Source organism: Ranitomeya variabilis, chromosome 6 (genome assembly GCF_051348905.1).
Source record: "Ranitomeya variabilis isolate aRanVar5 chromosome 6, aRanVar5.hap1, whole genome shotgun sequence".
NCBI lineage: Eukaryota > Metazoa > Chordata > Amphibia > Anura > Dendrobatidae > Ranitomeya > Ranitomeya variabilis.
In genome coordinates this window covers 557,478,337-557,766,694 of record NC_135237.1, presented here as the reverse complement: position 1 = coordinate 557,766,694, position 288,358 = coordinate 557,478,337, and the positions used below count along the sequence as shown (strand labels likewise).

At 43.2% G+C, this 288,358-nt stretch overlaps 1 protein-coding gene across 1 annotated transcript; it reads left to right on the top strand.

Annotated features, from left to right (window-relative positions):
* Nucleotides 1-100,147: 100,147 nt before the first annotated feature.
* On the top strand, nucleotides 100,148-279,674 carry KCNK9 (potassium two pore domain channel subfamily K member 9). Its single transcript, XM_077271276.1, has 2 exons — nucleotides 100,148-102,458; nucleotides 276,918-279,674. Exons 1-2 carry the CDS (start codon nucleotides 101,858-101,860, stop codon nucleotides 277,757-277,759), a joined length of 1,443 nt encoding a protein of 480 aa, XP_077127391.1. The 5' UTR covers nucleotides 100,148-101,857; the 3' UTR covers nucleotides 277,760-279,674.
* Nucleotides 279,675-288,358: the final 8,684 nt, after the last annotated feature.

Sequence of the window (288,358 nt, the reverse complement as noted above, 5' to 3'; positions counted from 1 at the left end):
TGGGAGCTGTGCTGCATTACATTCTATGGGGCCTGTGCTGTATTACATTCTATGGGGGCTGGCTGCATTACATACAATGGGGGCTGTGCTGTATTACATTCCATGGGGGCTGTGCTGTATTACATTCTATGGGGACTGTGCTGCATTACATTCTATGGGGGCTGTGCTGTATTACATTCTATGGGGGCTGGCTGCATTACATTCTATGGTGGCTGTGCTGCATTACATTCTATGGGGGCTGGCTGCATTACATTCTATGGGGCTGGGCTGCATTACATTCTATGGGGCTGTGCTGTATTACATTCTATGGGGGCTGGCTGCATTACATTCTATGGTGGCTGTGCTGTATTACATTCTATGAGGGCTGTGCTGCATTACATTCTATGGGGGTTGGCTGCATTGCATTCTATGGGGACGGGCTGCATTACATTCTATGGGGACTGGCTGCATTACATTCTATGGGGGCTGGCTGCATTACATTCTATGGGGCTGTACTGCATTACATTCTATGGGGCTGTACTGTATTACATTCTATGGGGGCTGTGCTGTATTACATTCTATGGGGGCTGTGCTGCATTACATTCTATGGGGGCTGGCTGCATTACATTCTATGGGGCTGGGCTGCATTACATTCTATGGGGACTGGCTGCATTACATTCTATAGTGACTGGCTGCATTACATTCTATGGGGCTGTGCTGCATTACATTCTATGGGGCTGTGCTGTATTACATTCTATGGGGTCTGGCTGCATTACATTCTATGGGAGCTGTGCTTTATTACATTCTATGGGGGTTGTGCTGTATTACATTCTATGGGGGTTGTGCTGTATTACATTCTATGGGGGTTGTGCTGTATTACATTCTATGGGGGCTGTGCTGTATTACATTCTATGGGGGTTGTGCTGTATTACATTCTATGGGGGCTGTGCTGTATTACATTCTATGGGGGCTGTGCTGTATTACATTCTATGGGGGCTGTGCTGTATTACATTCTATGGGGGCTGTGCTGAATTACATTCTATGGGGGCTGTGCTGTATTACATTCTATGGGGTTGTGCTGTATTACATTCTATGGGGGCTGTGCTGTATTACATTCTATGGGGGCTGGCTGCATTACATTCTATGGGGGCTGTGCTGTATTATAGTCTATGGGGGCTGTGCTGTATTACATTCTATGGGGGCTGAGCTGTAATGCTGGATACAGCTGTAATTATGTTATATAGTTGTGTTACACTCCCCTCACTTCTTGTAACCTACAGGTGTACAAAGATATTATACAGTCACCATGTGACAAGTGGGCCTGTGTGACTTCAAATGCCAGGGCTGAATTTTAGTCCCAGTCCGGCCCTGTCCAGAGCTGCACTCATTATTCTGCTGGTGCAGTCAGATTATACAGTATATACAGCTTTTGGGTAAATGATGAGAGATCTCCGCTGCTTTCCATCTGTGTTTCCCTCCTTGTGTATTGCAGGTTACTTGCTCTATAATATTACACTATAGGACAATTTTTTATTGTATTTTCTTCTACAAAAATCACAAAGTAAAAATAAATAAACAAATCATTGGAAAATGATCTATAATGCAGATGAATTTACTAATTGTTGCTAAATCCACCTCGTATAATGGATAGAGATGAGCATTCTGTATGTCGTTCTCGATTCCCCACCCAGATCTCCACCATGTATAGAAGACGTCTTGGTCAGGAGTCTCCCCGGCGTGCATCCAGTAGATGGTTTGCTTGGTGATTTCAGCAGCAGATGCTTGTGATGTGGCCTATGAGCACTGACATGTAGCATCCCAACCTGCCGGCCTCTGTTTTACATATGCTCCTATAATTAACCCATCTGTGGCACTGCAGGTTGTTTTGGCAAAAAGGGTGCAACCTGCATCCACACAGCACTGCGCAGCGCTGTACGAGAGTGTAATGACCCGTGCCTGGTTATGTCGGAGGAATGACAGATAAGAAATGACTGCGGTAGACTCTGCTTTCTTTAGAATCAGGGGTAATATAAAGTATCGGTGCACAGAACGCTCCATATTCTGACATTGGATTGATTAATCCTGAGTTACTGCTTCAGGGCCGTCACCCCTGTGCAGGGTGGACATTGTCACCGGTCTTGTAATGTAGCCATGCATTAAGATTTCCATGCAAGAAATGAGCCGTTAATGTCAAGTGTCAGTAAAAAAATTCTTCATTTTGGGATGCAAAATATCCAGCAGATATGAGACAATCTTCTGAAGTTTACCGCCTTCACCAAATATTTTCCTTAAATTTGATCTGCAACAATTGGTTTGCACAAATTTATAACACTCTAACTCTTCCAATTGCCCTGAAAGGCATGTGTAACACTCTGAGGTTCCCTAGGACTGTATCCAACCCCTTTAAAAATATTCCTTTTATGTTTTATGACTTTCTCTACCTATCTCTACTGCTAATTGTGAGCTGCCACGTTTTCTCACTCTCCAGATTCACCATAAAATGGCTGCTGCATTCCCTGTCTCTGCTTTTATACTGGCTATAATAGTCCCTCCTGTTTTGCACTGCAATATCATGTCAGGTGATAACTGCAGGGCATTCTATGGAAGCCCCCCGGCTGCACCCAATGTTATATGATCCTTCTTTGGCTGGTGTCACGATATTGTATGAAATGTAATATGATTTCGTAGCTTTGCTGAAGGCTAAACCCCTCCCCCCCTTCTCTCTTTGCTTCTAAGTGTGTATGAAGCTATTCTTCTCAATGCTCTGCCCTGCCCCCAATCCCAGGAAGGTTTATTGCGCTTGTAGAGGCACAAATCTCCCTCCAGCTGAAAACTGGTCTGATATCCTTCTCAAGACATGCGGCCCTTTGTTCTGTTATAGTAAGATATTGGGCCAATGGTTTAAGCTAGGAAAATAATACATCCAGTTTGTGAATCTCCATCGGCAGATCTATCGGCCACGATAAACGCGGGCTTCTAGTTCAAACAGGGACAAAATACGGATTTCTCTGGAGCTGAGTGTCTCTACTAGCCCGAATTTAGTATCTGTAGAGAGCAAATCTTAATACAAGATGAATGAGGGGTGTGTTATGACTCTGCCAGATTCTCCAGCGAAGATATGATAGTCATAAGAATGGTTGGAGAAAACTGTACAGCTGAGGAAGGAGGAGGGCGATCCTAACTCAACCCCTTTAGTGATGTCACGAGGCTGGAGGTTAAAAGTCTTTACTCTTAACCCAGCCTTTAGTCTTAGAGAGTCTTACTGGAGGAGCTGTTCCTATCCAGACCTCCTGATGCACTGGGACATTTGGGGTCCCGCCCAACAGCATGGTTTTGCCTGAATGGACTGAGAACATGTGAGTTTTACCTTTCTCATTTAATCCCTTTATTTTATAATTATCTTGTACATTTTCAATTGTCTCATATTGTAACATCCTTATATAAGTAAATGAGTAAAATATTTAATACTAGTTTCGTTCTTCATGCTCTAAAACGTACCCTAAGTCTTCTGAAGGGAATTACGCTACTGTTTTGGGTTAGCTTCGGACATATTTAATCGAAGCTGGTGGCAGCATCCGGAGTGCGGGCCTTTGGGTGTCGTTGTAGCGACTGCGGCGTTGATAATAATTATTGTTCCTGCCTGAGTGGGAGTATTTATATTGCCTCGCTGCAGCGTGCCCAATAGCCAGTACATAGCAGGCAGCCTTTCTGGCAACTAGTTACTCTAGGTGCAGTACCTAATCTGACATGAGGGTAAGGGGGGCGCCAGAGAGCTGCAAGTTTCAAGTGGAACTGTAAGCGGGATATACATAAATCCCTGCAGTTCGTGGTATATTAAAGAGCAGTGGGACACCTAAAATAAGCCCCTGCTGTAAACTAAGAGGTCAATAGCCTTGTGTGTGTTTTTTTATCACATTGTAGCAGTGGAGGGATAACTAAGATAAGCCCCCCTGCACCTGTGATAGCCGTCTGTTGGCCTAAAGTCACCCCGATCCGTGATGTAGGGGTGACGGTCACAGTGTGAATCGTGACAAATTGGTGGCAGCGGTGAGGATTCATGACAAATTGGTGGCAGCGGTGAGGATTCATGACAGCTGGGTTTGACGACTACTTAAAAATTCAACACAAATTTGATTTCCATCAAATCGCTCCGCTCAACTCTAGTACATTTGCTTTCCTTCACCGGGGGCAAATACTTATACTTAATGGCTGAAACACCGACTGGTCGTGCCCCAGAAAGTTTTATTCCCAGTGGCCATGGAGTGTGGGCTGCTCACGTATTGTGTATTCCATTGAATGGGATTTATTGAATGTGGCAAAGGAGAGCATGTTCTCAGGATCATAAACCACAAGAAACCCGCACCCATTATTTTCTGACCATTTGATTTTTTATTTCCTGTGTACTTATAGTTGGTAGAGGACAACGCCTTAGCACAGAAAAAATCCCTGAAACATGCCCTGATCTTCGGAGAACTCATTGCCAGGATTCTTATGATCACCTATGGTCACCAGGATTGGAATGGACTACCTTGCACCCACCATGGAGACATTTTACCAGGACGTGAGACATTATGCCTGGAAGTGACCCAAGATGGAGACATTATATCAGGATGTGGGACATTATTACTGGAAGGGGCTCAGGATGGAGACATTATTCCGGAATGGTGGACAATATTAACCGGAAGGGCCCAGGATGAGGGACTTTATACCAGGAAAAAGTCCAGGATGGAGAACATTATACATGGAAGGGGCCTAGGATGGGAAGACTATTATAGAAAAGGGGCACAGGATGGGGACATTATTACATAAAGGGGCCATAATTGAGACCATTATCACAGGATGGCGGACATTGTTCCATGAGAGGGCAAACACATAAATTCCCAGGATCTGGAAAGCTATAAGGGGCCATACATCTGGAAAACATGCAGTCAGGGGCCCAGGTCCAAATTTTACATCTAGTTATTCCACTGGCTGTGGCCAATGCAAGTTGTTGGGAAGTCATCACTTTCTGTGCAGAAATCGAGTATTACTACTCATCCAAACCACGTCCACCAGCTTTAGGACTACTCTTTGCAATGGCTCCTTTCTCCGGCTCATAGAAGAACAGGTCGGCTGGAAGTCCATAACTTTATCAAGTCAAACCTTTGATCGATCGTCCATATAAGATGGACCAGTGTTGGGGTTTCGCTTTCCCCTTGAGAAGAGATCAGTTCTTTGTTTTATCCCTTTACTTTTTCTAAGGCTAAGTGTCTTTTTTGGCCAAGCCCAGCCCAGCACACAAGACCTTGGTAAACCCCTCAGGTTCAGTACATCTGAAAAACACACTCACATGTTGGTGTCCTCGTTGGCCATCACCAATTTTTGCATCTTCCATTAAAGTTTCAAGAATGAACACTCATCTGGAAGTGGTTGTAATGGGACCACATTTTCATCAAGAGTCTTTCGAAAAGGCTCAATGTTGACTTCACAGATATAAAATTGGGCAAATTCAATTTCTACAATTTTTTTTACCAAAATTTTTATTTTCAAGGGAAATCTATTGAAATGATATGTTCACCTCGGCTGCATCAAGAAGTCAGGATAAGCCACATCTGGGTGTCCTTGATGTAAACTTTTTCCATCAGTTTGGCGGCTTTAAGAAAACATATTGTGCAGAATGAATCAATGCAGAATAAAAAGCACGTGTCAGATGTACCTGTTACTTCACCTTTATTATACGTGCAGATGGACAGCTGCTTTTATCTGCGCAAGTGGAAAAATAAATTGGAAACTGAAGAACTGATAGAGAGGCACTAAAATCAATGAAAATGTAAATGGTGACTCGTGTCAATCCATAAAATCATTAATTTTTTCCAGAACATTCAAAATCCTCCCCAAACTCGTTCCTATATCTGTATACATCGATAAGAATATAAATCCCCAGAGATACATGAAATTGTATAATTGAGGTAGTTTTAAAAATGTATGTCTACTAAAGAACTGAACTATGCTTATAAAATATTGAAAGTTTATTTTAATTTGTCCGTTTTCAACAAAATCATGCAGTAAAGTGTAAAAATGACAAGTTTTACTGTTCAACTATTATTAAATCTTGTGAGCACTGCAAATCTATCTGCAATGACCTTGTGAATGAAACCTCTGTCTGACGCCAAATATAACTGAAGGATCAGGGAGGAGAGTTATCAGCCCCTAGCAGGATATGGACAATATATTGAATATTATATATTTCATTTATAACATATACAATAACCTAAAGGCAGAAGTGTAGCAATTTATAATACTGCCCTCATATACAAGAATATAACTACTATAATACTGCTCCTATGTACAAGAATATAACTACTATAATACTGCTCCTATGTGCAAGAATATAACTACTATAATACTGCCCCTATGTACAAGAATATAACTACAATAATACTGCCCCCTATGTACAAGAATATAACTACTATAATACTGCCCCTATATACAAGAGTATAACTACTATAATACTGTCCTTATGCACAGGAATATAACCACTATAATACTGCCCCTATGTACAAGAATATAACTACTATAATACTGCCCCCTATGTACAAGAATATAACTACTATAATACTGCCCCTATGTACAAGAATATAACTACTATAATACTGCCCCTATGTACAAGAATATAACTACTATAATACTGCTCCTATGCACAAGAATATAACTACTATAATACTGCCCCCTATGTACATGAATGTAACTACTATAATATTGCCCCCTGTGTACAAGAATATAACTACTATAATACTGCCCCCTGTGTACAAGAATATAACTACTAGAATACTGCTCCTATGTACAAGAATATAACTACTATAATACTGCTCCTATGTACATGAATATAACTACTATAATACTGCCCCCTATGTACAAGAATATAACTACTATAATACTGCCCCTATGTACAAGAATATAACTACTATAATACTGCCCCTATGTACAAGAATATAACTACTATAATACTGCTCCAATGTACAAGAATATAACTACTATAATACTGCCCCTATGTACAAGAATATAACTACTATAATACTGCCCCTATATACAAGAGTATAACTACTATAATACTGTCCTTATGCACAGGAATATAACCACTATAATACTGCCCCTATGTACAAGAATATAACTACTATAATACTGCTCCTATGTACAAGAATATAACTACTATAATACTGCCCCTATGTACAAGAATATAACTAATATAATACTGCCCCTATGTACAAGAATATAACTACTATAATACTGCTCCTATGCACAAGAATATAACTACTATAATACTGCTCCTATGTACAAGAATATAACTACTATAATACTGCTCCCTATGTACAAGAATATAACTACTATAATACTGCCCCTATGTACAAGAATATAACTACTATAATACTGCCCCTATGTACAAGAATATAACTACTATAATACTGCCTCCTATGTACAAGAATATAACTACTATAATACTGCTCCCTATGTACAAGAATATAACTACTATAATACTGCTCTATATACAGGAATATAACTACTATAATACTGCTCCCTATGTACAAGAATATAACTACTATAATACTGCTCCTATGTACAAGAATATAACTACTATAATACTGCTCCCTATGTACAAGAATATAACTACTATAATACTGCCCCTATGTACAAGAATATAACTACTATAATACTGCTCCTATTTACAAGAATATAACTACTATAATACTGCTCCAATGTACAAGAATATAACTACTATAATACTGCTCCTATGTACAAGAATATAACTACTATAATACTGCTCCCTATGTACAAGAATATAACTACTATAATACTGCTCTATATACAGGAATATAACTACTATAATACTGCTCCTATATACAAGAATATAACTACTATAATACTGTCCCTATGTACAAGAATATAACTACTATAATACTGCCCCTATGTACAAGAATATAACTACTATAATACTGTCCCTATGTACAAGAATATAACTACTATAATACTGCCCCTCAGGGCTGCCACTAGAAATTTCGGGGCCCCATACTGGCAAAATTTTCGGGGCCCCCTTGAGACTCCGCCCAGGCTCCACCCCAGCCCCGCCTCCACGCTCCACCCCTCAAACTGTCCACAGTCCCACCGCTCTCTCTTGGAAAAACTCCACTTCTCACCAATCACACATTGAGGGTACGTGTCCACCTTCAGGATGGCCGGCGGTTGCGTCGGAGCGGCAAACCCGCTCGGCGCTAAGCCCCGCCCCCTACTGTGACGCGATGATGCCGGATGTGTTCATTGCACACATCCGGGATCATCGCACCCCACACATAGGGCCCTGTGTTATAGCTTGCGGCGGCGCAGCAACCGGAACGCGGACATGCTGCGATCTTAAAAGAAGCGCCACATGTCCGGAGTCGCAGGGCCGCCGGGTGCGTGTTACCACGCATAGTGGAGACGGGATTTCATAAAATCCCCTTCACTATGCTGGAACATCTGGACGCTGCGTGTTTGACGCTGTGGCCCCACGCAGCGTCAAACACGCAGCGTTTACTTAACGTGGACACGTACCCTAACAGTTCCCATCACCAGATCACACATATAGCCGGCAGCTTTTGTAAGCCGCCACCATAACACGGTAGACTCTTTTGGTGAGGCCCTACTCTGCTGTAACCTATTAAATATTTGTTAAAATATGCAATACAATTTAGGTATACTTTTATTTATTTTTCAATTTTTAAAATGACCAATAATATCACATAAAAAGAACAAATACCGCTACATCATGACCAGATGACATATTACCACCACAGTGATCGAATAATATCACATACAAGGAACAAATACCGCTACACCATGTCAAGACCACATATTACCACCACAGTGATCGAATAACATCACATACAAGGAACAAATACCACAACACCATGACCAGACACCATATTATTACCACATAGTTACTGAATACTACAATTCTGATCAGTAATAAAAAAAAAAAAGCACCACACTATCACCATAAGTGCCATTATACACAGGAGATCTGTACTTAGTATGCAGTGTCTGTGTACAGATAATACAGTGATCACTAGTGAAATTATGCACAGGAGCTCTGTATATAGTATACAGTGCATAGTGTCAGTGTATAGGTAACACTGACTCACCAGTGACGTCTCTAGGTGAAGTCCTTCATCTTTCATCCAGCACAGACCGCCATCATGTCTTCCAGCCAGGACTCGTTTCTGCAGGAAATAACACAGTTACCTCGAGCTCCGCTTGTAGAACACATTACTTAATTTTTCACAACTTCTACATTACACCGCATAAAGAAAAAGAGGCGACATAGTGTCACTCTACACAGTAACAGGACCGCCCCCTCATTTAAAACAGTGTCCTCAAAAAATAAATACATCACTGCAGTAATAATATCCCTTAATTAGTCCCTATGGTAATAATATTCCCCATCCTGGCCCCCGTGTGTCTCATTCCTGGCGTCAGCCGTATGTTCTCCCATCCTGCCCTCATGAGTATCCATCCTGCCCCATATGATCTCCCCATCCTGCCCCATCTGTCTCCATCGTATCCATCCTGCCCCATGATCCTGCACAATCTGTCTCCAATTCTGCCCCCAGTGTCTCCAATCATGTCTCCTGTGTCTCCAATCCTTCCCCATCTGTCTCCAGTCATGCCTCCTGTGTCTCCAATCCTTCCCCATCTGTCTCCAGTCATGCCCCCATGTCTTTCATCATACCCCATATCTCCATTCTGCCCCTGTGTCCAGCATCTCTGCCCCTGTGTCCAGCATCTCTGCCCCTGTGTCCAGCATCTCTGCCCCTGTGTCCAGCATCTCTGCCCCTTTGTCCAGCATCTCTGCCCCTGTGTCCAGCATCTCTGCCCCTGTGTCCAGCATCTCTGCCCCTGTGTCCAGCATCTCTGCCCCCTGTGTCCAGCATCTCTGCCCCCTGTGTCCAGCATCTCTGCCCCCTGTGTCCAGCATCTCTGCCCCCTTGTGTCCAGCATCTCTGCCCCCTGTGTCCAGCATCTCTGCCCCCTGTGTCCAGCATCTCTGCCCCCTTGTGTCCAGCATCTCTGCCCCGTGTCCAGCATTCTGCCCCGTGTCCAGCATTCTGCCCCCTGTGTCCAGCATCTCTGCCCCCTGTGTCCAGCATCTCTGCCCCCTGTGTGCAGCATCTCTGCCCCCTGTGTCCAGTATCTCTGCCCCCTGTGTCCAGCATCTCTGCCCCCTGTGTCCAGCATCTCTGCCCCATGTCCAGCATTCTGCCCCGTGTCCAGCATTCTGCCCCCTGTGTCCAGCATCTCTGCCCCCTGTGTCCAGCATCTCTGCCCCTGTGTCCAGCATCTCTGCCCCCTGTGTCCAGCATCTCTGCCCCCTGTGTCCAGCATCTCTGCCCTGTGTCCAGCATTCTGCCCCCTGTGTCCAGCATCTCTGCCCCCTGTGTCCAGTATCTCTGCCCCTGTGTCCAGCATACTGCCCGTGTCCAGCTTTCTTCCCCAGCGTGTCCAGCGTTCTGCCCCCTGTGTCCAGCATCTCTGCCCCCTGTGTCCAGTATCTTTGCCCCCTGTGTCCAGCATCTCTGCCCCCTGTGTCCAGCATCTCTGCCCCCTGTGTCCAGCATTCTGCTCCCTGTGTCCAGCATTCTGCCCCCTGTGTCCAGCATCTCTGCCCCCTGTGTCCAGCATCTCTGCCCCCTGTGTCCAGCATCTCTGCCCCCTGTGTCCAGCATCTCTGCCCCTTTGTCCAGCATCTCTGCCCCTGTGTCCAGCATACTGCCCGTGTCCAGCTTTCTGCCCCAGCGTGTCCAGCGTTCTGCCCTGGGCCCCAGCGTGTCCAGCGTTCTGCCCCGGGCCCCGGGCCCCACCCCCCTGGGATCGCCGCTCTCAAAAAAAAAAAAAATGAGTTCTTACCTGGCCGTGCGCTCCTGCGGCGGGGAACCTCACTTCCTCCATGCAGGTGAAGGACACACTCGCCGGCGGCTGACAATGACGTCAGACGCCGGCGAAGTGCGACTGCGCACTGCGGCCGCTCAAGTCAGCTGCCAGCCTCCGACTGGCTGGCGGCGGCTGTTAACTATTGACGTGCGGGCACGGGCGGGCCCGCAAGTCAATAGTGTCCCGCAGGCCCGCAGCGCAGGCAGGGGGGGCCCGCAGCGCCGGCAGGGGGGGGCCCGGTGAGCAGATTAGACGGGGCCCGATGCGGGCCCCCTCTGCTCACCGGGCCCCATACGCCAGTCATGGCTGTCATGCCCTGATGGCAGCCCTGCTGCCCCTATGTACAAGAATATAACTACTATAATACTGCTCCTATGTACAGGAATAAAACTACTATAATACTGCCCCTATGTACAAGAATATAACCATTATAATACTGCCCCTATGTACAAGAATATAACTACTATAATACTGCTCCTATGTACAAGAATATAACTACTATAATACTGCCCCTATGTACAAGAATATAACTACTATAATACTGCTCCTATGTACAAGAATATAACTACTATAATACTGCTCCTATGTACAAGAATATAACTACTATAATACTGCTCCTATGTACAAGAATATAACTACTATAATACTGCTCCTATGTACAAGAATATAACTACTATAATACTGCTCCTATGTACAAGAATATAACTACTATAATACTGCCCCCATATACAAGAATATAACTACTATAATACTGCCCTCTATGTACAGGAATATAACTACTATAATACTGCTCTTATGTACAAGAATATAACTACTATAATACTGCTCCTATGTACAAGAATATAACTACTATAATACTGCTCCTATGTACAAGAATATAACTACTATAATACTGCCCCTATGTACAAGAATATAACTACTATAATACTGCTCCTATGTACAAGAATATAACTACTATAATACTGCCCCTATGTACAAGAATATAACTACTATAATACTGCCCCTATGTACAAGAATATAACTACTATAATACTGCTCCTATGTACAAGAATATAACTACTATAATACTGCCCCTATGTACAAGAATATAACTACTATAATACTGCTCCTATGTACAAGAATATAACTACTATAATACTGCTCCTATGTACAAGAATATAACTACTATAATACTGCTCCTATGTACAAGAATATAACTACTATAATACTGCTCCTATGTACAAGAATATAACTACTATAATAATGCTCATATGTACAAGAATATAACTACTATAATACTGCCCCTATGTACAAGAATATAACTACTATAATACTGCCCCTATGTACAAGAATATAACTACTATAATACTGCTCCTATGTACAAGAATATAACTACTATAATACTGCCCCTATGTACAAGAATATAACTACTATAATACTGCTCCTATGTACAAGAATATAACTACTATAATACTGCCCCTATGCACAAGAATATAACTACTATAATACTGCCCATATGTACAAGCTTCTTTAGCAATGTCCTTTTGTGGCTTATGCTCCTTGTGGAGTGTGTCAGTCACTGCCTTCTGGACATCTGTCATTCAGCAGTCTTCCCCATGATTGTGGAGCCTACTGACACAGACTAAGTGACCTTTATAAACGCTTAGGAAGCCTTTGCAGGTGTTTTAGTTAATTATTCTAATTTTGCTGAGATAATGACTTTTGGGTTTTCATCAGCAGTAAGCCATAATCATCAACATTAACAGAAATAAATGCATGAAATAGATAACTCTGTGTGTATTGACACTATATAATATATGAGATTCACTTTTTGTATTGAAGAACTGAAATAAATTCACTTTTTGATGATTTTCTAATTTAGTGAGAAGCAGCTGTACTTCTCTTGACAAATGATAAGGTTTTAATATTAGAGGTTAGAACTGTCTCAAATAAGATCACCTGACACGGGGGGATGGGTTTTATGTTGTTTTTTTTAATCAAAATTATGTTAACTAAGTACCCTATGATATTTTCATGCACTATTGCTATTATTTTTTTTTTCAATACACACAAAGGAAATAGACATGTCTAACAAAACATGTAATTGCAATAGTAAGCTGGGAGAAATACTGTATTTCATTTTCTGGAACAATTTCAAGGGTGCCAATACTTTTGGCCATTATTGTAATTAAAAACTAAGTGGTAAAATTAGTGCTGGAGTGTAGTGAAGGAGGCAACTGTAATTTATATGTATTGCATTAATTATGTCATGTCTAAGTCCCCACTGACTCCCGAATGTCTAATGATCCCTGTGTAAATGTCTTCCTCGTCCTTCTTGTGGGAACATAATTAGGATGTAATCTTGTAGAAGTATACGGCTGCTACAAGAAATAAGTAACATCCTGAAAATCCCGGGACTGTAACATCTTTTAGGCAAGATTCATTATATATATATATATATATATATATATATATATATATATATATATATAGTGGGGCAAAAAAGTATTTAGTCATTCAGCAATAGTGCAAGTTCCACCACTTAAAAAGATGAGAGGCGTCTGTAATTTACATCATAGGTAGACCTCAACTATGGGAGACAAACTGAGAATAAAAAATCCAGAAAATCACATTGTCTGTTTTTTTATCATTTTATTTGCATATTATGGTGGAAAATAAGTATTTGGTCAGAAACAAAATTTCAACTCAATACTTTGTAATACATCCTTTGTTGGCAATGACAGAGGTCAAACGTTTTCTGTAAGTCTTCACAAGGTTGCCACACACTGTTGTTGGTATGTTGGCCCATTCCTCCATGCAGATCTCCTCTAGAGCAGTGATGTTTTTGGCTTTTCGCTTGGCAACACGGACTTTCAACTCCCTCCAAAGGTTTTCTATAGGGTTGAGATCTGGAGACTGGCTAGGCCACTCCAGGACCTAGAAATGCTTCTTACGAAGCCACTCCTTCGTTGCCCTGGCGGTGTGCTTTGGATCATTGTCATGTTGAAAGACCCAGCCACGTTTCATCTTCAATGCCCTTGCTGATGGAAGGAGGTTTGCACTCAAAATCTCACGATACATGGCCCCATTCATTCTTTCATGTACCCGGATCAGTCGTCCTGGCCCCTTTGCAGAGAAACAGCCCCAAAGCATGATGTTTCCACCACCATGCTTTACAGTAGGTATGGTGTTTGATGGATGCAACTCAGTATTCTTTTTCCTCCAAACACGACAAGTTGTGTTTCTACCAAACAGTTCCAGTTTGGTTTCATCAGACCATAGGACATTCTCCCCAAACTCCTCTGGATCATCCAAATGCTCTCTAGCAAACTTCAGACGGGCCCGGACATGTACTGGCTTAAGCAGTGGGACACGTCTGGCACTGCAGGATCTGAGTCCATGGTGGCGTAGTGTGTTACTTATGGTAGGCCTTGTTACATTGGTCCCAGCTCTCTGCAGTTCATTCACTAGGTCCCCCCGCGTGGTTCTGGGATTTTTGCTCACCGTTCTTGTGATCATTCTGACCCCATGGGGTGGGATTTTGCGTGGAGCCCCAGATCGAGGGAGATTATCAGTGGTCTTGAATGTCTTCCATTTTCTAATTATTGCTCCCACTGTTGATTTCTTCACTCCAAGCTGGTTGGCTATTGCAGATTCAGTCTTCCCAGCCTGGTGCAGGGCTACAATTTTGTTTCTGGTGTCCTTTGACAGCTCTTTGGTCTTCACCATAGTGGAGTTTGGAGTCAGACTGTTTGAGGGTGTGCACAGGTGTCTTTTTATACTGATAACAAGTTTAAACAGGTGCCATTACTACAGGTAATGAGTGGAGGACAGAGGAGACTCTTAAAGAAGAAGTTACAGGTCTGTGAGAGCCAGAAATCTTGATTGTTTGTTTCTGACCAAATACTTATTTTCCACCATAATATGCAAATAAAATGATAAAAAAACAGACAAAGTGATTTTCTGGATTTTTTTGTCTCAGTTTGTCTCCCATAGTTGAGGTCTACCTATGATGTAAATTACAGACGCCTCTCATCTTTTTAAGTGGTGGAACTTGCACTATTGCTGAATGACTAAATACTTTTTTGCCCCACTGTATATATATATATATATATATATATATATATATATATATATATATATATTTGAAACCAGAAGTTTCCATCCACTATATGTAAAGACACATCTGCATGTTTTTCTCAGTATCAGACATGAAATCAGAATAAACCTTTCCCGTTTTCGGTCAATTAGGATTACCATAATTATTTATATATGCCAAATGCCAGAATAATGATCGACAGAGAATGTTTTAAGGCATTTTTATTACTTACTGCAAAGTCAAAAGTTTACATCCTCTAAGATTACTATGCCTTTAAACATTTCTGGACTGCCGATATAATGATGTCATGTGTTTGGATGGTTTTTTTGGCAACATCTGAGTTAATTAGAGACAAACCTGTGGATGTATTTTAATGCACACCTGAAACATACTGCTTCTTTGTGTAGTATCATGGGAAAGTGTAAAGAAATCAGCCAAGATATCAGGAAGAGAATTGTGGACTTGCACAAGTCTGGCTGATCCTTGGGTACAATTTCAGGTTACCTGAAGGTGCCTCGTTCATCTGTACAAACAATTATACACAAGTACAAGCAAGATGGGAATGTCCAGCCATCATACCGCTTAGGAAGGAGAAGGGTTCTGTGTCCCAGAGATGAAGATGCTTTGGTCTGACATGTGCAGATCAACCCAAGGACAAAAGTAAAAGACCTTGTGAAGATGATGGCGGAAGCTGATAAGATTGTGTCAATATCCACAGTGAAACAAGTACTGTATCTACATTGGCTGGAAGGCCACTCTGCCAGGATGAAGCCATTACTCCAAAAGAAACATAAAAAAGCCAGATTAATGCACACAGGAACAAAGACCTTAATTTTTGGAGACATGTCCTGTGGTCTGATGAAACTAAAATTGAACTTTTTGAGCATAATGACCATCGTTACTTTTGGAGGAAAAAGGGAGAAGCTTGGAACAATATTATTATATATATTATTCGGCCCCTTTACTTTCAGTGCAGCAAACACCCTCCAGAAGTTCATTGTGGAGCTCTGAATGATCCAATGTTGTCCTAAATGCCTAATGATGATAAATATAATCCACCTGTGTGTAATCAAGTCTCCGTATAAATGCACCTGCTCTGTGATAGTCTCAGGGTTCTGTTTGAAGCACAGAGAGCATCAGGAAGACCAAGGAACACAACAGGCAGGTCCGTGATACTGTTGTGGAGAAGTTTAAAGCCAGATTTGGATACAAAATGATTTCCAAAACTTTAAACATCCCAAGGAGCAATGTGCAAGCGGTCATATTGAAATGGAAGGAGTATCATACCACTGCAAATCTACCCAGACCCGGCCGTCCCTCTAAACTTTCATCTCAAACAAGGAGAAGACTGATCAGAGATGCAGCCAAGAGGCCCATGATCACTCTGGATGAACTGCAGAGATCTACTGCTGAGGTGGGACAGTCTGTACATAGGAAAGCAATCAGTCGTACACTGCACAAATCTGGCCTTTATGGAAAAGTGGCAAGAAGAAAGCCATTTCTCAAAGATATCCATAACAAGTGTCATTTAAAGTTTGCAACAAGCCACCTGGGAGACACACCAAACATGTGGAAGAAGGTGCTCTGGTCAGATGAAACCAAAATCTAACTTTTTGGCAACAATGCCTAACTATATGTTTGGCGTAAAGGCAACACAGCTCATCACCCTGAACACACCATCCCTACTGTCAAACATGGTGGTGGCAGCATCATGGTTTGGGCCTGCTTTTCTTCAGCAGGGACAAGAAAAATGGTTAAAATAGATGGGAAGATGGATGGAGCCAAATACAGGACCATTCTTGAAGAAAACCTGTTGGAGTCTGCAAAAGACCTGAGACTGGGACGGAGATATGGCTCCAACAAGACAATGATCCCAAACATAAAGCAAAATCTACAATGGACTGGTTCACAAATAAACGTAACCAGGTGTTAGGATGGCCAAGTCAAAGTCTAGACCTCAATCCAATCGAGAATCTGTGGAAAGAGCTGAAAACTGCTGTTCACAAACGATCTCCATCAAACCTCACTGAGCTCGAGCTGTTTGCCAAGGAAGAATGGCCAAGAATTTCAGTCTCTCGATGTACAAAACTGATAGACACTTACCCCAAGTGACTTGCAGATGTTAATCGCAGCAAAAGGTGGCGCAACAAAGTATTAAGTTAAAGGGGCCGAATAATATTGCACGCCCCACTTTGCAGTTTTGGAATTTCCACAAAAATTTAAAATAACCAATAAATTTCATTCAACTTCACAATTGTGTTCCACTTGTTGTTGATTCCTCAATAAAAATTTAAATTTGGTATCTTTAGATTGTTGTGAACTCTATTTTTGGGCTCCCTCTAGTGGTCACAAGCGGTACTGTGTAGTGTTGTCTTTCTGCAGGTTGGCTTCATCAGCTGGTTCGTTATCCTTGGTTGGTTTCCTATTTAGCTCACCTGGATACTCAGTTCCTTGCCTGCTATCAATGTATTCAGTGCTCTTCAGATTCCTTGTGATTACCTTGCTCCCAGCCTCTCCAAGACAAGCTAAGTTTTTGTCCGTTCATTTTTTGATTATCAGCATTCATCATGTTTCTTGTCCAGCTTGCTAAGATGTGATCTCCTCGCTTGCTGGTTGCTCTAGGGGACTGAGTTTCTCCCCCCGCACCGTTAGTTGGTGCGGGGGTTCTTGAAATCTCAGTGTGGATATTTTGTAAGAGTTTTTTACTGACCGCACAGACTCCTTTACTATTTTCTGCTATCTAGTATTAGTGGGCCTCATTTGCTGAATCTGTTTTCACCCCTGTGTATGTGCCTTCCTCTTACCTCACCGTTATTATTTGTTGGGGGCTTCTATATCTTTGGGGATTATTTCTCTGGAGGCAAGAGAGGTCTTTCTTTCTCTCTAGGGGTAGTTAGTTCCTCAGGCTGGCTCGAGACGTCTAGGATTTTTAGGCACGTTCACCGGCTACTTCTAGTGTGTTTGGATAGGTTCAGATTTGCGGTCAGTCCAGTTTGCCACCTCCCTAGAGCTTGTCCTATGTTTGTTACTTAGCTGGAGTAATTTGTGATCCTCAACCACTAAGGATCATAACATAGATTGAAGCATGATACGTGGGAAAAGTTTGAAAAGTTCCAGGGAGCCGCATACTTTCGCAAGGCACTGTACATGCAAACAGGGCCGGACTGGCCATCTGGCAAATCTGGCAAATGCCAGAAGGGCCTGATTGGTCGTGGGCCACATTGTCTGCTACGTTGCTAACAGAATCGGTGTTCTCAAGACACCCATACTGTTAAGAGTTGTGACGGAGGTATCATTAGAAACATTGTTCTTGTAGTAAATCTTGCTTTCCTCCACGCATGGTAATATTAGTAATACATCCCATCTGGTGCTTGAGGACGGGGACAGTATGGAACAACAACCTATATAGAAAGAAACACCAGAGATAATAATTTTTATAAACTGAAGAAAAACACTATAGAAATGAACCCTTAAAAAATTCCATCAGACCAGATTATATTAAATAAAATATATTTTTTTAATAAAAATAAATTGCAATCACAAAAATCATCACCAAAACGTATGGAAATTTTTATTATTACTAAAATTGTATAATCTACAACAGATATTTATTTATTAAGAATATAAATAAATTTATCAGTGAGTCCCTGATGAAGCAGTGAGCGAAACGGCGTTGGAGTGGTGTGTGCAGGGCAGTGGTACTCCTAACTGGTCAGTATTCATAATATATTTTGGCACATTTGGCAGCGCTTTTACTGGGTAATATATAATTATTTGTTTTTTGTTTTTGGCTCACAACTTTTGTGGACACACTGGTTGTTTTGTATGCAATTTATTTTTTATTGCACTATTGCACTTTATTATGAATTGATTTATTTTGCTGCACACAATAGGTGTGTGTGTGTATATATGGATATACACACATATTATTCACAAATTTATTTGACTGATTTTTATCACATATTATATTATTAAATTATTATTTGCTGCATTATATATATTTTTATGTTTATTATACTGATCAGTTTGGACTTGCCCTGTCTTGCACATACGGGATTTTTATATATATATTTTTTTATCTATCCCTAAGTGAACCTCGATTGGAGGAGATACATATTATCTATAGTTGTATGTTTAATATTCTTAATAAATAAATATCTGTTGTAGATTATACAATTTTAGTAATAATAAAAATTTCCATACGTTTTGGTGATGATTTTTGTGATTGCAATTTATTTTTAATAAAAAAATATATTTTATTTAATATAATCTGGTCTGATGGAATTTTTTAAGGGTTCATTCGGGGACAGTATGGGCCTGTGTGATTTCAAATGACCGGGCTGAAGAAGAGGCTCGACAGGCTAATAGAGAGGCTCAACAGGCTGAAAGAGAGCCTCAACAATCTAAAAGATGCTCAGCAGGCTGAAAGAGAGGCTCAATGGGCTAAAAGAGAAGCTTGACAGGCCGAAAGAGAGTCTCAACAGGCTGAAAGATGGGCTCAACAGGCTGAAAGAGAGGCTCGGCAGGCTAAGGGAGAGTCTCGACAGGCTGAAAAAGAGGCTCAGTAGGCTGAGACACAGGCTAAACAGGCTGAAAGAGAGGCTCGGTAGCTGAAGACAAGGGTCAACAGGCTAAAAGAGGCTCAACAGGCTGAAAGAGAGGCTGAACGAGCTAAAAGAGAAGCTTGACAGGCCAAAAGAGAGTCTCAACAGGCTGAAAGAGAGGTTCAGCAGGCTGAAAGAGAGGCTCACTGGGCCAGAAAAGAGGCTCAATGGGCTGAAAGAGATTCTCAACAGGCTGAAAGAAAGGCTCACTTGCCTGAAAGAGACCAATGGCAGGCTGAGAGAAAGTTCCAGCTGGAGATGGCATGGATCCAGAGGAAACAGCTGCCCTCCACAGTGAACCCAGGGAAATAAGTTCACCAAAACTTCATCCAGAAAATTTCCCAGTCCTGGAAAAAGATCTAGACCCGGACAATTTTCCGCATGGGTTTGAAAAAGCACAGATTGTTTCACTTGCTCTGTGAACAATGGTCAAGGTACCTGACCCCAGGATTAAAAGGCAAAGCTCTTGAGGCATTTGTGGATTTGCCTCCAGAAATGGCCAATAATGATGATGCCATTAAATATGCCCTTTTCCAAAAATATAACCTCACTCCAGAGGGTTATCGCAAAAACTTCCTGACTATACAGCACAGATTCTCTGATAGTTATGTTGATGTGATGGGTTCTCTGAGAACAACTGTCCACCGGTGGATTCGAGGACGGTTTGTAACTAATTTTGAATACCTGTAGGGTGTAATGATTTAGACCAGTTTCATAAAATGCATCCAACAGTTGTGCATCAATTCATCAAGTACCGTAGTGGCTGAAATTGCAGATTCCTACGTGGCCAACCAGATTCCTGAGGAACGAAAATCTGTTTCTTCAATCTAGTAGGGAAGTTAACTTGGAGGAAATATCTCGAGTCTTTCCAGCCCACCCTCAGTATTTCCGAGCCCCCATACACCCTATGGTGTTCAGACTTGGTCAACTATGGGGGTAGTAGAAGGTGTTTTTCTTGCAACCATGCGGGATATAGTAGGAGTAATTGTCTTAATAAAAGAAAAACCAATACTTCTGCAAAACGCCTCTTGGCCGTACATACATAGCTAGTAGAATCCTCCGACATTGCACAGGTTTATTTGGTTTAACTGTTTGTGCGGTAAAAAAGTTCTTTTACTACTGATATGACGCCGACATAGCTGAGTTATGTGCAGAAATTCGATATCTCTCTAGTGGTTTTCTTACGAGATTTCAATTAATATATGCCCTTGTATTGATCTTTTTCCGAAAATGTAGAGATCTGTGGGTCCTAGAGAACTGAAACCTGGTGTAAAACCTTCAGAAGCACCTGATTTATCTGTGTGGCAGATTTGGGGTCCAGTCGTTTGGCAGTAAATTAAACTTTGCTTTCACAGTCCATTTTTTTGTTGTTGCAAATATCTAGAGAACCGTAGGTTTTAGAGGGACGAAATCTAGACAAAAACTTTCCAAGTGGCCTGATTTACTTAGTGTGTGCCAATGTTGGAGCAGAATGGCCCAGTCGCTTGGCCATAAATTGTCATTGCTTTTGTAATCCATTATTTTTGTGTGAATATGTGGAGATCTGTACCTCGGTCTAAAAACCCTTTGAAGTTCTTTGTTTTCCTGTGTTGGTAATTTAGGAATTTAGGTCCCGTGGTTTGGTCGTAAATTAATATTTTCCATTGTGTTCTTTTTTTTGGTGAATGTCGAGAACAGTAGGTCCTAGATATCTGAGACATGGTTTTAAACCTACTGAAGCGTCTGATTTACCCATGTGCCAAATTTAGTGCCGATTGATCCGGTCGTTTGGCCTCCTATATAGAACTGTCAACAGAAAGTCATTTTTAGATATATAAAGATTAATTTTTGGATGCTAATAAAAGACTTTTTTCTCTTTTTTATTGTAGAGATCTTGGCTTTTCTCCTCTTTTGTGAGTTGATAAAAGGGTGATTGGCCATCGATATCAGATTGGTGGAGTCCACCACCCGCCACCCTCCCCGATTAGCTGCTCTGACCTGTGACACAAGTCCTTCCTGTCCCCATGTGGACACCTTCGGTTGCAATGGATTTCACTTGGGGCTAAAGTGAAATCCTTTTTAAGGTTAGAGGCAGAAAATCCCTTACACATCACCTTTTGTTTCAGGCTCTATCCAAATCTAATCGTGACACAGAGGGTCCATGCTACTGTCTATCTTCTATCTTCTCTATGTACAAAGCTCCAGAAAAAGAAAACATGCCTAGAAAAATTCCAAGTTCAAAATAGAAATTCACATTTAGATGCATAAAGAGCATGCGGTGGGAATTGGGAAGATTTAGAGCAAATACAACATGTTCTGCTTGCTCAGTTTTGCCTGAAGGTCCTCACATCACCTCAGTCTGTTTTATACAATTATTATTTTAGAAAAGAAAAATTGACTTTTTCTTGTATATTTTTACTTTTATTTTAGTTAATAGGAATGTGAAATAAATATAATCATATCATTAGCTTAGACTTGGTTGCAGTGGTGTAACTACAAAGTTATGGGCCCCCCATGCCAAAATATTTTCCACCCAAATTCACATTTTCCCTATTCATTTTGCACACTATAGCTTTGTTGCAATATTGTATAGTCTGACCTCAGTGGCATAACTAGGCCGGTGCCCCATCCTGGTATATATTTGTCTCCTGTACTGTCGTTGTTCTGTAATGTATAAAAGAAAATAAACCATTATACATTATATGTATAGTATAATGCACTCCCCATAGGCCTGTATAGTATAATGCACTCCCCATAGGCCTGTATAGTATAATGCACTCCCCATAGGCCTGTTTAATATAATACATTCCCCATAGGCCTGTATAGTATAATTCTCTACCCATAGACCTGTATAGTATAATGCACCCCCATAGGCCTGTATAGTATAATTCTCTACCCATAGACCTGTATAGTATAATGCACCCCCATAGGCCTGTATAGTATAATGCACTCCCCATAGGCCTGTATAGTATAATGCAGTCCCCATAGGCCTGTATAGTGTAATGCACTCCCAATAGGCCTGTATAATGTAATGCACTCCCAATAGGCCTGTATAGTATAATGCACTCCCCATAGGCCTGTATAGTATAATGCACTCCCCATAGGCCTGTATAGTATAATGCACTCCCCATAGGCCTGTATAGTATAATGCACTCCCCATAGGCCTGTATAGTATAATGCACTCCCCATAGGCCTGTATAGTGTAATGCACTCCCCATAGGCCTGTATAGTGTAATGCACTCCCAATAGGCCTGCATAGTATAATGCACTCCCCATAGGCCTGTATAGTATAATGCACTCCCCATAAGCCTGTATAGTATAATACATTCCCCATAGGCCTGTATAGTATAATGCACTCCCTATAGGCCTGTATAGTATAATGAACTCCCCATAGGTCTGTATAGTATAATACATTCCCCAAAGGCTTATATAGTATAATGCACTCTCCATAGGCCCGTGTAGTATAATACATTCCACATAGGCCTGTATAGTATAATGCACTCCCCATAGGCCTGTTTAATATAATACATTCCCCATAGGCCTGTATAGTATAATGCACTACCCATAGACCCGTATAGTATAATGCACCCCCATAGAACTGTATATAATGCACTCCCCATAGGCCTATAGGCGCAACGCTCCCTCTCTCATCAAGCTGACCCTGTGATGACAGGCGAGGGGCCCACTGCTGGCACCGGGCCCCCACGCCTCCTCAGGGGCCGCACAGCGGCCGGCGGCAGAGCAGGGAGATCGTGTCTCTCTGTTCTGCCGCAGAATGTAACTGTATTGTCACTCTGTGCATGCCGATACAGTTACAGTAGCATAGCTCCGGGTGGGCCCCCTCAGAGCACCGGGCCCTATGCCACCACTCCCTCTGCTCCCCCGGTAGCTACGCTACTGCTTGGAGGGCAAGTCTGTCTGTTTTGCGACCGGGAGGAATCTCCTGCACGGCAACAGATTTTAACATTTGCTGGTGTCGGCGTGCATTTGACCCACCGGGCCCCTGATCCGCCGGGCCTGGTCGCAATGGCGATCGCTGCAACGGCGGTAGTTATGCCCCTGCTTGGTTGCCATCTTTTCCTGCCCAGTTAACCATCACCTATTTATGGGCTTGGTCATAAACGCCCCAGTGTTGCCAACATTTTGTGCTCCTAAACTCTTTGCTCTATTTAATACCAGGTCAGATCCCGGGAATATTACTGCTTGGTTGTAAGGTTGTAAGTGAGTAAAATATTCTCACCCATCATTCATGATTGCACATGTAGGCAGCGATACCCATCATAACCACTGGGCTGCAACATGGGTGATAAACCTTTCCTGACAGAGTATCACAAAGTGAAGTTGCTTTTTTTCAATCTGAGCATCTCAATCATTTGGAGAAATGTGCGGTCAAGATGAACGATAACTAAGGACAGATCTGCTAATAAATGCATAGGTGCAGTACAGGAAAATCCAGTGACTTTTTCTTCCCTGTTTGGCCCAGACCATTATGATGACTTTATCTATACGTAACTAATCTCTGCAAAGTGTAACACACATATTGTTCATATCGTTGGCTCACTGCTTTTCCATAGCTGTCCCCACTTCATATTTCTCCTTATCTACAGAAACTCAACACTGTTACAGCCAATAAAATCCCCTCTGATACAGTAATACTACCCCTCTTAGTGCCACCATATAGTAATAGTGCCCCCCTCTGTGCCTCCATATAGCAATAGTGACCCCTCTGTGCCTCCATATAGCAATAGTGACCCCTCTGTGCCTCAGTATAGTAATAGTTCCCCTGTGTGCCTCCATACAGTAATACTGCCCCACCTCTCTGCCTCCATACAGTAATACTGCTCTACCTCACTACAATAATACTGCCCCCTCTGTGCTTCAGTATACTAATAGTGCCCCATATGTGCCTCCATACAGTAATACTGCTCCACCTCTCTGCCTCCATACAGTAATACTGCCCCACCTCTCTGCCTCCATACAGTAATACTGCCCCACCTCTCTGCCTCCATATAGTAATACTGCCCCCTCTGAGCCTCAGTATACTAATAGTGTCCCATATGTGCCTCCATACAGTAATACTGCCCCACCTCTCTGCCTCCACACAGTAATACTGCTCCACCTCTCTGCCTCCATACAGTAATACTGCTCCACCTCTGAGCCTCAGTATACTAATAGTGCCCCATATGTGCCTCCATACAGTAATACTGCCCCACCTCTCTGCCTCCACACAGTAATACTGCCCCCTCTGTGCCTCAGTGTAGTAACAGTTCCCCCGTGTGCCTCCATACAGTAATACTGCTCCATTTCTCTGCCTCCATACAGTAATACTGCCCCACCTCTCTGCCTCCATACAGTAATACTGCCCCACCTCTCTGCCTCCACACAGTAATACTGCCCCCTCTGTGCCTCAGTATACTAATAGTGCCCCATATGTGCCTCCATACAGTAATACTGCTCCACCTCCATATATTTATACATGTAAATGAGATCCCCTCTGAGGCGTCTTTTTTCTAAGCTAAACAAGCCCAACTTTTCCAACCCCTCCTCATATGAGAGGCCTCCATCCCTTGTAATAATCTAGTTGCCTGTCGTTGAACTGATTCTAACTTTTCAATAGCCTTTTTCAAAATGTGGAGCCCAAAACTACATCCCATATTCTACATGTGGCCTCACCAGTGATTTATAAAGGGTAACAATTAGTGATGAGCGAATATACTCGTTACTCGAGATTTCTCAAGCACGCTCGGGTGTCCTCCGAGTATTTTTTAGTGCTCGGAGATTTAGTTTTTATTGCCGCAGTTGAATGATTTACATCTGATAGCCAGGATAAGTACATGTGGGGGTTGCCTGGTTGCTGATGTCTTCTCTCTACACTAAATCACCCTAAGTTGGCAGCTGCATTTCCTGCCTTGGCTTTTATACAGGCTATAATATTCCCTCCTGGTTGCAGTGCAAAATAGAGACGCCCACCTGCCTGCAATTGAGGTTGTGTTAGCCTTTTGTAGCTGATGCAATCTTCTGCAATATGTAAAATAGCAAGAGCCATCTTTCTGTTGATTTTTGCTAATAGAACTGCACATTTTTTTATTACTCAAACTATTTCCAATGAATGGAGAGGCGTTTTGACAATTAAGGGTGTCCCAGGTGTGGAAACCATGAAGATCTAACAGGTATCACTTACCCAGTGGATAGAGGATAATTTCTGTAGGCCAGAATGTCTCTCTAAGGAATCTTATTTCTTTTTAAAATAGTTTTTAATTTGAATTTAATCAAGGTTTTCCTGCTGTAAATGGCCCTTACCGGTGTGTTCCTCCTCTAAGGACCCTTCAAAATTTTTGTTCTCTTTTGTAAAAAAAAAAAGCCCCTGCAAATGCCCAGTGAGCCTTAAGTGCCCGCGGGGTAAATAATGCTCCCCCTTGCATACAAGGATGTGGATGATGTCCCCCTTCTTTTTCTACATAGAATCTCGCTTTGTTCACTGAAAGCTTTGTGCATTCTGCGCCGCCCTAGCCACAGGCTGGCGTCTGGTGAATGGAGCAAGTGCAAAATTTTATGTAAAGTTTGAATGATGGAGGAGATGTCATGCACATTAATTACGTGACACGTGACGTGACCTGCAGGCGGCTCTGAGGATGGTCCAACAATGGGCGCCTTCATAATATGCCGGACAGGGCAGGAACAAAGGCTGCGGTGGAGAAAGATTCATGCAATGGTGGGAGATGTGTCAAACATGAAAAACCGAAGACTGGTTCCTTTAAGCTTTAGGTTCCAAGCTATGTTCTAAATTGTTTTGTGATCTTCTAAGAACAGTTCCATTAATTGGGTCATGACTATGATCATGCATGGAGATCCCACCACCAACTCAAGGTCAGGAGCTCCTTGGAGTGCAAGAGATAAAGTTGACGAGACCTTTGGGCGATCCAGTCGTACCAAATTCACAAAGCTGTAGAGCAATTAGCTTTTTTGGCTAATCGCGGTCCGAGGTCCTGCCTTCTGAAGCTCCTGCATTCAGGCCGCGCAGTCCATTACTCATTTATATTCCACGCTCTTTGAAGCCACGTTTTAGTGCTGGTTATTTATCCCCTTTCTGGAGTTGCCTGTCAGGAATAAATATGTCTCCATTTATTTACTTTTTAAATAATAAAAACTAATGGGCAGAGCGTCGCGGTCTACGGAGAGTCTTTATTTACTGGAAAGCAGCGAGCGCTTTATCATTACTGTATAAATGTGACATTCTTCTAGGGGAAACGCTCTTGGGGCTTCGATACTCCGCTCCATTCTCTCCTCGCTTAATGCAGCAAACCATCAATTGATTGACAAAACCGACTGCAGAAATGGGAACAAAAGTATTTATGGAGCAATTAGGTAAGATGTTTACTGGTACGGATACACACAGCGAGTGGAGAGACGCCGCAGATGAAGAGGAGTCCGATGGTAACAGAGACGTGAGCAGACCCATGGTAGGAACTTATGCTTTCATCATTTGTCCACTTGGGGCTAAAAATCATTTTGCAATTAAAAGATTAATTAAAGAAGTTGCACTGTTTCCCTTCTACATCCTCTATGCTGCACTGTTTATTGCTGGCTGCAGAATGAGATAACTGAGAATATGTCAGTGAGCACGTTCCGACAGTCTTACAAGAGAATTTTTACATGTTTTATCTGTCTTTTTTCTGGGCGCCTCTTAGCTGTTTTTTTGACCACAGATCAAAGGTGAATATGCAAGAAAATAAAAAGCCTGTAAAAGGCAAACGGTGCAACATTTCTAATGAAACACAGGTGTCGAAAATAGTCTTTAGCCCCAATATATACATTTAAGTAAAAATATAACAGTTCTTAAAGGTGGACAACCCTCTTTAATCTGTGGCTCAGATTAAATAGTCTTATTACAAGGGTGATCAGCAAATAAGGAAAGGAAACCATCTTCTATCATAAAGGGCAGAAAGGAGCTGCCGAGGGTGACACAGCGCTGCAGAAGGCACAGCGGAAAAAGTAAGAAACAGGGTCCAGTGCTCCATTATGTTCAAGCTTAGCTTTGGCTGTGCCCATATAACCGATGCCAGAACTACCACCCAAAAGCAGGCCATACAATTTGCATACAGTACTGTGCAAAAGTTTTAGGCTGATTTGGAAAAAAATGCTGCAAAGTCAGAAGCTTCCAATTATAGAAGTGAAAAGAGTTTATTTTCATCAATTCACAAAATACAAAGTGAATGAACAAAAGAGAAATCTAAACCCCATCAATGTTTGGTGAGCGCCCATCGCCTCCATCACTTCAAGGTACTTGTTGTAGAGGCGTCTTGAGTATTCCACCATTAGTCTTGTGATCAGGAAAGGAAGCCTCACAGTATCAATCTCACAGGTAAATCACAAGCCTATGGGGTTGATGTTCAATGCCTTAAAAAATGCTGGAAAGCATCATTGGATCCACCTCCATAGTACACAAACGTTGTCAATGTATCTCACCCACAACTCAGTGGTTTCGGTCAAGTGGACGTTTTCTTCTGTGAGGACCAAGTGTCCTCCCGCCAGCCCAGATGGTGCTAATTCGCTTAAGAAAACATCCGCTTGGGCAAAGCCATTGAGTTGTGGGCGAGATACATTGACAACGTTTTTGTACTATGGAGATGGATCCAAGGATGCTTTCCAGCATTTTGGAAAGACCTTGAACATCAACCCCATAAGCTTGCAAGTTAGCGGTGAGATTGATACTATGGGGCTTCCTTTTCTGGACGTTCTGATCACCAATGAAATAGTGGAATACATTGAGGGCTCTCATATTTATTTTGAACCCATCTTTTTTTCCTTTCAAACATTTTTCCTCCCCTGATGAGTCCTCCACTACAGGTAGCTGAAACGCGTCCAAAGGGAAAATTAGGGACAAAACTAGTGGGATAGGAGCTTTCTTGGGTACTTGGGGGATGGGAGACTTTACATGGGGCACAACCGGGAGATTGATGGCGCCTGTCTGGTCATTGTTCCTCCCTGATCCATGGACGGCTGTCTCTGGTCACAACAAGGGTGAGACCAAACTGTTTTTTATCTGCACTGGTGAATTGTGCACCTTATATTTGTCTTTGTTTTGCTATTTTGCATATTGTTTGTATTGATGTATTTTTATATTGTGTTTAATAAAAGTTAGGTTTTAATTATTCTCACACATATCTTTACTCCTTGCTAAAATCTTCAGCCGTTCTTGTAAACGTTTTTCTTTTGTTTACAGTTCATTGCCTTAGAAACCGACCACTGCTGTCAGACAGCAGAACATGCGCATTGTTAACAAGCTCTTGAACTTGTAAGCACTGCTTTGAAGCTGGCCGGGATCTGTGGAGCTCAATGATACCTCCTCATCCTTCCAGACAGCAGCGGTGCTTCGCTCCGATGAGTTTTAAGAAGCAGTAAATTGTAAAAGTGCTTATTTTTATAAACACTATCCAACAATATCCATCTATGAAGATGAGATTGAGGGTATGTGCACACGTCCGGATTTCTTGCAGAAATTTCCTGAAGAAAACCGGAAATTTTCTGCAAGAAATCCGCATTTTTTGTTTGCGTGTTTTTCCCGTTTTTTTCGCGTTTTTTTAGCATTCTGCAAGCGTAATTAGCTTGCAGAATGCTAAAGTTTTCCAAGCGATCTGTAGCATCGCTTGGAAAACTGACTGACAAGTTGGTCACACTTGTCAAACATAGTGTTTGACAAGTGTGACCAACTTGTTACTATAGATGCTGCTTATGCAGCATCTATAGTAAAAGATAGAATGTTTAAAAATAATAAAAAAAATAAAAAATGGTTATACTCACCCAGACGATCTCCTCAGCGGCGTCCGTTCCTATAGATGCCGGTGTGGTTCAGGACCTTCGATGACGTCGCGGCTTGTGATTGGTCGCGTGAGTCACATGAGCGGTCACGCGACCAATCACAAGACAGCGACGTCATCACAGGTCCTGAACCACACCATCTATAGGAACCGAAGAGAGAGCATGCACCGGAGAGGCGGGAACACTTCGGGGGCCATCAGAGGGTGAGTATAGGACTATTTTTTATTTTAATTCTTTTTTTTGACCAATTATATGGTGCCCAGTCCGTGGAGGAGAGTCTCCTCTCCTCCACCCTGGGTACCAACCGCACATAATCTGCTTACTTCCCGCATGGTGTGCACAGCCCCGTGCGGGAAGTAAGCAGATCAATGGACTCCTAGGTGTGCGGAATCCCCGCAATTCCGCATTTTTAATGAACATGTTGCTTTTTTTTCCACGATGCGATTTTTTCGCGGAAAAAAATCGCAACATTTGCACAAAAAATGCAGAATACCCTGAAAATAATAGGAGGCATATGTAAGCATTTTTTTCCGCGTTTTTATCACGTTTTTATAGCGAAAAAACGCGAAAAAAACGCGAACAATCCTGAACGTGTGCACATGGCCTAACTCTTTGACATTTTTTCTACAAATGCTAAGAACTCTGAAGGCCAACCTAAATGATATCAATGAAACTTCATCCACAGCTTTGGTCAGTGATAAAACCTGAAGGATGGACTGGTTGGGGAAGCAAAAGGTTTACATAAAAAGGGGCATAAGTCTGTTAAGAAGAACCTGAGCAGAACTCAACTTTTTCCAGTCGATCTCGGTTGTTAGCAATCAGTAGAGTTGGAAACTGTTCCAAGAGTCAAGGAAAGATTTTGGAGATGGAGAACAAATCCCATAGCATCCTGCCCAGTAGCTAAACCCAGCATCATGCCTGGACTTATTTTGATCTCTTTTCGAAAGCTCAAAGGTCACTGGATTACTTTGGTGCAAAAATGATGTTTCATATATAGTTGATAAAGGGGAAAATATTAAAAAATAATAGAATACAACATGTTTCAGCTACGTTTACCTCAATCAGGAACCTGATACATAGCCAAAACGCGTTGCATTTTTTAAAATGTTTAATATTTTCAATAAAACTACTTTTGTGACCAAGGAGCTTTCCAACACATTCTTTCCCCTGGATCTTGTTTGGAGAAGAACCATGGGCCAGGTGGACAAACTGCAAACATTCAGATTAATTTCATATGTTTCAGGGCATTGTGCCCTGCCATTTCACAAACCCAGAAGGTGAGAGTTTTGTAACTACACCTGTCATGCTCCTGGATTTGATCCCTTGATCTTGTGTTTTGTGGTCCGCTTCTCTTTCTGCCGAACCACAGGAAACACACTTTTTCTATGAGTGTCTGCGTTCTGCTTTTCTTGCTGCAGTCTGTCTTGCTTAACACACGTGTTTTCCTTTATCCACCTATCACCTTTTTGGTGCAGCTTTATGTTCTATCCCCAGCGAGCGTTTCCTGCTGGTGATAGATCCATTTAGATGTTCTGACATTCTGTTTATGTATGGAGCCCGTCTGTGAGCTTTGAGCTAAGGATTTTCACTTTGTTACTTCTTTGCTATACTTTGCACCTCTGTTTTGTTTATTTTTAGTAAGTAAGCTGTATATTTGTTAACAGTAATTGCTTAATTCTTTGATATTTTGTTATTTACTTTACTCACTCTGATATCTTTCCTTTGTTCAGCACACTTCTCTTCTTGTAGCTAATTCATGCTCTGCTTTGCCCTCTGTTTTTTTTTAGGAGGAACGCGAAGCTACTTGACGGCTTTTTTGGCAGTTTAGGCCAAAGTTGCCATCTCTTAATTTTTGGTTAGCGATATCTCTGAACCCGCAGGCACCACTACGGAATGCGGAGTCAGGATATCTAGTCTGTACAGGAACCGTCAGAATCAGTTGCAGTTTTAGTGTATGACTTATTTTCCTTAGTGAGTTGCTGCACAGGCATAGCAATACTAAGAACTGGTAAGGACATTCAGGGCAAGCTTCTGTCGAGTGGGGGCACCATTGTGTTATCTTAGGGTGCCAACCTCTGCGGTTAGAAAGGCACAAACCAGAGCCAGAATACGGCTTTAACCAGTCTGAACAGTGATCTGTCAGGTCAGGTATTTGTCCCCCTGGTTTGTTCACTTTCCATGCTTGTGCAGTCATAACAACACCTTTTTTATCATCACTATGTTCATTCCTATGCTTAGAGAGCGCCGTTGTTTATCTTCCTCTCCTTTTCTTTTCTTCCTTATTTTCCTTTGAGCAATATTTTTCCAGTTATATCATTTAAACGATATCGTCATATGATATTACATGGAAGCAGAAAATGTATCCTGCAGGTCCCCGGACTTATTAAAAAATATCAATTAAAGTTTACGTTGGTCTGCAAAGTTGAAGATTTCCTTTTTCAAAAACGAGACGGGTGAATGCAAACTTTATCCAAAAAGCTATCGCACTCAATGCTGCTGCATCTGCAGTCAAGGTGGAGCTGGCGCATTTTTCACTTCTTCAATCTCCCATATTCGTGGTAGTAAAAGGAAAAAAGTTCTGCATGGACCTTGTCCCTTCTCACACTAGTGAAATCCGACAGCGGCCTACAAACAAGATGTTTTAATGGGAATTATGGAATAAACTTTCCATCGCCTGCGCTGTTTGTTTGGATGAGTAAGCAGCCCCGCTTCCAAATCTCGTTAGTACTTATTGTGATTAAAAATTGATAGAGAATGCCCGGGGCTGGAAACACTCAGCATTAAATATACCGGCCGCGCAATCAGCGGTGGGAGCAGAGTTGTCGTAATGTGCGGAGAGTTGTGGTATCGCGTCCGTGGAGCCGCACTATATACATGTGTGGGAACATCAGGCGCTGCTGCTTCCTCTGGATTGTGGCTGATGCCGGCCGTGTCGTCTCTATTTCTTACGTCATTTTCGCAAGTCCAAGCAGATTGCAGTGACAAATTATTAGATGATGCGATCAATATCGGAAGCCTGGAAAATGCCTTTCATGGCGCAGTGCGATCTCGAAGAGCGAGAATATGGTCTCGGTGTCATCCTGGACTTAATACTGAAGACCAGAAGCATGACTACAGTCCTATGGGCCCCGGTGCAAAATGTGGATGTGTGCGGGTCTCCGAAGCGCTCTAGATCTTATAAAGACATTTGTATTCGCTCCCACACTACAAAAGAACAAGAATACACGTAAAATATACAAACTGCATGGAAAACATGACAGTAAGTAATCCTTAAATAACCATCATACAATTCCTAGATAACAACCATCTCCATATTATTACCGTGTAGGGTGGGTAACCAAGCTAACGGTCTCTCCGCGTATCTGGGCTGGAACCATTAGGGCTGTCACCAGTGTTTCAGGGGGAAGAGATTGCTGACCGGAGCAGTTTAGGGCACCTGACTGATGGGGGCAGGTCCGACATAAATAGCAGTTTGAGCAGGTAGACTGGACACTAGGCGGGGAACAAGCTTGTGAGTAGTGAGACGGTTGACTCCCTCTCCACGGACCCACGCCCGCTAGCTGTGCCTATACCCCCAGCAAGCCAGACTGCCGACACATCCTACCCTTAGCCCAGAGAGACTTCTACACTGGGTAGCGACCAGGATAGAGTACGTACCTTGGCTCCGCTCACCACCATGGAGGCACCGCTTAGTCCCATCCTTGCGATGTCTGCTAAGGACCGGCCTGTGCCGATGGCTGTGTCTGCTGGACTATGTGCTTCTACTGCGGCCTTGCCTACTGAGCTTTCTGCTTCTTCTGTGCCGCCGACCATCACCTCTACTCCACCGTGTGCACAGATCAGGAGATAGCGTGCCGAAGAACCCAGAGGATTTGTAATCGCAAGGAGAAAGTGCATCGCTCATCTGCGGGACCGGATTGGAGACATCTTGCACCGTCTGTGGCGCCACCGAGGGATATTCCAGCCATCTTCTTCCAGCGCACAGAGACTGATAAGTTAGCCAGTTATATTCTATTGCATTTGACTTTCCTCCTATCCTCCAATCACATCCTTTACCCCCCTGCTTGTACCATTACTGTTCCTATATATAAAGAACCTGTTAACCCTTGCTCTGCCCCCTGTGTGTCACCGCATCCTACGCACCTGCTAGCATCCTACAACTGAACAAGTCCTCTATATCAAAACTAATATGCCAATAAAAAAACACATAAAGGGGCTAAATACCGCTACACAATGACCATATATTACAACCATATAGTGTCCGAGTATAACCACGATCCTGTGACCGAGTAAAATCCACTACGGCTATAATGTCCCCCATCTTGTAATGAGGACCCCCTTACTCTATTAATGTCATTGGTCCTGGCCACTACCCTGTAATAATGTCATTCATCATGTAATAATATTCCCGTCTTGTAATAATGTCTTCTGTCCTGTAATACTGTCCTCTATCCTGTAATAATGCCCCTAGTCCTTGCCCACATTCTATTATAATGTCTCCCATCCGGACTATTATCCTCTGTCCTAGCCCCATCCTGTACTAATGTCTCCCGTTTCTTAACACTATTCTCTATCCTGTAATAATGTCCGCTGCCCTGACAAATAAAAACTGTAATAATAGCCACCATCCTTTAATAATATCCCACATTTTGTAATAATGTGCCCCTTCTTATAGCGATGTCCCCCATCCTGGCACCTAAACTGTAATAATGTCCCCCATCTTGTAATAATGACATCTATTCTGTAATAATGTCCCCTGTCCTGTAACGCTATTCCCCATCCTGTAATAATGTTCCCCATCTATATCATAATACTCTTCAATATGTATTGTATCCGAGGACACGTCCAGCGGAGAAAGGCATTGGGGTCGGCAGGTCCAATTCCTCCATGGCCCGGATTTTGGTTGCAGCTGAAGACTAAAATGTAACATGAAAAACGAACATCACTTTACGATTACGAGATAAAGAAAATAACATGAAGTCTGAAAAGAAACATTACAATTACAGAGCAGTGCAGACCAGAGCTTCTGATCTCTAATGGAGCTCCGTCCTCCATCCCTCATCTACCTATATATCATCTATCAGATTGATATCTATCTGGAAAAAATCTACAGCAATATACCAATAACAATGTGTCTAATATAGCGATGCCTCCAAAATTATTACAACACCTAATCACAAACTAATACACACCAGACAAGAAAGAGTTAAGAAGTATCCATATTATTTTCACACGATTAGTTTATAAAAACAAGGAAATACTAACAAGGAAGAGAAGCAACCACAAAATGGGCCGGGAACAAGATCCAGTAATGAGCGCTACAATGTACAGAATAATATACAGCATACTTATTAATTCAGCACTAAACCCAGGTAAGTACCATAGGTAAGGAAGAATATTACACAAAATATCTCTATAAAGTATTTATTTTATTAGAGATCTTCCTTACCTATGGTACTTACCTGGGTTTAGCACTGAAATATTAGATGTAAGGATATGGTTTCCCATGTATTAAGGGTTGTTATTATATTAGGACATTAATGTAAAGATGTATACTTATTAAGTGTATTTGTATATCAGACATTGCAATGCAAGTGCACCAAGGGCCGAAAATGCTGGATGCAAAAAGAAAAGAGCACATAATGTGATGCAGTAACCTAAATGCCATGATGTACTGGGCAGCAGGGTAGCTACCGGAGGGCAGAGGGGGCCCCGTGGTCTGTGTGGCCCACCCGGAGCTACACTACTGTTAACTGTATCGGTGTGTGCAGTGTGCCCGTACAGTTGAACTGTGCGGCAGAGCAGGGACACTCGATCTCCTTGCACTGCCACCCGGCTGCTATGGGGCCCATATCACAGTCATCGCAAGATCAACTGCATCGGCTGGATGCGGATACAGTTGAAAGCAATGATGAGACATGAAGCGTTGCTCTCCCTCTCCCTCTGGAGGATAATGGGCAGTGCATTATACTGTATGGAGGCTATGAGGAGTGAAATATACTATATGGAGGATTATAAGGAATGCATTATACTGTATGGAGGGCTATGAGGAGTGCACAATACTATATGGAGGACTATGGGAAGTTCATTATACTGTATGGAGGGCTATGAGGAGTGCAGTATACTATATGAAGGATTATAGGGAATGCATTATACTGTATGGAGGACTATGAGGAGTGCACAATACTATATGGAGGACTATGGGAAGTTCATTATACTGTATGGAGGGCTATGAGGAGTGCAGTATACTATATGAAGGATTATAGGGAATGCATTATACTGTATGGAGGACTATGAGGAGTGCACAATACTATATGGAGGACTATGGGAAGTTCATTATACTGTATGGAGGGCTATGAGGAGTGCAGTATACTATATGAAGGATTATAGGGAATGCATTATACTGTATGGAGGGCTATGAGGAGTGCACAATACTATATGGAGGACTATGGGAAGTTCATTATACTGTATGGAGGGCTATGAGGAGTGCAGTATACTATATGAACGATTATAGGGAATGCATTATACTGTATGGGGGGCTATGAGGAGTGCACAATACTATATGGAGGACTATGGGAAGTTCATTATACTGTATGGAGGGCTATGAGGAGTGCAGTATACTATATGAAGGATTATAGGGAATGCATTATACTGTATGGAGGACTATGAGGAGTGCACAATACTATATGGAGGACTATGGGAAGTTCATTATACTGTATGGAGGACTATGGGCAGTGCATTATTCTATATGGAGGACTATGAGGAGTGTGGTATAGTATATGGAGGACTATGGGAGTGCATTATACTGTATGGAGGACTATGAGGTGCATTATACTATATGGAGGGTATTTAGAGACCATCATGCAGTGAGGGGATTACAGTGAGGGGCCATCATACAGTGTGGGAGCTAATGTGGGGTATTTTTACGGTGAGGGGGGCCATCATACAGTCTTGTATCCATCAAACAATTTGTGGGCTACTAAGGGGTCAGTATATGGTGAGGGGGCATTATACTGTGTATAAGAGCATCATACTGTGTATAGGGGAGCTGTACAGAGGGGAGACTCGGGACATTATTAAATGTAAAGTGGGCCCTTATTGTTATAGGGGCATTCAGATTATTGTGACTGTCAAAGGGGCACACAGGGCAATATTACTTTCTACAGGGAAAAATGTTGGCTTTGTTTTCTATAGCACTTGCACCCGGCATTACTATGTTATTACTATATTCTAGAGTGGTGATGGCCAACCTTTTGAGCTCAGTGTGTCAAAATACGTAGAAAAAAAATTAGGATAACTCGGGTGGTGTGTCACTTCTAGAAAAATCCATAATTTTGAGATATTTGTAACTCTAGTAACAAAAAGTTATGTTTTTAACATATGAATGATTTACATCTGTTAGCCAGCTTAATTACATGTGGGGATTCCCTAGCAACCAGGCAACCCCCACATGTACTTATGCTGGCTAACAGATGTAAATCATTCAGCTGCGGCGCTGAAAACTAAGTCTCCGAGCACTAAAAAATACTCGGAGGGCCCCCGAGCGTGCTGGGGAAATCTCAAGTACTGAGTTTATTCGCTCATCACTAATTGGAACCCGTTTAAAATCCAAACTACTGTAGACTACAAGATTCGGATACTATTTTACTGTAATGGTGACCAAACATAAATAAAGGATGATCCCAAAGGTAGTAATTTAAGATAAAATATTACTTTATTGATAAACAATTAAAACAAAACATTCATGATAAGAAGGGTACTAGATCCTATTAAGAAGGGACTTCATTGCCATAGGGTATTCCATACATTGGCCACATTAAGAATAAAATAAAAGACACTTTGTAATTGAAATAGGGTACAAACTCTGATAATGTGCATTTAAAAGAGTGTGAGTTGGCTCCTAACTTTGTGGGAATCAGTAATCCATCCTCACAAATACATGGTATGTTTGTCAACAAGGAAGCATCTATTAGTACATTCTTAAGTTGTTGAGCAAATGCCCCAATGTGTATATATAAGCTGAGTCATATAGTGTTATTGCTCAAAAGTGGTAAATATCAGAAGGGTTGTATGTACCTGATGTCAGCCACATGGAAATCCCTCGGCGTCCCTCTGCCCCGACGCGCGTTTCGCAATGCTTCTTCTTTTTCAGCAACAGAGTGCTCATCTGCTGAGTTTCTCATACATCTACTATTAGGATGCACCACCATAGTTGTAATCAGGATTACTGTTATGACCCCAATGGCAGAGGGTCTCAGGAATAAATACCAAGTCTGCAAACACAAAAAAACCAGCTCATAGGGCAGTGGTAACTGGGCTGACCATATATCTAATCCTAGCACCACAAATAGAAGTAGCCGGGGAACGTGCCTACGTTGGTTCTAGACGTCTCGCGCCAGCCGGAGAACTAACTAACCCTAGAAGGGAAAAGAAAGACCTTTCTTGCCTCCAGAGAAAAGACCCCAAAAGTTGGATACAAGCCCCCAACAAATAATAACGGTGAGGCAAGAGGAAAAGACAAACATAAGAATGAGCTAGGTATTTAGCAAAGAGAGGCCCACTAGCTAATAGCAGAATATAGTAAGATGACTTATATGGTCAGCAAAAACCCTATTAAAATATCCACGCTCGATATTCAAGAACCCCCGAACCGTCTAACGGCCGGGGGGAGAACACCAGCCCCCTAGAGCTTCCAGCAAGGTCAGAAATCACATTTAGTACAAGCTGGACAAAAATAGTAGCAAAGCAAGTAACTCAAAAAACAAAGAAGCAAGACTTAGCTTAATTTTGCAAGAGCCAGGACCAGCAGACAGGAGCAACAGAAGGATCTGATTACAACGATGCCAGGCACTGGACTAAGGATCCAGGAAGTTAATATAGCGACACCCCTGGACTAACGACCCAGGTGAGTGCCAAACAGAAAAAAGACAATCCCAGAGTCATACCACTAGTGACCACAAGAGGGAGCCAAAAAGTCTAATTCACAACAGTACCCCCCCCTTAAGGAGGGGTCACCGAACCCTCACCAAGACCACCAGGGCGATCAGGATGAGCAGCGTGAAAGGCACGAACTAAATCGGCCGCATGCACATCAGAGGCAACCACCCAGGAATTATCCTCCTGACCATAGCCCTTCCACTTGACCAGATACTGAAGCCTCCGCCTGGAGAGACGAGAATCCAAGATCTTCTCCACCACGTACTCCAACTCGCCCTCAACCAACACCGGAGCAGGAGGCTCAACAGAAGGAACCACAGGTACAACGTACCGCCGCAACAAAGACCTATGGAACACGTTGTGAATGGCAAACGACACAGGAAGATCCAAGCGAAAGGACACAGGATTAAGGATTTCCAATATCTTGTAAGGACCGATGAAGCGAGGCTTAAATTTAGGAGAGGAGACCTTCATAGGAACAAATCGAGAAGACAGCCATACCAAATCCCCAACACGAAGTCGGGGACCCACACCGCGGCGGCGGTTGGCAAAACGCTGAGCCTTCTCTTGTGACAACTTTAAGTTGTCCACCACATGATTCCAGATCTGCTGCAACCTATCCACCACAGAATCTACCCCAGTACAGTCAGAAGGCTCCACATGTCCCGAGGAAAAACGAGGATGGAAACCAGAGTTGCAGAAAAAAGGCGAAACCAATGTAGCGGAACTAGCCCGATTATTAAGGGCAAACTCAGCCAACGGCAAGAAGGTCACCCAATCATCCTGATCCGCAGAAACAAAACACCTCAAATAAGCCTCCAGAGTCTGATTAGTTCGCTCCCTTTGTCCATTAGTCTGAGGATGAAAGGCAGACGAAAACGACAACTCAATGCCCATCCTAGCACAAAAGGATCGCCAGAACCTGGAAACAAACTGGGATCCTCTGTCAGACACAATATTCTCAGGAATGCCGTGTAAACGAACCACATTCTGAAAGAACACAGGAACCAGATCGGAAGAGGAAGGCAGCTTAGGCAAAGGTACCAAATGGACCATCTTAGAAAAGCGATCACATACCACCCAGATGACAGACATGCCCTGAGACACCGGGAGATCTGAAATGAAATCCATGGAAATGTGTCCAAGGCCTCTTCGGGACAGGCAAGGGCAAGAGCAACCCGCTGGCACGCGAACAGCAAGGCTTAGCTCGAGCACAAGTCCCACAGGACTGCACAAACGACCGCACATCCCGTGACAAGGAAGGCCACCAAAAGGACCTAGCCACCAGATCTCTGGTGCCAAAAATTCCCGGATGCCCTGCCAACACCGAGGAATGAACCTTGGAAATGACTCTGCTGGTCCACTTATCAGGAACAAACAGTCTGTCAGGTGGACAAGAGTCAGGTCTACCAGCCTGAAATCTCTGCAACACACGTCGCAAATCCGGAGAAATGGCTGACAAGATAACTCCCTCTTTAAGAATACCAACTGGTTCTGCGACTCCAGGAGAGTCAGGCACAAAGCTCCTTGAAAGAGCATCAGCCTTCACATTCTTTGAACCTGGTAAATACGAGACCACAAAGTCAAAACGGGAGAAAAACAATGACCAGCGGGCCTGTCTAGGATTCAGGCGTTTAGCAGACTCGAGATACATCAAATTTTTGTGATCAGTCAAGACCACCACACGATGCTTAGCACCCTCGAGCCAATGACGCCACTCCTCAAATGCCCACTTCATGGCCAACAACTCCTGATTGCCAACATCATAATTCCGCTCAGCAGGCGAAAACTTCCTCGAGAAAAAGGCACAAGGTCTCATCACAGAGCAACCAGGGCCTCTCTGCGACAAAACGGCCCCTGCCCCAATCTCAGAAGCATCCACCTCAACCTGAAAGGGAAGTGAGACATCAGGCTGGCACAAAACAGGCGCCGAAGTAAACCGGCGCTTCAACTCCTGGAAAGCCTCCACGGCTGCAGGAGCCCAGTTAGCAACATCAGAACCTTTCTTGGTCATATCCGTCAAAGGTTTAGCAATGCTAGAAAAATTAGCAATAAAACGACGGTAGAAGTTAGCAAAACCCAAGAACTTCTGAAGACTCTTAACTGACGTGGGTTGAGTCCAATCATGAATAGCACGGACCTTGACTGGGTCCATCTCCACCGCAGAAGGGGAAAAAATAAACCCCAAAAAGGGAACCTTCTGTACTCCAAAGAGACACTTTGAGCCCTTAACAAATAAAGCATTCTCACGCAAAACCTGAAACACCATCCTGACCTGCTCTACATGCGAGTCCCAGTCATCAGAAAAAACCAGAATATCATCCAGATAAACGATCATAAATTTATCCAGATACTTCCGGAAAATATCATGCATAAAGGACTGAAACACTGAAGGAGCATTAGAGAGCCCAAAAGGCATCACCAAGTACTCAAAATGACCTTCGGGCGTATTAAACGCGGTTTTCCATTCATCTCCTCGCTTAATGCGCACAAGGTTGTACGCACCACGAAGATCTATCTTGGTGAACCACTTGGCACCTTTAATCCGGGCAAACAAGTCTGACAACAGAGGCAAAGGATACTGAAATTTAACAGTGATTTTATTCAAAAGCCGATAGTCAATACAAGGTCTCAAAGATCCGTCCTTCTTGGCCACAAAAAAGAATCCCGCACCAAGAGGGGAAGAGGAAGGACGGATATGCCCCTTCTCCAGAGATTCCTTGATATACGAACGCATTGCGGTATGCTCAGGTACAGACAGATTAAATAGTCTTCCCTTATGAAATTTATTACCTGGAATCAAATCTATGGCACAGTCACAGTCCCTATGAGGAGGCAGAGCACTGGACCTGGACTCGCTGAACACATCCTGATAATCAGACAAATACTCAGGAACTTCCGAAGGAGTAGAGGAAGCAATAGACACCGGCGGGGAATCACCATGAATACCCTGACAGCCCCAACTTGACACAGACATTGCCTTCCAATCCAAGACTGGATTATGAGTCTGTAACCATGGCAACCCCAAAACGACCAAATCATGCATTTTATGCAGAACAAGAAAACGAATCACCTCCCGATGTTCAGGAGTCATGCACATGGTTACCTGTGTCCAAAACTGCAGTTTATTTTCCGCCAATGGCGTAGCATCAATACCCCTCAGAGGGATCGGATTAACCAACAGCTCAAGAACAAAACCACAGCGCTTGGCAAATGACAGATCCATAAGACTCAGGGCAGCACCTGAATCCACAAACGCCATAACAGGGTAAGAGGACAATGAGCAAATTAAAGTCACAGACAAATAAATTTAGGTTGCAAATTACCAATGGCGACAGGACTAACAACCCTAGTTAGGCGTTTAGAGCATGCTGATATAACATGTGTAGAATCACCACAGTAAAAACACAACCCATTCTGACGTCTATGATTTTTCCGCTCATTTCTGGTCTGAATTCTATCACATTGCATCAAATCAGGTGTTTGTTTAGACAACACCACCAGAGGATTAGCGGTTTTGCGCTCCCGCAAACGCCGGTCAATTTGAATAGCCAGCGCCATGGAATCATTCAGACTTGTAGGAATGGAGAAACCCACCATCACATTCTTAATGGCTTCAGAAAGGCCATTTCTGAAGTTTGCGGCCAGAGCACACTCATTCCACTGAGTAAGCACGGACCATTTCCGAAATTTTTGGCAATACACTTCAGCTTCATCCTGGCCCTGAGAAATAGCCAGCAAGGCTTTTTCTGCCTGAATTTCAAGATTGGGTTCCTCGTAAAGCAATCCGAGCGCCAGAAAAAACGCATCAATATTTGCCAATGCCGGATCTCCTGGCGCTAGCGAGAAGGCCCAATCCTGAGGGTCGCCCCGTAAAAAAGAGATAACAATTTTAACTTGCTGAACTGAGTCTCCAGATGAACGGGGTCTCAGAGATAGAAACAATTTACAATTATCCCTGAAATTCCTAAACTTAAATCGGTCTCCAGAAAACAGTTCAGGAATAGGTATTTTAGGTTCAGACATAGGACTACTGGTAACAAAATCTTGTATGCTTTGCACACGAGCAGCAAGCTGGTCCACACTTGTAATCAAGGTCTGGACATTCATATCTGCAGCAAGCTCAAGCCACTCAGAGGTAAAGGGGAGGAAGAGAGGAGAGAAAAAAAAAAAAATTCAGAATTTCCTTTCTTATATCCCACTTCTGCAATGCATTAAACATTCAATGTTGGCCTGGCATACTGTTATGACCCCAATGGCAGAGGGTCTCAGGAATAAATACCAAGTCTGCAAACACAAAAAAACCAGCTCATAGGGCAGTGGTAACTGGGCTGACCATATATCTAATCCTAGCACGACAAATAGAAGTAGCCGGGGAATGTGCCTACGTTGGTTCTAGACGTCTCGCGCCAGCCGGAGAACTAACTAACCCTAGAAGGGAAAAGAAAGACCTTTCTTGCCTCCAGAGAAAAGACCCCAAAAGTTGGATACAAGCCCCCAACAAATAATAACGGTGAGGCAAGAGGAAAAGACAAACATAAGAATGAGCTAGGTATTTAGCAAAGAGAGGCCCACTAGCTAATAGCAGAATATAGTAAGATGACTTATATGGTCAGCAAAAACCCTATTAAAATATCCACGCTGGATATTCAAGAACCCCCGAACCGTCTAACGGCCGGGGGGAGAACACCAGCCCCCTAGAGCTTCCAGCAAGGTCAGAAATCACATTTAGTACAAGCTGGACAAAAATAGTAGCAAAGCAAGTAACTCAAAAAACAAAGAAGCAAGACTTAGCTTAATTTTGCAAGAGCCAGGACCAGCAGACAGGAGCAACAGAAGGATCTGATTACAACGATGCCAGGCACTGGACTAAGGATCCAGGAAGTTAATATAGCGACACCCCTGGACTAACGATCCAGGTGAGTGCCAAACAGAAAAAAGACAATCCCAGAGTCATACCACTAGTGACCACAAGAGGGAGCCAAAAAGTCTAATTCACAACAGATTACCCAGTTAGGGGCCACTCATGGGCCTCTGATTCTGGGTGCAAAATCTATAGGCGGGGTAAAGAAACCCACATCAAATCTAATGAATTTATAGACACAACTCAAAGCTCTAAGGCAGCAGACGGGGAGAGATGATGAAAACTACACAGAGAAACACATCATACAACAGAAATACACTGATGCCATGAAGTGCTGGGTGCAAAGTGCAAATGTGGAGTAACGAGGAGTCCGACCAAAAAATAATTACATAGAACGTGGATCTATACAGCAGCAAACACGAATAAAGTAAATGACATGGACAAGCGTAGGAATCTATCTCTAACTATTATCTGTCTCATCCCGATGCTACACACTGAGGCGTCCGAGTAATAAATGGTAGATTGCTTTAACTGTGGATTTCCAGCTACAAAGTCTCTTTGCCATTGTGGATTGTGAGATTTGTAATTCTGAACCTCTGTAAATAGTAAAATAAATGATGTATTGTGCCCGGCAGATGGATGACACGCTGATATATGCTGGCACACCGGCCCGTGTGGACCCATAGTAAGCTGCTATTTATAGTCCGTCGTAAGCTCCGCAGTCTGAGGACAAGGACATTATCATCAGGACATCAGTGTGCTAAAATCACAATGTCACCTTCATGGTTAGCACTTAAAGAAGGACCATCAGAAGCATAGAGCGTAGCGGGCATCGCCTGCCACCGCTGTATGCCATCACTATACCTGCGTGCAATCAGCTTGGCATAACAAGAATAGATGCACAATCCATTTTCCTGTGCAAGGCTGGTTGAAGAATGTGAGTGGCTTCCTGTGAATGATGGAGGCAACTTGGTTATGCCTACAGTGAAGGATGGTGGTGGCTCGGTGATGCCTACAGTGAAAGATGGTGGTGGCTTAGTGATGCCTATAGTGAAGGATGGTGGTGGCTCGGTGATGCCTACAGTGAAGCATGGTGGTGGCTTGGAGATGCCTAGAGTGGAGGGTGGTGGTGGCTCAGTGATGCCTACAGTGAAAAATGATGGTGGCTCAGTAATGCCTACAGTGAAGCATGGTGGTGGCTCGGTGATGCCTAGAGTGGAGGATGGTGGTGGCTCGATGATGCTTACAGTGAAGCACGACGGGGGCTGGGTGATGCCTAGAGTAAATCATGACTGTGGCTCTGTCATGCCAAATGTGAAGCATGGCAATGACTCTGTGATGCCTACAGTGAAGTATGATGAAGTATGGCAATTATTCGGTGATGCTCTGGGGCTGCTTTTCTTCTTCTGGCAGTGGAAACTCACAGTGTGTAGAGGGTAGGTATTAGGAAATCCTAGGAATAAACACAATGGCTGTTATGAGGAAGCTTTCCAACAGGGCAATGATCCCAAGAATATCTCACAATCCACTAATGTTTGGTTTCAGATTATGTTTTGGAAGATTCTAGAGCTGTGTTTGCAGTCACTTGACTTGAACCCCATAGAAAATGTTTGTTTAAAGGTGAAGAAGAAGGTGATTCCAGTGCAAAACCCAAGAATATTAATAACCTAGAAGCCATTGCCTACGGCTAAGATTCATCAGTAATGCTGCCAGAAGCCAGTGTCTGACTAATCATCATATCTGCAGCAGGTCATAACAGCCGGATGGGCAGCAGATCATAACAGCCGGATGGGCAGCAGATCATAACAGCTGGAGGGGAAGCAGATCATAACAGCCAGAGGGACTCTACTAAGTACAAATGACGCTTGTCATGAAGGGGTGAATAATTCTGAGACTGTAGTAGTCAATAAAAGAGACATTTTGTTGTGAATTTAGAGTCACAACTTGTTTTATTAGTTTTGAGGTTTTTACATTGTTCTTGTTTTTTATTGGTTTATAGTAAACGGCACAAAGTGTGTACATTTTACTACTAAAACTAATTTACATTGGGGATAGTGATGGTAAATAATTCTATCTATTTATCTATCTACTAGATTGTGGCCCGATTCTAACGCATCGGGTATTCTAGAATATGCATGTCCCCGTAGTATATGGACAATGATGATTCCAGAATTCGCGGCAGACTGTGCCCGTCGCTGATTGGTCGAGGCAACCTTTATGACATCATCGTCTCCATGGCAACCATTATGACATCTACGTCGATACTGTGCCCGTCGCTGATTGGTCGAGGCGAATTCGCGGCAGACTGTGCCTGTCGCTGATTGGTCGAGGCAACCTTTATGACATCATCGTTGCCATGCTGTTCCCATCGCTGATTGGTCGAGGCAAATTCGCGGCAGACTGTGCCCGTCGCTGATTGGTCGAGGCAACCTTTATGACATCATCGTCGCCATGCTGTGCCCGTTGCTGATTGGTCGAGGCCTGGCGGTCTCGACCAATCAGAGACGCGGGATTTCCAGGACAGACAGACAGACGGAAAAACCCTTAGACAATTATATATAGATTATCTATCTATTATCTATCTATCTATTATCTATCATCTATCTATTATCTATCTATCTATTATCTATCTATCTATCATCTATCTCTTTTTTGGTCAGTATAATTCACATAACGAGTTGGGAGAACAGTAACTTTGGTCTTTTTCTTGCCTTTTCCTCCATTATGTTCTATTGATAGTGTCCAATGGTTTCATCCAAGAATCAGCAGAGAAATATTAATGACGAGACATTTTCTGACTTCTGCGAAGAAATAGGATGTAAATGTATTTAATTTAATGGTATGGTCATTCGTTAAGTAACACGAACAAAAAGGAGGTCTAAGAACCTGCACTACCGATGGAAGGAGAATAGTGATGAGTGAACGTCCTCAGATAAGATGTTATCATGCCCGGGTGCTAACCGAGTGCTGGAAAAATATGTTCAATTCCCCGCGGCTTCATGTCTAGTGGCTGTTCAACAACCGTAACGTTTATTCTTCTCTATAGGAGAAGCTCAATCCTGGGGTCTATAATACTCACAAGTCAAAGGATTATTAGACTTCTCTGCAGTATAGAAGGGGCGGCTGCCATGTAACCGGCAGTAATGGGGGCCGGATCTGGCCACAGGGCGTATTCCAACAAGCCTAAGAAACGCGTAGGTTTTACAACTCTGAAATATGAAATAAAAGATACAGAAGAGCTTGGTTGCTTGATGATATTTATCCAATCTGCTAGAACAAGCCGTGGGCCTGCGGACAGGACTTGGCCATGTGTAAGATGGCTGGCTATTGGCATGAGTGGGACCACCATTGGAAAGCTGTGACCACCCGGTGACAACAGTTGACCACAGCTTTCAGATCCCGGCTGAGCAGCTGACGATGGGGCCCGTCTGGATGGCACAGCGATATGAAGGCTGTCCTTCTACATGATGGAAAACATGGCGACAGACCCAACCACGGTGCAAGCGAATATACCACATATATACAGCTATTTTACTGCATGTCAGACTTTTTTTTATTTTATATTTTTATATTTTCTCCATCAAAAGCTACTTAAGGAAAAAGAAGGGGGCATTCGTAAAGACCCCATTGTTCCCGTCCTCCTCCTTTGTCTTTGCCGATTCCTCTGCCTCTCATTCATACTCATCATTAGCCGTACACCGGGGACACTCCACTTTCTTACTTCTCCCGTAACACGGCTGTATACATGGTCTGTGAAGCCGTTATTGCATATTATCAGCTCCTCGGAGAACGAGGAATCGTTTTCAAAATGATGAAAAATAAATGAATTTTTCTTATTTTCACATATTCCGTGCTTGAGATGGGTCCGCGGCCTGAGATTGCGGAGTTATTACTGGAGTGCCATCCGTCATCCCTCCAATTCCCTGTAATGGCTTCAAGTGCTGAGCATTTACACTGGTGAGTCCCAATCCACAGGAGGCGGATGGAAGATCTTCTATGCAGATACCAAGCCTGGCTGCTCCGAGAGGGTCTCTACTGACGGGGGTCCGGTGCTATCCCGTCTCTTATTGCAGCAGATACCGATTAACTTGGTCAAGAAATATTAAGTTAAAAAGTCATAAACATTACATCCAGTCTATAACCTGAAACTCCAGCTGTTGTACAACTACAGTACCCAGCATGCCCTTCAGCAGCTGTATCCTGTGGCTACTTCATTGACTTAGACATCTCTGATTGGTTATTTTACATTATTGGTTTTCTGAACAAGACAACCTCTTTAAATGTCCACGCACTGCATAAATTAATAGTATATGTGAATATGATCAACTTTGTAAAATATCTAATAAGACAAATATGCTTTTTCCACTTATGAGCCCCTTCTTTTTCGCACACTTATCGAACCCTGAACCCATCAATTGCTTAGAGAAACAGCTAAAAAATGTTTTGATCAAGATAGACTGCCAACTCACTATGGAGAGGGTTGAGAAAAAAGGAGGGAGTAGCAGAGTGTTATAAAGAGGTACAGACACATATAGACAGTGCTGCATTTTAGTGTGCGTTTTATCTCACCTTAATGCTGGATTAACAGTTACACTGCTCAGTAATGCCATATAATATTTTTCATGCTGCTGCATCTAAACACACATAAAGATAGGAGAGCAGGAGTTTCTCATGTCTGTGTGTGCTGTGTATGGGAGACAACCTAGCACTCAGTCTCCACAGACTAGCTCAGAGACCATAGTGTCATAGACATTGATATATTTCTACCAAGAGCTCATAACTAGAGATGAGCAAATCTTTTAAGGTTTAGTTCGGTTTGGATTGGCAAACGTCCCGATGTTCGATGAACATGTTCGCCGAATGTTTCACCGAATATAGTTGAACCCTATTGACTGCAGTGGGAGGCAAAACCAAACGCATAGACAACATCTTCAGGGGGCCAAAAAGCTGGCAAAACAGCTAAAATTGAGGGCAGACACCAGGAAAAGTGGCATCAATTGAACCAACAATTGTGCTATAAATAAATAATTAGAAAAAACTGAAGTGGGTTCCCCTGTATTTTTGATAACCAGCCAAGCAAAACTGACAGGTGCAGGCTGCAACCCTCAGCTGTCAGTGTTAGCAAGGCTGGTCATCAAGAATAAAGGGATCCCCATGTTGTTTTTTTAATTAGGTAAATAAATAATTTAAAAAAACGGCATGGGGACCCATCCCATTTTTGACCACCAGCCAAGCTAAAGCTGACGGCTGGGGGCTGGTATTCTCAGGCTGGAAAGGGGACATGGATATTGGTGCCCTCAGCCTAAAAATAGCAGCCCACAGCCACCCCAGGAAAGGGCCTCTGTTAGATGCGCCAATTGTGGCGCTTTGCCCACTTGCCTTGTGGCAGTGTCAAGTGAGGTTCATATTTGTGGGGTTGATGTCACCTTTGCATTCTCCTGCGACATCAAGCCCATGGCTTAGTAATTGAGAGCCAGAATAATGTCCTTTAATTGAAAGAATGACACAGACTCATTTAATGAATCTAAATTAAACCACACTCACATCATCGCCCATTCCACTGAAGCCATGGTATCTTATAATAAAACCAAAATAAAAAACAATCATATCCCTCACCTATCCATCATTCTGTCCCGTGCCATAATCCATGTCTGGGGATAAACCGTTTTCAACCTGGACGGTTCTAAGATGCGACCGTCCAGGCTGAGAACCATTGAGGAATGAGCTGCTGCCAGCACAGCATCAGTGACTAGTGGTGACATCATCAAAGTTTCTGTCATCACTGAAGCTGCATTCCGAGCCCGGCCAATGAACTGCGGTGACCTCAGTGAGATCACCACAACTATAATGAGAAAAAGTCTTGCGCTGCAGCGCTGATCTCAGATGCGCCATTTCTGGGCCGCTGGGTGCTGCTATTTTTAGGCTGGGGGCAATATCTATAGCCCCTTACCAGCCTGAGTATACCAACCTCCAGCTATCAGCTTCAGCTTGGCTGGTAGTAAAAAATGGGGCAGACCCCACACCGTTTTTTTAAATTATTTATTTAAATAATTATAATATACGGCGTAGTGACCCCTCTATTCTTATCCAACCTTGATGAAGTTGACAACTGAGGGTTTCAGCCCGCAGCTGTCAGTTTTGCCTGGCTGGTTATCAATAATACAGAGGAACCCCATGCCAATTTTTGTGGGGGATCCCTCATAATAACCAGCAAAGGCTAAGTATACAGCTGTGAGCTGATATTAATAGCCTGGTAACAGTTATGAATATTGTCTCTTTCCCAGAATATTAAAATCAGCTCCCAGACGTCGGCTTTCCCTCTGCTGTTTATGAACACTACGGGGACCCCACTCTGTTTTTTTTTTTATTTATTAACAAGCACAGTAAAATACGAACCCAAGTTAACCTTATTTTACAGCCTTCAGGTGTTGCAGCAGAAAATTCAGTAACCCTAAAATGTCCCTCAAAGTTTCATATGAGGTTTCCAGGTATTGCAGCTGCCAGGAGTTCTGATGCCTTTGAAGTCTGGTAACCTTAAAGGTTAACTGAGTTCAAGCCACTGGATCTCAAGGTAGTTACAGTGCCGGACTGTTGAATGCTGAGTGCCGAGCTTGCAGCCGTTCATCAGTCCAGCACTGGCACTTGCAAAACAAGAGAAACAGCTGCTATGAACCCAGGTGACCTTACTGTTCTTGTTGAAATAGTAATTGAAAAAAAAAAAAAAACGCCTGGAGGTCCACTGTAATTTTCGTGATCAGTAGAAGGAAAGCCGATGGCTGGGAGCTGATGTTAATATTCTGTGAAAGAGACAATATTTATATTGTCAGGTGATATCAAGCCCAGAGGTTAGTAATGGAGATGCGTCTATAAAATGTTCCGATTGCTAACCTCTTACTTATATTGTATAAAAACACACACACCCATAATAAAGTCCTTTAATTGAAAGAATGACACAGACTCCTTTAATGAATCTAAATTATACCATATTTATGGCGTCATCACCCACAGAAGCCAATGTCTGCTGTAACAGAATTAATTCTGGCTGTGTTTATATTTACAATATAACTATAGGATTGGTAATGGATAGGTGTCTTATAGATGCTTTTCCATTACTAAGCCATGGGCTTGATGTCACCTGACAATACAAAGGTGACATCAACCCCACAAGTATGAACCACAATTCCCACCGCAACAGGGGAAATGGTAAGAGCCGGACAAGACACCATTTCTGGACCGCTGCAGGCTGCTATTTTAAGGTGGGGGGTCAATATCCATGGCCCCTTACCTGCCTGAGAATACCAGTCCCCAGCTCTCTGCTTTAGCTTGGCTGGTTGTCAAAAATGGGGGCGAACCCCACACCGTTTTAAAAAATTGTTTATTTAAATAATTAAAAACCTCTCCATTCTTGATAACCAACATTGCTGAAGCTGACGCTGATGGTTGCAGCCTGCACCTGTCAGTTTTGTCTGGCTGGCTATATAAAAAATACAGGGGAATCCATGTCATTTTTTAATATATTTATTTACAGCACAGGCGGTGGCTGATGAATACTCCCATCAGCCGCAACCTGCTCTCTATTAACAGTTGAATACAACTCTCAGCTTTGTTGCTCGCTAGTGGTGATCTCAGTGCGAGTAGGGGACAGTGATGTGAGCTGTCTTCTTCAGCACCAGGCGCCGGTGAACAGCGCAAACAGTATCGCTGATTTCCAGACGCTGATATGTGTCACACTGATGACACATGGGTGCCATCAGCGTGCACGTGTGCGCAACGTTTTGCTGCCTGTGCTGCTACTGGAAAATATGAAGTCTTAAAGAGCCCTGAGTGAACTTGGTCATTTACCAAACTTTGGCCGATTTTTGCAGATTTTAAGGAAAAAAAAAATCGGGAGTCCGAACACGAATCCGAATATGCAACGTTCGTGCTGAATTTGAGGTTGGCGGTAGTTTTCAGAACAAATTCGCTCATCTCTACTCATAAACAGTCAATGAAAAGTCAGTTACTCTGCATACTCATCACTTTTCAATGGTTACTCTTGTTTAAACAAACTTAATTTCAATCCATTTTTAAATATATCTTTTCAAAGAAGTCTTCTTCTTTAACCACCTACGAGCCACTTCTTCTCCTTACCCCTGTCTCCTGAACTCATCATTCACGCTGTAAAACTGCTATAAATCTGTCTGTTCGTCAAAATAAAAGGACTGCCAGCTCAGTGAGGAGTCAGATTACAGGTGTCTATAGAAGTCTAAGAAGGAAAGGAGAGCAGAGTGAGAGAAATAGTCAGAGAGATACATTAACATGCTGGACTCACAGATACACTGCTGAGTTCTGCTATAATGCCTTCTATGGTGTTGCTGCTGCTTCTGATCTTACTTTGAGATAGGGGAGCAGGAATCCCTCATGTCTGTTTGTGTTGTGCATAGGAGACATCATAGCAGATAGTCTCCAGCCACTACAGAACTAAAAATTAGAGATAAGGGCTGCAGAGGGGTAAAATAGTGAAACGTTGAGCAGCTGGGCAATGCCATGGTACAACATCAGCAAACCACCACTAGCCCTAAAGCCCCAGGCGTTTTCACATTGCCACTGTTTATAACCCAAGAACAAGACTCATTGTCTATTGGACTGCTGAAGATAGCCGAGTATAGCACTCAGCCATCTATGGCAGCTCCATGGACAGTGAATGGAGCAATGGTTGCACATTCGCTTCAGAGCTCTGTTCACAGGAGTGGTGAACGTCCTGGTGGTGGGACCCCCATTGATCATCGAGTTATCACTTTTATATATATACTGTACATCATGGTGATTGCCAGTGCTTGAGGGCTGTAGGTAAGGCGACCGCCGCCGGGTGTCAGCTGATTCTGACACCACTCCTGGCACTTTAACCCCCTAAATGCGATTGCAGCATTTAGCGACCCGGCAGAGGGAAGAAATCCCCACTGCCCTTGGATCGGAGACAAACCGTCTCACCAGGCACTAGAACATGCACAGTGCATGATCTAACTAACTTGTGTTGCAGGGCTGACAGGCTATAGGGTATATAAATGCTCCTGCTGTGCTATACCTTATAACTGCAATCAGACTGCAGAAAGTAAAAGTCCCACAGTGGGTCTAAGAAAAAAAGCAAAAAAAAAAAAAGTTGCAAAAACATTTTTTTTTAAATAATAATAAAAAAAAATTGCACCCATAAATAAATATTATTATGGAAAAAAAATTAAATAAACACTAAAACTACACATATTGTCTATCGCCACTTCCGAAATGACCCGACTGATAAAACTGTCCGACTAGTTAACCCCGTTAATGAACACTGTAAAAAAAATAAAAAATAAAATAAGGCAAAAAACAATGCTTTATCATCATACTGCTGAACAAAAAGTGGAATAAAACCCAATCAAAAAGACGAATTTAAATAAAAATTATATAGCTGAAAATGTCATCTTGTCCTGTAAAAAATCAAGCCGCAATACAGCTCCATCAGCAGAAAAATAAAAAAGCTCTCAGACTAAAGCGATGCAAAAATAATTATTTTTTATATAAAATAGTTTTGTGTAAAAGTGCCAAAACATAAAAACAATATAAATTGGGTATTGCTGTAATTGTACTGACCCAAAGAGTAAAACTGCCTTATTAATTTTACCACATACGGAACGGCATAAAAATAGAACAAAAAAACTATTCCTGAAATGCTGTTTTTTGTTCATTCTGCCTCCCAAAAATCAGAATAGAAACCGATCAAAATATGTCATGTGCCCTAAAATGGTACTAATAAAAATGTCAACTCTTCCCGCAAAAAACAAGCCCTCACATGACTCTGTGGACAAAAATATGGAAAAATGATAGCTCTCAAAATATGGTGATGCAAAAAAATAGTTTTTGCAATATAAAGCGTCATTTAGCGCTTTTTGTGTGTGACAGCAGTCAAAATCTATATAAATCTGGTATTGCTGTAATCGCACTGACGCGAAGAATAAAGTCGCTTAATGACTTAAGTCGCACGAGGAAAGGCATAATAAATAAATAAAACCAATTCTTCACCTGCTGTTGATTTGTTCATTCTGCTCCACAAAGATCATAGTTAGGCTTGGCACACTTTTATCCTGCACGCTACGCTGAGCGCTTACACTGAGGTTTCCATGTAAATCTCTAAAATACGTAATTGAGACAAAACCTCAAGTGGAAGATTCCCTATAATGAGGCAGATGGAGACCATGTGCATGCTGTCTGACCTGTGATCTGGCGGTGTCTGTCTTTTCAGGATTGCATAAAAGTGCCGTCAGCCACAGTTTTGTGCACCTCTGAAAAAAAGACCACTGCTGAACAGAGGTCAGATGGAGTCCAGAGTAACTCTGCAGCCTCATTATAGTCAATGTATCCCTCAGAGATTCACGTCACTTGAAAATTTAAAGGGAAATCCCGATGTGAGTGCTCAGTGTAGAGCATCGGATAATTGTGATCCCAATCATTATGTAAAATGTTCCTAATAAAAGCTCAACTCAATCCACAAAAAAGCAAGTCCCCACTCAGGTCCATCATCGGAAATTTAGGGAACTTCCACGTAACTGGTAGTACAAAGTCTCTGGAAAAACTAAATGGCTCCTCACCTTCCAAAAGAAATTCAGCAAATTCTGTGCTCCCAAATCCAAATGCCCCCTCCCTTCTGAGCCCCAGTTTGCCTAAACCGCAGTTAGTGCCCACATGTTTGGCATTTCTGTAGCGATGAAAGCTCGCCCAATTTATAATTGCATGAACAGGGCATAACGTACTCGTCACTACAACAGCAGTTTGCAATTTTCACTCAGTAACATCCACTGCTGCCTGTTTCTGGATTCAAAATTGATTTTGCTCTCTAGCACTTAGGGGCTCTGTATATGGAGTGTGCAAACTATTATAGAAAATTCTGAGCCCCAGGATGCCTCTTGTATAACAGTACTGCTTAGCCATAAGACAAGACTCGGGAGGGACTGAGCGCTATTTGTAAATTGAGTCTCACCTTGTGTGTAAGCAGTACTGTACAGCCACAATTAGGGTATTTCTGCATTCAGCAGAAATTGTGGGACACATTTTGGTGCCATTTTTACACATTTCACAAAGAGAAAATGAAAAATCTGGGGCCAAAACAAAATTTTGATGGTAAAATGTAATTATTTTTTTCTTCATTCCCCAATGGTATAAAATTCTGTGACCCAGCTATGGTGTCAATATGATCACTGCACCCCTAGATAAATTCATTGAGAGGTGTAGTTTGTAAAATAGGGTTTCTTATGGGTGGGTTCAGCTCTTCTAGCCCCTCAGGGACTATGCCAATGTGACATGGCCCCCTCAAACCAGGCCAGCAAAATGTGAACCCCAATATGGTGCTTCTTCTTTTTTGAGCTTTGCTCTATGCCTCAAAAGTAGTTTTTCGACCACATATGGGGTATCGGCGTACTCATGAGAAATTTCGCAACAAATTTTGGTGTCCATTTTCTCCTGCTATCCTTGTTAAAATAAAACATTGGGGCTAAAACATTTTTGTGGGAAAATTTTGATTTTTTTTTATTCTCACTGCTCCATTTTATAAACTTTTGTGAAGCAGCTGGGGTTTCAAGGTATTCACCTCACATCTAGATATATTCCTTGAAGGGTCTAGCTTCCAAATTGGTGTTACTTGTGGGGATCTTCCACTATTTAGGCACATCAGGTGCTCTCGAAATGAGACATGACACCGGCAGACCATTCCATTAAAGTTTATGTTCCAAAATGTCACTTTTCTGAGCCCTGCTGTGAGCCTAAGCAGTAGTTTACCCCCACATATGGTGTATCTGGGTACTTCACAGAAATTGTACAACAAATTTTGTGGTACATTTTTCCTGCTATCCTTGTGAAAATAGAAAAATTGAGGCTAAATAATATTTTTGTGGGAAAAATTAGATTTTTTTATTTTCACGGCTTGTTATAAACTTCTGTACAGCACCTGGGGGTTCAAGATCCTCACCACACATCTAGACAGGTTTCCTGACGGGTCTAGTTTCCAAAATGGTGTCAATTGTGGGGGGTTTCCACTGTTTAAGCACATCAGGGACTCTCCAAATGTAACATGGCAACTGCAAATTATTCCAGCAAATGTTGCATTCAAATAGTCAAATGGTGCTCCTTCCCTTCCGTGCCCTGCCGTGCGCCCAAACAGTAGTTTCCCCCCATATATGGAGTATGTGCGTACTAAGGAGAAATTGAACAATAAATTGTATGGTGCAGTTTTCCCTATTACCTTTGAGAAAATGTAATATTTGGGGCTAAAAATATTTTTATGGGCAAAATGCTATTTTTTTAAAATTTTCACGGCTTAACATTACAAACTTTTGTGAAGCACCTGGGGATTCAAGGTGCTCACCACACATCTAGATAAGTTCCCTGAGGGGTTTAGTTTACAAAATGGTGTCACTTGTGGGGGTTATCACTGTTTAGGCACATCAGGGGATCTTCAAACGCAACATGGTGTCTGCTTATTACTCCAGCAAATTTTACATTCAAAAATTAAAACGGCGCTCCTTCCATGCCGAGCTCTGCCGTGCGCCCAAACAGTGGTTTTCCTCCATGTATGCAGTATCGGCTTACTCAGAAGAAATTACACAACAAATTTTGGGGTCCATTTTTTCCTGTCACCTTTGCAAAAATAAAAAATTGGGTCTAAAGTAATTTTTTTGCGACAAAAAGTTAAATGTTCATTATTTCCTTCCACATTCCAAAAAATCCTGTCAAGAACCTGAAGGGTTAATTAACTTCTTGAATGTGGTTTTCAGCACCTTGAAGGGTGCAGTTTTTAGAATGGTGTCACTTTTGGTTATTTTCTGTCATACAGGCCCCTCAAAGTCACTTCAAATGTGAGGTCATCCCTAAAAAATGGTTTTGTACATTTTGTTGGAAAAATGAGCTGGTCAACTTTTAACCCTTCTAACAAAAAAATTATGCTTCAAAAATTGTGCTGATGTAAAGTAGACATGTGGGAAATGCTATTTGTTAACTATTTTGTGTGACATAACTCTCTGATTTAATGGCATAAAAATTAAAAGTTTGAAAATTGAAAAAATTGTGAATTTTTCATCAAATTTTCATTTTTTTCACAAATAAGTGCAAGTCATAGCGAAGAAATGTTACCACTATCATAAAGTACAATATGTCATGAAAATATAAACTCGGAATCAGTGGGATCCGTTGAAGCGTTCCAGAGTTATTACCACATAAAGTGACAGTGGTCAGAATTGTAAAATTTGGCCGGGTCATGAAGGTGAAAACAGGCTCGGGGGTGGTGAAGGTGTTAAAGATGCGATGGCCTGCAAATAAAATACATGATCGCGATACTGTTAATGGGCGATAAAAGAAAATGAAATAAGTGCATGTGCAAGAAATGTTTAATCCCTGACCAGCAGTGGGATCTGCGTTCATCTGTACGGAACTCTCCATTGTCCTGAAAAGACCACATAGGAAAAGTGAAGGGATACATTGCAGGGTGAAGTTGCATTATTAGGCTCTACATTGTAAGTAAGAATACATTGCTCTGCAGTCATACATTCCACCCATTTTTAGAGTTTGACTCTATGGAACGATTGAAGCAATAATGACTCCAAAATTATCTCCAACATCAAAATGAACGGGTTTATTTGGGTGAACCGTAAAGAAATCTAATTTCTAATATTTGCGGAAAGCCCTATCAGCCAGAAGTACTGCCGAAGAAGCATTCAAATGACGAGCCTTTCAAGGGGATCCCCAAGTAAGAGACCCCCTTCAATGACATCTCTACGTCCCTTTTAACTGAAAGAGGTTGGCCACTACTTTTTTATTGATGGCTAATGTTCAATATAGGTCATCAGTATCTGATCGGTGGGGGTGCGACACCCGGCACCCCCACCAATCAACTCTTACCAGTGCCGGAAATTCTCTGATACTGGAACCGGAACGTCATTTCTATAGTGACTGTGCCTTTGTACTTCACATCCAGCTGCATCCGAGAACTTCCAGCCACTGTGATGGGAGTTGTACTTTCAAAATAGTCAAAGTTAAAGATTATTGGTGTAAAATATAAAATTATCTTTTTTAACCTCATTTCATTTATGGTCTAATATTATGTACTGATCAAATGCTTAAAATATAATTTTATGGGGTTGAGCATGGACGGAGTTTGATGAAATTTCTGCCTCGAGCAGTAACTAGAAGGAGCTTAATTGAGATTATTTATTATTGAGCTAATGGAATATATACAATGTACCCAATCGGCTCCAGAGCGCCTCCTAGTTGTGTCCATAGGCAATCCGAATTGATCCTGTGTCTATACAGGAAATATGAGCTCTGACTTCTATAAAATATATTAGGAAATGAATTATCACCAACTTTCTGAACTGGAAAAAAAATCTGAAAGGGCTATTTTCTCATCACAAACAATGACCACCTTGGGATCGTTGGGGCCCTCGCTGGTCCTCCATGCATGCAATCGCTCAATTCATTCTGTAGTCAGATATCTCCATCATTCCCATATACTGGAGTGGCGGAGTACATGCATGGCTGCTGCTTCATTCTGATGGGTCATTCCTAGTGATGGGCGAGCACTAAAATGCTCGGGTGCTCGTTGCTCGGGTCGAGCAGATTGGAATACTCGGGTACTCGGCCAGAACAATGAGCCCAATGTAAGTCTATGGGAGACCCGAGTATTTTTACCGCGATCCCCCCAGGGGTCCTTTTAAGGTCTTAAAACCTCTGAAAATGATGGAAACACAGCTCAAATGACACAGGAACCTCATGGGGATCGCCCCTGGAAGCATTCCTGACTCCTAGTTCACAGCTTTCATCATTTTTTTCCGAGATTCAGGCCATTTTTCCCGGTGCCACAAAAAACATATGAAAACAAAACCAAAACGGGTTTTGCTTGGAAATATGTCAAGGTACATCCTTTGCAGGTTAATGACTTGCCTGTAAGGCCAAATATTTAACCCCAGTCTGAAATGTTCCTCTCCCACTTAGGCTTAGTTCAGACGCAGTGTTTTTGAAGCGTTTTTCAACTTTAACATTGCTTTCAACCACTACAAATGCATTCACTGGGAAATGTTATTGTAACATGTAACACCCCTAGCTGGCCATGTGGGGTGTGACACATAAGCAGAACCATCTTGTTTCATTTACGAAGGAGGGACTCTTAAAGTCACAGGGCCTATTTTTACTGGTGCATCAGGCGGCATTAATCTTCTTAAAGGGCCATTGTGAAACAGTGGGTCTCCTAAGCTGTTGTAGCCTATGCTGTGAGTGGATGGGCTGCCAAGAATTACAATGCACCACAATACCCCTGTCATAAGATGTCCAGGGGGGACTCCTGAAAAAGTGTTGCATTGAATTCAAGGCCTGCCCTGCTACCAATTCATATGCACCCCAATAAGCCTTTGAACCCACATAGTGCATGGGCCCATGAAAATCCACTTCACAATATGAATTTTGTGCTCCATACTCTTGTTTTATACATTGGCAGGAAGGCGAGCCCTGCTGCATAGTCATATGCCCCCCATTACACCTTGGAACCCACATACTGGATGGGCCTATGAAAATCCATTCGTATTTTTTAATGGTATGATGGTTCTCTCTTTGCAGAATTATTTACAAGAGAATTTGGCAATTGTCTTAGCCATGTTTTTAACACTAAGGTTCAGATGCGGCTTTAAAAAAGGCTAATCCTTGCAATACAAAGCAATTTCATTACAAACTACAAAATTCAAGGAATATTAAGATTGAATAGTGTGAGTGCGTACATTTTTGTTATATTAACAATAACATACAAAGGTTAATAAGTACATATAAGGATTACATAAATATACTGATTACGTATATATGAAGATTAACTTCATACAGTCTACTTAGATCATCACCAAGAGGCTTTTAAATATCATCCATCTGGAATATCCGAGAAGCAACAGCAAGACAGAGAACCCCTGGGAGATTACCTACACTGCATGGGCGTCCCAAATTATGCAGGTATCAGCACACTGTACATGTACAGGTACCCCAGTTTTGGCATCTGTCTTAGTCATGTTTCTCTGGTCTTATATAGTGATTTACACTATGTAGTAACTCTAGTTTCACCCAGACCTTCAAGTGGCCACTTTTCAAGGTTGGATGAAACTGAGATATCATGGAGTCATCAGACGAGGGGCCATAAACCCCTAGAAAATAAAAGCCACATGGATTTAGATCAAACCACCACAGGCAGAGTTTCAGTAAACCTTAATATTTTACAATGACAAACAGCAGAGCTGCCACCAGGTTACGGCCATTGTCACACACGACCATGCCTGGCTGTAGGTTCAGTGGTGTCATCCAAACATCTGACTGCTCTATCAGCGCTGTCCATAACTCTTCTGCATTGTGCAGTTTGTCAGCTATGCAGATTAGCTTCAGCACAGCCTGTTGCTGCTTGGCTGAGGCAGTGCTGCAGTGCTTCCAGCTTCTGACTGATGTGTTAATTTCAGAGATGGAGGATGAAGAGGAGGAGGAGGAGGTGCAGGAGCTGTAGACTGTGGGGGCAACCCTGATTGAAGTAGGGACAGCAATGCTCGGCATGGGGAGGATGTGTTCCATCCCAAGGTCCGACTGGGTCCCGGCTTCCACTATGTTAAACCAGTGTACCGTCATTGAGATGTACCGTCCCTGCCCACAAGCACTTGTCCACGTGTCTGTGGTTAGGTGGACTTTCCCAGTAACAGCATTGTTGAGGGCACAGGTAATGTTGTGGGACACATGCTGGTGTAATGCCGGTATGGCACACTGGGAGAAATAGTGGCTACTGGGGACCGAGTACCTTGGGATGGCTGCCGCCATCAGGTTGCGGAAAGCTTCCATGTTCACAAGCCTAAAAGGCAGCATTTCTAGTGCAAGCAGAAGAGAAATATTAGAATTGAGGACTGTGGCCTGTGGGGCGTTGGCTGGGTATTTCCGCTTGTGTTCCATAGACTGGGTTATAGACAACTGAACGCTGTGCTGGGACAAGGACGTGGACACGCTTGCTGATGGTGCTGCTTGACTGTGGGCCACAACAGGTGCAGGGCTAGAGGCATCTTCACATGCACAGTGTACTGGGGATTGGCTTCTACGCAAAGCAGTGGAAGAAGCAGTGGTGTGACCAGCAGGCAGTGGTCCTGGAGCCTGGGGTTCGGCCCACAAAGTTGGGTACTTTGCTTGCATGTGCCTTATCATGCTGGTGGTGGTCAGGCTGGTTGTCTTGCTACCCCTGCTGATGCGGGAATGGCAGGTGCTGCAAATGGCCTGTTTGGGGTTATCAGCAGTCTTTAAAAAATAGCCAGACTTGGGAAAACCTCACAGGTGGAATGGCAAGTTCACTCATGTTGGTGTTACGGGGAACGGATGTACGCCTTCTGTCTGTGGCCACCACACTGCTGCTTCCTGCTTGTTGGGGGGATATGGCTCCTTCCCCATTTGTGCTGCTGTCCTCGCTTTGCATGTCCTCCTGCCAGGTTGGGTAAGTCACTGTGTCATCCACCACCTCGTCTTCCACATCCGCACCCTGTTCCTCCTCCTGACTTTCTGGCAATTGTGTCTCATCATCGTCCACCTCTTCTGACACTTTCCCACCATCGCCTTTGTGTGACCGGGGCTGGTCAAAGCTTTGGGCAGCTCTACGTGCAATCTCATCTTTCCCCACTTCAAGTTGACCGGCAGAGATTTCTGAATCTTGAAATGGAAAACTGAACAGCTCTTCAGAGTGTCCAAGTGTGGGATCAGTTGTCTCAGGGCACTCGGCATGGTGGGAGGAAGGAGGATCAGGGTGAGGAATATCCTGGCCACACTCACAGCTACTCAGACTTAACCGTGTGGAAGACAAGGTGGTAGCTAAGTGACTGGAAGCATTATCCGCTATCCAACCAACAACCGTTTCACACTGCTCTGGCTTCAATAGTGGTGTGCTGCGGTCCCCTAGAAACTGAGACAGGAAGGTCGAGCGAGAAGATGTGGGTCTTTGTTGTTGCCCACTTTCACCTTGGCCACGGCCTCGTCCTCTGGATGCACCATCAGCATCATGACCACTTCCCCGTCCCTTGCCCCTTGCCTTAACCATTTTAAATGGACTATTGCATTATTTCAAATGCTCAACACAAATGTCTTTATTAGTAGCGAAATAATATGTGATCAGTATGCCTGCAAATCTATGATTTTTCAAACCCAAACACCAGGTAGGCCTCAGCCTAACCTAACGGACTGTATTCAATTTTTTTTTTTCATTTTTAAAGTTAATTTATGCAAAATATTGCTGTATAGAATTTGAGTATCACATAGCCAAAAAATAAGTACACCGGCCTCCAATGCCCAAACTTGGAGCACAGAGATATATGACGGCTGTAACGGAAATACCACAATGGCAAATCTGTGGCCTTGGAAGTTTTTTGGATGCGAAATAGTGCTGTATAGAATTTGAGTATCACACAGCCAAAAAATAAGTACACCGGCCTCCAATGCCCAAACTTGGAGCACAGAGATATATGACGGCTGTAACGGAAATACCACACTGGCAAATCTGTGGCCTTTCAATTTTTTTTAATGCGAAATAGTGCTGTATAGAATTTGAGTATCAGACAGCCGAAAAATAAGTACACCGGCCTCCAATGACCAAACTTGAAGCACGCAGATATATGAGGCCTTTTTTGATGATTTTAAAACACCTCCAAAAAAAACACGGGGCACAAGGGTAGCACACACAACTATGCTACGTATGCCTGACAAACTATAACTTTTCAACAGGCCTCAGTCTGACAGAACAAACTGTATATTTTTTTTGGGGGGGGAGGGGAATTTTTTGAAAAAAAAAAAAAAGGTATATAGACAGTAAAATAGCTGCAGCAGCAGGCAGTTATGGAGCTTTGGGAGGGATGCAGTGGGAGCCATGGACGCACATACAGTGCCTGCAGGCCTTGCACTGATGTGGATATGCTGTGCCCTGCCTGCCTAGCGCTGCAATATCGGGACCCACGAATTAGCCCTAAAAAGGACTGTTGGTTTCTCAGAAGTTGTGGATTTAAGAGTTGCAGACCTACACTAACTGTAAAACCACGATTCTGACCCTATCTCGGCAGCAGATCTCCCTACTCTTGCTGAATCCGGAGCAGATGCGGCGAGCAGGGCGGCGCCGGGTCTCTTATACTCGGGATGATGCCGTATGGCCCAGCCAATCACTGCACGACCACAACAAAGATGGCTGCGACGTTTCATGGCCTGGCAGACAATCCCTGCACTGTGATTGGGTCTCTGAAGTCCGCCAAAACTGCTGGGTGGAGACACCAGTTACCACCGAATAATACCGGAAGTGCTCACTGCTCGCCGAGTACGCCGAGCATAGTGATACCCGGGCGAGTAACGAGTAGTGGCGAGCATGTTCGCTCATCACTAGTCATTTCCAAACCTGGTTCGGCGGATTGGTGGTGGTCTCGGAGGCTTGATCCAAAACAGTCTACAAGATTTCACATCTCCTTTAGTTAGGTGATAGCTTTTAATGATTATTTGCTGGGAGTTGAATTTTCTCAGTAGTTATAGTCTTCAAATTAGTTTGTACCTTCTTGGAGTCCTGTATCTTCAGGTGAACCATATACAATATTATGTCTCTGGTTGGTATCTCCATAGCATCATCGCCCAAGGCAGGACACATTAAGGAAGCTAATCCTTCCTCGAAGCCTTCTCTATCTCTCTCTTATCATTTTCTCCTTCCCTGTTGCTACTTATTAATCTTGTTCGCATCTTTCATGCTTTAAGGAGCTTAGAATTAAATAGGATTCGTGTTGCCGCTGATACACGGTTTTGCATCAAGAGATGAAAAGCTCAACGCCTTCTCGAAAGCAACCAATCATTTCCTTGATGTTAATTAGCAACGTGAAAGTGTTTACCAGCTGGATGCGTTGTCGCTGTTGACATGTGCCCTCCCAAGCTCTTGAGATATAATTTCGACACGACGATACTTAAGCCAGTAAGATTGTAATTTATGAAAGGTAGTGCTTTATCTGGCAGATGGAGGTGAGCGCGATCCATTGATTGCTGGCTTTACCTCCTTCTGTTGAGATTGATACATCCTTGTTGGATTAAAGAGTGGAGGATACTGAGCTGCTAATGATATAGGACTGCTCTGATAAAGTATCGGTGAGGCTGGGTGGTTTATTCAATAGGTTTTGGGAGAGAAGCAGGAGACCACATCACTTATCTCAGGCTAGGACAGAGAATAATGTTTAAAGCCAACAAGCCTGACCAATCTTTTTCCCAAAGTTTGCACATGGAAAACGGAAGAGAAGAGGCTACAAGATCCCTTAGCACCGACTAGGACAGAGAATTTAATTGACATACCAACAAGCTTGACCCTTCTTTTTCACAACATGTGCCCATGGATAACGGAAGAGAAGAGGCTACCAGACCCCTTAGCTGCCATTAGGGCAAAAAATAGTGTTCAAAGCCAAGAAGCCTGACCTACTGTATCTTTTCCCCAAAGTCTGCCAATGGATAATGGAAGAGAAGACGCTCCAAGAGCGGAGTAAGACAGAGAATTGCATTGACATACAGCGAGCTTGACCCATCTTTTCTCTAACATCTGCCAGTGGATAATGGATGGAAGAGAAGTGGCTACGAGAGACCTTAGGCTCCACTAGGACAGAGAATTAGGTTGACATACAACATGCTTGACTCATCTTTTACCGAACATTTGTGCCAATGGATAACCAAAGAGAAGTGGCTATGAGACGCCTTACCCTCCACTTGGACAGAGAATCGGGTTGAAATACAAAATTCTTGACTCTTCTTTCCCTACCTATACTATAAATATTTGTCAGATTTTGTTGAAATTTCATACAGCCATCTTTGAACTTATGAAGTCCATGTACAGTAAGTCAGCAGAAGACAATCCTTTCTCTCAAGTGATCTGCCAAATGTCCTATGTGTCTGAGAATTGGATTTTAGACATCCTGCTCTTTCAAGGAAAAATTGAGCCAGCAGCTGTTAAGCACAGATGGAATATTTGTAATGTGACCTCCACTGAGACATCAAAGCTTTGGTGTAACTCTTGCCCCCTATAACTGTCACGAGGTTACCACGAGAGAGAGAGGCAGAAGACCACAGCGTCTAATTGCTCCTATTCCTGAAAAGAAGCACTTTACCTTCTTTTTAAATGGTGAAAGTTTCTTTTAGCAGTACAGGGGTTAATCGGCCATGTTGGGAGCTCTGGGAGCTAGGACCCTCAGCTGAGCACTGTTAGCCACTCATATCCCTTATATAATCTGGGTCCTGACTGGCACACATTGTCAGAGATAGCTTATGCTGCATAGCTGGGAGGATAGTTGTTTGGTGGTTATATGAGGAGTTTGGTGGGTTTATCTGTGACTGTTGATTGGTTTAATAAGTGTGATAATTCCCTTTCCTTTTCCTACTTTTGTTTTACCCCATCCTCCACTCCCCAGTTTATTACTCTGTTATATGTGAGTGATTATTTGTATACCTGGTTCTTTCTGTTTACCCTGTTCATGTTACCTTGTTCGTCTGGTTGGTGTACTACGGTGCATAACTACTTCCCTCTTCCCTTGGTGGGGGAATGGTATAGACGAAGGGTGGATTCAGGAGATAAGGCAAGGTATGTGGCCCTAGCATCTTCACCTTGAGAAGTAAACCGGGAAACAGGGTGAGCCAGGGCACCCCCTCTTGTTAGGGAGAGGGAAGGAGCCCCTGGTCCCGGGTCACCGGACAACAGAGTCGTGACAATAACTATGCCTCTGAATTCACTCTGGGGAGGCTTTTCTACAAAAGGAGAGAGATGCTGCAGGATAGGATTGCAGAAAACATGCTGCTGGGAGGAAGAAGTGTTGCTATTTGCTAGATCAGGGCAGACACAGACTGAAGAGGTGTGTCATGATCTCAATGGCAAGAGATCATAGCATCAGCATATATAGGAACTAGCTCTTGGAAGATGGAAACTGAGCTGACCATGAACTAAACCTAACGCACAACTAGCAGTGGCCGGGTAGCATGCCTACGTTGATTCTAGATGCCCAGCACCAGCCGGAGGACTAAATAAAGCTAGCAGAGGAAAATATTAGTCCTAGCTCACCTCTAGAGAAATACCCCGAAAGGAGACAGAGGCCCCCCACATGTATTGGCGGTGAATCAAGATGAAATAACAAACGTAGTATGAAAATAGGTTTAGCAAATTTGAGGTCCACTTACTACATAGCAGAAGACAGAAAGGACACTTTCATGGTCAGCTGAAAACCCTATCAAAACACCATCCAGAAATTACTTTAAAACTCTGGCATTAACTCATAACACCAGAGTGGCAATTCCTGTTCACAAGAGCTTTCCAGACACAGTAACGAAACTACAGCTGTGAACTGGAACAAAAATGCAAAAACAAACATGGACAAGAGTCCAACTTATCTAGTAGTTGTCTAGGAGCAGGAACAAGCACAGAGAGGCTTCTGATAACATTGTTGACCGGCAAGCAACTAACAGAGCAGCAAGGTTATATAGCGACTCCCACATCTTGATGGGAACAGGTGAACAGAGAAGATGAAGACACCAGTTCAATTCCACCAGTAGCCACCGGGGGAGCCCAGAATCCAAATTCACAACAGTACCCCCCCCTCAAGGAGGGGGCACCGAACCCTCACCAGAACCACCAGGGCGATCAGGATGGGCCCTATGAAAGGCACGAACCAGATCAGAGGCATGAACATCAGATGCATTCACCCAAGAATTATCCTCCTGGCCGTATCCCTTCCACTTGACCAGATACTGGAGTCTCCGTCTGGAAACACGAGAGTCTAAGATTTTCTCCACAACGTACTCCAACTCACCCTCAACCAACACCGGAGCAGGAGGCTCAACGGAAGGCACAACCGGTACCTCATACCTGCGCAATAATGACCGATGAAAAACGTTATGAATAGAAAAGGATGCAGGGAGGTCCAAACGGAAGGAAACAGGGTTAAGAATCTCCAATATCTTATACGGGCCGATGAACCGAGGCTTAAACTTAGGAGAAGAGACCCTCATAGGGACAAAACGAGAAGACAACCACACCAAGTCCCCAACACGAAGACGAGGACCAACACGACGACGGCGGTTAGCAAAAAGCTGAGTCTTCTCCTGGGACAACCTCAAATTGTCCACCACCTGCCCCCAGATCTGATGCAATCTCTCCACCACAGCATCCACTCCAGGACAATCCGAAGATTCCACCTGACCAGAGGAAAATCGAGGATGAAACCCCGAATTACAGAAAAACGGGGACACCAAAGTGGCAGAGCTGGCCCGATTATTGAGAGCGAACTCCGCCAATGGCAAAAAAGCAACCCAATCATCCTGGTCAGCAGACACAAAACACCTCAGATATGTCTCCAGGGTCTGATTAATCCGCTCAGTCTGGCCATTCGTCTGAGGATGGAAAGCGGACGAAAAAGATAAATCTATGCCCATCCTAGCACAGAATGCCCGCCAAAATCTAGACACGAATTGGGTCCCTCTGTCAGAAACGATATTCTCAGGAATACCATGCAAACGAACAACATTTTGAAAAAACAGAGGAACCAACTCGGAAGAAGAAGGCAACTTGGGCAGAGGAACCAAATGGACCATCTTAGAGAAACGGTCACACACCACCCAGATGACAGACATCTTCTGAGAAACAGGCAGATCTGAAATAAAATCCATCGAGATGTGCGTCCAAGGCCTCTTAGGAATAGGCAAGGGCAACAACAATCCACTAGCCCGAGAACAACAAGGCTTGGCCCGAGCACAAACGTCACAAGACTGCACAAAGCCTCGCACATCTCGTGACAGGGAAGGCCACCAGAAGGACCTTGCCACCAAATCCCTGGTACCAAAAATGCCAGGATGACCTGCCAACGCAGAAGAATGAACCTCAGAGATGACTCTACTGGTCCAATCATCAGGAACAAACAGTTTATCAGGTGGGCAACGATCAGGTCTATCCGCCTGAAACTCCTGCAAGGCCCGCCGCAGGTCTGGAGAAACGGCTGACAATACCACTCCATCCTTAAGGATACCTGTGGGCTCAGAGTTACCAGGCGAGTCAGGCTCAAAACTCCTAGAAAGGGCATCCGCCTTAACATTCTTAGAACCCGGTAGGTATGACACCACAAAATTAAACCGAGAGAAAAATAATGACCAGCGCGCCTGTCTAGGATTCAGGCGCCTGGCGGTCTCAAGATAAATCAAATTTTTGTGGTCAGTCAATACCACCACCTGATGTCTGGCCCCCTCAAGCCAATGGCGCCACTCCTCAAAAGCCCACTTCATGGCCAAAAGCTCCCGATTCCCAACATCATAATTCCGCTCAGCGGGCGAAAATTTACGGGAAAAGAAGGCACAAGGCCTCATCACGGAGCAGTCAGAACTTTTCTGCGACAACACTGCCCCAGCTCCGATCTCAGAAGCGTCGACCTCAACCTGAAAAGGTAGAGCAACATCAGGCTGACGCAACACAGGGGCAGAGGAAAAACGGCGCTTAAGCTCCCGAAAGGCCTCCACAGCATCAGGGGACCAATCAGCAACATCAGCACCCTTCTTAGTCAAATCGGTCAATGGCTTAGCAATATCCGAAAAACCAGCAATAAATCGACGATAAAAGTTAGCAAAGCCCAAAAATTTCTGAAGACTCTTAAGAGAAGAGGGCTGCGTCCAATCACAAATAGCTTGAACCTTGACAGGATCCATTTCAATGGAAGAGGGGGAAAAAATATATCCCAAAAAGGAAATCCTCTGTACCCCAAAAACACACTTAGAACCCTTCACACACAAAGAATTAGACCGCAAAACCTGAAAAACCCTCCTGACTTGCTGGACATGAGAGTCCCAGTCATCCGAAAAAATCAGAATATCATCCAGATACACAATCATAAATTTATCCAAATAATCGCGAAAAATATCATGCATAAAGGACTGGAAAACTGACGGAGCATTTGAAAGACCAAAAGGCATCACTAAATACTCAAAGTGGCCCTCGGGCGTATTAAATGCGGTTTTCCACTCATCCCCCTGCCTGATTCGCACCAAATTATACGCCCCACGAAGGTCAATCTTAGAGAACCACTTGGCCCCCTTTATGCGAGCAAACAAATCAGTCAGCAACGGCAATGGGTATTGATATTTAACAGTGATTTTATTCAAAAGCCGATAATCAATACATGGTCTCAAAGAGCCGTCTTTTTTTGACACAAAGAAAAAACCGGCTCCTAAGGGAGATGACGATGGACGAATATGTCCCTTTTCCAAGGACTCCTTTATATATTCACGCATAGCAGCATGTTCAGGCACAGACAGATTAAATAAACGACCCTTTGGGTATTTACTACCCGGGATTAAATCTATGGCACAATCGCACTCTCGGTGCGGAGGTAACGAACCAAGCTTGGATTCTTCAAAGACGTCACGATAGTCAGACAGGAACTCAGGAATTTCAGAGGGAATAGATGATGAAATGGAAACCACAGGTACATCCCCATGAGCCCCCTTACATCCCCAGCTCAACACAGACATAGCTCTCCAGTCGAGGACTGGGTTATGAGATTGCAGCCAAGGCAATCCTAGCACCAAATCATCATGTAGATTATACAGCACCAGAAAGCGAATAATCTCCTGGTGATCCGGATTAATACGCATAGTTACTTGTGTCCAGTATTGTGGTTTATTATTAGCCAATGGGGTGGAGTCAATCCCCTTCAGAGGAATAGGAGTCTCCAAAGGCTCTAAATCATACCCACAGCGTTTGGCAAAGGACCAATCCATAAGACTCAAAGCGGCGCCAGAGTCGACATAGGCGTCCGTGGTAATAGATGACAAAGAGCAAATCAGGGTCACAGATAGAATAAACTTAGACGGTAAGGTGCAAATGGAAACAGATTTACCAAGCTTTTTAGTGCGCTTAGAGCATGCTGATATAACATGAGTAGAATCACCACAATAGAAACACAACCCATTTTTCCGTCTAAAATTCTGCCGCTCGCTTCGGGACAGAATTCTATCACACTGCATACTCTCTGGCGATTTCTCAGTGGACACCGCCAGATGGTGCACTGGTTTGCGCTCCCGCAAACGCCTATCGATCTGAATAGCCATTGTCATGGACTCATTCAGACCCGCAGGCACAGGGAACCCCACCATAACATCCTTAATGGCATCAGAGAGACCCTCTCTGAAAGTCGCCGCCAGGGCGCACTCATTCCACTGAGTAAGCACAGACCATTTACGGAATCTTTGGCAGTAAATTTCCGCTTCATCTTGCCCCTGAGATAGGGACATCAAAGTTTTTTCTGCCTGAAGCTCCAAATGAGGTTCGTCATAAAGCAACCCCAAGGCCAGAAAAAACGCATCCACATTGAGCAACGCAGGATCCCCTGGTGTCAATGAAAAAGCCCAGTCTTGAGGGTCGCCCCGGAGCAAGGAAATCACAATCCTGACCTGCTGTGCAGGATCTCCGGCAGAGCGAGATTTCAGGGACAAAAATAATTTGCAATTATTTCGAAAATTCTGAAACCCAGATCTATTCCCCGAGAAAAATTCCGGCAAAGGAATTCTCGGCTCAGATACAGGTGCATGACAAACAAAATCTTGCAAATTTTGTACCTTCGTGGCGAGATTATTCAAACCTGCAGTTACACTCTGAAGATCCATTGCAAACAGGTGAACACAGAGCCATTCAAAGGAGAGAAAAAAAAAAAAAAAAAAAAAAATATCAGCAGACTACTTATTTCTCTCCTTTCTCAGCCAAGGATTTTAACCCTTTAGTGGGCCGGTCAAACTGTCATGATCTCAATGGCAAGAGATCATAGCATCAGCATATATAGGAACTAGCTCTTGGAAGATGGAAACTGAGCTGACCATGAACTAAACCTAACGCACAACTAGCAGTGGCCGGGTAGCATGCCTACGTTGATTCTAGATGCCCAGCACCAGCCGGAGGACTAAATAAAGCTAGCAGAGGAAAATATTAGTCCTAGCTCACCTCTAGAGAAATACCCCGAAAGGAGACAGAGGCCCCCCACATGTATTGGCGGTGAATCAAGATGAAATAACAAACGTAGTATGAAAATAGGTTTAGCAAATTTGAGGTCCACTTACTACATAGCAGAAGACAGAAAGGACACTTTCATGGTCAGCTGAAAACCCTATCAAAACACCATCCAGAAATTACTTTAAAACTCTGGCATTAACTCATAACACCAGAGTGGCAATTCCTGTTCACAAGAGCTTTCCAGACACAGTAACGAAACTACAGCTGTGAACTGGAACAAAAATGCAAAAACAAACATGGACAAGAGTCCAACTTATCTAGTAGTTGTCTAGGAGCAGGAACAAGCACAGAGAGGCTTCTGATAACATTGTTGACCGGCAAGCAACTAACAGAGCAGCAAGGTTATATAGCGACTCCCACATCTTGATGGGAACAGGTGAACAGAGAAGATGAAGACACCAGTTCAATTCCACCAGTAGCCACCGGGGGAGCCCAGAATCCAAATTCACAACAGAGGTGACTGTGCCCTGTGAACAATATATGGGCCCATTTCAGTATAATAGACATGATGCTCAACTCCACCTGTTTTGAAGGTAGTAGTGGCCCCATTACCTCTTGGGCTCTCGTGCGGATACACAGATTGCACCAATGGTATGTCCGCCCCTGGGTAGAAGTCAAGATAAGAAGGGCAATGAGAAGCTGAGGGTGAGATGTTCTGCAAAATAGATATTCTGCTTAGAGAGCATAATCATAGCAAATCAAAGATAGAGAAGAAGGTAAAGAACAGCGTTGATGCAAATCGATTTGCATAAGCTGATGACCATGTCAGTAGTCTGTGGTCTGGACGGGAGACCCGAGAACCAGTGCTTGCATGATGGCATTCATGGCTCTTCTTTTGATTAGCCAGCCTGGCACAACATCACATGTACATCAATCCAGGCTGACTAATCAAAAGAGGACGATGGATGCCATCAGGTCGGAGGCTCTTCTTACAGCTTGCCCGGTATTGTTTTGTTTCTATTACACTGCTGTGTAATCAGTTTGCCTTTCAGAGGTTTGTCCTCCCTCTCTTCCTGTAGTTCTGATGTCTGATGTAAGTAACCCCTCCCTTATTATTCCCCAGTCATTGTATGTCATCCATCTTGCTAGCATCATCTTTACACAGATCTGGTTCAGAATAGTTTTTTCTTCCTACTGTAATTGTGCCTAACTACAAGAATTCATCTTGAAAATAAACCTTGTTCTGGAATCTTCATTTGTGCCTCTGCAGTCGAGTCAAGCTGTCAGATTAAATCACTCTGTGTGAGTACCGGTATGCAGCGCCCCAGAGTCCTGGTCGTTGCAGTACTGTGGCTCCGCCACTATGGGGAGCCATGGTGCGTTCGATGGCACTGAAGGAGTTCATCTGATCAGGTATCACAGACACCAATACATTTCACAGCCGGGCCTCCGGGGGGAGCTAAGGGTGCTATTCATTAGGCCACTCCCCACCATAGTGGGTAAACCGGGGGTCAGGCAGGAAGTTAGATCAGAAAGCTGACTGGATTGGACGAAGCAACACTCAGTGGCAGAGGGTGTTGTGGAGGAAGAGACAGTAGGGTCTCTGCCAGGGGTGGGATCCTGGCAGAGGCTTGGCATTGGAAAGAACGTTACGGGACCGTGCCTGCTCAGAATAGCGGCGGTGCCCTAAGAAAGGACTAGAAGCGAGATAGATTGTGCTGAGTGAGAAACGAGATCAAGCGATAGGAGAATTCCAGTAGGGGTCGTGCTGTAAGACCGAAGCAACACCCTACTGAGGCGCACTACCGGTGGCCGGAACGCCGAGGGAGTATTATAACATTCAGCTTCAAGCAATACTCTAAACAGCGGCAGGACAGTCAGTTTAAGGCGGGCTGTCTAACACATATCACCTATGAAGTCTTGGGAGGCAATTGCGGGAGAGGGGCGTCTCTAGGGTCCCGGAAGAACTCCAGGCCTACCCGACAAACGGGTGCCGTTCTAACCGTAACATCAGGGAGGGACGGACGATTAGAAGAACATCATTTAATCGAGTTGTGAGGGAACTTAAGAAACAGACACAACAGTTGTGGGGTACTTTCCGTAAGCACAGCAGGGGAGGACTACAACACATAGCGCTAAGAAGGAAGGCACCGATTTCCACCTGTGAAGAGAACTCTGGAAGTGCCATTGGACCGGCCGGATTTGCGCAGCCTGGTGAACCGTATTCTGGACTGAGGACTCAGAGATCTCCAGTAAAGAGGTAAAGAGACTGCAACCTGGTGTCCTCGTTATTTACCGCGACCTGCACCCCACAACTGCACCGTTACAACACGACTTATTGCACCGGACGTCCCCCACTGACAGACAGGGCCACGGACCGGGTCCAGCCACCGTGACAACCCCCGGACTGAGACCCAGAGGCCCGGCTCCGGGTACCCCTCGGCCCTGCGGCGGTGTGGGGGCGCTCCAAATCTTGGCGTCACGAACAGGATCTACTTAAGCCTGAAGAATCGGGTCATGTGTGCCTTGGAACTGTGATTTATCGTGCTTGGACTGTGCTTTATTACAAGGACTGTGTGTTGCCACTTGCCGCCAGAAGTTCCCGCCAAAACCGCCGCCATTACAGCGCTAAGGAGAGCGCAGGAGAAGAAGAAGGGCGTGGAAGTGGGCGTGAACAAGCCAAAGAGCGCGAAAGACAATGGCCGCCCAGTCTAAATATCTCGGCCCCTTGAGGACGTGTCCGTCAGCAGCCGAGATCCGCCTCCTGATCCTTAATGGTGGGCAGAGACAACGAAAACGAAACCGCCCACGAAGAAGAGAGCGGGAAAAGGACCAGGAAGAAGGAGTGAGCGACATGGAGGACGCCATGGCGAGCCGCCCGGAGCCGGAGCGTGGGGTCGGAGCAGAGGACTCCCCCAGCCACCCGGAGGGGCACCGCAACCAGGCCTCCACCGCTGATGCTGAATTCCTGCAGGCCGGAGTGGACGAGCTCGGCGACCGACCCCGGCGGACGCAGCTGAGCACTGAGGCCGGGTGGAAGAAGGCCATCATCAGGAGCCTCACCGGACATCTGTCGGCAGCCTCATCTGGTCCGGAGCAGGAAAGAAGTCCCAGCGCTCCGAAGCTGGAAAGCAAGGCCCTGCCGGGAAGGGGTATGCTGCGAGCAGAGATGACAACGCCGCAGCACAAGGTCCCGCAACCAGCGTTCCAGACCCCAGCGGAGACGGAGCAGATCGGCACCGGAGGAACCGCATATGAAGCAGGTATGAAGGACGACCCTGCCCTGACAACTGACACCACTCCCGCGACTGCTAGTGCCACAGCTGCTGACCCCGTTCCAGTGACTGATCTTGCAGCAGCCTCTACCTCTGCTGCAACAAATGCCCCTACTCAAGCTGCGCAGACCTCCATCGCTGCGCATGATTTAACCATACATGAAAGACGGATTAACGGCGTTTGTCCAGCACTGGGTGTAACCCTGGACCTCACTTTTCCCAGGCCGAGAAGGGTTAAGTGCCAGGTGCAGCCCTGGAAGCCGTCCAACTAAGCCTCGGAAACCTGAAACTGTAAATAGTTAACTGTTTATTTCCTTGCTGTTTTGCTGCTAAAACCCGTCCTGGGTTAACTCTTAAAGGGATCCCTTTGTTTACCCGGGATCCCTATTGCTTTTTATTTTTGCTTTCACTTTCATTTTTGCTTTTTGTTCCACAATGTTATAAAAACTGCTGAATCATGAACAGTGCATGATACAAACTGCTTGTAAATAGTTTGCACCTTATTAAAGGCGCTTCCTACTGGTTTTATTTAAAGACTCTTTGCGAAGATACCGTTCTGGAACCTTTGCTGAACAAAGACTGGTAGGCTGAGAAGACGAGCTACCTCAGAAAGACTTGATCCTCTTTTAAAGGGGATGTCCAACAGCGTACTTACGAGAGATACTGTTTTAAGAACAGTAATGCCATGGTAATGTTGGAATGAGAAAAGTTGTATGTGTTTTAACTAGTTAAATGTGAAGAAATGCTGATGATGATGCTCTGGAAGAAATGTAACTGCTTTGCATATAGGAAAGTTATGTGTGTTCAATTTGTTTAAGATGTGAAACCTAGATAATGTTCTTTAAAAGGAAAGATGCAGAAAGCCCGTAGGGGTAGATTTAGAGTTCCGCTTAAGTGAAAGTAAGAAAGTAATAATGAAGGTGAGGATAGAAGGTAAACCCTGAGTCCCCATAGAAAGTTAGAAATGTGTTACTAAGGACAGAAAGTGGACCCGTAGGGGTTAGTGAGTGAGTCCTAATAGGAGCCAAGTAGAGCCGGCTCCATGTTCTCTAATTGAAAGGAATGTTATGTCTATACCATGTATAGTAGAGAAAGGCAGTAGGCCCTGGCTGAACGGGGCGGTCCTGTAAAAGAAAGGAGAGGCAGTAGGTCTGGTGCCATAGGGACAGGCGGTCCTGCAGGTTCGAAGTAGGAGAATGAAAAGTTAAAATACCTTATAATGTGATTATAGGAAGGTCTTTAGCGGATTAAGAGTGTATATCCTTAAAGGCAAAGTTAAATTATTGGTTAATAATGTTTGCACTTAGTAGAATACCCGGTTGGGTAAGAAAAGCTAATTATAGCATGTTGCTATGATATTCAATTATGTTTGTAACGTTAAAGTGACCTCACCTCCCATAAAGGGAAGCCTGTTCAAGTATACTTATTGTTTTGCACTCAACAAAATTGTATGTCTTTTTGCTAACTTGTATTGTTGTTTTCTTCCCAGTCCCGGAGTACTGTGTTTAACCAGGGGGGAGTGCAGCGCCCCAGAGTCCTGGTCGTTGCAGTACTGTGGCTCCGCCACTATGGGGAGCCATGGTGCGTTCGATGGCACTGAAGGAGTTCATCTGATCAGGTATCACAGACACCAATACATTTCACAGCAGGGCCTCCGGGGGGAGCTAAGGGTGCTATTCATTAGGCCACTCCCCACCATAGTGGGTAAACTGGGGGTCAGGCAGGAAGTTAGATCAGAAAGCTGACTGGATTGGACGAAGCAACACTCAGTGGCAGAGGGTGTTGTGGAGGAAGAGACAGTAGGGTCTCTGCCAGGGGTGGGATCCTGGCAGAGGCTTGGCATTGGAAAGAACGTAACAGGACCGTGCCTGCTCAGAATAGCGGCGGTGCCCTAAGAAAGGACTAGAAGCGAGATAGATTGTGCTGAGTGAGAAACGAGATCAAGCGATAGGAGAATTCCAGTAGGGGTCGTGCTGTAAGACCGAAGCAACACCCTACTGAGGCGCACTACCGGTGGCCGGAACGCCGAGGGAGTATTATAACATTCAGCTTCAAGCAATACTCTAAACAGCGGCAGGACAGTCAGTTTAAGGCGGGCTGTCTAACACATATCACCTATGAAGTCTTGGGAGGCAATTGCGGGAGAGGGGCGTCTCTAGGGTCCCGGAAGAACTCCAGGCCTACCCGACAAACGGGTGCCGTTCTAACCGTAACATCAGGGAGGGACGGACGATTAGAAGAACATCATTTAATCGAGTTGTGAGGGAACTTAAGAAACAGACACAACAGTTGTGGGGTACTTTCCGTAAGCACAGCAGGGGAGGACTACAACACATAGCGCTAAGAAGGAAGGCACCGATTTCCACCTGTGAAGAGAACTCTGGAAGTGCCATTGGACCGGCCGGATTTGCGCAGCCTGGTGAACCGTATTCTGGACTGAGGACTCAGAGATCTCCAGTAAAGAGGTAAAGAGACTGCAACCTGGTGTCCTCGTTATTTACCGCGACCTGCACCCCACAACTGCACCGTTACAACACGACTTATTGCACCGGACGTCCCCCACTGACAGACAGGGCCACGGACCAGGTCCAGCCACCGTGACAACCCCCGGACTGAGACCCAGAGGCCCGGCTCCGGGTACCCCTCGGCCCTGCGGCGGTGTGGGGGCGCTCCAGGTACATAGAGACATCCGGAGAAAGGTTGTCTCAAGAGCCCCAAACTCACAGACTAGTTATAGATGATGGACCGACTCCTGCGAATAGACTTACGCCAACTCTTAATAAAACACTGAAATCCAATAGATAATTTTTCAACTTTTCAATATACTTTTTTGTATTTTAATTTATTGTTACTTTTAAGATCTTTACTTGTTGACAAATGGAAGCAATCCAGAGGCAGAAAACCAGTACAGACCTAGTACTTCCCAGTGCTGAGGGTCTGTTACATTTTAGACAGCATGTCGACAGCACACATTTCTAAAATACTGGTAAAATATATCAATCTTGTGCTTACTAGGTGGAAGGCATGGCCACATGACAGGCCACGTGCTCCTTAGGAGCTAGAAACTGAAAATAGTGAGGAATGCACAGTAAAGGGACAGCCTCCTGGCATTGTTTCCATAGGACTGAATCAAGAAATGTCCGCAGCCTCGTCGCCTGGTTCAATGTACTAAGCTGCGTCCTGCTAAACACTGACTCGTATTTATGGCACAGATATATTAATCCTGTCTCCGGATCATCACCGTCAGTGAGTTCATCGGTCCCTTGTTTATATGTTACAGCAGATAAAAACTAGAGGCTACATTTTCATATCTTCTTTATATCCTCGGATCCTGCTTAATCCACAGTGTTTTTCTATATTTAGGTCCCGGCTGCTTCAAGAAACCTCCAATATCATGTCTTACCCCAAACTGCAGCTGCAGCATGCCTCCACTCCACAAAAAAAATGTAAAAAAATTCAATGGTGTGTATACATTGCAGCAATTATCTTCAACGTAAGTAAATAAATAAAATGTTGTAGTTCATATACCACAAAGATGAAACAACCTCGTAAATAGTCTTCATTTAATATGTCCTATAGTCTGACTGTGTGTTGTCAGTTCTGACATCATGTGTTACTCTCTGCCGTCATCCCCCTCCCCATAAGTTAGAGGAAAGAAGCAGATGACTGCAGGTGTCTTGTGTGTTTTGTTATTGGCATAGGGTATGTAAGAAGACGGAAGTGTTACCCACGTTTCACCTTGAAGATGTGTATTATTACAGTGTAGCGAGTTAATAGGGAACAGTTAGGGTTAATAGTTGGGACTAGCCCAGAGTGGGAGGGGCTAAGTGAAGGGACAGAGGCAGTTTCCTGTCAGGAGGTGAGATAGGGCCCAGTGTACAGTAGAGGCAGACCTATGGTCTGACCAGTGAGCTGAGCCGCATGGAGTGGGTGTCCCTGAATCCCTGAAGTGAGAGGAGACCAAGGTGACAGATAGCGTGATCCAGGGTGGTGAAAAGGAAAAGAGAAAGAAGTAGTGTGTAATTCTCCGGAGACGGGATCCGTGGCAGGAGGCCTAGTGGGATGGTCCCGAGGTCACAAGTCAAGGCGCTAGCTGGACGAATCGGAGCAGGAACTGTGAGACGAAGAGAGTGTCACGTGTGGTATTTCTGAGACATCGGCAGGCAGAGAAGCTAAGTAATGGCCATAGTGGCATAAGTGGTTCCCCTATGGGAGCCGTGGGTTGAGAATTAGGACTCTCGCTGACTGGACTGTAGTGCCATGATTGGGGACAAGAGAAGCCCCGAAGCACTGTTCTGGGTTGTGGTGAAGGTGGAGCACCCGCTAAGGTCGTGGGGTAATCATGCCCCTTCTGATAGTTCTTAAAGGGGTGATCACAGCAGCAGTGACCCGGTCCGTGGCTCTGGGCATCCAATAAAAGTCTAATTGAAATTAAAGGGGAATCAAGTTTATGGGGAGATTGTTCATGACGCCACCCATAGTGTTCGGCAATGAGTGGCCAACGCTGCTTAAAGGGACCGCTGGGGCTGATGGTGATGCAGCAGAGTTGTTATGGCTCTCCATGGGTAGAGCTGGGCCTCAGGGCAATTACAGTGTTAAAGTCAATGATGGTGATAGTGAATGTTGTAGTGCAGGGCAGGTGACGCAGCAATAATTCAGAGGACACAGCAGGGTGTAGTTTCCACACTTTACTCACAGTTTGGATGTTATTCCCCAGCTGGGGTGCTGTGTCCTCCTGGTCAGTGGTCCAGCCAGCTCTCCGGTAGTTTAGGGTGCACTCCACCGGAACCCCGTTGTTATGTTCCTACCCTGGCCGTCTCTCTGTGCTGACTCTCTCCTCTCCTGCCCTGTGCCTTCACACACAGTGTCCCAAGCCAGCAGCATTGGATCTTGTCGGGCGATGTCCTCTTGGTCCCCTTGACCCTATGTGGCTGCCTTTTCAGCGAATGTGTGTGGCTGCGGCATGTAGAGATACCACAGCCTCCGCGCTGGCTAGTTGAGCCTTGTAGTTCTCCACTAGTCTGGGGGCTGGTTCCCCCACTGCGACCTGGTCCCTCCACCTGACTACAGTTGGCGTGGATGCGGGCCCCACGGGTGGATTCCTCACTACCCATGCCCCTAGGACCCCTTCTCTCCTTTCTGTCAGGAGCTTCTCTATCTTCTATTCTCTTTATCTCTAAGTCCTGCTGAATAATGAAATTTCCATCTCCCAAAAGCTTGTCAGCCGAGGGAAGCATGAAGTGCTCTAAAATTTCCTGGTAGACGGCTGCGCTAACTTTGGCCTTGATAAAACACAGTGGACCTACACCAGGAGATGACATGGCTCCCCAAACCATCACTGATTGCGGAAACCTCACACTAGACCTCCAGCAGCTTGGATTGTGGCCTCTCCACTCTTCCTCCAGACTCTGGGACCTTGATTTTCAAGGTCTACTGTGAAGTTTCCCCAATTAGTGATGGTTTCGACAGCCATGTCATCTGCTGGTGTAGGTCCACCGTGTTTTATCAAGACCAAAGTCAGCGCAGCCGTCTACCAGGAAATATTAGAGAACGTCATGCTACCCTCTGCTGACAAGCTTTTTGGAGATGGAAATGTCATTCTCCAGCAGGACTTGGCACCTGTCCACACTGCCAAAAGTACCAATACCTGATTTACAAACAACAGTATCACTGGGCTTGATTGGCAGCAAACTCGCCTGACCTTAACCCCATAGAGAATCCATGGAGTATTGTCAAGAGGAAGATGAGACACCAGATCCAACAATGCAGACGAGCTGAAGGCTGCTATCAAAGCAACCTGGGCTTCCATAACCCCTCAGCAGTGCCACAAGCTGATCGCCTCCATGCCACGCCGCATTGATGCAGTAATTGATGCAAAAATAGCCGTGACCAAGTACTGAGTGCATTTACTGAACACACATTTCAGTAGGGAACATTTAGAATTTTAAAATCATGTTTCCAGCTGGTGTTATAAAGTATTCTAAGCTACTGAGATAATGACTTTTGGGTTTTCATTGGCTGTAAGCCATAATCATCAACATTAACAGAAATAATAAACACGTGAAATAGATCACTCTGTGTGTAATGATTCTATATAATATAGGAGTTTCACTTTTTGCATTCAAGAGCTGAAATAAATTCACTTTTTGATGCTATTCTAATTTTGGGAGATGCACCTGTATATAGTGGTTTGCTCTGGAGTCTCCATTTTTTTATGGTCTGAATACATTTTGGGTCCAATTCACAGTCCGGCGTTAATTTAATGCATCTGGTCTGAAGCGTGATTTTTTTTTTTAGTGTTGTTCTCTGGTCTGACTTCTCTCTTGACGTCTGAGCCTGAGTTTGATTCTATTTGCGTCTGAAAATTACTTTTCTGTGGTCTCTGCTCCATAAAAAAAAAAAAAAATCACAACAGATTTTGCAACTTTTCAGAATCCAAAAACTTAATTTTTTGGAATAACTCAGGTTCTATGGGGGGAAAAAAAACTATAATTCAAAGAGAAAGGATCACTGCTATTTTGCTAATTTGCTATTTTGAGCCTTTGGCAGACGAGGATTTCTATCGGGCTTAATAAGATGACAAAGGTTTCATCTTGTGTTTAATATACAGTATCTAACATGGAGAAGATCAATTCTTCTTGGCCCCTTGCACCCCCCACTGTAACAACGAGAGTAAAGGTTAATTGCTTGGGACATTTTCTTCCAATCTATCCATGGCTTCCAGTCTATCCTGAATTCTAAATTTAGCAGATCTCCTCCGCACGTATTGATCCTCGTCACCCTCCGTTAATTAGATACACAACATGCTGCTGCATTTGCAACTCATTTATCAATTGCATCTAGTACCTTTCTCATTTTTTCCCCTGGAGATGTAATTTGGAGACCGTCACCAAACACCATGTCTGCTCATCCTCGTAACTGGCTGTCTGGCCACTCGTCCTCGACCTTACAAATGATGCAGATGGAGCAGGGTTTAGTGCAATTTCATCCTATCGGCCATTTTATACTTAGGGCAACGCAATCCTTCCTTTCCGCCATTACAAAGCTCTGAGCATCCTCCTCTGGACCACTAGTTTCTTCCGAACTATGACTGTCCAGCAAAACAACTACAACTCCCCGCATGCCCTTAGCAAGCTCCAACAAGCCCATGCCAATTTATTTTCCAGGTACGGACGGCTCCATATATTTTTTAGTAGATCAGCTCAGTCCCATTGATAGATAGCTGCAGTACCGTGCGCGACCACTACAACCTGTGTGGCGCTGTGCCTGGAGGCAATGACAAAGAAGCAGCGCTCCCACCAATCAACTGATCAACGAGACGAATGATCAGAATTTAATATCTTACCTTAGGTTTTATTCTGTCTTATATATTACGATCAAAACTGACAAAGAAATGAAATATTCTATATGTAAAGCTGGAGATCAGACTTGTTTCTGACTGTAAGGCTTCCGGCTGATCCAGGAGTTCTCCCCCTCATTGGAGACATTAGTCCTCGATTCATCCAGGTATCTACATCAGGAATCGGGCCTAAAACACTAACTTTTACAGCGACGCCAAGCAGCGCAATATTGTAGCAAGTTTAGACATTATCAGTGTTGGTCAGCCGTGGCCTGGTGAACTCATGAGAAGGCGTGGCGTACCTAGAAGAAAATGGGAAAATCCAGCAACCGCAAAAGTCATAAAACTTCACATTTATTAGTAGATTTAAAACATGAAAAGGAAAAATGAAAAAAAAAACCAACATGATAACGTCGACGCGTTTCGAGCTACAATAGCTCTTAATCGTACCTTGCCTGGAGTTAGATTTATGGCAAGGAGAACGGGGCCATTATTCCAGGTCAGACTGCCAAACACTAGCGGCACAATTCATCATTTTGTTCTTTCTTTTTTTTAGTTAAATTTTCGTATTTGACTTGTGATTTTACCTGGATATATTAACACAAACCAGATTAATCAAAATTGCTTTTTTTTCTGCCTTTTTCCATTTTTTAATGACTTATTTTTTAGCTCGAAAAGTTGAACATTTTTGAAAAAGAAAAGAATACGCAACTTTTTCAATTAGAATGCATAAAATCACTCCAGGGGGAACAGGAGCAGAGTTGCGCTAAAATGTTGTGACATTTTGGAAAAATCGCAGTTGATGAATCTCTGTAAACATCTGAAAAAGTCAAATTGGTATAAAAATCTGAAAAATAAACCAAAACTTGACAACGTAAAAAAAAGGCGCAAATCACTAATTGAGGCTTATTTACTCCAGAACCTGGTGGAAATGCAACTATGAGCAAAGTTTTCATCTATTCTCTCCGTTTTAAGCCTCAGTGACATTAGTTGGACGTTGGGGGTCTTCGAAGGTGGTCGCTAATTGTTGTGAATGTTCTTCATTATCCATTGCGAGTAAGGGCTGATTAAAGTCAGTGTCACCATATTGACCCTCATCGATCGGCCGATCACCAGGGGGTAACACTGTAATTGTACAGCCCGGATGCATCATCAATGAGGACTAAAAGGTTATTTGTGAGTCATCTCCCAATAGACCCAAGTGATGGCTTCAAAGTCACCTTCAAATGGGGATGTCTTCTGCTAAATCTTTAGGTCCATTTACAAGGTTGTCCCCCCTTAGAGGAGCCTCTTGTTCTATGGTGGGTAAACCCAACCTTGGAGTAAAGTCCACCATGCTCATTAGACTAAAGTCGTCAAAACCCACCGATATCAGCTAAATCGGTCAACAGTCTAATGTTTACCTCCAGACTCTCCGCCGGCATACGATGTAGGAAGAATGTAGGACCCACCAAGTCCAATTTTGGACTTCCGATATATTTATTGTCCAAGAGCAGCGGATTTTTCACATAGAACACAGGTGCTCCCTGTTGAACCGAACATCCATTTGTATGGAGGACTCAGGAGCCATAACCATCAATTTATTGTATATGAAGACATTTGGGATTTTTGTTGCATTGGTTAAATGAAAGATGAAAAATACATCCTTCAGAAAATCAATATTGTACCTTAAAGAGAACCTGTCACCAAGTCAGAAGTTTACAGTTCTGGTAACTAATTCATTTCTGCTGCTCCCCTGAGTATTCTGCCTTTAGTTTTTTTTTAAATCTGCCTAATGGTTCCAGAAATCTGGACCTTTATATTTGGTGCTTATTTTTACGGTCTTACAAAAGGGGTGTGGCTCACAGGCTCCTCTGGGGCGTGTCTCTAGCTGCTCTGCATAATTACCCCATGAGCCACGCCCACTTGGTGAAGACTATAAAATTATACACTAAATAAAAAGGCTCATATCTCTGGGACCGTATGGCGGATTTAAAAAAAACAAAAAGCTATGTACTTAGGGGAGCCAAAGGGATAAAATAAGTGTAAGAATCGGAAACTTCTGACCAGTTGACAGCTCCTTTTTAAAGGTGTGAAAAGATTGATGAAGTCACTGACTGCAAATTAATTACTTATTTGGAGAAGTCAGCTTTGGAAAATTCTACATATTACATCATGATGACAGCTTTTATAAAGAGAGCCAAAGATCTAGAGAAGATTCCATTAATATTCGAAGAAACAGGATCAGAAGCAACTTTGTGCTTAAAGGAAGCCATCAAATCCTACCTGTGGGGATCGGGCACGAAGAGCTGAGCAGAGTTAGGTTTGTAGGAAAAGATTCTGTAGAATTTATAACTATTAATTTTACTTCCTGCCCTCGCTGGTCTCAGGAGTCCAGTGGGCGGTCTTATGAATGAATTCCATCACACAATGTTACCAGAACCTATATTAATCATTAGTAACACAAGGTACTATAAAAGCGGTAATATTTTATTGAAAATTACAAAAATAAGAAGACAAAAATATGAAAGGTGCCGAGTTATAAAAAATGGGGACACAATGCCATAAAATATCTCAAAGACCAAGCTTATTACAAAAAAAGTATAAACATAGCTGCCCTAAACACGTTTTTCTCTTATGATGCAAAGGAGTACAGCAAATGCAACATGAAACAAAATACGTTTTTATGGCTACATAAACGGCTGTAATACCAACATGCCATATATAAAGTGCCTAAACACACATTATTAAGTAGCAAATAGAATGTGCAAACACTGCTGCCCTACTGAATAAATATATATAAAGTGCAAATAAGAAAGAGGGCTTACAATACCTATGAAAGTGTATACTTGGGGATATCCCGGGCGTCCCTCTGCCCCGACGCGCGTTTCGCACTGCTTCTTCGGGAGGCATACTTATGAATGAGTAGTACTGGACTCCTAAGTCCAAAATGATCAGGAGTTAAAATACTAAAAATTAATAATTACTATGAATTATTTTTCAGAACATTCTTCAGGGTCTTGTGCTCCATGCACACAAGAGCGTGGACTCCCTTCCTTTGAGCTGGGCATTATGTTTCTATAACTCCCACTGCAGGGTGTCTATAGTCGCGCTCCAGTCCTGCTCGGCCCTTATTCACATTGAGGCTGATAGTTATATACACTATTGCCTTTTACTTACTTACAGCAGGGCATATGTTCATTTTGTTGATATCTTAGGTTTTGTCTGATTTATGGCCAGTGTGAACATGACCATAACATGTGGTCACATGATCTTCTGCATAAGATACTACTTCTCCATGCTGCACAGACTTGTTTTTAGGTCCAGCAGGAAGTATGGGAATAAAGGTTTAAAAAAAACTCTGCTAAAAACAGAATAAAATATTTCTGCTTTTATGTGAGCAACAAAACAGATCTAAAAGAAATAATAGATTTAATATTGATCCATATTTTTTTTTCCTTTGGTGGAACGGCTACAAAATGATTGAAATCTACTCAGTATATTCTTATCTTCCTGCAGCCACCACTAGAGGGAGCTCAGGAGCTCTCTGCATACTGTATTTACATTGAACTCAATAGTTAGTCATGTATTCCGGCCAGAAACATGTATCATCAGTCCACAGAATAAACAATAACATGTAGAAATGTGGAGACTTTGACCAATGGGACCCCCACCAATCTCCAAAGCAAGGGAACGCTGTGTCGCCTCCCTCCCGATCACATGACTGTGGGTAATAGGAGTTAAAATGGAGGAGTAGTCAAGCATAGCACTCATATATTTCTGTAACTGACTTTATATAGAGCATCCAGCCATCTATCAGGAACACAAGATCCAGGATTGGCCGTTCCCATAACCCCTATAGATAATATTCTGCTCCTTGTCTCCTATTTGGGCCCATATTGCTTTTTGTAGGAGAGTTAAATGACTCCATTAAGCTGATACTTAGTGATCCTAGACGACACACCATTAATGTCTTTGCGCACAATATCCTCTTAAGACTTGTATTTATAAGATAAATTCCCTGAAAAAAAGCCCCCTGACAGAAGTGTGCGGTAAGGACTGGAAGCGCATATAATAGATATTCCCTGCACCGTTTACAGCCTGTAATGCTCAAATGGGCACCAGAGACTAAAATGTATCAGTGTTATAATCTCATAGGAGAATGTTGTAAGACAGATCGACACCTAGGTGATTGTAATAATTGATATATCTTTGGATAAGTCTTTTTCATTTTTTAATACAAAGGTTCAGAACTACTGATTAAATATTACAAATGTCTACCTGAAACTACTACCACTAGGGGGAGCTCTCTGCATACAGAGATACATGATAAGGTCCTGTCTGCAGCCACCACTAGGGGGAGCTCCCTGTATACAGAGATACATGATCAGATCCTGTCTGCAGCCACCACTAGGGGGAGCTCCCTGTATACAGAGATACATGATAAGATCCTGTCTGCAGCCACCACTAGGGGGAGCTTCCTGTATACAGAGATACATGATAAGATCCTGTCTGCAGCCACCACTAGGGGGAGCTCCCTGTATACAGAGATACATGATAAGATCCTGTCTGCAGCCACCACTAGGGGGAGCTCCCTGTATACAGAGATAAATGATAAGATCGTGTCTGCAGCCACCACTAGGGGGAGCTCCCTGTATACAGAGATACATGATAAGATCCTGTCTGCAGTCACCGCTAGGGGGAGCTCCCTGTATACAGAGATACATGATAAGATCCTGTCTGCAGTCACCACTAGGGGAGCTCCCTGTATACAGAGATACATGATAAGATTCTGTCTGCAGTCACCACTAGGGGAGCTCCCTGTATACAGAGATACATGATAAGATCCTGTCTGCAGCCACCACTAGGGGGAGCTCCCTGTATACAGAGATACATGATAAGATCCTGTCTGCAGCCACCACTAGGGGGAGCTCCCTGTATACAGAGATACATGATAAGATCCTGTCTGCAGCCACCACTAGGGGGAGCTCCCTGTATACAGAGATACATGATAAGATCCTGTCTGCAGCCACCATTAGGGGGAGCTCCCTGTATACAGAGATACATGATAAGATCCTGTCTGCAGCCACCACTAGGGGGAGCTCCCTGTATACAGAGATAAATGATAAGATCCTGTCTGCAGTCACCGCTAGGGGGAGCTCCCTGTATACAGAGATACATGATAAGATCCTGTCTGCAGTCACCGCTAGGGGGAGCTCCCTGTATACAGAGATACATGATAAGATCCTGTCTGCAGCCACCGCTAGGGGGAGCTCTCTGTATACAGAGATACATGATAAGATCCTGTCTGCAGTCACCACTAGGGGGAGCTCCTGTATACAGAGATACATGATAAGATTCTGTCTGCAGTCACCACTAGGGGGAGCTCCCTGTATACAGAGATACATGATAAGATCCTGTCTGCAGCCACCACTAGGGGGAGCTCCCTGTATACAGAGATACATGATAAGATCCTGTCTGCAGTCACCACTAGGGGGAGCTCCCTGTATACAGAGATGCATGATAAGATTCTGTCTGCAGCCACCGCTAGGGGGAGCTCCCTGTATACAGAGATACATGATAAGATCCTGTCTGCAGTCACCACTAGGGGGAGCTCCCTGTATACAGAGATGCATGATAAGATCCTGTCTGCAGTCACCACTAGGGGGAGCTCCCTGTATACAGAGATGCATGATAAGATTCTGTCTGCAGTCACCACTAGGGGGAGCTCTCTGTATACAGAGATACATGATAAGATCCTGTCTGCAGCCACCACTAGGGGGAGCTCCCTGTATACAGAGATACAGGATAAGATCCTGTCTGCAGCCACCACTAGGGGGAGCTCCCTGTATACAGAGATACAGGATAAGATCCTGTCTGCAGCCACCACTAGGGAGAGCTCCCTGTTTACATGGATACATGATAAGATCCTGTCTGCAGTCACCACTAGGGGGAGCTCCCTGTATACAGAGATACATGATAAAGATCCTGTCTGCAGTCACCACTAGGGGGAGCTCCCTGTATACAGAGATACATGATAAGATCCTGTCTGCAGTCACCAATAGGGGGAGCTCCCTGAATACAGAGATACATGATAAGATCCTGTCTGCAGTCACCACTAGGGGGAGCTCCCTGTATACAGAGATACATGATAAGATCCTGTGTGCAGTAACCACTAGGGGGAGTGTTATGATCCCAGTGGCTGGGGATCACAGGAAATACCAGCTAAGTTACTAAGCAAAGAACAAGCTCTAGGGAGGTGGTAACTGGACTGACCGCAAATCTGATCCTATCCAAACACACTAAAGGTAGCCGGTGAACGTGCCTAAAATCCTGGACGTCTCGACGCAGCCTGAGAAACTGACTACCCCTAAAGAGAAAGCAAGACCTCACTTGCCTCAAGAGAAATAACCCCAAGGATATAGGAAGCCCCCAACAAATAATAACGGTGAGGTAAGGAGAAAAGACACACGTAGGAATGAAAACAGATTCAGCAAATGAGGCCCGCTAATACTAGATAGCAGAAAACAGATAGAGAACTGTGCGGTCAGCAAAAAACCCTACCAAAATATCCACGCTGAGAATTCAAGACCCCCACACCAACTAACGGTGTGGGGGGGAGAAACTCAGCCCCCTAGAGCTACCAGCAAGCTGAGAAATCACATATTAGCAAGCTGGACAAGAAACATATCGAACACAGATGATCAAAAAATGAACAAAACGAAAACTTAGCTTCTCTTGAAGAGACTGGGAGCAAGGTAGTCAGAAGAAATCAGAATAGCACTGAATACATTGACAGCCGGCAACAAGTGGAAGTGAAACAGAGCTAAATAGGAAACTCCCAAGTGAATAACGAGGCAGCTGATCAGCCACAGACCCGCAGGATAACAAACAAAGCCACCAGGGGGAGCCCAAAACAAAAGTCACACAATACCACCTGTGACCACAAGAGGGAGCCTGAAAACAGTTCACAACAGTACCCCCCCTTGAGGAGGGGTCACCGAACCCTCATCAAAACCCCCAGGGTGATCAGGGTGAGCCACATGGAAGGCACGAACCAAATCGGCCGCATGAACATCAGAGGCGACAACCCAGGAATTATCCTCCTGACCATAGCCCTTCCATTTAACCAAATACTGAAGCCTCCGTCTAGAAATACGAGAATCCAAGATCTTCTCCACCACGTATTCCAATTCTCCCTCAACCAGCACAGGGGCAGGAGGCTCAACCGGAGGACCCACAGGCACCACATACCTCCGCAACAACGACCGATGAAACACATTATGAATAGCAAACGATGCTGGGAGGTCCAAACGAAATGACACAGGGTTAAGGACTTCCAAAATCTTATAAGGACCGATAAACCGAGGCTTGAACTTAGGAGAGGAGACCTTCATAGGAACAAAGCGAGAAGACAACCACACCAAGTCCCCAACGCGAAGTCGGGGACCCACACAGCGACGGCGGTTGGCAAAGCGCTGAGCCTTCTCTTGTGACAGCTTCAAATTGTCCACAACATGATTCCAAATCTGATGCAACCTATCCACCACAACATCCACTCCAGGACAGTCAGAAGGCTCCACCTGACCCGAGGAAAAACGAGGATGAAACCCCGAATTACAAAAAAAAGGAGAAACCAAAGTAGCAGAACTAGCCCGATTATTAAGGGCAAACTCGGCCAATGGCAAAAAAGTCACCCAGTCATCCTGATCAGCAGAAACAAAACATCTCAAATAGGTTTCCAAGGTCTGATTAGTTCGTTCGGTTTGGCCATTCGTCTGAGGATGGAAGGCCGACGAAAAAGACAAATCAATGCCCATCTTAGCGCAAAAGGTCCGCCAAAATCTAGACACAAACTGGGATCCTCTGTCGGAAACAATATTTTCAGGGATCCCATGCAAGCGAACCACATTTTGAAAAAACAGCGGAACCAACTCGGAGGAGGAAGGCAACTTAGGCAAGGGCACCAAATGGACCATCTTAGAAAAACGATCACACACCACTCAGATGACAGACATTCTCTGAGAGACAGGGAGATCTGAAATAAAATCCATGGAAATGTGCGTCCAAGGCCTCTTCGGGACAGGCAAAGGTAACAGCAAACCACTGGCACGAGAACAGCAAGGCTTAGCCCGAGCACAAATTCCACAAGACTGCACAAAGGAACGCACATCCCGCGACAAGGAAGGCCACCAAAAGGACCTGGCCACCAAATCTCTGGTACCAAATATTCCAGGATGGCCCGCCAACACCGAAGAATGAACCTCGGAAATAACTCTGCTGGTCCATCTATCCGGGACAAACAGTCTCTCCGGTGGACAACGGTCAGGTCTATCCGCCTGAAACTCCTGCAGCACTCGTCGCAAATCTGGGGAGATGGCAGACAAAATCACCCCTTCTCTGAGAATACCAGCCGGCTCTGAATCTCCAGGAGAGTCAGGCACAAAACTCCTAGAAAGAGCATCAGCCTTTACATTCTTCGAACCAGGCAAGTACGAGACCACGAAATCAAAATGAGAGAAAAACAACGACCAACGAGCCTGTCTAGGATTCAGCCGCTTGGCTGCTTAGCTCCCTCGAGCCAATGTCGCCACTCCTCAAATGCCCACTTCATAGCCAACAACTCCCGATTACCGAAATCATAATTCCGCTCGGCAGGCGAAAACTTTCTTGAAAAGAAAGCACATGGCTTCATCACAGAGCCATCGGCGCTTCTCTGCGACAAAACAGCCCCCGCTCCAATCTCGGAAGCATCAACCTCGACCTGGAAAGGAAGAGAGACATCTGGTTGACATAAGACCGGAGCCGAAGAAAACCGGCGCTTTAGCTCCCGAAAGGCCTCCACAGCCGCAGGAGACCAGTTAGTAACATCAGAACCTTTCTTGGTCAAATCCGTCAAAGGCTTAACAACACCAGAAAAATTAGCGATGAAGCGACGATAAAAATTAGCAAAACCCAAGAACTTCTGAAGACTCCTAACAGATGTAGGCTGTGTCCAGTCATGAATAGCCTGAACCTTGACTGGGTCCATCTCAAAAGTAGAAGGAGAAAAAATGAAAACCAAAAAAGAAACCTTCTGGACTCCAAAAAGACATTTTGAGCCCTTCACAAATAAAGCATTGGCACGCAGGACCTGAAACACCATCCTTACCTGCTTAACATGGGACTCCCAATCATCAGAAAAAACAGAATATCATCCAGATACACAATCATAAATTTATCCAGATATTCGCGGAAGATGTCGTGCATAAAAGACTGAAAGACAGAAGGAGCATTAGAAAGTCCAAAAGGCATCACCAAGTACTCAAAATGGCCTTCGGGCGTATTAAATGCAGTCTTCCATTCATCACCCTGCTTAATACGCACAAGGTTATACGCACCACGAAGATCTATCTTGGTGAACCAACTAGACCCCTTAATGCGAGCAAACAGATCAGATAACAATGGCAAAGGATACTGAAATTTGACCGTGATTTAATTTAGAAGGCGATAATCAATACAAGGTCTCAGAGAACCCTCCTTCTTAGCCACAAAAAAGAACCCCGCACCAAGAGGGGATGAGGAGGGGCGAATAAGTCCTTTCTCCAAGGACTCCTTTATATAACTCCGCATGGCAGCATGCTCCGGCACTGACAAATTGAAAAGTCGTCCCTTAGGAAACTTACTACCAGGAATCAAATTTATAGCACAATCACAATCCCTATGAGGAGGTAGAGAACTGAGTTTGGGCTCATCAAATACATCCTGGTAGTCTGACAAAAACGCAGGGACTTCAGAAGGAGTGGATGAAGCAATTGACACCACAGGAGCGTCGCCATGAATTCCCTGACAACCCCAACTTGACACAGACATTGCTTTCCAATCCAGGACTGGATTATGAGTCTGCAACCATGGCAGACCCAACACGACAACATCATGCAAATTATGCAGCACAAGAAAGCGAATCACCTCCTGATGAACAGGAGTCATGCACATGGTCACTTGTGTCCAGTACTGAGGTTTATTCGTAGCCAATGGCGTAGCATCAATTCCCCTTAGTGGAATAGGGAATTTTAAAGGCTCCAAAACAAAACCACAGCGCCTGGCAAATGACAAGTCCATCAGACTCAGGGCAGCACCTGAATCTACAAAAGCCATAACCGGGTAAGATGACAAGGAACAAATCAGGGTAACAGACAAAATGAACTTAGGCTGTAAAGTACCAATGGTGACAGATTTATCAACCTTTTTTTTGCGCTTAGAGCATGCTGAGATGAGCTGAGTCACCACAGTAAAAGCACAACCCATTTTGCCGTCTATAATTTTGCCGTTCACTTCTGGTCAGAATTCTATCACATTGCATAGACTCAGGTGTCTGTTCAGAAGACACCGCCAAATAGTGCGCAGGTTTGCGCTCCCGCAAACGCCGATCAATCTGAATGGCCAGAGTCATTGACTCATTCAGACCTGCAGGCATAGGGAACCCCACCATGACATTCTTAATGGCCTCAGAAAGACCTTTTCTGAAATTTGCAGCCAGGGCATACTCATTCCACTGAGTAAGCACCGACCATTTCCGAAATTTCTGGCAGTACACCTCTGCTTCATCTTGCCCCTGAGAGAGGGCCAACAACGCTTTTTCAGCCTGGTTCTCAAGATTAGGTTCCTCATAGAGCAATCCAAGGGCCAGAAAAAATGCATCAACACTGAGCAATGCCGGATCCCCTGGCGCCAATGCGAAGGCCCAATCTTGAGGGTCACCACGCAAGAAAGAAATTATAATTTTAACTTGCTGAACGGAATCACCAGAGGAACGAGGTTTCAAAGAAAGAAACAATTTACAATTGTTCTTAAAATTCAGGAACCTAGATCTATCTCCAGAAAACAACTCCGGAATAGGTATTCTATGCTCTGACATAGGACTGTGAACAACAAAATCCTGAATACTTTGTACCCTTGCAGCAAGATGATCTACACTGGAGGCCAAACTCTGAATATCCATATCAGCAGCTGAGTTCAGAGCCACACCAAGATTAAGAGGAGGAGAGAAGCTAGACACACAGCAGCTAGACACACGGCAAAAAAAAAATAAAAAAAAAAATAAAAAAAAAATTCTCAAGGCTTCTTTTCTCCTGCTTCTGCCATGCAATTAACACTTTACTGGCCGGCTGTACTGTTATGATCCCAGTGGCTGGGGATCACAGGAAATACCAGCTAAGTTACTAAGCAAAGAACAAGCTCTAGGGAGGTGGTAACTGGACTGACCGCAAATCTGATCCTATCCAAACACACTAAAGGTAGCCGGTGAACGTGCCTAAAATCCTGGACGTCTCGACGCAGCCTGAGAAACTGACTACCCCTAAAGAGAAAGCAAGACCTCACTTGCCTCAAGAGAAATAACCCCAAGGATATAGGAAGCCCCCAACAAATAATAACGGTGAGGTAAGGAGAAAAGACACACGTAGGAATGAAAACAGATTCAGCAAATGAGGCCCGCTAATACTAGATAGCAGAAAACAGATAGAGAACTGTGCGGTCAGCAAAAAACCCTACCAAAATATCCACGCTGAGAATTCAAGACCCCCACACCAACTAACGGTGTGGGGGGGAGAAACTCAGCCCCCTAGAGCTACCAGCAAGCTGAGAAATCACATATTAGCAAGCTGGACAAGAAACATATCGAACACAGATGATCAAAAAATGAACAAAACGAAAACTTAGCTTCTCTTGAAGAGACTGGGAGCAAGGTAGTCAGAAGAAATCAGAATAGCACTGAATACATTGACAGCCGGCAACAAGTGGAAGTGAAACAGAGCTAAATAGGAAACTCCCAAGTGAATAACGAGGCAGCTGATCAGCCACAGACCCGCAGGATAACAAACAAAGCCACCAGGGGGAGCCCAAAACAAAAGTCACACAATACCACCTGTGACCACAAGAGGGAGCCTGAAAACAGAGTTCACAACAGGGGAGCTCCTTGTATACAGAGATACATGATAAGATTATGTCTGCAGTCACCACTATTGGGAGCTCCCTGTATACAGAGATACATGATAAGATTCTGCCTGCAGCCACCACTAGGGGGAGCTCCCTGTATACAGAGATACATGATAAGATCCTGTCTGCAGCCACCACTAGGGGGAGCTCCCTGTATACAGAGATATATGATAAGATCCTGTCTGCACCCACCACTAGGGGGAGCTCCCTGTATACAGAGATACATGATAAGATCCTGTCTGCAGTCACCACTAGGGGGAGCTCCCTGTATACAGAGATACATGATAAGATCCTGTCTGCAGTAGCCACTAGGGGGAGCTCCCTGTATACAGAGATACATGATAAGATCCTGTCTGCAGTCACCACTAGGGGGAGCTCCCTGTATACAGAGATACATGATAAGATCCTGTCTGCAGTAGCCACTAGGGGGAGCTCCCTGTATACAGAGATAAATGATAAGATCCTGTGTGCAGCCACCACTAGGGGGAGCACCCTGTATACAGAGATACATGACAAGATCCTGTGTGCAGCCACCACTAGGGGGAGCTCCCTGTATACAGAGATACAGCATAAGATTCTGCCTGCAGCCACCACTAGGGGGATCTCCCTGTATACAGAGATACATGATAAGATTCTGTCTGCAGCCACCACTAGGGGGAGCTTGCTGTATACAGAGATACATGATAAGATCCTGTCTGCAGTCACCACTAGGGGGAGCTTCCTTTATTCAGAGATACATGATAAGATCCTGTCTTCAGTCATGACTAGGGGGAGCTCCCTGTATACAGAGATACATGATAAGATCCAGTCTGCAGCCACCACTAGGGGGAGCTCCCTGTATACAGAGATACATGATAAGATCCTGTCTGCAGTCACCACAAGGGGGAGCTCCCTGTATACAGAGATACATGATAAGATCCTGTCTGCAGTAGCCACTAGGGGGAGCTCCCTGTATACAGAGATACATGATAAGATCCTGTGTGCAGCCACCACTAGGGGGAGCACCCTGTATACAGAGATACATGACAAGATCCTGTGTGCAGCCACCACTAGGGGGAGCTCCCTGTATACAGAGATACAGCATAAGATTCTGCCTGCAGCCACCACTAGGGGGAGCTCCCTGTATACAGAGATACATGATAAGATTCTGTCTGCAGCCACCACTAGGGGGAGCTCCCTGTATACAGAGATACATGATAAGATCCTGTCTGCAGTCACCACTAGGGGGAGCTCCCTGTATACAGATATACATGATAAGATCCTGTCTGCAGTCACCACTAAGGGGAGCTCCCTGTATACAGAGATACATGATAAGATTCTGTCTGCAGCCACCACTAGGGGGAGCTCCCTGTATACAGAGATACATGATAAGATTCTGTCTGCAGCCACCACTAGGGGGAGCTCCCTGTATACAGAGATACAGGATAAGATCCTGTCTGCAGTCACCACTAGGGGGAGCTCCTTGTATACAGAGATACATGATAAGATACTGTCTGCAGTCACTACTAGGGGGAGCTCCCTGTATACAGAGATACATGATAAGATCTTGTCTGCAGTCACCACTAGGGGGAGCTTCCTTTATACAGAGATACATGACAAGATCCTGTCTGCAGTCACCACTAGGGGAAGCTCCCTGTATACAGAGATACATGATAAGATCCTGTCTGCAGCCACCGCTAGGGGGAGCTCCCTGTATACAGAGATACATGATAAGATCCTGTCTGCAGACACCACTAGGGGGAGCTCCTTGTATACAGAGATACATGATAAGATCCTGTCTGCAGCCACCACTAGGGGGAGCTCCATGTATACAGAGATACATGATAAGATCCTGTCTGCAGTCATGACTAGGGAGAGCTCCCTGTATACAGAGATACATGATAAGATCCAGTCTGCAGCCACCACTAGGGGGAGCTCCCTGTATACAGAGATACATGATAAGATCCTGTCTGCAGTCACCACTAGGGGGAGCTCCCTGTATACAGAGATACATGATAAGATCCTGTGTGCAGCCACCACTAGGGGGAGCTCCCTGTATACAGAGATACATGATAAGATCCTGTCTGCAGCCACCACTAGGGGGAGCTCCCTGTATACAGAGATACATGATAAGATTCTGTCTGCAGCCACCACTAGGGGGAGCTCCCTGTATACAGAGATACATGATAAGATCCTGTCTGCAGTCACCACTAGGGGGAGCTCCCTGTATACAGAGATACAGCATAAGATTCTGCCTGCAGCCACCACTAGGGGGAGCTCCCTGTATACAGAGATACATGATAAGATCCTGTGTGCAGCCACCACTAGGGGGATCTCCCTGTATACAGAGATACAGCATAAGATTCTGCCTGCAGCCACCACTAGGGGGAGCTCCCTGTATACAGAGATACATGATAAGATCCTGTGTGCAGCCACCACTAGGGGGAGCTCTCTGTATACAGAGATACATGATAAGATCCTGTCTGCAGCCACCACTAGGGGGAGCTCTCTGTATACAGAGATACATGATAAGATTCTGTCTGCAGCCACCACTAGGGGGAGCTCCCTGTATACAGAGATACATGATAAGATTCTGTCTGCAGCCACCACTAGGGGGAGCTCCCGGTATACAGACATACATGATAAGATCCTGTCTGCAGCCACCACTAGGGGTAGGTCCCTGTATACAGAGATACATGATAAGATCCTGTCTGCAGTCACCACTAGGGGGAGCTCCCTGTATACAGAGATACATGATAAGATCCTGTCTGCAGCCACCACTAGGGGGAGCTCCCTGTATACAGAGATACATGATAAGATCCTGTCTGCAGTCACCACTAAGGGGAGCTCCCTGTATACAGAGATACATGATAAGATTCTGTCTGCAGCCACCACTAGGGGGAGCTCCCTGTATACAGAGACACATGATAAGATTCTGTCTGCAGCCACCACTAGGGGGAGCTCACTGTATACAGAGATACATGATAAGATTCTGTCTGCAGCCACCACTAGGGGGAGCTCCTTGTATACAGAGATACATGATAAGAACCTGTCTGCAGCCACCTCTAGGGGGAGCTCCCTGTATACAGAGATACATGATAAGATCCTGTCTGCAGCCACCACTAGGGGGAGCTCCCTGTATACAGAGATACATGATAAGATCCTGTCTGCAGTCACCACTAGGGGGCGCTTATTAGCTTACTGCATAGTGATTTTGAATTGAGTTGTGTATCAGCAGTATGCAGTGAGCTCTTGAGCTCCCTCTAGTGGTGACAACAGACAGACAGCACTTTACCATTTAATTCTTTACACAGCATTTTTTAAAACTCTGTATCTGGTAAAAAGAACCAAATTAACAAAATACTGCAGCTAAACATTACACAACGATAAAAGCTGAAGACGCAGTAAAATTACTGAAGCTGAATAGTCGACGTTGTGAAAATCTCTCCTGTCATTATTTTCTGCGTGCGTTTTTAATGTGAAGTGATTTTCTCCCGCACTTTCAGATCGTTTTAGTGGATCCTCATAAATGTCAGTATTAGAAGATGTCAGGAGGCGTTATGTACGTGCAGGGCCGCGAACGTCTCCTACCTCAGCACCCGCCGCTCACGTTCCCTGACGGGGTTTAATGCATTTTTATTTAATGGCGTTAAGTGGCGCCATCCTTGTGTAACGCACACATCGCACCTTCCTCTCCGCTCCTGGGGGGCTGATTCTGGAAGAAGGCGCCTTGTGCCACAATCTCCTTGGAGACCAGATATAAATCTCAGAACATTTTTTTCCCACTGGATAAAACTATATGTCGCCTGAATCCGGTCACTTCTCCATCCAGTCCATAGAGAACATCCCATTGTGTCTGGATCCATAGCTGAAAACCTTTGTCGTACATGATATTCATTCGTATAGTTCATAGTGTATACTCCAGAGCTGGAATCACAATTCTGCCGGATTTTTTGCTTTCTCAGTGTCTACTCAGAGATTCCTCTGGTAATTTTAATTTTGTGATCTTTACAGTCACAGTTCGGTCATGGGATGTAGGAAAAACTAACGGATCCCTGCATTAGTCTATTGGTGCACATGGATGTCAGGTGGTTATCAATGTATAGTTCAGAGCCATTTCCTGATTGGACGAGCCCTGAGATGACTAGTGTGAGACAACAAAAAAAACAAAAACATAATTTTGTGATACTCTGGAGAAGTTTATGCTATATGTGTCTATATGTGGCCACTTAGTGGTTGTGATGTGAAATGGAGCCTGTTAAAATTTTAATGATTATACAATATTTTGAACTATTATTTGTGGAAAGTTAAAGGAGTTGTCCAGGACTTTAATATATTGATGGCCTTTAATTAGAATAGGTCATCTATGTGTGATCGGCGGGGGTGTAACTCCCTGGACCCCCACGATCAGCTGTTTCCATATTGTGGCCAGAACTGATAGCTGCAGAGCTGAAGAGCACAGCTTTGTCAACGGGATAGTGGCTGCGTCCGAGTGCTGCACATTCCCCCCTTATTAAATTGTGTTGATGTCGGATGTGCAATACCAGGCTGTGGCCACTATGCAGTCGATGGAGCTGTGCCGCTAATGAGCAGTTTCTGGCTGCCGCCAATGGCAGGAGTCACCATCTCCATAGCTAATAAATACATAAAAATGAGATTTAATCAACATTATTAATGCAGATTTTTCTCAACTTGGTTATTTTTTGCCTTCCTGCTGGAAACAACTGGCTGTTTTTAAAGAAAAGTTCCACAAATGGGGCTGTGAAACCTGGGAACCGGCCTTGTATGGAGGTGCGAATGCTCGATCTCTGCTCCATTCATTGTCTACAGGACTGGTGAAAACAGCAGAGCGCTGTATTCGACTTTCTCCAGCAGTCCTATAGACAATGAATGAGGGAGCAGTAACTGGCTAGGGAAAACGGTTAGGTCCTTATGCCAAACGGATACAAATGCAAATCGATGGACTGGTGATCCGGGGGTTAAAAATGACATTGCGCATTGGACTGATCTGCTTTGTCCATTAAACTCAACAGGTACAATAGAAAAACAAACAGACGCCGTCGATTTATCACGGATCCATTGCAATCATCAACGTTAGGAAACTAGATTAGGTCTTGTAACATTGTTTAATTGTTGATATATCGAAATGGATGTAAAAAACGGAATACTGGACAGTTTTACATACACGGGTGTAAATCCGGGTTACAGTGTCGTAGCGGGTCGGGGGCTCGTTGGCTCGTTGGCTCGGCTTCATGACGTGGTGGCTCCTCTAGAGATGCTGGGTGACGATGACTACGCCATACACTCTTTATTGGGAATCACAATCTCCAGAGCTGTTTTTTTTTCTTTAGAGAAGAAAATAAGAGTAAAATATAAAAAATAATAATTTAATCCAATAATAATAATATTTTGCATATTAATAATTAATTGCAGATTTATTGAACACATTTCTGCAACTAAAAAAATGACTTATTCTTTGCTTCCCTGCTGAACCTATATCCAGTTGTGTCTAAATATCTGCACATAAATCCGCCTGTGCGTCCAGCAGAACAGTAGGAAAGTTGCAAAACTTTCTTCCATGAAGCTGCCACATGTCAGCGCCCGTGCTACTACATGTGATGATGCTGATTTTTTCGCTGCTTATTTCCTGCATTAAAATACACATCAGCAATCTGCTCTGATTATTGCTGCATTTTTTAATGCACTTTTTGATGCAGAATTTCTTATAAATTATTTAATGCAGAAACGCAGGGATTCTAAACTAAAAGAACGCATTTATATGTTACGTGCATTTTTCCAGAAACCACATCCAAAAAATAAACCCAGCAGATGATTTTCTGCACAAAAACCTCACTACATGTGAATATGGCTTTATTTCTGGGTTGCACAGAGGTCACATGTGGTTGGGCATATAAAATATATATTATAGGTAATATTAAATATGATATATAAAAATACATACAATTGTCTAGAAATTTTGCAACAAAGTATTAAAAAATATATTTAAGCTGCAAAAGAATGGAATAAATAAAATAATTATAATTAGGAATAAATAATGCATTTATTTCTAATTATAATGCATAATTACGCTCCATACTCACACAAGTATATATATATATATATATATATATATATATATTTTTTTTTTTAATATATAAAATTCCTATATAGTGATGATTAATTAATAGTAATTATACAGTTTGTGATAATACAATGTGCGTAACAACATGCAATCGCAAAATTAATACATACATTAATAATAATAATTAAATCAGAATAATATAATAATAATTATAATAAAATATAAAAATAGTGATGATAATAACAACATGAATTATGATAATAAAAATAATACTGATAACAGAATAATAAAAAAATAATATAATAATAATAATGCAAAATAATATTAACAATAATGATAATACAAAATATATAATATTGAAGATAAAAATATTATTAAAATATAATAGAATAAATAATATAATACTGACAACAATGAAAAATATATAGTAATAATAATGCAAAATAATAATGCAAAATAATATTAACAATAATAATACAAAATACATAATGAAAATAAAATATTGAAATATAATATAATAATATATTAATAAATAATATAATACTGATAACAATGATAAAATATATAGTAATAATAATAAAATAATACATAATAATAAAATAATAAGACATCTAACAGCAATCTTCCCACCCCCACCCCATGTTTCAGCATTATCCCTGGCTACAGAATTCATTTCTCCTTCAAGAACAACTAATCCTGGAGGAATGAGATCCGGATCCTCCTCAGGGCCAGCAATGATCCTTACAAGTGTGACATCCCCTCCTTCATCCTGCCCCAGCAGCTCAATGAGCATCATCTGACAGTGAGACCTGGATGCCTAGGGGTGCCCCCATCTTCTGACCACCTTGCCCCCCACAGGTCCCTTCTCCCACCCCTCCCAGTGCTGAGTGCAGCTGATCAGTAACCCTTGCAGTGCCAGTCCAGGCTGTGCAGGACCAGTCTCATCACACAGCAGATCCTGCCATCCCCAGCAACAGATGCAGATAATCTCACACAGATTGCAAAGTCATAACCTCCTGTGTCCTAGTTCGGATGCATCTTCTCTGGGATTTGTTGCTCCTCCATCATTTGCAGTTTGACATTGCCTCCTCTTTCCCATTCTCTCTCTGCTTCATCATCATTAATGCAAGCAATGAAACCATCACCCCCACCCCTCCCCAAAAAAATCCTGCCCCCCACAGCTTCAAACACTAACCCACGTGGTGCAAGCTCCCAGTGATTCCCTCAAGAATTAATTGATTCTAGGGGAGTGTTCACATGATAACTCTGGGGGAGGAGAGTTGGAGAAACAGGGAGAGAATGAAACAGAAGGTTGTGTAGAGTTTCTAGAGGGATGATCGGAGAGAGCAGGGGATGGGAATGATGTGGGGCTGATTCCATCCATGGTGTCTCTCAGCTTCCAGACACAATGTGCTGCTGAAATCCACAGCAAGTCATTCCCTCTGCACCTCTCCATCCATGGGCGGCCACCACAGATGAGCAGCTACAAGATGGACATTTGGAATAAGGCACTTACCTGCTGCTCTGGCACCCAAACCTGGAGCTGGGATGATGGGACCCTTCTTGCTTTGATTGTGATCCTCAGTTGATGCCTGGTGCAGATGACCCGACTGTCTGGACACCACCCTGCTTTGGCCGCTGCTCTCTGCCTCCTCAGCCTTAACTGGTCTTCTTCATGCACCTAGTCCAAGGAAGCTTCATTCCTCTGTTTCATGTATGCAAGAGGGAAAGGACTGGATTCTGGCTATTCCCCAATATCACCTAGATGTAGAATTAACGTATTGCACTATCTACAAACCTGCAGAACTTGAGGTTGGTGATCCCCAATGTATGTGCAGGACTGGTCTCCACCTGTGATGTTGAAGATGAGTCTTCTACTGAAAGAGGCTTTCTAAGATCCCCCACTTCCCCTGGAATACATTATGTTCTTCGGGATATCATCTGTGCCGATTGACCTCATGTTTGTCCTCTTCAGTTGAGTTGACTTTGGCCAACTTTACATGGAAGGTGTTAAGAGTCTTGGGGTCAACCATTGCGACATTTTGATTTTATTTTGCTATTTTTATGAGAAGATGAATGTTCTAAGAAATAAGGAGCCTCAGGGGGGTCTGTAATCTGCCATCGATCCTTACAATAAGAAGCCATTGACCACATTATAGCCAACATTACAAGACCACAGAACATATTCCAAACTTACCTTGCAAGTTTTATTACCACCTAAGTGTATATGGAGCCGCTTTGTTTGTCCACTCAGCTCTGGATACCCCATTATTTCTTGGAATCCATCCCAAATGATCATTTATTTAAGGGGAAATGTTTTTCTACTGGTTAACTGTCTGTTAGGTAATACAGAAACCACCGTATCGTTTCAGGGAGTCATTCTTAGGAGTTGCCTTCTCAAATAACAGTTGGATGGGAGCAAAAACTGAAGACTAGAGTGATGTAAACTTCTTGACAGCTGGGTCTTCTGACTCAACTTTACCCAAGGAGGAGAGCAAAGGGTCCTGTGTTCTTAAAACAAGGTTGAAGGTGGTGACAATTGAAGAGTAGTGATTGAAGGAAGCCCTAGAAGCCAAAAGGTGGTCTTGCTGGAGAAGGAAGGATTGCAGCCTACAGGGTGATCTTTCTAGAGAAGGAAGCCGAGAAGCCAAAGGGTGATCTTTGCAGGAAAGGGAACGATTGGAGCTTGAGAAGCCAAAGGGTGGTCTTGATGGAGAAGGAAGCCTAGAAGCCAAACGGTGGTCTTGCAGGAAAAGGAAAAAGATTCCAGCCTAGAGGGTGGTCTTCCTGGGAATGAAGCCAACAAGCCAAAGGATGGTCTTGCTGGAGAAGGAAGCCTAGAAGTCAAAGAGTGATCTTCCTAGAGAAGGAATCCGATGGTGCTGTTTCTGGAGAAGGAACAGTAACAGCCAGAGGGTTGTCTTGTTGAGAAAGAATATTAGCCAGAGGGTGGTCTTGCTGGAGAAGGAAGGATAACAGCCAGAGGGTGGTCTTGTTGATGGCACTGCGCACTGGGACGGCTTGGTTTGGGCAAGTCCTGCGCCGAGCCTCCAGGCTGCAGGGGACCTGGTCCAGGAGATCCAGTAGCCTTCTGTGTCTTTCCTCTTCCCAGGAGCACGAGCAGGGAGTAGGGAGAGGTGACCACCAGCCCTGCATCCACCACCAGCACCAGCAGCACCATCACAGCCACCCCCTCCACTCCCACTCTCCAGGTGCCCAGCCCAGCCATTGCTGTCTGCAACTTCCCAGCGGCTGCTGCGCCCTCTCAGACAGGACGGGGGGACATGATCCCCTCACAAGCCGGTTGCTGGTGGCCATGAAGCGGCAGAACGTGCGGACTTTGTCCCTCATCATCTGCACGTTCACTTATCTGCTGGTCGGGGCCGCGGTCTTTGATGCACTGGAGTCCGACTACGAAATGCGAGAGGAAGAGAAGCTTAAAGCCGAGGAGATCCGCCTTAAAGGGAAGTATAACATCTCCAGCGAGGACTACCGGCAGTTGGAGCTGGTCATCATGCAGTCCGAGCCTCACCGGGCAGGAGTCCAATGGAAATTTGCAGGCTCATTTTACTTTGCCATCACGGTCATCACCACCATAGGTAAGTGCATTGTCTTCTATTGTCGGTTCTTAACGTTTTTATTTCAACATTCTGTAGCTTTAACATGGAAGTTCTGGGTGAAGAACATCAACCGAGGTGATTGCATGGTCTCCCAGACGTCTTGCATCTTCACTGTGATACTAATGACTGTGGAGAGCAACTTGTGGATTTTCTTTTACAATGCTCAAGGCTTACTGGGATTACAAGTGAGGGTTTTAGAATTTGCTGGTGGGAATACATGGTGGTCTCCTACATTGGTGGTCTAAAGAACCCAACCTGTAGATTCCCAAATCCTGGAGATCAACCAAGATGATTGCATTGTCTCCTAGGCTTCTTGACTAAGGAAAGTAACTCCTGGATTTTCTTGGGCATTCTCAAGCCTTTGCTGGGGTTAATAATAGAGGATTTAGAACTTGCTGTTGGGAATGCATAGTGGTCTCCTACTATGGTGGTCTGTAGCATACTGAGACTTTTGTAAAAACACAACCTATAAATTTCCAAATCCTGGTGACCAACAGAAGTGATTGCATGGTTTCCTAGTCTTCTTACTTCTTGACTAGGGTAAGCAACTTGTGGATTTTCTTTTGCAATGCTCAAGTGTTACTGGGAATTGAAGTGAAAGATTTAGAACTTGTTATTGGGAATGCGTGGTGGTCTCCTACTTTGGTGGTCTATAGCTTATCGAAACTTTGTAAGAATATAACTTGTAGAATCCCAAATCCTGGAGATTGGGTGAAGGACATCAACCGAGATAATTGCATGGTCTCCTTGACCATTATACTAATGATTAGGGCAAGCAACTCGTGGATTCTCTTAGGCATGCTCAAGGTTTTGCTGGGATTAGTAATGAAGGATTTAGAACTTGCTGGTGGGAATGCATGATGATCTCCTACTTTGGTAATGATGAAACTTTGTAAGAATATAACCTGTAGATTCTCAGGTCCTGAACATCTGCAAGCTCCTTCCTACTTGTCTCTTTGAGTCTTCAGTGCAGACTTCTTGGTTTTCAGGAGTTCATTGTAGGCTATGACTTGGTGCTTTGTTTTTATGGCTTCTATGGTAGAGCAGATCTGTTATGTACAACCTGTAGACTTCTAGATACTAAAGTCCTATAAATAAATCCAAGCTTCTGGCTGGCCATGATTGCAAAATGACATCCATGATGCCTGCTACATAACATGTGGTGTGCCTGGGGTCATGTTTGCCATCCTGATGGGAAAATGCTGGGCAAGCAAATAGTCACCAGTTACCATGCTCCAGCCTTCAGCCTTGTGACCACACTGATACATGGACAATCTAAACTCTCAGCATTGGGATCCAGGACTTTCCTTCCTATGACAAAAAGTTTTTAGAACTTTGAAGCAGACAGAAGTTTTTCCTATAAAACCTGTTGAGCTTATACCTCTTCCTGTAGAGTTTCCAGGGGTCTGTGGTGGGCACAGAGTCCTTCATTCCAGTTGTGACCGCAGTGGATAAATCTCTGCTCGGTGGATCCATATTGAGATGAGCACATTTGTTTGAGTCGATCTTTTACACGGATCATTAAGCAGCATATTTGTAATTTTCTAAGCGAACATCGATTTTTCCTTCTGTGAGATGCCTGAGTGGTGGGAGCTCTGTGATCTCAGCAGAGGGAGAGGTGCAGAGGATGGAGGCCCCCCACGATGGAGGCCCCCACTATACGACCATCCTGACCACCTGCTCAGGTTACACTAATATCAATAATCATTAGAACATTTCCTCCTGATCCATAGCAATTGATGCACTTGTAATTCGGTACAAGACACTTCAAAAAGTTAGTGCTCCCCTCCCAATACACTGACTTAGCCTCTTAATGGTGCTCCCACCTTATAGGCTCTCTCTTTGGCACTGCAAGTGTTAATATCCAGTGTGTTGTCAATTATCTAAATTATGAGCTGGCGAATTATGTGACTCCATACAATAGAAAGTGGTCAAAATTATCCATCCATCCATCCATCTATCCATCCTTATCTGTCTATCCATCCATCATTTATTATCTGTCTATCTATCCATCTATCTATCCATCCATCTATCCATCCATCTATCCATCCATCTATCCATCCATCTATCCATCCATCTATCCATCCATCTATCCATGGTTCTGCATTTCCCATTAACACCAGGTGTATGAAGTTCTCTCCCACTATATAATAGAGGTAAACATAGGAGTAACCGCTCAGTGCACACATGTAGTAATAAACTGTATATGACAGTGTATGCCTCATATTCCACCTCCCCCATCACTTACATCCTAGGTTGTATCCTACAAATGTAGCAGAGCTCCGCAGTGAGGTGTAGCAGAGCTCCGCAGTGAGGTGTAGCAGAGCTGTGCAGTGAGGTGTAGCAGAGCTGTGCAGTGAGGTGTAGCAGAGCTCCGCAGTGAGGTGTAGCAGAGCTCCACAGTGAGGTGTAGCAGAGCTCCGCAGTGAGGTGTAGCAGAGCTGTGCAGTGAGGTGTAGCAGAGCTGTGCAGTGAGGTGCAGCAGAGCTCCGCAGTGAGGTGTAGCAGAGCTCCGCAGTGAGGTGTAGCAGGGCTGTGCAGTGAGGTGTAGCAGAGCTGTGCAGTGAGGTGTAGCAGAGCTGTGCAGTGAGGTGTAGCAGAGCTGTGCAGTGAGGTGTAGCAGAGCTGTGCAGTGAGGTGTAGCAGAGCTGTGCAGTGAGGTGTAGCAGAGCTGTGCAGTGAGGTGTAGCAGAGCTGTGCAGTGAGGTGTAGCAGAGCTGTGCAGTGAGGTGTAGCAGAGCTGTGCAGTGAGGTGTAGCAGAGCTGTGCAGTGAGGTGTAGCAGAGCTGTGCAGTGAGGTGTAGCAGAGCTCCGCAGTGAGGTGTAGCAGAGCTCCGCAGTGAGGTGTAAGCAGAGCTCCGCAGTGAGGTGTAGCAGAGCTCCGCAGTGAGGTGTAGCAGAGCTCCGCAGTGAGGTGTAGCAGAGCTCCGCAGTGAGGTGTAGCAGAGCTCCGCAGTGAGGTGTAGCAGAGCTCCGCAGTGAGGTGTAGCAGAGCCGTGCAGTGAGGTGTAGCAGAGCTGTGCAGTGAGGTGTAGCAGAGCTCTGCAGTGTTGTATGGCAAAGCTGTACAGTGATCTGTAGCAGAGATAAGAGCTGTCACATGTTACATAGGACTGCAGGAATAGATAACAGATGATAAGATCCTGTAAGCAGAGGGCATCAAACAGTTAAATAGGACGATCAGCTCTGCTACATCTCATCTGTGCACTTAACTCCTCTGATGTGACATAATCAGCACTGCCTGATGTGCAAATACAGCTCTAGCTGTCACTTTACGGCTGCGCCCGGTCTTGTGTCTCCTGTTTATGTGACCCTGAAATAAATGTAGAGGAAGAGAATAGAGAACTCCCAAAATATCACTGTGCAATGGCGGAACTGCACAACTGCAGACAGAAACTGGAAGCTGCACTGTGTGTACTGTGCCCGACATTTACCCTGCAGAACTCCCTGCACCACTCCCACCCTCTGCTCCCCACAAAACTCCCCACACTACTGCTACCCTCTGCTCCCCGCACTACTCCCACCCTCTGCTCCCTGCAAAACTCCCTGCACTACTCCCACCCTCTGCTCCCCGCACTACTCCCACCCTCTGCTCCCCACACTACTCCCACCCTCTGCTCCCTGCAAAACTCCCTGCACTACTGCTACCCTCTGCAGGGAGCACTAGTACCACTCTCTGCTTCCTGCAAAACTCCCCGGAACACTCCCACCCTCTGCTCCCTGCAACACTCCCACCCTCTGCTCCCAGCACTGTTCCCACCCTCTGCCCCCCGCACCGCTCCCACCCTCTGCTCCCCGCACCGCTTACACCCTCTGCTCCCCGCACCGCTCACACTCTCTGCTCCCCGCACCGCTCACACCCTCTGCTCCCCGCACCGCTCACACCCTCTGCTCCCCCACACTCACACCCTCTGCTCCCTGCACCGCTCCCACCCTCTGCTCCCCGCAATGCTCACACCCTCTGCTCCCCGCAACGCTCCCACCCTCTGCTCCCCGCACCGCTCACACCCTCTGCTCCCCGCACCGCTCCCACCCTTTGCTCCCCGCACTGCTCCCACCCTCTGCTCCCCCACACTCACACCCTCTGCTCCCTGCACCGCTCCCACCCTCTGCTCCCCGCAATGCTCACACCCTCTGCTCCCCGCAACGCTCCCACCCTCTGTTCCCCGCACCGCTCACACCCTCTGCTCCCCGCACCGCTCCCACCCTTTGCTCCCCGCACCGCTCCCACCCTCTGCTCCCCGCACCGCTCACACCCTCTGCTCCCCCCACTCTCACACCCTCTGCTCCCCCCACGCTCACTCCCTCTGCTCCCCGCACCACTCCCACCCTCTGCTCCCTCTTCCTATAGCAGAGTATAAAGCTCATCTTTGCCCTGTGGAGCCTGGATGACATGGGATAATGTTTTGTAGTGTCACCTATTCTCTTATGAGCCTGAAGTGTCACAGTGGTGAGGAGGCTGCTGGGAGTGTTACTCCACAGGTCATGACATCCTCCCAGTATACTGCGCTATTCCAGTAATCCGAAAAATCTGCTAATTACCTGCAATGAAAAGATGGGTCTGTGGTGAGAAAGTTGTTTGTAGGGAAAAGGTCTATCATCTATTATCTATCTATCTATCTATCTATCTATCTATCTATCTATCTATCTATCTATCATCTCTCTATTATGTATCTATTATCTATTTATTTTCTATTATCTATCATTATACAGTACAGACCAAAAGTTTGGACACACCTTCTCATTTAAAGATTTTTCTGTATTTTCATGACTATGAAAATTGTACATTCACACTGAAGGCATCAAAACTATGAATCAACACATGTGGAATTATATACTTAACAAAAAAGTGTGAAACAACAGAAGATACATGTCTTATATTCTAGGTTCTTCAAAGTAGCCACCTTTTGCTTTGATGACTGCTTTGCACACTCTTTTTTGATACAGGAAAGAAATATATCTTGGTACCGTGTTAGCCAGTAGATAGAAAAATATTTAGAATTGAGAGTCCTCAGTGGTTGATACCTTTTAATGGCTAACTGAAAAGATGGTAACAAATTGCAAGCTTTCGAGACTACATACTTCTCTTCATCAGGCAAAGACTAAAACAAATTCTGAAGAATCACATATTTATGCACAACATAGTATAGAAGAAAAAAAAAAAAAAGGAGAGGGGAAACAGTGACGACCTTTGACACTCTAAATGCAGGAATGAATGTGTCACACGGATTTATGTCTTTTTACATCAAAAATGAACTTGCCCATCAGACCATGTGGGGTCATCACAACAGAACCAGACCCTAATCACAGGACAATAAAACAATTCTTATCTAAGAATTGGCCCAATATTTATGGACGTAACTGTTTATCACCCATGGTAATTCTGCTTCATGTCACCTGGCTTATCCATGTTTTTTTTTCCCCTCTCCCTTTTTTTTTTTCTTTTTTTTTTCTTCTATACTATGTTGTGCATAAATATGTGATTCTTCAGAATTTGTTTTAGTCTTTGCCTGATGAAGAGACGTATGTAGTCTCAAAAGCTTGCAATTTGTTACCATCTTTTCAGTTAGCCATTAAAAGGTATCAACCACTGAGGACTCAATTCTAAATATTTTGCACACTCTTGGCATTCTCTTGATGAGCTTTAAGAGGTAGTCACCGGGAATGGTTTTCACTTCACAGGTTTGCCCTGTCAGGTTTTATAAGTGGGATTTCTTGCCTTATAAATGGTGTTGGGACCATCAGTTGTGTTGTGCAGAAGTCTGGTGGATACACAGCTGATAGTCCTACTGAATAGACTGTTAGAATTTATATTATGGCAAGAAAAAAGCAGCTAAGTAAAGAAAAACGAGTGGCCATCATTACTTTAAGAAATGAAGGTCAGTCAGTCCGAAAAATTGGGAAAACTTTTAAAGTGTCCCCAAGTGCAGTGGCAAAAACCATCAAGCGCTACAAAGAAACTGGCTCACATGAGGACCGCCCCAGGAAAGGAAGACCAAGAGTCACCTCTGCTTCTGAGGATAAGTTTATCCAAGTCACCAGCCTCAGAAATCGCAGGTTAACAGCAGCTCAGATTAGAGACCAGGTCAATGCCACACAGAGTTCTAGCAGCAGACACATCTCTACAAAAACTGTTAAGAGGAGACTTTGTGCAGCAGGCCTTCATGGTAAAATAGCTGCTAGGAAACCACTGCTAAGGACAGGCAACAAGCAGAAGAGACTTGTTTGGGCTAAAGAACACAAGGAATGGACATTAGACCAGTGGAAATCTGTGCTTTGGTCTGATGAGTCCAAATTTGAGATCTTTGGTTCCAACCACCGTGTCTTTGTGCGACGCAGAAAAGGTGAACGGATGGACTGTACATGCCTGGTTCCCACCGTGAAGCATGGAGGGGGAGGTGTGATGGTGTGCGGGGGCTTTGCTGGTGACACTGTTGTTGATTTATTCAAAAGTGAAGGCATACTGAACCAGCATGGCTACCACAGCATCTTGCAGCGGCATGCTATTCCATCCGGTTTGCGTATAGTTGGACCATCATTTATTTTTCAACAGGACAATGACCCCAAACACCCCTCCAGGCTGTGTAAGGGCTATTTGACCAAGAAGGAGAGTTTTGGGGTGCTACGCCAGATGACCTGGCCTTCACCGTCACCAGACCTGAACCCAATCGAGATGGTTTGGGGTGAGCTGGGCCGCAGAGTGAAGGCAAAAGGGCCAACAAGTGCTAAGCATCTATGGGAACGCCTTCAAGATTGCTGGAGGACCATTCCCGGTGACTGCCTCATGAAGCTTATCAAGAGAATGCCAAGAGTGTGCAAAGCAGTCATCAAAGCAAAAGGTGGCTACTGTGAAGAACCTAGAATATAAGACATATTTTCAGTTGTTTCACACTTTTTTGTTAAGTATATAATTCCACATGTGTTAATTCATAGTCTTGATGCCTTCAGTGTGAATGTACAATATTCATAGTCATGAAAATACAGAAAAATCTTTAAATGAGAAGGTGTGTCCAAACTTTTGGTCTGTACTGTATCTATATATTATCTATCTATGTATTATCTATCATCTATTATCTACGTATCTATTATCTATCTATCATCTATCATCTAGAAGCAATATTCTATATAACCATTACACCCGACCTACTGTCCCTTTCCCCACCATCCTGTAGAATGTAAGCCCACAAGGACAGGGTCCTCGCCCCTCTGTACCAGTCTGTCATTGTTAGTTTTGTTTACTTTAAACGATATCTATAACCCTGTATGTAACCCCTTCTCATGTACAGCACCATGGAATCAATGGTTCTATATAAATAAATAATAATAATAACCATTATGCAAGTAACTTCATACTGACTGATCTGTAATGAGGTGTAATCATAAAACTGTTCTGTAAAACTGATAAAAATATGATATTAATAATTCCACTAATATCTGCTCTGACCATCGGTGGTGCTGACGGGACAGCTCCCTGTACAGCTCAGCTTCCAGTCACACTGACTGATATATAGTGGAGTGAAATAATAATAATAAGAGTTCATAGCAATAATAGTCAGATTATTATTATTACTATTATTTTGTATTATTACTATACCAATAGTAGCCATGATCATAAAAATGAAGTGAATAATAACAATAAATAAATAATAACATTAAATAATAGTAATAATAGCAATAAATACTAATACATAATTACAAGAATAATAAATACATGCAAATAATAACAATTAATAAATAATAATAACAACAACAATTAATCACTAATAATAGTATAGTAATATTATCTGTGCTCTGCCCGTCCTGTGCTGCTGATATGGGCCGCTCCCAGTATAATAAACCCCATTCACCAGTTATAGTCAGGCTCTTATGTAATCTATAATCCGGGGCTCTGGTGCAGCTGTCACTTGTGCTAGTAACCCACAGTGATTAATCCACACTGCTTGCTTTAAAGGGGTTGTCACCTTTTGAGAACATGTTTTTTTTGTTGCTTAAATTCATGCATTTGATGTTAAAAATGTCGTTTTTGCAATTGCTTTTCATTAAAAGTATTATAGTTTTCTTTTATCTGCACATTCAACTTTAATGTGGTTTCAGCTAAAAAGTGCTCGTAAAAAACTTCCCTGGCTCACTGACTAATTCTCTGTTAACTCATTCTGCGCTCCAAAAAAAAGACTATAATTTTTTAATGAAATGATTTTAAAGCCCCAGTTAAATTTATTTAAGTAAAACAAATATGTGTTCCCAAAATGGATAAACTCTTTAACAAAAAAAAAAAAAAGTATATATATATAATATTCTGATAAAATAGTAATGCATAGAGAATTCAAGCTGGTAGGTGCTGTACATGTAGTGCAGGGCTGAGGGACAGCTCCCTGTATGGCACAGCAGGGACTGACTCTTCTGTCATACATTGGCTGCACTACTAAGGATGTATAGTACTGTGTGTAGGGTGGTGCTGAATGGACAGCGCCGAATATAGTGCAACCATTAAAGGGAATCCATCATTAAAAAAACAAATTATTGTTTAAATTAGGTTTTTGTATTAAAAATATGTTTTTTTAATTTTTGCCAATTATTTTTTTCACATCACGATCTGTATTAAAAATAGTAGCTACAAGTCTTGCAGTTCTCACACTGGCCACCGGGGGACTTTTTTAATTTTTGTATTCTCCTACTTCCTGGAAATGCACATGCACATGAGCAGCGATGTATGTTGTGAATTCTGCTCTTGGGCTCCCTCCGGTGGTTGTAAGTGGTAGCGCTGCTGTCTCTGGATCGCAGAATTTATCAGGTGTGTTCACTTTTTGCAATTTTGACTGGGCTATTTAGTCTTGCTTCACCCTTTAGTCAGTGCCAGTTGTCCATTGTTCCTGGAGGATTCACATCCCTGCCTGGTCTCTTCTGCTTTGCAGTTCATTTCAACAAAGATAAGTTCTGGCCTTGATTTTTGCTGTCCACATGCTGTGGCCTTATTGTTCAGTTCTTTTCCATGTTTTTGTCTTGTCCAGCTTGGTCTGTATAAGGATTTGTTTAGCCAAGCTGGTATCTCTGGAGATGCAGATACACCCTCCATATCTTTAGTTAGCTGTGGAGATTTTGTATTTTCTGTGGTGGATATTTTCTAGTGTTTTAATACTGACAGCATAGTACTCTGTCCTATCCTTTCTATTTAGCTAGAAGTGGCCTCCTTTGCTAAATTCTCATTTCAGTCTGTGTATGTTTTTTCCCTCTCCTCTCACAGTCAATATTTGTGGGGGGCTGTCTATCCTTTGGGGATTTTCTCTGAGGCAAGATAGTTTTCCCTTTTCTATCTGTAGGGGTAATTAGTCCTCCGGCTGTGTCGAGATGTCCAGGGAGCGCTAGGAACATTCCACGGCTACTTCTAGTTGCGGTGTTAAGTTCAGGGTCTGCGGTCAGTACAGGTACCACCTTCTCCAGAGAACGTCTCATGCTGCTCTTAGGCCACCAGATCATAACAGATGTAATACTAGGACCCTAGCTTATGTAATGGTCATTGTGGAGGGAGGGGCGAGCTGTGATATCGCCTATTATGATTGGTAGATTTTGTGTTTTTTCAGTTTTTCAGAGCTCTGTACTGTAAGAGCGGTCACACTATAGAGCTCTGTACTGTAAGAGCGGTCACACTATAGAGCTCTGTACTGTAAGGGCGGTCACAATATAGAGCTCTGTACTGTAAGAGCGGTCACGCTATAGAGCTCTGTACTGTAAGAGCGGTCACACTATAGAGCTCTGTACTGTAAGAGCGGTCACACTATAGAGCTCTGTACTGTAAGAGCGGTCACACTATAGAGCTCTGTACTGTAAGAGCGGTCACACTATAGAGCTCTGTGCTGTAACAGCGGTCACACTATAGAGCTCTGTACTGTAACAGCGGTCACACTATAGAGCTCTGTACAGTAAGAGCGGTCACACTATAGAGCTCTGTACTGTAAGAACGGTCACACTATAGAGCTCTGTACTGTAAGAACGGTCACACTATAGAGCTCTGTACTGTAAGAGCGGTCACACTATAGAGCTCTGTACTGTAAGAGCGGTCACACTATAGAGCTCTGTACTGTAAGAGCGGTCACACTATAGAGCTCTGTACTGTAAGAGCGGTCACACTATTGAGCTCTGTACTGTAAGAGCGATCACACTATAGAGCTCTGTACTGTAAGAGCGGTCACACTATAGAGCTCTGTACTGTAAGAGCGGTCACACTATAGAGCTCTGTACTGTAAGAGCGGTCACACTATAGAGCTCTGTACTGTAAGAGCGGTCACACTATAGAGCTCTGTACTGTAAGAGCGGTCACACTATAGAGCTCTGTACTGTAAGAGCGGTCACACTATAGAGCTCTCTACTGTAAGAGCGGTCACACTATAGAGCTGTGTACTGAAAGAGCGGTCACACTATAGAGCTCTGTACTGTAAGAGCGATCACACTATAGAGCTCTGTACTGTAAGAGCGATCACACTATAGAGCTCTGTACTGTAAGAGCGATCACACTATAGAGCTCTGTACTGTAAGAGCGGTCACACTATAGAGCTCTGTACTGTAAGAATGGTCACACTATAGAGCTCTGTACTGTAAGAGCGGTCACACTATAGAGCTCTGTACTGTAAGAGCGGTCACACTATAGAGCTCTGTACTGTAAGAGCGGTCACACTATAGAGCTCTGTACTGTAAGAACGGTCACACTATAGAGCTCTGTACTGTAAGAGCGGTCACACTATTGAGCTCTGTACTGTAAGAGCGATCACACTATTGAGCTCTGTACTGTAAGAGCGGTCACACTATAGAGCTCTGTACTGTAAGAGCGGTCACACTATAGAGCTCTGTACTGTAAGAGCGATCACACTATAGAGCTCTGTACTGTAAGAGCGGTCACACTATAGAGCTCTGTACTGTAAGAGCGGTCACACTATAGAGCTCTGTACTGTAAGAGCGATCACACTATAGAGCTCTGTGCTGTAAGTGCCGTCACACTATACAGCTCTGTACTGTAAGAGCGGTCACACTATAGAGCTCTGTACTGTAAGAGCGGTCACACTATAGAGCTCTGTACTGTAAGAGCGGTCACACTATAGAGCTCTGTACTGTAAGAGCGGTCACACTATAGAGCTCTGTACTGTAAGAGCGGTCACACTATAGAGGTCTGTACTGTAAGAGCGATCACACTATAGAGCTCTGTACTGTAAGAGCGATCACACTATAGAGCTCTGTACTGTAAGAGCGGTCACACTATAGAGCTCTGTACTGTAAGAGCGGTCACACTATAGAGCTCTGTACTGTAAGAGCGGTCACAGTATAGAGCTCTGTACTGTAAGAGCGGTCACACTATAGAGCTCTGTACTGTAAGAGCGGTCACACTATAGAGCTGTATACTGTAAGAGCGATCACACTATAGAGCTGTGTACTGTAAGAGCGGTCACACTATAGAGCTCTGTACTGTAAGAGCGGTCACACTATAGAGCTCTGTACTGTAAGAGCGATCACACTATAGAGCTGTGTACTGTAAGAGCGATCACACTATAGAGCTCTGTACTGTAAGAACGGTCATACTATAGAGCTCTGTACTGTAAGAGCGGTCACACTATAGAGCTCTGTACTGTAAGAGCGGGGATTAATGCCGCATCTGATACTTTCCTCATTATGTTGTGATCACCTTTCACCAGGACAACTTCTCTTTCATATTTTGTATCTATAGAGAACATTATTTATATATATATATATATATATATATATATATATATATATATATATATATATATATATATATATATATATATATATACAGTATATATATATATATATATATATATATATATATATATATATATAGTACTTTACACAGTAAGGGCTGAACGTTTTTGAGTAGAATTACACAGAATTCATTATTCTCTGTTCATGTGACAATCAGACATCAAGACAATTGTTCTTTGCTCCAGATTCTTCCATTTCATTAGTGTGATATCTGCTGGTGATGGAGCGATCTGCCTGTTGTCCATTCCCTTAAACAGTTTTTATCCCAACCCCACAACTCTAGATTTTTGTAAAGTAGTTACTTTGTCAATTATTATATATGTGCGTCTGCTGGAACATGGTGACATTTACAAAAAGAAAAAAAAAATAATATATTTATATATTCAATAGGTAAGAGTGAACGTGCTCAGGGAAGGCGTTATCTGAGCATGCTTGAGTGCCGAGTGTCTTCGTTGTGCTTGAAAAATAAGTTTCAGTCCCCGCAGCTGTTTGACAGTCCCAACACCTACAGGGATCAACTAAAAACAGGCAGAAATCTGCTCCATGCAATAGAATATAGATTTGGAAAAAAGAGACAGCACTCCAGTATCTTAAAAAATACAAAAGGGCAATTAGACATGATTAACATATCAAGTGAAAAAAACTAGTAATACATTATACAGATTTTTCATTTCAGTGATATCTTTTAAACATGATTTTTAAAGTGACAGTGCAATATGTAAAAAATTATTACACAAGAAATTCATCACATAGCTGTGGCATTCATACTTAATTGTTATAATTGCATCATGTGCTGCATCTTTAGATAAGGGACTGTTATGGACTGACCTGGTTTGGAGTGTTGATATTGCAACCACTAGGGGCAGCACCAGCAGGTAGCGTAGTCAGGGATAGCCAAGGAGTCAGTACACAGGAGCAGCAATGTAGTATGAAGGAATAAGCAGGAATCGTCAGGGAAGCCAGGGGTCAATATCAGGGGCAGCAGTGTCATTTGAAGAAGCAGCAAGTGGAAGGAAGCTTGACTAGAGGCTGGTAGCTCAATAATCACGCAAGGAACTGAGAGCAAGGCCAGGTTTTAATAGGGTGTTCAATCAGGATTAGCCAATCAGGAACTCAGGGTGGTGACCAACAGGAACTCAGGGTGGTGACCAACAGGAACTCAGGGTGGTGACCAACAGGATCTCAGGGTGGTGACCAACAGGATCTCAGGGTGGTGACCAACAGGAGCTCAGGGTGGTGACCATCAGCAACAACATAGGTACAAGTTGAAGTATTTGGGTTAGCACAGAACTGTCCAGCAAGCTGAATAGCTCAGCGGGAAGAGCTGCCATCTGGTGCACAGAAGCTGCTAGGTTTGAATCCTGACAGTACTTTCCTCCTTCCAGGATGGCCTCTGGACATCTCAGGCGCTGGCTTCTCTGGATGTCTCAGATGAAAAGCTCTTGTACGCCTGGGTGTATGGACGTTGCCCTTCGGGTCCTATGAATTATCTTCTGGTCCGTAACCCCTCCATTGTACCAAATATTGCAGTCTCCCTTTAAGTTCTCTAGAGCCCAGAATTTCATCCATGATGTACTCTTCTCCACTATGGATTTTTTTTCGGTGGAGGAGGTCTCTGAGTTCTTCCTGGAAATGAGTCCTCATTGAATAGCTTGAGCAAGGACACATGGAACACATGGTGAATTTTCAGGCTGCTAGGAAGTTTTAAACAGAAAGCAACTGGGTTAATTTGTGCAGAAATTTGAAAAGGTCCTATGTATTTTTGACCCAATTTAGAAGATGGTACATTTGTCTTCAGATTTTTGGTAGAAAGCCAAATCTTGTCACCGACCTGAAGGGTAGGAGGGACTTTGCGACATTTATCTGCTGTTTCTTTATAAACTTCTTGGGCCTTTTGTAACATCTCAGTTAGTTCTTTTTGAGAGTTCTGCAACTCTGAAGTCTGTTTGTAAAAGCAGGAACCGAAGAATTGAATGGAAGATTAGGAATAAATACTGGATGCAAGTCATAGTTAGCAAAAATGGGCAAATTCTGCTGTTGGTAAATAGTCCACCCAGTCATCCTGTAGGTAAGAACTAAAACAGCGCAGGTATTGTTCAAGGGTTTGGTTAGTTCTTTCAGTCTGTCCATTGGATTGTGGGTGGGAGGCAGTGGACAAATTGACAGTAACTCCTAACGCTGTACAGACGGTTTTCCAAAATCTTGATGTAACCTGAACTCCTCTATCAATAATGATGGTGTCAGGAATTCCATGCAGTCTGAATACCTCTTTGACTATTAATTCTGCGTTTTTTTCAGGGGTAGGAATCCCTTTAGTCGGAATAAAATGGGCCATCTTTGGGAGCCGATCAATTTCTTTTGAGGGAGGAAGGTCCACGATAAAATCCATTGAGATTGATCCCCAAGGTCTAGATGGAACTGGAAGAGGTTGAAGGAGTCCTAGAGGAGAAGATCGTGGCGTCTTGTTCCGTGCACATGTTAAACAGGAAGAAAAATATTTTCTTACATCCTTCCTACAATTAAGCCACCAAAAACAACGAAGCAGTAGTTCTTGCGTTTTCATTACTCCAGGGTGCCCTACAAGTTTAGAATCATGGACACGTTTGAGGTCTTCAAGTTGAGTAGATTCCGGGACATGTATTTGGTGGTTCTGCATCCATTCAAATTATTTTTGGAAAGTTTTTAATGAATCATCTGTAGAAATTTGCGAATCCTATAAAGTTCTGAACGTCTTTTAAGTTTCTTAGAGTAGGCCAGTCAACTACCGCTCTGATCTCACTGGGATCCATGCTCAGACCTTCTGGGGAGTTGATATATCTCAGAAATTGAGTTCCACTCATCTCCCGGGCAGATTCGTAAAAGATTATAAGCCCCTTTTAGATTGAGTTTGTTAAAGCTTCTGGCAGAACACAGTCTATCCAGGAACTCAGGGATTAAGGGGAGTGGGTAGCGATTCTTAATGGTAATTTTATTGATTTCTCTATAATGTATACATGGCCGCAGGGTTGAGTCCTTCTTTTCTACAAAAAATAAGGGTGCTCCAGCTGGCGAAGAAGAAGGTTGAATAAAGCCTTTCTCTAAGTTTTCGTCTAGGTTTTCCATTAGTACCGTATTTTCCGGCATATAAGACGACCCCCCAACTTTTCCAGTTAAAATATAAAATCTTCTTAAAAGTCGGGGGTCTTCTCATACGCCGTATGTCATCTTATAGGGCCGGTGAATATGTGCCTTTTGGTGTGGGGAGTGGTCCCGATGACGAAGAGAGGGGGCGTCTCACAGTAAAGTGTGAGTGGAGTATATCCCCCTATTACCTCATTGCGGCAGCGTGGGGGTCTCTGTGCTGGGAGCGGCAGCTCCTCTTCGTGCCGTGGGTGCTCTGTGCTGTGGGGCGGCGGCGCATCTTCGTGCCGTGGGTGCTGTGGGGCGGCGGCGGCGCATCTTCTTGCAGCGTCGGGGCTCCTCCGGCATCTCCTCCAGGCCCGGAGGCACCGGCACCGGCAGCCCCATTGCTGTGATGCGGTGGCCTCCGGGAAAATGGCCGCTGTTCAGATTCAGATCTCGTCTCCCGAGATCTCGGGAGACGAGATCTGAATCTCAGCAGCGGCCATTTTCCCGGAGGCTGCAATGCGGTGGCCTCCGGGAAAATGGCCGCTGGGGTCGGCGCATGCTCAGATTCAGATCTCGTCTCCCGAGATCTCGGGAGACGAGATCTGAATCTGAGCAGCGGCCATTTTCCCGGAGGCCACCGCATCACAGCAATGGGGCTGCCGGTGCCTCCGGGCCTGGAGGAGATGCCGGAGGAGCCCCGACGCTGCAAGAAGATGTGCCGCCGCCCCACAGCACCCACGGCACAAAGATGCGCCGCCACCCCACAGCACAGAGCACCCACGGCACGAAGAGGAGCTGCCGCTCCCAGCACAGAGACCCCCACGCTGCCGCAATGAGGTAATAGGGGCATATACTCCACTCACACTTTACTGTGAGATGCCCCCTCTCTTCGTCATCGGGACCACTCCCCCCCCACCCACCATATGCACATTTTATCTGTACCCGGCGTATAAGACGACCCCCGACTTTTAAGAAGATTTTGAGGGGTTAAAAAGTCGTCTTATACGCCGGAAAATACGGTACTTCTAATTCTGGCTCAGAAAGATTGTAATGTCGCCCAAATGGAATGGACGCTCCAGGAAGTAATTCAGTGGGACAGTTGTAAGGACGGTGAGGAGGCAGCTGACCGGCTTTCTTCTTACTGCAGACCTCACTGAACTTCTGGTGCTGAGGTGGTAGTTCATCATCATTCACAATAAAGGTGGCACATCCACAGGTTCCATATCGATGGGCACGGATTTAGTCCTACTATTCCATGAAATTCCCTCCTGCTCCAGAATCTAACATGGCAGAGCATTGTATTTTTGGCTTCCAATTATGAACTGTATGGGAAAGAAATGAAATGAGATGATGGTGACGGCTCCTTGCCTTTATCCTGAATCATGATGAGATGGTCTGTATCACCGGATATGGCCGCTCAAAATCTAACTATCTATCTATCTATCTATCTATCTATCTATCTATCTATCTATCTATCTATCTATTACCTATCATCTATCTATCTATCTATCTATCTATCTATCTATCTATCTATCTATCATCTATTATCTATCTATCTATCTATCTATCTATTACCTATTATCTATCTATCTATCAATCATCTATCTATCTATTATCTATCATCTATTATCTATTATCTATATCTATTATCTATCATCTATCTATTATCTATCTATTATCTATCATCTATTTATTTTCTGTCTATCATCTATCTATCTATCTATCTATCTATCTATCTATCTATCTATCTATCTATTATCTATCAATCATCTATCTATTATCAGTCTCTCTATCATCTATCTATCCCATATCTATTTATTATCACAGCTATCTATTACACTGGTCAACAGCATTTTTGGTGCCAAAGATATTTCATCGAATTTAGGGTATTTTTGGGGTGCTGATTCTGAATATGTCATCAGTTTTGCCAGATTGGCTCAAGTTTTTGAGATTTTTGGTTTCTTATTTATAGCACTTGTTGGTAAATGCGACGCATCATCTCATTAATTTCTTTGGATTAGTACTTGAACTGAGCAGTTCTCAATATAGTTTTGTGTTAATTAGTGTTCTAAAAGTTTGTTCATAGCTTGATTTTTGCACTAACTTTATGTTGTTGTCTGTTTTCCAGTGAAAAGCATGAACTCATCAAGAAGAAGTTGTCTTAACGATCCAGACTCATTCTGTTACATTTGTGGTGAATACACACTGCCAAAACATAGAAGAAACATAACAGACTTCGTAAAAAAAGTGTATTTTGCCTATTTTGGGGTTATGCTTGGGGACCAAGACAAGTTTTGGGCACCACACATAGTGTGCAAAGCATGTATCGAATTATTACGAAAATGGAGCAAAGGACAAAGAAAAAGCTTCAAATTTGGTGTTCCAATGGTGTGGAGAGAGCCAAAAAATCATCATGATGACTGTTATTTATGGTAAACACAGGTACAGGCACATCTTCACAATGAGGGACAGGCCTTCTTGCAGATTCCATGTTACTCCCATTTTCGTTTCTTATGCTTATTGAATCCTTGCACTTGCACTGCACAGAAATAACAGTCATCATGATGATTTTTTGGCTCTCTCCACACCATTGGAACACCAAATTTGAAGCTTTTTCTTTGTCCTTTGCTCCATTTTCGTAATAATTCGATACATGCTTTGCACACTATGTGTGGTGCCCAAAACTTGTCTTGGTCCCCAAGCATAACCCCAAAATAGGCAAAATACACTTTTTTTACGAAGTCTGTTATGTTTCTTCTATGTTTTGGCAGTGTGTATTCACCACAAATGTAACAGAATGAGTCTGGATCGTTAACACAACTTCTTCTTGATGAGTTCATGCTTTTCACTGGAAAACAGACAACAACATAAAGTTAGTGCAAAAATCAAGCTATGAACAAACTTTTAGAACACTAATTAACACAAAACTATATTGAGAACTGCTCAGTTCAAGTACTAATCCAAAGAAATTAATGAGATGATGCGTCGCATTTACCAACAAGTGCTATAAATAAGATACCAAAAATGTCAAAAACTTGAGCCAATCTGGCAAAACTGATGACATATTCAGAATCAGCACCCCAAAAATACCCCAAATTCATTAAAATATTTTGGACACCAGAAAAAAAAATTTTTTTTGTTGACCTATGTTATCATATATTATCTATCCATTATTTATTATCTATCTATTATCTATCCATTATTTATTATCTATCTGTCTATCTATCGATCTATCTGTCTATCTATTATATATTATCTATTATCTATCTTTCATCTATCTATTATCTATCTTCTATCTATCTATCGATCTATCTTTCTTCTATCTATCTATCATCTATCTATTATCTATCTATCTATCTATCTATCTATCTATCTATCTATCTATCCATCTATCTATCATCTATCATCCATAGATATCAGTATATCTGTGAGAAGCTTCCGCCTTTCTCCTTTCCGTACAGTGATTACACAGTAGATGTGTTCTTCTCAGCCTCGCTGTTCCTTTCCGGTACTGTCGCTGCTTACGTCGCTGTTCACACGCTGTGTATTAGGACAGCTGTGCTGTGTACATAGTGTACGGTAGCTTGCTGCTCTTTTACATGTGTGTTTGTTGCAGTTGTATGGACCTGCAGCCTCAGCATGGAGCGTCCACTAAGCAATCATTTATGATGGGTCCCATAGGACAGCAATGTTTCAGGCTGGGTAACCTATTTAACATCTCAAGTGTGTGCTGATGGCTTCATGCCTTACAACATATCTGTCATTTCAGGCAGGAGACTTTTTAGAATAAGCAGTCAGGAGCAATATTACTTCTGGCCATTATATGACTTGTTTCCTTAAATATTACTGAGTTTTCTCCTCTGCAGACTCTATCTCTAATTTTCAGTTGTATATGAGCTGATTCTGCTATAATGTCTATGATGTCCGATACACAGCACACACAGATGTGAGGGATTCCTGCTCTCCTCTCTCTATTTAGTATAAGTTCAAAAGCAGCAGTTTGCTGGACATTATATAACAGAACTGAGCAGTGTAGTAGTGAATCCACTCTGGAGAGAAGTAAACACTTACTAGAAAGCAACAGCAACATGGAGAACATTATATAGCAATAGTGAGCAGAGTAGTTTTGAGTCCATGTCTGGGGTGATATAAACATTTACGTGTAAGGCAGCGGCATGGATAACATTAGCTATACCACACATTGTAGATGTGAAACCATCTAAGGAGCAAGATAATCACTTACTAGAAAGCAGCATTAGCATGGTGCATATTTACAGCAGTAATGAGCAGTGTAGTAGTGAATCCATCTCTGGGGAGAGATAAACACTTACTAGAAAGTAGCAGTAGCATGGAGGACATTATATATCAACAGTGAGAAGTGTAGCTGCAAATCCATCTTTGATTTGAGATAAACACTTACTAGAAAGCATCAGCATGGATGAAGTTAGGTATATTGAGCAATGTAGATGTGACTTCGTCTGAGGAATAAGGTAAACAATTGCTAGAAAGCAGCAGCAGCATGGAGGATCTTTACAGCAGTACTGAGCAGTGTTGTAGTGAATCCATATCTGGGGAGAGATAAACACGTAATAGAAAGCAGCAGCATAGAGGATATAACATAGCAATAGCGAGAAGTGTAGCTGTGAATCTATCTTTGGGGTGAGTTAAACACTAGAAAGCTGCAGCATGGATTAAGTTAGCTACTGTATACTGAGCAACATAGATGTGAATCCATCTCAGGAATGAGATAAATACTTACTAGAAATCAGCAGCAGCATGAAGCATATATGCAGCAGTACTGAGCAGTGAAGTAGTGAATCTATCTCTGGGGAGAGATAAACACTTACTAGAAAGCAGCAGAGTGGATGACATGGAGGACATAACATAGCAATAGTAGAAGTGTAGCTGTTCATCAATATTAGGAGAAAAAGATAAACATTTTCTACAAAGCCGCATAGAGGATGACATTAGCTATATTGGGTAATGTAGATGTCAATCAATCTCAGGAATGAGATAAACACTTACTGGGAAGCAGCAGAAGCATTTAGGACATTCACAGCCATACTGAGCCCAGTAGATGTAAATCCAGCTCTGGGGCAAAATTCTAAAACAACAAGTCACGTCCTCCTCTCTCATTAGTTTTCGATAGCAGTATTCTCATCTTTTAGTAAAACTGACAGTCTGGCTTGTGTTAACCATGTCAAATTTCAACAGTTTTTCAGAGCGAATGATAATTTTTCAGCTAAAAAAAGCTGAGAAAGAAGCTTATTATTACGCTGATAAGATGTATTACAAAGTATCTTATAATGATTTATACTATTGATTTATTCGAAGTTTCGTGGAAATGGCAGCAACCAATGAATGTAAATGACAAACAATGCGCTTTATATTAGTGGCTGTCTTAGGTTTCCGTGAGCCAGTTTGGTTTCTTGGTTCATTGTTGGGTTAGTCATGAGCTGCATTGACTTTCATTATAAAATGACAATTTCCATTTGTGAGGACTGAGGGTATTAATAGCACTAAAAGGGGACTTCCATTCAGAAATACAGTGAGCAGAATTCCTCATTCTTGCAATGCGAACATTGTGATTGGAATGAGTTTGGCACGGAGTAACCCCTGAGGACATTACATTTCTGTAGCGAAACCTTGACCAATAATTTACACTATAATTTCCCACCCTAATCTATTTCCCATCCGTTGGGGCAATCGTTTCCTGCAGTGATGAATGCTTCTTCTTTTTCTGTGATGAACACGGACATATTTTCATAATTCTACAGAATGAAATATAAAGTTAATGGCTTCTTTACAAGTAGAAAAGTCATTTCCAGCATCTAGTAAATGCTGGAAATATAAAATGTTTGAATGAAGGTGAAATTAGGAAAACGTGACTGTTCCAGGAGTAGCAATCCTGTCCGGCAGTTTGAGAAGAGCCCGGTTTGTATTGCAAGTCAAGTAAAGCCCATTTCTAGAGGATTTATTAATAGACTCATAAGTCTGTCTTGATGTAGCCTTGGAGATGGGCATGGAGATTGCCGCGAGTGTTAAGATATTGTTATGTATTCTGAATGCCAAAATTAGAGCCTCGTTTAGATGAGTGTGCATGCAAGAATTGCCGAGACCTTTCCCTTGTTGGATAACTATGGCGTAAAGAGCTAACCGTGATATATCATCCTTATATACCGGTGGGGATAGGGAGTCTTCTGGTTTTCTGGCCCATTGCACCATTTAATGCCTCTCGTGCAAAGGTTGAGTGATTTGTATGGAGCCCTATTGAGGATGATGAGGACGTAGATGCACCCCCATTTGCATGGTCCAAACAAACGTTCATTGTCTTCCACTATAACATGATGCGCTCTTTGCATACCTTGGCTCCTCTGATAAAATTGGTGGCCGGGCTAAGCAAAAGAGTAAAGAAGGATTGCTTTTTGGGAATTCTCTCCCTGTGGGGTAATTAATATATGAAGCAGTGGTGTACCTGAATTGAAGGCAGATCAAGCAGTTGTTATAGGGTCTGTAGGATGGGGAAACCTGGTGCCAAAATGACCCTGACCCTTGCCAGGCATCTGCCCACTTCTGTAAGCCTGTTCCTGACTCGTGGGCCCCAATGTTCCTTGAGAACAGATATATCAGGATACTTAACTAGCTAAGAAGCGCCCAGAACAATAGATAGCTGTCGTCGGAATGATGGTTGGCCAACTGATCAGTCAGCAGCTTTCTCTCCCGACCCCAGGGGACAAGCTTCTTGATGAATTGGCCCCTCAATTCTAAAGAAAAAAACATTATGAAGAAAAAGATGGAATATTTCGACTCAAACAACTTGCTCGACAAAGACTTGTGCATGGGTCGATTGGTTGCATCTTGTTGGGGATGTCGTAATAAGCCTCCGAACCTTCTCTATATGGATGTTGTCCCCTTTTTATTGTATTCCTCCTTTCTCTTGCCCCCCTGTGCTCTGCAATAAATTATCCACTTGCCCTTCTTCTTCGTCCTTCTATCTTCCACAGCTATTTCTACATCTACATTTCATCCAGTTGGATGCTGAGTTTTTGGGTTCCATCGTGGCTACTGCTCTTCACGTCTTGTCGTTATGTCCGTTGGATAACATTCATTAATCTTTTCAGTTCATATAATTCTAGGATTTATAGTCTTTTTAAGGTTTTCGGAGTTACTCTGAGGTGGCCATACAAATTGTCACCTAACTTTCCACCAACCATGAAGCTTGGACACATCTGCAACGTTCTTCAGAACTTCATCTTCTTGCTCTATCTCTACTTCTGATCCAGATCTTCCATTGTAGCACTTTAAGTTAAACTAGGAAAATCAGAGTTAAAAAAAGCTATACTCTAGTAATGACACCATAAAATACTAGATATCAAACTCTACAGAAGTACACGTAACTAGCAAAATTTCCCTTCTTCTTCTCCGCACCTCAGAGACTCACCAGCTGAGCAGCTCTTCAGTACTCACAATAAGGCAAAAAAATATCAAACTATGTTGAGTTTTTTTGGGAGCAGGAGAGATACATCAAAGTCAAGGCTTGGTCCTCCATTAGTCAGTATGCCATAGACTTGTGCTAACAACTAGTCTCCAATAACTCTATGTTCACACTTTTCGATGGCTCCTCATTGAAATAATGATGGATAGACCAAGAATACCCAAAGTGGCTGCAAATCATTTCTGTTGCCAAGAACAAATAGCCATTTTTTTTTTTGCTAAAAGGATATAGCTGGCAGGATCAGCCATGAGATCATGGTAGAAATCTGACAACTGAGGAATGTTAAAATGACTATTGCTGAGTTTTTCACAATTATCATCCATCAAAATGTTTATCTCATGTAATTGGCAATTGTTCCATTTTTATCGATAAGTATCATATGATTTTCTAAAAATATATAAAAGATATATCTTATAATCTCCAAGCAATTGAGTAAATCACTTTCTAATCATCTCCAAGCTTCCCTGATTCGGCCGCTCTTTTCCTTTTTGTGCTGCGTCGCTCCATTGCAGAGATATTCACATTTGTTTCTTCTGGGGTGCACTATGTGAAATTTCTGGTGACAGAGCAACTGGGTGTTTCTTCTGAGTCTTCTCTGGGGTGTGAGCTTTAACCCCTCCCTCCCAGATGCTGCTAATCACATCTCGGCAGCTGATCTAGCAGTCTCAGATGCTGGCGAACTGTGATTGGCAGCATCTGGGGGAGCGGTAAAAGTGCATGAACCTCTCCCCTCCCCAAGAAGAATCATAAGAAATGACCAGTTGCTCTCCAAGTGGAGATTTCACATGCTGCGCTCCAGAAAATCAAATGTGAATATCTCTGCAATGGTACAAGACAGCACAAAACGGAAAAGAGTGGTAGAATTAGAGGAGTTCATGGATTTTTTTACAGGGTATTTTTGATCAAGGAACATGTAATTTTTTAGATGAAGCCAGTGAATCAGTAAATCTGAAAAACTGTTTATCAATCTCTCAGCCAACTAAGTAGCTGGATAGTTGGTGAAATGGTTCACTAATTTGTAATGATAGGATATCTTACATGATCTCCATGGGAAAAAGGCATAATTTTGGGGAGATTTTTTTTATGCAATTGCCAGATCAATATTTCTATGTTCGACTTTGTTCACCAAGCGCCCAAACCAGTGGCTAAATGTAGAGCCACTTGTAGAGCCTTGTAGAGGGCTTACAGAGATCTGGATAATGATATTTTAACACTGAAACCTGCAACGGTGACAATGGGTATCCTCTACATCCAGAGGAAAGAGGGTGTAATTATAATCACAGATAAGGATTCTTTACTGTAAGAGCAGTGAGATTATGGATTTTTTTTTACTAAAACAGCAGTAAATTTATGGATTCTTTACTGTAAGAGCAGTGAGATTATGGATTCTTTACTGTAAAAGCAATGAGATTATGGATTCTTTACTGTAAGAGCAGTGAGATTATGGATTCTTTACTGTAAGAGCAGTGATATTATGGATTCTTTACTGTAAGAGCAGTGATATTATGGATTCTTTACTGTAACAGCAATGTGATTATGGATTCTTTACTGTAAAAGCAATGAGATTATGGATTCTTTACTGTAAGAGCAGTGAGATTATGGATTCTTTACTGTAAGAGCAATGAGATTATGGATTCTTTACTGTAAAAGCAATGAGATTATGGATTCTTTACTGTAACAGCAATGAGATTATGGATTCTTTACTGTAAAAGCAATGAGATTATGGATTCTTTACTGTAAGAGCAGTGAGATTATGGATTCTTTACTGTAACAGCAATGAGATTATGGATTCTTTACTGTAAGAGCAGTGATATTATGGATTCTTTACTAAAAGAGCAGTAAATTTATGGATTCTTTACTGTAGGAGCAGTGAGATTATGGATTCTTTACAGTAAGAGCAGTAAATTTATGGATTCTTTACTGTAAGAGCAGTGAGATTATGGATTCTTTACTGTAAAAGCAATGAGATTATGGATTCTTTACTGTAAGAGCAGTGAGAGTATGGATTCTTTACTGTAAATGCATTGAGATTATGGAGTCTTTACTGTAAAAGCGTTGAGACTATGGATTATTTACTGTAAAAGCAATGAGATTATGGATTCTTTACTGTAAGAGCAGTGAGATTATGGAGACTTTACTGTAAGACCAGTGAGATTATGGATACTTAACTGTAAGAACAGTGTGATTATGGAACTCTCTGCCACATGATGTTGTTATGGTTGTTTCACTATAAAAGTAAAAGAATTCCTGGATGTCTTTCTTGACAAATGTAATATTACAGGTATTGAGTAGTAGATTCTGTAATCCCGGTGTAACAGGCCAGATTAACCCCCCACCCAGAATATACCCGGGGTTAAAATGGCCTAGGCCAGATTATACCCCTTTGGGTCAGAATAAACCCCAGCTGCTGTAGATCAGATTTTTCAGGTTTTTGAGAACCATTGAGTGATATACTCAATAATGGTGCCCCAGGCAGCACATGGGGTCCCAGTCAGGACATGGGGCCCTAGGTAGCACATAGGGGGCAGAGACAGTGATCCGGCTCCCAGGCAGTGCACAGGGCCCCAGGCAGCACACAGTGGCTCCAGGGAGCATATGGGGGCAGAGACAGCGAACAGGGTCCCAGGCAGCACACGAGGGCTCCAGGCAGTGCACAGAGCCCAAGGCAGTACACAGGGGCCCCAGGCAGCGCACAGGGCCCCAGGCAGCGCACAGGGACCTCAGGCAGTGCACAGGGGCCCCAGGCAGCATATAGCGGCCCCTGGCAGCACATGGGGCCCCAGGCAGGACACGGGGGCTCCAGGCAGCGCACAGAGCCCCAAGCAGCACACAGGGGCCCCAGGCAGCGCACAGGGTGCCAGGCAGCACACAGGGACCTCAGGCAGTGCACAGGGGCCCCAGGCAGCATACAGGGGCCCCTGGCAGTACACGGGGCCCCATGGATTACCCTAGGACCCCAGGCAGTGTACAGGGCCCCAGGCAGCACACAGGGGCCTTAGGCAATGCACAGGGGCCCCAGGCAGCATATAGCGGCTCCTGGCAGCTCATGGTGCCCCAGGCAGCACACGGGGCCCCAGGCAGTGCACAGGGCCCCAGGAAGGATACAGGGGACCCAGGCAACACACAGGGTCCTCAGGCAGCATACAGGGGCCCCAGGCAGTGCACAGATGGGCAGAGACAGCACATGGGACCCCAAACAGCGCACAAGGGGGGGAGAGACAGCGCACAAGGGGGGAAAAGACAGCATGCAGGGCCCCTGTGTGCTGTCTCTGCCCCCGTGTGCTGTCTGCGACCCCCTGTGCGCTGTGTGGGACCCCCTGTGCGATGTCTGGGGTCTGTTCTTGAGTATATCACTTAATCCTGTGCAATGTGTGGGGCCCCTGTGTGATGTCTGAGGCCCCGATGCACTTCTTGGGGCCCCCATGTGGTGCTTGGGGCCCCGTGCACTGCCGGGGGCACGTGTGCTGCCTGGGACCCCGTTCGCTGTCTCTGCACCCCGTGTGTTGCATGGGGCCCCTGTGTGCTGCCTGGGACCCTGTGAACTGCCTGGGGCCCCCATGTGCTGCCTTGGGTCCTGTGCGCTGTCAGGAGCCCCTGTATGCTCCCTGGGGCCACTGTGCACTGCCTGGCGCCCTGTGCGCTGCCTGGGGCCCCTGTGTGCTGCCTGAGGTCCCTGTGTGCTGCCTGAGGCCCTGTGCGCTGCCTGGGGCCCTGTGCGCTGCCAGGGGCCCGTGAGCTGCCTGGGGCCCACGTGTACTGCCTGGGGCTCCATGTGCTGCCAGGGGCCGCTATATGCTGCCTGGGGCCCCTGTGCATTGCCTGAGGTCCCTGTGTGCTGCCCGAGGCCCTGTGCGCTGCCTGGGGCCCTGTGCGCTGCCTGAGGCCTGTGAGCTGCCTGGGGCCCCCATGGCTACCTGGGGCCCCGTGCACTTACTGGGGCCCCGTTCACTGTCTCTGCCCCCCCGTGTGCTGTCTGGGGCCCCGTGTGTTGCCTGGGACCCTGTTTGCTGTCTCTGCCCCCCTGTGCGCTGCCTGGGGCCCCTTTCTTGAGTATATCACTCAATCCTGTGCGCTGTCTGAGGCCCCTGTGCCATGTCTAGGGCCCCTGTACCATATCTGGGGCCCCTTGCACTGTCTCTGCCCCCCTGTGCACTGACTGGGGCCCCATTATTAAGTATATCACTCAATGGTTCTCAAAAGCATGAAATATCTGATCTACAGCAGCTGGGGTATATTCTGGCCCAGAGGGGTATAATCTGGCCTAGTCCAATTTATACCCCGGGTATATTCTGGGTGGGGGGTTAATCTGGCCTGTTACACCAGGAGCTAGTCTGATTGCCGTATGTGGAGTCGGGAAGGAATTTTCCCCCCAATATGAGGTGATTATCGTTTGTCTCTTGGGGTTTTTGAATTCTTCCGGATCAACATATAAGGCTATAGGTTGAGCTTGATGGTCTTCTGTCTCCCTCACCCTTTTATTATTCATTTTTTTATGTTTTATATTTTTTTGACACAAGCTTTGCAAATCTTTCAGTCAGATCAGCCTTGGGTATTTCCCGCGGCATCGCTGATTTCTGAGGGAAATTATTCTTATTGTGTGGACCGTCTTACATGTGGATTGGTCCAAACCACGATCACAGAGATTACTAACAATGGATGAGAAAACTTCTGAACTCTAAATGATCTGAGCAATACGTCATCACTTACCTTCCTGAAGAGTCGCCATTTTCCTTATCTCCGGGAGGGTAATGTGACGCCAGCGATTTCCTATATAGTAACTTTCCTCCTCTTCTACCATGGACAGTGCATTCTGAGACATCAATAGAGGCTTGTCGGGGCGGGGTAGTGCTGCAGGATGCTATCCATCAGGACTGGCCAGTGCTAAGTGTGCTGGAAATTGTCAGAGTGAAGAGGAAACGTGTATGGATGGGATGTTTTATCCATGATGATGGTGCTGGGATAGCCTGACAGAAACACCAAAGTTGTAACCTTTTCAAACAATACATTTTTGGTGTTAAAAGAACTCTTTAATGATAATAATTATGTTTATAGCCGTCCAAACCAACCAACCAATGAATTCATGAACTGAACAACCAACCAAACATTTCAACCATCCAACTGAGTGATTAATTAACAGAACAACCAGCCAACTAACTGATTGATTGAATTGATGAACTGAATAACCAACTAGTCAACCAGCCTACCAGATGAACAGCCAACCAATTGACTAATTGATGAACTGAGTAACCAACCAACTAACCAACCATTTTATTAAATTGATTAACTGAATTATCAACCAATTAACCTACCAACTGAATAGCCAACCAACCAAACAACCAACTGACTGATGAACTGAATAACCAACCAGACAGCTAACCAACTAAAAAAACAATTGACTGATGAGCTGAATAGCCAGCCAACCAATCAACCAACCAACTAAGCAACTATTTGATTAAATTGATTAACTGAATTACCAACCAATTAACCAACCAACCAAACAACCCACTGACTGATGAACTGAATAACCAACCAAGCATCCAACCAACCAAAAACCAACTGATGGATGAACTGAATAACCAACCAAGCAGCCAACCAACCAAAAACCAACTGATGGATGAACTGAATAACCAACCAAGCAGCCAACCAACCAAAAACCAACTGATGGATGAACTGAATAACCAATCAAGCAGCCATCCAACCAAAAAACAACTGATGGATGAACTGAATAACCAACCAAGCAGCCATCCAACCGAAAATCAACTGATGGATGAACTGAATAACCAACCAAGCAGCCATCCAAGCAAAAACCAACTGATGGATGAACTGAATAACCAACCAAGCAGCCATCCAACCAAAAACCAACTAACTGATGAACTGAATAACCAACCAAGCAGCCATCCAACTGAAAATCAACTGATGGATGAACTGAATAACCAACCAAGCAGCCATCCAACCAAAAACCAACTAACTGATGAACAGAATAACCAACCAAGCAGCCATCCAACCAAAAACCAACTCATGGATGAACTGAATAACCAACCAAGCAGCCATCCAACCAAAAAACAACTGATGGATGAACTGAATAACCAACCAAGCAGCCATCCAACCAAAAACCAACTAACTGATGAACAGAATAACCAACCAAGCAGCCATCCAACCATAAACCAACTGATGGATGAACTGAATAACCAACCAAGCAGCCATCCAACCAAAAACCAACTGATGGATGAACTGAATTACCAACCAAGAAGCCATCCAACCGAAAACAAACTGATGGATGAACTGAATAACCAACCAAGCAGCCATCCAACCGAAAATCAACTGATGGATGAACTTAATAACCAAACAATCAGCCGACCAACCAACTGACTAACCATTTGAGTAATTACCAGAATAACCAAGCAAGCAACCAGCATATTGTCCAGTGAGGAGCTTGGTCGAGATAGTCCTCGCTGGGTCCCAGAGGGGGACGTTCCACCTACGGCCATAATTAAGACCTGGGAGTGACTACTGATTTGTAGTGTGGAGACAGAACATTGATCAGTGTATCCGAGGCTGTCATATAGGTCAGCCACAATGTGGCGAAAGCTGCAATTTACAAGAACAGTTATTTCTGTTTTTTCCAATTCTCCCGACCTCACAATTAATTTTCCTTAAGCTGTTTTGCCGCATTCGCGGCTCTCTCACAGACACGTTATTGTTCGGAGGCGGCTGATTGCTACCGTTCAGGACCTTATTATTTCCAACACTCGAGTAGATAAATCCTCGGTTGTGATCAGGATTGTCCGAGGTTTCTTTCCATACAGTGGTGGAGCGGATATTGGAATGTCAATTGGTTTTCTTTCTGTAGAGCCCGGTATGTGCCGATAGTAGCGGCTGTTAATCACATGGATTGTGCCCTGAATCCACACTGGAATGTAGGTCGCCATCAGGTCGAGGTTATGTAATCGGAGATCATGTAATCTTCAGGAGGTTGTGCCACCTTCACCGCCACGTCCGTCACATCTCATCTGTGGGTGGTCAGCTCTTGGGACCACTCTTTATTAAATGAAAGCAGCTGTAATAAAAGCTGTAAGAATTTAAATGTGTATTTTTGTCACTGCCCACTCCGCTTGTAGACTTTTCTGGTGTAATTCATACCTTTGCTCTGCTGTAGTTTCCTTCCGAGCCCCTTCTACACTTATCGTACCCTCTCACAGCATATAGAGAATCTGCAGCTGCATCCCCCTCCTTCCCCTCTTCACTTTCGTCTACTTACTAGAGATGAGCGAAGCCAAACTTAAAAGTTCTTGGTTTGTACCGGACAGTTATTGTCCTGTGCCGAACGCCGAACACGGACTTCTCCCGGGACTCCGTTGCAATGATCTATATTTCGGGGAACGTGTGTTGCAGAGAGAGGGAGAGAATTTTCCTGCTGCAAAGTCTCTATTGTTTTCAATAGGGGGTCAGGTTCTGGTTCAAGTTCAGGCATAATTCTGGTACCCGAATTTTGGTCTAAAGTTCAGGTCAGGTACCAGAACCAGATCTTCCACGGATCTTCCAAGATTATGTAGGGAGGATATTGGTTTCTAATTATTTACAGAAATGGGAAGAGCTATTGCCAAAAGGTTAAAAAGGCGGTACTTCCCCTAAAGAATATTTTATAAACTTTTTAGAATTACTACTAATTGATGATATTAAGAGTTTGCTTTAAGAATTGCTAAACTATGACTAATTCTTCTCTTCCAAAAAGTACAAAGGAAAAATTGCTTTTGATGCATAGACCAGGCTAACATGTGCAAGAACTGTCCTGATTTTCCCAGCACTTTAGGTGCTGGGACTTCCATTGTTTTGCTCCTGCCATTGTCCAATGTCTTATGGCTCCGAGTGATAGTTATACGGACTACAGATGGAGCAAAGTGTATACGATTTTGATAACTTGCACACAGAACATTATCTTACATTTTTAAGTTAAACTAAAAAAAAAAGCCCCGGCGAGTCATTCATTACTATATAATTCCATTCATGACTATATAAACCCATTCATTACTATATAATCCCATTCATTACTATATAAACCCATTCATTACTATATAATCCCATTCATTACTATATAATCCTATTCACTACTATATAATTCCATTCATTACTATATAATCCTATTCACTACTATATAATCCCATTCACTACTATATAATCCCATTCATTACTATTTAATCCCATTCACTACTATATAATCCCATTCATGACTATATAATCCCATTCATGACTATATAATCCCATTCACTACTATATAATCCCATTCACTACTATATAATCCCATTCATGACTATATAATCCCATTCACTACTATATAATCCCATTCACTACTATATAATCCCATTCACTACTATATAATCCCATTCATTACTATATAATCCCATTCATTACTATATAAACCCATTCATTACTATATAATCCCATTCATTACTATATAATCCTATTCACTACTATATAATTCCATTCATTACTATATAATCCTATTCACTACTATATAATCCCATTCACTACTATATAATCCCATTCATTACTATTTAATCCCATTCACTACTATATAATCCCATTCATGACTATATAATCCCATTCATGACTATATAATCCCATTCACTACTATATAATCCCATTCACTACTATATAATCCCATTCATGACTATATAATCCCATTCATTACTATATAATCCCATTCACTACTATATAATCCCATTCACTACTATATAATCCCATTCACTACTATATAATCCCATTCATTACTATATAATCCCATTCATTACTATATAATCCCATTCACTACTATATAATCCCATTCATTACTATATAATCCCATTCATTACTATATAATCCCTTTCACTACTATATAATCCCATTCATGACTATATAATCCCATTCACTACTATATAATTCCATTCACTACTATATAATCCCATTCACTACTATATAATCCCATTCACTACTATATAATCCCATTCATGACTATATAATCCCATTCATGACTATATAATCCCATTCATTACTATATAATCCCATTCACTACTATATAATCCCATTCATGACTATATAATCCCATTCATTACTATATAATCCCATTCACTACTATATAATCCCATTCACCACTATATAATCCCATTCATTACTATATAATCCCATTCATTACTATATAATCCCATTCACTACTATATAATTCCATTCATGACTATATAATCCCATTCACTACTATATAATCCCATTCATTACTATTTAATCCCATTCATGACTATATAATCCCATTCACTACTATATAATCCCATTCACTACTATATAATCCCATTCATGACTATATAATCCCATTCATGACTATATAATCCCATTCACTACTATATAATCCCATTGATTACTATATAATCCCATTCACTACTATATAATCCCATTCATTACTATTTAATCCCATTCATGACTATATAATCCCATTCACTACTATATAATCCCATTCATTACTATATAATCCCATTCATGACTATATAATCCCATTCATGACTATATAATCCCATTCACCACTATATAATCCCATTCACTACTATATAATCCCATTCATGACTATATAATCCCATTCACTACAATATAATCCCATTCATTACTATTTAATCCCATTCATTACTATATAATCCCATTCACTACTATATAATCCCATTCATTACTGTATAATCCCATTCATGACTATATAATCCCATTCACTACTATATAATCCCATTCACTACTATATAATCCCATTCACGACTATATAATCCCATTCACTACTATATAATCCCATTCATTACTATATAATCCCATTGATTACTATATAATCCCATTGATTACTATATAATCCCATTCATGACTATATAATCCCATTCACTACTATATAATCCCATTCACTACTATATAATCCCATTCATTACTATATAATCCCATTCATGACTATATAATCCCATTCACGACTATATAATCCCATTCACTACTATATAATCCCATTCACTACTATATAATCCCGTTCACTACTATATAATCCCATTCATTACTATATAATCCCATTGATTACTATATAATCCCATTGATTACTATATAATCCCATTCATGACTATATAATCCCATTCATGACTATATAATCCCATTCATGACTATATAATCCCATTCATGACTATATAATCCCATTCACTACTATATAATCCCATTCACTACTATATAATCCCATTCACTACTATATAATCCCGTTCACTACTATATAATCCCATTCATTACTATATAATCCCATTGATTACTATATAATCCCATTGATTACTATATAATCCCATTCATGACTATATAATCCCATTCACTACTATATAATCCCATTCACTCCTATATAGTCCCATTCATTACTATATAATCCCATTCACTACTATATAATCCCATTCATTACTATATAATCCCATTCACTACTATATAATCACTACTGTACTTTATATGTTATCATCTATTATCTATCTGTCTCTATCTCTCTATCTGTCTATCTCTCTCTGTCTATATGTATCTGTCTATCTCTCTGTCTATCTCTCTCTCTGTCTATCTCTGTCTGTCTATCTCTACCTCTATCTGTCTATCCCTCTGTCTATCTATCTGTCTATCTCTATCAGTCTCGGGGCGGGCGGTGTAGACGATCACGTGTTCTGTGTAAATGAATCTTTAGTCTCTCTGGCGCTGCAGTGACCTGACTGATATCCGTGCGATGAGATTCACCTACCGCTGATATTTAGTCATTTCCCCCTGCAGTGAGGAAAATGATGTTATAAAGTATTAGACAGACCGCGGAGCTCGGTGTCTGCGATGGGCTTCATTGCTGATATATTGTACCGGTCTTATGGCTCATTCCTTTCTGTGCAGCAGAAGTGGTTAATGACTCCATCATACGATGGTGGATCTCGGGGGATTTCTTCCATCTTCTTTATTATTTAATTAGAATTTTGCTTTCAATAATGATCAATGATTCTCTTACTGATGTAGAACCCACCAGTCATTCAGCACCAAGTTCTGCTGTTTGTCAGATCAACACTCCACCAACAGGTACCAACGAGGGTGGCACAATGACCGGGCGCTGCCTGACACCATCTCTGCTTCCGACAAGCAGTAACTCAATATTAACCCATCACTTCCCACCATCTTCTCAGAACCAACCTCTCATTTCTCAATGAAACCAGAAATTCCCATTGTCCCCTCCACCCATTACTGTTTGCTGCTGGCCCAACACTTACGGATTACTGAAGAGTAGCTGAACGCAAAATGTAGTTTTGTCCCTTAGGTTCCTCATACACATGTACAACTCGGGTGGTGACTTATCTCCTATAAGAAAAGAAGGACTGGACAAGGTGAAACCCTTCCCATCCTTCTTTTCCCCAACATGTCCTCAAGGGAGAGCTGGAACATTAGATAGTCAGTATACACAACACTATATCATTTCCCACCACTGACCCAAGCGTCTTACTTTTTTGACCCCTCAATCCAGAATTCTTTTTCCAACCCAACACTCATCCCACCATTGACCTAACAATAACCCAACATTGACCCAACACTTCCCACTACTAACTGTAAACTGACCCAAATATTTCAACTCAAGGCTCAACCTAAAGCCGTTACCCCTTCCTATCTCTGATAAAACACTCAACACAAAAACCCATTTCTCTAAACTTGTTTAACCGAAACCAAATTTTCTCAATTGGGACTTAAACTTAACCCAGAACCCCATCTGCCAACCCTACATTCATACATCACGTGCCACTACTGACTCAACACTAATCTAATATAACCCAACACTTCCGATGGCTAATTCCATAAAGACTCAACATTTCCCATCTCCAGAAACTGTACCCTAAAACTTAAAAGGGGTCCGATTACTTGCTCAAAAATATATGTTAAATACCTTTTAAAAAAATCCCTGAGCCTTCTTGATTCTGACACTTTTCCCGTTTGGGGCTATGTCGCTCCATTGCAGAGATATTCACATTTCTTCAGATGTGATGATCCTTAAAGGGTTTGTCCAGGACAGTTCATTTTTTTTATAAGGGTCTAAAAATTAATAGTCAGGCAGTTTCTAACAGAGGCAACTACCTGTCCGGTCAACCTGGTGCCGATTCATAGTGGCCATTTACCTTTCCTGCCAGTGATTCTGCTGCCCCACATCAACAGGGCAGCTCTTATTCTACCAGGCTGCTCTGTTGATGGGGTGTCACTGTCAACATCTTGCTGATTGACAGCCGGCTCCCCGCAGGTGGGCAGTGGAGATCTGGTCATCAGTTAGCATGACAAAGCAGAGCAGATGAGAAGACGCTGCTTTGTTGATGTGACGTCAGGAGAAGCCGATGAATCGCCGGTAGAAGGGTTCTGTGGCAGCTCTGTGCCGGCAGGGATTGGCATCGGGCTCAATAGCAAGGTAGTTAACAGCTGCCCACCGGTTAGCTCTTCGGCTCATAGTGAAAAAATGTAACACTCCTGGACCACCCCTTCAGCTCTACTCTTGATTTATCATATCCTGATATTTAGAGATGATCGTCATGACAGGACCGTCTCTGGAAGAAAAATATGATTTTGAGATACTCTGTTGGGAGATATTTATGTAAATCCGGGGTCTGTACTCCACATGACTACACTGTGATATCCGTGCAGCTGAAGAGAGGAGAATGGACTGGCGAAAAGACGCGGCTTGGAAGCCATGTATATATATTTTTATAGCAGTGAGGACAAATATATTTTCAAAGTTTCATAACTTTTATATGCTGGACAAAATTTGTCAAAAAGAAAATGTGTGTGTATATAAATATATATATATATATATATATATATATATATATATATATATATATATAAAGTTTACTTTCACTTTCACTTTAAATATTTTTACTCATTTGTGACTAGTGAGAAAGAGAAAGAAAAAGTCCAAGAGAGTTTTATGTCTCAGGGAAGAATCATAAGTGATCCGAAATGTGTTGTAGTTTTTGTATGTGTCTTGTTCTATGTCGGTGGAATATTTAATAAAGTCTTCACTATTTTTACTAAATCGCGGGAGATGAATTTCTTTCTTTCTTTCCTTCTTTCCAACTTTCTTTTCCTCTCTCGTTCTTTCTTTCATTCTTTCTTTTCTTCTTTCTTTCCTTCCTTCTCTTTCTTTCCTTCTTTCTTTCCTTTTTTTATTTCTTTCTCTTTTTCTTTCCTTCTTTCTTTCCTTCTTTTTCCTTCCTTTTTTCTTCTTTCCTTCTTTCTTTTTCCTTCTTTCTTTCCTTACTTCTTGCATTCTTTCTTTATTTTCTTTCTCTTTCTTTCTCTTTCTTTCTTTCTCTTTCTTTCTTTCTTTTTCTTTCTTTCCTTCCATTTCTTTTTTTCTTTCTTTCTTTCTTTCTTTCTTTCTTTCTTTCTTTCTTTCTTTCTTTCTTTCTTTCTTTCTTTCTTTCTTTCTTTCTTTCTTTCTCTCTCTTCCTTCCTTCATTATTCTGCATTTACAGTGGCTGTAGCCAACATCTGCCTTCCTATTCCTTCTGCTATAAAGCCCTGTAACTTCCTGCGAGCACATCTGGAGGTTAATGTGTTTAATCCCTGATTATTTACTTAGAGCCCGTGTTCATTATTTACAGGCATTCGTATAGTGAGGGAATTAAAGGGGTTATTCAGGATTGGACAAAAAAAGGTGCCTCCCTGCTCTGTCAACCACGCCACCCCTGCCCACAGGTTATGTCTGGTATTGCAGCTCAGCTCTGTTGGAATAATCCATTATCCTGTGGACATGTGGCTCGGCTTTGGACAGAAAACAACCGCTTTTCTCCCCTTGTAACTGGCTTTTATAGTCCGCTGCGCCCACCCCTACATTGTGCCCCCTTGTTTTGCGCTTTGCTAACACCCCGGCCCTTAGATAAGGTCTGATTTTACTGGAAACTCTTATCCTTAGGATGATAAATGATGGCTACAGCGGTTTCCTTCATTACAGAGAACAACAGAAATGATGGGGAAAAAACACAGTCATCTCTCAAGCCGCGGACACTTTTATAGAGAGCTGGAAGATTGTAAATGAAATGACTGCGCTACTTGAAAAAAATGTATTTTTTATGATGTTATGGGAAAAATACTCGGCAATGCAGAGAACATTCCACAGCAGAGAATAATTTGCAATATAACGTCCATTATGACTTTTTCATCTAGGTCTTATTTTGTTCTGTTTTTTTTTTTTGTCAGTAAAATGTATTCAATCTTCGATGTACCAATCACACGTCTTAATGAAACTTATAAAAAAAAATTCAACAAGTTGCAAAAAAAAAAGGAAATTAAAAAAAAATATATATATATATATATTTTTTGCACTACCCAGTCTGGCCACACGGTGTGCTGCAGTGTGGGGAAAAATGTCAGTGTGAAATATAGAAGGAAGTGCGGGGAACAATGGGCAAATGGGGAAATCAATCAGAACCAGTAATCAGCGATCATGTCGTTCTCGGAGATTATAATACATTCATCCATTATGGATCTTTTATTATTTGATGTCTCTCTGTGGATTGAAACATTCGAGAAATGTCAGAGATCGTCCATGTGTTTAGTTATAAGATTGCCTTCCTATGCTAATTATGTAAATGATCCCACAATGATTGACACATTGAGAGCTTTATGCAAATATCAGCATTATAATCATCAGCGGGGGGCTCGGACGCTTCTGATATGACAGCTTACGAAGATGGGGGTCAGTTCAGAGATGTCAAGTTAATAAATGAAAACTCGTTTTCGCTAAAATCATCACTAAATTAGTATTGGTAAAAAACTGAAATACTCTGTGCTGCTGGTAAACCAGCTGACCCCAGGACAAGATAGTCAGTGACCTACAATACCATCATTGTATGAATGAACAAGCCATTGCCCTCCACAGGGCGAGAACAGTCCACTCCTGAAATCCTCTGTGCTGCTTGGGGATCATGCTCCTCCCATAATGTAACCATCTTTGTCTAACCTTCACTTGTTTCCACCCTGCTCCTCACACCAACACTCTGACGCTTCCTATGCATTCCTCACCTTGCTGATACAGGTCACTGCCCCCCACAAGATCAACACACTCCTCGTCTGAAACACTCTTTTGCAGCTTTTGCTTCCTCCACCATGTTATTTTCAGTCTGTGACCACTCACTGCTTTCCATTACCTTCCTCACTTAATGAACCTGACTGCTACATACAGCCATATTTTCACTAATATGACATTAGAGGATTGGTCACTGCCCCCGAAAAAATCATCACACTCCTCTACTGAAAGCCTTTATTCTGCTGGGTATCCTGATCCTTTTCTTATTTAATCCTAACTTTGCTAATACAGTCACATTAGCAGTCAAACGTTTTTTGTAGTTGATGATGAGGTTTGCGCACCTGTCAGGAGGAATTTTGCTCCACTCCTCTTTGCAGATCATCTCTAAATCATTAAGATTTTGAGGCTGTCGCTTGGCAACTCGAAGCTTTAACTCCCTCCATAAGTTTTCTATGAGATTAAGGTCTAGAGACTGGCTAGGCCACTCCATGACCTTAACCCCTTCATGACCTTGGGATTTTCCATTTTTCCGTGTTTGTTTTTCGCTCTCCTCCTTCCCAGAGCCATAACTTTTTTATTTTTCCATGAATATGGCAATGTGAGGGCTTATTTTTTGTGAAACGAGTTGTACTTTTGAACGACATAATTGGTTTTACCATGTCGTGTACTAGAAAACGGGAAGAAAATTCCAAGTGCGGTGAAATTGCAAAAAAAGTGTAATCCCACACTTGTTTTTTGTTTGGCTTTTTTGCTAGGTTCACTAGATGCTAAAACTAACCTGCCACTATGATTCTCCAGGTCATTACGAGTTCACAGACACCAAGCATGTCTAGGTTATGTTTTATCTAAAAAATTCCAAACTTTGCTTAAAAAAAAATAAAAAAAAACAACAATTGCGCCATTTTCCGATACCTGTAGCGTCTCCATTTTTTGTGATCTGGGGTCGGGTGAGGGCTTATTCTTTGCATTTCAAGCTGCCATTTTTATTGATACCACCTTTGTGCAGATACGTTCTTTTGATCGCCCGTTACGTTCTTGCATTTTATCGCAATGTTGCGGCGACCAAAAAAATGTAATTCTGGCGTTTCAAATTTTTTTCTCACTACGTCATTTCGCGATCAGGTTAATCCTTTTTTTATTGATAGATCGGGCGATTCTGAACGCGGCGATACCAAATATGTGTAGGTTTGATTTTTTTTTATTGTTTTATTTTGAATGGAGCGAAAGGGGGGTGATTTAAACTTTTATATTTTTTAATTTGTTTCACATTTTTTTTAACTTTTTTTTTTAACTTTTGCCATGCTTCAAAAGCCTCCATGGGAGGCTAGAAGCTGGCACAACGCGATCGGCGCAGCTATATGGGAGCGATCATCAGATCGCTGCTATGCAGCAGAAATGCAGGTGTGCTGTGAGTGCCGACCACAGGGTGGCGCGCACAGCTATCCGGGATCACTAACCATAGAGGTCTCAAGGACCTCTATGGTTACTATGCAGAAGCATTGCTGACCCCCGATCATGTGACGGGGGTCGGTGATGCACTCATTTCCGGCCAGACGGCCGGAAGCGCCGGTTAAATGCCGCTGTCAGCGTTTGACAGCATCGGCATTTAACTAGTTAATAGCGGCGGGTGGATCGCGATTCCACCAGGCGCTTTTGCGGGCACATGTCAGCTGTTCAAAACAGCTGACATGTCCCGTCTTTGATGCGGGCTCTCTGCCGGAGCCCGCATCAAAGTGGGGGCTCTGACCTCGGACGTACTATCCCGTCCGAGGTCAGAAAGGGGTTAATGTGCTTCTTTTTGAGCCACTCCTTTGTTGCCTTGGTTGTATGTTTTGGGTCATAGTCTTGCTGGAAGATCCAGCCATGACCAATTTTTAACGTCCTGGTGGAGGCAAGGAGGTTGTCACTCAGGATTTTACGGTACATGGCTCCATCCATTCTCCCATTGATGCAATGAAGTAGTCCTGTGCCCTTAGCAGAGAAACACCCCCAAAACATAATGTTTCCACCTCCATGCTTGACAGTGGGAATGGTGTCCTTTGGGTCAAAGGCAGCATTTCTCTTCCTCCAAACACGGCGAGTTGAGTTAATGCCAAAGACCTCAATTTTTGTCTCATCTGACCACAGCACCTTCTCCTAATCACTCACAGAATCATCCAGGTGTTCATTGGCAAACTTCAGACGGGCCGCACATGTGCCTTCTTGAGCAGGGGGACCTTATGGCACTGCAGGATTTTAAACTTTACGGTGTAATGTGTTACCAATGGTTTTCTTGGTCACTGTGGTCCCAGCTGCCTTCAGATCATTAACAAGTTCCCCCCCCGTGTGGTTTTAGGCTGATCTCTCACCTTCCTCATGATCAAGGATACCCCACGAGGTGAGATTTTGCATGGTGCCCCAGATCGATGTCGAGTGACAGTCGTTTTGTATTTCTTCCATTTTCTTACTATTGCACCAACAGTTGTCTCCTTCTCACCCAGCGTCTTACTTATGGTTTTGTAGCCCATTCCAGCTTTGTGCAGGTCTATGATCTTGTCCCTGACATCCTTATAAAGCTCTTTGTTCTTGCCCATGTTGTAGAGGTTAGAGTCTGACTGATTGATTGAGTCTGTGGCAAGAGTCTTTCATAAAGGTGACTATGTAAGACAGCTGTCTGTAATGCAGGTAAAGCATTGATTAGGAGCGTCTAACTGGTCTGTAGGAGCCAGAACTCTTAATGGTTGGTAAGGGATCAAATACTTATTTCTCACTGCAAAATGCAAGGTAATTAATATAATTTATACAATGTGATTTTCTAGATTTAATTTTTGAAATTCTATCTCTCAGTGTTGAAATTAACCTACCCGTAAAATTATAGACTGTTCATGTCTGTGTCAGTGGGAAAACTTACAAAATCAGCAAGGGATCAAATAGTGATTTCCCCCTCTGTATTCTTTACGTCGCTAATACAATCACATTGGTGGACAGGTCACTGCCCCCCACAAAGTCAACACAGTCCTCTTCTGAAGCACGGTGTAATCTGTAAGGAGAGTTGTCTGCAGGCGATCATATCTGGGGGTCTCGCTGGTCGGAGACATTTCACATTACAGCGGCCTGTGGGACAGCTGGGGCCAGTTTTGCAGACACAATATGTGGATTAGAAAACTAAGACACGGTTAATCTCAGGAGGGATCAGGGTGTCAGAGGCCGAGCGTTATTTACTGCAAGATATCTGACTCCAAGGGTCCCGATGATTGTGATCTTACACTGGGGGCAGAGAGGCACCTGGATCAGGAGGGGCCATAGAATACGACTCGTCGGACATCGGGGGTCTCTCCGCACCTGATGGAACATTGGCAGGAGGTCGCAATCATAGAGACACTCAAAGGTTAAATACGACGATCTTTCTCCATTCTGAAGAACACCGAACCCAAAATTCTATAGTAGACTTGTGTATTCTGAAAAAGGGGAGATCCGGGAGACAAGAGGGAGCCCAAATACTCACCTGTGCTTGTGCCGGAATTTCTGTACAACTGGGTGGGACAGGAGGTCCCAAAATGTTGCACATACTTTTTGTTTTCCAACACTCTGAAATTGCCAATTACTGTATGTGTCAATGTCATCTGTTCATTACCTTACAGCCCACAGCCTGTCCCTGGGGTTTAGTGAGTTAACGCATAATATCTCTGTTATCTTATGGGTTCAAATATAAACCTGTATTGTTTAGTGTGCTAATACATATTACCCGTAGTATATAGTGGGTTAATGCATAATATCCCTGGTGTCTAGTGGGTTAGTATATAATCTCCCTGGTGTCTAGTGGGTTATCTCCCTGGTGTCTAGTGAGTTGGTACATAATCTCCCTGGTGTCTAGTGGGTTAGTATATAATCTCCCTGGTGTCTAGTGGGTTAGTATATAATCTCCCTGGTGTCTAGTGGGTTATCTCCCTGGTGTCTAGTGAGTTAGTACATAATCTCCCTGGTGTCTAGTGGGTTAGTATATAATCTCCCTGGTGTCTAGTGGGTTAGTATATAATCTCCCTGGTGTCTAGTGGGTTAGTACATAATCTCCCTGGTGTCTAGTGAGTTGGTACATAATCTCCCTGGTGTCTAGTGGGTTAGTATATAATCTCCCTGGTGTCTAGTGGGTTAGTATATAATCTCCCTGGTGTCTAGTGGGTTATCTCCCTGGTGTCTAGTGAGTTAGTACATAATCTCCCTGGTGTCTAGTGGGTTAGTATATAATCTCCCTGGTGTCTAGTGGGTTAGTATATAATCTCCCTGGTGTCTAGTGGGTTAGTACATAATCTCCCTGGTGTCTAGTGGGTTAGTACATAATCTCCCTGGTGTCTAGTGGGTTAGTATATAATCTCCCTGGTGTCTAGTGGGTTAGTGCATAATCTCCCTGGTGTCTAGTGGGTTAGTATATAATCTCCCTGGTGTCTAGTGGGTTAGTGCATAATCTCCCTGGTGTCTAGTGGGTTAGTATATAATCTCCCTGGTGTCTAGTGGGTTAGTACATAATCTCCCTGGTGTCTAGTGGGTTAGTACATAATCTCCCTGGTGTCTAGTGGGTTAGTGCATAATCTCCCTGGTGTCTAGTGGGTTAGTATATAATCTCCCTGGTGTCTAGTGGGTTAGTATATAATCTCCCTGGTGTCTAGTGGGTTAGTATATAATATCCCTGGTGTCTAGTGGGTTAGTACATAATCTCCCTGGTGTCTAGTGGGTTAGTACATAATTTCCCTGGTGTCTAGTGGGTTAGTATATAATCTCCCTGGTGTCTAGTGGGTTAGTATATAATCTCCCTGGTGTCTAGTGGGTTAGTACATAATCTCCCTGGTGTCTAGTGGGTTAGTACATAATCTCCCTGGTGTCTAGTGGGTTAGTACATAATCTCCCTGGTGTCTAGTGGGTTAGTACATAATCTCCCTGGTGTCTAGTGGGTTAGTATATAATCTCCCTGGTGTCTAGTGGGTTAGTACATAATCTCCCTGGTGTCTAGTGGGTTAGTACATAATCTCCCTGGTGTCTAGTGGGTTAGTATATAATCTCCCTGGTGTCTAGTGGGTTAGTACATAATCTCCCTGGTGTCTAGTGGGTTAGTGCATAATCTCCCTGGTGTCTAGTGGGTTAGTATATAATCTCCCTGGTGTCTAGTGGGTTAGTGCATAATCTCCCTGGTGTCTAGTGGGTTAGTATATAATCTCCCTGGTGTCTAGTGGGTTAGTACATAATCTCCCTGGTGTCTAGTGGGTTAGTACATAATCTCCCTGGTGTCTAGTGGGTTAGTGCATAATCTCCCTGGTGTCTAGTGGGTTAGTATATAATCTCCCTGGTGTCTAGTGGGTTAGTGCATAATCTCCCTGGTGTCTAGTGGGTTAGTATATAATCTCCCTGGTGTCTAGTGGGTTAGTATATAATCTCCCTGGTGTCTAGTGGGTTAGTACATAATCTCCCTGGTGTCTAGTGGGTTAGTATATAATCTCCCTGGTGTCTAGTGGGTTAGTATATAATATCCCTGGTGTCTAGTGGGTTAGTACATAATCTCCCTGGTGTCTAGTGGGTTAGTGCATAATCTCCCTGGTGTCTAGTGGGTTAGTATATAATATCCCTTGTGTCTAGTGGGTTAGTACATAATCTCCCTGGTGTCTAGTGGGTTAGTACATAATCTCCCTGGTGTCTAGTGGGTTAGTACATAATCTCCCTGGTGTCTAGTGGGTTAGTATATAATCTCCCTGGTGTCTAGTGGGTTAGTATATAATCTCCCTGGTGTCTAGTGGGTTAGTATATAATCTCCCTGGTGTCTAGTGGGTTAGTATATAATCTCCCTGGTGTCTAGTGGGTTAGTATATAATCTCCCTGGTGTCTAGTGGGTTAGTACATAATCTCCCTGGTGTCTAGTGGGTTAGTACATAATCTCCCTGGTGTCTAGTGGGTTAGTATATAATCTCCCTGGTGTCTAGTGGGTTAGTACACGTGTTCTCCGATGTCTGGTGGACTGACTCCCTAACTTACTGCCTTGGTCTAACCACTCATCTGCCCAGGTTTAGGACTGGTAATACTCTTCTCTTCTTCACTTAGTGCTCGGCTTACATATTTTTAGCTTTTTGATGCGCTTACTGTTTCCCGCACACATTCTCTTTTTGCTAAATTAATAGCAAATGAGTGAGAATTAAAAAAAAAAAGGAGACGACTAAAATAATCCTCTATTAGTCAAACTGATGCAGAAATATATATAGAATATTTTTTTTTACGTTGCTATAGAAATTAAATGGAGGCACGTTTAGAAAGTCTCAGTCTCCGTTCCTCCAGATCGGCTCCCTGGTAACAGACGTCTTAACGCTTTCAGCTCCGTCTCCGCTGGCGAGGGCAGAACTCTGACGCTCTCCCCTTCCCTGCCCAGCGGAGGATGCCGGGAGAGGTGAAAGGGTTCAACTGTGCAGACAGATCCTGGAGGAGAATATTACCAGGTGAAGACAATGGCGCGCGTCATCAGGGCCTCCTAATAGCAGAATTAACCGCGCTCGTCACCATTGTCACGTCTCCCCTGGACGAGATAAATCTGTTCTTCGCTGCCTTTACCTGCAGTCTGCAGCCAACTGACGCCGCCGCGACCCATTTCGTAAATAAGCCGCAAAACCCCCCCAGAAATGATTAGAATGAGTTAACTGTAAATCCATCGGTGAGCTCATTCTGACCGGGAGTTGGAAAAAGAAAGATAAAAAGAGTTAGATGAATTCCCGAAACGCGTTGTCCAATAAAACTTTTCTCACGTTCTCATTCTCCGGTCCATGGACATTGTGCTTCTACTGGCAGAAGTCAGTTAGATCAATTCCCGAAATTCGTCGTCCAATGAAACTTTTCTCACGCTCTGGTCCATGGACATTGTGACCCCACTGGAAGCACTCCGTTGGATCAATTCCCAAAACGCGTTGTCCATTAAAACTTTTCTCGCACTCTGGTCTCCATGCACCTTGCCAGAAGTGTTACTACAGTCAGCGACTGGAGCAACATTTCTGGCGTATGTTGCAACTTTAAAAAAATACATCAGGTGGGCATTGCCACTCTCCATCATCCCCACCTCCTCCCATTTGATGCATTTCGAGAAACCGCCCAAAATTGCCAATTTTTGCGTATAAAAATGTTGCGACATTTGAAGGTGTTTTACTCCAGAATTCCAGCACAAACACGTTCATGTATCAGGGACGTTGAGCTTGAAAAACGGTACAAAATGTTTAATGAAACCCAATGGTAAAACTTATTGTGAACCCAAAAGTCCAAGAATTTTAGTAAAAAAAAAAAGAAAAAAAATGCAAATATTGTATAAATCTAAGGAGTCATAATACTCGGGGTAACATGGCCGATGACAGATTCTTGGACAGTTAGTGTAAAAAAGTAGATACAATCACGGTGACTCTGCGCTGCACCCACAACCTCGCCTGTGCCGCCCCAGGCAGCGCTTCGCTGTGCAGCACTTACAGATGGCAGGACGCGGATCATAAGTGTGTGATGAATAATAGTAATGAGCGGCATTGTTTGTTTGATCATTATGGAAACACAAAGAGGATGAATTGCATTCTCAAGTGACTTATAAATTAATATCCCTCGCATCTGGATTGTGACAAATGGCTGTAATAAACCCAATGAACCAGATCAAATTACAAAAATGTCATCGATGTATCTCCACTATGAGCCAGCAAGATTGGTGGGAAAATGCTCACACATCGCTCCTGTTGACCAATGACCTGAAGTTTTATATTCATCTTTCTTATAAATTGCCACATAAATAATAATAATAATAGTAAAGCGTTTTACGCTCTCTTAAAGGGATGGTTCAGTTTATCTTACTTGGTACTAATATAGTAGCTTGCGGGAACTTTGCGATGGCTTTACTTTCATGGAAAACATTTTTAATGATGTGAATGGTGGATCAGCTCAACACAAAGGTATTACCTATTGTTGTAATCCTGCCTGTGTTGATAACGAGACTGCTGAAAAGTCTTTTGTAGAGATGAGAAAATTAATTTAAAGCAATCTGGTTCATCGGCCAGGTCAGGAATCTGTTACTGCTGAATGGGAGCCGAGCGAAGCTCCTTACCTTCAGGCATTCCTGGCTTTTTTTAAAATTTGACACTCATAATTAAAAGGGGGTCTGAGAATGCCGGGAAATAAGGAGATTAACAGAGATCCCATCCAGCGGTCACAGATTACTAACCTGTGGATTGATTCTCCCATCTGTGTGGAAGACTTTTCAGTAGTCTCATTACCAACACAGGCAGAATTACAATAGCAGGGATGGACTGGATTCTCCTATCTTTACTTTTCTGTAAAAAAAACATGTGTGTGTATATATATATATATATATATATATATATAAATGAAATTGTATATATATATATTATATATAAAGAAGAAATTATAAATATATATATATGCGTTTTGCGGTTGCGTCTTCTCAACCCCAGGAAGAAGCAACCGTGAAACGCGCGTCGGGGTCCGGGAGTTCATCCTGTCACTTGGCACTGAATTGTCTGGTGGGCACATACCCAGGTAATATGTGGAGGAATGGGTACTTGGCTTTTTTAGTGTGTGTAGGTATATGAAGGGACGTTGTAATTGTAGGGGCTATGTGTGTTTTTCTGTTGATGGCAGAACCATGCCCCGAATACTTGTTTGGAAATTGCGGATATGTTTCTATGTTTCCCATATTTGTTATACTATCAACACAGATGGATACAGTTGCAAATACTGGATTATTATCTTTTGATTAAGAATAAGCAACATTTCTGTTTATACATATACCCCAACATTACCAAGTGACTCTATTTTGACACAGTCGATAGATCTCAACATTTAGGAATTTTTGTGTCTTCCTACATTATGCTGGCCTCTGTTTGCTTGGTCTGAGGCACCACTCTATTTTATTCATCTTGTAATATATAACGATTTTGAATAAATAAATGTATTATTTTAAATATTGTGATTCAGAAACACTCCTTGATCCAAATATGGATAACTACAATAGGATCTATATTTTTCATACTTGTTATGGAGTGTTGCCTACCCTCGTGTAGGATTTATGGGCATGGGTAGTGTGCTTATCACATATATATACAGTGCCTTGCAAAAGTATTCGGCCCCCTGGAACTTTTCAACCTTTTCCCTCATATCATGCTTCAAACATAAAGATACCAAATGTAAATTTTTGGTGAAGAATCAACCACAAGTGGAACACAATTGTGAAGTTGAATGAGATTTATTGGTTATTTAAAATTTTTGTGGAAATTCAAAAACTGAAAAGTGGGGCGTGCAATATTATTCGGCCCCTGTAACTTAATACTTTGTTGCGCCACCTTTTGCTGCGATTACAAGTCGCTTGGGGTATGTCTCTATCAGTTTTGTACATGGAGACACTGAAATTCTCGCCCATTCTTCCTTGGCAAACAGCTCGAGCTCAGTGAGGTTTGATGGAGATCGTTTGTGAACAGCAGTTTTCAGCTCTTTCCACAGATTCTCGATTGGACTGAGGTCTGGACTTTGACTTGGCCATTCTAACACCTGGATACATTTATTTGTGAACCATTCCATTGTAGATTTTGCTTTATGCTTGGGATCATTGTCTTGTTGGAAGGCAAATCTCCATCCCAGTCTCAGGTCTTTTGCAGACTCCAACAGGTTTTCTCCAAGAATGGTCCTGTATTTGGCTCCATCCATCTTCCCATCAATTTTAACCATCTTCCCTGTCCCTGCTGAAGAAAAGCAGGCCCAAACCATGATGCGGACACCACCATGTTTGACAGTGGGGATGGTGTCTTCAGGGTGATGAGCTGTGTTGCCTTTACGCCAAACATATCGTTTGGCATTGCTACCAAAAAGTTAGATTTTGGTTTCATCTGACCAGAGCACCTTCTTCCACATGTTTGGTGTGTCTCCCAGGTGGATTGTTGCAAACTTTAAATGACACTTTTAATGGATATCTTTGAGAAATGGCTTTCTTCTTGCCATTCTTCCATAAAGGCCAGATTTGTGCAGTGTACGGCTGATTGTTGTCCTATGGACAGACTGTCCCACCTCAGCTGTAGATCTCTGCAGCTCATCCAGAGTGATCATGGGCTTCTTGGCTGCATCTCTGATCAGTCTTCTCGTTGCTTGAGATGAAAGTTTAGAGGGACGGCCGGGTCTTGGTAGATTTGCAGTGGTATGATACTCCTTCCATTTCTATATGATCGCTTGCACAGTGCTCCTTGGGATGTTTAAAGTTTTGGAAATCATTTTGTATCCAATTCCGGTTTTAAACTTCTCCACAACAGTATCACGGACCTGCCTGTTGTGTTCCTTGGTCTTCATGATGCTCTCTGTGCTTCAAACAGAACCCTGAGACTATCACAGAGCAGGTGCATTTATACGGAGACTTGATTACACACAGGTGGATTATATTTATCATCATTAGGCATTTAGGACAACATTGGATCATTCAGAGTTCCACAATGAACTTCTGGAGGGAGTTTGCTGCACTGAAAGTAAAGGGGCCGAATAATATTGCACGCCCCACTTTTCAGTTTTTGAATTTCCACAAAACTTTTAAATAACCAATAAATTTCGTTCAACTTCACAATTGTGTTCCACTTGTTGTTGATTCTTCACCAAAAATTTACATTTGGTATCTTTATGTTTGAAGCATAATATGTGGGAAAAGGTTGAAAAGTTCCAGGGAGCCGAATACTTTCGCAAGGCACTGTGTGTATATATGTATATATAAATATATTTTATACAAATAGTAATATGGGAATGAAAATATTTAGCCCAAAAGCCTGAATGACACTAGAGGTTATTTCCTGATTGCTCAAACCTTTTAATATCATTTGTTCCAGTTTCTTTGCATTTTGGACTTAATCAGCATTCTGAGTTATTTTTTGCATTTCAAGCCTTGTACGTTCGATGCCGTAATCCAATGTGACAGCACCTGTGACTTCAGTCCCATCTTACTGTTTGGCTTTATCCGCCTGATTATATCTAATTATTGTCACAATTTACATAATTGTGTATCTTATGGGGGGGGGGGGGCAGATAGTTTTTCACAGCTTATAGTTTTATATGAGGTCTTCATTTTTGTATAAGATTTTGCATTATTCTGTTTCAGGAAGAAAACTTTAGTCTTGTGAAAATGAAAATGATGAACCATTTTCCTTCCCTCTGTAAGGGCATAAGGGGTCACAGAGGGGGTTTTCTGCCTGGGACAATCCTCTCTGTGCGCCAAATAGTGGTTTTCTATCTGAGGGTTCAGCACGTACTTTAGTACATGGTGGGTCCATTTAAATGGTTTACTTAAAGGGGTTGTACCAAGTTTGGGAGATTTTTTCTATCCATTGCATAGGGGATAAATTCCTGATTCCTGGGGGTCCAACTCCTGGAACCCGCACTGATGGGACACCCACCCTTCTTCTGTGGAACCCTGTCTGAATGGAATGAAGGCTGAGCACGTCCTCACCAGGACGGCCAGTGATAGCCAAGTACAATGGTCGGCCATCACCAAAACACCTGAGGGTGGTCCAACAGCAATCGGTTGATCACATAGAGGAGGAGGACATCCAGGCATGAAATGAGCACTGGGGATAAGAGAAGCTGGACCCACAGTGATCAAATAATCACTCTGGAAAAGAGATGGAGAACTCAAAATGTTCAGGGTAAAAGAAGTTGGACCCACAGCAATGAGCTGATCACCAGGACTCACAGTGTTCAGTTGATCATCAAAGGTAGGGGAACCATGGCCAAAGCGATAAGTTGATCACCTGGGATAAGAGAAGGAAAATCCACAGCGATCAGTTGATCCTCAGAGGTAAGAGAAGGAAAACCCACAGCCATCAGTTAAACATCAGGAGTTAGAGAAGGCTGATGCACAGTGATCAGTTGATCCCCAGATTAAGTAAGAGGCAAATCCAAAGTGATAAGTTGATCACCAAGGGCAAGAGAAGGCAGACTCACAGCAATTGATCACAAAGGGTAAGAAAAAGCAAAAGCACAGCGATCAGATGATCACCAAAGATAAGAGAAGGCAAAACCACAGCAATCGTTGATCACCAGAGGTAAGAGAAGGTGAACTCAAAGTGATCAGTTGATCACCAGAGGTAAGAGAAGGTAAACCCTCAGTGATTAGTTGATCACCAGGAGAAAGAGAATGTAAATCCACAGTAATCAGTTGATCACCAGGGGTAAGAGAATGCAGACCAAAGCAATGAGCTGAGCACAGGTGGTAAGAAAAGGTGAACCCACAGTGATCAGTTGATCACCAGAGATAAGAGAAGGCAGACCAAAGTGATTAGCTGCGCACATGGGGTAAGAGAAGGTGGACCCACAGCGATCAGTTGATCACCAGGGATACGAGAAGGCTGACCCACAGTGATCAGTTGATCACCAGAGATAAGAAAAGGCCGACCCACAGTGATCACTTGATCACCAGAGATAAGAGAAGGCCAACCCACAGTGATTAATTGATCACCATAGATAAGAGAAGGCTGATCCACAGTGATCAGTTGATCACCAGAGATAAGAGAAGGCCAACCCACAGTGATCAATTGATCACCAGAGATAAGAGAAGGCAGACCCACAGTGATCAGTTGATCACCAGAGATAAGAGAAGGCTGATCCACAGTGATTAGTTGATCACCAGAGATAAGAGAAGGCAGGCCCACAGTGATCAGTTGATCACCAGGCATAAGAGAAGGTGAATCCACAGCGATCAGTTGATCAACAGGGATACGAGAAGGCCAACCCACAGCAATCAGGTGATCAGTAGGTTGGGTTCTTTAAAAAGAATTTGTTATCCACAGACACCTTTAAACATCAGTCACAGAGAGAGTGAAATATGTTGTGAATTAATTTGTTCACATATAATGAGGTATAAAAAAAATTCTACATCCACAATACGTTTCCTGCCACCGACAACAGAAACTGTATTTAACAGCGAGCTAGCACGATACATCAGTAATGAGTGTTTGGGTTCATCTTTTTGCGTGGGGGCTGTGTACCTTGAAATGATGATAAAGCTTATATCGAGTTAATATTACAGCTGAAGTTCACAATTTATCAGAAAAATGAATCATATTTTAAAGAGCCTGTAATGCGGAGTGCTGAGAACAGTCGGGCTGAGCGCGAAGGGGCAGATTAATAGGACAGGGCCAATCGATTCATCGTGTATCATTCATGACTGTGACATAATAAATGGGAGTCTCCATAAACTACACGTAAAGAGATAAAATTCAGACCCCATAGATGAATAATTGCAAACTAGTGACATTAATCAGCTGCATGATGTAGAGTAGCTATCTCCAATATACAGGGTGTGTTTGAGGGAGCAAACATGGCTTACCTAGGAAAGTATCATGTGACATGTTCACACTGATATTTGGAGACCTATAAAAGATGATAAAGAGCAATTGTATCTTCAGTGACATGCTTACATTTATATGGCAGCTTGAGAGTCAGTCAAGCACAAGAAAGGGACAATAAGGGGTTAATTTACAGGTAGAGATATATTGACGACTATCTTTTTTTTCTAGAGAGAAATTATTGAGTAAATAATTAGATTTATTGAATACAGTAAAGGATTGGTTGGAATAATAGAAAATATTTGAAGATTGAGTCTGTAAATGTGCACATTTCCAATTTGTTAAAAAAAAAATAAATAAAATTAAGTACCAATATATAATTCTATACAGATACAAGGTGTCATTATCTAGTCTGAATAAAAGCAAAATTAATTCCAGCAATTAAAAATACAATTTTTCTTTGGTTGATGATGATAACGACCAACATAAAATCCCGAAATGGAGATTTACTGGAAAGAAATAAGATGGTAGAGGTAATTAAAGAAGTAGAAGTAAATGTCAAAGGGATAAAAAGTTCAGCAGAAGGTAAAACTATTAAAACTGCGTTTATTGCACCATTCAAGAACAGAGTTCAAGAAAATTGTTGAAAAATTGAACGTTTTAAAATATGGGGCGAATATTGTTTCATCCGCACTTGATGTAGGGCCCCGTAAGAGACCTTTGGTGTCCATTTGATGTATGCCTCTTCAGTCTGGATGTTTTGTGAGTCCATAAATCTTTATTCTAAGAAAGATGAGTGGTACGAATTGTGGAGAAACGGGGTCAGTGGGTGCTCTCGTCCACTGGCCCGGCTGTCTTTAGCAAGACTGCATGGACCACGGCTCATACCACTGAACGCCCGCTCTATCTCCCCGTGGGCAATACACTACACAGACAACACAGGGTTAAGGTAAAACAGTGTGGCAATACTTTATTGAACCACAACACATAATAGCAAACAAAACAATCCCACCATGGCTGGAATTGTTTGGTTACATGGGCGCATATAAAAGATCACTGGGTCTCCACGTATTTCCAGTATGACATGATGTCAGAGCTCCCAGGGTCACATGGGCGCATATAAAAGATCACTGTGTCTCCATGTATTTCCAGTATAACATGATGTCAGAGCTCTCAGGGTCGCTACTCCATCTGTGGATGCATGCACAGAGAAGAGGTAACGACAAGCATAGGGAGATGACCAAGAACTGTCCATAGAGTCCATACAAGGTCCAAAGCCAGTTGACACGAGAGCCACCACCTGGCTTATTTGACCATCTCCATGGAACCAGGCGACCAGCGGGTCCCAACCCTGGCTTTCTCCAAACATATCCATGGTGCAGAGATGATCACTGGATCAGATCTGTGTCCTTCCAACCAGAGCCGAAAACCCTTAGGTTGTTTCCTATAGAATCATAGATCAGTGTCCCTCGTGATGGTGCCATGATGAATTGGCTGCAGTCCTTTCTCATGTCTGTTGGGTGGTTTGCAGAATTTCTGGCTGGTAGCTCTGTGGTACTTCCGTCTCCCAGGATGTGATCTCTGAGTCTTTTTATACCCAAGGCATGTAAGCTATTTTTAGAATTACCCAGGGTCTTTCAGTCCAACATCAAGATAAGGTAAACAATGGTGATGGGATTAAGTAGCACTATTAGGCTACTTTCACACTAGCGTTGTACAATGCACGACGAATTGCGTCGTTGCGACGTACCGACGCAAGCAGTGAAAGCGTTGCACAATGGGGGCAGCGGATGCTGTTTTTCAATGCATCTGCTGCCCCATTGTGATGTGTGGGAAGGCGGGGGCGGAGTTCCGGCCGCGCATGTGCGGTCGGAAAAGACAGTCTCGACGCACCAAAAAACATTACATGCAACGTTTTTTGGTGGCGATGGACCGACGCAACACGACGCAACCGTCGCACGACGGTTATGACGTGTGGCAATGCGTCGCACTGCGTCGCTAATGCAAGTCTATGGAGAAAAACGCATCCTGCAAGCACTTTTGCAGGATGCGTTTTTTCTACAAAACGACGCATAGCGACGTGCAGTACACGACGCTAGTGTGAAAGTAGCCTTAGCATATAAGCACACATCAATAAACAAAGCTTAACACACTCTATGTACAGTCACTATTACAGACTTACACAGTATGTTAGATAGTATATCAGTGGGCAAGTCTGTCTTCTTGACCCACCAGACATAAACACTTAAATTCACAAGCCAATATACAGATAAAAAGCCAGTTCTTTCGGTTTTTGCAAAAACATGGTTGTCTGGGAAATTAAGATACAATCTGGTTTCTTCACACGAATATTACACCATGGAAGGACAATATTTCCTTTTCCTATTTCCAGATTTTGAAGAACATTTTGCACTTTGAGAACTTTTACTCTTGGAAATTGAACACCTTTTTGGGGTCTCCAGCGCTTTAGAGATTATGGTGATGGAGACCCCAAAAAGGGGTTTAATTTCCAACAGTAAAAGTTCTCACAGTGCAAAATGTTCTTAAAAATATGATTTATGAAATCAAGAACACCTGGTCTTACTGGATCTCCAAAACTTTATGCCTTTATGACAAGTCGGTTGTGCATAGAAGAGTTCCTTGTGAACCACTAAACATTGAGCTGTTTTTGATGGAACAGTAAATGGGTATCCAGTACAAATGTGTCCTTTGTTTTTTCTTCTCTTGGCTGGACATAACCAAAGATCAGTAATGCAAGAACATCAACTTTGATGAAAAAGAAACATGATTTTAAGATACTCTGTCAGGAGAAGTTTATGTTATATGTGACTATTTGTGGCCATCTAGTAGTAATGATGTAAATTGCAGCCACATCATTAATTTATGTTCTTCCCTCATGATCGAGTGCTTTAACTTCTTGTGTTTTTCTGGATTTTCCAAGGCTTGTCCATTGAGGTTTATTGGTATCTAGTGAATTGCAGCAGTAGTTTTTTAGGGTATTTTGACGCAGAGTCACTACTCACAGACAAGCCATGAGACAGAGTCGTTAAGAGGCACAAGGTCAGATACCAAGAGAACTCATCATAAATAGAGGGGTAAGACAAAGGCGTAGTCAGGTCACAGTCCGAGGTCAGAATTCCAGGAAAGTACTGGATCAGGACAAAGGGGCTAGGCAAATGTATGGTCAAAGGCAAAGGCTCAGGTCGGGCAGAAAAAGATCAGAAACTGAGCACACACCACCAAGCTAAAGCTACGACTGGCAATAATCAGACACTGACAGCCAGCTAAATAGCCAGGTAATATCCCAGAATGGGAGACACCTGAAAAAATCCAGCAAGTCCCTGCCCTGATTGGCGGTTAGACTGTCACTCACAATACTAACAGCTCAGCATGCCCTTGCCCCATATTGGACAGCTGAGCTGCCACTCACTGCGTCCAGGACAGAGGAAGTGGTAGAATCGTGACAGGTATAAGGCTTATATTCTACTGTGGGGTGACAAAGGGTTATTATTTTCTGTGGCCAATGGACAGGAGCCCTGAACACTGCCTCCTACATGTCGGATTGCTCGTCTGGGGCAAATGTATAGAGCAAACTCAAAAGTTGTCCTATACATCCGGCGCCTGATAACAGTGACTGGAGCTAGCTACGATTGATGCTGGTCAACTATTTAAATGCCATTGTCAAGCTCTGACAACGCCATTTAACAGCCCAAGTATGTGGTGCAACATTATGTGGTGTAATTATTCTGTCCCATTGGTCCCCTGCAACGAGATTGCAGGGAGCCAGTTGATTGTCATTGCAGCCAGGGTCTACAGAAGGTCTCTGTCACCGCCATCTTGGTGCACCTATGAAGCTCAGACGGTGGCTATGAAGTGTATGGCTGGGCTTCATAAGAGATCAGTAATTTTCCTATATATTGCAACTCTGTATTATGGTTCAAGTCCTTAAGAGGAAAGAAAAAAATAAAACAAAAAGTACAACTTTTTTTAAAAAATATGAAAAGTTCAAATAGCCACCTGTTTACCAATTAAAAAAAAATACTACACATATTTGATATTGTTGTAGCCGTAAATGTCTAAGCTGTCAAAATAAACATATAATTAACCCATATTTTTAACGGAAAAAAATAATAATTAAAATTCCAAAATTGCCCCTTCTTAGCCTCAGCAATTTTTCACAAAAATTGAATAAATCAGAACATAATATTTCTTCAAAATAGTATCAATAAAAATTTCAGCTCAGCGCAAAAAAAAACAAGATGAAAAAATAAAAAGATATATTAGCGACTGAGAATATGGCGACTCAGATCAAATTTTTTTTTTACAAAGTTGTGAAGTTTGGGATCATAGTAATTGTACTGCCCTGAAGAATTTTGCTGCTAGGTTATTTTTACAGTGAAGATAAAACCCCCAAATAATGGCAGAATTGCATTTTTGTTTTAACCATTCCACCTCGATTGGAATTTTTTTTTTAGTGCATTATATAGTAAAGTGAATGGTGTCATTCAAAACTATACCTACAAAAAAAAACCCCACAGCTTTTGGATGAAAAGAAGAAAAAAAAGCACAAAAATGGAAAATCACCTGTTTGCAAATATGGTTTACCAGTGGGTAGATACTTTTTCTAGTGAATATTTGGTTAAGGAATAACATTCCTGATCTCTGGAATATTAATGCCTTTTATTCCTGGTGTATGGTTGCTAAAAGTGTAAGATCCCAGGTGTCTAATGGATGACGATTTTGTATTAGTAATTAGCGAGTGTGCTCGTTACTCGAGTTTTCCGAGCATGCTCTGGTGTTCTCCGAGTATCTTGGGCGTGCTCGTAGATTATGTCTATGTCTCCGCAGTTCCATGATTTGTGGCTTCTAGACAGCCTGTATAGATGTGGGGACTCCCTAACAAACAGGCAACCCCTGCATGTGTTCAGGTTGTCTAACAGCCGCAAATCATGCAGCTGCGGAGACACAAAAATAATCTATGAGCATGCCCAAGATACTCGGAGAACACCCCAATCTGGTTTCCCCAATCTGGTGTCCAGTCCTGGGGAATTTATGGGCTTTCAAAAGCAAATGATGACTGCTCCGTCCACTATTTTGTGGTATTAAGATTTATCATTTCCTTCCCCTAACGAAGAGCGAGAAATGTCTCCTAGCCACATGGTAAACATGCCAATTTCATGAAAATTCAAGCCCAAAATTGACCCCAAAACATCATTGATTTTCACGCGTTTCACTTAAGAAGAAAAAAAGAGCAAAAAAGAAAAATAATTTAAAAAAAAGTTCCATTCCTTGCGTAGGATGTAATCGTTTTTTACAATTTGTATCGTCTTAAACTCGAGCACTTCAGGTCTAACAAATGTATTCAGAAATCACCTCGAAGGCTTTGCAGGAACTTGGCCCTTCTCCAATATGGCAGGAACACTAAAGAAAATCAGAAACCTGAGCTTGTTGTCCCTTTTGTATAGAAACCAGCGTTCGTCTTTCCAAGAGTAAAGCAGCCGGTGACGTTGTGTAGTGAATAGAGCTGGGAAGAAAGCCTGAACAAACACTTGTATTAGCGAGATGTTGAGCGTTTGGAGGTTCTTAAACAATGGAGAATAAAGACATAATGTTGGTATTACTGTTACCAATACAAATGTGCGGGCAAACTCCTTCTAATCTGTGCCATGTCGTCAGCGCTGAACTTGGCTGTGATGCCGCACTGATCACCAGCATTGGCTTCTACATTACGTGGGTGGGTGGACAGTGTGGTGACCGACTCAGACACGGTCAGGGAGGAACTCAAACTTGTTGTAAGGCAGAAAAGCGGAACAGTTTCCATTCACAGGTCACTGGCGCAATGGTTATCCTACCTAGACAGTGGCACAAATCTTGGCAAGCAACACATGGACTAAACTTGGTGGTTACACTTCAGATGGAGGCACGGAGCTTGGTGGTTATGGCAGATATCTAGCATAACAGTCATTTTTTCCTTTAGGATAGAACTGGCAGAGAGGTTGCCCAACACCATATTCACAAATCTTAAATCGTGGTGGTTACACTTCGATTCAGAGTCGCTGAGCTTGGTGGTTACACAAATATTTGAGCAATTTGTAAGCTTAGCCGTTATATTACTTAGACTTTGGCACGAGTCTTAGTTACTCTACAATATTGAAGCCCTCGCCTTGGTGGTTATAGAAATGATCTGATACTGTCTTTTTATTGCAAACAGCTGGCAAAATACGCCAAAAATTATGCAGCCAACCAGCTTTGGAACTGGACGAAAGATGAGATATAAAAATGGCAATATTGCTTACTGTCTGCAATCTTCTTGAAGAAATTCCTTATGAATGACACGGGTCAAGAAAAGAACGGGTGCCAATCCTGTTGCAGACTTTTAACCCGACTCCTGAGATATTATGAATATGGAGGAAAATGGTCCATCCATACTGTTTAAAACTGAATATTCTTTATTAAATAACCGTAATTAAAAAATCAAACACAAATTACTTGAGAGCTGGGAAGGACCAGGAGGCACAAGACACCTAGTCCTATAGTGGTAATCTCCTTCTGATAAAACACTGATATTATAGAAACAACAAAACACCGCCCAGTAAGTGACACATCGCTGTCATGGTATAGGGCATGGTTCATGTCCTGCTCTCTCAGGGTTAATATTGCTGGCCTCTCTTTGGATCTGGTAGGGGTATTTATACTCACTCCAGAATAGGATTCCCTGTCAGCTATACTTTTGTTTTTGTCTGTGTGTCTGACCCCTCAAGTGTGTGCATGGTTTGCAATTGCTTGTTTGTTCTGCTTGATTTCTGACCTTTGGCTTCCCTTTCTAACTATCCCTCCGTCTCACCCCTTGGTTACCGCGTTATCTCTTGGGTTTGATCTTGGCACGTTTTACTACTCTCCAGTGTATAACGTCTCCTCTGTTTACCAGCATCTGTCGATCACCTCCTTCCCTGTCATATGGTTCTGGTCCTGTTTGCTACCCGATGAGTTCCCCGCCGCTCTGCTTTCAGCTCCCTTGCTGCGGCCCGCTGCCGCAGTAATACCCAGGAGTCTTGACAATTGCTGAAATCAGAATCTTAGCCCCCTACATCTTGCTGCTCTCAGATGACTTAGCAAAAACTTGCTGTCGGAGAATGTGCTGTTTTTCTTCCATTTTCAAGATGTTTTGGCACAGGATGGTTATCACGGAGTGCCTTGCAGTAGATCAAACCCAGAACAGTCCTTGAAGGGATGTTCTAGGATAATCATATTGATGATCTATTGATGACAGTGAACAGCACAGCTCCACTGACTGTATAGTGGCCACTTCTGGGTACTGCAGCTCAGCACCTATTCACTGAAATAATGGACACTACACAGTGAACACAGCTGTTCGCTCCTGTTCACTTGTAATATCTGGTCGCAGACGAAGTAGAAAACATCTGACTTGTTGGGGTGCCCGGTCGTGGACCTACACTGATCTGACTTTGAAGACTTATCCAAAGAATAGGTCGTCAATATAGTCAGTTTGGAAAACCCCTGTAGCCGTCCAAGCAAACTATTATTGTCTAAGGAATTTGGTGATTCCAGCTTTTGGGTTTGGATTTTTATGGACTAAGAGGCAGGTCAGGGTTGACGGACGGTCTTTCCCTTCCCGGTCTGGTTTTCTCTGTAGCCCTCAGTCAGTCCAGATGTTGGGCCGATTTATTATTGGGTTTAGCACTTCAGTTGGAGGAAAACTGAAAGGACAGGAGGTGTCTGATCAGGAGACTCTTCTAGTTGGAGCTATTGGAGTGAGATAACATCTCCCATTTTTGGCTTTCAGGTGGTTGGTTGAGTGCCACTTGTATAGTTTTGGAAGCCGATGTCTAGCTATTGCTCAGCTGAGCAGAGGACAACCTGTGTATTGAGCCTGGATGTAGAGGCTTTGCATGTATTTCGTACACCAACATTCCAAATTGCCTATTCAGAGAAGAAGACCAGAACTCTAGAGCGACCTATTTGTAGCAGTGATCCTAAAAGTAAATATTGACCCTTTATCGAGCCTTGCCACCTCACTTAGGATAAAAGCCAAACCAGAATCTTAATTTGCAGAGATGTGTTTTGGAGTGTTGCTCCTCATCAGGGCAATGCAAGAGAACAGGTACACCAACAGCAAAAAACAAGAAGAATCCCTTATGGACTGAATTCATGCATCTCCCTTTAGAGGGGTGGGAGTATGGTGGAATTTTGCATATTAGGTCCCTTATGAGCGTTAAGAACTTACACTAGTAATATTATTCATGTACATTCCATATTCTTAGGAGTTTTTCAGGTAACTACAGTCACATGTCCCTATACCAGTAGAGTAAAGGTACCGTCACACTCAGCAACTTTGCAAAGAGAACGACAACGATCCGTGACGTTGCAGCGTCCTGGATAGTGATCTCGTTGTGTTTGACACGCAGCAGCGATCTGGATCCCGCTGTGCCATCGCTGGTCGGAGCTAGAAATCCAGAACTTTATTTCGTTGCCAGGTCGGCGTGTATCGTCGTGTTTGACATCAAAAGCAACGAGCATAGGGGGCGTCGCAGCGTCTCCTTCTAGCCAGTTGGTACAGTCCGGCTGTTTGACATGGAGCTAACAACCAGCGAGAACGAGAAGTGAGTCGCCGTTACGTCACTGGATCGCTCCTGCATCGTTCTGGAGCTGCTGTGTTTGACGTCTCTACAGCGACCTAAACAGCGACGCTCCAGCGATCTAGTTTAGGTCAGCTCGTTGTCTATATCGCCGCAGCGTCGCTGAGTGTGACGGTACCTTAAGCCCATTATCTATGTAATAACCTATTGACAAGCTTATATAAACTCCAGGGGCTGCACTCTGCAGATAAGAGCTTAGTCCTCCTCTGTGAACACATAAAACAGAGGAAGACATTGAGGAGCTAATGATACATTTCCATGAGGACGGTGGTCTGGTCTCATAATACAATCCATGTAATATCGGACACCTCATAGAGTGTGGCGTAGGACAGCAGATAATCATGATTGTCACGGTAAACAGTGAGCATATGTCAGGACCCTCTGGGCTTAGTGACCATTGTGATTACCATAAAGTATATAGGCCCACTCTCCCGATGGTCTGTGAGATTCTTGGAATTAGGGTAAGGATCCCAGAATCAGTAGCAGTAATCCAAGGAGCAGTATTACAGTAGTTATATTCTTGTACATAGGGGCAGTATTATAGTAGTTATATTCTTGTACATAGGGGCAGTATTATAGTAGTTATATTCTTGTACATAGGGACAGTATTATAGTAGTTATATTCTTGTACATAGGGACAGTATTATAATACTTATATTCTTGTACATAGGAGCAGTATTATAGTAATTATATTCTTATACATAGGAGCAGTATTATAGTAGTTATATTCTTGTACATAGGGGCAGTATTATAGTAGTTATATTCTTGCACATAGGAGCAGTATTATAGTAGTTATATTCTTGTACATAGGGAGTAGTATTATAGTAGTTATATTCTTGTACATAGGGAGTAGTATTATAGTAGTTATATTCTTATACATAGGGGGCAGTATTATAGTAGTTATATTCTTGTACATAGGGGCAGTATTATAGTAGTTATATTCTTGTACATAGGGAGTAGTATTATAGTAGTTATATTCTTGTATATAGTGGCAGTATTATAGTAGTTATAATCTTGTACATAGGGGCAGTATTATAGTAGGTATATTCTTGTACATAGGAGCAGTATTATAGTAGTTATATTCTTGTACATAGGGGCAGTATTATAGTAGTTATATTCTTATACATAGGGGGCAGTATTATAGTAGTTATATTCTTGTACATAGGAGCAGTATTATAGTAGTTACATTCTTGTACATAGGGAGTAGTATTATAGTAGTTATATTCTTGTATATAGTGGCAGTATTATAGTAGTTATAATCTTGTACATAGGGGCAGTATTATAGTAGTTATATTCTTGTACATAGGAGCAGTATTATAGTAGTTATATTCTTGTACATAGGAGCAGTATTATAGTAGTTATATTCTTGTACATAGGGGCAGTATTATAGTAGTTATATTCTTATACATAGGGGGCAGTATTATAGTAGTTATATTCTTGTACATAGGGGCAGTATTATAGTAGTTATATTCTTGTACATAGGGGCAGTATTATAGTAGTTATATTCTTGTACATAGGAGCAGTATTATAGTAGTTATATTCTTGTACATAGGGGCAGTATTATAGTAGTTATATTCTTATACATAGGGGGCAGTATTATAGTAGTTATATTCTTGTACATAGGGGTAGTATTATAGTAGTTATATTCTTATACATAGGGGGCAGTATTATAGTAGTTATATTCTTGTACATAGGGGCAGTATTATAGTAGTTATATTCTTGTACATAGGAGCAGTATTATAGTAGTTATATTCTTGTACATAGGAGCAGTATTATAGTAGTTATATTCTTGTACATAGGGGCAGTATTATAGTAGTTATATTCTTGTATACAGGGGCAGTATTATAGTAGTTATATTCTTGTACATAGGAGCAGTATTATAGTAGTTATATTCTTGTACATAGGAGCAGTATTATAGTAGTTATATTCTTGTGCATAGGAGCAGTATTATAGTAGTTATATTCTTGTACATAGGAGCAGTATTATAGTAGTTATATTCTTGTGCATAGGGGCAGCATTATAGTAGTTATATTCTTGTACATAGGAGGCAGTGTTATAGTAGTTATATTCTTGTATATAGGGGCAGTATTATAGTAGTTATATTCTTGTACATAGGGGCAGCATTATAGTAGTTATATTCTTATACATAGGGGCAGTGTTATAGTAGTTATATTCTTGTATATAGGGGCAGTATTATAGTAGTTATATTCTTGTACATAGCAGCAGTATTATAGTAGTTATATTCTTGTACATAGGGGCAGTATTATAGTAGTTATATTCTTGTATATAGGAGCAGTATTATAGTAGTTATATTCTTGAAAGTTCCGTTCCCGTGTGGTCGGCAGGCACTTCAAAATGCTGCATCCGCATATAATTCATGACCCTGTGTATCCAATGTTAAAGATAGGTACGCAGGACGCATGCGGAAGTAGATGGAGCGTACGTGGAGCTTAAGAGAGGATGTACGCAGCCATCCGCAGACCAGCCATACGCAAGTGTGAACATAGCCTTATATTACAATACTTATGTTTGTTATGGGTGTTGATTACATCCTAATAATGCCCCTTTGTGGATGCGCCTCATTACTATTAATTGTCACAGAGCTTAAAATCCAGTCCTGGCCTGGAATCATTAATTCCTGCAGAAGGGAATGGGATATATTATTCGTCAGACAGCGTCTATCGATGTGGATTTGCAGTTTCGTATATCTGAGTACCTGGCTTCTCCCACATCCCTCTATGTAATGTAAAGCAGCCGGGAGACGCGAGGCTGTGCACGTCACAGTATACGTTCCCTGCATTATTCAGGAATTCAGAGGTCATTGCATTCATTTTTTTATCAAGACCTCACCAGCTCCGTCTCCTTATTCTCGTATTTTAATATTTTTTTTATTATAAATGATCCAGGTGGACGCAGCAGAGACCGGACTGTGGTGGAATAGCTCCACCAAGAGGAATCACGACTACCTAAATGACCCAGAGACTCAGAACCCAGGGACCTGATGATTCCTGTCCAGAACTCCACGAAGGCTCCCCGTAAATCTGAGAATGTTAGACAATGGCTTAAATAGCAATTTACTAATTCATAGGAATAAATTCAATTTTAGCACACCAGACATCTAAAAAGGGAAGAAAGATAAGTGGTCAGGAAATGCCATTAATATTAGCAACAAATCATGAGGAAATTTAACCCCAGGAAATTTTTAGTTTTGGCTCTTCGAGTTTTTTTCCTTCCCCACTCGACATAACTATAACTTTTTTTTTATTTTTTTATTTTTCAGTTAAAATAGTCATTTGAGGCTCATTTTTTCAGGACGAGTTGTAGTTTTGGATGACACTTTTCCTGTGATCCTTTTTGGTTCTGATAAAGAGAAAAAAATTCCAACAGTGGTAAAATGTCGATAAAACCCTGCGATTTTGTCATTGTTTTGGGTATTGTTTTTACTCCTTTCTTTGTGCGATAAAAAGAATCTGCCAACATAATTTCACGAGAGATTACAATTACCGTGATGTCGAATACGTGTAGTTTTTTTTTAATTATTATTTTTTTTTAAAGAGCTGAAAAATTGTAGAAATTTGACAAAAATCTAATTTTGGTTTGTGTTCCCATTTCCTGAGACACAAAACTTTTACATTTTTCTGTCTAAGGAGGTGTGTGAATGCTTCCTTTTTTTTGCTGGTGAGCTGATGTTTTTATTGACACCATTTAGGGATACATAGGATGTTTATACCCCACTTTCTATGACGGGCCTCTGGACCTTTAAGGCCAAACTTGTCCGGAGATGACGTACAGCAGGGACACATCAAAACACTAGCATTCACCTCCGAAGTCACCTGTTCCTCCAGGTCAAGCAAATGCAGACCGAGGGTGATGGTAATAACGTAGGTTCCGGAAGCTCAACACATCTCCTGAGCGACGACCTGTGGAACATGTTATGGATATGCATCACTTGTGGTAACTCCATCTGGAAGGTCCCAGGGCTGGGATTGGCCACCACCCTATACGGCCCGATCACCCGAAAACTAAGAGTCACAGTTTTGTACTTCCACCTGATCTTTTTAGTGGACACCCACTCTTTATTTTTTTATTTTTATATAGCGCTAACATATTCCGCAGCGCTTTACAGTTTTGCACATTATTATCGCTGTCCCCGTTGGGGCTCACAATCTAAATTCCCTATCAGTATGTCTTTGGAATGTGGGAGGAAACCAGAGTACCCGGAGGAAACCCACGCAAACACGGAGAGAACATACAAACTCTTTGCAGATGTTGTCCTTGGTGGGATTTGAACCCAGGACTCCAGCGCTGCAAGGCTGCTGTGCTAACCACAGCGCCACCGTGCTGCCCTATCATTCACACACAGGTCCGGACCTGAACGTTTATTACCACACGTATGTTTGGAACAAGATGGTACTCTCCTTGAAGGACAGACAACCGAAGCATCCCCCTGTGTATCAAAACTCTTACCCTCAGGATACTCAGTGAAAACAACCACCCTTCCATGATCAATTTTCCCTGGAGGACACTGAGATCTTAAGTTAAACTGAGGTGTGGATAAGTCTTGCCCCTATTCTCCGGTAGCACCTTAGCTACCTCCACTGGAGAAGAAGGGGTAGTTTTAATAAAAATGGCAGAGATCGTAGCACACAGGCAAAAGTTTTTACAAAAATTGCCCCAACGACTTCTCTGGACCACTAATCAATGACAGGATTGTGTTTCTTCAGCCAGGGAAGGCCTAAGACAATAGGAGTAGGCAGACCCTCCAAGACGTAGCACAACAGGAACTCTTCATGAAGAATCCCTATGCGCAAGTTCACATTATGTACTACTTGGGTCAAACTCTTCTGGCTGAAAGGAGCTTAATCAATAGCATGAATTGGAATGGATCTTGCTAGCGTCCTACCAATTAGACCATGGGTTCGCGCAAAGCTAGAATCCACCAAACTGACTCCAGCTCCACTAGCCACAAGAACTGGAATAGTCTCAGTTTTCCCACCAACCACTATTTCACCAGAAATGGTAAACAAGAGACATAAAAGTGAAGGAAATGTACACACCCTGGTTGTGTCCCTCCACACGACCAGAGGAACATGGTTTATGAGATGGAGTAACATGTTTGGCGTGAGATGGACACACCTCAATGTAATGATCTGTAAGACCACGGTAAAAACATGCCCCCATCCGACGGTGAACCACAAGCAACCTAGTATGAAAGAAGACACCCCCCAACTGCATGAGTTTGTCAGGATGTCGCGCTTGGACACAGGTATGTCTAGTGGACAACACCGCATATAAGTACAACGGGAGGGAAAAAAGGAGAGGTAGGACCTATCGGTCGGGAGCGGGGGATGGGACACCTTCTGACACTGACCTGTGCCTGTTCCTAAGCTTCCCTAACACCCTATATGAATCCTTCCCCCCGCCGTCATCATGTGCCTGACTGTCACCTCTACTAACCCTGGTTAGTGCACTTGCTGGCAATGACGTCAACCTCGTGACTGCAGATGATAACACATAGGGAAAGAGGGACAGACAGAAAGGATACAACTCAGCACAGAATCTGCTGCTAAGTTCCACAGCAGCAGAGTAAACGGCACCAGGATAACAGGACTCTAACAGTGGCAATAGCACAGTCACAGGAGACCTAGCTGGTCTGCATAGAAGAAAACTCTATAAGCGACTATCACCTGATGGGTCAAGGGACTATATAATGGGAGGTGGGAGTCATTACCAACGAACATCAGCTGACCAACCTATAAGAAGCTGCCAGCAAAAAACGGACATTAACTCCTGCTGGAACATGGGGAAAAAAATACTTTTAAATTGCAGCAGACCCAGAGCTGCCACAAATCCCTTAAGAATTTGTGACTTATACTCATCTGCGTGAAAAACCAACAAATGCAATCTGATAGAAAATCGAATTACACTCTGACTAATTTTATTCTATGATTCCTGGATTCATCTGTGATTTTTTTTCTGAGCTCAGATCGGACTGAAAAAAAGATCGCAGAATGCTGCGGCTGTATGTATCAGACGAGACTCACCAATGCATGTCAATGGGTGTGAGAAAAAAAAATCGCATGGCACATGGACTATACGTGTGCCATCCAATTTTTACTCATCCACCTCCTAGACAACCCGACATTTTATCAGCCGAGTACAGTAAATCCACATGGTGAATCGTCAAAATAGAATAAATAGATAGAATACTTAAATAAAAAAATTGCATGGGGTCATCGAAATCTTAATAACCAGCTGAGGTAAAGTCGACAGCTGGGGGCTGATGTTTATAGCCTATGAAGGGTGTAATACCCATGGAGCTTCCCAGGCTATTAATATCAGCTCACATCTGTATTCTTAGTTTTTACTTGTTCTTAAAATCGGGGACCTCCCAAAAGAAATGATGTAGGGCCCCCTATAATTATTAACCAGCAAAGGCTAGGCAGACAACTGCGGGCTGATATTAATAGGCTAAGAAGGGGCCATGGAAATTGGCCCCCTCTCAGACTAAAAACATCAGCTCTCAGCCACCAGAAATGGCGCTTTCATAAGATGCGCAAATTCTGGTGCTTAGCCTCCGCTCTTCCCACTTCACTTGGTGTGGTGGCAAGTGGAGTAATAGTATTGGAGTTGATGTCAGCTTCGTATTGGCAGCTGACATCAAGCCCAGGGGTTAGTAATGGAGAGGTGTATATAATATGCCCCATTACAAACCCCCTAGTCAAACTGTAAAAAAAAAATACTCCCTGAATGAAGCCATTTATTTGAAATAAACACTTCCCCTTTTACACATTTATTTAAAAAAATGAAAAATAAAAGAGCAAAGTTATACTCACGTGTCCAACGAGAGGATAATCGATGCCATGTCCCCTGTAAAAGACAAAAAAATAGTAAAAAAAAACATTCTTCACCTGTCCGTCAAGAAGATAATCCAAAGGGGGCAGTACTTTAGTAGTTATAGGGGATCTACTGAGAGGTTCGCCGTGACGTGGCAGTGGACTTCATAGAGAATTATTAGAATGTTAAACTACGAACCTCATGTTCAGTTTTGTAATTTTTGGCTAGCAGTATTAGACCAAAGTATGATTTTTGGATGTGCTGCTCGTGTCTTTTCTCTGCAGTTTAGCTTATAGTAATATCATTCTTATGTGTAGAAAGACATGATTTAGACGTTATTTTCTTATTTTGTCATCTTTTAAAATTGAGATTTAAATCCGTAATCTTATAAGAATAGACAGAGCCTTTAAGATAATAACATGGGTTTTTCTAGAGGTTTTTCTAGATGACAGACTCAGCTTTTAGCGAATTGCTTTGCGGGTTGATAATATTTGTTATTTGAGGTGTGATTAGTTGCTCCACAGGCTCTAAAGAGAGAATGAGAGGTGTAATCTTCCATAATGACATACATCTTACTATTCGTTACTTATGTATACGGCTTGTATGTAAATGCTCATTATATAAGGCAGATGGGACAATGTGATATATATGTATATATACAGTACAGACCGAAAGTTTGGACACACCTTCTCATTTAAAGATTTTTCTGTATTTTCATGACTATGAAAATTGTACATTCAAACTATGAATTAACACATGTGGAATTATATACTTAACAAAAAAGTGTGGAACAACTGAAATTATGTCTTATATTCTAGGTTCTTCAAAGTAGCCACCTTTTGCTTTGATGACTGCTTTGCACGCTCTTGGCATTCTCTTGATGAGCTTCAAGAGGTAGTCACCGGGAATGGCTTTCACTTCACAGGTGTGCCCTATCAGGTTTAATAAGTGGGATTTCTTGCCTTATAAATGGGGTTGGGACCATCAGTTGTGTTGAGCAGAAGTCTGGTGGATACACAGCTGATAGTCCTACTGAATAGACTGTTAGAATTTGTATTATGGCAAGAAAAAAGCAGCTAAGTAAAGAAAAACGAGTGGCCATCATTACTTTAAGAAATGAAGGTCAGTCAGTCCGAAAAATTGGGAAAACTTTGAAAGTGTCCCCAAGTGCAGTGGCAAAAACCAGTAAGCGCTACAAAGAAACTGGCTCACATGAGGACCTCCCCAGGAAAGGAAGACCAAGAGTCACCTCTGCTTCTGAGGATAAGTTTATCCGAGTCACCAGCCTCAGAAATCGCAGGTTAACAGCAGCTCAGATTAGAGACCAGGTCAATGCCACACAGAGTTCTAGCAGCAGACACATCTCTACAACAACTATTAAGAGGAGACTTTGTGCAGCAGGCCTTCATGGTAAAATAGCTGCTAGGAAACCACTGCTAAGGACAGGCAACAAGCAGAAGAGACTTGTTGGGGCTAAAGAACACAAGGAATGGACATTAGGCCAGTGGAAATCTGTGCTTTGGTCTGATGAGTCCAAATTTGAGATCTTTGGTTCCAGCCACCGTGTCTTTGTGCGACGCAGAAAAGGTGAACAGATGGACTCCACATGCCTGGTTCCCACCGTGAAGCATGGAGGAGGAGGTGTGATGGTGTGCGGGGGCTTTGCTGGTGATACTGTTGGGGATTTATTCAAAATTGAAGGCATACTGAACCAGCATGGCTACCACAGCATCTTGCAGCGGCATGCTATTCCTTCCGGTTTGCGTTTAGTTGGACCATCATTTATTTTTCAACAGGACAATGACCCCAAACACACCTCCAGGCTGTGTAAGGGCTATTTGACCAAGAAGGAGAGTGATGGGGTGCTACGCCAGATCACCTGGCCTCCACAGTCACCAGACCTGAACCCAATCGAGATGGTTTGGGGTGAGCTGGGCCGCAGAGTGAAGGCAAAAGGGCCAACAAGTGCTAAGCATCTCTGGGAACTCCTTCAAGATTGTTGGAAGACCATTCCCGGTGACTACTTCTTGAAGCTCATCAAGAGAATGCCAAGAGTGTGCAAAGCAGTCATCAAAGCAAAAGGTGGCTACTTTGAAGAACCTAGAATATAAGACATAATTTCAGTTGTTTCACACTTTTTTGTTAAGTATATAATTCCACATGTGTTAATTCATAGTTTTGATGCCTTCAGTGTGAATGTACAGTTTTCATAGTCATGAAAATACAGAAAAATCTTTAAATGAGAAGGTGTGTCCAAACTTTTGGTCTGTACTGTATATATATATATACTACTTCCATTCTGGCTTCGGCTCATTACAAGAAACAAATAGGAAGTGTCAGCGGCCCCTCGCCGGGTTCTAGGACCGATAATGGGCAATCATTGCTTTCTTAGCCTGAATGACATTATTAGTGGATATATCTTCATCATCGTTGTTCACCCTGCATTATTGATTAAGTGCGAGGCAGGGTGTGAATATTTAATGCCCTTTATTTTAATTTGTTGAGTGTGAGACGCAGGCGCCGCGGGACGACACATATGTAGATGTTGTGTAAACAAGCGGACGTCTTCTTATATCTTTACTTTTAAATAATTCATTTTATACTTTAAAAATAATCTTTACTGCACAAGGAAAACTCTAGATCATTGGTAACATGCGCCGAACAGATCTATTTTTTTATCATTCTTATCGAAATATGAAAATGCTGCAAACTAGACACTGCTCAATCAAAAGGCTGGAAAAAACACTCAGCAAAAACGCCTCAGAAAGCGCAAGAAAACTTCCCAGAGAAGAAGCGTTTCTCGAAGCAGCCTCCCCTGATGAAGCTTCAGTTGTGTAGCGAAACGTGAGGAGATTCTTGCTTTACCAGGATACTTATTCATTTATTCTGTGCAGTTATTTTCTTCATTCTTATTTGTGGTACATCTGATTATTGTATCTAGCTGCACATGTATCTATGATCACTTATTATTTGTCCGGTATGGGGTTTATTCTATGGCACATTTATTCCATACCCCTATGTGTTGCCTGTACAATTTTTGCACCTTTTTAAAATGTTTTTTTTTTTTTAAAGTATCTTTCAGCATTTCAATAAAATTTACAAATAAATATTTTATTATCTGCAGTGCACCATGGAATTTTTCTGTCCAACTTCTTTTCTTTGGTTCATACAATTGTTCTTTGCACGGTATTAGTAGCACCCCATTCACACCTTCCCCGCAGCCAGTGAGTTTTGTTTTCTTTCTCCAGTGTAAATGAGTCCATTGACTGATGGGAGCAGCGCTCGGCCTCGTGTGCAGGCAGCGCCGTGTATTCCGTGCGGCAGGAATCTCGGCTGCCTCTTTTGTAAGTGCACAAGTGTCAGATACGGCTCTGGACATCCAGGTTCTGCGTCTGCAACTCTATGCGGATGTGAAGAGCTGGTGGCTAATGCACGGGTTCATTGTTGTGTCTGTGTTCATATATTCAACATGAACCACGTATGTATGAGAAATGTGCGAAGAAAATCAAGACACCGAGCAGCGGGGACGGGAGGGACGTGCGTGCTACAGATCAAACAAAGCGAAGAATATCGGAAGATGCTCCTAAAGGTCCAGTCATTGTGTACATACATTACATCTCTGATCTTCAGTTACCTCCTGTATTATACCCCAGAGCTGCACTCACTATTCTGCTGGTGCAGTCACTGTGTACATACATTACATTACTGATCTTCAGTTACCTCCTGTATTATACCCCAGAGCTGCACTCACTATTCTGCTAGTGCAGTCACTGTGTACATACATTACATTACTGATCCTGAGTTACATCCTGTATTATACCCCAGAGCTGCACTCACTATTCTGCTGGTGCAGTCACTGTGTACATACATTACATTACTGATCCTGAGTTACATCCTGTATTATACCCCAGAGCTGCACTCACTATTCTGCTGGTGCAGTCACTGTGTACATACATTACATTACTGATCCTGAGTTACATCCTGTATTATACTCCAGAGCTGCACTCACTATTCTGCTCGTGGAGTCAGTTACGTTAACGTTTTAATTCTCAATGTAAAGTCCTGTCCCCATGTGATTATAAACTCTTGCATCATTAGGAAGCCAGTTATCGTTTCATTAATATTTATCTTGGTGTAGAGATGTTTGCTGTCGCCTTAGTCAAAAATATAGAAATTGAGATAAATAGTCGCCGTTATGATGAGGAGCGACATGGGGGCGGTGGATTGAGAAAAGGAGATGTAAAGTCGTAGCAAAAAGATGACAGGATGTAAATGGTTTTATTACAATCAGACTCCAGGATGTCTAAGATCTCCGTGACCTTGATCTGATGGCTCGTTATCTCCCCGAGGACATCACACCTGACACCGAGCTAAAAAGTTGCCAATTATCAAGTCTTTGTCATCAATTCATCTCATGGTGCGTTGTCTCTGCCTGATCCTCTGTGATGCAGCGGATTAACATCTGACCATGAATACTCGTCTCAATCTTCTGCTATGAAGCTCCTGGTTCTTATTATTGTCCCCGGGATCTCTTGTGTGTAGTCAGATCTTCAGGGCAGAGCGTCCTGCATGGTCTAATTGGATTGCTGAAGTTCCATTGAGAGCGTTATTCTAATAATCAAGGTTTTATTTTCAGCAGTCTGACTTAAGAAAGTTACAGAGAATGTCTAGAAAAAAAAATAGACCCTCTTTTTGCAAATTTAGACTGCATCATTAAAGGGGAAAAATAACGGCCAAGCGGTTACCAATGGTCTAAAACATCAAAAGGAGTCATACCTTACCCATCCGACAGCTACTTGAAGGCTCCTTGGTCACTGTTTACTGGGCGCTAGCTGTGGCATGGCAGGAGTGGGGAACTTTTTTCCATAGGAGACGCTGAGACAGCTGTATATACACCACATAGGAGACGCTGGGACTGCTGTCTATATATCACAGAGGATGCTGAGATAGCTGTATATACATCACATTGGAGACGCAGGGACTACTGTATACACATCACTTATGAGACGCAGGGACTACTGTATACACATCACATATGAGACGCAGGGACTACCTTATACACATCACATGAGATGCAAGGACTGCTGTATATACATCACATATGAGACTCAAGGACTGCTGTATATACATCACATATGAGACGCAGGGACTACTGTATACACATCACATATGAGACGCAGGGACTACTGTATACACATCACATATGAGATGCAGGGACTACTGTATACACATCACATATGAGACGCAGGGACTACCTTATACACATCACACATGAGATGCAAGGACTGCTGTATATACATCACATATGAGACGCAGGGACTGCTGTATATACATCACATATGAGACGCAGGGACTGCTGTGCAGGCAGCATTCTGTAACGAACGCTGCATACCGTGCACTTGGGCCGGCAGCTGGCAGGATACAGCTGCCGCCCAAGCATTGTGCACTCCTGGGACCTGCCCGCGGGCCACATGAAAAGTCACCGGTGGTTCCCCACCTCTAATTTAGATGAAGTAGATTTGCAATATCATTAAAAACCATCAGTACCCTGAAAGTGCATTGAAGAAGAGCTATGTTCCCCCGGAATGGTGCACCCCCAGGCAACGAGCCTTAAAGGTCTCTGTTAGAGATTGAGAGCGGCATTTAAGGGCTTAACAGCAGCGATCAGAGCTGAGTTCCAATCTCTGCTACTACAAGACAGATGCCATCTTCTGATACAGGCTCAGCTCCTGATCCTGCTCCCTACATCCGCACCCATAGAGCACATGTCGAGAAAGGGCACAGAGCTATATTCAATACTAGTGTTGAGCAAAAATATTTTGCAGGACCATGGTCTAATGGCGAAGCAGGTAGTTCTTGGTCATTTCTGCAGAGCCCTACGAATCTTCTGTATCTACCACCATCCCTGTGTCTCTTCTTATCAGTAGATGTGATTTTACATCATCATTGCAGTGTGATGCATGTATGACGTCACACTGGGCCTTCCAATCAGAAGATTTGTTGGGAATACTAACAGGTAAGAGAAGGTACCAATGGCTCTGGTCTGGCAGTAACGGACTAGTGATGTCGTCATTGGACCAAGGTCCTGCCAATCTATTCACTCAACTCTATCCATACGTGTCTGTTACTCTGTTTTCTCATGAATTTATAGCTAATGGTTTCTACACTACAAAAACATCTCATGCCCCAAACGGTTGCCAATTCCATTATTCACCACCATGGTAAAGGGTAATAATAGTAACCTGGAAGGAATGAAGGCTTAAAAAGACAAAATGAGGTCTTCTGAGGTGAAAGAAATCCTCATCCTGTACAGTAATATAATATGTAAAATTCCCAAAATTCCCAAACGTAACATGGCGCAGAGTGAGTCCTAATTCAAGATCATCAAAAAAAACCTTTAGATTGTGGTGAATCCTTGGACTAAGGGAGTCTGTCAGTCCTGGACCATATGTGGTAGGCATGCTGGATACATCTTCTACTTCAGGTTTTGTTGCCCCGTATAATTTTGTTCAGGTGAAAATTTGGCACCTAAATTCCAACTGGTTGACACAAATTTTCTGCTTTAAGGTTTGGTTTCCCAATACTTTTAAGAGGAGTATCAAGAGGAAGATGAACCTAATTTCCACCTAGAAATTTAGATGGTGGCTATTCATGATGTCTACACAGTGCCCAGAAATGTGTCCTGGTCACATTCTTACATACACTATACTTATGGAAAAACAGTAACAAACCCATAAAATCAAAATGGTCTTCCATGGTCAGGCTGGTTCCAGCTGCTCCACTTAGCAGAGTCAAAAACTCCTTGGATTTGACCCTTTACTCCCTTGGGTTGACTGGATGGAGTAAACTTCGACCAGTGGAGTGAACTTGGGGAATGAAAAAAAATAAGCTTGGTTTCTACCAGGGGGACACGGGCAAAACTAAATCCAAACACTAAGGGAAAACCTTGGAGATTAAAGGATGAAAGGCAATATAGGTCAAACCTTTAAGGGTTCAAAAACGTGAAAAGAAGTAGCATGTTCATTCTTCCGGTGATTTCGTTTTGAAGCCACCCACTATATACACATTAAAGCATAAAGCAAAGATGCCGGTGGCAGAGCAGCAGGAAAAAAAACCTGAAAAGACGCCAGCGAAGACGCTTTAGGGAAACGACAAAAGGCGTTTTCCTGAAACATGTTCACCTTGGAAAAATCAGAAGTCGCACAACATGATCTAGAAGGTTCAAATTGGCTCAGGTAGACTTGTAGGGTGTGAAAATAATTTACGGTAATTTTGCATTAGAAAAATACTTTTCATTTTTTTATTGAATTCAGTCAATTTTTCAACAAATTTTTTAAATCTTCAAAGATTATTCAATGTTTTTTTGTTTTCAACCATTCCTACAAAATTATAGAGGTCACATGTTTTTAATTGGTCTCAACATTTTTTCGCGAAATTGTATATATATTGAAAATAAAATGAAAACTTACTACATTTTCTTAAATTAATTTTTTATTTCTCAAAGTTTTTTAATTCTAATCCAGATCTTAAGTATTTTATCTTATAACCCAGTGGATTTGTTGTAAGACAAACACTTTAGGCAAAAAAAAAGAGCTGACGATTAATTATTAAAATGCAATGTACAAATCTTGACTTGATTTTCTCTGGGGTCCTCAGAGCTGAATCCAAGAGCGATGAGTACCTTAAGGCTGCAGGAGAGACAGGCACAAAAATGGAATAAAGTGGGAACTTATTCAGGCCAAGTGAGACATCATACTCGGGCCAAAGAGCTGAAGATTCTTGAACTTCTCAAGGTCAAAAATATCAGACAATGGTCTAACATAATAAACATCTCTGTATAAAGTGTCCCAGACAAAAAGTGAAGGGAAGCAAAATTTGTGACTTTTTACTAATGTTATGCAATTTATACTAAAATCGAAATTTTAGTAATTTTATAGTTGTACAATAGATTATAGTAGTTATATTCTTGTACATAGGAGGCAGTATTATAGTAGTTATATTCTTGTACATAGGGGGCAGTACTATAGTAGTTATATTCCTGTACATAGGAGCAGTATTATAGTAGTTATATTCCTGTACATAGGGGGCAGTATTATAGTATTTATATTTATGTACATAGGGGCAGTATTATAGTAGTTATATTCTTGAACATAGGGGCAGTATTATAGTAGTTATATTCTTGTACATAGGATCAGGATCAGTATTATAGTAGTTATATTCCTGTACATAGGGGCAGTATTATGGTAGTTATATTCTTGTACATAGGGGGCAGTATTATAGTAGTTATGTTCTTGCGCATAGGGGCAGTATTATAGTAGTTATATTCTTGGACATAGGAGGAAGTATTATAGTAGTTATATTCTTGTACATAGGAGCAGTATTATAGTAGTTATATTCTTGTACATAGGGGGCAGTATTATAGTAGTTATATTCTTGTAGATAGGGGCAGTATTATAGTAGTTATATTCTTGTACATGGGGACAGTATTATAGTAGTTATATTCATGTACATAGGAGCAGTATTATAGTAGTTATATTTTTGTACATAGGACCAGTATTATAGTAGTTATATTCTTGTACATGGGGCAGAATTATAGTTGTTATATTCTTGTACTTAGGAGCAGTATTATTGTAGTTATATTCTTGTACATAGGAGCAGTATTATAGTAGTTATTTTCTTGTACATAGGAGCAGTATTATTGTAGTTATATTCTTGTACATAGGAGCAGTATTATAGTAGTTGTATTCTTGTACATAGGGGGCAGTATTATAGTAGTTATATTCTTGTACATAGGCACAGTATTATAGTAGTTATATTCTTGTACATAGGAGCAGTATTATAGTATTTATATTCTTGTACATAGGAGCAGTATTATAGTATTTATATTCTTGTACATAGGGGCAGTATTATAGTACTTTTATTCTTGTACATAGGGGCAGTATTATAGTAGTTATATTCTTGTACATAGGAGCAGTATTATAGTAGTTATATTCTTGTACATAGGGGCAGTATTATAGTAGTTATATTCTTGTACATAGGGGCAGTATTATAGTAGTTATATTCTTGTACATAGGAGCAGTATTATAGTAGTTATATTCTTGTACATAGGGGCAGTATTATAGTAGTTATATTCTTGTACATAGGGGCAGTATTATAGTAGTTATATTCTTGTACATAGGGGCAGTATTATAGTAGTTATATTCTTGTACATAGGGGCAGTATTATAGTAGTTATATTCTTGTACATAGGGGGCAGTATTATAGTAGTTATATTTTTGTATATAAGTGGTTTATGATAATAGTTTATGTTATAGCTGTACCATATGCAGCTCTGCTATGAATAAATGTGAACCACATTTTCAATTGTGTAACTTCATCGTATCTTCCATTAAAGTATAATGATTTATAGTGTTGTGATATTTTAAAGACAAACCTTCCATAAGTTTATAAAGTTATAGAAACAAAATATATTAGATGAGTAATAAGTAGTAACTTCTATGGTCTTACCATTGTATTATTCAGCAGTCCATCCTCCTTCGGATCTTTATTCTGCCTGCACAGATCCTTCATTACATAATATACTGTATATATGGTTATTACAGTGATCAGCATGAGAAGCAATGTTATGTTTGTACAAGTTATTTTCTTCCGTGCTCTTTTAATTCAGTTGGGCATGTATATTTCAGAAATGTAATTTGGATCTTGTTATTGAGAATGGAGCCTGAAGATATTTATATGTAATTAATGCTGTAATGGAGGCTATGGGAATAAAAAAGGATACAAGGTCTCTCTACGCAGAAGCTGACAATAAAAATTTACATCAAAGTCTTGAATTTCACATTGTTTTTCTAACTACTAATATACTGCCCCCAATAGACCAGAACAAAGAAAAGTTGATTTGTAAAAAAAGAAATGAAATTATGCACAAAATATGATAATACAGAGAACACAAAAAAATGGAAATTAAAAAGGTTCAGGAATATGATAATTTAAATGTAATTACCAAACAATAAAATAAGTAGAGTAAAAACATAATCATAAGATGAAGGATAGTCCCTGTGCACCTGACACATATCTCCGGTTGATTGTTTGATTGTCCATTATTTTGACATTTTTAATTGTGACCCAAACTGGATATATAGCATCTTTGAAGATATTTGTATGAACATTTTAGGCCATTTCTCCCTACAAAACAGCTTCCCCTCTGTTTTGTTGGTGTGTTTTGTCCCATGGACTGGTCACGTCACAACATTTGCATAGGATTAAGGTCAGGCCTGGGAATTGGTCATCCCAACACGTTAACTATTCTCCTGTAATCATTCTTCTCTAGATCGACTTGTGAGCTTTGGATCGTTGTGTTGCTCCATGACTACACTTCTCTTGAGTTTCAGCTCATGAAAAATGTTCTCATATTTTCCTCTGAATATTTGCAGATAAAATTCTGAATTTATTGTACCTTTTATTGCCACATAAAGTGGGATATTCTAAGATGTTGTGTTTGCTCTAAATTAAGGTTATAAAGTCCAAGTACGTGCAAGGAAAGAACCACGCTTACACACTAAGTATAAAAGAAGATCTCTGTTTATTACATCATTGTGTGATGCTAGTCACTTCTCACGGCCAAGCCATGAGTCAGACGGGTCAAGGAGTCCAAGGCCAGAAGCCAGGAGGGTACGTCATAAACAGAAGGAAGAGACAAAAGCGTAGTCAGGTAACGTTCCAGGTCAGAAGCCAGGAGGGTACGTCACAAACAGAAGGAAGAGACAAAAGCGTAGTCAGGTAACGTTCCAGGTCAGAAGCCAGGAGGGTACGTCATAAACAGAAGGAAGAGACAAAAGCGTAGTCCGGTAACGTTCCGAGATCAGAAGCCAGGAGGGTACATCATAAACAGAAGGAAGAGACAAAAGCGTAGTTAGGTAACGTTCCGAGATCAGAAGCCAGGAGGGTACATCATAAACAGAAGGAAGAGAAAAAAGCATAGTCAGGTAACGTTCCGAGGTCAGAAGCCAGGAGGGTACATCATAAACAGAAGGAAGAGACAAAAGTGTAGTCAGGTAACGTTCCGAGGTCAGAGTACCGGGATGGTACGCCATAAACAGAAGGAAAAGAAAAAAGCATAGTCAGGTAACGTTCCGAGGTCAGAAGCCAGGAGGGTAGATCATAAACAGAAGGAAGAGACAAAAGTGTAGTCAGGTAAGGTTCCGAGGTCAGAAGCCAGGAGGGTACATCAAAAACAGAAGGAAGAGACAAAAGCGTAGTCAGGTAACGTTCTGAGATCAGAAGCCAGGAGGGTACATTATAAACAGAAGGAAGAGACAAAAGCGTAGTCAGGTAACGTTCCAGGTCAGAAGCCAGGAGGGTACGTCATAAACAGAAGGAAGAGATAAAAGCGTAGTCCGGTAACGTTCCAGGTCAGAAGCCAGGAGGGTACGTCATAAACAGAAGGAAGAGACAAAAGCGTAGTCAGGTAATGTTCCGAGATCAGAAGCCAGGAGGGTACAACATAAACAGAAGGAAGAGACAAAAGCGTAGTTAGGTAACGTTCCGAGACCAGAAGCCAGGAGGGTACAACATAAACAGAAGGAAGAGACAAAAGCGTAGTTAGGTAACGTTCCGAGGTCAGAGTATCGGGAGGGTACGCCATTAACAGAAGGAAGAGAAAAAAGCATAGTCAGGTAACGTTCCGAGGTCAGAAGCCAGGAGGGTACATCATAAACAGAAGGAAGAGACAAAAGCGTAGTCAGGTAAAGTTCCAAGGTCAGAAGCCAGGAGGGTACGTCATAAACAGAAGGAAGAGACAAAAGTATAGTCAGCTAAGCTTCCGAGGTCAGAAGCCAGGAGGGTACATCATAAACAGAAGGAAGAGACAAAAGCGTAGTCAGGTAATGTTCCGAGGTCAGAAGCCAGGAGGGTACGTCATAAACAGAAGGAAGAGACAAAAGCGTAGTCAGATAAGGTTCCGAGGTCAGAAGCCAGGAGGGTACGTCATAAACAGAAGGAAGAGACAAAAGCGTAGTCAGGAAACGTTCTGAGGTCAGAAGCCAGGAGGGTACATCATAAACAGAAGGAAGAGACAAAAGCGTAGTCAGGTAACGCTCTGAGGTCAGAAGCCAGGAGGGTACGTCATAAACAGAAGGAAGAGACAAAAGCGTAGTCAGGTAAGGTTCCAAAGTCAGAAGCCAGGAGGGTACATCATAAACAGAAGGAAGAGACAAAAGCGTAGTCAGGTAATGTTCCGAGGTCAGAAGCCACAAGGGTACGTCATAAACAGAAGGAAGAGACAAAAGCGTAGTCAGGTAACGTTCTGAGGTCAGAAGCCAGGAGGGTACATTATAAACAGAAGGAAGAGACAAAAGCGTAGTCAGGTAACGTTCCAGGTCAGAAGCCAGGAGGGTACATCATAAACAGAAGGAAGAGATAAAAGCGTAGTCCGGTAACGTTCCAGGTCAGAAGCCAGGAGGGTACGTCATAAACAGAAGGAAGAGATAAAAGCGTAGTCAGGTAATGTTCCGAGATCAGAAGCCAGGAGGGTACGTCATAAACAGAAGGAAGAGACAAAAGCGTAGTCAGGTAACGTTCTGAGGTCAGAAGCCAGGAGGGTACATCATAAACAGAAGGAAGAGACAAAAGCGTAGTCAGGTAACGCTCTGAGGTCAGAAGCCAGGAGGGTACGTCATAAACAGAAGGAAGAGACAAAAGCGTAGTCAGGTAACGTTCCGAGGTCAGAAGCCAGGAGGGTACATCATAAACAGAAGGAAGAGACAAAAGCGTAGTCAGGTAAAGTTCCAAGGTCAGAAGCCAGGAGGGTACGTCATAAACAGAAGGAAGAGACAAAAGTATAGTCAGCTAAGCTTCCGAGGTCAGAAGCCAGGAGGGTACATCATAAACAGAAGGAAGAGACAAAAGCGTAGTCAGGTAATGTTCCGAGGTCAGAAGCCAGGAGGGTACGTCATAAACAGAAGGAAGAGACAAAAGCGTAGTCAGATAAGGTTCCGAGGTCAGAAGCCAGGAGGGTACGTCATAAACAGAAGGAAGAGACAAAAGCGTAGTCAGGTAATGTTCCGAGGTCAGAAGCCACAAGGGTACGTCATAAACAGAAGGAAGAGACAAAAGCGTAGTCCGGTAATGTTCCAGGTCAGAAGCCAGGAGGGTACGTCATAAACAGAAGGAAGAGATAAAAGCGTAGTCAGGTAATGTTCCGAGATCAGAAGCCAGGAGGGTACAACATAAACAGAAGGAAGAGACAAAAGCGTAGTTAGGTAATGTTCCGAGACCAGAAGCCAGGAGGGTACATCATAAACAGAAGGAAGAGACAAAAGCGTAGTTAGGTAACGTTCCGAGGTCAGAGTACCGGGAGGGTACGCCATAAACAGAAGGAAGAGAAAAAAGCATAGTCAGGTAACGTTCCGAGGTCAGAAGCCAGGAGGGTACATCATAAACAGAAGGAAGAGACAAAAGCGTAGTCAGGTAAAGTTCCAAGGTCAGAAGCCAGGAGGGTACGTCATAAACAGAAGGAAGAGACAAAAGTGTAGTCAGCTAAGCTTCCGAGGTCAGAAGCCAGGAGGGTACATCATAAACAGAAGGAAGAGACAAAAGCGTAGTCAGGTAATGTTCCGAGGTCAGAAGCCAGGAGGGTACGTCATAAACAGAAGGAAGAGACAAAAGCGTAGTCAGATAAGGTTCCGAGGTCAGAAGCCAGGAGGGTACGTCATAAACAGAAGGAAGAGACAAAAGCGTAGTCAGGTAACGTTCTGAGGTCAGAAGCCAGGAGGGTACATCATAAACAGAAGGAAGAGACAAAAGCGTAGTCAGGTAACGCTCTGAGGTCAGAAGCCAGGAGGGTACACATAAACAGAAGGAAGAGACAAAAGCGTAGTCAGGTAAGGTTCCAAAGTCAGAAGCCAGGAGGGTACATCATAAACAGAAGGAAGAGACAAAAGCGTAGTCAGGTAATGTTCCGAGGTCAGAAGCCACAAGGGTACGTCATAAACAGAAGGAAGAGACAAAAGCGTAGTCAGGTAACGTTCTGAGGTCAGAAGCCAGGAGGGTACATCATAAACAGAAGGAAGAGACAAAAGCGTAGTCAGGTAACGCTCTGAGGTCAGAAGCCAGGAGGGTACGTCATAAACAGAAGGAAGAGACAAAAGCGTAGTCAGGTAAGGTTCCAAAGTCAGAAGCCAGGAGGGTACATCATAAACAGAAGGAAGAGACAAAAGCGTAGTCAGGTAATGTTCCGAGGTCAGAAGCCACAAGGGTACGTCATAAACAGAAGGAAGAGACAAAAGCGTAGTCAGGTAAGGTTCCAAGGTCAGAAGCCAGGAGGGTGCATCATAAACAGGAAGAGAAAAAGCGTAAGTCAGGTAAGGTTCCTAGGTCAGAAGCTAGGAGGGTACATCATAAACAGAAGGAAGAGACAAAAGCGTAATCAGGTAATGTTCCAAGGTCAGAAGGCAGGAGGGTACATCATAAACAGAAGGAAGAGACAAAAGCTTAGTCAGGTAGCGTTCCGAGGTCAGAATACCGGGAGGATAATGGATTAGAGCTGAAGGAGTTAAACAGGCGGATGGTCAGAACGAAGTCCAAGGTCAGGTTACAGATCAAGCATACAGAACTCAAAGTGCAGGAGAACAAACCTCACAAGCTGAATGTACGTCTGGCAGTGGTCTGGGAGAAGCTGCTCAGTTAAGTAGGCATGACAATCACCCGGGAAAGTGAACACTTGGAGACCGTTGACACCTCCCAGTCACAGATTGGATAGTCGAGCTGTCAATCAACACACTGACAGCTCAGCACGCCCCTGTACCAGATTGGATGACCTTGCTGTCCATCAAAGTGCTGACAGCTTCAGCACGCCCCTGAACCGGATTGGACGGCTGAGCTGTCAGTAACTGCATCCCAGACACCTTGACAGGTGGAACCCTGACACATGGTCATTCTATTATATAGGCATTTCCTGGACATACATTGTAGCAGTATAATTGGCTCAGCTTATCTTTACATATGTTCTGGCATTGCCATATATACATCTCATTGGCTAAAGTTAATATTATCTACCCTCGTTAAGGGTCTAGATGTGGTTCCTACTTCTTAAGTTTCACATTACTATGTGCTCTCTCTAAGTTTCGCTTTACAAAGAAATGCATGTGACTTCTAATCTAAACTCTCACACTAGCATCTTCATTTCACAAAGCAGGAGATACATGTAGAGACAACTAAAATGGAGTTATGATAGACAAATAAATTCTGCTATTACACTGTAAAGGAAACTAACATTGATTTTAATCCTAAATGTCTATTTATTTTTGTTCACTGTCCTCCGGATTGTGGGCACATAAACATTAGCAAATGTGAGAGAGGCCTTTAGTTGCTTAGAGTTCACCTTGGGTTTCTTAGGTAATGTGAGAGAGGCCTTTAGTTGCTTAGAGTTTACCTTGGGTTTCTTTGTGACCTCACGGATTATTATCCGCCATACTCTTGAAATGATCTTTGTTGGTTGACCACTTATGGAGAAGGTAATAATGGCCTTGAATCCCCTCCATTTGTGCACAAGCTATCTGACTGTGTATTCATGGAGTTCAAAGGCTTTAGAAATATTTTGTAAGTCTTTCAAGTGTGATGAGGTGCTCAGACACATTGTCTGTGCCATGATACATTGCCACAAACATGTTGCAACAAACAGACTTTAATTGATGTGTTCCTTAAATAAAACAGGTCACCCACTCACTCCCGATTTTTATTCCATTGATTGTAATAATCACTCTAATTTCCATTTAAGATTTTTTGCTAATCCTAAAGTTTCACAGACTTTTGCCCCTCACAGACTTCTGATTATTGATCATTTTCTTCATTTAAAAAAATGATAAATTCAAATATTTTTATCTATTTTGTTTTATATGTTTATCTACTTTTAGGACTTGTGTGAACATGGGATGTAGTTTTAGGTCAAATTTATGCATAAAAAAGCTGAAAATTCTGAAGGACTCAAGAAAAACTAGAAAGTTGTGATAATGTTAATGTTGCTATTCATGTAATATGTGTAATTGCTTTCCCATATGACAGCAATAATAACTACGTGTCTGTAATAAGCATCTGTAAAGAGTAATCATTCAGCTTTGGCTTCAGCAATTGCTAGCTCCAGATGGCCGCCCTTCACATGAACAAATAATGCCGAAATACACCTGAATACATATCACAACATAGATAATGCCAGAGAAGGAGGAGTTGCACTCGCTGGTCTATCAATCGCATTGTGGGTGAAGTCTGGAGTCTGTGCCCTCAGCTTTCCAAATGCCAAATCTAGGACAGATGTCATGGATGTATCCGGAACGCCTGTGTACATGGAGCCAAGGATAAATGTTGTAAAGAGCTTTCACTAATCCCCGCTGCTCCATGTTAAAGCCCGCCGTGATGTCAGTGATGATTGTCATGGAAATTCACAAACAAAATTAATGTCGCCAAACAGTTATTGAAAGCTCTGATCTGACCATAAAACAAAAGCACAGGCGAGATTCATATAGTATTCATAAATGTCCAATAATCTAAAATGTAACATTGTATAATACAGCAGTGATGACAATGATGGGGCCGTCGCCAGCGCCCCTCTGCCTCAGTAAGAGACATGGATATTATACAAAGCATATGGCAGATGGAGGAAATATTACAGATTTAGTAAAGGGCCAAAATCTTCGCATTTATCACTATTATAATATATTCTTGTACATGGGAGCAGTATTAGAGTGGTTATATTCTTGTACATAGAGGCAGTATTATAGTAGTTATATTCTTGTACATAGGTGCAGTATTATAGTCGTTATATTCTTGTACATAGAGGCAGTATTATAGTAGTTATATTCTTGTACATAGGAGCAGTATTATACTAGTTATATTCTTGTACATAGGAGCAGTATTATAGTAGTTATATTCTTGTACATAGGGACAGTATTATAGTAGTTATATTCTTGTACATAGGGACAGTATTATAGTAGTTATATTCTTGTACATAGGAGCAGTATTATAGTAGTTATATTCTTGTACATAGAGGCAGTATTATAGTAGTTATATTCTTGTACATAGGAGCAGTATTATAGTAGTTATATTCTTGTACATAGGAGCAGTATTATAGTAGTTATATTCTTGTACATAGGGACAGTATTATAGTAGTTATATTCTTGTACATAGGGACAGTATTATAGTAGTTATATTCTTGTACATAGGAGCAGTATTATAGTAGTTATATTCTTGTACATAGGGGCAGTATTATAGTAGTTATATTCTTGTACATAGGGGCAGCATTATAGTAGTTATATTCTTGTACATAGAGGGCAGTATTATATTAGTTATATTCTTGTACATAGGAGCAGTATTATAGTAGTTATATTCTTGTACATAGGAGCAGTATTATAGTAGTTATATTCTTGTATATAGGAGCAGTATTATAGTAGTTATATTCTTGTACATAGGGGGCAGTATTATAGTAGTTATATTCTTGTACATAGGGAGCAGTATTATAGTTGTTATATTCCTGTATATAGGGACAGTATTATAGTAGTTATATTCTTGTACATAGGGGCAGTATTATAGCAGTTATATTCTTGTACATAGGAGCAGTATTATAGTAGTTATATTCTTGTACATAGGAGCAGTATTATAGTAGTTATATTCTTGTACATAGGGGCAGTATTATAGTAGTTATATTCTTGTACATAGGAGCAGTATTATAGTAGTTATATTCTTGTACATAGGGGCAGTATTATAGTAGTTATATTCTTGTACATAGGGACAGTATTATAGTAGTTATATTCTTGTACATAGGGGCAGCATTATAGTAGTTATATTCTTGTACATAGAGGGCAGTATTATATTAGTTATATTCTTGTACATAGGGGCAGTATTATAGTAGTTATATTCTTGTACATAGGAGCAGTATTATAGTAGTTATATTCTTGTACATAGGGGCAGTATTATAGTATTATAGTAGTTATATTCTTGTACATAGGGGCAGTATTATAGTAGTTATATTCCTGTACATAGGGACAGTATTATAGTAGTTATATTCTTGTACATAGGGGCAGTATTATAGTAGTTATATTCTTGTACATAGTGGCAGTAGTATAGTAGTTATATTCCTGTACATAGGGACAGTATTATAGTATTATAGTAGTTATATTCTTGTACATAGGGGCAGTATTATAGTAGTTATATTCTTGTACATAGGAGCAATATTATAGTAGTTATATTCTTCTACATAGGGGCAGTATTATAGTAGTTATATTCTTGTACATAGGGGCAGTAGTATAGTAGTTATATTCCTGTACATAGGGACAGTATTATAGTATTATAGTAGTTATATTCTTGTACATAGGGGCAGTATTATAGTAGTTATATTCTTGTACATAGGAGCAATATTATAGTAGTTATATTCTTGTACATAGGGGCAGTATTATAGTAGTGATTTTCTTTGGATGTAATCGGTATTATAATACTAGCTGTACTCTTGTCCATAGAGCATTATTATTGTAGTTTCATCCTTGCTCATTTTGGGAAATTTGGCCTTACAGAACATACATTTATAGTAGTTGCCAACATGACAGCTACGCTGCTATGACAGTAACGTAACCTGCTCCTAGACTATTTGATAAGTGCATCACGCATTTGCAGTGTATTAGGGTGGCCACGCTATGTTATTTGCATGTTACGGCAGCAGCTTTTGGCGGCTGCATCCTCTGTATGAAGAATCATCATTATTGGGATATGAGATTACAGCAGCTGACAGCGTCTGACAGGTTGTGACAGGTGTTCACTCTGTTCTTTGTTTGACATTCATATTATGTTGCTATAAATGGTGCTCAGATTATTCAGATTTTCACGTGTTTTAGATATCTGTTCCGAGGGGAATGTTCGTATTGATTATAGTCAAAGCTGCAACAAGTAGCCATGGAGCCCAACAGGGAAATATGTAATAGGGCTGCTCTGATCCAACCAGGTTACATCAGTGGCAAGTGAAAAGCTTCATAACATTTTAATTAGTTTGGGCTTCACAATGCGCAGGGATAAAGGAAACTGTAATGTCACAGTACAGGGATAATGCACACAGTGATGTCACAGTAAAGGGATAATACACACAGTGATGTCACAGTACGGGGATAATACACACAGTGATGTCACAGTAAAGGGATAATACACACAGTGATGTCACAGTACGGGGATAATACACACAGTGATGTCACAGTACAGGGATAATACACAGTGATGTCACAGTACAGGGATAATACACACAGTGATGTCACAGTACAGGGATAACACACACAGTGATGTCACAGTACAGGGATAATACACACAGTGATGTCACAGTACAGGGATAACACACACAGTGATGTCACAGTACAGGGATAATACACACAGTGATGTCACAGTACAGGGATAATACACACAGTGATGTCACAGTACAGAAATAATACACACAGTGATGTCACAGTACAGGGATAATACACAGTGATGTCACAGTACAGGGATAATACACACAGTGATGTCACAGTACAGGGATAACACACACAGTGATGTCACAGTACAGGGATAATACACACAGTGATGTCACAGTACAGGGATAATACACACAGTGATGTCACAGTACAGAAATAATACACACAGTGATGTCACAGTACAGGGATAATACACAGTGATGTCACAGTACAGGGATAATACACACAGTGATGTCACAGTACAGGGATAACACACACAGTGATGTCACAGTACAGGGATAATACACACAGTGATGTCACAGTACAGGGATAATACACACAGTGATGTCACAGTACAGGGATAATACACACAGTGATGTCACAGTACAGGGATAATACACACAGTGATGTCACAGTACAGGGATAATACACACAGTGATGTCACAGTACAGGGATAACACACACAGTGATGTCACAGTACAGGGATAATACACACAGTGATGTCACAGTACAGGGATAATACACACAGTGATGTCACAGTACAGGGATAACACACACAGTGATGTCACAGTACAGGGATAACACACACAGTGATGTCACAGTACAGGGATAACACACACAGTGATGTCACAGTACAGGGATAATACACACAGTGATGTCACAGTACAGGGATAATACACACAGTGATGTCACAGTACAGGGATAATACACACAGTGATGTCACAGTACAGGGATAATACACACAGTGATGTCACAGTACAGGGATAACACACACAGTGATGTCACAGTACAGGGATAATACACACAGTGATGTCACAGTACAGGGATAATACACACAGTGATGTCACAGTACAGGGATAACACACACAGTGATGTCACAGTACAGGGATAATACACACAGTGATGTCACAGTACAGGGATAACACACACAGTGATGTCACAGTACAGGGATAACACACACAGTGATGTCACAGTACAGGGATAATACACATGCAGTGCCCCAGAGTCCTGGTCGTTGCAGTAACGTTGCTCTGCCACTAAGGGGAGTGATGTTACATCTGACTGCACTAAAGGAGTTCACCTGACCAGGTAACACTCACACTACACTTCACACTCCGGCCACCAGGGGGGTGGTCCTATCTAGTAGGCCACTCCTCACACTCTGGTAAAACTGGGGGTTGGACAGGAAGACAGAGAGAGAAGTAACTGGGAAGAGTTAGAGAGAGGACCTGTCAGGGATGGGATTTTGACAGATCCCTAAGAAAGGACAAGAAGCGAGGTTTATTGTGCTAAGTGAGAAAACAGGAATACAGCAAAGAGGCGATAGGACCAGAAGGAGTCGTGCTGTAAGATCGAGGCAACATCTTTCTGAGGCGCAAACACTCGGTGGCCGGAACGCCGAGAAAGTAAGAGACTTTAAGTACTACTACAAACCATGGCAGGACAGCCAATTATAGGTTGGCTGCCTCACTTAAACACCTAAGCAGACAACGGAGGCAGCTGTGGGAGAGGGGCGACTCTAGAGTCCCAGAAGAACTCCAGGCCTACCCCGTCATACGGGTGCGTCCTAGCCATATCATCTGGGGGACGGAGAGGACGAAGATCAGAGACAGACAGAATCAGTTGTGAGGACTATCCCGGGGTGCTCAGCAGGGAAGGACTACAACACACAAGCGCTAGAAGGTAGACGCTGATTCCCACCTGTTAAAGGGGACTCCTGATGTGCCTTCGGACCGGCCGGTCTCAGACGGCCCGGTTAACAGTGCCCTGGATTGGACACCTCGAGACCTTCAGTAAAGAGGTAAAGAGACTGCAACCTGGTGTCCTCATTATTTACTGTGACCAGCACTGCACCGCACTACCACCACCATCCACACCTTTCATTGGGCGCCCCTCAGCAGGGTCACATACCGGGTCTAGCCACCGTGACAACCCCAGAGCTGACACTCAGAGGCCCAGTACCGGGTACCCCTCGGTCCTGCGGCAGTGGGGGCGCTACACACACAGTGATGTCACAGTACAGGGATAATACACACACTGATGTCACAGTACAGGGATAATACACACAGTGATGTCACAGTACAGAGAGAATAAATACAGTGATGTCACAGTACAGGGATAACATACACAGTGATGTCACAGTACAGGGATAACACACACAGTGATGTCACAGTACAGGGATAATACACTGTGATGTCACAGTACAGAGATAATACACACAGTGATGTCACAGTACAGGGATAATACATAGTGATGTCACAGTACAGGGATAATACACAGTGATGTCACAGTACAGGGATAATACACACAGTGATGTCACAGTACAGGGATAATACACACAGTGATGTCACAGTACAGGGATAATATACACAGTGATGTCACAGTACAGAGATAATGCACACAGTGATGTCACAGTACAGGGATAATACACAGTGATGTCACAGTACAGGGATAACATACACAGTGATGTCACAGTACAGAGTGTTGTGTATCCGCTTTTTGGGCTCCCCTGGTGGTTGCTGGTGGTACTGGTGACTTGTTTGCACTTTGCTGCTTCTGTTCACCTGCTTCCATCAGTGTTTGGGAGTTTCCTATTTAGCCTTGCTCTCCAGTCTTTTCCTTGCCGGTCATCATTGTAACCAGAGCCTTCGGTTGCATGTTCCTGCTACTAGTCTGCTGATCAGCTAAGTGGACTTTGTCCTTTTGTTTTGTACCTTTTGTCCAGTTTGCAGTTTTGTTATTCTCTGTAGCTGGAAGCTCTTGCGGGCTGAAATTGCCACTCCTGTGTCATGAGTTGACACAGGAGTCTTAAAGTAATTTCAGGATGGTTTTTGAAAGGGTTTTCAGTTGACCGTGAAGTCCTCTTTTGTATCCTTCTGCTATCTAGTAAGTGGACCTCTCTTTGCTAAATCTACTTTCATACTGTGTATGTCTTTTCCTGTTAATTCACCGTTATTACATGTGGGGGGCTGCTATCATCTTTTGGGGTATTTCCCTAGAGGTAAGCCAGGTCTGTTTCTTCCTCTACCAGGCGTAGTTAGTCCTCCGGCTGGCGCGTGGCATATAGGAAGCCGTAGGTATGCTCCCTGGCTACTGTTAGTTGTGTGGTAGATTTAGCTCACGGTCAACTCGAGTTTCCATCACCCGAGAGCTCGTTCGTTACTTATATGTTTCTTACGTTCCCTTGCCATTGGGAACCATGACAGTATGACCGGCCTGTGTTAAACTTATTGGCAGAAGAAAGGAGAGAAAAAAGAAGTCTGTAGATTTTTTTTTTTTTCCTATGTTTGCTCCATAGTTGGATTAGTTGTATTTCAGCTCTAATTACAGCCTTTGCCTTTCTCTCCTTCTAATCCTTGAATGGCTCTGATCTCACCTGTTTAAAGATGGATCCTCAGAGTTTGGCTGTAGGTTTAAATAATCTTGCTACGAAGGTTCAAAATTTACAAGATTTTGTTATGCATACTCCTATTTCTGAACCTAAAATTCCTACACCAGAGGTGTTTTCCGGAGATAGATCTCGGTTTTTGAATTTCAAATATAATTGTAAATTATTCCTTTCTCTCAGACCTCACTCCTCAGGAGATCCTGTCCAGCAGGTTAAGATTGTAATCTCTTTGCTGCGAGGTGACCCTCAAAATTGGGCATTTTCATTGGCACCAGGGGATCCTGCGTTGCTCAATGTGGATGCGTTTTTCCTGGCTTTAGGGTTGCTTTATGAGGAACCTAATTTGGAGATTCAAGCTGAAAAAGCTTTGATAGCCCTATCTCAAGGGCAAGATGAAGCGGAGATATACTGCCAAAAATTTCGTAGGTGGTCTGTACTTACTCAGTGGAATGAGTGCGCCTTAGCGGCAAATTTCAGAGAGGGCCTTTCTGATGCCGTTAAAGATGTTATGGTCGGGTTCCCTGTGCCTACAGGTCTGAATGAGTCCATGACAATGGCAATTCAGATTGATCGGCGTTTGCGGGAGCGCAAACCCGTGCACCATTTGGCGGTATCTTCTGAAGAGACGCCAGAGAAAATGCAATGTGACAGAGTTATGTCCAGAAGCGAGCGGCAGAATTATAGGCGTAAAAATGGGTTATGCTTCTATTGTGGTGATTCTGCTCATGTTATATCAGCATGCTCTAAGCGTACTAGGAAGGTTGACAAGTCCATTTCAATTGGCACTTTACAGTCCAAATTTATTTTGTCTGTAACCTTGATTTGTTCATTGTCAGTTATTACCGTGGATGCCTATGTGGACTCTGGCGCCGCTCTGAGTCTTATGGACTGGTCCTTTGCCAGGCGCTGTGGGTTTGATTTAGAGCCTCTGGAAGTCCCTATACCTCTGAAGGGTATTGATTCTACACCTTTGGCTTGTAATAAACCACAGTTCTGGACGCAAGTGACTATGCGTATGACTCCAGACCATCAGGAGGTGATTCGCTTCCTTGTGTTGTACAATTGACATGATGTTTTGGTGCTTGGATTACCATGGTTACAGTCTCATAACCCAGTCCTTGACTGGAAGGCTATGTCTGTGTTAAGCTGGGGATGTCGGGGGGCTCATGGGGACACTCCTATGGTGTCCATTTCGTCATCTATTCCATCTGAGATTCCGGCATTTTTGTCTGATTATCGTGATATTTTTGAAGAGCCTAAGATTGGTTCACTCCCTCCTCACAGGGATTGTGATTGTGCCATAGATCTGATTCCTGGCAGTAAATTTCCAAAGGGTCGTTTGTTTAACCTATCTGTACCTGAACATGCTGCTATGCGCGAGTATATTAAGGAGTCCCTGGAAAAGGGACACATTCGTCCTTCTTCATCTCCTTTAGGAGCTGGTTTTTTCTTTGTCTCTAAAAAGGATGGCTCTCTGAGGCCTTGTATTGATTATCGTCTCCTGAATAAAATTACAGTCAAATATCAGTATCCGTTGCCTTTGCTGACTGATTTGTTTGCTCGCATAAGGGGGGCTAAGTGGTTCTCTAAGATTGATCTTCGTGGGGCGTATAATTTGGTGCGAATTAAGAAGGGGGATGAGTGGAAGACCGCATTTAATACGCCTGAGGGCCATTTTGAGTATTTGGTGATGCCTTTCGGCCTTTCTAATGCACCTTCTGTCTTTCAGTCCTTAATGCATGATATTTTCCGTGAATATTTGGATAAATTTATGATTGTGTACTTGGATGATATTTTGATTTTTTCTGATGACTGGGAGTCTCATGTTCAGCAGGTCAGGAGGGTTTTTCAGGTTTTGCGGGAGAATTCTTTGTGTGTAAAGGGTTCAAAGTGTGTTTTTGGGGTTCAAAAAATTTCATTTTTGGGGTATATTTTTTCCCCCTCTTCTATTGAGATGGACCCTGTCAAGGTTCGGGCTATTTACGACTGGACGCAGCCTACTTCTCTGAAGAGTCTCCAGAAATTCTTGGGCTTTGCTAATTTTTATCGTCGATTTATAGCTGTTTTTTCTGGCGTTGCTAAACCTCTGACGGATTTGACTAAAAAGGGTGCTGATGTTGCCAATTGGTCCCCTGCTGCCGTGGAGGCCTTTCGGGAGCTTAAGCGCCGCTTTTTGTCTGCCCCTGTGTTGCGCCAGCCTGATGTTTCTCTTCCCTTTCAGGTTGAGGTCGATGCTTCCGAGATTGGAGCGGGGGCGGTTTTGTCGCAGAAAAGTTCCGACTGCTCAGTGATGAGACCTTGTGCGTTCTTTTCGCGAAAATTTTCGGCCGCCGAGCGAAACTATGATGTTGGTAATCGGGAGCTTTTGGCCATGAAGTGGGCATTTGAGGAGTGGCGTCATTGGCTTGAGGGTGCCAGACATCAGGTGGTAGTTTTGACTGATCACAAGAATTTAATTTATTTGGAGTCTGCCAGGCGCCTGAATCCTAGACAGGCACGTTGGTCGTTGTTCTTTTCCCGGTTTAATTTTGTGGTCTCGTACTTACCGGGTTCTAGGAATGTGAAAGCAGATGCTCTTTCTAGGAGTTTTGAGCCTGACTCTCCTGGGAATTCTGAACCTGCTGGTGTCCTTAAGGATGGAGTGGTTTTGTCTGCTGTCTCTCCAGATTTGCGACGTGCTTTGCAAGAATTTCAGGCGGATAGACCTGATCGTTGTCCGTCTGGTAGACTGTTTGTTCCTGACGAGTGGACCACTAGAGTCATCTCGGAAGTTCATTCTTCTACCCTGGCAGGTCATCCGGGAATTTTTGGCACCAGAGATTTGGTGGCTAGATCCTTCTGGTGGCCTTCCCTGTCTCGAGATGTGCGTGTTTTTGTGCAGTCTTGCGATGTGTGTGCTCGGGCCAAGCCTTGTTGTTCTAGGACTAGTGGGTTGTTGTTGCCCTTGCCTATTCCGAAGAGGCCTTGGACGCACATCTCTATGGACTTTATCTCGGATCTCCCTGTTTCTCAGAAGATGTCTGTCATATGGGTGGTGTGTGACCGTTTTTCTAAAATGGTTCATTTGGTGCCATTGCCTAAGTTGCCTTCCTCATCTGAGTTGGTCCCTCTGTTTTTTCAAAATGTGGTTCGCTTGCATGGTATTCCGGAAAACATCGTTTCTGACAGGGGTACCCAGTTCGTGTCTAGATTTTGGCGGGCAGTCTGTGCCAGGTTGGGCATTGATTTGTCCTTTTCGTCTGCATTCCATCCTCAGACCAATGGCCAGACGGAGCGAACTAATCAAACTTTGGAGACTTATTTGAGGTGTTTTGTGTCTGCGGATCAGGATGATTGGGTTGCCTTTCTGCCGTTGGCGGAGTTTGCTCTTAATAATCGGGCTAGTTCTGCCACTTTGGTTTCTCCTTTCTTTTGCAATTCAGGGTTTCATCCGCGTTTTTCATCTGGTCAGGTTGAATCTTCGGATTGTCCTGGAGTGGATGCGGTGGTGGATCGGTTGCATCGGATTTGGGGACAAGTGGTGGATAATTTGGAATTGTCCCAGGAGAGGACTCAGCAGTTTGCTAACCGTCGTCGTCGTGTTGGTCCCCACCTTCGCGTTGGGGACTTGGTGTGGTTGTCTTCCCGTTTTGTCCCTATGAGGGTTTCTTCTCCCAAATTTAAGCCTCGGTTCATCGGTCCTTATAGGATTTTGGAGATTCTTAACCCTGTTTCCTTTCGTTTGGACCTCCCGGCATCTTTCGCTATCCATAATGTGTTCCATCGGTCGTTGTTGCGGAGATATGAGGTACCGGTGGTTCCTTCTACTGAACCTCCTGCTCCTGTGCTGGTGGAGGGTGAATTGGAGTACGTCGTAGAGAAGATCTTGGACTCCCGTATTTCCAGACGGAGACTTCAATATCTGGTTAAATGGAAAGGCTATGGTCAGGAAGATAATTCTTGGGTAACTGCCTCTGATGTTCATGCCTCGGATTTGGTTCGTGCCTTTCATAGGGCTCATCCAGATCGCCCTGGCGGTTCTTGTGAGGGTTCGGTGCCCCCTCCTTAAGGGGAGGGTACTGTTGTGTATCCGCTTTTTGGGCTCCCCTGGTGGTTGCTGGTGGTACTGGTGACTTGTTTGCACTTTGCTGCTTCTGTTCACCTGCTTCCATCAGTGTTTGGGAGTTTCCTATTTAGCCTTGCTCTCCAGTCTTTTCCTTGCCGGTCATCATTGTAACCAGAGCCTTCGGTTGCATGTTCCTGCTACTAGTCTGCTGATCAGCTAAGTGGACTTTGTCCTTTTGTTTTGTACCTTTTGTCCAGTTTGCAGTTTTGTTATTCTCTGTAGCTGGAAGCTCTTGCGGGCTGAAATTGCCACTCCTGTGTCATGAGTTGACACAGGAGTCTTAAAGTAATTTCAGGATGGTTTTTGAAAGGGTTTTCAGTTGACCGTGAAGTCCTCTTTTGTATCCTTCTGCTATCTAGTAAGTGGACCTCTCTTTGCTAAATCTACTTTCATACTGTGTATGTCTTTTCCTGTTAATTCACCGTTATTACATGTGGGGGGCTGCTATCATCTTTTGGGGTATTTCCCTAGAGGTAAGCCAGGTCTGTTTCTTCCTCTACCAGGCGTAGTTAGTCCTCCGGCTGGCGCGTGGCATATAGGAAGCCGTAGGTATGCTCCCTGGCTACTGTTAGTTGTGTGGTAGATTTAGCTCACGGTCAACTCGAGTTTCCATCACCCGAGAGCTCGTTCGTTACTTATATGTTTCTTACGTTCCCTTGTCATTGGGAACCATGACAACAGAGATAATGCACACAGTGATGTCACAGTACAGGGATAATGCACACAGTGATGTCACAGTACAGGGATAATACACAGTGATGTCACCGTACAGGGATAATACACACAATGATGTCACAGTGATGTGATCATTATTAGTGATGAGCGAGTATACTCGTTGCCCGGGTTTCCCCAAGCACGCTCGGGTGATCTCCGAGTATTTGTTAGTGTTCGGAGATTTAGTTTTCATCTCCTCAGCTGAATGATTAACAGCTATTAGCCAGGCTGATTACATGTGGGGGTTGCCTGGCTGCTAGGGAATCCCCACATGTAATCAAGCAGGATAGTAGCTGTAAATCATTCAGCTGCGGTGATGAATACTTAATCTCCGAACACTAACAAATACTCGGAGATCACCCGAGTGTGCTCGGGAAAACCCGAGCAATGAATACACTCGCTCATCACTAATCATCATCATGCTGAAAGACCCATCCACGTTTCATTTTCAATGTCCTTGCTGATGGAAGGTTTGCACTCAAAATCTCATGATACATGGCCCCATTCATTTTTTCATGTTCCAATAGCCCCAAAGCATGATGTTGCCACCCCCATGCTTCACAGTAGGTATGGTGTTCTTTGGATGCAACTCAGCATACTGTTTCCTCTGAACACAATCAGTTTTGTTTCTACCAAACAGTTCTACTTTGGATTCATTATATCATATGACATTCTCCCAATACTCTTCTGGATAACCCAAATGCTCTCTAGCAAACTTCAGAGGGGCCCAGACATGTACTGGCATAAGCAGGGGGACATGTCTGGCACTGTAGGATCTAAGTCCCTGGCGAAGTAGTGTGTTACTGATGGTAGCCTGTGTTACAGTGGTCCCAGTTCTATGCAGGTCATTCACTAGGTCCCCCCATGTGGTTCCGGGATTTTTGCTCACCGTTCTTGTGATAATTTTTACCCCACGGGGTGAGATCTTGCGTGGAGCCCCAGATCAAGGGAGATTATCAGTGGTCTTCTATGTCCTCCAGTTTCTTATTATTGCTCCCACAGTTGATTTAATCACACCAAGCTGCTTGCCTATTGCAGATTCAGTCTTCCCAGCCTGGTGCAGGGCTACAATTGTGTTTTTGGTGTCCTTCGACAGCTCTTTGGTCTTCACCATAGTGGAGTTTGGAGTTTGACTGTTTGAGGTTGTGGACATGTGTCTTTTATACATTTATACTGATAACAAGTTCAAATAGCTGCCATTACTACAGGTAGTGAGTGGAGGACAGAGGAGCCTCTTAAAGTAGAAGATACAGGTCTGTGAGAGCCAGAAATCTTGCATGATTTTAGGTGCAAAATACTTATTTTCCACGATAATTTCAAAATAAATCTTACCAAATCAGACAACATAATTTCCTGGATTTGTTTTCTCATTTTGACTCTCATAGTTGTGGTCTACCTATGATGTCAATTACAGGCCTTGCACAATTGGTCACTGACTAAATACTTTTTTCCCCACTGTATTTGGAGTGGTCTGAAGATGCCCATCCCCCTATCACCTGTCATGTAGGGGCTACTCTCCATATACAGTATTGGTTCTCTCTGTTCTTGGACTACATACCGTAAATATACTGGAGAGATGTCCTAATATTCAGGCTTATTGCTGTGTACAGTGCATTGTCCTTCGGAGAGTCGATGTACTTCGCTTTGTACTGTGTTATTTTAATAGACAGCGATAAAGACCCTTCAGACATGAGTTATGGGTCTCGGCTCCCTACACTGGACTCAGCGCTGCGCCTCCTAATTCCACACACGTCCGTGACATTACAATACATTACCGGACGCGCGGCCGTTTCCTCGCCTGCATCGTTACGCTGTGACTCATGAGTGCTATTTAATAATCCAATGAATGTCTGGGAGAGCGTCGTCCATAATCGATACCTTCAATACAGATAAATCACTATCTCGCTTCGTGTCTGACGCAGTCATTGGAAGGTGATTTTGTAAGACACCTAGTTAATTTATATAATGCTTGGTCCATAATGGGTATTCTCCATAAGAGGAGTTCTTAAATACTGTTTAGTATGTGGTCACGTCACCGTTATTTGCACAAAAGTCTTACACCATACATTGGGAGCACCTTTAGATATGACCCTTTTGCTTAGAGAGGTCTCTCAAAATTTTTCATCATCTCTAATAGAGAGAAAATCTGCAGAAATTTCAATTCTGTTCATATTTGGCAAGAAAATTCCATTTGCATCAAATTTATTTGTTCACAAATAAATCATACTGACTCAGCCCTCATCGGGCCCGCCACTTGAACCCGCTACAGGCAAATCAACTTCTTTGGTGAGGTCACAAATTTGGTCTTCACAGTGCCATTTGGGTTTATTCTAGCACTTGGCATCTTCGGCATCTCCTGTGCTGATGGCACTTTCTGGCATTCTGCATCTTCAACGTCTCTTGCTTTGACTTGGAAGTGTTGCTACGATATTGCGTGATGCAAGTCACGATGACACGTTCTATTCAGCGAAGGAATTGTCCAAGATGCCGGGCTCCGGAATATGCTGTTAGCAAGAAGATGTGCAAGAAGGCGGGCAACCAAAGATGCCGTTAGCGCAGGAAATGTCCAAGATGCCGGACTCCAGAAGATGCCACAAGCACAGGAGATGCCCAAGATTCTGGGCTTCGGATAATGCCGTTAGCACAGGAAATACCCAAGATGCCGGGCTCCAGAAGATGCAGTTAGCGCAGGAGATGCCCAAGATGGAGGGCGCCAGAAGATGCCGCCAGCACAGGAGATGTCAAAGATGGAGAGTGCCGGATGATGCCATTAGTTCAGGAAATGTGCAAGATGCTGGACTCCAGAAGATGTTGCCAGCACAGGAGATGCCCGAAATGCCGGGCTCCAGAAGATGCAGTTAGTGCAGGAGATGCCCAAAATGGAGGGTGCCAGAAGATGCCGCCATCACAGGAGATGTCCAAGATACCGGGCTCCATAAGATGCAGTTAGCGCAGGAGATGCCCAAGATGCTGGGTTCCAGAAGATGCCATTAGTGCAGGAGATTCCCAAGATGGAGGGAGCCAGAAGATTCCGCCAGCACAGGAGATACCCAAGATGGAGGGTGCTAGATGATGCCGTTAGTGCAGGAAATGTCCAAGATGCCGGATTCCAGAAGATGCCGACAGCACAGGAGATGCCCAAGATTCTGGGCTTCAGATAATGTCATTAGCACAGGAAATGCCCAAGATGCCAGGCTCCAGAAGATGCAGTTAGCACAGGAGATCCCCAAGATGTTGGGCTCCAGAAAATGCAGTTAGCGCAGGAGTTGCCCAAGATGGAGGGCACCAGAAGATGCAGCCAGCACAGGAGATGCCCAAGATTGAGAGCGCCGGATGATGCCGTTAGTGCAGGAAATGTCCAAGATGCCGGACTCCAGAAGATCTTGCCAGCACAGGAGATGCCCAAAATGCCAGGCTCCAGAAGATGCAGTTAGTGCAGCATATGCCCAAAATGGAGGGTGCCAGAAGATGCCGCCATCACAGGAGATGCCCAAGATGCCGGGCTCCAGAAGATTCAGTTAGCGCAGGAGATGCCTAAGATGCTAGGCTCCAGAAGATACCATTAGTGCAGGAATGCTGTTAGCGCATGAGATGGTGCAGGTGCAATGCACCAGAAGACGCAATGAATTGTCAGTGAAGAATACACCAAGGACCAGTACAAAGAAGACAAATTAAGGCTAGAGGTTTATAATTTTTTTCACATTTTTCTTAACGCTTTCCCATCCCTTTTGATTTCACCAAAAATAATTGATTCAATGGTGAATCCAAATCTCTTGTAAAATTCCAGAATAATTTGGATCACCTTGAAGAAATTTGCTCACCTCTAGCCACCCCCTTATACAGCGAGATTTTTGACTTTTTTTTTTTTTTAAAAAGTGAATTGCTAAAGGGTAGAATGAAGCCGCACCACCCAAAATAGCAGGATACAATGAAAAACATGGGCTTATGCCCTCTCCCTATCCTCTCATACCTTTCTGGGTAGCACCATTAGGTCAAACTCCTATGTGGGATTTTGCATTTTTCTTTATATGTGTGTTATTGTATCCCTGTGATTTAGTGGTGTGTTATGGCTATTTGTTACTGAAGTCATTCTTATATGTAATTTTTTTTTTGGGCGGCCTGTAACACCACACATATATTTCTGTACCTCGTTATATATTAATTTGTAGGGAGATGATTTGGATTCGGAGAGTTAGGCGATTATACTGTAATTTTTTGCTTTTTAATTGTTTTTAGTGTTAACTGTTCACTAACGTCATGTAATTGAAAAATTTGATATTTTTGTATTTGGATTGTTTACTATAAAATGGGGTTATGGTAACTCAGATACACCCCTCTTTTTCTCTTTTGTGATCCATAAATATGTTGCACATCTACTCGCCAGGTTAACCATGCTTACTTTCCCATTCACATATCAAAAATTGAGAGAGCAGCAATTTGCAAAAAATTTTTTGCAAATTTTATATCTATTTGCTACACAATTTGCAATTTCTTGATGGTAGAAAACTTGAGTGAAAGTCCTGAATTTGATTCAGGCAGATTCACTCAATTCAGGGCGGGGATATATGCATTGAATAACTAGTCCGAATCGTATCTTCTGGAAACAGTCAGAAACAATAAACTCTTCTACTCAACTTTCTTCGACTTCTCCTTTATGGTTCCGATGCCACTCCTGTCCCATCCTCCAATTGGGTCTTCTCCCGTATCGCTCAACTAAAGAAGACTTGCCCCGTACGGTCCTGTGGACCACAATTCACATAAATATTGTGCCCCACGTAACCTTGTGGGATGTAGACAACAGAAGCCCCAGAGGGAGAAGTGGAAGGAATAGGAGCCAGTTGGAGGACAGATAAGGAGTGAGTGGAGATGGAACAGATATGGGGAGGGCTGAGGAGAGGTGAGTATAAGAGTTTATTGGTATTTCAATGCCTTTCTGGTCCTCAGAATCCAGGATGACCGGTGTGCTGCCTTTTTATTGGATTCGTATCAAGATTTGCATTCACCGGGGAAATTTTGGGGAATTTTGGCAAATTCTAACCTAATTCTGGAAATTGTGCACTTTGACTGTATGGTACTATGTTTACTCTATACGGTGGAATTTAAGGTATAGCATAAGTGCACAGTATGCTGGTATTAAGACATCTTTGGACAACTATTACTCTTCTGAGTCTTCTCGTTTCCCTCATGCTTGTCCAGGAGACTTTCCTACAGGACTTGTGCACTCCACCACTTATATCGGGCGAGTGCTCTCCGTGCTTTTGCTGGATATGATTCTATAGGACTGTGCACGTAAGATTTTTTTTTCTGGTCCGATGAAAAAAAAAATCTATATAATTTTGATTCGACACTCGATTTTATGGGTCCATGGATCCGTGTAAAACATTGGATCACACTCAAATGACATCCGAGTGTGGTACGATTTTCACGGGCTGACTGAAGGGAGGCGGTGGATAAACCTTTTTTTTCTCCTCTCCACCTCTGTGAAAAACTGATGAAACTCTGATCAAACTCTAATCAGCATAACTGAACCAATTTTCTCAGATGGAGAGAAATTAGTCATTTTCTTCTGCCATTGGCCTCAGTAGCATCTTGCATTAGTTAGAATTAAACCTTAGCTATTGGGATTCTTAGCGTAAGAGGTAAGGCAGTCGTGTGATTTGGAGTAAGTCAGACAATCAGTATAGAAGCAGCATAATTACATTTTGATGTGAAGTGCACTCTTACCAGAAATGCGGACATGCCGAAGTAGAGAACGAGCCACGGAATGAGATTGGATGAGCTGGTGTTTATGACATCATAGCCGGTACCTCGCTGTGTGCCCTGGTAGTGAGCACATTCAGCGTCTCCTACTCCCACACTACCTCCTCATCCCACCCTCTCTCTGTTGGAGTTCCCCAAGGCTCTGTTCTAGGATCCTTACTCTTCTCAATCTATACACTTGGCCTGGGACAACTCATAAAGTCTCATGGATTCCAGTACCACCTGTATGCTGATGACACTCAGATCTACCTTTCTGGCCCAGATGTCACCTCTCTGCTGTCCAGAATCCCGGAGTGTCTATCAGCCATATCCTCCTTCTTCTCCTCTCGCTTCCTCAAACTCAATGTGGACAAATCTGAACTCATCATCTTTCCTCCATCCCATAGATCTTCCATCCCTGATCTATCTATCGCAATTAACGACATCACGCTTTCCCCCTTACCGGAAGTCCGCTGCTTCGGAGTAACCCTTGACTCTGCCCTGTCCTTCAAATCGCACATCCAAGCTCTTTCCACCTCCTGTCGCCTGCAGCTCAAAAATATCTCCTAAATCCATCCTTTCCTCAACCCTCAATCTACTAAAATGCTTGTGCATGCCTTCATCATCTCCTGCCTCAACTACTGCAACATCCTTTTCTGTGACCTCCCTGCTAACATCCTTGCACCTCTCCAGTCCATCCTTAACTCTGTGCCCGACTAATTCATCTCTCTCCACGCTACTCCTCCACTTCCCCCCCTCTGCAAATCTCTGCACTGGCTCCCATTCCCTCAGCGTATCCAGTTCAAATTACTAATACTGACCTACAAAGCCATCCATAACCTGTCTCCTCCATATATCTCTGAACTAATCTCCCAATATCTTCCCTCACGTAATCTCCTGTCCTCCCAAGACCTCCTTCTCTCCTCCACACTTATTCGCTCCTCACTCAACCGCCTCCAAGACTTCTCCCGAATATCCTCCATCCTCTTGAATTCTTTGCCCCAACACGTCGGACTATAAACCACATTCAGATCCTTCAGACGGAACCTGAAAACCCACCTCTTCAGGAAAGCCTACAGCCTGCACTGACCCCGCTGCCTCCTCACCACTACCGAAGCTACCGCCTCACCAATACCAGAGCTCCTGCCACCCTCAACCTATTGTCTCCTTCCCCATCATCCTGTAGAATGTAAATCTGCAAGGGCAGGGTCCTCGCCCCTCTGTATCAGTCTGTCATTGTTAGTTTGCTTATGGATCGCCCCCATGGGGCCGTGGGGTACTCGGTACCGGGTCCTGCGGTTCACAGGGGGATGTCACGGTGGCTGACCCGGTCCGTGGCCCTGGGACATCCGTGTAAAAGGGAAAGGTCTTTAAAGGGATAAAGTTTGTGTTCGTGACGCCACCTGTGGTATTCGGTCAGGATGACCGATGCTGCTTTAAGGGGTCCGCTAGGGTGATGTTATGGCAGCTAGATGGTATACCTTCCCACAGGTGCAGTATATCCCCAGGGCTTCCCAGTGTGTAGATGGTGGATAGTGAGAGGTGCAGAGAAGAACGAGGACACAAGGTTGCAGTCTCTTTACCTTTACTGAAGACTTCAGCATCCACAGTCCAGGGCACCAGACCACAGGGCAGGCAGAGTGCGGCCGGTTTGGAGGCAAGTCCAGAGTCCCCTTGTCCAGGTGGAAATCAGTAGCCTTCCCTTGCGCTGCAGTGTTGTAGTTCCTTACTGCCTAAGACTTCTCATAAGGTCCTCACAGATGTAATGTCTTTCTCTCTGTCTCCCATATAGGATAGGACAAACCCATATGACTGGTGGCTTGAGGCTGTTTGTAGGGACTCTAGCACGCCCCGGCCTCTATGGGTTGCCACCGTGCCTCCTGGGTGTAGGGGCGGACAGGTAACTTGCAATTAGCTGTCCTGCCGGTCTCTGGAGCAAAGCATAAAGGTCCTTACTCCCTCGGTGTTCCGGCTACCGGGCTTCTGTGCCTCAGAAGGAGGCAGCCTGTGTAGGGCTGGTCCCCTTCTGGTATCCTCTCCTTTGCTACGACTTCCTTCACGCTCGCTGCAATACAGTTCTGCCTTCTGTGTGTCTCTTTCTAGGAGCTGCAGCTCTGAGGGCATGCACTGCTCCGTCCTTTCTCCTTCGTTCTCTGACAGGATCCCACCCCTGTCAGGGACCAACTAACAGAGCTGAGCTCAGCCAGCAACTAACTAATTTTCCCTACAGGCACAGAGTTTAACCTATGTGGGGAGTGACCTAATAAATAGGAGCAGAAGCTCCCCCTGGTGGCCTGGAGTGTGAAATGGGTTGCATGTTTGTGATACCTGGATGCAGTTATCTTTCTTTGCCTCCAAACGAAGCATCACTCTCCTCGAGAGGAAAGCAATACCACTGCGACGACCAGGATCCTGGGGTGCCGCACTTACTGTAAGAGATATCTGTAATTTGTATGTAGCCCCTTCTCATGTACAGCACCATGTAATCAATGGTGCTATATAAATAAATAATAATAATAAGCTTGAAATACCACCAGGTTTTTCTTCTCTCATAAATCCTTTTGAGCTTGGTAATTAAATTGTTAAAAAGTTGGTTTAGAAAATGAATACACCATAAAGAAATATTGAGCTTATAAAGTTTATCTAATAGCCATTGTAGACAGCGAACACAAAGGTTGTCACTATCACTGGAGGACCCAGAATTTCCCTGCATTAAATTAAACCAGTGTAATGCTTCATATTTCCTGTAGGGGTGCTGTGGGGAAAATGAGCAATTATTGCCAGATTCCCCAACCGAAGCAATGGCCCTCTTGTTCTTGTGTTGTATGTGGTATTCCAGTTCATCCCCATTTATATATTTAGGTCAGACCTCTATTACCAGACATAGACCACGGACAGGAGGGGCCCTGGTTGAAGAAAAGACAGACATTTTTTTGTCTTATCTACCTTCTTTAAGTCTGAAGGTCCCACCCCAGCAACACCGTGTGTTAGAGGAAAAGGGATGTCACAGACCTATGCAGGAGTCCACCCTTTTGGAGTTTTTATCAACCCCAATCTGATTCAGACTGGGAAAATTTGGCACAGTCCCAGCAAATTTGGAACCATTGGCAAAAATGGGTTTGAGTGGCAAGCCTAGCCGGCTCAGTAATGGTTCCCATTGGCGGTTGTCACCCAGGTTCTATCATCTACAGAGAAGACTTTACATAAGAGGCAATGAGTACAATTAGACACAACGCCCCTGTTATTCCTGCATGTCCCGGTGTCGAATGCCATTATTCATCACCGCTCTCCCACAGCTTATTAAATCTGTCATGGATGGATCTTGACTATCTCAACAATTTCTCTCTGCAGAAAAAATATCACAGGAATGATGTAGAGACGCAAAATAAAATGGCTACGGGAAGTGTTGTGAATTTGGATTCTGGGCTCCCCCAGTGGCTACTGGTGGAATTGAACTGGTGTCTTCATCTTCTCTGTTCACCTGTTCCCATCAAGATGTGGGAGTCGCTATATAACCTTGCTGCTTTGTTAGTTGCTTGCCGGTCAACAATGTTATCAGAAGCCTCTCTGTGCTTGTTCCTGCTCCTAGACAACTACTAGATAAGTTGGACTCTTGTCCATGTTTGTTTTTGCATTTTTGTTCCAGTTCACAGCTGTAGTTTCGTTACTGTGTCTGGAAAGCTCTTGTGAACAGGAATTGCCACTCTGGTGTTATGAGTTAATGCCAGAGTTTTAAAGTAATTTCTGGATGGTGTTTTGATAGGGTTTTCAGCTGACCATGAAAGTGTCCTTTCTGTCTTCTGCTATGTAGTAAGTGGACCTCAAATTTGCTAAGCCTATTTTCATACTACGTTTGTTATTTCATCTTAATTCACCGCCAATACATGTGGGGGGCCTCTGTCTCCTTTCGGGGTATTTCTCTAGAGGTGAGCTAGGACTTATATTTTCCTCTGCTAGCATTATTTAGTCCTCCGGCTGGTGCTGGGCATCTAGAATCAACGTAGGCATGCTACCCGGCCACTGCTAGTTGTGCGTTAGGTTTAGTTCATGGTCAGCTCAGTTTCCATCTTCCAAGAGCTAGTTCCTATATATGCTGATGCTATGATCTCTTGCCATTGAGATCATGACAGTTTGACCGGCCCACTAAAGGGTTAAAATCCTTGGCTGAGAAAGGAGAGAAATAAGTAGTCTGCTGAAATTTTTTTTTTTTCTCTCCTTTGAATGGCTCTGTGTCCACCTGTTTGTAATGGATCTTCAGAGTGTAACTGCAGGTTTGAATAATCTCGCCACGAAGGTACAAAATTTGCAAGATTTTGTTTGTCATGCACCTGTATCTGAGCCGAGAATTCCTTTGCCGGAATTTTTCTCGGGGAATAGATCTGGGTTTCAGAATTTTCGAAATAATTGCAAATTATTTTTGTCCCTGAAATCTCGCTCTGCCGGAGATCCTGCACAGCAGGTCAGGATTGTGATTTCCTTGCTCCGGGGCGACCCTCAAGACTGGGCTTTTTCATTGACACCAGGGGATCCTGCGTTGCTCAATGTGGATGCGTTTTTTCTGGCCTTGGGGTTGCTTTATGACGAACCTCATTTGGAGCTTCAGGCAGAAAAAACTTTGATGTCCCTATCTCAGGGGCAAGATGAAGCGGAAATTTACTGCCAAAGATTCCGTAAATGGTCTGTGCTTACTCAGTGGAATGAGTGCGCCCTGGCGGCGACTTTCAGAGAGGGTCTCTCTGATGCCATTAAGGATGTTATGGTGGGGTTCCCTGTGCCTGCGGGTCTGAATGAGTCCATGACAATGGCTATTCAGATCGATAGGCGTTTGCGGGAGCGCAAACCAGTGCACCATCTGGCGGTGTCCACTGAGAAATCGCCAGAGAGTATGCAGTGTGATAGAATTCTGTCCCGAAGCGAGCGGCAGAATTTTAGACGGAAAAATGGGTTGTGTTTCTATTGTGGTGATTCTACTCATGTTATATCAGCATGCTCTAAGCGCACTAAAAAGCTTGGTAAATCTGTTTCCATTTGCACCTTACCGTCTAAGTTTATTCTATCTGTGACCCTGATTTGCTCTTTGTCATCTATTACCACGGACGCCTATGTCGACTCTGGCGCCGCTTTGAGTCTTATGGATTGGTCCTTTGCCAAACGCTGTGGGTATGATTTAGAGCCTTTGGAGACTCCTATTCCTCTGAAGGGGATTGACTCCACCCCATTGGCTAATAATAAACCACAATACTGGACACAAGTAACTATGCGTATTAATCCGGATCACCAGGAGATTATTCGCTTTCTGGTGCTGTATAATCTACATGATGATTTGGTGCTAGGATTGCCTTGGCTGCAATCTCACAACCCAGTCCTCGACTGGAGAGCTATGTCTGTGTTGAGCTGGGGATGTAAGGGGGCTCATGGGGATGTACCTGTGGTTTCCATTTCATCATCTATTCCCTCTGAAATTCCTGAGTTCCTGTCTGACTATCGTGACGTCTTTGAAGAATCCAAGCTTGGTTCGTTACCTCTGCACCGAGAGTGCGATTGTGCCATAGATTTAATCCCGGGTAGTAAATACCCAAAGGGTCGTTTATTTAATCTGTCTGTGCCTGAACATGCTGCTATGCGAGAATATATAAGGGAGTCCTTGGAAAAGGGACATATTCGTCCATCGTCATCTCCCTTAGGAGCCGGTTTTTTCTTTGTGTCAAAAAAAGACGGCTCTTTGAGACCATGTATTGATTATCGGCTTTTGAATAAAATCACTGTTAAATATCAATACCCATTGCCGTTGCTGACTGATTTGTTTGCTCGCATAAAGGGGGCCAAGTGGTTCTCTAAGATTGACCTTCGTGGGGCGTATAATTTGGTGCGAATCAGGCAGGGGGATGAGTGGAAAACCGCATTTAATACGCCCGAGGGCCACTTTGAGTATTTAGTGATGCCTTTTGGTCTTTCAAATGCTCCGTCAGTTTTCCAGTCCTTTATGCATGATATTTTTCGCGATTATTTGGATAAATTTATGATTGTGTATCTGGATGATATTCTGATTTTTTTCGGATGACTGGGACTCTCATGTTCAGCAAGTCAGGAGGGTTTTTCAGGTTTTGCGGTCTAATTCTTTGTGTGTGAAGGGTTCTAAGTGTGTTTTTGGGGTACAGAGGATTTCCTTTTTGGGATATATTTTTTCCCCCTCTCCCATTGAAATGGATCCTGTCAAGGTTCAAGCTATTTGTGATTGGACGCAGCCCTCTTCTCTTAAGAGTCTTCAGAAATTTTTGGGCTTTGCTAACTTTTATCGTCGATTTATTGCTGGTTTTTCGGATATTGCTAAGCCATTGACCGATTTGACTAAGAAGGGTGCTGATGTTGCTGATTGGTCCCCTGATGCTGTGGAGGCCTTTCGGGAGCTTAAGCGCCGTTTTTCCTCTGCCCCTGTGTTGCGTCAGCCTGATGTTGCTCTACCTTTTCAGGTTGAGGTCGACGCTTCTGAGATCGGAGCTGGGGCAGTGTTGTCGCAGAAAAGTTCTGACTGCTCCGTGATGAGGCCTTGTGCCTTCTTTTCCCGTAAATTTTCGCCCGCTGAGCGGAATTATGATGTTGGGAATCGGGAGCTTTTGGCCATGAAGTGGGCTTTTGAGGAGTGGCGCCATTGGCTTGAGGGGGCCAGACATCAGGTGGTGGTATTGACTGACCACAAAAATTTGATTTATCTTGAGACCGCCAGGCGCCTGAATCCTAGACAGGCACGCTGGTCATTATTTTTCTCTCGGTTTAATTTTGTGGTGTCATACCTACCGGGTTCTAAGAATGTTAAGGCGGATGCCCTTTCTAGGAGTTTTGAGCCTGACTCGCCTGGTAACTCTGAGCCCACAGGTATCCTTAAGGATGGAGTGGTATTGTCAGCCGTTTCTCCAGACCTGCGGCGGGCCTTGCAGGAGTTTCAGGCGGATAGACCTGATCGTTGCCCACCTGATAAACTGTTTGTTCCTGATGATTGGACCAGTAGAGTCATCTCTGAGGTTCATTCTTCTGCGTTGGCAGGTCATCCTGGCATTTTTGGTACCAGGGATTTGGTGGCAAGGTCCTTCTGGTGGCCTTCCCTGTCACGAGATGTGCGAGGCTTTGTGCAGTCTTGTGACGTTTGTGCTCGGGCCAAGCCTTGTTGTTCTCGGGCTAGTGGATTGTTGTTGCCCTTGCCTATTCCTAAGAGGCCTTGGACGCACATCTCGATGGATTTTATTTCAGATCTGCCTGTTTCTCAGAAGATGTCTGTCATCTGGGTGGTGTGTGACCGTTTCTCTAAGATGGTCCATTTGGTTCCTCTGCCCAAGTTGCCTTCTTCTTCCGAGTTGGTTCCTCTGTTTTTTCAAAATGTTGTTCGTTTGCATGGTATTCCTGAGAATATCGTTTCTGACAGAGGGACCCAATTCGTGTCTAGATTTTGGCGGGCATTCTGTGCTAGGATGGGCATAGATTTATCTTTTTCGTCCGCTTTCCATCCTCAGACGAATGGCCAGACCGAGCGGATTAATCAGACCCTGGAGACATATCTGAGGTGTTTTGTGTCTGCTGACCAGGATGATTGGGTTGCTTTTTTGCCATTGGCGGAGTTCGCTCTCAATAATCGGGCCAGCTCTGCCACTTTGGTGTCCCCGTTTTTCTGTAATTCGGGGTTTCATCCTCGATTTTCCTCTGGTCAGGTGGAATCTTCGGATTGTCCTGGAGTGGATGCTGTGGTGGAGAGATTGCATCGGATCTGGGGGCAGGTGGTGGACAATTTGAGGTTGTCCCAGGAGAAGACTCAGCTTTTTGCCAACCGCCACCGTCGTGTTGGTCCTCGGCTTTGTGTTGGGGATTTGGTGTGGTTGTCTTCTCGTTTTGTCCCTATGAGGGTCTCTTCTCCTAAGTTTAAGCCTCGGTTTATCGGCCCGTATAAGATATTGGAGATTCTTAACCCTGTTTCCTTCCGTTTGGACCTCCCTGCATCCTTTTCTATTCATAACGTTTTTCATCGGTCATTATTGCGCAGGTATGAGGTACCGGTTGTGCCTTCCGTTGAGCCTCCTGCTCCGGTGTTGGTTGAGGGTGAGTTGGAGTACGTTGTGGAGAAAATCTTAGACTCTCGTGTTTCCAGACGGAGACTCCAGTATCTGGTCAAGTGGAAGGGATACGGCCAGGAGGATAATTCTTGGGTGAATGCATCTGATGTTCATGCCTCTGATCTGGTTCGTGCCTTTCATAGGGCCCATCCTGATCGCCCTGGTGGTTCTGGTGAGGGTTCGGTGCCCCCTCCTTGAGGGGGGGGTACTGTTGTGAATTTGGATTCTGGGCTCCCCCGGTGGCTACTGGTGGAATTGAACTGGTGTCTTCATCTTCTCTGTTCACCTGTTCCCATCAAGATGTGGGAGTCGCTATATAACCTTGCTGCTTTGTTAGTTGCTTGCCGGTTAACAATGTTATCAGAAGCCTCTCTGTGCTTGTTCCTGCTCCTAGACAACTACTAGATAAGTTGGACTCTTGTCCATGTTTGTTTTTGCATTTTTGTTCCAGTTCACAGCTGTAGTTTCGTTACTGTGTCTGGAAAGCTCTTGTGAACAGGAATTGCCACTCTGGTGTTATGAGTTAATGCCAGAGTTTTAAAGTAATTTCTGGATGGTGTTTTGATAGGGTTTTCAGCTGACCATGAAAGTGTCCTTTCTGTCTTCTGCTATGTAGTAAGTGGACCTCAAATTTGCTAAGCCTATTTTCATACTACGTTTGTTATTTCATCTTAATTCACCGCCAATACATGTGGGGGGCCTCTGTCTCCTTTCGGGGTATTTCTCTAGAGGTGAGCTAGGACTTATATTTTCCTCTGCTAGCATTATTTAGTCCTCCGGCTGGTGCTGGGCATCTAGAATCAACGTAGGCATGCTACCCGGCCACTGCTAGTTGTGCGTTAGGTTTAGTTCATGGTCAGCTCAGTTTCCATCTTCCAAGAGCTAGTTCCTATATATGCTGATGCTATGATCTCTTGCCATTGAGATCATGACAGGGAAGCCGGCCAACTCCAGGAGTGGTGATTTAAGAGATGGGAATCGTTCCCCATGACCGAGCGCTATATTCCCTGTTCCATCACAACAAGATGGATGTGATCACCGAGGCTCCGCTGCTGTGCCAGGAGTGAGCTCGTGCTGTACTCAGTCCCCGGTGCAAAGTATGTAACAGCGCCCCCAACAGACAGGGTCTTCGGTACCCAGTGCCTGTGTATGACAGCCATCTCTGCACACTCTATAGCAACACCTGTGGGCACGGTGTACCGAAGACCCTGTCTGTTGGGGGCGCTGTTACATACTTTGCACCGGGGACTGAGTACAGCACGAGCTCACTCCTGGCACAGCAGCGGAGCCTCGGTGATCACATCCATCTTGTTGTGATGGAACAGGGAATATAGCGCTCGGTCATGGGGAACGATTCCCATCTCTTAAATCACCACTCCTGGAGTTGGCCGGCTTCCCGTAGCCATTTTATTTTGCGTCTCTACATCATTCCTGTGATATTTTTTCTGCAGAGAGAAATTGTTGAGATAGTCAAGATCCATCCATGACAGATTTAATAAGCTGTGGGAGAGCGGTGATGAATAATGGCATTCGACACCGGGACATGCAGGAATAACAGGGGCGTTGTGTCTAATTGTACTCATTGCCTCTTATGTAAAGTCTTCTCTGGAAGACTTGAAGAACAATACGTCTATAGTCGTGAAACCTTCCGACAAAGGCGGTAATATTGTCGTTATGGATCATGTTAAATACACTGAGATGTGTATGTCTATTTTGTCGGACAGGTCATCATACGAAATACTAAAGAACGATCCGACGGCTGAGTTCACGTCTGAGTTACGGAGTATATTAACACGAGCCTTAGAGTCGAGACTTATTTCTAAAAGTGAATTTGATTTTTTACTTCCCAAATCCCCTATGGTAGCAACTTTTTATGCTGTGCCTAAGATCCACAAGGGACTGTGCCCCCTTAAGGGACGCCCCATAGTGTCAGGGGTAGAGGCCCTGTCCCAAAATTCGAGCATCTACTTAGATAGATTATTGAGACCATTTGTGACAGCTCTCCCATCTTACATTAGGGACACCAGTGATTTGCTAACTAAGTTGGAGGGGGTCTCCATTGAGCCAGACATCATTATTGCCTCCATTGATGTTGAGGCACTTTATAGCAGTATTATGCATAAAGATGGCCTACACGCTATTGGGTATTTCTTGAGCAGTAGGGGAGTTCAATATACATCACATAATACCTTTCTACTTGAACTTCTTGATTTTGTGTTACAGCGTAATTACTTTCTTTTTAACGGGAAGTACTACCACCAGCTCAGGGGCACAGCGATGGGGAGCCCTTGTGCCCCCACATATGCTAATTTGCTCCTGGGCTGGTGGGAAGACACCATTGTCTTTAAGGATGAGGATGATACGTGGATCCCCAGAATTATTTTCTGGGGCAGATTCATCGACGACATCCTGATATTATGGAAGGGTGATGCCTGCTCTTTTACAAACTTTCTACAATATTTGAATACCACTCTAGAGAGTTTGTTTTTCACCTATGAAATTGGAGGGCATAGCATAAACTTCCTTGACGTCACTATCTCTAGACAAGTGGATGGCTCCCTGGGCACTAGCATTTTTCGCAAACCCACGGCTACAAATAGCCTTTTAAGATGGGAGAGCCACCACCCTTTCCCGCTGAAAAGAGGTATCCTGAAAGGACAGTTCCTGAGACTTCGCAGGAACTGCTCCTCCTTTGAGTGACTTTAAAGCCAAATCACAAGAACTCAAACATCGGTTCTGTGATAGAGGATACCCAAGTGATGTAGTAGATTCCGCATATTCTGCAGCTTTAGGCTCAAGCAGAACATCGCTATTGGTACCTAGACCCCATGTGGAAGGCTCAGGGATCACAAGGCTTATTGGGACCTTTGATGACCAATCCAGGAGGGTATATGGTATTTTTAAACGACACTGGCAAATTTTAAGATCTGAACCTGAGATTGGTAACTATGTGTCTCCACACCCGTCGATCACCTACCGTAGGGGGAGATCAATTAAGGACAGTATAGTCCATAGTCACTTTATCCCCCCAAAAAGACAGAACACCTGGCTGATGAACAGATCGACAGGGACCTACAAATGTGGACATTGTTCCTTTTGTAAATTTGTTGAAGTGTCAAAGACCTTTAAAAGCTCGGCCACAGGTAGGACTTTCTCAATGAGGCAGTTTGCTAACTGTAGAACGACGGGTCTGGTATACCTATGTACATGTTCTTGTCATAAGGACTATGTAGGGAAAACCAAACGTGAACTTCGAGTTCGCATTAGTGAACATCTGGGAGATATCAGACATGGCCGAGACACACCAGTTGCACGCCATATTAATACTATGCATAGGGGAGATTTGAGCTCATTATCCTTTAAGGTTATCGAGGTAATTGCACCATCAGTCAGGCTGGGAGATTGGGACAGAAGAATCCTACAACGTGAATGCAGATGGATTTATCTATTAAAATCTATGAGTCCAGTAGGCCTTAATGAACAATTGTCCTTTGGTAGTTTCATCTAGCCCTAGTTCTATTGGTCAGTTAAAGCCATATATATTGATATGTGCATATTCTTGAGGGTCATTAAATATGACCCAGTGTATATATTCTGTTTTGACTTTATTGTTTATGGTTTGTTCCGTTTTTCCGAACGTGTAGGTTACCACTCACCTTCCATTTGATATTTACCCCTGTATATAATGGTCTATTACACTGGAGGAACCATCATAATTATCCGGCATTATCTTTTTCTGTAGCTATCGATTAGAGACTGTGTGAGTTCCCCAAGACCGCAGAGCGCATGCGCAAGAGTGGCATTGTCGGCCATTTTCTTGTAGCCAATTGAACCCAGTAGATTCTGATAGTAACTGAATTCCGGCCCGTCGCCAGTCTTTGTGCAGGTAATTATGCGCGCTAGAGGCGCACACGTCATGCGGCTGAGAAGCGGTGCATTTGACCATTTTCTAGTAGCCTACAGAACCGATGGTATATGGCGGCTACGGTACTTCTCATTTCCAGCTCGCCACTGCATTGATTGAATGCCCAGCCGCACACTGATGACGCACACTCCATGTGGCATGGACGCCGAGAATGCTAACTCATGGCTCTTTTAAAAAGGGACACATGGTGAGTGGACCTACTTTTACAGCTCCTCTATCTCATGTGGCTGTGCTATCCCTGATGAACCCCCACTATACCCCAAAAAAAAGGATGGGGAAACGCGTCAAGACAGCTCCTCTATCTCATGTGGCTGTGCTATCCCTGATGAACCCCCACTATACCCCCAAAAAAAGGGGGGGAAACGCGTCGGACATTGGATGGGGATCATGTGTGAGAATTGACCACTGAGACAATCCACTTCTGGAAACTGTATGGGGACTACTTGCGAGAGCTGATCATTGCATCTTGGGGCAGAAGCGGGACGAACAAAATGGGAACTACCAAAACGCTGATAAGTATTTTTTTGTGCAATTGCACCTATTAGCACACCTCAGCGATATGAGTGAGCGCTCTAACTGAACTTGTAACATTAAGTTTCAATAATGTGTTGCTAGTGGTTACCAATATGTCCCAACTGCCTATAATAATAATAATTTTTTTCGCTTAAGTATGTTTACCCTTGTCCAGCACTGACAGATTGGAGTCTGGCCATTGAGCCAACAAAGCTACCAGATTATTAGAGTTTCAAGTGGTACATAATTCTCAGCCTTACATTGATTGGGCACTATATGGCAGGATAAGGCCATACCTCTTTAAAACAATAGAGGAATGCTGATAGCATGTTTTATATGTGGTTTATATGTGCATTATGGAAAGTATCCAAGTGCTATAACTGTAAATAATTATCTGTTCGGATCAAGGTATATTATTACACTCCAGTGACCTGTGATCCCATATGGGACGTAACAGTCTATTGTTTATTTAACCAGCACTTTAAATCATCCTTCTGGGTTACAATAGTCTGGAAAGCTTCTACAGTTTTTGGCTCAGTTTTGCTAATTTTTTCTGGTTATTTTGTTTATTCTATTTTGTTTCTTTTTTCACGGGTTCGAGGGGTGTATTGGGACATATATCTTTCATCTTTCCTGATTGTAGGGTGAGTTAGGGACCCCAGGGTCAGCCGCCGCGGAGTGGGGGCGCCTACCGTGACAACTTAGGGTGCCTACCTCCACTGTTAGGTAGTTGTCACTATAGTGGTATATTGTAGTGCTTATCAGGTTTCCAGTACCATAGGGAGCCCTAGGGCAACAACAGGGCCAGCCTTCGACGAGTGGGGGCGCCTACCGGGGTAAAGTAGGGTGCCTACCTCCACAGCTAGGTAGGGTGAACTAGAGTACCATACAGGGCGGTTCTAGGTACATTGGATGCCTTTTTACTTTTAAATAATTATTGATCAATAAAGTCTATTTTTAATTACCCTAATAAAGGTTACATTTTAGGGATCCTTGTTTGGTTTAGGTTAGTTTTTGTTTCTAGGATTCCGCATTATAGCAGTTTGGTTTTTGGTTGGTTTATTACTAGCCAATGGCGTAGAATCAATACCCTTCAGAGGTATAGGGACTTCCAGAGGCTCTAGATTAAACCCACAGCGCCTGGCAAAGGACCAATCCATAAGACTCAAAGCGGCGCCAGAGTCGACATAGGCGTCCGCGGTAATTGACGATAATGAACAAATCAAGGTCACAGATAAAATAAACTTAGACTGTAAAGTGCCAATTGAAACAGACTTATCAACCTTCTTTGTGCGTCTAGAGCATGCTGATATAACATGAGTTGAATCACCACAATAGAAGCACAACCCATTTTTTCGCCTAAAATTCTGCCGTTCGCTTCTGGACAGAATTCTATCACATTGCATATTCTCTGGCGCCTTCTCAGAAGACACCGCCAAATGGTGCACAGGTTTACGCTCCCGCAAACGCCGATCAATCTGAATAGCCATTGTCATGGACTCATTCAGACCTGTAGGCGCAGGGAACCCCACCATAACATCCTTAATGGCATCAGAGAGACCCTCTCTGAAATTCGCCGCCAAAGCGCACTCATTCCACTGAGTAAGCACAGACCATTTACGAAATTTGTGGCAGTATACTTCAGCTTCATCTTGCCCTTGAGACAGGGCCATGAAGGCTTTTTCAGCCTGAATCTCTAAATTAGGTTCCTCATAAAGCAACCCCAAAGCCAGAAAAAATGCATCCACATTGAGCAACGCAGGATCCCCTGGTGCCAATGCAAATGCCCAATCTTGAGGGTCACCTCGCAGCAAGGAAATTACAATCTTAACCTGCTGTGCGGGATCTCCAGCGGAGCGAGGTCTCAGAGAAAGAAATAATTTACAATTATATTTGAAATTCAAAAAACGAGATCTATCTCCGGAGAAAAATTCTGGTATAGGAATTCTAGGTTCAGATATAGGAGCATGTATAACAAAATCCTGTAAATCTTGAACTTTTGTGGCAAGATTATTCAAACCTGTAGCCAAACTCTGAGGATCCATTTTAAGCAGGTGAGATCAAAGCCATTCAAGGGTTAGAAGGAGAGGGAGACAAAGACTGCAATTAGAGCTGAAATGCAACTGATTCAACTATAGAGCAAGCACCAAGGGAAAAAAAAAAAATAAATTTGCAGACTTCTTTTTCTCTCCTTTCTTCTGCCAACAGTTTTAACACTTGGCTGGCCATACTGTCATGGTTCCCAATGGCAGGGGAACGTCAGGACACATAAATAACGGACGAGCTCTTGGGTGATGGAATCTCGAGCTGACCGTGAGCTAAACCTACCACACAACTAATAGTGGCCGGGGGGCGTGCCTAAGTTTTATCCCTAGACGTCTCTCGCCAGCCGGAGGACTAACTAACCCTAGTAGAGGAAAAAACAGACCTGGCTTACCTCTAGGGAAATTCCCCCGAAAAGGAGACAGAAGCCCCCCACATATATTGACGGTGAGTTCAGAGGAAAAGACATACGCAGTATGAAGGTAGGTTCAGCAAAGCGAGGACCGCTTACTAGATTGTAGAAAGATACAAAAGGGAACTGCACGGTCAGCTGAAAACCCTTTTAAAATACCATCCTGAAATTACTTTAAGACTCATGTGTCAACTCATGACACCGGAGTGGTAATTTCAGCCCACAAGAGCTTCCAGCTACAGAGAATGATATAACTGTAAACTGGAACAAAAAATGCAAACAAACTTAGGACTAAGAGTCCAACTTAGCTGATCAGTAGTCTAGGAGCAGGAACATGCAACAGAAAGGCTCTGGTTACATTGATGGCCGGCAAGGCAATGACTGAAGAGCAGGAATAAATAGGAACTCCCCACTACTGATGAAAACAGGTGAACTGAGAAAGAAAACACACCCGAGTCACCAGTACCACTAGCCACCACCAGAAGGAGCCCAAAAGCAGATTCACAACACCCTGGGTTGCAGTCCTGGTCAGGTGTGTCTGCTGATTGCAGTTCTGACTGGGGTATTTAGGTGTGCAGGATTCATTAGTCCTTGCCAGTTGTCAATTGTTGTTGGGAGGTGTAGGACCTCTGCCTGGTTCCTCCTGCCTTTCTGCCAAATCAGCAAAGATAAGTGGATAAGTGTCTGGTTTTTTTTTCCTGTGGCACACATGCTGTGTGCTTCACAATTCAGTGCTATTCTTTGTGTTTTCTTGTCCAGCTTAGATTGTGTCAGTATTTTCTCAGTCTTGTTGGATTCTCTGGAGTGGCAGATATACATTCCATGTCTTTAGTTAGATTGTGGAACTTTTTGTATTATCTGTTGTGGATATTTTTGGGTTTTAATACTGACCGCCTAGTAATCTGTCCTATCCTTTCCTATTTAGCTAGAGTGGCCTCTTTTGCTAAATCCTGTTTTCTACCTGCGTGTGTCTATTCTTCTCCTACTCACAGTCATTATTCGTGGGGGGCTGCCTATCCTTTGGGGGTCTGCTCTGAGGCAAGATAGCATTCCTATTTCCATCTATAGGGGTATTTAGTCCTCCGGCTGTGTCGAGGTGTCTAGGGTTTGTTAGGCACACCCCACAGCTACTTCTAGTTGCGGTGTTAGTTCAGGATTTGCGGTCAGTACAGGTTCCACCGACTCCAGAGAAAGTTTTTCCTAAAGGCCGACTTTTCAACCTCTCTGTGCCTGAACATACCGCCATGCGGAGTTATGTTAAGGAGTCTTTGGAGAAAGGGCATATTCGGCCATCTTCTTCACCGTTGGGAGCAGGTTTTTTTTTGTTGCCAAGAAGGATGGCTCCTTGAGACCTTGTATTGATTATCGCCTCTTGAATAAGATCACGGTCAAGTTTCAATACCCTTTACCTTTGCTTTCTGATTTGTTTGGTAGGATTAAGGGGGCTAGTTGGTTTACTAAGATTGACCTTCGGGGGGCATATAATCTTGTTCGTATTAAACAGGGTGATGAATGGAAAACTGCGTTTAATACGCCTGAAGGCCATTTTGAATACCTTGTGATGCCATTCGGGCTCACTAACGCTCCATCTGTTTTTCAATCCTTCATGCATGATATCTTCCGGACTTATATTGATACATTTTTGATTGTATATTTGGACGATATTTAGATTTTTTCCGATGATTGGAAGTCTCATGTGGAACAGGTCAGGATGGTATTTCAGATCCTTCGTGACAATGCTTTGTTTGTGAAGGGGTCTAAGTGTCTCTTTGGGGTGCAGAAGGTTTCTTTTTTGGGCTTTATTTTTTCTCCCTCATCTATGGAGATGGATCCGGTTAAGGTTCAGGCCATTCATGATTGGATTCAACCCACATCCGTGAAGAGCCTTCAGAAATTTTTGGGTTTTGCAAATTTTTATCGCCGGTTCATTGCTAACTTCTCCAGCGTGGTTAAACCCTTGACTGATTTGACGAAAAAAGGCGCTGATGTGGCGAATTGGTCCTCTGCGGCTGTCTCTGCCTTTCAGGAGCTTAAACGCCGATTTACTTCTGCTCCAGTGTTGCGCCAACCAGATGTTTCTCTTCCGTTTCAGGTTGAGATTGATGCTTCTGAGATTGGGGCAGGGGCCATTTTGTCTCAGAGGGATTCTGTTGGTTCTTTGATGAAACCGTGTGCCTTCTTCTCCCGCAAGTTTTCGCCTGCTGAATGCAATTATGATGTCGGCAATCGGGAGTTTTTGGCTATGAAGTGGGTGTTTGAGGAGTGGCGACATTGGCTTGAGGGAGCTAAGCACCGTATTGTGGTCCTGATCGATCATAAGAATTTGATTTACCTCGAGTCTGCCAAATGGCTGAGTCCTAGACAGGCTCGGTGGTCCTTGTTTTTTTCCCGTTTTGATTTCGTGGTTTCGTATCTTCCGGGTTCTAAGAATATTAAGGCTGATGCCCTTTCTAGGAGTTTTTTGCCTGATTCTCCTGAGGTCCTTGAACCGGTCGGCATTCTGAAAGAAGGGGTGGTCCTTTCTGCCATTTCCCCTGATTTACGGCTGGTTCTTCAGGAATTTCAGGCTGATAGACCTGATCGTTGTCCTGTGGGGAAATTGTTTGTTCCTGACAGATGGACTAGTAGAGTGATTTCTGAGGTTCACTGTTCTGTGTTGGCTGGTCATCCTGGTATTTTTGGTACCAGAGATTTGGTTGGTAGGTCCTTTTGGTGGCCTTCATTGTCACGTGATGTGCGTTCTTTTGTGCAGTCCTGTGGGACTTATGCACGGGCCAAGCCTTGTTGTTCCCGTGCTAGTGGGTTACTTTTGCCATTGCCGGTCCCTGAGAGGCCCTGGACGCATATTTCTATGGATTTTATTTCTGATCTTCCGGTTTCCCAGAGGATGTCGGTTATCTGGGTTGTTTGTGACCGGTTTTCTAAGATGGTTCATTTGGTGCCTTTGCCTAAATTGCCTTCCTCTTCAGAGTTGGTTCCGTTGTTTTTTCAGCATGTGGTTCATTTGCATGGTATTCCGGAGAATATTGTGTCCGACAGAGGTTCCCAGTTTGTTTCTAGGTTTTGCCGGGCCTTTTGTGCTAGGCTGGGCATTGATTTGTCTTTTTCTTCTGCATTTCATCCTCAGACAAATGGCCAGACCGAGCGAACTAATCAGACTTTGGAGACTTATTTGAGATGCTTTGTGTCTGCCGATCAGGATGATTGGGTGGCCTTTTTGCCATTGGCCGAGTTTGCCCTTAATAATCGGGCTAGTTCGGCTACTTTGGTTTCGCCTTTTTTTTGTAATTTTGGTTTTCATCCTCGTTTTTCTTCTGGGAAGGTTGAGCCTTCTGACTGTCCTGGTGTGGATTCTGTGGTTGACAGGTTGCAGCAGATTTGGGCTCATGTGGTGGACAATTTGGTGTTGTCTCAGGAGGAGGCTCAACGTTTTGCTAACCGTCGTCAGTGTGTTGGTTCCCGGCTTCGGGTTGGGGATTTGGTTTGGTTGTCTTCCCGTCATGTTCCTATGAAGGTCTCTTCCCCTAAGTTTAAGCCTCGGTTTATTGGTCCTTATAGGATTTCTGAGATTATTAATCCGGTGTCTTTTCGATTGGCGCTTCCGGCCTCTTTTGCTATCCATAATGTCTTCCATAGATCTTTATTGCGGAGATATGTGGTGCCCGTTGTTCCCTCTGTTGATCCTCCGGCCCCTGTTTTGGTTGATGGGGAGTTGGAGTATGTGGTTGAGAAGATTTTGGATTCTCGTTTTTCGAGGCGGAGGCTTCAGTACCTTGTCAAATGGAAGGGTTATGGCCAGGAGGATAATTCTTGGGTTTTTGCTTCTGATGTCCATGCTGCTGATCTGGTCCGTGCCTTTCATCTGGCTCATCCTGTTCGGCCTGGGGGCGCTGGTGAGGGTTCGGTGACCCCTCCTCAAGGGGAGGGTACTGTTGTGAATTCTGCTTTTGGGTTCCCTCCGGTGGTAGTAGGTGGTAATGCAGTTGTCCCTGGGTTGCAGTCCTGGTCAGGTGTGTCTGCTGATTGCAGTTCTGACTGGGGTATTTAGGTGTGTAGGATTCATTAGTCCTTGCCAGTTGTCAATTGTTGTTGGGAGGTGTAGGACCTCTGCCTGGTTCCTCCTGCCTTTCTGCCAAATCAGCAAAGATAAGTGTCTGTTTTTTTTTTCCTGTGGCACACATGCTGTGTGCTTCACAATTCAGTGCTATTCTTTGTGTTTTCTTGTCCAGCTTAGATTGTGTCAGTATTTTCTCAGTCTTGTTGGATTCTCTGGAGTGGCAGATATACATTCCATGTCTTTAGTTAGATTGTGGAACTTTTTGTATTATCTGTTGTGGATATTTTTGGAAGGGTTTTAATACTGACCGCCTAGTAATCTGTCCCATCCTTTCCTATTTAGCTAGAGTGGCCTCTTTTGCTAAATACTGTTTTCTACCTGCGTGTGTCTATTCTTCTCCTACTCACAGTCATTATTCGTGGGGGGCTGCCTATCCTTTGGGGGTCTGCTCTGAGGCAAGATAGCATTCCTATTTCCATCTATAGGGGTATTTAGTCCTCCGGCTGTGTCGAGGTGTCTAGGGTTTGTTAGGCACACCCCACGGCTACTTCTAGTTGCGGTGTTAGTTCAGGATTTGCGGTCAGTACAGGTTCCACCGACTCCAGAGAAAGTTTTCATGCGGCTCCAAGGTCACCAGATCATAACAGATGCTCTATCGGGAACGATTGCTAAGGCTGAAGTTATGTCCTGAGGGTATCTGAGCTAAAGACTAACCCATTGTGCCCTACCCCACATGCTCCGCTGTAATGTCTGTGAACTGTTCAGTAAAAGTTTGACCATTGAAAAGCATTTGGTGTCCCCTGGATTGTATGCGGCGGTTCCTGAAGATGGAAGGCCGGAGTCAGTGGAGGCCTATGGCCCCCAAGTGAATGTGATAGACCCCACACTTAACAGCACACTGGGAATGGCACACGATTTTCTTGTAGGGTACAGGAGCTACAGCTCGCCCACGACTACCCCGATCGGGCACCTTACATTATTTCCATTTCATAAATTTACGGTATATCCACCGGAAATGTCAGAAATACCTGAAATGAAGTTCCCCGACCCTCATCCCACTCATTGGCTTGCTACCGGTTGTCATATCTAAGCGGGAAAATATTTGCACAGAAACAGATGAGCGAACTTCATCTTTCCACTCATCATCCACTCTGAAAAAACATCTCAAATTCATCTTGCTCCCACTCTAAGGAGAAGGAAGGGGGAAGGAGTGAGGAATCAGAAAAAAAGAAGAAAGGTGATGCTGAGTTTTCTAACAAGTCTTTTACCTCACTCCAGTAATGGATTCATATCTGCACTGCTCAGTGTCGCTGTATAATTTTCTCCATGCTGCCACTGTATTTCCCTTTCTGTAAACTAAAAATTAAAGGGCAGGAATCGTATTCTGTGTAGGAAATATCCTGGCAGCTAGTCTCCACTCACTAGCTCAGAGTGTACTGAAAATTATATATAGAGCCTGCAAAAGGGAAAACTGGTGAAAATACAGAACAGCTTATTCAGAAAAGTTGCCTGAAAGTACAGTTATCCTTGAAGGTTTTATTCTCTTAAATCATTGGTACATTAATTCAAAGACTAATGGGGCAAATGTTGCACAAACCTGGCATCCTTACTAGTCTCTTAGAGAAGGAGTTCTGTAGTGATCAATAGTAGTAGTGAAGCCTGATGTTGTTGATAATTGTGAGGTATATACAAATTATTTGTAAATTGTATTTCCTATGTTGGGTGAGTGTGTAAGGAGTAGGCTGGAGAGCTGAGCCCATTCAATACAGGGAAGGTGCCAGCTGTATTATACAGCCAGCATATAACTGTAAAGGAAGCAACCAGAGCTGGATCCAATCACATCTGTTTAACCCCCTTTATGCCTCTGTAAACCTTTCACAGTGGCATTAAAGTGGCATAATCCCGGTGGTGTGAACACTCTGGCAGCCATCGGACCCCCAAACTCTGTGATGCGATAGTGGCCAATCGATGGACTGTCAAGGAAGTCAGGTTGAAGTCATCTTAGATTTTCTGTGAAGACCATTGGCGATAAACTGTATTATGTATAATGGTATATACATAGAATAACCAATTATAAGGTTCATAGGTGGATTATAAATAATGTGACAAAGTAATAAAAAAAGGTTAAGAACATAAAAAAAGTCTTCTAAGATTAAATCGATCCCCCTTTTCCCCACAAAAAATAAAGAAAGAAAAAGCATAATTGGCCCCTAAAAGTCAGATCTATCAAGACATAATTTAATTTAACTCGTAAGATAAACTTTGTAAAGAAAAAAAAATTAAAATGCAAAAAGTTAACAGTTTCAAATAAGAAATAATGGGATAAAAAGGGATGAAAACATTGCGCGTACCTTAAAATGATGCTAATAAATACAACAGCTCACCACACAAAAAAAAGAGACCTCACACAACTGCATGGATGGAAATATAAGAAAGTTACTGAACTAGAAAGTAACAATCTTTTATAAACTTGCATATTTTTTAAAGCCTCTCAAATAATAAAACTACACGATTGGTATCATCACAATATAGACTGAGCTGAGGATCAGGCTGGCCAGTTATCTGTACTTTAAAGAAAACTGTAAGAAATTAACCCCCCAAAACAGTAACAAAACATTCTTTCACCAGTTCAAACTAATTACTTTTTCTCCTGTTTTCCAGTAGAATGTAATGTAAAATGTAATTTACAACTGCAGCTTTTCCTGCAAAAAGAAAAGACCTAATATGGAATAGGTGAAACTCTGTACTGTAAGAGCGGTCACACTATAGAGCTCTGTACTGTAAGAGCGGTCACACTATAGAGCTCTGTACTGTAAGAGCGGTCACACTATAGAGCTCTGTACTGTAAGAGCGGTCACACTATAGAGCTCTGTACTGTAAGAGCGGTCACACTATAGAGCTCTGTACTGTAAGAGCGGTCACACTATAGAGCTCTGTACTGTAAGAGCGGTCACACTATAGAGCTCTGTACTGTAAGAGCGGTCACACTATAGAGCTCTGTACTGTAAGAGCGGTCACACTATAGAGCTGTGTACTGTAAGAGCGGTCACACTATAGAGCTCTGTACTGTAAGAGCGGTCACACTATAGAGCTCTGTACTGTAAGAGCGGTCACACTATAGAGCTCTGTACTGTAAGAGCGGTCACACTATAGAGCTCTGTACTGTAAGAGCGGTCACACTATAGAGCTCTGTACTGTAAGAGCGGTCACACTATAGAGCTCTGTACTGTAAGATCGGTCACACTATAGAGCTCTGTACTGTAAGAGCGGTCACACTATAGAGCTCTATACTGTAAGAGCGGTCACACTATAGAGCTCTGTACTGTAAGAGCGGTCACACTATAGAGCTCTGTACTGTAAGAGCGGTCACACTATAGAGCTCTATACTGTAAGAGCGGTCACACTATAGAGCTCTGTACTGTAAGAGCGGTCACACTATAGAGCTCTGTACTGTAAGAGCGGTCACACTATAGAGCTCTGTACTGTAAGAGCGGTCACACTATAGAGCTCTGTACTGTAAGAGCGGTCACACTATAGAGCTCTGTACTGTAAGAGCGGTCACACTATAGAGCTCTGTAGTGTAAGAGCGGTCACACCATAGAGCTCTGTACTGTAAGAGCGGTCACACCATAGAGCTCTGTACTGTAAGAGCGGTCACACTATAGAGCTCTGTACTGTAAGAGCGGTCACACCATAGAGCTCTGTACTGTAAGAGCGGTCACACTATAGAGCGCTGTACTGTAAGAGCGGTCACACTATAGAGCTCTGTACTGTAAGAGCGGTCACACTATAGAGCTCTGTACTGTAAGAGCGGTCACACTATAGAGCTCTGTACTGTAAGAGCGGTCACACTATAGAGCTCTATACTGTAAGAGCGGTCACACTATAGAGCTCTGTACTGTAAGAGCGGTCACACTATAGAGCTCTGTACTGTAAGAGCGTTCACACTATAGAGCTCTGTACTGCAAGAGGGGTCACACTATAGAGCTCTGTACTGTAAGAGCGGTCACACTATAGAGCTCTGTACTGTAAGAGCGTTCACACTATAGAGCTCTGTACTGTAAGAGCGGTCACACTATAGAGCTCTGTACTGTAAGAGCGGTCACACTATAGAGCTCTGTACTGTAAGAGCAGTCACACTATAGTGCTCTGTACTGTAAGAGCGGTCACACTATAGAGCTTTGTACTGTAAGAGCGTTCACACTATAGAGCTCTGTACTGTAAGAGCGGTCACACTATAGAGCTATGTACTGTAAGAGCGGTCACACTATAGAGCTCTGTACTGTAAGAGCGGTCACACTATAGAGCTCTGTACTGTAAGAGCGGTCACACTATAGAGCTTTGTACTGTAAGAGCGGTCACACTATAGAGCTCTGTACTGTAAGAGCGGTCACACTATAGAGCTCTGTACTGTAAGAGCGGTCACACTATAGAGCGCTGTACTGTAAGAGCAGTCACACTATAGAGCTTTGTACTGTAAGAGCGGTCACACTATAGAGCTGTGTACTGTAAGAGCGGTCACACTATAGAGCTCTGTACTGTAAGAGCGGTCACACTATAGAGCTCAGTACTGTAAGAGCGGTCACACTATAGAGCTCTGTACTGTAAGAGCGGTCACACTATAGAGCTCAGTACTGTAAGAGCGGTCACACTATAGAGCTCTGTACTGTAAGAGCGGTCACACTATAGAGCTCTGTACTGTAAGAGCGGTCACACTATAGAGCTCTGTACTGTAAGAGCGGTCACACTATAGAGCTCTGTACTGTAAGAGCGGTCACACTATAGAGCTCTGTACTGTAAGAGCGGTCACACTATAGAGCTCTGTACTGTAAGAGCGGTCACACTATAGAGCTCTGTACTGTAAGAGCGGTCACACTATAGAGCTCTGTACTGTAAGAGCGGTCACACTATAGAGCTCTGTACTGTAAGAGCGGTCACACTATAGAGCTCTGTACTGTAAGAGCGGTCCTGTTGACACATGTGTCACCACTCCCATGATTCCCAAACCACAGCAATTTTCATTCACTCGTTCTATGTAATGAGCTTTTTTCATACTGTTTTTAATGAAGCCCCATAGATGAGGAGTGAATGGAGTATTCACAAGTAGGTCAGCGTGCTGTAATCAGGCGCTGTGTGATTGATCCATTGATGCACTGTAGATTGTTAATGAGCCTGAAGCCCTTGTAAAGTGGGTCACTTTTGGTTTCACATACAATTACATCAATTGGATCATTCGTCTATCAAACCCAACGCCTGAGGTCTCGTCAGACGAAACATGCTTAGCTCCATGTCTGTATCCTTACACCTTGTGGGATACCTCATGCATGATAACCACGAGCACAGAATGCGGTTGATAGAAAATGATTGGTGCAGTCAACAATGGAAAGCTAGAAATGTCCGAGGTCCTCTTCACATGCACCAGATCTGTAGATGTCACCAGGGTCTTGTGACAATGGTAATCAGTTTAATATGTTAAATTATACTGCACGACCTAATCCATCCATGTGCCGCCCCACCAAATCCCAGGAATATGAAGGAGGGGGGCAGATAAAAATCACATGACTAAATGAAGTTATATACAGAAAATGTTTCAAAGCTACAAGGTGACATTGTACAGTATTGCACAGCTTTAATGTGCGGTTTTATGGTCTTTAAATTCTTGTACATAGGGGGCAGTATTATAGTAGTTATATTCTTGTACATAGGAGCAGTATTATAGTAGTTATATTCTTGTACATAGGGGCAGTATTATAGTAGTTATATTCTTGTACATAGGAGCAGTATTATAGTAGTTATATTCTTGTACATAGGGACAGTATTATAGTAGTTATATTCTTGTACAAAGGAGCAGTATTATAGTAGTTATATTCTTGTACAAAGGACCAGTATTATAGTAGTTATATTCTTGTACATAGGGGCAGTATTATAGTAGTTATATTCTTGTACAAAGGAGCAGTATTATCTATGTATATATATAATTGTCTAAGGGTTTTTCTGTCTGTCCTGGAAATCCCGCGTCTCTGATTGGTCGAGGCCGCCTGGGCCTCGACCAATCAGCGACGGGCACAGTATCGACGTAGATGTCATAATGGTTGCCATGGCGACGTTGATGTCATAAAGGTTGCCTCGACCAATCAGCGATGGGCACAGTCTGTCGGGAATTCTGGAATCATCATTGTCCATATACTACAGGGACATGCATATTCTAGAATACCCGATGCGTTAGAATCGGGCCACAATCTAGTAGTAGTTATATTCGTGTACATGGGGCAATATTATAGTAGTTATATTCTTGTACATAGGAGCAGTATTATAGTAGTCATATTCTTGTACATAGAGAGCAGTATTATAGTAATTATATTCTTGTACATATGGGACAGTATTGTAGTAGTTATATTCTTGTACATAGGAGCAGTATTATAGGAGTTATATTCTTGTACATAGGAGCAGTATTATAGTAGCCATATTTTTGTACATAGTAGTAGTATTATAGCAGTTACGTACATAGTAGTAGTATTATAGCAGTTACATTCTTGTACATAGGGGACAGTGTTATAGTAGTTATATTCTTGTACATAGGGACAGCATTATAGTAGTTATATTCTCGTACATAGGGACAGCATTATAGTAGTTATATTCTTGTACATAGGGGGCATTATTATAGTAGTTATATTCCTGTACATAAGGGGCAGAATTATAGTAGTTATATTCTTGTACATAAGGGGCAATTTTTGTTGTGAAAACAAACAAATACAATTAAATTTAACAAAATTCCTCCAGTAATACAAAACTAAATTCACTTGGATTGTACATACCGTACATTTGTTACATATCCAGATTACACATATAAAATTATCTTAAAGAGTCCATACTTCTGGTTTGAAAAGCAAACACGTTGCAAAATGAGCTCGTCATATTTCAACCCAGTGACACATCCTTCCATAACTTTACATTTTCTGATTTTTCTTAATGATTTTATCTATCTGAGTTAGGACATTCTCCGGTTGACAGCGTAACAGATCTGAGTCGAGGTTATTCTGCCCACCACCGGTCTCCATTTTACACTCTACCTGAGTGCCCTCAGGTAAGGGCTTCCACTTTGGCTGAGGACAGTCGTCTACGTCCCTATCACACTCTGCGTCGATTCTTTTAAGGTCATCCTCAAAATCACCATCAGACTCAGACATAACATCAAACCTATTAGATACGACCATTGCACATGCAGAACTCTGGACTTTCTTTCTGGCTCCTTGGCCAGTGTCATACTCCTTCTGAGGTTTGCTGGAGGTCTTGTCCTTTTTATTCTTTTAGGGCAGAGACACACTACTGTATTTCTTGTGCGAGAATCGCATCGTAAAACTCGTACTGGCTGTTGGCTCTCCTGACCTGAGCTTGACAGCTGCATAGTAATCCATCATGCTGTCATGCTCAGGTCAGGAGAGGTGCTGGCCAGTCCGTGCAGTGCGATGCGATTTTTCCACGAAAAATACGACAGTGTGTCTCTGCCCTTAGTCTGATTATTGCTATTCCCTTCAGACACAGATGATAGTACTGATGTAATGCCTTCCTGTGACTGCTGCTCCTGAGGGACAACCTCCATTCTTCCCTGTGCACCCTCTGAACCCTGCTGCTCTGGTGTGAGCTGAGCAGACCCCTGGTGGACTTCTGGTCTGGTCAGTATTTCCCCTGACAGTAAAGCTGCCTCCTCCAGAATCTCTGGTCTTGCTACCACATCCTCATCAGGAAAGTCTTTACAGATATTGTGCCAAACGTCTGGACAGTCCCTGTGATGGTGGCCAATCTTCCCACAGAGGTTGCACCTGATGTTCTGGCAGTCTGCAGCCACATGGCTGACCTCCCCACACAGGTTGCACATCACCACAGTACAGGCATTTGCCAGGTGACCCACCTTGCCACATTTAAAACACTTTCTGGGCTGCCCAGGAAAGAAACACACACCCCTTTCCCTCCCAATAAAGAAGGAGTTGTGTAAGTGGGCAGTGATGCTACTGCACTGGCGCAGCTTCACCAAGACCCTCCACCCTCCCGTCCAGATACCATCATTGTCTCTGCTTTTGGTGAGGTCAGAGACGAGGTCACAATGCCTCTGGGGCCACACCACAATGTCCTGCGGGGGGAACAGACTCATTCCAGAAGATGACATTAATGGTAACCATGTCTGGCTTAGAGATACTTACTGTATCTCAACTTACTGCAGCCCTCAGCATCTCTAAACTTGGGGAAATTAGAGCAGAATCTGTCCAGGTCAGTCATGAGCTTAAAGCTGACACATAACCCTGCCAGTCTGGAAGATTAATCACTACCAAGATGCTGACTGGTGCAAACCCGATCTGGCGGCAAAGGAGTTCCCTGGCCACAAAACCTCCTGTCTGGCAAGGTTCCCCTTGGCACCTCTGCCGGAAACGCACGTTTCTCTGTTTAAACGCCTGGCCGGTATAGTTGGCACCAGAGGTAAAGGAGCATCATGACTCCAGGCATTACTGGGGGAAACGTGCGGGGTCACAATGGGCTGACTGACGGGGTGAGGGTCTGTAACGGGGGGGGGGGGGGGGGGGGGGCTGCCACACCTTGTGTGCTTGGAATTATAGGGGGACATCACAGACATTATCATGCACATTGTTATCATGAACATCAATGTCATTATCGGACTGTGCAACATCCAACAAAGATACTGTACTCCCCCAAGCCCCCGACCCCTTAGATACAGCACGGTTATCCCCAGCATCAGAGCCCTGCAAGGCACCATCAGTAACTAATGGCACATGTCCACTGTCCAACTGTTGTGCTTGGCATTCTGAGACTTGTAGTCCCTCTGTTGAAATGTGCACTCCATGCTGCTGCTTGGGATCTGCCAAAGGCTGTTGTGCTGGGCATCCTGAGACTTGTGGTACCTCTGCTGGAATCTGCTCTACATGCTGCTGCTTGGGATCTGCCACAGGCTGCTGGTGCAGTATTTGACCCTTTTGGAAGCAGAAGCTTGCGGGCTGCAGCACTGGCCGTACCTGCTTCTGGGGTCCACCTGGGGCAATGTCTGACCTGGAATCTGCAGAGTTCTGCTTGTGTGACATAAACAGTTTCGGGTTCCTATAATTCTCTGCCAGGGGCCCCATTCTCTCTAGGACGCAGTCTATGTCCCCCACCACTTTTGCCAGCAAAACAGCCAGTGAGTTCAGACTCTGGTCATACACGGTGTGATCCCCGGGATTAACAGTCTTTACCTTATAGGTATAGTCTATCTGCTTCTGCAGCTTGTCTTTGTGCTGCTGTAACTCACCAAGCTTCTTGACCAGTCCTGGGATCTCCTCTGCAAGCTGCAGCTCAGGTGCACATGGCGTCTCCTCCTGGGATCCCGCTTTCAGCGACGTCCCCGGCTGCTTGGAACCAGATGTCTCCTTGATTTTCACCACCGCTGGTTTTGTGGGTCCAGGCTCCACAGCACTTTTACTGCTGCCACCTGACTACGACCTTGTGCGTCCAGAGCTCGCCATGCCGGTCACCACATTCTTCTGCTGCAGGTTTTCCTGGAGTGTCGGTCTCTCCAATGAAGTCCTCCTCTGCCTGTTGGGAGTGAGCTGCACACCTGAGGCCGGTGATGGCATCTCCTGATCTGCAGGCTGCTTCCCTCCATTCAGCTTCTCACCAGTAGATTTCTTTTGGATTTCTCCTAATTGCACTTCACTCTGCTTGCCTTGGCTGGCCGACTGCTTTACAATAACTTTCTTACACACAACCATGGATTTTGCTTGTTCTTTTACTTTACTCACTTTCACAAATTCATCTTTCATGTTGCTGCTGTTAGGCTACGTTCACATTAGCGGCGGGCGCCGCAGCGGCGCCGCATGCGTCATGCGCCCCTATATTTAACATGGGGGCGCATGGACATGCGTCGCACTTGCGTTTTGCGCCGCATGCGTCGCTGCGGCGCCCGCGTCCGGGCGCAGAGGACGCAGCAAGTTGCATTTTTGCTGCGTCCAAAATCAATTAAAAAAAGGACGCATGCGGCGCAAAACGCAGCGTTGTGCATGCGTTTTGCTGCGTTTTTGTTTGCGTTGTGCGCTGCGGCGCCGACACTGTGGCGCACAACGCAAATGTGAACGTAGCCTTACTTCCATTCCATTCTTTTCTTCAGAAATCACTTTGGGATCTGCATCCTCATTAGAAACAGCTTGGGCGTTTCTTCACATTGTAGGCCTGGAAGCCTGGGCCTTGCTTGGGGAGTTTCCCCGCCCAGGGAGGCCCCTCCCTGGGCTTGCTCCAGACATCAAGAGAGCTACAAACACATAACCTCTCATCTAGGAGGCAGTATTATAGTAGCTATATTCCTGTACATAGGGGCAGTATTATACTAGTTATATTCTTATACATAGGGGCAGTATTATAGTAGTTATATTCTTGTACATAGGAGCAGTATTATACTAGTTATATTCTTATACATAGGGGCAGTATTATAGTAGTTATATTCTTGTACATAGGGGCAGTATTATAGTAGTTATATTCTTGTACATAGGGGCAGTATTATAGTAGTTATATTCTTGTACACAGGGGCAGTATAATAGTAGTTATATTCTTGTACATAGGAGCAGTATTATAGTAGTTATATTCTTGTATATAGGAGCAGTATTATAGTAGTTATAGTCTTGTACATAGGAGCAGTATTATAGTAGTTATATTCTTGTACATAGGGGCAGTATAATAGTAGTTATATTCTTGTACATAGGAGCAGTATTATAGTAGTTATATTCTTGTACATAGGGGCAGTATTATAGTAGTTATATTCTTGTACATAGGAGCAGTATTATAGTAGTTATATTCTTGTATATAGGAGCAGTATTATAGTAGTTATATTCTTGTACATAGGGGCAGTATTATAGTAGTTATATACTTGTAAATAGGAGCAGTATTATAGTAGTTATATTCTTGTATATAGGAGCAGTATTATAGTAGTTATAGTCTTGTACATAGGAGCAGTATTATAGTAGTTATATTCTTGTACATAGGGGCAGTATAATAGTAGTTATATTCTTGTACATAGGAGCAGTATTATAGTAGTTATATTCTTGTACATAGGGGCAGTATTATAGTAGTTATATTCTTGTACATAGGAGCAGTATTATAGTAGTTATATTGTTGTACATAGGAGCAGTATTATAGTAGTTATATTCTTGTACATAGGAGCAGTATTATAGTAGTTATATTCTTGTACACAGGAGCAGTATTATAGTAGTTATATTCTTGTACATAGGAGCAGTATTATAGTAGTTATATTCCTGTACATATGAGCAATATTATAGTAGTTATATTCTTGTACATAGGGGCAGTATTATAGTAGTTATATTCTTGTACATAGGAGCAGTATTATAGTAGTTATATTCTTGTACATAGGAGCAGTATTATAGTAGTTATATTGTTGTACATAGGAGCAGTATTATAGTAGTTATATTCTTGTACATAGGAGCAGTATTATAGTAGATATATTCTTGTACATAGGAGCAGTATTATAGTAGATATATTCTTGTACATAGGGGCAGTATTATAGTAGTTATATTCTTGTACATAGGGGCAGTATTATAGTAGTTATATTCTTGTACATAGGGGCAGTATTATAGTAGTTATATTCTTGTACATAGGGGCAGTATTATAGTAGTTATATTCTTGTACATAGGGGCAGTATTATAGTAGTTATATTCTTGTACATAGGGGGCAGTATTATAGTAGTTATATTCTTGTACATAGGAGCAGTATTATAGTAGTTATATTCTTGTACATAGGCGCAGTATAATAGTAGTTATCCTTGTACAAAGAAGGAAATATTATATAATAAAGGTTATTCTTGTATATAGTAAACAGTACATTTATGTTACCGTATGCATTTATCTATGGGGTAATATTATATAACCTTCATTTTTGTCCAGAGCGGAAATTCTTAATCATGATCGGGAGTCGGGACACAATTTTAAGTAAAGGCTGATGATTCTCAGCGTGCTATATTGCCATATTATATAGATTTGTGCCATATATTGCCATTTTACGTAGGAATGAATGCTGCACCATTGACAATGCTCAGTAGTGAGTGGACTTGTAGTTTTGTCTTGACTCTCTAGAGTTATTGGAATGTTTTATATATTTAATCCTTAAAAGTGAAAAGGAAGAAGAAGAATAAACGAAATATATTATCAGACAAACAATTCAAACATCATTTCTATGGGTCCTTGATGTATGGCTTTGTCTTTTTTAATATTGCGTCTCTTTTGGAGATCTGCTGCATGGACGGAATATAATTGATTACCGTGTCTCGTCGCTCCCTGGGAGAATTTACTGAGTACAGTTCGTAACTTGCTGAACATTTAAGTCACTGCCTGATTTTACAGCAATTGATCAGGACAGTCTCTTGCCAAATAGAAAATCAAGAAAATGGCTAAATGTATATGACGGTAGTGCTTTTTATACAGCAACGAGGACTATAAGCGTGATGCACGTAACTGTATGGAGAGTTCAGTAAAAATGTGATTTCTTTAATTTTTTTTTAATAAACGTTAAAAAACAGCACAAGTTCCTCTTAAAAATATTTAAAGAGAATCTCCAGATACATTCCCATCATTTTATATCCCCTTTACCCCCAAGGGTGGTTTGCACGATAATGACTGGGCCAATATTATTATTATTACTAGACTGTGGCCCGATTCTAATGCATCGGGTATTCTAGAATATGCATGTCCCCGTAGTATATGGACAATGATGATTCCAGAATTCGCGGCAGACTGTGCCCGTCGCTGATTGGTCGAGGCAACCTTTATGACATCATCGTCGCCATGGCAACCATTATGACATCTACGTCGATTCTGTGCCCGTCGCTGATTGGTCAAGTCCTGGCGGCCTCGACCAATCAGAGACGCGGGATTTCCAGCCTCGACCAATCAGAGACGCGGGATTTCCATTATGACATCATCGTCGCCATGCTGTGCCCGTCTCTGATCAGAGACGCGGGATTTCCAGGACAGACAGACAGACAGACAGACGGAAAAACCCTTAGACAATTATATATATAGATTATTATTATAATTCTGACCACTGTCCCTTTATGAGGTTATAACTCTGGAACGCTTCAACGGATCCCGGCGATTCTGACATTGTTTTCTTGTGACATATTGTACTTCATGATGGTTGTAAAATTTCTTTGTTATTACCTGCGTTTATTTGTGAAAAAAAATTGGAAATTTGGCAAAAATTTTGAAAATTTCGCAATTTTCCAAATTTGAATTTTTATGCCCTTAAATCACAGAGATATGTCACACAAAATACTTGATAAGTGACATTTTCCACATGTCTACTTTACATCAGCACAATTTTGGAACCAAATTTTTTTTTGTTAGGGAGTTATAAGGATTAAAAGTTGACCAGCAATTTCTCATTTTTACAACACCATTTTTTTTAAGGACCACATCACATTTGAAGTCACTTTGAGGGGTCTATATGATAGAAAATACACAAGTGTGACACAATTCTAAAAACTGCACCCCTCAAGGTGCTCAAAACCACATTCAAGAAGTTTATTAACCCTTCAGGTGTTTCACAAATTTTTTTTTTCACAAAAAATGTACGTCAGCTCCAATTTGTTTTATTTTACCAAGGGTAACAGGAGAAATTGGACCCCAAAAGTCGTTGTACAATTTGTCCTGAGTACGCTGATACCCCATATGTGAGGGTGAACCACTGTTTGGGCGCATGGCAGAGCTCGGAAGGGAAGGAGCGCCATTTGATTTTTCAAAGCAAAATTGACTGGAATTGAGATGGGAGGCCATGTCGCTTTTGGAGAGCCCCTGATGTGCCTAAACATTGAAACCCCCACGAGTGACACCATTTTGGAAAGTAGACCCCCTAAGGAACTTACCTAGATGTGTGGTGAGCACTTTGACCCACCAAGTGCTTTACAGAAGTTTATAATGTAGAGGTGTAAAAATAAAAAATCATATTTTTTCACACAAATGATTTTTCGCCCCAAATTTTTTATTTTCCCAAGGGTAACAGAAGAAACTGGGCCCCAAAAGTTGTTGTGCAATTTGTCCTGAGTACGCTGATACCCCATATGTGGGGGTAAATGACTGTTTGGGCGCATGGCAGAGCTCGGAAGGGAAGGAGCGCCATTTGACTTTTCAATGCAAAATTGACTGGAATTGAGATTATTATTATTATTTTATTATTATTATTATTATTATTATTATTATTATTATTATTATTATTATTATTATTTATTTATATAGCACCATTGATTCCATGGTGCTGTACATGAGAAGGGGTTACATCAAATTACAAATATCACTTACAGTAAACAAAACTAACAATGACAGACTGGTACAGAGGGAAGAGGACCCTGCCCTTGTGGGCTTACATTCTACAGGATTAAGGAGACAGTAGGTCGAGGGTTGCAGTAAGTCCAATGGTGTTGAGGTGGCCGTGTGGTCTTTACAGGCTGTAAGCTTCTTTGAAGAGGTAGGTTTTCAGGTTTCTTTTGAAGGATCCAAAAGTAGTGGATAACCGGACGTGCTGGGTCACTGAATTCCAGAGGATGGGTGATATTCGGGAGAAGTCTTGGAGGCGATTGGGTGAGGAGCGAATAAGCGTGGAGGAGAGAAGGAGGTCTTGGGAGGACCGGAAATTACGTGAGGGAAGATATTGAGATATTAGTGTGGAAATATACGGAGGAGAAAGGTTATGGATGGCTTTGTAGGTCAGTGATAGTAATTTTAACTGGATACGCTGGGAAATTGGGAGCCAGTGAAGGGATTAACAAAGAGGGGAAGCAGGAGTGTAGCGAGAAGAGAGATTAATAAGTCAGGCAGCAGAGTTAAGGATGGACTGGAGGGGTGCGAGAGTGTTAGAATGTAGGCCACAGAGGAGTATGTTGCAGTAGTCGAGGCGGGAGATGATTAAGGCATGCACGAGCATTTTGGTAGAGTTTGGGTTGAGGAAAGGCCGGATTCTGGAAATATTTTTGAGCTGGAGATGGGACGCCATGGCGCGTTTGGAGAGCCCCTGATGTGCCTAAACATTGAAACCCCCACAAGTGACACCATTTTGGAAAGTAGACCCCCTAAGGAACTTATCTACATGTGTGGTGAGCACTTCGATCCACCAAGTGCTTCAAAGAAGTTTAGAATGTAGAGCCGTAAAAATGAAAAATCATATTTTTTCACAAAAATTATCTTTTCGCCCCCAAATTTTTATTTTCCCAAGGGTAAAAGATAAAATTAGACCCCAAAAGTAGTTGAAAAATTTGTCCTGAGTACGCTGATACCCCATATGTGGGGGTAAACCACTGTTTGGGCACATGGCAGAGCTCAGAAGGGAAGGAGTGACGTTTGACTTTTCAATGCAAAATTGACTGGAATTGAGATGGGACACCATGTCGCCTTTGGAGAGCCCCTGATGTGGCTAAACATTGAAACCCCCCACAAGTGACACCATTTTGGAAAGAAGACCCCCTAAGGAACTTATCTACATTTGTTGTGAAAAATTTGAACCTCCAAATGTTTCACTACAGTTTATAGCGCAGAGCCGTGAAGGAAAGGAGCGCCATTTGGAATGCAGACTTAGATGGATTGGTCTGCAAGCGTCATGTTGCATTTGCAGAGCCCCTAATGTACCTAAACAGTAGAAACCCCCACAAGTGACCCCATATTGGAAACTAGACCCCCAAGGAACTCATCTAGATGTGTTGTGAGAACTTTGAACCCCCAAGTGTTTCACTACAGTTTATAACACAGAGCCGTGAAAATAAAAAATCTTTGTTGTCCAATTTGTCCTGAGAATGCTGATACCCCATATGTTGCGGTAAACCCATTTGAGCTCGGAAGGGAAAGAGCACTGTTTTACTGTTTTCAACGCAGAATTGGCTGGAATTGAGATCCGATGCCATGTCGCGTTTGGAGAGCCCCTGATGTGCCTAAACAGTGGAAACCCCCCAATTCTAACTGAAACCCTAACCCAGACACACCCCTAACCCTAATCCCAACCATAACCCTAACCACACCCCTAACCCTAATCCCAACCCTAATCCCAAACATAAATGTAATCCAAACCCAAACTTTAGCCCCAAACCTAACCCTAACTTTAGCCCCAACCCTAACCCCAATCCTAACCCTAACTTTAGCCCCAAAGCCATCCCTAACTTTATTCCAAACCCTAACCCTAACTTTAGCCCCAACCCTAACCCTAACTTTAGCCCCAACCCTATCCCTAACTTTAACCCCAACCCTAACTCTAACCCCAACCCTAACCCCAACCCTAATCCCAAACGTAAATGTAATCCAAACCCAAACTTTAGCCCCAAACCTAACCCTAACTTTAGCCCCAAAGCCATCCCTAACTTTATCCCAAACCCTAACCCTAACTTTAGCCCCAACCCTAACCCTAACTTTAACCCCAACCCTAACTCTAACCCAAACCCTAACCCCAACCCTAACCCTAACTTTAGCCCCAACCCTAACCCTAATGGGAAAATGGAAATAAATACATTTTTTAAAATTTTATTATTTTTCCCTAACTAAGGGGGCGATGAAAGGGGGTTTGATTTACTTTTATAGGATTTTAGCGGATTTTTATGATTGGCAGCCGTCACAAAACAAAAGACGCTTTTTATTGCAAAAAATAGTTTTGCGTCTCCACATTTTGAGAGCTATAATTTTTACATATTTTGGTCCACAGAGTCATGTGAGGGTTTTTTTTTGCAGGACGAGTTGACGTTTTTATTGGTATCATTTTTGGGCACGTGACATTTTTTGATCGCTTTTTATTCTGATTTTTGTGAGGTAGAATGAACAAAAACCAGCTATTCATGAATTTCTTTTGGGGGGGGGGCGCTTATACCGTTATACGTTTGGTAAAATTGATACAGCAGTTTTATTCTTCGGGTCAGAACGATTACAGCGATACCTCATTTATATCATTTTTTATGTTTTGGCGCTTTTATACGATAAAAACTATATAAAAAATAATTATTTTTGCATCGCTTTATTCTGAGGACTATAACTTTTTTATTTTTTCCTTGATGATGCTGTATGGCGGCTAGTTTTTTGCGGGACAAAATGACATTTTCAGCGGTACCATGGTTATTTATATCCATCTTTTTGATCGCGTGTGATTCCACTTTTTGTTTGGCGGTATGATAATAAAGCGTTGTTTTTTGCTTTTTTTTTTATGGTGTTCACTGAAGGGGTTAACTAGTGGGACAGTTTTATAGGTCGGTCGTTACGGACACAGCGATACTAAATATGTGTACTTTTATTGTTTTTTTTTTAAATTTAGATAAAGAAATGTATTTATTGGAACAATATATTTTTTTCTTTATTTAGGAATATTTTTTTTACACTTTGCAGTGCACTGTGTCAGATCAGCGATCACACAGGCACTGCAGGAGGCTTACCGGCGCCTGCTCTGAGCCACCTCCCTGCAGGACCCGCAAGGCCCCCCGTGGCCATTTTGGATCCGGGCCTGCAGGGAGGAGGAGGTAGGAGACCCTCGGAGCAATGCGATCACATCGCGTTGCTCCGAGGGTCTCAGGGAAGCACACAGGGAGCCCCTCCCTGTGCGATGCTTCCCTATGCCGCCGGATCGCTGCGATCATCTTTGATCGCAGTGTGTCGGGGGTTAATGTGCCAGGAGCGGTCCGTGACAACTCCTGGTACATAGTGCCGGATGTCAGCTGTGATAGTCAGCTGACACCCGGCCCCGATCGGCCGCGCTCCCCCCGTGAGCGCGGTTGATCGGTAATGATGTACTATCCCGTCGGTGGTCATACAGGCCCATACCACCTCAACGGGATAGTACGTCAGATGACAGAAAGGGGATATTATCCATTATATTTTTAGAATCTGGTTTCCTTTGCCTTGCTGAAGCAGATACAGATGCAGGTGTGAGGCTCAGGAGGTGCAGGAGATGCCCTTCGCAGAGGCCTGCGTGGCACATGCATTGTCTAAAATCCTGCCCAGTGAAGGGAAGGGCAGAAATGATTTGCCTATCAATATTTATGAAGCGCATAGTGCTGTGCAAGGACACAAGAAAGATACAGACTGTTCATCAGGACAATCTCATGACGAGGACTTGATCAGGAAATGAGACCAAAGCTGACTTTATCACAAACTGGGCAAATATGAGACACAGATAACTTGATATACACACTTTTTTGGGCATTTATGTGGTTCAAAGAGCAATTTTGCAGTATTATATAAGTAATGTAAAAACATATTTTTTTGATAATTAGTAGTATTTAATCCTCGATTCTTGGCAATATATCTTATTATGGGCAAATATTATCATCCCTATCTTCTATATACCTTAATTATAATAATGAGCGTGCCAATGTGTCTTCGGTAAGGAATAGGGGCCTCAAACTGTCCCTGGAGCTGGGGCCCTAACTATCCCCGTCCTGGCGGTAAAGGTAGAGAGGCCTGAGTTTCTGACGTTACTATGCTGCTGTAAAAACCCTAATCTTTCCCCTCCCCCACCGAAAATCTATATCATACGAAAACACTATCAATAGGGATGAGGATTGGGACGGGGAGGAATAAACTAATTGGGAAAAGGGATCAGGAGATAAACACATGTACAACAGGAAACTACAGAAAAAAACAACTCCAAACTTCATCTACTTATCTTTAGCACACAGCACAGCATCTCTTAAGAGCAAGGAAGCAGAGCTTTCACCGGCAGGACAGAGAAGGTCTGGACAGGTTTTATAGGGAGAGGTAATGACCAGATCAGAAGCAGCTGAAAATGGAGCTGCATGTTTCTGATCAGTATAGAAAGGGTTGTTTACCTCTTGAGCACCAAAGGGAAGCAAATTAATTTAATATGGGATCCAAATATAGAATGTAAGCCTGCAAGGGCAGGGTCCTCGCCCCTCTGTTTCAGTCTGTAATTGTTAGTTTGCTTACTGTAAGTGATATCTGTAATTTGTATGTAACCCCTTCTCATGTACAGCACCATGGAATCAACTGTGCAATATAAATAAATAATAATAATAAAATACACAGTCTAAATGGAAGATCTGTGATTGACAATACACAGTGATCTTCTACCCCAGTATTCCCCAACTCCGGTCCTCAAGAGCCACCAACAGGTCATGTTTTCAGGATTTCCTTAGTATGGTGTCATGGTTCTCAATGGCAAGAGAACGTAATAAAGCATACAAAAGAACTAGCTCTTGGAAGATGGGAACTCGAGCTGACCATGAGCTAAACCTACCGCACAACTAACAGTGGCCGGGTAGCGTGCCTGCGTTTTATCCCTAGACGCCCAGCGCCAGCCGGAGAACTGACTGACCCTAGCAGAGGAAAATACAGACCTGGCTTACCTCTAGAGAAATTTTCCCCAAAAGGCAGACAGTAGCCCCCACATATATTGGCGGTGATTTTAGAGGAAATTGACATACGAAGTATGAAGATAGGTTTAGCAAATTGAGGTCCGCTTACTAGATAGTAGGAAGACAGAAAAGGGAACTTCACGGTCAGCTGAAAACCCTTTCAAAATACCATCCTGAAATTACTTTAAGACTCTAATATCAACTCATGACACCAGAGTGGCAATTTCAGCTCACAAGAGCTTCCAGCCTCAGAAATATTCAATCACAGAGAACTGGAACAAAAATGCAAAACAAACTTAGGACAACAAGTCCAACTTAGCTGATAGTTGTCTAGGAGCAGGAACATGCAACAGAAAGGCTTCTGGTAACATTGTTGGCCGGCATAAAAATGACTGAGGAGCAAGGCTAAATAGAAAACTCCCACATCCAGATGGAAAACAGGTGAACCGAGGAGATGAAGCACACAAGTGCAGTACCACCAGAAACCACCGGGGGAGCCCAGAAACCAAAATCACAACAGTATGGCCCAGGTGATGGAATTGTTGCCTGTCTAGGTGATGGAATTCCCACCTGGACAATACTAAGGAAATCCTGAAAACATGACCTGTTGGTGGCTCTTGAGGACCGGAGTTGGGGAACACTGCGAATCTACCCCCAGATCTCCTAGGTTGGTGTGACACACTCGTAACACAAGGAAGCTTGGATTCATTAACACAATAAGTGAAGTCACACAGAGACGAGGAGAAGAAGGAGGGAGAAGGGGGAGATGTTGCTGCAGGTTCTCTGCTTTAGCCACTGCTTGAAAGGGGAGAACAAAAGAGACATGACTGGTTAGACGACATAGCACAACTCAACAGAAATAGATAAAAATGTCACCAAATGAGAACAAAATACCGTGTGCGCTATATTCAATCTATTTGAGATGAGCAAATCTGCCAACCCTGTATCTGGTGCTCGTTGGAGTCATCAAGACGTCTGATGGCAATAATCCAGAAAATTCAATAATTAGGCAAATCTTGTAATAATCCACCATGATATTGGGACACATTGGGAAAACCAACGTGCTACGCTCCATTCTAGGGCACAAAGCCAAAAACCTCCATATTCTATATGGCGGATCAGGATCCTGGCCCCAGCAGCTGTAGCGTTTCCACTATATTAGATTGTCTAAAGGATAAAATAGCCCTTAGCGTTCAGTCAGAAGCCACTTAATATATAACTGTAGCTGCTGTTTGTGGTGGAGAAAACGACTCCCTCGTCACGTGGAAACGGGCTGACATCGCTGTTAATTATCACCAACCTCTCCGCCGCACTTCTGCACACAATAGGATGGATAAATGGAGGCTCAGGCTAAAGAGGCTCCAGAAGAATCTCATAACGAGACATATTCTTTCCTTTCCTGAAACGCGTTGGATCGGCTCTAAATGGCTGCAAGTCATAATGACGGGACTGAAAATACCGCGTTATAGCTCCTTAATAGCCCCGAGAAACATTAGCTCTTGTCAGTATTTCCACACAACTAGGACTGAAAGTAGTCATTATAGTTATTAGGAATAGACCCGATGTGATTCCTTCCAAGCACCGTCTCCTTAAACAGCGATAATAAGTAAATAACCGCCGCATAGCGGAACGGCTATATGGGGGATACAGAGAAATGCAATAATCCAATTACAGGAAAGAGAAATAGGTCAATAACTGAGGGTTACAATGAAATGCTTAATTTATCACAGACGGTATAATAAAACGGCTATACTCCAGGCACGTTCTGAGCTGCCCTGAGAATTCGGCTGCTTTCCTGTTGACTCTCAGGATCACACCTTTGTGCTGCTCCCTACTTTGCAATATTTGGGTTTATTATGGCAAGTACTTTATTTATAAGAACATACAAGTAGTGACCATCTACATAGTAACTTGATGGAAATAGGTCAATAACTGAGGGTTACAATGAAATGCTCAATTTATCACAGACGGTATAATAAAACGTCTATACTCCAGGCACGTTCTGAGCTGCCCTGAGAATTCGGCTGCTTTCCTGTTGACTCTCAGGATCACACCTTTGTGCGGCTCCCTACTTTGCAATATTTGGGTTTATTATGGCGAGTACTTTATTTATCAGAACATACACTTAGTGACCGTCTACATAGTAACTCGATGTAAGTTGCTTTTCAGCCTTCGACGCGCTCAATATAGGTAGACAGGTGTGTTCAATAAGACTCCAGAACTTTTTTTTAGGCCCCATTCATTAAAACTGGTGATTCAAACTCCAGGATTAATAATGGGTGTGCAGGAGTAAGAGGCGCTCATCACTTAAAGGGAATTGGTCAGCCGGATTTTGCTATGTATTCTGAGAATAGCATGATGTGGGGGCTGAGACTCTGATTCCAGCGATATGTCACTTACTGGACAGTGTTTTGCTGCTGCAATAAAATCAGTGATTTATCAGCAGGAGATTATCACTACAGGACTAGATGTCTCGTGCCTCCTGGTCCAACCACTCCCCCACCACTGATTGGAAGATTTCTGGTTACAATGTACATTGACAGAAAGCTGCCAATCAGTGGTGTGGGCGGAGTTATACACAGCTCAGCATTCAGAGCACTGTCAGATCTGCAGCAGAGAAAACTTTATCAAAACTATAACATTCAGACCAGCAAATGACACATTGCTGGAATCAGGCTGTCGGCCCCTACATTATGCTTCTGTCAGATTACATGGCAAAAACCAACCTAATTTAATAAATTGTACGCCTTTTATCACAGGTGTGTGCCTCCGTTAGAAATGTTACTCCAGTCAGAGACTGGAATAACATTTTTGGCATAAATTATGCCACTACTTTTAGAGAATTTATTAGGCGGGCTTCAACACATCCCATCCAGCCCTAGTTCTGCCCACTTTGGCTGAGACAGGCAAAAGAACAGCAACTTTTTTTTTGCAACTTCTTGTTCGTCAAAAATCTTGAGACATTTGAAGGCGTTTTGTTGCATTGATGAATCGGGCACTTTGACTTTAAAAAATTCCATCTATTAATTATTCAAATTCACTTTATATAGGAAAAGGCACCTTAGTCCACTGTTCCATGAACACGCACATTGAAGACGTCCTACAGAGTAAACACCAGTCACTAAATGTGCTTCATATCGCAAAAATGTATGCTACTCATTTAAAAAAAATTAAGGACAAGTATAAAAATGCACACAACCACCTTACACACAAATACACAATATGCACTAACTAGAGATGAGTGAATAAATCAGAGGGGAATTGAATTCTACAATTCTACATCAATTTTACAAAAATCCGAATTTGACAAAATTTTTTCTGAATCGTAAAAGGCCTTCAAAGTATTAAAAAATTGAAGAAAAACCTTTATACTCACCAGACTGCTCACCTCTCCGGCTCCCCATCTTCAGATCCCCGCGTATCGCACTGAATTCTTCAGGCCTTTCTCACATCACAATGTTATGACCTTGCGAGAAGACTCCCGAGTCTCATCAAAGCCAGCAGTGTTGGCCCACTTCAGATTTCAGCACAAGCAGTGGGGATCTGATGATGCAATGTGGACCGGACGGGTGACGTTGAGGAGCAGATGGGCTGGAGACGTGAGGAGCAAGGCGAGATTAAGGAGACATTACATTAGTGAAGAATAACTTTTCCCTGAATTGAATTTCCTGGGAAAATCTATGAGAACAGGCAAATAATCTAATATTAACCGTTCTTATGTATTTATATGTAGTGTGGTTGGCCATGGCGCAGTCAAAACAGTCTGGTAAGAATTATATTGACAGCTCCTGATTAGAGATGAGTGAATCGATCTGCGGAGGATCAAGTTTGCTTCGCATTTCCTCAAATTTTGAAAACTTGTCTGTCACCATTTCCCACATCAGAGGGCAGGTAAACATCATTATCCATTGCTGTGCTGCTTCCCCATAATGCCCTGCAGCTATGGCATCTAATGGACTTGTAGAGTGGTGGTCAGTACAGGGGTCATCACAGCTCAGCAGATCCCAGCAGAGCACAGTTTGTACAGCAGAGTTATTTTATATCTCCAGAGTCAGTGATTAACTATCTCTCCTGTAGAGTGTAAGCTCTTATGGTCAGCGGGGTCCTTTCTCTCCTGTAGAGTGTAAGCTCTTATGGTCAGTAAGGTCCTCTCTCTCCTGTAGAGTATAAGCTCTTATGGTCAGCGGGGTCCTCTCTCTCCTGTAGAGTGTAAGCTCTTATGGTCAGTGGGGTCCTCTTTCTCCTGTAGAGTGTAAGCTCTTATGGTCAGCGGGGTCCTCTCTCTCCTGTAGAGTGTAAGCTCTTATGGTCAGTGGGGTCCTCTCTCTCCTGTAGAGTGTAAGCTCTTATGGTCAGCAGGGTCCTCTCTCTCCTGTAGAGTGTAAGCTCTTATGGTCAGCGGGGTCCTCTCTCTCCTGTAGAGTGTAAGCTCTTATGGTCAGCGGGGTCCTCTCTCTCCTGTAGAGTGTAAGCTCTTATGGTCAGCAGGGTCCTCTCCTGTAGAGTGTAAGCTCTTATGGTCAGTGGAGTCCTCTCTCTCCTGTAGAGTGTAAGCTCTTATGGTCAGCGGGGTCCTCTTTCTCCTGTAGAGTGTAAGCTCTTATGGTCAGCAGGGTCCTCTCTCTCCTGTAGAGTGTAAGCTCTTATGGTCAGTGGAGTCCTCTCTCTCCTGTAGAGTGTAAGCTCTTATGGTCAGCGGGGTCCTCTCTCTCTCTTGTAGAGAGTAAGCTCTTATGGTCAGCGGAGTCCTCTCTTTTCTGCAGAGTGTAAGCTCTTATGGTCAGTGGGGTCCTCTCTCTCCTGTAGAGAGTAAGCTCTTATGGTCAGCGTGGTCCTCTCTCTCCTGTGGAGTGTAAGCTCTTATGGTCAGCGGGGTCTTCTCTCCTGTAGAGTGTAAACTCTTATGGTCAGTGGGGTCCTCTCTCTCCTGTAAAGTGTAAACTCTTATGGTCAGCGGGGTCCTCTCTCTTTCCTGTAGAGTGTAAGCTCTTATGGTCAGCGGAGTCCTCTCTCTCCTGTAGAGTGTAAGCTCTTATGGTCAACGGGGTCCTCTCTCTCTCTTGTAGAGTTTAAGCTCTTATGGTCAGCAGGGTCCTCTCTCTCTCTCTTGTAGAGTGTAAGCTCTTATGGTCAGTAAGGTCCTCTCTCTCCTGTAGAGTGTAAGCTCTTATGGTCAGCGGGGTCCTTTCTCTCTCTCTCTTGTAGAGTGTAAGCTCTTATGGTCAGTAAGGTCCTCTCTCCTGTAGAGTGTAAGCTCTTATGGTCAGCGGAGTCCTCTCTCTCCTGTAGAATGTAAGCTCTTATGGTCAGCGGGGACCTCTCTCTCTCTTGTAGAGTGTAAGCTCTTATGGTCAGTGGGGTCCTCTCTCTCCTGTAGAGTGTAAGCTCTTATGGTCAGCGGGGTCCTTTCTCTCCTGTAAAGTGTAAGCTCTTATGGTCAGCGGGGTCCTCTCTCTCTCCTGTAGAGTGTAAGCTCTTATGGTCAGCGAGGTCCTCTCTCTCTCCTGTAGAGTGTAAGTTCTTATGGTCAGGGGGGTCCTCTCTCTCTCCTGTAGAGTGTAAGCTCTTATGGTCAGTGGGGCCCTCTCTCTCAGTCTCTCTCTTGCTCTCCTGTAGAGTGTAAGCTCTTATGGTCAGTGGGGTCCTCTCTCTCCTGTAGAGTGTAAGCTCTTATGGTCAGTGGGGTCCTCTCTCTCCTGTAGAGTGTAAGATCTCATGGTCAGTGGGGTCCTCTCTCTCCTGTAGAGTGTAAGCTCTTATGGTCAGTGGGGTCCTCTCTCTCCTGTAGAGTGTAAGCTCTTATGGTCAGTGGGGTCCTCTCTCTCTCCTGTAGAGTGTAAGCTCATATGGTCAGTGGGGTCCTCTCTCTCCTGTAGAGTGTAAGCTCTTATGGTCAGTGGGGTCCTCTCTCTCCTGTAGAGTGTAAGCTCTTATGGTCAGTGGGTTCCTCTCTCTCTCCTGGAGAGTGTAAGCTCTTATGGTCAGTGGGGTCCTCTCTCTCCTGTAGCATGTAAGCTCTTATGGTCAGTGGGGTCCTCTCTCTCCTGTAGCATGTAAGCTCTTATGGTCAGCGGGGTCCTCTCTCTCCTGTAGAGTGTAAGCTCTTATGGTCAGTGGGGTCCTCTCTCTCAGTCTCTCTCTTGCTCTCCTATAGAGTGTAAGCTCTTAAGATTAGTGAGATGCTTTCTCTCTCCTCTCTTACATGTGTACTTTCTGAGAAATTATAACCTTTCCAGTGTTGAAATTCACAAAACGAATTTTGGGGGAAAATTTGGTGAAGTTGGTGAATTTAAAGATTGTCTCATCTCTATTCCTGATGATAGCAGCCCACAGTATGATAAACCAGAGTATGTTTGTTTGTAAGGGGGATACGTAGACAATTTAACTACCAACGAATGCATAATGCATAAAGAGGTCATAGCAATGGGCTAGTCCAAAATTGTATCTTTAGCCACATTAAAGGGTTAATCTGGTGTTAAAAACTATTTTCAAACACCATAGTAGAGATCTCTGATCTGAAGGAAGAAGACCAGGACCCTGGAGAGCAGCCGGATAGTGTCTCTTGCTTTGGAGGACCCAGCTGTCACAGGTTTCTGCTGATCACTGGTGGTCCAAGCACCCACCGATCAGCTTATTGTTGGGGGACGGTGACCCTTTGAGATCAGATGCCCTTTTCAAAAATTCAGAAGAGTACTCGGAATCGTAATTCACTGATCTTCATATTCTTGACTGGAGATCAAGACTTGCTGGGGGTTTTGGAACCGTTTCAGAGCCACTAGACTGTAGATATCGTCTTCGCATGTGTTTTTTTCCTTATTAAATGTGGAATAATAATTATATTTTTGGCGGAATAAAGGTTACATAATAAATCTAAACACAAAATATAAAGAGCGTGTGCCACGTACGTCTATGAGATGCATTACAGCTACTTCTACAGCCGTGGTATTTCCTGAACAAAAAAATAAAAAAATCCCGATGTGGCGTAGTTTGCTGTGAGTCATCCGTGTTACTCACTCTGCCGTGAACTGCTAACATCAGATGCCGAACGTGACATTGCTACTGATGTGCAGCACAATACATGGAGGCTCTTCTTGTGCCGTATTATGTGTCATGAATCGCAGCGTCTGCAGTATTGTAATGAGCGGCGCTATGTATTGTGCGTGCCGGATGAGCCAAGCCAAGGTCGGTCTGCAGCCCGAAAATCTGCCCAAAATAGCAAAGCAATGAGAATTCCTCCAGGAAGACTGGTTTATAGAAGGATGATTTATAATGCCTGGAAGGTCAGAAGCAAAAAAAAAACAAACAAAAAAAACCCCCCACACTTTTTACATCAGAAGCTGCCGCCGGAGGCGAGGATGTCTATGACACATCTAGACCCAAAGGCTACACCGTGACATGTCCCGCTCCGTAACCACAGCATTACATCTCACCATAGATGCGATATACTAGGTGGAAGGTCAACTTCATGGACATACAGGACTCGATTTATTGTTTTTTGTTAAATCACTTTTCTTTTTTCGTTCATTGACTTTTTTTTTTACTCCAAATTCTATAAAACAGCGGTGCAGTCAACTTCAAGAATGTTAGACAAAATAAAAAATCCTTTTTTCTTCTCATCTTCCCTGCCCCTTTTCTTACAGCAAAAAAGTTGAACGTTACATTAAAACGGAGCACAAATTTCAGCCCTCTATAAAATCACTCAAGGGACAGGATAGAGCACAGTTACGTAACAGTTTGGTCCCTATTTAAAAAGTTGCAGTTGATGAAATGACCGAAAATATTTGGAAAACTAAATGCATGGCCACATTGGCGAATATAAAAAGGACTACAAGCAGGATAAAATACATAAAAAATAGACTTTGGAAAAATGCAAAATAAAAGAAGAATTTGGTACCAATCTAAAACAGGCTATAAGCACCAAAAAGGGTGCAAATGCAATGATTCATTGGATACCCAAGATGTCAGAATGTGGCAGAATGGGCAATTGCCCAGGGTCCCTGTTTTCCCAATGGCTCCAAGGAATGGACTTTTAGCAGAAACCTAAGTAGAGCATGTGAACTTTTGCTGCTCTGGATGCACTTTAAAGGGCACCAGACTGCTGATACATGATTTCCAAACCAGGGCAGCATGTATCAGACATTGGCTTTATGACTCCAGCAAGGTACGTTTGACTCTGAAACGCAGCGGCACTTTCGAGTAAAAATTGCCGCGAACTGAGCTGCGCTGGAGAATAGTCGGACCGGCAGGTGCCTTGTGATTTTTTCCCACCCGCTTTGTTGGAGTGATAGGTGTCTTTCTATACATGTATGCAAAGAGAGACCTGTCACTCACGAAGAAAGGGTGGGGAGAAACTACCATGGACCCACATGCCCTGTGCGGCTTGCTCCCTGAGGACTACGAAAGTATATTTTACTCTAAATTGCTTCAGAATTTCAGAATCAGAGGTACCTAGTCTGATACATGCTGCCCGTGTCGGGATTGGTGTAAAGTTTAAGAAAACTTTAAAAATGTTTTGATATAATGGAGACAGTGTACATCATTTGGGTTTTGGTCCCGGGACTTTCAATGATCGCTCAAACTTTCAATGATCGCTCCTGTACTGTGATTTTGACGGAAAGGTAGGGTTCTCAGGACCCTCACTGATCTGCTGGATGTCAAAGATTCTCCAACATATAAAAAGTTCTATAAAAGTTTTGTTACACTTTAGCTGTCACCACGTCATTATTTAGATATTGTACATTGTCAGAATTGTGTGGACATGTCATAAAAGTGTTGTTTATCTCCTAGATTGCAGACACGACACATGCACGGATTATCTGTTAGGCAACCTCTGCATGCGTTTTGTCTGTTGAACAGCCATGAGACATGCAGTCTGGGGCCTCAGACATATTTTTCGAACACGCTGAAGACACTCGGTTAGCACCCGAGCATGTTCAGATAACGCCTCATTCCAGCACGTTTGCTCATCACTAGTGACAACTAGTTCCTTTTGTTATTCTGGAGTTTGGTAGTGACTGTACCGGAGTACATACAGAATATATATATATTCCATGTGTTGGCATTGGAGGTGTATATACCATACATCCACTGTTAGTTACCCATGAACCGGCCTTGTAGTCTTCTATCACTTGTCAGTCAATTGCGTAATTGTCCTGACGATTGAAAGCAGTGAAGTGTTGTTCCTGTGACAAATTGGTGGCAGCGGTGGGATCAGTATTTGGGTATAAAGTCTGCCAGTAACCATCTTCACATGTCCAAATCTCCTGACCTGATACCGCTAATTAGCTAATAGCCATATAAATCTTCTAATGGCAGATATTCTCCTACAGGACTAGAAAGCTCTTCAGAAAGGTTTTGTTGACTTTTTTAGGAGACCCCATGATCTGTAGAACAAAGGACCTAAGCTCACTTGCCACCTATTTCCCCTGCACACTTTACTCCATGAGAAGGAACATCAATGTCTGATCGGTGGCTGTGCAACACCCAGATGTCACGGACGTGGTTTGTGGAACCAATGTGCTATGGTCCGCGGAAAGTCTGGAGGGGCATGACTAAGCGAACATCGAACTGTTCACTAGAACCTCTGATGGTGAGGTTAGACTTGGCTCCTGATGAGCGCCAGGTGCCACTCCAGGACAGACCAACAGACGCGCAGCTGCTGGACCCAGTAGGACAGACTGGATGGTGCAGCAGGCAGAGTTGTATCAGAGCGCAGCAGGCAGATCTTGAATCAGAGTGCAGCAGACAGAGTTGGTATCAGAGTGCAGCAGGCATAGTTCGTATAAGAGTGCATCAGGCAGGATCTGCATCAGAGTGCAGCAGGCAGGATCTGCACCAGAGTGCAGCAGGCAGGATCTGCACCAGAGTGCAGCAGGCAGGATCTGCACCAGAGTGCAGCAGGCAGGATTTGCACAAGAGTGCAGCAGGCAAGATCTGCATCAGAGTGCAGCAGCAACTGGTAAGAAACCTTATGCAACGTAGACTGCTGAATACGAAGGTTGCCCAGGCACCTCCCCAGTGAGGAGGAAGCAATATTTACAGTACAGACCAAAAGTTTGGACACATCTTTTCATTTAATGATTTTTCTGTATTTTCATGACTCTGAAAATTGTACATTCACACTGAAGGCATCAAAACTATGAAGTAACACATGTGGAATTATATACTTAACAAAAAAGTGTGAAACAACTTAAATTATGTCTTATATTCTAGGTTCTTCAAAGTAGCACCTTTTGCTTTGATGACTGCTTTGCACACTCTTGGCATTCTCTTGATGAGCTTCAATAGGTAGTCACCGGGAATGGTTTTCACTTCACAGGTGTGCCCTGTCAGGTTTAATAAGTGGGATTCATTGCTCAGTTATGGGACTGCACAGTGTAGCTCCATCAATGGAATAGTGTCCGCGGCCTGGTACTGCACATCCGCTCCCTATTGATTTGAATGAGAGATGGATGTGCGGTACCTGGCTGCAGTCACAGTTGATTGAGCTGTGCTGAGCAGTTCCGGCCGCCACTGACACCAGTAACAGCTGATTGGTGGAGCTGTTGAGGGTCGAACCGTCATCGACCAGACATTGATGACCTAGCCTAAGGATACGCCATCAGTGTAAAATTAGTGGACAACCTCTTTAAGTCAGTGTGTTGCTTCTGATATACAAAAGATAAACAGCTATAAGTGATGGACACTTGAACTTGACCTTACCCTTAATCTTTAGGGAAACATTATTACGACAGTATTTTTTTTTTAATGTTAGTTTAATAAATATGATTTTAAGGAGTTAATCATACCTTCCAATAAACCACACCGACTTTATCAAACTCACGGGACCATAGAACAAAAATTCCATATTTCCAACATTTCTGAACGTGTTTTTGAGACTTTTTATTTTAAACTCTTTGCACCTCATTTATACCAAGAACAGGCGTAAACTGATTCATGAACATGGTCCATAATGTATATAATTATTAAAGTGAAACTATCTAGAGGACCCCGTGTTCCCCCTCCGGACCTGTGTCCTTAACCCTACAATGCCTCCATACTAGAGAGAACAGATTGGAGACATCTGAGAGACAGATTCAAATTAGAGGAATAACCCTCAGGTCATTCTCATTACCAGGACCTACTAATTCCCGAATGTATTTCTCCAGCCTGTCCTATCAGTTGTGGTATCAGGTCCTTTTTTATACCTGCTCATCTCTCCTGATAGCCGCTGCTGTTGGTATTGGTTGATGCTTTTGGAGTTTGCGCCATCTCTCGATCCTCCGGTTGTCGCTCGATTCTCTCTTTGCTTCTCGCAGACACAAATGATTTTGGCTTCATCTCTCTGTGGGTTTCAAGAATTTTTTTTTCCCGCAGCTGAAATCTGCTATTAATAGACAATGTATTACTTGTATCGTTGAATTCCAGCATTGAGGAGCACATGTCACATATTGGAAATGGATCAGACTTTAACCGGCAAGCATCTGTTTTAATTAGCATTTTAAGGCTAACTGTCAGAAGAAACCTTTGTCTCTTGCCAGAATTCCGTTTATTAAAGAGAGAATATGGCAGAAAAAGAAATGAGAACATGTAACAAACATCAGAGATTTTTGTTAATCTCCTGCTTTGCCCATTACATCGATTCAAGGACCTTGTAACATAATGAGGTGTGCAGTGAGCCAATGGGGGGTAGGTCAATCCAAACACAGTGATGTCACAGTACAGGGATAATACACACAGTGATGTCACAGTACAGGGATAATACACACAGTGATGTCACAGTACAGGGATAATACACACAGTGATGTCACAGTACAGGGATAATACACACAGTGATGTCACAGTAGAGGGATAATACACACAGTGATGTCACAGTACAGGGATAATACACACAGTGATGTCACAGTACAGGGATAATACACATGATGTCACAGTACAGGGATAATACACACAGTGATGTCACAGTACAGGGATAATACACACAATGATGTCACAGTACAGGGATAATACACATGATGTCACAGTACAGGGATAATACACACAGTGATGTCACAGTACAGGGATAATACACACAGTGATGTCACAGTACAGGGATAATACACATGATGTCACAGTACAGGGATAATACACACAGTGATGTCACAGTACAGGGATAATACACACAGTGATGTCACAGTACAGGGATAATGCACACAGTGATGTCACAGTACAGAGATAATATACACAGTGATGTCACAGTACAGGGATAATACACACAGTGATGTCACAGTAGAGGGATAATACACACAGTGATGTCACAGTACAGGGATAATACACACAGTGATGTCACAGTACAGGGATAATACACATGATGTCACAGTACAGGGATAATACACACAGTGATGTCACAGTACAGGGATAATACACACAATGATGTCACAGTACAGGGATAATGCACACAGTGATGTCACAGTACAGGGATAATGCACACAGTGATGTCAGAGTACAGAGATAATACACACAGTGATGTCACAGTACAGAGATAATACACACAGTGATGTCACAGTACAGGGATAATACACACAGTGATGTCACAGTACAGGGATAATACATACAGTGATGTCACAGTACAGAGATAATATACACAGTGATGTCACAGTACAGGGATAATACACACAGTGATGTCACAGTACAGGGATAATAACACACAGTGATGTCACAGTACAGGGATAATGCACACAGTGATGTCACAGTATAGAGATAATATACACAGTGATGTCACAGTACAGGGATAATACACACAGTGATGTCACAGTAGAGGGATAATACACACAGTGATGTCACAGTACAGGGATAATACGCACAGTGATGTCACAGTACAGGGATAATACACATGATGTCACAGTACAGGGATAATACACACAGTGATGTCACAGTACAGGGATAATACACACAGTGATGTCACAGTACAGGGATAATGCACACAGTGATGTCACAGTACAGGGATAATGCACACAGTGATGTCACAGTACAGAGATAATACACACAGTGATGTCACAGTACAGAGATAATACACACAGTGATGTCACAGTACAGGGATAAAACACACAGTGATGTCACAGTACAGGGATAATACATACAGTGATGTCACAGTACAGAGATAATATACACAGTGATGTCACAGTACAGGGATAATACACACAGTGATGTTACTGTACAGGGATAATACATACAGTGATGTCACAGTACAGGGATAATACAGTGATGTCACAGTACAGGGATAATACACACAGTGATGTCACAGTAGAGGAATAATACACACAGTGATGTTACAGTACAGAGATAATACACACAGTGATGTCACAGTACAGAGATAATACACACAGTGATGTCACAGTACAGGGATAATACACACAGTGATGTCACATTACAGGGATAATACACACAGTGATGTCACAGTACAGGGATAATACACACAGTGATGTCACAGTACAGAGATAATACACATAGTGATGTTACAGTACAGAGATAATACGCAGTGATGTCACAGTACAGGGATAATACACACAGTGATGTCACAGTACAGAGATAATACACACAGTGATGTTACAGTACAGAGATAATACGCAGTGATGTCACAGTACAGGGATAATACACACAGTGATGTCACAGTACAGAGATAATACACACAGTGATGTCACAGTAGAGGGATAATACACACAGTGATGTCACAGTACAGGGATAATACACACAGTGATGTCACAGTACAGGGATAATACACACAGTGATGTCACAGTACAGGGATAATATACACAGTGATGTCACAGTACAGAGATAATACACACAGTGATGTCACAGTACAGGGATAATACACACAGTGATGTCACAGTACAGGGATAATACACACAGTGATGTCACAGTACAGGGATAATACACACAGTGATGTCACAGTACAGGGATAATACACACAGTGATGTCACAGTACAGGGATAATACACACAGTGATGTCACAGTACAGGGATAATATACACAGTGATGTCACAGTACAGGGATAATACACACAGTGATGTCACAGTACAGGGATAATACACACAGTGATGTCACAGTACAGGGATAATACACACAGTGATGTCACAGTACAGGGATAATATACACAGTGATGTCACAGTACAGGGATAATACACAAAGTGATGTTACAGTACAGAGATAATACGCAGTGATGTCACAGTACAGGGATAATACACACAGTGATGTCACAGTACAGGGATAATACGCACAGTTATGTCACAGTACAGGGATAATACACACAGTGATGTCACAGTACAGGGATAATACACAAAGTGATGTTACAGTACAGGGATAATACACACAGTGATGTTACAATACAGAGATAATACGCAGTGATGTTACAGTACAGGGATAATACACACAGTGATGTCACAGTACAGGGATAATACGCACAGTTATGTCACAGTACAGGGATAATACACACAGTGATGTCACAGTACAGGGATAATACACAAAGTGATGTTACAGTACAGGGATAATACACAAAGTGATGTTACAGTACAGAGATAATACGCAGTGATGTCACGGTACAGAGATAATACACACAGTGATGTCACAGTAGAGGGATAATACACACAGTGATGTCACAGTACAGAGATAATATGCAGCGCCCCCAAACGCAGGGCAGTGGGGTACTCGGTTGTTATGACCCCAGTGGACAGGGTCTCAGAGGAACGTGTAAGTCTGCAAGATACAAAAATCCAGCTCATAGGGCTGTGGTAACTGGGTTGACCAAATAGCTACTCCTAACGCCAACACTAGAAGTAGCCGGGGATCATGCCTACGGTGATCGCTAGATGACTCGCGCCAGCCAGAGAATCTAACTACCCCTAGGAGAAGAAAACAAAGACCTCTCTTGCCTCCAGAGAAAGGGACCCCCAAAGCAAGATACAAGCCCCCCACAAATAATAACGGTGAGGTAAGAGGAAATGACAAACACAGAAATGAACCAGGTTCAGCAAAGAGAGGCCAGCTTACTAATAGCAGAATATAGCAAGATAAATTATCTGGTCAACAAAAACCCTATAAAAATCCACGCTGGAGATTCAAGAACCCCCGAACCGTCTAACGGTCCGGGGGGAGAACACCAGCCCCCTAGAGCTTCCAGCAAAGGTCAGGATACAGATAGGAACAAGCTGGACAAAAATACCAAACAAAACAAAAGCAAAAAGCAAAGAAGCAGACTTAGCTTGAAAAACAGGAACCAGGATCAGAGGACAAGAGCACAACAGATTAGCTCTGATTTCAACGATGCCAGGCATTGAACTGAAGGTCCAGGGAGCTTATATAGCAACGCCCCTGAACTAACGGCCCAGGTGAGGATATAGGAAAAGACAGACGCTCCAGAGTCAAAACACTAATGACCACTAGAGGGAGCAAAAAGCAAAATCACAACAGTACCCCCCCCTTAGTGAGGGGTCACCGAACCCTCACCACGACCACCAGGGCGATCAGGATGAGCGGCATGAAAGGCACGAACTAAATCGGCCGCATGAACATCAGAGGCGACCACCCAGGAATTATCTTCCTGACCATAGCCCTTCCACTTGACCAGGTACTGAAGCCTCCGCCTGGAGAGACGAGAATCCAAGATCTTCTCCACCACGTACTCCAACTCGCCCTCAACCAACACCGGAGCAGGAGGCTCAGCAGAAGGAACCACAGGCACAACGTACCGCCGCAACAAGGACCTATGAAACACGTTGTGGATAGCAAACGACACAGGTAGATCCAGGCGAAAGGATACAGGATTAAGAATTTCCAATATCTTGTAAGGACCAATAAAACGAGGTTTAAATTTGGGAGAGGAAACCTTCATAGGAACAAAGCGGGAAGAAAGCCACACCAAATCCCCAACACGTAGTCGGGGACCCACACCGCGGCGGCGGTTGGCAAAGCGCTGAGCCCTCTCCTGTGACAACTTCAAGTTGTCCACCACAAGATTCCAGATCCGCTGCAACCTATCCACCACAGAATCCACCCCAGGGCAGTCAGAAGGTTCCACATGACCCGAAGAAAAACGAGGGTGGAAACCAGAGTTGCAGAAAAACGGCGAAACCAAGGTGGCGGAACTAGCCCGATTATTAAGGGCAAACTCAGCTAACGGCAAGAAGGTCACCCAATCGTCCTGATCAGCAGAGACAAAACACCTCAAATAAGCCTCCAAAGTCTGATTAGTTCGCTCCGTCTGTCCATTAGTCTGAGGATGGAAAGCAGACGAAAACGACAAGTCAATGCCCATCCTACTACAAAAGGATCGCCAGAATCTGGAAACGAACTGGGATCCTCTGTCTGACACAATATTCTCAGGGATGCCGTGCAAACGAACCACGTTCTGGAAAAACACAGGAACCAGATCGGAAGAGGAAGGCAGCTTAGGCAAAGGAACCAAATGGACCATCTTGGAGAAGCGATCACATATCACCCAGATAACAGACATGCCCTGAGACACCGGAAGATCAGAAATGAAATCCATGGAGATATGTGTCCAAGGTCTCTTAGGGACAGGCAAGGGCAAGAGCAACCCGCTGGCACGAGAACAGCAAGGCTTAGCTCGAGCACAAGTCCCACAGGACTGTACAAATGACCGCACATCCCTAGACAAGGAAGGCCACCAAAAGGATCTGGCCACCAGATCTCTGGTGCCAAAAATTCCTGGGTGACCTGCCAACACCGAGGAATGAACCTCGGAAATGACTCTGCTGGTCCACTTATCAGGCACAAACAGTCTGTCAGGTGGAACAGAATCAGGCCTATCAGCCTGAAATCTCTGCAACACACGTCGCAGATCAGGAGAAATAGCTGACAAGATAATACCATCCTTAAGAATACCAACAGGTTCAGCGACTCCAGGAGCATCAGGCACAAAGCTCCTGGAAAGAGCATCGGCCTTCACATTCTTTGAACCTGGTAAATACGAGACAACAAAGTCAAAACGGGAGAAAAACAATGACCAGCGGGCCTGTCTAGGATTCAGGCGTTTAGCAGACTCGAGATACATCAGATTTTTGTGATCAGTCAAGACCACCACACGATGCTTAGCACCCTCGAGCCAATGACGCCACTCCTCAAATGCCCATTTCATGGCCAACAACTCCCGATTGCCCACATCATAATTTCGCTCCGCAGGCGAAAACTTCCTAGAGAAAAAGGCGCAAGGTCTCATAACAGAGCAACCAGGGCCTCTCTGCGACAAAACGGCCCCTGCTCCAATCTCTGAAGCATCCACCTCAACTTGAAAGGGAAGCGAGACATCAGGCTGGCACAAAACAGGCGCCGAAGTAAACCGACGTTTCAACTCCTGGAAAGCCTCCACGGCAGCAGGAGCCCAATTAACCACATCGGAGCCCTTCTTGGTCATATCCGTCAAAGGTTTCACAATGCTAGAAAAGTTAGCGATAAAACGACGGTAGAAGTTAGCGAAACCCAAGAACTTCTGAAGACTCTTAACTGATGAGGGCTGAGTCCAATCAAGAATAGCTCGGACCTTGACTGGGTCCATCTCCACAGCAGAAGGGGAAAAAATGAACCCCAAAAAGGGAACCTTCTGTACACCAAAAAGACACTTTGAGCCCTTGACAAACAAAGAATTTTCACGCAAAATTTTAAAGACCATCCTGACCTGCTCCACATGTGAGTCCCAATTATCAGAAAAAACCAGAATATCATCCAGATAAACGATCAGAAATTTATCCAGATAGTTCCGGAAAATGTCATGCATAAAGGACTGAAAAACTGAAGGGGCATTAGAGAGCCCAAAAGGCATCACCAAGTACTCAAAATGACCTTCGGGCGTATTGAATGCGGTTTTCCATTCATCCCCTTGCTTAATGCGCACAAGGTTGTACGCACCACGAAGGTCTATCTTGGTAAACCACTTGGCACCTTTAATCCGGGCAAACAAGTCAGACAACAGCGGCAAAGGATACTGAAATTTGACAGTGATCTTATTTAAAAGCCGATAGTCAATACAAGGCCTCAAAGATCCGTCCTTTTTAGCCACAAAAAAGAATCCCGCACCAAGAGGGGAAGAAGACGGACGGATGTGTCCTTTCTCCAGAGACTCCTTGATATATGAACGCATAGCGGTATGTTCAGGTATCGACAGATTAAACAGTCTTCCCTTAGGAAATTTACTGCCTGGAATCAAATCTATTGCACAGTCACATTCCCTATGAGGAGGCAATGCACTGGACCTGGACTCGCTAAAGACATCCTGATAATCAGACAAGTACTCCGGAACTTCCGAAGGCGTAGAAGAAGCAATAGACACAGGCAGGGAATCCTCATGAATACCACGACAGCCCCAACTAGACACTGACATAGCCTTCCAGTCAAGGACTGGATTATGGGTCTGTAACCATGGCAGCCCCAAAACAAACAAATCATGCATTTTATGTAGAACGAGAAAACGTATCACCTCGCGGTGTTCAGGAGTCATGCACATGGTAACCTGTGTCCAATACTGCGGCTTATTTTCTGCCAATGGCGTAGCATCAATACCCCTAAGAGGGATAGGATTTTCTAATGGTTCAAGAATAAAACCACAGCGCTTAGCAAATGAGAGATCCATAAGACTCAGGGCAGCACCTGAATCTACAAACGCCATGACAGGATAAGATGACAGTGAGCAAATCAAAGTTACAGACAGAATAAACTTAGGATGCAAATTACCAACGGTGACAGGACTAACAACCTTAGATATACGTTTAGAGCATGCTGAGATAACATGTGTAGAATCACCACAGTAGTAGCACAAGCCATTCCGGCGTCTATGAATTTTCCTCTCATTTCTAGTCAGGATTCTATCACATTGCATCAAATCAGGTGTCCGTTCAGACAACACCATGAGGGAATTTGCGGTTTTTCTATCACATTGCATCACATCAGGTGTCTGTTCAGACAACAACATGAGGGAATTTGCGGTTTTGCGCTCCCGCAACCGCCGGTCAATTTGAATAGCCAGGGACATGGTATCATTCAGACCTGTGGGAATGGGAAAACCCACCATAACATTCTTAATGGCCTCAGAAAGGCCATTTCTAAAATTAGCGGCCAGTGCACACTCGTTCCAATGTGTCAGCACGGACCATTTCCGAAATTTTTGGCAATACACCTCAGCCTCGTCCTGGCCCTGAGACATAGCCAGCAAGGCTTTCTCTGCCTGAATCTCAAGATTGGGTTCCTCATAAAGTAAACCGAGCGCCAGAAAAAACGCATCAATATCAGCCAATGCCGGATCTCCTGGCGCCAACGAAAAAGCCCAATCCTGAGGGTCACCCCGTAAGAATGAAATAACAATTTTTACTTGTTGAGCAGAGTCTCCAGACGAACAAGGTTTCAGGGACAAAAATAATTTACAATTATTCCTGAAATTCCTAAACTTAAATCGGTCTCCTGAAAACAGTTCAGGAATCGGAATCTTGGGTTCAGACCTAGGATTTCTGGTAACATAATCTTGTATACCCTGCACACGAGCGGCAAGCTGGTCCACACTTGTAATCAAGGTCTGGACATTCATGTCTGCAGCAAGCTTAAGCCACTCTGAGGTAAAGGGGAAAAGAAAAAAAAAAAATGAGAGAGGGAAAAAAAAACCTCAAAATTTTCTTTCTTATAATCCAACTTCTGCAATGCATTAAACATTTAATACTGGCCTGGCATACTGTTATGACCCCAGTGGACAGGGTCTCAGAGGAACGTGTAAGTCTGCAAGATACAAAAATCCAGCTCATAGGGCTGTGGTAACTGGGTTGACCAAATAGCTACTCCTAACGCCAACACTAGAAGTAGCCGGGGATCATGCCTACGGTGATCGCTAGATGACTCGCGCCAGCCGGAGAATCTAACTACCCCTAGGAGAAGAAAACAAAGACCTCTCTTGCCTCCAGAGAAAGGGACCCCAAAGCAAGATACAAGCCCCCCACAAATAATAACGGTGAGGTAAGAGGAAATGACAAACACAGAAATGAACCAGGTTCAGCAAAGAGAGGCCAGCTTACTAATAGCAGAATATAGCAAGATAAATTATCTGGTCAACAAAAACCCTATAAAAATCCACGCTGGAGATTCAAGAACCCCCGAACCGTCTAACGGTCCGGGGGGAGAACACCAGCCCCCTAGAGCTTCCAGCAAAGGTCAGGATACAGATAGGAACAAGCTGGACAAAAATACCAAACAAAACAAAAGCAAAAAGCAAAGAAGCAGACTTAGCTTGAAAAACAGGAACCAGGATCAGAGGACAAGAGCACAACAGATTAGCTCTGATTTCAACGATGCCAGGCATTGAACTGAAGGTCCAGGGAGCTTATATAGCAACGCCCCTGAACTAACAGCCCAGGTGAGGATATAGGAAAAGACAGACGCTCCAGAGTCAAAACACTAATGACCACTAGAGGGAGCAAAAAGCAAAATCACAACACTCGGTACCGGGTCCCTCGGTCTCGGTTCTGGGGTTGCCACGATGGCCTGACCCGGTCCGTGACCCTGCTAAGGGGAGCCCAATAAAAGATGTAGGTGAGAGTTTGTCAAGTGTTCGTTACGCCACCTGTGGTACTCGGTCAGGGTGACTGATGCTGCTAGGGGTCCACTGGGGTGATGGAATGGCAGCTAGATGGTGTAACTTCCCACATGTGAAGTATGTCCCCAGGGCTTCCCTTGATGAATAGATGGTGATGGTGTAGGTCGCAATAAATGACGAGGACACAGGGTTGCAGTCTCTTTACCTCTTTACTGAAGGCTTCGGCATCCACAATCCAGAGCACTGCTAACAGGGCTGGCTGAGACCGGCCGGTCCGAAGGCACATCCAGAGCTCCCTTTGCAGGTGGAAATCAGTAGCCTACCTACTAGCGCCTGGGTGTTGTAGTTCCTCCCTGCTGAGCACCACGGGATAGTCCTCACAACTGTCGTGTATGTTTCTGTTCTCTCTCTCTCCGTCCCCCAGATGGTTTGGATAGGACGCACCCGTATGACGGGGTAGGCCTGGAGTTATTTTATAGGGACCCTAGAGACGCCCCTCTCCCACAATTGCCTCCGTTGTCTTCATTAGGTGTAAAGGTGAGACAGCCAACCTAGAGTTAACTGCCCTGCCGTAGTTCAAAGTAATGCTTAGAGCCTGTTACTTCCTCGGCGTTCCGGCCACCGGCTATGTGCCTCAGAAGGATGTTGCCGATCTGGGGGCACGACTCCTCCTGGTTCTATCTCCTTTGTGCTGTGATCTCGTTTCTCACTTCTCCACAATATACTTCGCTTCTTGTCCTTTCTTAGGATGCCGCCGCAATGAGGTGCAGGCGCGGCTCCATAACGATCTGTCTCGTGCTAGGCCACTGCCAGGATCCCATCCCTGACAGGGACCTCCCTGAATCTTCCCAAGCAACGCTCTCCTCTCACTAGATGTTACCTGGGCAAAACCCAGTCAGCTTCTCCCTAACTTCCTGTCCGACCCCCAGTTTTACCAGAATGTAAGGAGTGGCCTAATACATAAAACCTTTTGCTCCCCCTAGTGGCTGGAGTGTGAAGTGTAGTGTGTGACTGTGATACCTGGTCAGGTGAGCTTCTTTAGTGCCATCAGATGTACCATCACTCCCCTTAGCGGCAGAGCGACAATACTGCAACGACCAGGACTCTGGGGCGCTGCACTACCCCCCCCCCGGGTAAATCCAGTACTCCCGGACTGGGAAAAGAAGAACAACAATACATGTTAGCAAAAGACATACAAGATTTTTGGAATGCTGTAAACAAGTAAATTTAACAGTGCTTCCCTTTATGGGAGGTGAGTACACTTGAACGTTACAAACAAAAACATATTTACATTGTGCTTAAAATTTTAAATAACACTTGTTAACTATCTACCTATAAATAACTATCATTACGCAGCCGGGCATACTGTCTACTATCTACTAAGTGCAAACTTTTTTTAAACAATAATTTAACTTTTCCTTTAAGGGCGTAAGGGCAGGTACCCACTAAAGGTATGCTACAAGACTAAAAGTGCAGATCAACATTTTTCTTTAATTCTCTTTCTGATATGCAGGACTCTATTGTCTACCCCCACGGGCCTACTGCATCTTCCCTTGGCTTTCTATCATCAGTTCTAGTAATCACTTTAACTTCAGCTTTATTCAGCAAATATTATCAACATTTCTATTCCTTATCACTATCTTCCTAACTACATACTACCACTATGTAAAACATTATTACTGTGTAACTATTTAAGGCACATTATCAGGTTTCAACTAAGTGCAACAATTGAACATTCCCTTTAAGAGGGTCCCAAGTCTCTTCTGAGGTAGTGCAAATTATTTGCAAGTCAGTTTAAAGCAAGAACTTCCGTGCTGTAATCAGGAACAGTCTCTCCAAAAAGCTCTTCTTTTTGTAAAACCAGTAGGGGGCACCTTTAGGAAGGTGCAAACTATTTACAGGCAGTTTGTAATCATGCACAGTTTATGATTCCAATGTTCTTTAGCAAAACAGCGATGAACCGATGCAAAACTAGAAACAATAGGGATCCCGAGTCAACAAAGGGATCCCTTTAAGAATAACCCTAAACGGGTTTTAGCAGCAAAACAGCAGACAAACAAACAGTTAACTATTTACAGTTGTTCCGGTTCTGAGGTCTATTCTCATAGTAGGTTGCAAGGCATCAGTCGGTAGCGGACGCTTCCTGACCGGGAGAACTTCGAGTCCGAGTCCTCATTTGATGCGGTGTCAGTGTCAGTGGTTCGCCTCCCAGGTGCGGCCAGGTCACCAGGGGTCTGAATTCGAATGTCAGCTTTGGTAGCAAGTTCGGTAGCGGAAATAATGCACACAGTGGTGGTAGTAGTAGAATTTGTCAGGTCAGAGTTAGTCGTAGTCAGGGCAGCAGGTGGCGCCACTGCAGGCTCGCATCGTTGAATGTTCCGAGCGCACCACCCTTGCGCACTCTGATGGTGAGTGTAGGTCACCTGGTCCCCTCTTTGTAGAAGTTGGTTGTCATATCCGTTGCGGAACGGGGTCTTCACATTGTAACTGGTAAAGAAGACTTCAGTCGGCAGTCCCGGCTCCTGTATAAAACCCCAACCCCGCTTTGGGTGAAAGGCTAGTACAGTTCCCCGCTTTACCAAATTTTTCTTACCGCGTTCAGTCTTTGAGTTTTCTACTTTCGGTGGGTCACTTTGTTCTGTCTCTTTTCGTTTTTTCCAGTGTAGAATTAAGCATTGTTTATATTGTTCGAAGGTGAGCACAGCAATGCTGAGGCCCTCCTGCCTGGCCCCGTCTGGTCCAATCCTCGAGGTATCCCATTGGAAGATCACCCCCTCTGAGCTCACATCTAGTGGTTCTCCCATTGTCGGTAATGGAGGCACCAGCTTCTCCATAGTGTCGGGGGTTACCACTACCAGCTCAGCGGCGAGGAATCGGTCACTGTCGGGACGGGGAGCGGTCACGGGAGCAGGATCGGTCGGGAGAGCAGGGGCGCTTTCCATACCTGCGTCTGATGTGGTTCCACCGATGCCGATCTGTTCCATTGATGAGGACACTGGAGTCGGCAGCGGCTCGGACCGCGGTTCTTCCGATGCGATCCTCTGGGACAACTCCGACCTTCATTGCTTCACATCTGCTAGCTCCGTATTCGGGGTAGGTTGGCTCAGCCCCTCCGCCTGCGGCTCCAAGAGGTGCGGATCCTCCAGCGATGGCGGGTTTGGATCCGCCTCTGGTCGGCGGGGACAGTCTGGGATCACTTCGTCGTCGTTCAGGTACTCGCTGGTCACCCTCGCTGTTTCGCGGTCGGCAGCTGCACGCACACATGGTTCCGCCATTTTCTGAGGGTGGAGCTCCTTCTGGTCTTGGTTCCCGCCGTTGCAAATCAGGGGGCGGTTCTCCTGTACTTCGGGGCACATCGTCTTCTTGCAGCAGTAGTCGGAGGGGGCGGTCTTCACTTTTGGCGCCGCTTTGATAGTCTCCTCCCATGGCACGCCCTTCTTCTTTCTCCTAAATAACTACTAAATAACTAAATAAGTTATTTTATAGGGACCCTAGAGACGCCCCTCTCCCACAATTGCCTCCGTTGTCTTCATTAGGTGTAAAGGTGAGACAGCCAACCTAGAGTTAACTGCCCTGCCGTAGTTCAAAGTAATGCGTAGAGCCTGTTACTTCCTCGGCGTTCCGGCCGTCGGCTACGCGCCTCAGAAGGATGTTGCCGATCTTGGGGCACGACTCCTCCTGGTTCTATCTCCTTTGTGCTGTGATCTCGTTTCTCACTTCTCCACAATATGCTTCGCTTCTTGTCTTGATCTGTCTCTTGCTAGGCCACTGCCAGGATCCCACCCCTGACAGGGACCTCCCTGAATCTTCCCAAGCAACGCTCTCCTCTCTATAGATGTTACCTGGGCAAAACCCAGTCAGCTTCTCCCTAACTTCCTATCCGACCCCCAGTTTTACCAGAGTGTGAGGAGTGGCCTAATACATAAAACCTTTTGTTCCCCCTAGTGGCCGGAGTGTGAAGTTTAGTGTGTGACTGTGATACCTGGTCAGGTGAACTCCTTTAGTGCCATCAGACGTAACATCACTCCCCTTAGTGGCAGAGCGACAATACTGCAACGACCAGGACTCTGGGGTGCTGCAAATACACACAGTGATGTCACAGTACAGGGATAATACACACAGTGATGTCACAGTACAGGATAATACACACAGTGATGTCACAGTAGAGGGATAATACACACAGTGATGTCACAGTACAGGGATAATACACACAGTGATGTCACAGTACAGGGATAATACACACAGTGATGTCACAGTACAGAGATAATACACACAGTGATGTCACAGTACAGGGATAATACACACAGTGATGTTACAGTACAGGGATAATACACACAGTGATGTCACAGTACAGAGATAATACACACAGTGATGTCACAGTACAGGGATAATACACAGTGTGATGTCACAGTAGAGGGATAATACACACAGTGATGTCACAGTACAGGGATAATACACACAGTGATGTCACAGTACAAGGATAATACACACAGTGATGTCACAGTACAGGGATAATACACACAGTGATGTCACAGTACAAGGATAATACACACAGTGATGTCACAGTACAGAGATAATGCACACAGTGATGTCACAGTACAGGGATAATACATACAGTGATGTCACAGTACAGGGATAATACAAAGAGCGATGTCACAGTACAGGAATAATACACACAGCGACGTCACAGTACAGGGATGACACAGTACAGGGATAATACACACAGCGACGTCACAGTACAGGGATAATACACACAGTGACATCACAGTACAGGGATGATACACACAGTGATGTCACAGTACAGGGATAATACACACAGTGATGTCACAGTACAGAGATAATACACACAGTGATGTCACAGTACAAGGATAATACACACAGTGATGTCACATTACAGAGATAATGCACACAGTGATGTCACAGTACAGGGATAATACACACAGTGATGTCATAGTACAGGGATAATACACACAGTGATGTTACAGTACAGGGATAATATACACAGTGATGTCACAGTACACAGATAATATACACAGTGATGTCACAGTACAGGGATAACACACACAGTCATGTCGCAGTACAGGGATAACACACACAGTCATGTCGCAGTACAGGGATAATACACACAGTGATGTCACAGTAGAGGGATAATACACACAGTGATGTCACAGTACAGAGATAATGCACACAGTGATGTCACAGTACAGGGATAATGCACACAGTGATGTCACAGTACAGGGATAGTACACACAGTGATGTCACAGTACAGAGATAATGCACACAGTGATGTCACAGAACGGATAATACACACAGTGATATCACAGTACAGGGAGTATACATACAGTGATGTCACAGTACAGGGATAATACACACAGTGATGTCACAGTACAGAGATAATACACACAGTGATGTCACAGTACAGGGATAATACACACAGTGATATCACAGTACAGGGATAATACACACAGTGATGTCACAGTACAGGGATAATACACAGTGATGTCACAGTACAAGGATAATTCACACAGTGATGTCACAGTAGAGGGATAATACACTTAGTGATATCACAGTACAGGGATAATACACAGTGATGTCACAGTAGAGGGATAATACACACAATGATGTCACAGTACAGGGATAATACACACAGTGATGTCACAGTAGAGGGATAATACACACAATGATGTCACAGTACAGGGATAATACACACAGTGATGTCACAGTACAGGGATAATATACACACAGTCATGTCGCAGTACAGGGATAATACACACAGTGATGTCACAGTACAGGGATAATACACACAGTGATATCACAGTACAGGGATAATACACAGTGATGTCACAGTACAAGGATAATGCACACAGTGATGTCACAGTAGAGGGATAATACACACAGTGATGTCACAGTACAGGGATAATACACACAGTGATGTCACAGTAGAGGGATAATACACACAATGATGTCACAGTACAGGGATAATACACACAGTGATGTCACAGTACAGGGATAATATACACACAGTCATGTCGCAGTACAGGGATAATACACAGAGTCATGTCGCAGTACAGGGATAATACACACAGTGATGTCACAGTACAGGGATAATACACACAGTGATGTCACAGTACAGAGATAGTACACACAGTGATGTCACAGTACAGGGATAATAAACACAGTGATGTCACAGTACAGGGATAATAAACACAGTGATGTCACAGTACAGGGATAATACACACAGTGATGTCACAGTACAGGGATAATACACACATTGATGTCACAGTACAGGGATAATACACACAGTGATGTCACAGTAGAGGGATAATACACACAGTGATGTCACAGTACAGGGATAATACACACAGTGATGTCACAGTACAGGGATAATACACACAGTGATGTCACAGTAGAGGGATAATACACACAGTGATGTCACAGTACAGGGATAATACACACAGTGATGGAAAAAGTAATGTCGGAGTCATGAGATAATAAGGAGGTGGTCATCAGGCAGTCTAATAATTGGGGTTACACTAATTATTATTGTGTAGATTCACCTGTAACTGTTGTCAGTTGTCAGGGCCTTTTTTATTTCCATCAAATACACAAATACAGTGAGGTGCAGGTTATAATTTATGAGCCCCCATCCACATTAAAGGGTTTGTCTAAAATAGGAAAGAAAATACGTTTCACAATTGTTGGCGTCATTAGATGGGAACCTGTTAATTTTACTAGGGAAATAATACAACAGTGGTCTTATTTGTTGGACATTTGCAGAGTGGATTTCCATCCTGGGTCTTTCCTGTGTGATGTGGAGCATATGAGGGGGCGCTGTCTTCAAGACATAACCCAATGGTCAGGGGTCCACTTCACCTGGACCTCTTTCCACCCTTTTCTATTAGTTGTGCTCTTTACAGCAGGTGTGGGACCGATCTCCTGGGCTCTTATGTAATCTCCTTACAGAGCCCTGAATTATACAGCATTATTTATAGGACGGGTCTCTCCTTATAGAAATGTGTTCATCAATGTATTTCCTCTTGGCTCAACATATCCTAAAATTTGTAGTTTGACATACTTAGCTTTAAAGAAACCCCCACGATTTCCTGATCCTTTGTCTGGAGTTGTTAATGCTATAAATGTCTATGTGTGATTTCAGCTCTGGAGTATTTAGGAGTCACCATTGGCCCGGGCTCCAACTTACCATTAATACAAGTTAAGCAATTTCCAGCATGCATATATTCAGTACACGTTGACTTCAGTCATGATCTGCAGAATTATGAATGCAGCTCCTGAGTATTTAGGATAAGCAATATAATGCAAATCATTTAGAAAGTGTTTAAAACTTTTATGAATTTAGATTGTAAAGACAATCATACATACAAAACAGACAGGACGTACTAGTTCCAGTGATGGCCAGCAGTATTATGAATGCAGCTCTGGAGCATATCTAAGCACATAAATCATTTAGATTGTAAAGGCGAGCTGGGTATAATACATTTATATTTTGTAACTAACGGAATAAATGAAGGAAACCACAAGGGTGGCGCCATCATCCGGTGATACAATTACTTTCTTTCTAGCCGTACATTCGGTGACTCCTGCCTACACACCGCAGCTCGACACGACTGGAATATCCGTCCTACTTCAATGTGCGATTTATCTTCGGCTTCCCTATAATCATAAGCATTGTCTTGTGCTCGCAGTCAGTGTATCATGTGCAACAACCGCTGATACAAGGTACCGGCGCGGGATTGTGGAGCAGTGCTCCGGTGATTACCTCCATGGTGCACCGCAGAGTTCAGCTGTCATTATACACCACAGATAATCACTAATATGAAATATTAAATCTTCAACCTAAAATTACCGGGCCGTGATTCCCTTAAGACCAGTATTGAGGATTTTATGGAATTTACAATAAATAAACACAATGTTCGGCTTGTAGCGTTAATGTGTAGCAAAGCTAAAAGGCGCGTGCAGGGTGCGGTACCCCAATATCGGTGTGTGCCTGGACTGCCCGTGTAGACAGCGGCATAACATATCCCGAGATACGTGACACGACATGGGGAACTGGAAAAATGCTGCATTGAAGTCTAGTGAATATTAGTGAATATTAGGCTTCTGTTTTTTGCGGCCCGTTATTGCAGGCCTTTTTTGCGAGCCGTATCACCGCAATTTTCACAGTCTGCCACCATAACTTGTGGATCACCGTTTTTCAGGTTTCCAATACTATGGAAACAGTATTGGAAAAACAAAACGGTGTTCCGCAAAACTGGAAATCACGGTGCGCCACAAAAACAAGCTTCCGTTGTTTTGGTGGCCCCATTGATTTTCAATGGGGGCCGTGTCAATAAGGCGTGAAAAAGATCGAGCAGGCTCGATCTTTTTTCGTAGCCATACGGCGAACCGTGAAATTTTTGCGGCCCATTTTTGCAGCACCATAGAAATCTATTGGGGAAGCAAAACCACGGTTAGTGTGAAAGAAGCCTTATATTGATTTTTCTTTTACAGAATTGGAGTCCATGACAAAATTTGAGCAAAAGTTGGGGTGGGCAGATCTGTGTAGTTGAAGTCTGGTTAGGACAGAAGCGCAGAATGAGAGAGGCTGAGAGTAATGATAGCGGTCACTTGGGGGGGGGGGGTTTGGCTTGGAATCCGTAGCTGCGGCCCCGTGGATGGAGGAGAAATTAGATAGCAATTCACTTTAGTTGGGAGATTATAGACTGCATGCTCGCAAATGCCAGAAGCCTGACAAACAAGATGGAAGAACTAGAAGCAGAAATATCTACAGGTAACTATGACATAGTGGGAATAACCGAGACATGGTTAGATGAAAGCTATGACTGGGCAGTTAACTTACAGGGTTACAGTCTGTTTAGAAAGGATCGTAAAAATCGTAGAGGAGGAGGGGTTTGTCTCTATGTAAAGTCTTGTCTAAAGTCCACTTTAAGGGAGGATATTAGCGAAGGTAATGAGGATGTCGAGTCCATATGGGTCGAAATTCATGGAGGGAAAAATGGTAACAAAATTCTCATTGGGGTCTGTTACAAACCCTCAAATATAACAGAAATCATGGAAAGTCTACTTCTAAAGCAGGTAGATGAAGCTGCAACCCATAATGAGGTCCTGGTTATGGGGGACTTTAACTACCCGGATATTAACTGGGAAACAGAAACCTGTGAAACCCATAAAGGCAACAGGTTTCTGCTAATAACCAAGAAAAATTATCTTTCACAATTGGTGCAGAATCCAACCAGAGGAGCAGCACTTTTAGACCTAATACTATCTAATAGACCTGACAGAATAACAAATCTGCAGGTGGTCGGGCATCTAGGAAATAGCGACCACAATATTGTACAGTTTCACCTGTCTTTCACTAGGGGGACTTGTCAGGGAGTCACAAAAACACTGAACTTTAGGAAGGCAAAGTGTGACCAGCTTAGAGATGCCCTTAATCTGGTAGACTGGGACAATATCCTCAGAAATAAGAATACAGATAATAAATGGAAAATGTTTAAGAACATCCTAAATAGGCACTGTAAGCGGTTTATACCTTGTGGGAATAAAAGGACTAGAAATAGGAAAAACCCAATGTGGCTAAACAAAGAAGTAAGACAGGCAATTAACAGTAAAAAGAAAGCATTTGCACTACTAAAGCAGGATGGCACCATTGAAGCTCTAAAAAACTATTGGGAGAAAAATACTTTATCTAAAAAACTAATTAAAGCTGCCAAAAAGGAAACAGAGAAGCACATTGCTAAGGAGAGTAAAACTAATCCCAAACTGTTCTTCAACTATATCAATAGTAAAAGAATAAAAACTGAAAATGTAGGCCCCTTAAAAAATAGTGAGGAAAGAATGGTTGTAGATGATGAGGAAAAGGCTAACATATTAAACACCTTCTTCTCCACGGTATTCACGGTGGAAAATGAAATGCTAGGTGAAATCCCAAGAAACAATGAAAACCCTATATTAAGGGTCACCAATCTAACCCAAGAAGAGGTGCGAAACCGGCTAAATAAGATTAAAATAGATAAATCTCCGGGTCCGGATGGCATACACCCACGAGTACTAAGAGAACTAAGTAATGTAATAGATAAACCATTATTTCTTATTTTTAGGGACTCTATAGCGACGGGGTCTGTTCTGCAGGACTGGCGCATAGCAAATGTGGTGCCAATATTCAAAAAGGGCTCTAAAAGTGAACCTGGAAATTATAGGCCAGTAAGTCTAACCTCTATTGTTGGTAAAATATTTGAAGGGTTTCTGAAGGATGTTATTCTGGATTATCTCAATGAGAATAACTGTTTAACTCCATATCAGCATGGGTTTATGAGAAATCGCTCATGTCAAACCAATCTAATCAGTTTTTATGAAGAGGTAAGCTATAGGCTGGACCACGGTGAGTCATTGGACGTGGTATATATCGATTTTTCCAAAGCGTTTGATACCGTGCCGCACAAGAGGTTGGTACACAAAATGAGAATGCTTGGTCTGGGGGAAAATGTGTGTAAATGGGTTAGTAACTGGCTTAGTGATAGAAAGCAGAGGGTGGTTATAAATGGTATAGTCTCTAACTGGGTCGCTGTGACCAGTGGGGTACCGCAGGGGTCGGTATTGGGACCTGTTCTCTTCAACATATTCATTAATGATCTGGTAGAAGGTTTACACAGTAAAATATTGATATTTGCAGAAGATACAAAACTATGTAAAGCAGTTAATACAAGAGAAGATAGTATTCTGCTACAGATGGATCTGGATAAGTTGGAAACTTGGGCTGAAAGGTGGCAGATGAGGTTTAACAATGATAAATGTAAGGTTATACACATGGGAAGAAGGAATCAATATCACCATTACACACTGAACGGGAAACCACTGGGTAAATCTGACAGGGAGAAGGACTTGGGGATCCTAGTTAATGATAAACTTACCTGGAGCAGCCAGTGCCAGGCAGCAGCTGCCAAGGCAAACAGGATCATGGGGTGCATTAAAAGAGGTCTGGATACACATGATGAGAGCATTATACTGCCTCTGTACAAATCCCTAGTTAGACCGCACATGGAGTACTGTGTCCAGTTTTGGGCACCGGTGCTCAGGAAGGATATAATGGAACTAGAGAGAGTACAAAGGAGGGCAACAAAGTTAATAAAGGGGATGGGAGAACTACAATACCCAGATAGATTAGCGAAATTAGGATTATTTAGTCTAGAAAAAAGACGACTGAGGGGCGATCTAATAACCATGTATAAGTATATAAGGGGACAATACAAATATCTCGCTGAGGATCTGTTTATACCAAAGAAGGTGACGGGCACAAGGGGGCATTCTTTGCGTCTGGAGGAGAGAAGGTTTTTCCACCAACATAGAAGAGGATTCTTTACTGTTAGGGCAGTGAGAATCTGGAATTGCTTGCCTGAGGAGGTGGTGATGGCGAACTCAGTCGAGGGGTTCAAGAGAGGCCTGGATGTCTTCCTGGAGCAGAACAATATTGTATCATACAATTATTAGGTTCTGTGGAAGGATGTAGATCTGGGGATTTATTATGATGGAATATAGGAATATAGGCTGAACTGGATGGACAAATGTCTTTTTTCGGCCTTACTAACTATGTTACTATAGTACTGAGCTTGTAAAAATGAAGAGTTTTCGATGGTATAAAATGAAGCTTTTTATTATTACATCGACGCGTTTCGGACGGGAGAATTTTTCAAGGTAATAAACAAATGTATAGAGTGGCTGTGAGGGTCCTGTTACAAATTTCGCACTGGAAACCAGAAGCATTAAGTTGTATTATAGTGGAGGAAAGCCACGTGTAGGGAAATGGGAAACAAACATTCGAGTATATCTGCTGTCAGCAGAAAAATACCAATCAGGAAGGCAGTACAAAAAAGATATGATGGTACATTAGGTGGATCCCTGCTGAAAAAGCTTACCGCGAAACGCGCGTCCAGGGCTCTTAGGTGGTCTGTGGTTGGGTTCCCTCTGTACCATGGGTAAGTGCACATAATCAATATCGCCAATTGTATTTTGTATGTTCATTGGGGCGGGGATTACGCACATACGTTAGTGCTTTATGGCATTACTTCCCTGTGACATACTTTATTGACGTTATACCATGTGTATCAGTTAGGGGTGCTACTTACCCTTTCCACATCCCACCTAATGTACCATCATATCTTTTTTGTACTGCCTTCCTGATTGGTATTTTTCTGCTGACAGCAGATATACTCGAATGTTTGTTTGTTCTGATTTGCTGATTAATAAATTATATTATAATGATACTTTGGACTGTTGTACTCCATTTGCTTGCGTCACAATATTTCTGGAGTTGTCCAGTAAAGTGGAGGCCCTTGGGGCATCCGGGGAGAGTTTTATACTCTCAAGTTGTATACACATGGTGGCTTTTTGATTACAGTAACATGTGTAGGGAAATGGGTAGATTCACTGATGCTGCCCCCTGCATCGATGCATTTCATGGATACTCAATTTGTGGGGACAGTACAGCAAATTATAAATTTTCTACCCTTCCAATTTTTGTTTCTCCGAATTATTCTTTTGTCTCCCTGCATAAAACACTTTTTTTTCAGCTTTCCCCTTGCACAAAACACTATGAAGTGTCGTGCAATATAGGGACAACCACCAGAGGGCGAGGAGGGGAGGTAACAGGAGCTCACCTCAAGCGAAGAGCTGGGCAAAATCTGCTAGGGGGCAGTAGAGAGGACTTACAAGCCAAATAAGCAACAGTCAGGAACGCAGTGCCAGAGGAGAAGGCAAGAGCAAGGTCTGAAGCAAGCCAGAGGTCAAAAAGCCAGTCGGGAGCACGTATCAAGAGGACGAGACGAAAACACAGCCAGAAACATGCCAAAGATCAGAGCCAGACGTAACAATCCAAAACAGGAACGGAAGACGGATGGGCAGGTCAGAAGTCAAGCAGAGAAGTTTAACCCCCACCTGACCAGGTCAGGGAGCAGAAAGCAAACCCCGACCTGGATCATGACAGAAGGAGGTAAGGTGAATAAAGACGAGGAGGGAAACAGGAGACTTTGTGGGGTTAGAACTGTTCAGTTATCTACTTTGGAAAAACAAGGAGGAAACTGAACATAAGAAGTGAATGATTGATAAAACAGATCCAGAAGTGGCAATTCCTGCAACTTTCCTACTGTCTGCTGTGCTGTGCTGAGGCTGTGAACAACATGAGGTCCCGTCTCCAGGCTGTAATCCGTCTTGCTTGTCTGTAACTATAGATGGATCAGTCTCGACAACAGGCAGTGGCCAGTAATTTGCTCAGAAGGGAGAACCTTTGTACCTATAACTTTAGAGTAATGGAAGTATATTACACTTTTGACAATTGTTACATAGGCATTCTGAAAAGTGAAAGTTTGTAGAAGTTAATGTGATCATATATTATTTGGTGTCTATGGTAAACTAGAGGGTGAAGATCTTGTAACAAGGAAAATAGAGAAAATCCACACATTGTTTGGATAGAAAATGTGCAAAGACTTCATTGCAGATTCAGATAAAACTATTGCCAGCACTGAAAAAAATGTTGAACTTTCCAATGCGTTTCAAATGAAGACATGGCTCAAATCATGTAGGAATCTTATGTTTCTCCATGTAATTGTTACCACAAAGCAAGAGTGGTTTGTGTCCAAGCCCAGGATCACTGAAAACTTCAATTTGCACAAGATGGATCATAATGTTTTCTTTGAAGGTCTTATGGTCTACTACTTGTGAGTGGGTTATTATTTTGTTCCAAAGTGGCTCAGTGGTTAGCACTGTAGCTTTCCAAGTATAGGGGTCCTGGGTTCAAATCCCAACAGGGACAACATCTTCAAGGAGTTTGTATGTTAATATTTAATTTATTGAGAGATTCCAATAATCCGAAGAGTAATGAAAGCCTGATCTATCTACATAAGTCAGATACACTGGAAATCTACATACGGTAGTTATGGAGTATCGTGCTGTACATTCTGTACCAAGATCCCGGCTCAGCGGAAAAAAGATGTAGACAGCTCAATAAATTATGTCAGGATCCATGGAGCAGCATTGTGTGTCACAGCTGTCACCCCTGAAATCCCCCCTCCCAGGTCAATTCAGCCCGAATATGAAAATGTCTTCGTCAGAGCTGAAATGCAGCCGAGCCGGGGAACAGGTTACACCACCTGCCTATATTCATTACACCGCTAATTCTATTATGTGATATTTGCAGCCTATTATTCCCATGTGGTAGAGACAGAAGTCAGGAGAGGTGGGAGAAAAGGTGCAATGTATGACAGTAGAAAGTGCAAAGATGGATGAAAGTGGGATGGTAGAGCAATGAGAAATTCCTCCTGCCAGAGACACAAACCTATTCACATCAGCGGAATTAGGAGTAATGATATTCTAGTACACAGTTATAGTGGAACGTAGGGGCAGCACTATAGCATAGTACATAGGAGCAGTATTATAGTAGTTATATTCTTGTACATAGGGGCAGCACTATAGCAGTTATATTCTTGTACATAGGAGCAGTATTATAGTAGTTATATTCTTGTACATAGGGGCAGTATTATAGTAGTTATATTCTTGTACATAGGGGCAGTATTATAGTAGTTATATTCTTGTACATAGGAGCAGTATTATAGTAGTTATATTCTTGTACATAGGAGCAGTATTATAGTAGTTATATTCTTGTACATAGGGGGGCAGTATTATAGTAGTTATATTCTTGTACATAGGGGCAGTATTATAGTAGTTATATTCTTGTACATGGGAGCAGTATTATAGTAGTTATATTCTTGTACATAGGGGCAGTATTATAGTAGTTATATTCTTGTACATAAGGGCAGTATTATAGTAGTTATATTTTTGTACATAGGAGGCAGTATTATAGCAGTTATATTCCTGTACATAGGAGCAGTATTATAGTAGTTATATACTTGTACATAGGAGCAGTATTATAGTAGTTATATTCTTGTACATAGGGACAGTATTATAGTAATTATATTCTTGTACATAGGGGCAGTATTGTAGTAGTTATATTCTTGTACATAGGAGCAGTATTATAGTAGTTATATTCTTGTACATAGGGGCAGTATTATAGTAGTTATATTCTTGTACATAGGGGCAGTATTATAGTAGTTATATTCTTGTACATCGGGGCAGTATTATAGTAGCTATATTCTTGTACACAGGAGCAGTTATATTCTTGTACATCGGGGCAGTATTATAATAGTTATATTCTTGTACATAACAGCCAGCATTTATTCAGCATAAATTATTATTTTTTTTTATATATTTTTTTCATATATACAGTATTTGCACTTACGTTATGTAATCACTAGATGGCTGTATATATATAGGAGGGCCAACTTTTGGCTTTCAAACTTTTTTGTTGGCCTGCATATATAGTAGTAGTTATAGTCTTTCTTTGTTTGTTTTGTTATAACAACCTCTTATTTCTTGCTTATACTTGATGTACATGTCTTTTTTAATCATACTATGGCTTTCTGAAGACCACTTCCGGAATGAAGTATTTGTTGACCCTATTCATAGTTTCACCTGTGTTTCATGATGTCTATGATAATGTTATCTTTGATGTTATGTTTCGCCTCCTTCTTTACATAAGATCCAGTTCAATGAACTTGGTCTTTTCATAATAACATAAAATATGATGTTCTGCAGTGTGGTCAATGATGCTTCTAGATGAAGAATTTCATTGATGTAGTCAATAATTCACCAGTTGTAGATAATTCACATTTGACAAAAAAAAATCCTTAGTAGATTACATTGCAATGTTAGTGATTTTTTGTGAAATGGAGATTGTAACCAACTTCTAAAGTATTTCTTGATTTTTTTCTTCCTTCTAGGTTATGGACATGCTGCTCCTGGCACGGATGCTGGCAAAGCGTTCTGCATGTTCTATGCTGTGCTAGGAATTCCTCTAACCCTGGTTATGTTTCAAAGCCTTGGTGAGCGAATGAACACCTTTGTGAAGTACCTCCTCAAAAGAATCAAGAAATGCTGCGGGATGAGAAGCACAGATGTTTCAATGGAGAACATGGTCACCGTGGGCTTCTTCTCCTGCATGGGGACATTATGCATCGGAGCCGCAGCCTTTTCCCATTACGAAGATTGGAGCTTTTTCCAGGCCTATTATTATTGCTTTATAACTTTAACTACAATAGGATTTGGAGACTATGTGGCTCTTCAGAAAAACAGGGCCCTCCAAAAGAAGCCAGTCTATGTGGCTTTTAGCTTTATGTACATTCTAGTGGGTTTGACGGTCATTGGGGCATTTCTAAACTTAGTTGTTCTCAGGTTTTTAACCATGAACAGTGAAGATGAAAGGAGAGATGCAGAGGAACGGGCATCTCTTGCTGGAAATCGGAGCAGCATGATCATCCACATCCAAGAAGACTCACAACATGGTCGGCCACGGTATAAGGCCGAAGTTACAGACCTTCAGTCAGTTTGTTCTTGCATGTGCTACAGGTCCCATGAGTACACCAGCAGGATGGTGTCTCAACAAAATTCGTTCGGCGCCAAGCTGAACCCACAGTACTTTCATTCTATATCTTACAAGATTGAAGAAATATCACCAAGCACATTAAAAAACAGTCTTTTCCCATCTCCTGTTAGTTCTATTTCTCCTGGGTTGCACAGCTTTACGGAAAACCACAGGCTAATGAAAAGACGAAAGTCAATCTGAGATCACCATCGTTCTTTTGCCAAGGGTCACCTTTTTCTCTCTCTCTGCCCTTTATTTTTTTTGTGAATTGAGACAGAGAGGGTGGCAAAAGAAACATGAGAAATTAACTAGCCTGCCTTCTCTGAGACTCATTCTTGAGCATGAAGCATGAGAACCTTCTACTCCAGCAAAGTATGCCTTACATTATGTCTAAATGGATTTTAGAGGATTTCGTAATACAAAAAAAAAATTATTTCAAAGTATCTATTCCAAAGTTACACACAAAGGGGGGCATTTGTGTGCCACTCATGTTTATGAACTATAAGAACTTTGTTTTATTTTTATTTTACAAAAATTTTAAGGATACAGAAGCAGGTGACGGGTAAAAATTTAAGTCTGTGCAATCCCTCAAATATAAAATATATATTTATCAGGTATTATTTACTTGAAAAAAAACTTGATTAATCTTGAGGTTACTCCCTGGTGTAAAAAAAACTCCCCAGAAAAACAAAACACAAAACTATTTTTCTTATTGCTATTTTTTATTGCCAGATGAAGCATGTGCATTAGGCAGTCTGTATGCCGGGTATAGCCTGATACATTTTCAAATACTAGATAGATTGTTTAAAAAATAGTTAAAAAAGAAAAATATAATAGTTCTTTCTAGCTTGCCAGTTCCAAAACAATTTTTCCACAAGCATGCACTTTGTGAAACTGGTATGCGTTCTAAAAAAATAAGCATATCATTTATAAGAAACCGGAATTTTTTCTTTTGTTTTCAATTTTTAATTTCATTTTCTTTCAACTTGAATTATCCATTATTTTTGTCACTCAGTTTAAAAAATGTATGGTGCTCGGAAAGCTATAGGTTGAACTGAGTCATGAACTGTACTTTTTTTTTCCATAATTTTATTAAGATACAAATATATTAATATATAAATAATATTTTTGGCGCAGCAAGTATCTGCATGAATAGAATTATATTTTTAGGGAATGCTTGATAAAAGGTGGATGTACAATTTTTTTTTAAGTCAATAAAATAGAGACAGGGACTTCCTCGTTGTATGTATAATTGAAAAAAAAGATTGTCCTTTATTGCTTTTTGATTTGTATATATTGGCTACAAGCCTTTGTCGGTCTCAGGAAGTGTTCAAGGGACAGCATGCGCTGTTTTGACCTTCTCGAAGACTGGCAAATGTTGCATATCCCTTTAGATGCCATATTGGCAAAGTGGGAGGGAATGGGCAGAAATCTCTGATATAAGCCACATTGCTGGGTTTTTAAAGAGACTCGGAACTGCAAGGTTTTTTCCAGACTTGCAAAAGCAGATTCCACTGGGGTGGATCAGTGTCTATAATAGATGCCGTCAGTTTGCTTTTGAAAAGCTGGTTCTAAAAGTCTTTTTGCAGACATGTCGACTGGCTATATGTACTTGGCCAGCCCACAACCCATAGGATTTGATGCACTCAGTTGCAAAGCTTTGTACCTCATAAGAAATGATTAATATTTATGGGTTGCAATAAACTGTTCATATCTCTATCTTTCTGAAATTGTCCTCTCCTGATTTCACAAAAAGTAAAAGAAAATCTTCATGTTTAGGTTGGATTTTACTGGTGTCTTTGCTCTGACCAACGTTAAAGGATATAATATATTGATAAAAAAAAGTGTTATTCTGATTGGTCACACTTACCACTACATCACTATATATGAAAAATAATAGAAAAAAATAACAAAATAAAAAAACAAAAAGACATTAAGACAGGATTATAAAGTATATACCATTGGCTGGGCACACATACTAAGTGTTGGGTGTTAATATGGTCAGTAAGCCCATTGTCTTGATGTGGTTTACAGGTAGTGTTTCTCATCCTCTGGAGACATTATTTGTTACTTAAATGCATATATTTGGGGCTATAACTCATTTCTGAAATTTGGTTCCACTGTTTTTTTGGCTTTCACAGGTTCCTTATTTCCCTTCACATTTAACACAAAGAGATTTGTGGTCATAAATCAACAGAGAAAAGCTAAATAAAGTCAGATGAAAGTGTTAGAAACTTTCCCATTGGACAGTCAGAATGAGTCCAATGAGCTGGCAATAGACAGTGCAACGTCGAGGATATAGAAGGCAAATTGTATAACATTTTTAATAAAGCCCAAATCTAAAAATGAATTTTAGCCAAAAATGCATGCATTTTAAAAAAACAAATTGTCCCCCACGTGGACAACCCCTTTATGGAACCAAAAGTAATTATTTACCTAGGAAAATCAATGCCTAGCTATGACTCGAATAAAGGGTTAATTCATTTTGGATATCTCCGAATGTCCATAAAGTTCTAAATCAATGAGCAAGAGTGCACCTAATACTAACCTACATGGTCTCCTGTATACTAAATACCTTTACTCAGCATTAGGTCCATTATGTGGACACAACATCTTTTTAACTTGGGCAAAGTTTTTTAAGTTTCAGGAAAAGATTGCGCTAGAAAATACATCTTCAATGTGTTGGAAGTGACGAAAATAGGGTTTTCTATCCAGCGAAGTGAAATAAAGCCAAAAATTTTATATTGTGACTTCATTAAAATATTAGCATGGGCATAAAAATATTTGACGTGTTTCGAGGCTCGATGACTCATAACCGTAGATATCATATAATAAAACAATATCTACGATTAACATTTATCCAGACTCAAAACGCATCAGATATTTTTATGCCCATACTACTATTTTAATGAAGTTACTATACAGAATTTTTGCTTTTACTTAACTTTGCTGGATTGAAAACCCTTTTTTCATCACTTTCAACATACAGGCACGAGAGTAAATCTGACCAGGATTATAATGGTACACTGGGCAAAACTCTGACTATTTCTGATGCATAACGTGTATCTTCTCTTGTTCTCTACTCTGTCAAAAAGCATACTGGAATATCAGAGGGAAGTTTTGGATCAGACTCGGCTTCCTATTAATCGCTGCATGGTGGGAATTGAGTGATTGGAAATGCCTGTTAGAAATGCAAAAATTGTTTCAAGTGGAATTAAATTTTCCTAGAATTTTACAAAAATTTGGATTCACCAGAATCCAATTATTTTGCAAATTGCTCTTCGCGAATCCATCAAAATGGTGGGTAACTGGTTTCCATTTTTCTGAACTGCAGAGGACCGGCAAAAGATGTTAAAAAAGAATCACTACATTCCTCCCCAACGCATGTCATTATGTGACAACATGTGTCACCAACACACTGAATAGGTCTCGGGCTACGTCAGATTGCGTGACATGATGATAGAAATGGATAATCCTGCTCAGCGAGGTAGTGAAAAAACCTTTTCTTTATTAACTAGAACATGTGCTCAATAGAGGATAAAACATCAGCGTAGACAGTGAATAAAATGCGATATCAATGCGTTTCTGGTGACCTAGCACTCATAATCATGATTGACTACATGCCCTGACACAGCGGTCCCATGCTCCGAGTTCCTCAGGATGTCAACTATGGTGAGCTGGACTTTGTTCTATTTTGTAATATGATGGTGCAGTGCGCAGTGAAGTCAAAGGTCTAGACAGAGTGAAGCAGGCTGAAGAAGATAGGATCAACAGTGGAAAGAGCAAAAAAGAGGTGCAGAGGACTGGACTGCAGGCTGTGGGGGCAACAGGATATTTGCAAAATACTGCTCTCAAGTAACATAGCAAAATCCTGGTGATTGATTCCCATTAAATTAATATTTTTACAAATTTCAGAATTTTTCTTCACCACTTAAATAAAAAAATAATGTGCAAGTTTTATATTGTCATAATTGTACTGATCTGGAAAATCATATTTCTAGGTCATGTTTACTGCAGAATGAACATCGAAAAAAACAAAACCCAGAAAACAATTGTAGAATTGCTATTTTTTGTGATTTCACTTTACTTGGAATTTTTCTCCTATTTTCCAGTAGGATAAAATGGATGGTGTCATTCAAAAGTAAAACTAGCCTCTCAAACAACAAGCACTCACATGGCTTTCCCCTACGTCCACAGCAGCACAATATGGGGTTATCATGCCCCTGTGCGCTAACGGGACACAGTGGAATATTTAATGATTTTTAGTAGTCCCACCCCCCTCATCTCCCCCAGGATAAAGGGGAAACATCCCAGAAGCCATCAGTTTTTACTTTGTCCCCGTGCTAGATGGATGTCTTTTGTTTTCCCTCTCTACCCCCTTGCCGGCTTATCCAGGTTTTTAGTCTGCTCCTGGTGCCTGCTCCATGGGTGCTGCTGCCAGGCCGGTGCCATTGCTGAGAGTGCCCTCCCGAGTGAAGTAGCTACTTCCTGTCAGCACTTTCAATCCACCATTTTCTTGGTGGGATCAACAGTGTCTTCCTGTCTCCTCTATGGGCGCCTCCATATTGTTGGTGGTTTACTGCTGTAATTGGCAGACTTCATCACAGGGGGTGGAAGACGTTCCTCCCCTTCTTTTTTTATGTCCTTTTTAAGTGTTTTTGTTTCAGTCTGCTTGTCTTATGGCTTGCTATCCAGTGTGTCATCTCGGGATTCCGCTGGCTGTGCCTCTGGCGGCGGGAAAGCGACCTCCAAAAGACATCACCTGGAGCCTGCTTCCTGCGGTCTACCTCTTCCAGATGGTTTGTCTGGGACCATGTGCAATATCTGCGTTCCCATTATGGAGAAAACCACGATTAGAGACTTAGTCATATAGGTAAAAGACCTAATAGGTGGCTTCACAAGATCTAATACCTTACCATCTAAGGCTCACAAACATTCCAGACGTTCCCCCTCTCTGCAAGGAAGTGACTCCCAGTCTGAAGACCTTATGGTCATTGACGAGATCAGATCTTCATCATCGGATTCTGAGGAGGAATTGTTTAAGAAAACCTATTTTCCAGAGGAAAAATCAGGCAGGCTTATTAGAGCTGTGCAGAAGGAACTTCACCCATCAGAGCTGCCTACCACCTCTAAAGTGCCTAGGGCCTTTACTGTGGATGATGAGGTCATGGACCTTATGAAGGATGAATGACAAAAACTGTTTCAATCTAAATGGTTTAAAACGCTCTACCCCTGTATGAGTCTCAGTCTAAGGACTGGGCATCTCTGTTATGATCCCAATGGCAGAGGATCTCTGATATTCCGGCAAGATAGCAAAAATATAAATACTGCTCTAGGGAGGTGGAAACTGGGCTAACCGCATACCTGATCCTAACACAAACAACTAAAAGTAGCCGGTGAACGTGCCTACGTTGGTTCTAGACGTCTCGAGCCAGCCGGAGAACTGACTACCCCTAGAGAGAAAAAATAAGACCTCACTTGCCTCTAGAGAAATTGACCCCCAAAGATATAGAAAGCCCCTAACAAATAATAACGGTGAGGCAAGAGGAAAGCACAAACGTAGAAATGAACTAGATTCAGCAAAGTGAGGCCCAATAGTCTAAATAGCAGAAAATAGATAGTGGACTATGTGGTTAGCAGAAAACCCTACAAAAACATCCACGCTGAACATTCAAGAACCCCCACACCGACTGACGGTGTGGAGGGAGAATATCAGCCCCCTAGAGCTTCCAGCGAGTCAGAAAATCAAATGTAAAGCAAGCTGGACAAAAACACTGAATAATGCAAACGATCCAAATTGTACAAAACAGACTTAGCTTTTCTTGCATGAGGCAGACTGAAAGGAATCCGGAGGAGACCAAATAGGTCTGGATACAACGATGCCAGGCAAGAGACTGAGTCCAGAGGAGACTTAAATAGGGAACACCCGCTGCTTAACGACACAGCTGGAGCTCAGGCCTGCAACAAGACATGCCTAACACAATACCGTTAGTGACCACCAGAGGGAGCCCAGAAACACAGTTCACAACAGTACCCCCCCCTTGAGGAGGGGTCACCGAACCCTCACCAAGACCCCCAGGGCGATCAGGATGAGCAGCGTGAAAGGCATGAACCAAATCAGCCGCATGAACATCAGAGGCGACAACCCAGGAATTATCCTCCTGACCATAGCCTTTCCATTTAACTAAATACTGGAGTTTCCGTCTAGAGATACGAGAATCCAGAATCTTCTCCACCATGTACTCCAACTTGCCCTCAACCAAAACCGGGGCAGGAGGCTCAACAGCAGGAACCACAGGCACCACGTACCGCCGCAACAATGACTTATGGAACACATTATGAATAGCAAATGACGCTGGAAGGTCCAAGCGAAAAGACACCGTGTTAAGGATTTCCAAAATCTTATAAGGACCGATAAAGCGAGGCTTGAACTTAGGAGAGGAGACTTTCAAAGGAACATGCCGAGAAGACAACCAAACCAAATCCCCAACAAGAAGTTGGGGACCCACACCGCGGTGGCGGTTGGCAAAACGCTGGGCCTTGTCTTGTGACAATTTCAAATTGTCCACCACATGGTTCCAAATCCGCTGCAACCTATCCACCACAGAATCAACCCCAGGACAGTCAGAAGGTTCAACCTGGCCCGAGGAGAAACGAGGATGAAAACCAGAGTTGCAGAAAAAGGGTGAAACCAAGGTGGCAGAACTAGCCCGATTATTAAGGGCAAACTCGGCCAGTGGCAAAAAGGTAACCCAGTCTTCCTGATCAGCAGAAACAAAACATCTAAAATAAGTCTCCAACGTCTGATTAGTTCGCTTGGTCTGGCCATTAGTCTGAGGATGAAAAGCCGACGAAAAAGACAAATCAATACCCATCTTAGCACAAAAGGATCGCCAGAATCTGGACACAAACTGGGATTCTCTGTCAGATACAATATTCTCAGGGATGCCATGCAAACGAACCACATTCTGAAAGAACAAAGGGACCAAATCAGAGGAGGAAGGCAACTTAGGCAAGGGCACCAAATTAACCATTTTAGAAAAACGATCGCACACCACCCAGATGACAGACATCTTCCGAGATACTGGAAGATCCGAAATGAAATCCATGGAAATGTGCGTCCAAGGCCTCTTTGGGATAGGCAACGGTAAAAGCAACCCGCTGGCACGAGAACAGCAAGGCTTAGCCCGAGCACAAATCCCACAGGACTGCACAAAAGAACGCACATCCCGCGACAAGGAAGGCCACCAAAAGGACCTAGCCACCAAATCTCTGGTACCGAAAATCCCAGGATGTCCCGCCAACACCGAAGAATGAACCTCAGAAATAACTCTGCTGGTCCATCCATCAGGGACAAACAATCTCTCCGGTGGACAACGATCAGGCCTATCAGCCTGAAATTTTTGCAGCCCTCGTCGCAAATCTGGGGAAATGGCAGACAAAATCACTCCCTCTCTGAGAATACCAGCTGGCTCAGAGACTCCCGGAGAGTCAGGCACAAAACTCCTAGAAAGTGCATCAGCCTTCACGTTCTTCGAACCAGGCAGGTACGAGACCACAAAGTCAAAACGGGAGAAAAACAATGACCAACGAGCCTGTCTAGGATTCAGGCGCTTGGCAGACTCGAGGTAAATCAGATTTTTATGATCAGTCAAGACCACCACACGATGTCTAGCTCCCTCAAGCCAATGTCGCCACTCCTCAAATGCCCACTTCATAGCCAACAACTCCCGATTACCAACATCATAGTTCCGCTCAGCAGGCGAAAATTTCCTTGAAAAGAAGGCGCATGGCTTCATCACGGAGCCATCAGAACTTTTTTGCGACAAAACAGCCCCTGCACCAATCTCAGAAGCATCAACTTCAACCTGGAAGGGAAGAGAGGCATCCGGCTGGCACAAGACTGGCGCTGAAGTAAACCGACGCTTCAGCTCCCGAAAGGCCTCCACGGCCGCAGGAGACCAGTTCGCAACATCAGAACCCTTCTTAGTCATATCCGTCAAAGGTTTAACCACGCTGGAGAAATTAGCGATAAAACGACGGTAAAAATTAGCAAAGCCCAAGAACTTCTGCAGGCTCTTAACAGACGTGGGCTGAGTCCAGTCATGAATGGCACGGACCTTGACTGGGTCCATCTCCACAGTAGAAGGGGAAAAAATAAAACCCAAAAAAGAAACCTTCTGTACCCCAAAGATACATTTTGAGCCCTTCACAAATAGAGCATTCTCCCGCAGAACCTGAAACACCATCCTGACCTGGTTCACATGGGACTCCCAATCATCAGAAAAAAACAAAATATCATCCAGATAAATAATCATAAATTTATCCAGATATTTCCGGAAGATGTCATGCATGAAGGACTGAAACACAGAAGGAGCATTAGATAATCCGAAAGGCATCACCAGGTACTCAAAATGACCCTCGGGCGTAATAAATGCCGTTTTCCATTCATCTCCCTGCTTTATGCGCACAAGGTTATACGCACCACGAAGATCTATCTTGGTGAACCAACTGGATCCCTTAATCCGAGCAAACAAATCAGACAACAAAGGCAAAGGATACTGAAATTTAACCGTGATCTTATTCAGAAGACGATAATCAATACAAGGTCTCAGAGACCCGTCTTTCTTGCCCACAAAAAAGAATCCTGCACCAAGAGGGGACAAGGATGGGCGAATATGTCCCTTCTCCAAAGACTCCTTTATATAACTCCGCATCGCGGCATGCTCTGGCACAGATAAATTAAAGAGTCGTCCCTTAGGAAACTTACTACCAGGAATCAAATCTATAGCACAATCACAGTCCCTATGAGGAGGAAGGGCACTGGACCTGGCCTCATTAAATACATCCTGAAAGTCTGACAAAAACTCAGGGATCTCAGAAGGAGTAGAAGAAGCAATAGACACCAATGGAGAATCGCCATGAATCCCCTGACACCCCCAACTAGACACAGTCATAGCTTTCCAATCTAAAACTGGATTATGGGCCTGTAACCATGGCAGACCCAAAACGACAACATCATGCATTTTATGCAGTACCAGAAAACGAATCACCTCCTGATGTACAGGAGTCATGCACATGGTCACTTGCGTCCAATACTGAGGTTTATTCTCTGCCAATGGCATAGAATCAATTCCTCTAAGAGGAATAGGATTTTCCAAAGGCTCCAGGACAAAACCGCAGCGCTTGGCAAACGACAAATCCATCAGACTTAAACCATTTCCGAAATTTTTGGCAATATACCTCAGCTTCGTCCTGACCCTGAGAGATAGCCAGCAACATTTTTTCAGCCTGATTTTCAAGATTAGGCTCCTCATAAAGCAAACCAAGCGCCAGGAAAAACGCATCAACATTCACCAATGCAGGATCTCCTGGCGCCAGAGAGAAGGCCCAATCCTGAGGGTCGCCGCGCAAGAAGGAAATAACAATCTTAACTTGCTGAGCGGAATCACCAGAGGAACGAGGTTTCAGAGACAGAAACAATTTACAATTATTCCTAAAATTCAGGAATTTAGATCTATCTCCAAAAAACGGCTCAGGAATAGGTATTTTTGGTTCAGACATAGGGCTATGGATAACAAAATCCTGAATACTTTGCACCCTAGCAGCAAGCTGATCCACACTAGAAGTCAGAGTCTGGACATTCATATCTGCAGCAGAGTTTCAGCCACTCAGAGAAAAAGGGGATGGAAGAAGCTAGGCAAACTGCAGCAAAAAAAAAAACAAAACAAAAAAAACTCAGAACTTCTTTTTAATCCCGCTTCTGCGATGCATTAAACATTTTCTTTTTGGCCTGGCATTCTGTTATGATCCCAATGGCAGAGGATCTCTGATATTCCGGCAAGATAGCAAAAATATAAATACTGCTCTAGGGAGGTGGAAACTGGGCTAACCGCATACCTGATCCTAACACAAACAACTAAAAGTAGCCGGTGAACGTGCCTACGTTGGTTCTAGACGTCTCGAGCCAGCCGGAGAACTGACTACCCCTAGAGAGAAAAAATAAGACCTCACTTGCCTCTAGAGAAATTGACCCCCAAAGATATAGAAAGCCCCCAACAAATAATAACGGTGAGGCAAGAGGAAAGCACAAACGTAGAGATGAACTAGATTCAGCAAAGTGAGGCCCAATAGTCTAAATAGCAGAAAATAGATAGTGGACTATGCGGTTAGCAGAAAACCCTACAAAAACATCCACGCTGAACATTCAAGAACCCCCACACCGACTGACGGTGTGGAGGGAGAATATCAGCCCCCTAGAGCTTCCAGCGAGTCAGAAAATCAAATGTAAAGCAAGCTGGACAAAAACACTGAATAATGCAAACGATCCAAATTGTACAAAACAGACTTAGCTTTTCTTGTATGAGGCAGACTGAAAGGAATCCGGACAAGACCAAATAGGTCTGGATACAACGATGCCAGGCAAGAGACTGAGTCCAGAGGAGACTTAAATAGGGAACACCCGCTGCTTAACGACACAGCTGGAGCTCAGGCCTGCAACAAGACATGCCTAACACAATACCGTTAGTGACCACCAGAGGGAGCCCAGAAACACAGTTCACAACACATCTCCCCCTAAGGTAGATACAGCAATTGCTAGATTGTCCAGAAATACTATTGTTCCTTCCGAAGATGCTACAAGTCTTAAAGATCCTATGAACCGGAGGATTGACGTCTCCTTGAAGAGATCTTATTGATCGGCAGTTGCACAATCCTTCGTTGGGATCTCAGTCCATGAAACATCAAGGGCCCTTAGACGGTGGCTAGCCAGACTGGAGGAGAATATTGAGTCCGGGGTCT

What these genes read in the sequence shown, in the direction of transcription:
- KCNK9 (XM_077271276.1), top strand. Translation starts at nt 101,858, where the DNA reads ATGGCACTGCGCACTGGGACGGCTTGGTTTGGGCAAGTCCTGCGCCGA. An exon ending in CACGGTCATCACCACCATAG is followed by an intron (nt 102,459 to 276,917) that starts GTAAGTGCATTG and finishes TCTTCCTTCTAG; the next exon opens with GTTATGGACATGCTGCTCCT.